Source organism: Bos indicus x Bos taurus, chromosome 9 (assembly GCF_003369695.1).
Source record: "Bos indicus x Bos taurus breed Angus x Brahman F1 hybrid chromosome 9, Bos_hybrid_MaternalHap_v2.0, whole genome shotgun sequence".
NCBI classification, from domain to species: Eukaryota; Metazoa; Chordata; class Mammalia; order Artiodactyla; family Bovidae; genus Bos; species Bos indicus x Bos taurus.
In genome coordinates this window covers 44,594,181-44,882,538 of record NC_040084.1, presented here as the reverse complement: position 1 = coordinate 44,882,538, position 288,358 = coordinate 44,594,181, and the positions used below count along the sequence as shown (strand labels likewise).

The following is a 288,358-nucleotide window of genomic DNA, read 5'->3' as shown; positions in this document are numbered from 1 at the left end:
TTCAGGCACAATTGGATCATCCCTCACCTCATCTGAGGAACCATAGTCTGGGGTCCTAGGACCCCCCTGAGTCTGGTTCCTGGCCCATTGTTTTTGGGCCTGGGGTGGACCCCGAGATTTGGTGGGTAGTGTCTGAGGACAATCCATTTTCCAGTGGCCCCACTGTTTGCATGTGGGGCAGGGTTTGGTGGGTGGCTGGGGGTCTGGGCAGGACTTAGCCCAGTGTCCTGTTTGGTTATATCTGAAGCAGGGGCCTGGAGGGTTAGGTCCTATACGGGTGGGCCGAGGTTGATAGACCAAAGGGGTTGAATTTTTTTCTTGGATAGCTGCAGCAAATACAGCATATTTGGCTTTTCTTTTTCTTTTTTCACTTCTTCCTCCCTAATGTTGAAAACTTTAAAGGCTATTTCTAGGAGATAGACTGAAGTGACTTAGCAGCAGCCGCAGCTAGGAGATCTCGCTGAGGGGTCTCGGGGCCCTTCTCTAACTGGCGTAGTTTTTGGTGAATATTGGGGGCTGACTGGCTTATGAACTGGACGTGTAGGTACAGAAGTCCAGTGGGGGTGGAAATATCTAGATTAGTGTATTTGGGGAGTGCCTCAGTAAGCCGTGAAAGAAAAAGGGCAGGATTTTCATCTTTTTCTTGAGTCACTTCCCTAACCTTATCATAGTTAACATGAATGTGAGAACTTTTTAGCATTCCTTCTAATAAGCAGGTGATTATATGATGCAGGTACCAGATGCCAGCATCGCCTGCTTGATATGTCCACCGTGGCTCAGTTAAAGGGACTGCATCATCAGCCACCAGATTAGTCCTATCTTGGTTATGGAGCTGATCAGCATGAGTCCAGGCTGCCTGCCATATCCGTTCCTTTTCATCAGGGTTTAAAGTGGCATTTCAGTTCAGTTCAGTCGCTCAGTCGTGTCTGACTCTTTGTGACCCCATGAACCGCAGCATGCCAGACCTCCCTGTCCATCACCAACTCCCACATTTAGGATATAATAAGGATCATTCCAGGTTAAATGATATGCTTGTGTAAGGCGGAGGAATTCTTTTCTATACCTAGTAGGATTTTCTGAAAAGGATCCCACTTTTTCTTCAGTTTGGCTCATATCAGAAATTGAGAAAGGTGCATGGACCCGTGTAGGGCCCTCTGGTCCCGCTACCTCTCTGAGAGGAAGCACGTGTTTGCTTTGGGTCTTGGCTGATGGAGGGGGTTGGAAATCTCTTTTGGGGTTTTGGAGTCATCGCCTCTTGTTTTAGAGGAGGAAGGGCTAGAAGATGGGGTCTCATCTCTGGAAGTTTCTTCTCTGGGGCAGTAGGGAGGAGGCTCATCTGCCGGGTCAAAATAGGGGCCTGATGGTTTAGGGGGCCTTTTAGGGGCTTTAATTTTGGATTCTTTTGTAATGGAGGGAGAGAGAGAGCAGAGAAGGATTTGATAGGTAGAACAGTCCTTGCAGAGAGAAGGATGGCTTCTAAGATCCCAGAAGGCTTGAATATAGGGGACCTCTGACCATTTGCCATTCCGTTTGAAGAAGTTAGATCTGATAAAATATTGAAATAGAAAGTCCTGAACTCAGGCCAGCGGTTTTGGTTATCCAGTTTGTATTAATGCCAAATTTGAGTGTAAAGTGACTCGAGTTTATGAACCTTGAGATCGGTCAAGAGTAGAGGTTTGAGGTTTCGTTTTACACAGGCCAAGGGAGAGTCCTGCGGGATGGATTGGCTCGACCCCGTAGCAAATGGCTAGTGACTGTCCGGTTGAGAGAAACGATCATCACCTAATCTTTTGACCGAGCAAAGAGAGAGAGACCCTGAAGGAGGGAGGGGCGTCCCCCAAGAACCTCCCCAGAGGGCCTTTTGGCCAGAGGGTTCCCTGGGAACATGGAAAGAATGATAGTCTGTGGCACCCTAGAGTACCGTCTGAGCTACCTGGGCTAATGGGTCAGGCGCGAATTCATGGTGCATGGGGGGAGGTCGAATGGCAAAAGCCCTCTGTCCTAGAGCTGGTTGGTCTCGTGGAAAAGAAAGTGTAGAGAAAAGAGGGAGAGAGAGAATGAGAGAGAGAGAGAGACCAATATTCCTTGCGGTATGTGGAAAACCAATAAAACCCTTACACAGGACTTATACTGCTCACAAAGGCACAGGAGGTCTTGAAAGCCGGGAGGGAAAGTGAGCTTGGCGGGCTTCCACTCTCCGAAGAGCTGGCCTTGGAGAACGAGAAGGAACCTCAACCTCCTAGGTTTCAGCACCAAAAAATGTAAGTTAGAGAAGGCGGGCTTTGGAAAAAGAATGAGCCTGGCACTTTACAGGAACAGATCACCTTTAATGAGGTAACAGTGGAAACAGTGTCAGACTTTATTTTTTTGGGGCTCCAAAATCACTGCAGATGGTGACCGCAGCCATGAAAATAAAAGACGCTTACTCCTTGGAAGGAAAGTTATGACCAACCTAGATAGCATATTCAAAAGCAGAGACATTACTTTGCCAACAAAGGTTCGTCTAGTCTAGGCTATGGTTTTTCCTGTGGTCATGTATGGATGTGAGAGTTGGACTGTGAAGAAAGCTAAGTACCGAAGAATTGATGCTTTTGAACTGTGGTGTTGGAGAAGACTCCTGAGAGTCCCTTGGACTGCAAGGAGATCCAACCAGTCCATTCTAAAGGAGATCAGTCCTGGGTGTTCTTTGGAAGGAATGATGCTAAAGCTGAAACTCCAGTACTTTGGCCACCTCATGCGAAGAGTTGACTCATTGGAAAAGACTCTGATGCTGGGAAGGATTGGGGGCAAGAGGAGAAGGGGACGACAGAGGATGAGATGGCTGGATGGCATCACCGACTCAATGGATGTGAGTCTGAGTGAACTCCGGGAGTTGGTGATGGACAGGGAGGCCTGGCGTGCTTCGACTAATGGGGTCGCAAAAAGTCGGACACGACTGAGTGACTGAACTGAACTGAACTGAATGAGGTAAGAAGGGGCAGTAATCAGATTAGTGAGCTGCTACACTAACCCAAGAAAAGAGTAAGTATATATAGGCATATATGTGGAAATCTACTGTCTTAAGGGGCTTGCTCTTCTCCAAGGTTGTTTGGATTAGTTATCTCTTAAATGTCTGGGGCAAGGAATTCTGGAGATTGGCCAGAGGCTGGGACTGGCTGGGAGCTGGTCTTAATCAACCTTAATGTCCATTTTTTCTTTGGGTGAGAGTTGTTTGTTTTACATAGAATGGTGGGGAGGACCTGGAGGGAAGTTTTAACTCCAGGCTACTTTGAGCCGTTTAACTTTCCTTCACCCCACACCTAGTTTCCCCTTTTGTTATTATCTTATATTGAGGCTTTCCTGATAGCTCAGTTGGTAAAGAATCTGCCTGCAATGCAGAAGACCCTGGTTCGATTGCTGGGTTGGGAAGATCCCCTGGAGAAGGGATAGGCTACTCACTCCGGTATCCTTGGGCTTCCCTTGTGGCTCAGTTGGTAAAGAATCCACCTGCAATGCAGGAGACCTGGGTTCGATCACTGGTTTGGGAAGATCCCCTGGAGAAGGGAAAGGCTACCCACTCCAGTATTCTGGCCTAGAGAATTCCACGGACTGTATAGTCCGTAGGGTCGCATATTAGTATGGTCCATTTGTCACAGTTAATGAACCAAAACTGTTAGATTGTTTTAACTAAAGTCCATATAGTTTATTCAGATTCCCTTAGCTTTTTAAAAAAATAATATTAGTTTCAGGTGTACAACATAATGGTTAGATATTTGATATACTGAAAAACAATCACCACAATAAGTTTAGTTAACATCCATCACCACACATAGTTACACATTTTTTTCTTGTGGCGAGAACATTCAAGATCTACTTTTTTGGAACTCAAATATATAATACAATATTATTAACTATTGTCACCATATTGTACATTGCATCCCCGTGACTTACTATTTCATAACCAGATATCGGTACCTTTTGACCACCTCCACCCATTTCACCCACTCCCTACTTCCTGCCTCTTGCAACCATCAGTCTGCTCTCTAGTTTGTTTTTTTCCAGATTCCACATCTAAGGGAGATCATTTGGTATTTATCTTTCTCTGGCTATTTCACTTAGCATAATGCCCTCAAGGTCCATCCATATTGTCACAAATGGTAGGGTTTCCTTCTTTATTAATGGCTGAATCATGTTTTGGTGTGTGTGTGTGTTATATTTTCTTTATCCATTCATCCGTCAATGGACTCTTCAGATCAGATCAGATCAGATCAGTCGCTCAGTCGTGTCCGACTCTTTGCGACCCCATGAATCGCAGCACGCCAGGCCTCCCTGTCCATCACCAACTTCCGGAGTTCACTCAGACTCACATCCATCGAGTCAGTGATGCCATCCAGCCATCTCATCCTCTGTCGTCCCCTTCTCCTCCTGCCCCCAGTCCCTCCCAGCATCAGAGTCTTTTCCAATGAGTCAACTCTTCGCATGAGGTGGCCCAAGTACTGGAGTTTCAGCTTCAGCATCATTCCTTCCAAAGAAATCCCAGGACTGATCTCCTTCAGAATGGACTGGTTGGATCTCCTTGCAGTCCAAGGGACTCTCAAGAGTCTTCTCCAACACCACAGTTCAAAAGCATCAATTCTTCGGTGCTCAGCCTTCTTCACAGTCCAACTCTCACACCCATACATGACCACAGGAAAAACCATAGCCTTGACTAGACGAACCTTTGTTGGCAAAGTAATGTCTCTGCTTTTGAACATGCTATCTAGGTTGGTCATAACTTTCCTTCCAAGGAGTAAGCGTCTTTTAATTTCATGGCTGCAGTCACCATCTGCAGTGATTTTGGAGCCCCCAAAAATAAAGTCTGACACTGTTTCCACTCTTTCCCCATCTATTTCCCATGAAGTGGTGGGACTGGATGTCATGATCTTCGTTTTCTGAATGTTGAGCTTTAAGCCAACTTTCTCACTCTCCACTTTCACTTTAATCAAGAGGCTTTTGAGTTCCTCTTCACTTTCTGCCATAAGGGTGGTGTCATCTGCATATCTGAGGTTATTGAGATTTCTCCCAGCAATCTTGATTCCAGCTTGTGTTTCTTCCAGTCCAGCATTTCTCATGATGTACTCTGCATGTAAGTTAAATAAACAGGGTGACAATATACAGCCTTGACGTACTCCTTTTCCTATTTGGAACCAGGCTGTTGTTCCATGTCCAGTTCTAACTGTTGCTTCCTGACCTGCATACAGATTTCTCAAGAGGCAGATCAGGTGTTCTGGTATTCCCATCTCTTTCAGAATTTTCCACAGTTTATTGTGATCCACACAGTCAAAGGCTTTGGCATAGTCAATAAAGCAGAAATAGATGTTTTTCTGGAACTCTCTTGCTTTTTCTATGATCCAGCGGATGTTGGCAATTTGATCTCTGGTTCCTGTGCCTTTTCTAAAACCAGCTTGAACATCAGGAAGTTCACAGTTCACATACTGCTGAAGCCTGGCTTGGAGAATTTTGAGCATTACTTTACTAGCGTGTGAGATGAGTGCAATTCTTAGGCTATTATAAATACTGCTTGGCTATTGTAAACACTGCTGCAGTGAATATGGGGGCACATATATCTTTTCCAACTAGTGTTTTCATTTTCTTCAAAAAATATGCAGAAGTGGAATTTCTGGATCATATGGTAGTTCTGTCTGAAACTTTAAGCTTGATTTAGTCCTGCTGGCTTATTTTTGCTTTTGTTATCTTTGCTTTTGGTTTTAAATCCAAAAAAATCATTGCCAAGACTGATGTCAGGTAGCTTACTGTCTATGTTTTCTAGTTCAGGTCTTAATTTTTATATAGGGTGTAAGATAGTGGTCCAATTTCATTCTTTTACACATGCCTGTCTGGTTTTCCACTGTTTATGCCACTGAATACACCACTGTGTATTCTTATCTCCTTTGACATAAATTAATTGACCATGTACATGTGAGTTTATTTCTGGGATTTTCATTCGTTCTGCCTGTCTATGTATCTGTTTTTTTTATGCCAATACTATAATGTTTCTATTACTACAGCATTAAAATGTAGTTTCAAATCAGGGAGTATGATGCTTTCAGTTTTGTTCTTCTTCCTCAAGATTGCTTTGACTATTCAGTGCCTTTTGCGGTTCCATACAAATTTTAGGGTTGTTTAGAATTATTATATTTCTGTGGAAAACACCATTTAAATTTTGACAGGAATTGCATTGAATCTGTAGGTTGCTTTGGGTCGTATGGACATTGAAACAACTTAATTCTTCCAATTATGCTTTTTGTGTTATACAGGAAACAAATCAGCAAACTATTAATTCATGTAGATTGTCTCCCATCAAGAAAAGTAAAGCAGTGTCAGGGATACAGGGACAGGCCATTCTAGATGGAGTGCTCAGGAAAGGTATGTCTGAGGAAGTGAGGTGAGACTCTGTGAAGATCTGGGAGAGAAAATACCAGACAGAGAAAAGAGTAGGACAGAAGTTTATTTGTGAATGTAGCATATGTGATTCTTAGCAACTGTGGTCCAGTCTGGTAGATTATGGCTTCTCCAGATAATTGAATATAACATATAATCAGACTGTAGCTGTGCACACATGGATATGTGCACATGCATGCAGGCACATTCTTCTCTCAAGAAGCCAGCCAGTTACATAAATTAGCTAAGTGGTTCTCAAACTCTCATATATGTGAGAGTCACCTACTGTTGTTGTTCAGTCACTAAATCGTGTCCGACTCTTTGCAACCCTATGGACTGCAGCACACCAGTGTCCTCTGTCCTCCACTATCTCCTGGTGTTTGCTCAGATTCATGTCCATTGAATCGATGACACTATCTAACCATCGCATCCTCTGCCACTCCCTTCTCCTTTTGCTTACAATCTTCCCCAGCATCAGGTCTTTTCCAATAAATTGGCTCTCAGCATCAAGTGGCCAAAGTATTGGAACTTCAGCTTCAGCATCAGTCCTTCCAATGAATATTCAGGTTGATTTCCTTTAGAATTGACTGGTTTGATTTCCTTGAAATCCAAGGGACTCTCAAGAGTCATCAGCACCACAATTCAAAAGCATCAATTCTTTGACTCAGCCTTCTTTATGGTCAAACTCTCAGATCCAAACATGACTACTGGAAGAACCATAGCTTTGACTATATGGAACTTTGTTGGCAAAGTGATGTCTCTGCTTTTTAATATGCTGTCTAGGTTTGTCATAGCTATCTTTCCAAGTAGAAAGTGTCTTCATTTCATGGCTGCAGTCACAATCTGCAAGGATTTTAGAACCCAAGAAAATAAAATCTGTCACTGCCTCCACTTTTCCCCTTCTATCTGACATGAAGTGATGGGACTGGATGCCATGATCTTAGTTTTTTGAAAGCTGAGTTTCAAGCCAGCTTTTTTACTCTCCTCTTTCACTCTCATCAAGAGACTCTTTAGTTCTACCATTAAAGTGGTATCATCTACATATTTGGGGTTATTGATATTTCTCTGGGCAATCTTGATTCCAGCTTATGATTCATCCAACCTGGCATTTTGCATGATATACTCTGCCTATAAGTTAAATAAGCAGGGTGACAATATACAGCCTTGACTTACTCCTTCCCCAATTTTGAACCAGTCAGTCATTTCATGTCTGGTTCTATTGCTTCTTGACCCATATACAGGTTTCTCAGGAGACAGATAAGGTAGTCTGGTATTTCCATCTCTTTAAGAATTTTCCAAAGTTTGTTGTGATCCACACAGTCAAAGGCTTTGGCATAGTCAATGAAGCAGAAATAGATGTTTTTTTGGAACTCCCTTGCTTTCTCCACGATCAAACAAATGTTAGCAATTTGATGTATGTTTCCTCTGCCTTGTTGAAACCCAGCTTGTACATCTGGAAGTTCTAGATTCACATATTGCTGAAGCCTAGCTTGGAGAATTTTTAATATAATCTTGCTAGTATTTGCGATGAGTGCAATTGTGCAGTAGTTTGAACATTTTTGGCATTGAACAGTTTTGGGGATTGGAATGAAAACTGACCTTTTCCAGTCCTGTGGCCACTGCTGAGTTTGCCAAATTTACCGACACACTGAGTACAGCACTTTAACAGCAGCATTTTTAGGATTTTAAATAGCTCAGCTACAACTCCATCACCTCTACCAGGTTTGTTCGTAGTAATGCTTCCTAAGGCCTGCTTGACTTCACACTCTAGGATGTTTGGCTTTAGATGAGTGACCATGCCATCGTGGTTATCTGGGTCATTAAGACCTTTTTTATGTAGTTCTTCTGTGTATTCTTGCCACCTCTTCTTAATCTCCTTGGCTTCTATTAGGTCCTTACTGTTCCTGTCCTTTATCGTGCTCATCCTTGCATGAAATGTTCCCTTGATATGTTCAGTTTTCATGAAGAGACCTCTAGTCTTTCCCATTCTGTTATTTTCCTCTATTTCTTTGCATTGTTCATTTAAGAAGGCCTTCTCATCTCTCTCCTTCCTATTCTCTGGAACTCTGCATTCAGTTAGGTTTATCAGTCGCTTTCTTCCTTGCCTTTTGTTTTTCTTCTTTCCTCAGTTATTTGTAAAGCCTCCTCAGACAACCACTTTGCTTCTTGGGTTTCTTTTTCTTTGAGATGGTTTTGGTCATTGCCTCTTGTACAATGTTATGAACTTCTGCCCATAGTTCTTCAGGCACTCTGACGACCACATCTAATCCCTTCAATCTATTTGTTCTCTGCACTGTATAATCATAAAGCATTTGATTTAGGTCCTACCTGAATGGCCTAGTAGTTTTCCCTACTGCTTAAATTTAAGCGTAATTTTGCAATAAGGAGCTCTTGATCTGAGTCACAGTCAGCTCCAGGTCTTGTTTTCACTGACAGTATACAGCTTCTCCATCTTTGGCTTCAAAGAATATAATCAGTTGGATTTCAGTATTGACCATCTGGTGATGTCCATTTGTAGAGTCATCTCTAGTGTTGTTGGAAAAGTGTGTTTGCTTTGACCAGCATGTTCTTTTGACAAAACTCTATTAGCCTTTGTCTTGCTTCATTTTGTATTCTGAGGCCAAACTTGCCTGTTATTCTGGGCATCTCTTGACTTCCTGCTTTTGAATTGCAACCCCCTATGATGAAAAGGACAAGAATACTAGAATGAGTTGCCATTTCCTCTCCAGTTGGAACTCTTCACTCTGACCCAGGTGGCCCTGCATGGCATGGCTCATAGCTTCATTGAGTTATGCAAGCCCCTCTGTCACAACAAGGCTATGATCCATGAAGGGGGATAGTCACATGGGCATCCAGGTAAAATTGAAAAGTGACCATTTCAGGATTACTGCCAGGCTGTCAGTGATTCAGTTAGCTCTTGTTTTTCATAGCAGCTCTCATAGTGATCAGTTTTCAACTTTCTCTGAGCTTAGTTTAAACTTTTTTCACTAAAGTATAGTTTGCTGCTGTGGATCCAGGGACCAGAGGGTCACCCTGAAAAGAATAAAGGGTCACTTCAAGCTGGAAATAGCAGATAAGGTCATTTGGAACAGTTCTTCTGCTGAAGATGACTACAAAATCTAGACGAACAATTTTGAAAAGTGTTAAAGCATCATAGAGTTAAACGATTGCAGGGGTTTACTAGGCTAGATTTCTGGAGAGGAAAGTGGAACCCCTTCTACTCTTAATCTCCTAACCCCTCCCCCAGGTCCCAGGCCCCAGGCCAGGACTTCAAAGGGCTACACCATGGAAGTGCAGCTACAGGTGGCAGTTCAGACTATTAGCACCCGCAAGGTCTGGCAGAAGAAGTACTTTCTAGAGGAACAAAACATCTTTGTAGGTCCAAGTAGTTCTATAACTATTTTAAAAAATACAGTGCCCTGCAAAACGAAAACAAAATAACCAAAATCATGGTCAATCCAACCATCTCAAAATTTTTGTACTGATGATATGAGGATGCATCTAATCAGAATTCAGCAGTTAACTGTTAATAGAGTAGAAAATACTAGTTTACTACATAGTATTGTACAGAGAAGGCAATGGCACCCCACTCCAGTACTCTTGCCTGGAAAATCCCATGGACGGAGAGGCCTGGTAGGCTGCAGTCCATGGGGTTGCTAAGAGTTGGACACAATTGAGCGACTTCACTTTCACTTTTCACTTTCATGCATTGGAGAGGGAAATGGCAAGCCACTCCAGTGTTCTTGCCTGGAGAATCCCAGGGACGGGGGAGCCTGGTGGGCTGCCGTCTATGGGGTCGCACTGAGTCGGACATGACTGAAGTGACTTAGCAGTAGCACATTGTATTATAAGTCAAAACAACAAATACATTGTGTCCAACGGATAGTAATTTGGCCATGAAAATGAACTGCTTTTTCATGCAAAAACATGGATGACTTACAGAAAGATCGGTGGTGGTTTAGTCGCTAAGTCATATCCAGTTGTTGTGACCCCACAGACTGTAGCCCACCAGGCTCCTCTGTCCATGAGATTCTTCAGGCAAGAATACTGGAGTGGGTTATCATTTCCTTCTCCAGGGGATATTTCCGACCCAGGAATCAAATCAATCAAATCAAATCTGCCTGCATTGCAGGCAGATTCTTTTCCAAGTGAGCTGTAAGGGAAGCCCACAGAAAGATTAAGCTCAGCCAAAGAAGACAGCCTGGTACTGTACCTATATATGGTGCCATTTATATGAAATTCTAGAAAGTGGAAAAATGACCTACAGTGGCAAACATCAGATTACTGGTTTCCTGGAGCCAGGGCAGAGGGGGATTAAATGTAAAAGGGCATGAGGAATATTTTGGGGTGATGGAAATATTTTATATCTTGATTATGGTGGTGGTCACATGAGTGTGTTTGTGTTTGTCAGATTCATCAAATTTTACATTTAAAATGGATGCATTTCATTTTTTGTAAATTATACCTTAACAAAGTTGATTTGAAAAAGATATTATGTCCATTTCCCCTAAAACTTCTATTCTATATACTTTGCTCATCCAAACAATTCCAAGACTCATTTAGTATAATGATGATTATTGTATTATTTGTTTTAAAAGGTGATCTCATTTACTGTGTGTGTTCTGCCAGTAATGATAATAATATTATCAACCATATTTTATTAAATTGATATTCATGTTATTTAGTAAATGTCTTCTTTAGGACCTGCCTGATATGGACATCTACATTAAAACATGCTCCTGAAAGCATCCCAACAAAATTTTCTCATTGGTTTATTCTTATTTGTTAAGAAACAATAGATGTGATAAATTTCATAATTTTAATGCACTATGAAATATACAAATGTACATATAAATGTGCATTAAAGGAGTAGGGGAGATTAGTGAATGCTGATTTCCATCTTAGTCTCTTTGGTTGGTTATTATTACAAATAATAACTTGTTGAACTTAAGTTCTTTTTCTTACTACAGGTAGAATTATAATTATGTTAACAAAATAGAACTAACACGGGAAAACATAAATATAAACAGCCCAAATGAAAGTATTTATATTATGAATCTTACAGTAAGAAATAAACAATGAAACAAACTTGGCATTTCTAAGAAGTCTTGAAAACCACGATCCATGCTAGCTGATTCTCTTGGTTCTGTTAACAAGCCAGTCACTTTTGCACTCAGATTGAGAAAATCATTATTTCTTTTGTTGGTTGTAATTCTGCTGATGCTGGTACTCTTGTTATCACAATCCTGTAACTCAGTTGACCAAGATGGATTGTAGACTCTGGGTCTTCACTGATAACCTTTACTGACCTTGTAAGAGTCGCAGATCCTCATTATGACAAAAGTTCAAAGTGCTTCATGAAACAAAATGTTGTGTCACAAACACGTGATTCTGAGAATACTAGACTGAAGAGCTTGCTATGCCACAAGAAACCATGCTATTTAAACCAACAAGTTTCCTTGAAGAACCCAGTGTCAAATATGCACATGGATGTTTATCCCCCAGCAGGGCACATCTAGCTCCCAACCCCTGCATCCCTTGTACACCGAGGAAATTAAGGCATGCCTTGAATTCTGATAATACCTGAGTCAACATAAAAAGCACTAAATCTTATACATATCTGTGTTGACATAGATTGAGATCCTTTCCAGCTCTCACAGCAAAATTGAATTCCTGCATAGAAGAATTATATGCAATATATAATCTCTTAAATCTTTTTACCAATGATTTCTTAGCATTAAATCCAGAGAATTATGTTTCAGGAATGTGAATATATTCGTGAAGAAAATAATGTTATGAAACCCAGAGAAGCAGCTTTTTATTGGTATTCATAAAACCAAATCCTTATTTTCTGGAAGAGCAAAGCTATGATGACATTCCCTGCAGTAGCTTCATCAATTAGTTCATAAATTTCCTTAAGTGTCCACCCACGGTATCACAAAGCCTCTTTTATATGCTCTGCTGGAGCATTGGGAGAGGAAACACTGGAGGAGTTATTTTGCCCCCAAGTTATGTACCTTTGAGTTATTATTAAACGGGAATCAAAGAAGACACAATGTGTGCATCATATACATGTGTCTACATTATCTATCTGTCTGTCTTCATTGTCATCAGCATCATCTGTCTACTGTAGCTAAATACAGAGATTAACTAAGGGCAAAGGAGAATTAAGTGGATTATAAAGTGTAATTACATACTTTTAAAAAACCTCTGCTAGTACTGCCATAGTCTGCTTCTTTTTAAATAAGGGGCTTAATTTGACTTGTGTTAGACATTGACTTGGAGAAGGAAATGGCAACCCACTCCAGTGTTCTTGCCTGGAGAATCCCAGGGACGGGGGAGCCTGGTGGGCTGCCATCTATGGGGTTGCACAGAGTCGGACACAACTGAAGTGACTTAGCAGACATTGACTAGGGACAGGTAACTCCTCCTGCAACAAGAGTATAGAAAGAACTTGCTCTGTGTGAGTCTCAAAGGACTCCCTTTGATCTTCAGTATTTTCCCCACGATCTTTTAATTTTAGGGAGAACCATAGTCTGCAGTTGACACTGGTAGAAGGATTTAGGATATCTTTTTAGTGTACTCGTTTGTTTTTACCAAGTCCCCCTACCAGTCAGGATCTGAGGATCAAGCTGATATCCTAAGGAGGAGCCTCTGACACTTGGTACTCACCTTCTGTCTTCATAGGGCCATCTTACAGGAGTTGTAACCTTTCTCTGCCTCCTGTCCTCCATCAGGCACATCCCAGGCCATCTGTACATGTTTCCATAAACTTGAACCTTGAAAAAACAGGACTGAGGTCTCAGTCTTTTCTCTATAGAAGACTTCTTGTCTCCCCATGAAAACAAACACTTCATTTTTAAAAACTTCACACCCATAGGAAAGAATATAAAAAAGAACACATATATGTGTATAACTGAGTATATAATTGCATAACTTTGCTGTACAACAGAAATTAACACAACATTGTAAATCAGCCACACTTCAATTAAGAAAAAATTGAAAAAAAATTTAAGCTCCATATAATAATAGCAGTGGAGAGGTATATTACATGAAGATACCTGCCTACTCTCCAGACCCTCACCAAACCAGAGACATGTTAAATCTGTCCATGTAGAGCCCGTCCACCTCCCTCAAACAGGGAGCATAACATAGGGAAGTTGAAGATCAGAATTTAAAGCTGCCTCCAACGTGTCTTACCTGAAAAGATTAAGATACACACTGAAGTGTATATATATTCTTATTTAACATTAAAATGGTCTTTAAAAATTTATTCTCTCAAATATTTAAGTAAAATTGACTGCTTAGGAAAGATTCTTGTTTAATCTGTGGTTTCGCCTAAATCCTCACCCATTGTCAATGTGGGTATAAATACTTACGTTTGAAAAGTGTGGAAATGATGATTAACTTGCCAGAAGTAAAAAGCACATGCTTTAGAAACTCATGGGAGGGAAAAGTCATTTCTGTTTGGAGAATATTCAAGGAAAACTTGATGGAGTTATTTTCTAAAGTGGCATCAGTGGCACAGACTTGAGCCGGCCACGTGCACAAATGTTTGATTCATGCAGTGCTTCTCCCTTCCTAGTCCTTCTACATATGTGCAAGATGGCATTTTGAATTACCAAAGAAAGTCAAGGGAGGATATGATGAAGAGGGTGGTACAAGTCGTATTTGTAGAATCGGAGACTGTTTTGGCTGAATTATGTCAGGTTTATGATGTCAGTGTGAAGAGGTGACTCTCAGATGTCAGGGGCACTGATGATAGAAACTCTCCTATCACATGAGTTTCTGTGAAAAGAAAGACCCTTTTTCTCAACCAGAAATCAGAATGCAGACTTTCTCTCTGCTTGCTTTCATAATGGGGATATATTAATAATATCTACTTATCTCCCTTGTGATATTTTCAGCCATTGCTAGGCATAAAGTAATGGACACGTTATTTTATGAGAGGTTGTGAAATTGTGATATTCTAGTTCTATAATTTCATCATGTATTTTATTTTTTAAATCTTTAAATAGAGGATAATTGCATTAAAATGTTGTGTTGGTTTCTGCAACAACATGAATCCACCATAAGTATGCATATGTCCCCTCCCTCTTGTACCTCCCTCCATCCCCTACCCCATACCACCCCTCTAGATTGTCACAGAGCATCTGGCTGAGCTCCCTGTGTTATACAGCAACTCGCCACTAGCTATTTTACATATGGTATAGTATATGTTTCCATGCTACGCTCTTACTTTGTCCCACTCTTTGCTTCCCCCGCTGTGTCCACAGTCTGTTCTCTGTGTCTGCGTCTCTGTTCATGCCCTGCAATAGGTACATCAGTGCCAGCTTTCTAGATTCCATATATATCTGTTCAGTTCAGTCGCTCAGTCGCGTCCGACTCTGCGACCCCATGAATCACAGCACGCCAGGCCTCCCTGTCCATCACCATCTCCCGGACCTTGCTCACACTCATGTCCATTGAGTCAGTGATGCCCTCCAACCATCTCATCCTCTGTCGTCCCCTTCTACTTCTGCCTTCAATCTTTCCCAGCATCGGGGTCTTTTCCAATGAGTCAGTTCTTCGCATCAGGTGGCTAGTTATTGGAGCTTCAGCATCAGTCCTTCCAATCAATATTCAGGAGTGATTTCCTTTAGGATGGACTGGTGGTTGGATCTCCATGCTGTCCAAGGGACTCTCAAGAGTCTTCTCCAACACCACATTTCAAAAGCATCAATTCTTCGGTGCTCAGTTTTCTTTATGGTCCAGCTCTCACATCCATACCTGACTACTGAAAAAGGCATAGTTTTGACTATACAGACCTTTGTTGGTAAAGTAATGTCTCTGTTTTTTAATATGCTGTCTAGGTTTGTCATAGCTTTTCTTCCAAGGAGCAAGGGCCTTTTAATTTCACAGCTGCAGTCACCATCTGCAGAGATTTTGGAGCCCAGGAAAATAAAGCGTCTCACTATTCCCATTGTTTCCCCATCCATTTGCCATGAAGTAATGGGACCGGATGCTATGATCTTTGTTTTTTGAATGTCAAGTTTTAAGCCAGTCTTTTCACTCTCCTCTTTCACTTTCATCAAGAGGCTCTCTAGTTCCCCTTCGCTTTCTGCCATAAGGGTGGTGTCATCTGCATATCTGAGGTTATTGATATTTCTTCCGGCACTTAATTCCAGCTTGTGCTTCATCCAGTTCAGCATTTTTCATGATGTACTCTGCATATAAGTTAAATAAGCAGGATGAAAACATACAGCCATGATGTATTTCTTTGCTGATTTGATACCAGTCCGATGTTCCATGTCTGGTTCTAACTGTTGCTTCTTGACCTGCATACAGATTTATCAGGAGACAGGTAAAGTGGTTTGGTATTCCCATATCTTTAAATTTTCCACAATTTGTTGTGATCCACACAGTCAAAGGCTTTAGCCTAGACAATGAAGCAGAAGTAGATGCTTTTCTGGAATTATCTTGCTTTCTCTGTGATCCAACAGATGTTGGCAATTTGGTCTCTGGTTCCTCTGCCTTTTCTAAATCCAGCTTGAACATCTGGAATTTCTTGGTTCACATACTATTGAAGTCTAGCTTGGAGAATTTTGAGCATTACTTTGCTAGCATGTGAGATGAATACAATTGTGTGGTAGTTTGAACATTCTTTGACATTGCCCTTCTTTGGGATTAGAATGAAAACTGACCTTTTCCAGTCCTGTGGCCACTGCTGAGTTTTCCAAAATTGCTGGCATATTGAATATAGCACTTTCACAGCATCATCTTTTAGGATTTGAAATAGGTCAGCTGGAATTCTATCACCTCCACTAGCTTTGTTCATAGTAATGCTTCCTAAGGCTCACTTGACTTCACACTCCAAAATGTCTGGCTCTGTGTGAGTGATCATACCATCATGGTTATCTGGGTCATTAAGATCGTTTTTGTACAGTTCTTCTGTGTATTCTTGCCACCTCTTCTTAATATCTTCTGCTTCCGTAAGGTCCATACCATTTCTGTCCTTTATTGTGCCCATCTTTGCATGAAATGTTCCCTTGGTATCTCTAATTTTCTTGAAGAGATCTCTAGTCTGTTCCATTCTATTGTTTTCCTCTATTTCTTTGCATTGATCACTGAGGAAGGCTTTATTATCTCTCCTTGCTATTCTTTGGAACTCTGCATTCAGATGGATATAGCTTTCCTTTTCTCCTTTGCCTTTCACTTGTCTTCTTTTCATAGCTATTTGTAAAGCCTCCTCAGACAACCATTTTGCCTTTTTGCATTTCTTTTATGCATTAATATATATTTGTTTTTTTCATTCTTACTTACTTCACTTTGTGTAACAGCTCTAGGTTCATCCACCTCACTAGAACTGACTCAAATCCATTCCTTTTTATGGCTGAGTAATATTCTATTGTGTATATGTACCACAACTTCTTTATTTATTCATCTATGGATGGACATCTTGGTTGCTTCCATACCCTGGTTATTTTAAATAGTGCTGCAGTGAACATTGGGGTACATGGGTCTTTTTGAATTATTGTTTTCTCAGGACATATACCCAATAGTAGGGTTGCTGGATCATATTGTAGCTTTATTCCTAGTTGGTTTTTTTTTTAAAGAACGTCCATACTGTTTTCCATAGTTGCTGTATCATTTTAAACTCCTGCCAACAGTGCAAGAGGATTCCCTTTTCTCTACACCCTATCCAATATTTATTGTTTGTAGATTTTTTATTTTTATTATTATTTTTTTTTGATGATGGCCATTCTGGCCAGTGTGAGGTGATAACCTCATTGCAGTCTTGATTTGCATTTCTCTGATACTGAGTGATGTTGAGCATTTTTCCATATGCTTATTTGTCACCTGTATGTCTTCTTAGGAGAAATGTCTGTTTAGGTCTTCTGCCCATTTTTTGTTTGGGTTGTTTGTTTTTCTGATGTTGAGCTGCACGAGCTGTTTGTATATTTTGGAGATGAATCCTTTGTTAGTTGCTTCATGTGCAATTCTTTTCTCCTATTCTGAGATCTTCATAATTTCTTAACTTTCATAATGGTTTTTTTTTTTGCTTCTTCATCCATCTGGTTACCCTATGAATTAATGATGCTCCCTAAAAGCCACATCTTGAGGCAGAGTCTGCATGCTAAAGTTTTACTGGGAGATACAATTCAAGGCATCATGGATGAAAGAGAAAGGGAAGTGAGGTGGGGAGGAGGAAAAGCAAATGCAAAGTGGAGTGTTTTAAAGCTGATATAACCTTACAACAATACACAACTGGTTGTTTGGTCACATAGGATGTCTGCCACATAGGATGTAAGCAGTGTGAAATACTATATCTTGGAAAAGTCTCGAAGGAAGGAAAGAAGCGAAACTATCTGCTAATGATTGCCCATATCCATTGGTCAGAGTTCAGCGTTCACTTCAAGAGGTGTTAATTCCTCTCACCTTCCAGGTTGACCCATCAGCCTGCCCAAGGCTGATGGGCATTCAGGGAAGCCAGATCATATGCAGTAATGTTTAACACTGTATCTGGGTCCAGAAGTAGAGGGAAGAGCCAGCATCTTTATGCCCATCCCCTCGAGTTAGACCTGGACCAGAACTGCTGCTGCCCCCAGAGTAGCAGGTGTGACAATCACCATGCTCAGAGCCCAGCCCTTACCTCAGGGGAGGCTGAGACAGTCAGCAGTATTATGAGAGCAGACGACAGTGATAGCGGTCAAGTCTCGGGGGCAGGTGGGCTGTGGAAACACAGGGAAGTGCATGAACTCAGGTTTATATGCTCTGAGGTCTTCTTCATATAAAAACGGCAGGATAAATGCTTGAATTTTTTCTTTTCAATTATTTTTCAGAATAGGGTCTTAGCTCTATGGATCCTCCAAGGATGATCAATGAGGGTTTTAAATTTTGGTTTGTTTTTTTAGAGGGATGGGCATATTCTAACAAATCCATGGTTTAAAAAAAAAAAAAAACTGAACTGATCTATCTCAATCCATTGAAATTTGTATTTCACATAAATGCATATTTTAGAAATGTCCAGATTGTCCCTTCTTTGGCCAGTGGAAGCCATCTCAAGTTCCTTCCTGACTTCTGCTGACGTGCTTCTGGAAGTCTTTGAGAGTTTCTTTGCTTTCTGGTGTGACAAGGTATCTTGTACATTTCCTCCCTCAGACCTGGAATCAGCTGCGTCTGCAGGCAGCCCTGGTTCTTTTTTGTGGGAATAACATTCAGAGCCACACTCTGTACACTAAGGTAAAGTAGCAGAATATTGAAGGTAAATCTAAGTGTTACAAAATTTTTATTAAGTAAAAACCTTCAAAAAATAGGAAAATTAGATTCTCAACAGGTAAACCAAATTTTTAACAAATGCATGTAATGGAAATGTATATATATTTCAAATCTAGAGGAAAATTCAAAATTTTACTTCAGTGATTTAGCATACTCCTATTTAAAGACTCCTTAGGAAACCATTCATTCTGTTGATCAACAAAACATTATTTGGGTACTTTGTGTTTCAAAATTTCAGGCCCTCTGAGCGCTCATAGGTTTCTAAAAAGTGTACCTGGTCCTGAAAATGAGAGCTTGAAACTAGCTAGGAATCTGTGTACCCACATTTTACAAAGGAAGCTCTCTTAAACGGTGAAGTATAAATGGGCCCAGGGAGAACTAGGCAGTGAGTGGGTGGAGCAGAGAATTTATTTATTTACCAAACAGCTATTTATCTTTCAGTTGCCGAGCTCTGCCATGGAGAATTACGCAAAAGGTTTATTTAAATACAAAGTTTGTCCCTCTAGGTATTTCCAGATAATTTGAAAGTAAGAGAAGAAAATAGTTAAAACACTGTGTCTTACCTAGTTACCGGGTTGCTAACTCCCATAGACAGAAGAAGGAGAGACCTACAGCCAAGGTGGTGTTGGGGGTAGGCTACTAGCAACAAGAAGCATTAAACTTGGGCTTGAAGAAGAACTTCCCCAGGTTGTAGAAAAAAGAACATTCGAACTGTAGAAAAAAGCATGGACAAAGCCACAGAGATGAGTAAGGGCCTGGTCACAATGGAATGGCAAGATGCTCTTCCTGTGTGTGTGTTTTCAAAACAGACAAGCCCGTGGAGCAGTCTTACAATGACAGTAGAGGAAACTGAGTCTGTAGATACCTATAAGTAGTCAAATTGAGAATGAGGTTATACTCCATGCCAAACACTTGAACTGTTTAAATAGTTAAAACAAGACTGAGTTTGTGTGAGACATATCATTTAAGAATACAGTTTTGTTATTTCCTTCATAGATAAGATGTTGACCTTAAAACAACTTTCAAGCTTAGCTGGACAGTGCAAAGACCACAGTGTTCTGAGCAGGCCAGTGGGTGTTGGGAGGAGAGGGCCTCAGATTGGGGGTGTGAGAAATGCACGTAGGAGGTAGGTGCTCACACAGCCAGGAGAGTCCCAGAACTCTCTTACTGTAGCTTTAATGTCATGACTGCAATCCCTCTCTTGGCTGCCAGTCTGGACCTCGGAGTGAATTTTCATTAAGAACTCTCTTTCTTAGCTCTTAACTTTGCAGATGATCTCCGAGAGGCTGAATCCTCTAGGACACTGATCTCTAGTTAGTAGTGGGGACTATCTTTGGGTGCTGAAGTCTCACCTGGTAGATCTCTAAACTGATAAACCCTGACGGGGTTGGTAAGTTGATCATAGGCACTTCTTCAGGATTTGAAATAGTGTTTGACAAATGAGATCCCGTGGACAGTGTCACACACACTTATTAGGATAAATCTAAGCTTAAGTGATAAAGACACTCCAGAATACCATGACTTTAATAATAGTAATAATAATAAAAGTTTCTTTCTCTTCCTCACATAGTAGTTTCAAAGTGAGTGTGGCATGTCAGTGGGATTGCTGTGCTCAAGTGAGGACCCAGGTTCCTTCCAAGTTGTGGCTTTTCCATCTCTTGGCCAGTATGCCTCAATAATAATAATAATAATAATAATAATAATAATGTGCATATGAATTCCCTGGGAATCTTGTTAAAAGCAGATTCCATTTTAGTAGGTCTGAGGTGGGACCTGAGATTGTGTGTCTCTAACAGTTCCTGGATGGTACAATACTGCTGTTCCCTGATCATACTGGAGTAACAAGACCCTAGGGCATTATCATTGTCTGCATGGTCAACACGGAGTCACTGCTACAGCCAGGGAGAGGCAGGGGGCGGAGGCTCCCTTGATGCCTTGGAAGTGGCACACAGCACTTCTCATGTTCCCTAGGTGAAATCTTATTTACATGGCCACATCTAATGGTACAGATGTCTTAGAAATGGAACCTTGCTGGGCAGCTGTGTCCACAGTCACAGTCCTTACTTTTGCAGAGCAGGGTGGGGGCGGGGGGCAGATGTTGGCAGACAGCTTGCTGTGCCTGACACATTCCTCTACCTGGAGTCCCCTCATGTGCCCCTCAGAGTCTTCTGATGGTCGCCCAGTAATGTGAGGTATACCCAGCGAAGTGTCCGTGAAGTTTTCCAGACAGCACTTCATAGCATTCTTTCCTCAGGCACATTCTTGAAATACTCGACTCCTGCAATTTCCTGGGTACAGAGGTGGCCTATTTAGGAGAGAATGCGTGAGTAGACTTTCTCTTTCTGCCTTCATGACTTTGGAGGCGAACAAGATGACCAGATTATGCTTCTTTAAGATCTGCTTGTTTAATGTTTCCTAGTTTTATGAGAGTAAATTAATGCTTCAAATCCAGTTTCCCATTATCCCAGTGAAGAGAGTCTTGCTGGGCACTGCAGATTTTCCCCTCCAATGAGTGAGATAAGATAATAAACGAGTCTAGGCCACTGGCAAGATGCATAGGCAGCCTCAGAGTGAATCATAATCACAGTACATTTGTAATAAAGTCCCAGTTTAGATGCAAGCAGGCAGCAACGTTAGATGGTCAAATAGCTCAAGGATATTGAATGAAAAACTTACTGTTCATGAGCAATAATATTTGCCCTTCTGTTTTTATTTATGTGATTGAAAAGTGTCTGGCTTATTCACTGAAAGAAATTTTCATTTCCTGATACTCCTCTCAATATTCAAGCAAGTAAAATGGAATTAACTAAAAATGGAATGATATAATCTGTTTTAGCTGAAATGCTAGAAGGGCAAAGAATGATTGAGCAAGCACTCCATGACTGCTTTAATGTGACCTTTAATAAGCGAATGTGAGGAAGAGATACTAAGCTGCTCTCTGAAAAAAAAAATTAAATATGTATACTCTCCCCTCAAAATACAGGCCTAGGGAACAATGAGCCTTTAGTTGAATTTTCTCCTCTGCATGACATTTCTCTGTTGTCTTTCACTGAAATGAAAAATTTCAAAGTGAGAAAAAAAAACCCTGAAATATTATTCTCAAAATCAAATAAGGCTACCGTGTCCTTCCATTAGCCCCAACAGTTGCTTCCAATTATTGTGACCAGATTTCCTCATTTGTGCATTTTACAGAGACAATATTTGAATTTCAGGAGGAAAGCTGAGAACTGAATCATGTTATATAAATGCTCAAGACTGTAGCAGCATTCTAGAAGAGATGGAAAAATTCTCTCTGGATTTGAGTCAGAGATACAGATTTAAATCCCACTCATTTAGTTTTCAAATAATCATGGTAATGAGTGATGACAAAGATGATGATGATGCCAATACCAGCATCTGTGGAGTGCTGACTGCAAACATGGCACTGTTCCAATGCTGGCCATGCACTAACTCATTTAACCCTTATGAAAATTCTTTGAGGCAGGTCATATTATAATCCTCACTTTACAGTTGAGAACAAATGAGGCACGGAAATGCTAAGTAACTCCTAAGGTCACACAGCTATGGTCACAGACACCATTCACCCAAGATCAGCTTCTTCTCTCTGGGCACATATCCAGTGGACATTTCCCAGCCTCTTTTGCAGGAAAAGTGGCCACTGGACTGAGTACCAGCTGATGGAACATGAGAGATGTGTGCCATTTCTAGACTAAAGCTCTTCAGAAGCAGGAGTGCCCCCTCCATGCTCTTTGACCATTTAATTTGCCTTCTGAGTGAAGACTATGCTGAGGCTCAGGGGGATGGCAGAGCCACAGGTCGAAGGGGCACCAATGACTCCCACCAATCAGGAACATCCTTGGAGTATCACAGAGATGGAAAATAAAGTTGAACTCTGTCTAAACTGTTACACCTTTGAGGGTCTGCTTGTTACCACAATAGAGCCAGCCCTGGTTAACAACCCAGGAAGTGGTGGAATCAGTATTTGAATCCAGGCAGTCTAGCTGCATCATCCACCAAGGTTAAATCACTTCACCTCTTCATTTGAAAAATGGGAATGATTATTATTACCTGTCTCTCCAGGCTTCTAGGCTGGTGTCCTGAGGTCTCCTGAAGAAGACTGAATTCTCTGTAGCTCCTGAGAAAATCTGGGACAGGCAAGGTGTTCTGCTTGGTTTTGGTTAATAGTCTACCTGGGATCAAGCTTTGCCATAGCTAGAGCTAGGATACTCTTTTCTGCAGACCTTAGTCATCAACTTGCCACCTATAGGCTCCATGAGGCTCTTTCTGCTGTTCACCTTCTCCAGATGCAATGTCTTCCGGCCCAGGGCTGACTCAGTGCATCTCTTCTCTGTCGTGTGTGCCGTGGCCTTCCCTCTAGGGGGTTTGCCTTTCAACAGTGCCTGTTCTCCTAATTCCAGTCCCCCTCACTGAAACTTGATTCTCTTTCCTGCCTGTCTACTGCTGGATCCTAGTGTGATATAAACCAACTTGCCTGACTTTTCACCCTGATAGTATATGTTCTACCTTACCTGGCAGGGTTATTGTCAGGTTGAATTTAAGGTATCAAATTGTGTTTCACATGTATGGTATAAAATTTGGTATTGTTATTAATGTGTTAAAATTTTTAAATATCAAGTGAAAGAGGCAAATTTACTTCAACTAGATATTAGTTGAAGAACTGGGCTAAATATTTTTAAGCAATAGTTAAAATTGTTTTAATTAAGGTATAGTTGATTTACAATATTACATTAATTTCAGGTATACAGAATAGTGATTCGGTATTTTTACAGATTATACTTCACTAAGTTACTACAAGCTATGGTTCCCTGTGTTATATACAATATACCCTTGTTGCTTCTCTGTTTTACACATAGTAGTTTGTGTCTCTTAATCTCAGGCCCCTAACTTGCCCCCACCCCTTCTCTCTCCCCTTTGGTAACCACTGGTTTCTTTACTGTATCTGTAAATTTGTTTGTTTTGCATATACATTTATTTGCATTATTCTTCAGTTTCCACATATAAGTAATATCATACAATATTTTCTTTTTAAAAAATTTATTTATTTATTTGACTGTGCTGGATTTTATTTGTGGCATGCAGGATCTTTAGTGGTTACAAGTGGGATCTAGTTTGCTGACCAGGGATCAAACCTAGGCTGCCTGCATTGGGAGCACAGTCTTAGCCACTGGACCACCAGGGAAGTCCCCAGTATCTGCTTTTATTTGACTTGTTTCACTAAGTGTAATATTCTCTAGGTCAGTCATCCATGTTGGTTCAAATGGCAGTATTTCATTCTTTTTTATGACTGATTAATATTCCATTGTATATGTAGATGATATTTTCTTTATCCATTTGTCTGTTGATGGACATTTGGGTTGCTTCTTGTAAATAGTGCTGCAGTGAACATTGGGGTGCATATATCTTTTTGAATTCATGTTTTTGTTCTTTTCCAAATAGATATCCAGTAGTGGGATTGTTGGACTGTATGGTAGTTCTATTTTTAGTTTATGAGGAACCTCCATACTATTTTCCATAGTGGCTGCACCAGTTTACATTCCCACCAACAATGTTCAAGGGTTCTTTCTCTTTTTTCAACAACATTTGTTATTTGTAGACTTTTTGACAATAGCCATTCTAGCTGGTGTGAGGTAATATGTCATTGTGGTTTTGATTTGCATTTCTCTAATAATTGACCATCTTGAACATCTTTTCATATGCCTGTTAGCTATCTGTGTGTCTTCTTTGGAAGAATGTCTATTCAGGTCTTTTTCCCTTTTTTTTGATTGGCTGAAAAAAGTCAGTTGTTTGCTATTGAGTAGTATAAGCTGTTATATATTTTGGACATTAACCCCTTGTTGGTCATGTCATTTGCAAATATTTTCTCCTAGTCAGTAGGTTGTATTCTCATTTTGTTGATGGGTTACTTTGCTGTGCAAAAGAGTTTATGTTTAATTAGGTCCTATTTGTTTATTTTTCCTTTTATTTATTTTTCCTTTGGAGACAGATTCAAAAAAATAATGCTATAATTTATATCAAAGAGTGTTCAATCTATGTTTTCTTCCAGGATTTTTATAGTTTCAGCTCTTACATTTAAGTCTTTAAACCATTTGATTTATTTTTATATATGGTGTGAGGGATTGTTCTAATCTCATTGTTTTATGTATAGCTGTCCAGTTTTTCTAGCACCATTTGTTGAAGAAACTGTCTTTTCTCCATTGTATATTCTTGCCTCCCTTGTTATTGGTTAATTAACCATAAGTGCATGGGTTTATATCTGGGCTCTCTATTCTCTTCCATTGATGTATGTGTCTACTTTTGTGCCAGTACCTTGCTGTTTTGTTTACTGTAGCTTTGTAGTACAGTCTGAAGTCTGAGAGGATGATACCTTCAGCCTCTGCATCCCAAAGTCCCTGTGGCCCCAGATCCAGTGCCATGCTATGGTGTGGGATGAGGCGGGCTGGGTGTTTGCTCAACTTGGGCTGGGTACACAGTTAGGTGGTTGTAGGAAACCTGGCAACTATTAGGGTAGACCTCTCTCTGTCTTACACTGAGGGCAAGTCAGCACCTGTGCGCTCCTCACAAGCCGAGTGCAGCCTTCTCCAGACTTTCTGTCTGTCACAGTGATCCTCTAAGCAGCTAAGGGGGCTTGTGTCCACTGCACAGGACTCCAGGACCAGGATGCTCAGTGTGTGGCTCAATGCGCTCACTCCTCAGGGTGGGTGTCTGCCAGTGCAATCTCCCTTTTCCTCTGAGTCCTCTCCCAGGGGCACAGGTCCCAACCTGATCATTTTTCTTAGCTTCCTAACTGATAATGTGTGTACAGCTTTGGTTGTACAGGAGTCCTTCTTCCAATCTCGTTAGTATTCAGTGAGAACTCTTCCACATGCAGATGTGTTTTTGATATGTTTATGGGGAAAGTAGAGCTTCTGTGACCTCTTATTCTACCATCTTGATCTCCACCTCTAGTTTTTAAAATTTGAATTTGCAGATAAGGTTAATCAAAATACACATATTAATCAAAATATGTTTTGTAAGAGAGTTTTAGAAAGAGTTGGACTGAAAAATGAAGGCAGTGTTGGAGCATGAAAGTAATTACCAAAGATCACAATTGAGAAGTGTTAATAGCTGCAAATAACACATTCATTAGTTTTCTTAATGGCAAAGACTGCTGGTTCCTTTGCAGTTTCTTTTATGCAGAATTATGGCACTGAAGCAAACTGTCAATCAGATGCTGAGATGTAGGCTTTTCAGTGCTGACCTATAACTCTTTTGTATTTGCTCCTCTTTGGCAGATGCTGTCCCTGGGCATCACAAGCTCTGCCCATGAGGATGAAAGTATTTTTATAATATTCAGTTTAGTTGTTGAGAAGGTTCTCTTCCAGATCCACTCACCCTGGTCAGTTGCAAGGAATCAGGTTTCAGCTTACAGGCAAAGCAAATTCAGAACAAATGAAATAGAAACACCAAGGATGGAGAGGGCACTTTTATTTGCTTGAGTCAGTGCCCAGTACTTTATGTATACTACATATAGAGAGAGATATCCCTGGTGGCTCAGATGGTAAAGCATCAGCCTGCAATGCAGGAGACCCAGGTTCGACCCCTGGGTCAGGAAGATCCCCTGGAGAAGGAAATGGCAATCCACTCCAGTACTCTTGCCTGGAAAATTCCATGGACGGAGGAGCCTGGTGGGCTACAGTCCATGGGGTCGCAAGGAGTCAGACATGACTGAGCAACTTCACTACATACACACACACACACACACACACACATATATATATATATACATACACATATATATATATACACACACATATATATATATATCCACAGACACACATATATCCACACTATATTTATATGTATTTATATATATAACAATTTGCCTGGTTCACAGTCCATATTTGGTATATCTCAGAATCCTCCCAGGTGTGTGCATGCATCTCTTAGCCAGGATGGATTCTACCGCAGAGGCCTGTGGGTAGCCTGACATTAGTTAACATCATCCCCTTTGACCTCCAAGGAGGCTTTTCTGTGAATGTATGGTTGGAGAAGTCTCCTGACTTTGAGAAGAAATAAAATGTGGTCTGGGCAGGGCCCAGCTTCCTCTCTTAATTGTCATGACTTGGATTTTCAGTCCACAGGGAATGAATCTGCAATCACTTTACCTCAGGGGTGAGTGGGCATCTACCTCCTGCCTCAGTAATGTCTCCTTAATTGCTCTTGGTATGTGACAGTTTCTTAGTTCCTTGCTTTTCATGACCTTGATAATTTTAAAGAGTAATGGTCATATATTATTTGTAGATTATCCCTCAATTTTTGGTTTGTCTGATGTTGTTTTATAACTAAACTGATTTAAGGTGTTTGGGGTCAAATACCACAGAGGCAAGGTGCCATTCTCCTCACATCATATCAAGGAGTGTATATGATAAATTTATCACTGGTGCTACTAACCTTGATCTTCTGACCAAAGCAGTGTTTGCTAGGTTGCTCCACTGTAAAGTAACTCTCCCTATCTGGCCATAGTCTATCCTTTGCTAAATCAAGGAGGAAAGAATATTAAGCTGTACCTACTCCAAAATGGAATATCTATGTAAGTTATTTGAAATTGTTTGTAAGGGGGACTTGCCTTTGCTCCAACATTTGTTCCTTCAACCATTTCTATCAGCATGGACTCGTGGATATTTATGTAGTAGCTTGGGTTGTAATCCAGTGCTGTGTTATTTCACGGCTCAAATTGCTCCAGGTTTGTCCATTGGGCACTCTTTCACGTTTACTCTTGAATCCTTTTGACATTGCCTGTCTCTGTTCCTTTTATTTATATTTTGAGCAATGCCATCTTTTCTGAAACTGAAAGATTATCCCACTTTATTTTGTGTTCTCACTGCCCTACAGCCATCCATGTATTCAAGAAGCTCTGGTTCCTTTTACTGGAGAATCATACCTTGTGTTTCATGCTTTAGCAGTGTTCTCTGTACAGAAAACTGTGGCACAGAGTGGATTGACCTTGGACCTAGACTGACAGTTGAAGTATAGTACTATCAAGTGGTCCTACAAGGGACTCGGGGCATGAATCCAGAAGATTGGATACTGTAGGTGAGGTGACTGTAGGTGAAGTTCTTGGCCTTTCAGATTTGATGCAGAGAAGTACAAATCCTTTTTCAAGCTTCTCAACAGGAATTGGGATGCCTAAGTCAATATATCTACATGGCACTGTCGTTGTGATCATTAGTCTTCTAGAATTAATATTAATGCCTCTGTTACCAACAGTTGTTTCAGTTAGAGATCGCTTTTGTCAATCATAAATTGTTGGAAGTTGTTGTCTCTGGATGTTATAAACAGAAAATAGACTGAAGATGTCCTGTGTAGATTGTATATTAGAGAAAGGTTGAGTAATAGTGAATTGTCTCTTAGTAGTAGAGAAATGATACTGAAGAAGAATTGCTCCCTGGTATTAATAAGTAAAAGTCTTTGGTTAGAATGTTCCTTAAAAAAATTAAATGTACTACCTTTGTAGCAAGATAACTTATTGATATACTATTTTTATGCCTTATTCCTACTGTTGTAGAAGATGTGAAGAATAAAAGATTAATTCCCACCTACTCTCTCCTGATACAGTGATATTATAAGAAAAATATATTTTGTGTTTGTCCTCAGTCTCTGGCTACTAAAACTTTTGAAATTTCCTGAGCGATAGGGGTGAGAAGAGCAGCTCTTGTTATTTGTAATAGTTCCCTTTCAACCACACCAGGGTTTATGCTAATGAGGTGACTCCTGGAAGGTGACAGCTGGTCAACAGAGGAAGTGACCAGGCTGTTGGGGAGTTAGAACTTTCAGCCCCATCCCCTGGCCTCTTTGGAGGGTAGAGGAGCTGGAGGTTAACTTAATCACCAATGGCCGAGTATTTAATCACTATGCCTATGTAATGTCAACTGCAAATTGGCACCTGCCATCTATATCTACAAGGATTAAATCATGCACTGCTGCAGCTGATTTTGAGTAAAATTTTTTTCCTTTTATTACTCCTTTTTTTCTCTCTACTTCCTTAACACACCCCCCCCAACACCCCCCCGCCACACACACACACCCCCATACCCATTCTCATTTATCAGACATTAGATCTTTGCTCTTGTGCTCTGGCAGTCATAGGCCCTGGGAGGAATTAGCAGTCTTTAGGGACTGAGGACCAAACGCCAAGGAGCAAAGATTTCTACTAGTTGTCTGAAAGGGAGAGAGAGGGTGTTCCCCTCAAGAAAGAAAAGGATTGGGATGGACTCTCTGGAGACGATATTATTCTTGAGTTGTCTGAACTTTGGCACAGGGAGTGGGAGGTGGGAGATGTGTCCATATCTCAGCTTGTGGACATCAGGACATACTGCTCAGATGGACACCATCAAAGTGCCTGCCACAGGGAAAGAAGCAGTAGTGAAATAGCAGCAGCCACAGAATGAGAGCTTCTTACAGGGTTCTTCCATAATTCTAGGGAGAGCAGGGAACCTCAAAAATGACAAGTACATATGTCAGCCTTGGAGAATGATGGATGTGGACCCGAATTGCTTTGATAAGAAAAGTAAGGAAACATTATGGCATCTGAACTGGAAGAATGACTACCATGATTCACAGCTCATGGTTCAGCTCATTGTTGTACTCAGGATTGTGATTCACTGCAGCAAAAGGATGTCCAGCACAATCAGCAAAGGGAAAAAGTGCACCAGCTGCAAGCTTCCAAGGGTCCTCTCCAGTGGATCCATGTAGTATGTGCTTAATTCTCCCAACAGTGAGTTGAGACAATATGAGTAAAATGTTGCAAATCAGGGATACTCACTAGAGACTCCCTCTGTGTTTTTAATGGGGGCACTCTCTGCCTGGCAGATACCCAAATCTAGACTCCCAGAAGGAAAGTATGTGTTCATCATAGACCACATTGTCTGTACAAATTGTTAGACACAGCAGAGATACTCACTCTTATTAACTGATAAAGTTAATGATGGGAACCCTTCTGAAATCTAACTTCCCAGACAGCAGCCAAAGGCCAGCTTTGTAAGCAGGTCTTTCAGAAGAGAGCATCAGATCTGCTACATGAACTTTACTTCACAGCATGATTTTAGATTCTGATGGGGTAGGACAAGTTGATAGAAGAACCTTTGTGGGAGTTCCCTGGCAGTCCAATGTTAGGACTCCACCCTTCCACTGTCAAGGGCCCAGGTTCAGTCCCTGGCAGGGGAACCAAGATCTCACAAGCCATGTGATATGCCCCTCCCCACAAAAGAACCTTTGTACTAGTGTTTCCTCCAGAATGTATGAATATCACTGATGGTTTTGAATGATCGTTTGTCTCTGTTGTATCCATGGGATTTTAAATGTATGGAGGTTACTGAGTGGAGAACTTTTACAGTTCCTGAGAGAAGTGGGTGGCAGGGCATGCCCTGTAAGGTACCATGGTGAGGAGGCAAGAAGAGTGAAAAGAAAGCATGCCCCAGAGCTTTTTTGTGTTTCCTACAGGAAAGACATGGCAGAGTGTGCAAAACAGTTTAGGATTAGTTAGTCAGGATAATGTCAGCAGACTCTGGGTTCTGGGCTGGTCTCTGGTTTCCTGGTACCTGGCCCTGGCTTAACTTAGGGGAGGAGAAATACTGACTTGGTGTATGAGTTATATAAAGGAGGTAATTGAGAACATGAACTTAGGAATCTTTGGTTTGTAGATGAAAGACATGTTTGTGGCTGAGTTATTCATTGTCTCTAGGAATTAGCCAGCCCTAGGAAGGGTGTTAGGGTTAGGGTTAAGCTGTGAAAAGAAGAGAAGTGAAAAGCAAAGGAGAAAAGGAAAGATATAAACATCTGAATGCAGAGTTCCAAAGAATAGCAAGAAGAGATAAGAAAGCCTTCTTCAGTGATCAACGCAAAGAAATAGAGGAAAACAACAGAATGGGAAAGAGTAGGGATCTCTTCAAGAAAATTAGAGATACCAAAGGAACATTTCATGCAAAGATGGGCTCGATAAAGGACAGAAATGGTATGGACCTAACAGAAGCAGAAGATATTAAGAAGAGATGGCAAGAATACACAGAAGAACTGTACAAAAAGATCTTCACAACCCAGATAATCACGATGGTGTGATCACTGATTTAGAGCCAGACATCCTGGAATGTGAAGTCAAGTGGGCCTTAGAAAGCATCACTACAAACAAAGCTAGGGGAGGTGATGGAATTCCAGTTGAGCTATTCCAAATCCTGAAAGATGATGCTGTGAAAGTGCTGCACTCAATATGCCAGCAAATTTGGAAAACTCAGCAGTGGCCACAGGACTGGAAAAGCTCAGTTTTCATTCCAATCCCAAAGAAAGGCAATGCCAAAGAATGCTCAAACTACTGCAAAATTGCATTCATCTCACACACTAGTAAAGTAATGCTCAAAATTCTCCAAGCCAGGCTTCAGCAATATGTGAACTATGAGCTTCCTGATGTTCAAGCTGGTTTTAGAAAAGGCAGAGGAACCAGAGATCAAATTGCCAACATCTGCTAGATCATAGAAAAAGCAAGAGAGTTCCAGAAAAGCATCTATTTCTGCTTTATTGACTATGCCAAAGCCTTTGACTGTGTGGATTACAATAAACTGTGGAAAATTCTGAGAGATGGGAATACCAGACCACCTGACCTGCCTCTTGAGAAACCCATATGCAGGTCAGGAAACAACAGTTAGAACTGGACATGGAACAACAGACTGGTTCCAAATAGGAAAAGGAGTTCATCAAGGCTGTATATTGTCACCCTGTTTAACTTATATGCAGAGTACATCATGAGAAACGCTGGACTGGAAGAAACACAAGCTGGAATCAAGATTGCCGGGAGAAATATCAATAACCTCAGATATGCAGATGACACCACCCTTATGGCAGAAAGTGAAGAGGAACTCAAAAGCCTCATGATGAAAGTGAAAGAGGAGAGTGGAAAAGTTGGCTTAAAGCTCAACATTCAAAAAAAAAAAAAAAAAAAAACCTCAACATTCAGAAAACAAAGATCATGGCATCTGGTCCCATCACTTCATGGGAAATAGATGGGGAAACAGTGGAAACAGTGTCAGACTTTATTTTTCTGGGCTCCAAAATCATTGCAGATGGTGAGTGTAGCCATGAAATTAAAAGACGCTTACTCCTTGGAAGGAAAGTTATGACCAACCTAGATAGCATATTCAAAAGCAGAGACATTACTTTGCCAAATAAGGTCCATCTAGTCAAGGCTATGGTTTTTCCTGTGGTCATGTATGGATGTGAGAGTTGGACTGTGAAGAAGGCTGAGCGCCGAAGAATTGATGCTTTTGAACTGTGGTGCTGGAGAAGACTCTTGAGAGTCTCTTGGATTGCAAGGAGATGCAACCAGTCCATTCTGAAGGAGATCAGCCCTGGGATTTCTTTGGAAGGAATGATGCTAAAGCTGAAACTCCAGTACTTTGGCCACCTGATGCGAAGAGTTGACTCATTGGAAAAGACCCTGATGCTGGGAGGGATTGGGGGCAGGAGGAGAAGGGGACGACAGAGGATGAGATGGCTGGATGGCATCACTGACTCGATGGACGTGCGTCTGAGTGAACTCCGGGAGTTGGTGATAGACAAGGTGGCCTGGTGTGCTGTGACTCATGGGGTCGCAAAGAGTCGGACATGACTGAGCGACTGATCTGATCTGATCTGATCTGAGGAAGTGTGTTGTCTCCCCAGCTAACAAGGGCCTCGAGATGTCAAAACATCTTAAAATTTAAAAAACATGATCACTACACCCTTATTCCAAGCTCTTACTTGCATAACAACCGTGTGATCACTTACAGTTAGCCCGATCTATCCCTGTGGATCAAGTTTCCACAAATAGGCGTATCTACTTACAAAGACCAAAGCATTGTTGGTACAGTTAGTGACAACTGGGACTTGTCATTGACTCTAAGGAAAATGATTTATGAACTTTTATAAAAAAACATTTTATGAAATGTTTTAGGGACACTTGAGAAGATGGTTGGAAAGAGAGAAACAGGCATTCTAACTGGGTAGAAAGATCTATTTTATGAAAATGGAAAAGCCATATGTGAATACTGCTTAACTATTCAATTTGCATGAACTAGAGTATAGACTGAGATAAATTCAGTTGAGTTACGGCAATGGGGAGGGAAGTTTGGTTGTTCTTAAATGTGTGAATTGAGAAGCAAGTGGAGGTTACCTTTTGAGTCAGAAAATGAAGTACTAACAATTGTATATCAGAAAGAGGAATCTGAGAGTGAAGTATTGAGAATGATTAAAGAAACATAGGGGTAGCGTGTAGGTAGGAAGGTCAGTAATGAGGCTTATAGGGAAACAAGCCAGGAACAAATAAGGGCTGGATGTTGGAATAAAGAAAAGGAACTTATCTTCCAGTCATGTTAATGTAAAGGATGGGTAGCAGAAAGGTGGAAACAACCCAAGTGTTCATCAACAGATGAATGAGTGAACAAAATGTGGTATATACATGCAATGGAATTTTATTGTTCAGTCGCTAACTCACGTCCAGCTCTTTGTGACCCCATGGACTGTGGCATGCCAGGCCTCCCTGTCCCTTGCCATCTCCTGGAGTTTGCCCAATGGGATATTTCAGCCATAAAAAGGAATGAAGTTCTAATATATATTATAACATGAATAAACCTGAGGACATTATGCTAAAAAATTAACCAGGCAGACAAAGGACTCTAATGGTATATAACACCACTTACATGAGGTGACTATGATAGGCAAGTCCATAGAGACAGAGAGCAGAATAATGGTTACCATGGGGCTAGAGGGACGGAGGGAAGGGGGAGTTATTTTTAGTAGATACAGAGGTTCTGTTTGGGATGATTTAAAGTTCTGGAGAGAGATAGTGGTGATGATTACACACCATGTAAATGTACTCAGTGACACTGAGTTGTACACTAAAAAATAGCTAAAATGGTAAATTTTAGGTTATGTGTATTTTACCACAATAAAGAAAGAAAAGAAAAGGAAAAATAAACTCACAATTGAATTAGTGGCAGTTGAAGAATGACTCTGAGATGATCAACACAGGGAACAAGATGGATAGTGGTAACTCTCAGAGACATGGGAATCTGATGGTCGGTAGAGCTGATATTGGAGAAGGCAATGGCACCCCACTCCAGTACTCTTGCCTGGAAAATCCCATGGGTGGAGGCGGCTGGTAGGCTGCAGTCCATGGGGTCGCGAATAGTCAGACATGACTGAGCGACTTCACTTTCACTTTTCACTTTCATGCATTGGAGAAGGAAATGGCAACGCACTCCAGTGTTCTTGCCTGGAGAATCCCAGGGACAGGGGAGACTGGTGGGCTGCCGTCTATGGGGTCGCACAGAGTCGGACACGACTGAAGCGACTTAGCAGTAGCAGCAGCAGCAAAGCTGATATCAGGGCTTCCCAGGTGAGGTAGCTCAGTAGTAAACAATCCATCTGTCAATTCAAGAGACACAGGTTTGATCCCTGGCACAGGAAGATCCCCTGGAGGAGGAAATGACAACCCACTCCAGTATTCTTGCCTGGTAAATGCCATGGACAAAAGAGCCTGGTGAGCTATAGTGCATAGGGTCACAAAGAGTCGGTATGACTGAGCAAGAACACAAGAGCTGATACCAAGCTCATAGACGCTATGTCCACATGGACCTGTGAGCTTTCCCCTGTGGCTGGATGCTGACTGCACCATTATCCCTAGTTAAGTACTGTGTGAATGCTTTTCATCTGTTATAGTGGATGAGCTGTCCTTGCTCCTGTATAAAGACTACATCTTCATTTGTACATGATCCCACTCTCTTTTACCTACTTAAGGACATCAGTCTCTTTCCTTATTGTCAATTTTCCCCTCTCTACTGGGTTATTCCTGTTGATATACAAATATCTCCCATTCAAAACAGAACAAAAACAAAATAATACACAACAATCTGCTTGACTCCATCTCCCAGGACAGTCACTACTCCATTTCCTTACCATTATGCCAACATTCTTTGAAGTATTTCTCTTTACTTCATATTCTCCATTGCCATCCTCTCTTGAGCCCACTCCATTTAGACTTTTGTCTCTGCCACTCTTTAGAGGCACTTACCAAAGTCTTCCATGTAACTCTGGTAACTTCCATGTTACCAAATCCAATGGCCAGTTCTCAGTTCACACATTTTTTCACTCATCTGGAGCATTTGGTACAATTGTCACTGTCTCTTTGAAATATTTTATTCAGTTGGCTTTCGCTATTCCCTTCTCTTTTGTTTGTCTTCCTACATCCTGGGGCTCCTGCTCAATTTTGTTTGAAGTGCCCTTAGGACTCAGTCTTCAAAACTCTTCTGCTTCTTTTTACACCCCCAAAATGATTTTATTTAATTATATTCCATCACTACAGTGATATACCTCAACTCAGAATGACAACTCAGTGTATCCAACTTTCTAGTAGATATTACATTTGATTGCCTAAGGATCATTTCAAATTTAACATTGTTTGATACTGTACTCTTTATTATTCTCTTAAAACTGCTTCCCGCCCCCCATTCCTTTTACATCTTAGGAGATAGTCTTGCCAAAATTTCAAAATCTTAGAATCATCCTTGATGCTTAAAAAAAAATTTATATATATATATATATGTATATAACATATATACAGGATATATATGTGTGTGTGTCTGTATATAATATATATATCCATGACAAGAGTCAGACACAACTTAGCCACTGAACAACAACAATATATATCCAATCAATCAGCAAATGCCTCTTGGTTCCATTTCTGGTGCTACCATCTTTCTCTGTTTTACTGTCAGCACTCGTATTATTGCAACAGATTCTGTATCAGTTATGATTGAATCTGACTATGAACAAATTGTTTACTAAAGTACTCTTTTCTTGGACTAAGATTGTTCAGATAATAAAGGAGTATTTAATGCCACAAATAAATAATGGAATCTGGATGTAAGATCACTTTCCCAGAATAATCACAGTAAGGATTTTTTAAGCTTCTCAGTAGGAAAGTTTTCTTTTTAAATTTTTTATTGAAGTATAGTTGACTTACAGTGTTTTGTTAAACAACAAGGATTTTTTATTGCTTCTCTTCCCTAACACTATTTTTTCCCCTCACCTTTATGAATAAGGGAAAGAAATGCTAGCCCTACTCCTCATTTCTCCTGAAAGATTTCCTAATTCTTAACCTTGTTTCACCAGGACAGGCCTGTGACCTCCCATTTTTCTTTCCATGTCTACAGTGCTACAAAGGGTGCCACTGAAAAAGGTCTTGATTTGACCCTGCTATTTCCTACCTTTAATAAACCTCAGGGAAACTTGAAACTGCAGGGAGCAGCAGGCAGCCATAACCTGACCCTTGCCTGGCCCCTCTCAGAGCTGAATACTGTAACACTCATTAAATATTCAGCAATCTATTGCCAGTTTAAAACAAACAGAGGTGATCTTTTCAAACCATGTAGTGGGTCTGCAGTACAGCTGAAGAATGACTTTTCTGCTTCATTAAACATTTAGGCGACTCCTTGGCTTCGTACAGTTGCCTGTAATTCTGACAGCAGATAGAGCAGATCAGTGTAGACTCCCCTCTTAATGGAGGAAAACTCCCATCATATTCTTATTGATGATTTTTGGCAAAGATGACAGGAAGAAGGATGGAAACATCAGGAAGATAAATAAATCTTCTAGTTCCCAGAAAGTTGGCACATGTTCTCAAGAAGTGTGAGAGCTATTGAATATATAGGTTGTTTGACAGTTGCTTTAATACCATTTCTTTCACCTTTGAAAAGCTCTTTTGCTCTGTAATCTTGATGAAAGCATGAGGGATTTCTAAGAGCTTTGCTAAAATCATTCATACACTTGCACTACTACTCATAATGATGACCTAAAAGATAATGAAAATTTAAGCTCTTCTGATACCTTCAACTTTCTGCTTTGCATTTGGAGCTCTTTGGCCATCCTAAATTTTACCATTTATTATTTTGTCATGTAACTGTCTTTAGAGCCCATCTTTGGGTTTAGTTGTCAACTGCTGCTTTTGTAGCATATATTCAAGATCCCCAAATAAGTGCTGAGTGCACTGAGATTTCAGAGAGCCTGTATTCCCACTGAACTAGTTAAATAATAATGAAAAGAGTAACTGTTGTGTGTTTGTGAAGTGCTTTAAAATTGTGCTCACAATTCTTCTTTCTAATTGACAAGACAACTTTGCATTTTTTCTTCTACCCCTAAGATCAATAAAAATTTAAAAGATATTAAGTATGAATGAATTCATGTTAAATATAAAGTCTCAAAGTATTTTGTTTTCTTTTCACTGTCTCTCCTTTCCATCAACTTTGTCTCACACTGTAGCCGCCTTCTCTTGTTCCCATAGAATCAACTTCAAAAAGACTTTGTATGTTGATCACTTGCCGCTCCATTTTTTCACTCACACTCTACCTTGGAACAGGGGTTTCCTTATTGGTTTAATGTATATTGTCATAGGATGCATTTCATGGGATAGCTCAGCTTTGGCCTGATTCTTCTGCTTTCTGTTGATCCTTAAGTATCATTTAGTAATGACATTTTCAAGCTGAATCTGATTTCAAAGATTTTCTAATCCAACTTCCTTATTTTAGAGATGTGAATCCGAGGTCTAGACAGGCAACATGTACTGCCTGAGGATTGTTTCAAGTCCTTCTCAGTTTTCTCAATCTGTTTGCTATTCCATGGGATAAGAGTTTCCTATTTGTCCTCAGCTCCCTGGCCTTTATGAAGCTCCTCCACTTTGCTCCACTTAACCATGACCTTTTCAAGGGCATGCCTTTCTGGGTTGTACATATCTTTCTTCCCCTCTGTGGTATCTCTCCAGCTCCGTTACTTTGTGTCTGGTGGGGAGGGTAGGTGGAGGGGGTGGAAGTTTTACCCTTGACAACCAGATCTTGTCATCTGCCTTAAACAAACTTATTAAACTGAGAAGAAATTATGTTTAAACAATGCCCCATGCCCTCTGATGGTGAAGAAATATTTTCTGAGTCCTTGTCCTCATTTCACTGAGCTGGCTAGTTTTCTATCCATCAGATCTCCATACTTTGTTCCGATGAGCCATATATAACTAACGCACAGGAAGTTGACACCAAGAAATTGCTTAGTTTGTTTTGTTCTACTTCCTTCAGTTAATGTCCAGAGTAACCATTTATATCTTGCCCTTTCTATGTCACAGATTTTAATTTTCATGTTCTTTCTATTTAGAATTTTCACTGGCCCAGCTCCCATGCATACATTGTCAATGACATCCCTTTTTTCTGCTTTCTTTTGAAGTTTTTCATTTTGCTTTGTTGACTCTTGTTTTACATTTTCTGGGTTATCAGATCTGAATGGCAAGCCAGAACATTGAGGTATTCGTTTGCATGAAGACATAAAACATCCAGAATCAGCATCCCCTTTCCTGGTCAGGGCTGGCTAAGCCTCACCCACCTGGCTCCTTGACTCCCCTTTTCTGGACTTCGGGCTGAACAACAGTTTCCTAAGCATAGTGCTCCTCGCTGTCAGATTAAGGTTCAGGGGAGTAAAGTACACTGGCCACATTCCAGGCCCAGAATTGTACCCTGGTCACCATGATAGGGCTTTGCCAGCTCTCGGCACATGATGTGAATAAGAGACCCTTAGGTGTTTATGTAAGTGGGTCTATTTTAATGTTCAAGGACCCAGAAAAATTTTCCCAGTGATAATAGGGTGGCTTATTTTCTCTTTTGCTTGACTTCTCCCATTTTATTTATTAGCTTTCCCTGAAGGCTCCTTTTCTAGTTCTCAACTTCTTCATCTCCTTCATTAAAGGATGCCACGTTTATCAAATACAATTTCTGGGTTAATATTTAGGAATGTCAGTGGTCTTCAGTGCTTAACATTCTTCCTATTTGCTTTTACAAGTAATCCTTGCCAGCTCTCGTTTCGTTGTGCTCGTCTTTCAGGCACTGCTTTCTGTGGACTCCTCTCTGCCTTCCATCTGCATGAATTCTGGGGATAAAGAGTGTGGTCTCAAGTTTCACGACACAACAGCAACCTTACCCTCCTCCACTTATCTGGTTTCCAAAGCACATGTCCTCTCTCAATCAGCAGCATAGAATACCACAGAGAACGTCAGCAGATGCCTGTGCTGACTGTTGCCTCTTCCTGGCCCCTGTCCACAATCCAGCTCCTAACAAAGCTTGGCGTAGAGAAGTGCCATTTAGTCCAAGAGCCTTGCTAGCACTTGAGCCTCCTCCACTTAATCAGAAGCCAAAGGACTGGAACTATGATGGTTTGGTTTGAGGTGGTTTTGTTAATGGGCATTGGGAGAACTCAGTTTCAGGGAGGCCATGTCTGCATTGGCTGTCAAACAACTTTGAGGGCATTTTCCAGCACATGACTAAGTGTCACCTATGAGGTCATATATGAGGAGTGTCCTTTAGGATCCACTCGTAGCACTTACATGGCGTTTTGTTTCCATTGTTCCACAGCTGTTATACAGTTGCTCACCTCCCCTCTTGGCTCTCTCACTCGACTGTAAATTCCTGACTTACTCATCTCTACATTGCCTGCAGCCTTGTGCCTCCAAGGAGCTGAATAAAGTCCCTGTGTAAGGTGTTTCACAAAATATTTCCTGGAATTGTAACTGAGAATGTGCAGAATCCTCTAGGGGTAGTAATGAATTGTTAGGGGCACATATCAGAGGTTTGAAACTGTTCCGAAGTTCTTACAAGGATGCATCATCATTTGAGACAGTATTGAAAGGAAAGGAGTCTACATGCCTCGATCCAGCCATCGTGGGGTGTACGCATGACAAACAGCAGGGCTTGATGTGGTTAAACGCCACACAGCTTCCTTCACCCTCGATTCAGCCTTTGCTCACCGTGTTTTCCCCAAGTTCCCAGTTTTAGCTTGTCTTCTTAGGGAGGCTTTTCAGACCTATTTAATCAGGAGAAAGGAAACGGGAGGTGGAAAGAAAAACTGTCACAGGGAGAAGTGTGGCTTTCTGAGGAAAGTGTATGTTCTTTCAAAACATTAAAGTGCAGATTTGCATTTTTCTGACCAGAAATGTCTGGTTTGCCTTGAGGAAGGATTAGGAGCACACAGCAGGGATACAAAGAGAAAGATTCAATATCTAGCCTTTGACATCTGGAGTAGGACTTCTGGGTCTGCAGAAAAGCTTTCGTTTTGAAAGACAATCTTTGTGGAGAGAAAATTTCTTCACCTACCAAGAGCCATCTTGTGAACTAGGTCAGAAGAAAAGGCAGGGGTGGAAAGGAGTCAGCATGTGACATAGGGTAGGAGGCCTGAGTTGAAGAGGAGGAAGAGAAAGGGGAGAGGACACAGGCAGTGAGACATCTGTGTCCCGACCACTGCTCTTTGAGCTGATGTCCAGGAGCCTCCGTGAATCAGTGAAGACAAAACTAAGGGCTTAGTGCCCTGTGCACCTCTTGGTCCCTAGGAGCCTGGTGGTATCCCCGGTGAGCACATCCACCGTGGTCCAGCCCTGAAGGAGAAGTTGGCTTGACAGAGGGGCCTGAGGCAGCGCCCAGCTCTCCTTGGTCTGCAGAAGGCTCAGAGAGAACCAGAGGTCCTACATGGCCCAGTGAAGAAATTCAGAGATTCTGCGAGGACAGAGTCTGGGGTCAGGAGGCAGAACTGCAGAGTAAGGGAAAGTGGCCAGCACGCTGGAACCAGGGGATGGGTGACAGGATGCTGTCCTGGTGGGCAGACAGACGGTCCTGCTGAGCCTCAGCTGTCACTGGGTGGAGGATCCAGCCAGGCCATTACTGTGTCACAGAGGTTCGACCTCAGGAAGAGGCTGAAGAGAGACCAGCTAGAGAAATATGATCCTTAGTCAGGGAAGGCATTCTCCCATTGAATCCATGAGTACATTGAGCTAAACAGTATTTTCATTTTGTGCCTGAAGAAGCTGCAGCTCTCGAGTTTAGGGTCATTTATCCTGCTTCATCCAGGACCTGCAAACTCAGGCTAAACTTAGCTCTCAGCTCCCTCAGTTCATCCAGGTATCCAACATTGCTTTTTCTGCTCGTTGAAGCATTTTATTTCTTCTGGTTTCTCCTTTTAGATGTCTTGTTTAATTTTGAAAGACACTCAAAATTCTTCCAAGATCCACACTCCAACAGTAAAATGCAGTGGTTTGGTGCTGTGGTAATGACTGAATCCATTACTTTTTTGTAAAAATGCTATTGTAATCTACATGAAAAATTCCACACAAGATAAAAGTGCCTATTGGAGAAACCCCTGATTAATTCTCCCAGTCGATTTTATGACTCACTCATTTGGAGTTTATTGGATTTACATTTCAGACTGCAAACTCAAAGGGAAATAGTTAAACATAGAATACTGAATTTTCAAGGCTTCATGCATTTTCCATTTTCCCGTGTTTTGCATATGGCCAGAGTTTGATAAAGCTCTATCTTTTTTTCCCTTTAAAGTTTTCCTTCTCCTTCTTTTTTTGGCATTTATTTTTTTTAAAATTGGAGTATAATTGCTTTACAATATTGTGTTAGTTTCCGCTGTACAACAAAGTGATATAGCTATCTGTATACACATATCCCCTAGCTCTTGAGCCACCTTCCCACCCTCCCATTCTGCTCCTCTAGGTCATCACAGAACACGGAGCTGAGTTCCCTGTGAGCCTCCTGTGCTATACAGCACAGGATATCCCACTGGCTATCTTAATTTACACATGGTAGTGTATGTATGTCAGTGCTACTCTCTCAATTTATCCCACCCTCTCCTTCCCCACCCGTGTCCACAAATCCCTTCTCTATGTCTGAACCTCTGTTCCTGCCTTGCAAATAGGTTCATTAGAATCATTTTCCTATATTCCATATATATACCTTAATATATAACGTTTGTTTTTCTTTCTGACTTCACTTTGTATGACAACCTCTAGGTTCATCCACATCACTACAAATGACCCGATTTTGTTCCTTTTTATGGCTAAGTAATATTCCACTGTATATATGTCCTACATCTTCTGTATCCATTCATCTATTGATGGACATCTAGGTTGTTTCCATGTCCTGGGTGTTATAAATAGTGGTGCAGTGAACACTGGGGTACATATGTCTTTTCGAATTATGGTTTTCTCAGGGTATATGCCCTGTAGTGGGATTGCTAGGTCATATGGTAGTTCTATTTTTAAGGAACCTCCATATTGTTCTCCATAGTGGTTATGGAGAACGTGTGTATAAATTCACATTCCTAGCAACAGTGCAAGGGAGAAGACAATGGCAACCCACTCCAGTACTCTTGCCTGGAGAATCCCATGGACGCAGGAGCCTGGTAGGCTGTAGTCCATGGGGTCGCACAGAGTCAGACACGACTGAAGTGACTTAGCAGCAGCAGCAGCAACAGTGCAAGCGGATTCACTTTTCTCCACACCCTCTCCAGCATTTATTACTTGTAGTCTTTTTGATGATGGCCATTCTGACCTGTGTGAGGTGATACTTCATTGTAGTTTTGATTTGAATTTGTATAATAATGAGCAATTTGAGCATCTTTTCATATGTTTGTCGGCCATCTGTATGTCTCCTTTGAGAAATGTCTGTTTAGGTCTTCTGCCCATTTTTTTATTTGGTTGTTTGTTTTTCTGATACTGAGCTTCATGAACTGCTTGTATATTTTGGAGATAAATCCTTTGTCAGTTGCTTCATTTACAAGCAAAAGTGACAAAACGTTATCTTGATACTTATATTTTCCTCATCAATAAACCAAAAGAGAAAACATTACCCAAAGAAACTGCATTTACATCGTTTTTCTTGGAAGTTAAAAAAATATATACTTTTGCACATTCCCTGGAGGTCCAGTGGTTAGGACTCTGTGCTTCCATTGGGGCCCAGGTTCGATTGCTAGTCAGGGAACTAAGATCTTGCATGCCATGCAACATGATCAAAAAAAGGTATTTTTGTCACACACACACACAACTAACAAAGGAAGAGGTGGTGAAGGAATTAGGCTTGGGAAGGAGGCACATTCTCTGAGATTCTGACTTAGAGAAGAAAAACTTAGGGAACCAGGTAGTTACAGCCCCATCACAGGCCAATATAGACTGCCTACTGGCTCCCTGTCTTGTCTCTCTCTGCCAGCATTTCCCCCCTTAAGTTGAACTACAAAACCCTTCCAGAAGCAGAGGGAGGTGCATGCTAATTATAAAAACAGTCTAATTGAATTTAAATGACACTTCTCTTACTTTGTTGGGAGATAAAATATGTGTTCATATTAAATATTTTGTTGTTATTGTTCAGTTGCTAAGTTGTGTCCAACTATTTGCGACCCCATGGACTCCAGCATGCCACGCTTCTTGTCCTTCACTATCTCCCGGAGTTTCTGAAACTCATGTCCATTGAATTGATGATGCCATCCAAAAATTTCTTTTTCTGGCACCCCCTTCTTCTTCTGCCCCAGTCTTTCCCAGCATCAGGGTCATTTCCAATGAGTCAGCTCTTCGCATCAGGTGGCCAAAGTATTGGAGCTTCAGTATCAGTCCTTCCAATGAATATTTAGGGTTGATTTCCTTTAGAACTGACTGGTTTGATCTCCTTGTAGTCCAAGAGACTCTCAAGAGTATTCTCCAACACCACAGTTGGAAAGCATCAATCCTTTGGTGTTCAGCCTTCTTTATGGACCAGGTCTCACATCCATACATGACTACTGGAAAAACCAAAGCTTTGACTGTATGGACCTTTGTCGCCAAAGTGATGTCTCTGCTTTTTAATATGCTATCTAGGTTTGTTACAGCTTTCCTTCCAAATATTACATATTTAACTTGACTTTAAGTCTCATTGATAATGTGTATTTTGCTTAAAAATAAGGCAAAGGACTACTTTTGGGAATGGTGCTGAGGCTTATGTAAGTCTGACAGGGTTTTGAAATGTCTCAATCCCTATAAAAATATAATAAATGACATAAATAATCACTTTCTTGAGTTTTTGAAATTGCTTAATTTTTATTTAAATTTGAAAATATTTGGAATGACTAAAAAGGCAGTATTTACTACTGGAACTGACTGTATTTGTGATTCAAACCTCGGGTGCCTACATGACACATAGTTGGCACCTAAGGTGTCACAGCCTGGCACACTGCTGTGTGCATGTTTAAAATATGGGGACCAGAGCTTGAAGAAGTCTTTACTATAAACTAGCAGTGGTTGGGATCTTTAATATTAAGGACAATAAGACTTCATATCAGGATGTCAGAAAGATTATATCTATACTACTAGAGAGTTAAATTTAATGAATATTAAATTAAAGTTAAATTTTAATTTAGTTAAAGTTAGTTAAAGTTAAAATATTAAAGTTAAATTTAATGAAATAAAATGATCACCTTTATAAGTAAGAAAATTATAACATCCTGTAATATGTACAGATTCAACAGAAGTTAGAATATGCTAGGACTTCTTATTTGGCAGATTTTTTATTTAATTTCAAATATATTTAGGTGCATTTAATGATTAGAGAATAATTAAAATAACATTACAGAAATTTAGAAATCAGAGGAAATCTTTCTCATAGCTCCCCCTAAGAACAAGCACCATGTTGAGTAACAATGATTCTTCAGCTGCCCCTCCATCTGGATCACCTGGGAGGCTTGTTATAGAGTGGATCCCAGGTTCTTCCTCTGAGTTGGAATCTCTGTGGGTAGGAGCCTGTGGGTTTATAGTTTTAACAGGCTCCCTGGTGGATTCTGATTTGCAGCTGGGAGATTAACTTGTTCAGTTACCCGGGGATCATTTTATCTGCAGTTCATGAAGAGGACCCATTCCAGTGTTTGCTACCCACATCATTTCTGCTTTAGAGCAGTGGGAAGCTGCTGGAGCCTCAGAGCGGGAGGTAGCCTGGCCTTATTTGCTTTTTCTTTTTTAAAACTGTATTTGGTTGCACCAGGTCTTAGTTGTGGCATGCAGGAAGTCTTTAGTTGCAGCATGCAGACTCTTAGTTGTGGCATGTGGGATCTAGTTCCCTGGCCAGGGATCAAACCCAGGCCCCCTGCACTGGGAGCTTGGAGTCTTAGACACTGGACCACCAGGGAAGTTCCCTTCTTTTCTTTTCTTTTTTTTTTTTTTAATATTTTTTAAACTTATTTATGGCTGTGCTGGGTCTTGGTTGCTGGACAGGCTTCTTTCTAGATGTGGCAAGTGGGGACTACTCTCTAGCTGTGGTGCACAGGCTTCCCAGTGCAGTGGCTTCTCTTGTTGCAGACCACAGGCTCTAGGGTGCACAGGCTTCAATAGTTGTGGCTCCTGGGCTCTAGAGCACCGGTTCAATAGTTGTGGCCCACGGGCTTAGCTGCTCTGTGGTATGTGGGATCTTCCCAGACCAGGGATCGAACCCATGTCTCCTGCATTGGCTTATGCAGGAAGCCCCCCTATTTGATTTTTAAAGCTCACTCTGGAGTTAGTGAGTAGATAGGATTTGAGAGGATCAAGACATGGAGTCAGGTAGACAAATTACAAAACGTGGTGAAAATGGAGAGAAGTGGACACGGCTGAGAGGCATATGTATTAACAGAAGATGGACTTAGTAGAATCTGGTGATGACTGGATTTAAGAAGGAAATATCAAGACCTCCTCCAGGTTTTGGAAACAGAAAAGGACTATTTGTCAAGATAGGATACACAAGAATCTAATTTGTATGTATCTTATTGTAATTTGTCTCAGATACCTTTCCAAAAGGTGGCATTGAATATGTGTTTTAATTTAGGTAAAATATAACTATCATGAAATTATAAGGTAATCTTCAAGAGGGAAATGTGGTTAACTTTACAGTGGAGAAACCAGGTAGATACCACCTTAACCAAGGAATCCAAATTAATATCACCAAGATAAGACATATCCACACTGTGCACCCCCTGATATGATACACTGAAAAGGTCATAGCATCATATCTGGAGCATTCTTGCCAAAAATGCATAACTTCATTATGTGAGAAAACATCAGACAAACAAAAAATGAGGGACATTCTACAGATAACCAGAGCCAGTCCTCTTCCACAGAGTCAGGGTCATTGAAAGGCAAGGAAAAACTGAGGTGCTCAGACTAAAGGAGACTAAAGGGATGTGAGAACTAAATACAATGTGCTACCAGGAGAAGAAAAAAAGACATGTAGTGGAAAAAACTGACAAAATTTAAATAAAGTGTGTAGGTTCGTTAATTGTATTGTATCAGTGATAGTTTCCAAGCTTTGATAATTCCACTGATTACGGAAGATGTTAACATTGGGAAAATCTGTATAAAGGGCATATGGGTTCTCCCTGTATCATTTTAGCAACTTTTCTGTAAATCTAAATTACAACTATAAAAAATTACCATATTTATTTTTGCAATAATTTTAAAATATTAATAACTTTTTCTCAAAGTTGTGCCACTTCTGGGATAAAAAGCACTGATGCCTGAGACTGTATAGAGGTGGCTAGTATCTGTGTGAATTAATTCTGCTTCCTATGTGTCTAATAATTTTCCTTTACCAGTTTGGACTGGTTCCGGCTATGAAACCTCTATACAGCTAACACTTGAATGACGTAAGGGTCAAGGGCATCAACAATCCATCCAATTGAAAATCTACATATAACTTATAGTTTTCCTGCCAGATACATCATTCCATGGTTTCCAAGGTTCCATGTCCATGGATTCAACTAACCACAGATGGTGTAGTACTGTAGTATTTATGGGGAAAAAATAATCTGGGTATAAGTGGACCCATGTACTTCACACCTGTTTTGTTCAAGAATCAATTGTATTTTTACCACCATAATCATTGCTCTCAGCTGGCCCTCTAGGCATTGTGGGATTGGGGTGGGGGTAAACTCCTCCATGACAGGTGAGGTCAGGTAACAGCATTCCCAGGCTGAGACCGGACATCAAGAGTAAGAGGTAGGCAAAGTCTGCAATATCTGTTCACTAATTTCCCTCCTGGAATCACCTCTTTCAGAATCTACCACTGTATTCTGACCATTCTCTCCTTTGCTAAGTAATGTGGAAACTCACTTCCACTCACACGCAGGCACAGCCTTGCTATTCACTAGGAAATAGTGCAGTCAGCACAGAAGTTCAGGTGTTAACAACTGATGAAGCCCCTTCCATTTACCTTCCCTCCCAAAGACTTTCCCATTGACCAGCTCTCCAAGGAGTTAGAGGGAATTGTATCCTGAGCTGAGACCAGAGCAGTGGCGGAGCTGGGGAGTTGCCGGTGTGCCTAGAGACACCAGGTATGTGCAGCTCCCGGGTATTGAGGTGGAGGGTAACCCCGGCATTCTAGAAAAGGCCATTCCTGGAGCGAGCACCTCAGTGTCCTGGGAGGGGTAACGTGGTGTTACTTGTGTAAACTTCCGTCATTTCCCCTAGAATTTTGGGTTCTGTTTTGATGCTGACCTTGGGTTCAGGTTAACCTCAGTTTGATTCCCTATTCAAAGTGACTGTAAGCTCTTGCCTTTGATACTTACCGAAGCCTTTGGAGTCAGAGAACAGTAATATATTTTCATTGCCAACTGAATGTAAATCACTTTCTAAATCACATATTACCATGAAGGTGGTTTGTTTACAACTCCTAGGGTTTGTTGGCATTTGTAACTCCCATAAATGGCCATCAAGCCAGTTTCTCTTGAACAGTAGAGGAAATGATAGATTTCTTAGATGTTCACCCAGTGTTAACGGAGTCTGCTTGTCTTGTGCCTCCTGATTGAATTCAGCTGCTGCAGAAACGTGTCTGCAGGAGTCCCTGAGCCTTGAGCAGAGAGAAATGGATTCAAGGCATGATTTGCAAAGACATGGTATCAGCAATCTGATCTACAAGACTAGACTCAGTAGAGAGGAGAGGGACAAAGTGGTACCTTGGGAGGGAACTCTGCTCTGTAAGGACCCTGCTCAAAATAGTCCTCATCCTCCTTGCCCAGACCTGATGACAAACTTTAATCTCAATTCCTCCCCATCATCTGCCTCTCCTACATGACCCTTGCGGGTGGCTGTTCCTGATGGTGCTCATTCAGAGGTTCATTTGCTGCTTTGGATTTCTCTATCAGCATTTATTTTGACAATCTAAGTATAATGTACATACCATGAAAACCATCCATTCAAGTGTGCAACACAATGACTTTTTTGTAAATTTACTAGGGTGTGCAACCATAACTGTAATTCAGCTTTAGAAGATTTTCATCACCCCAGTAAGATCCTTCATGCTCAATTATTTTTTAAATTAACTTATTTATTTTAATTAGAGGCTAATTACGTTACAATACTGTGGTGGTTTTTGCCATACATTGACATGAATCAGCCACAGGTGTACTTGTGTCCCCCATCCCAAACCCCCCTCACACCTCCCTCCCCATCCCATCCCTCTGGGTTGTCCCAGTGCACCGACTTTGAGTGCCCTGTTTCACGCATTGAACTTGGACTGGTGAGTTATTTCGCATATGGCAATATACATGTTGCAATGCTATTCTCTCAAATCGTCCCACCCTCACCTCTCCCACATAGTTCAAAAGTCTATTTTTTTTTATCTGTGTCTCTTTTGTTGTCTTGCATATAAGGTCATCATTACCATCTTTCTAAATTCTGTATATATGTGTTAATGTGCTGTATTGGCGTTTTTCTTTCTGACTTACTTCACTCTGTATAATAGGCTCCAGTTTCATATCTACCTCATTAGAACTGATTCAAATGCATTCTTTTAAATAGCTGAGTAATATTGCATTGTGTATATGTACCACAGCTTTCTTATCCATTTGTCTGCTGATGGACATCTAGGTTGCTTCCATGTCCTAGCTATTGTAAACAGTGCTGCGATGAACATTGGGGTACACATGTCTCTTTCAATTCTGGTTTCCTTGGTGTGTACGCCCAGCAGTGGGATTGCTGGGTCATATGCATCCCCAATTATTATATATAAACCCCATATGCACCCCAGACTCTAGGCAACCTCTCATCTATGTTCTTCTGTCTTTATAGTTTTGTGTAGTCTGGACACTTCATATAAATGCAGTCATGCAGGACATGGTCATTTATGTCTGGCTTCTTTCACTTAGTATGATGTTTTTATTTTTCTGATGGCGGGTTCCAATTGCCCCAACCCCCAAACTCCTTAAAGTTGCTAAGACCGCCTGCTATCCATATGGTCCTCCTGCTTCTCTTCATGTCCCCTGCAGTCAGTGTCCCACATGGTTACTGGGTCTGACTCTGTCCTTTCCTTGCTCAGCACTTCATATGGCATCACCTGGGCTGAACCATCTGTCCACTTCAGTCTGTCCTGCCAGGTTCAGATCTTTGTTCAAATGATACTTCCCTTAAAGGAGTCCTTGCCAAACTTCTTGACTAAAATGGCATCCTTTGTCATGGCCTTTTCACTTGCCCTGCTCTATTTCTTCACTTCATTAATTCCTGAAATAAATTTTCTGCTTAGTATCTTTATTTTAATTTAAAAAATTCTATAGGAATATAGTTGATTTACAATATTGTGTAATTTCAGGTATCTAGCATAGTGATTCAGTTATACATATACAATCTATTCTTTTTCAGATTCTTTTACAATATAGGTTATTATAGAGTATTCAGTAGGGTTCCCTGTGCAAGGTCCTTGTTGATTATCAATTTAATATATAGCAGTGTATATAAATACCAACTCCTAATTTATCCACTCAGCACCTTTCTATTTTGGTAACCATAAGTTTGTTTTCTAGGTCTGTGAATCAGTTTATGTTTTGTAAATAAATTCATTTATTTCATTTTTTTAAGATTCCATAGACAAGTGATATCATATGATGTTTGTCTTTCCCTGTTTGACTCCACTTAGTATATGAAAATCTCCATGTTGCTGCAAATGGCATTATTTCATTCCTTTTTATGACTAATATTTCATTGTATATATGCACCACATCTTTTTTAGCCATTCATCTGTCAGTGGATATTTAGGGTGTTTCCACGTCTTGGCTATTGTAAATAGTGCTGCAATGAACATTGGTGTGCCTGTAACTTTTAGAAAATAATTTTATTTATTTATTTTTGGTTGTGCTGGGTCTTCATTGCTGTGTGGGCTCTTCTTTAGTTGCTGGGAGCAGGGGGCAGCTCTTCATTGAAGTGCACAGGCTTCTCATTGCGGTGGCTTCTCTGTTGCAGAGCACAGGCTCTTGGGCACGTGAGCTCAATAGCTGCAGTTCCCGGGCTCTAGAACACAGGTTCAACGTTTGTGGCACACAGGCTTAGTTGTTAGACAGCATGTGGAATCTTCCCAGATCAGGGATCGAAACTGTGTCTCCTGAAATTGGCAGGTGGATTCTTTACCACTAAGCCACCAGGGAAGCCCCATGTGTAACTTTTTGAATTATGATTTTCTCTGGGTATATGCCCAGGAGTGCGATTGCTGGATCATAAAGTAGTTCTACTTTTAGTTTTTAAGGAGCCTCCATATCGTTCTCCATAATGGTTGTACCAGTTTATGTTCTCACCAACAGTGCAGGAGGGTTCCGTTTTCTCCACACTGTCTCTAGTATTTATTGTTTGTAGATATTTTGATGATGGCCATTCTGACCACTGTGAGATGATATCTCACTGTAATTTTGATTTGCATTTCTCTGGTCCCATCACTTCATGGGAAATAGATGGGGAAACAGTGGAAGCAGTGTCAGACTTTATTTTTTTGGGCTCCAAAATCACTGCAGATGGTGATTGCAGCCATGAAATTAAAAGATGCTTACTCCTTCAAAGGAAAGTTATGACCAACCTAGATAGCATATTCAAAAGCAGGGACATTTCTTTGCCAACAAAGGTCCGTCTAGTCAAGGCTATGGTTTTTCCAGTGGTCATGTATGGATCGGAGAAGGCAATGGCACCCCACTCCAGTACTCTTGCCTGGAAAATCCCATGGATGGAGGAGCCCGGTGGGCTGCAGTCCATGGGGTCGCTAAGAGTCAGACATGACTGAGCGACTTCCCTTTCACTTTTCACTTTCATGCATTGGAGAAGGAAATGGCAACCCACTCCACTGTTCTTGCCTGGAGAATCCTAGGGAGCCTGGTGGGCTGCCGTCTATGGGGTTGCACAGAGTCAGACACGACTGAAGCGACTTAGCAGCAGCAGCAGCAGCAGCATGTATGGATGTGAGACTTGGACTGTGAAGAAAGCTGAGCGCTGAAGAACCGATGCTTTTGAACTGTGGTGTTGGAGAAGACTCTTGAGAGTCCCTTGGACTGCAAGGAGATCCAACCAGTCCATTCTGAAGGAGATCAGTCCTGGGTGTTCTTTGGAAGGAATGATGCTAAAGCTGAAACTCCAATACTTTGGCTACCTCATGTGAAGAGTGTGTCATTGGAAAAGACTCTGATGCTGGGAGGGACTGGGGGCAGGAGGAGAAGGGGACAACAGAGGATGAGATGGCTGGATGGCATCACCAACTCAATGGATGTGAGTTTGGGTGAACTCTGGGAATTGGTGATGGACAGGGAGGCCTGGCGTGCTGCAATTCATGGGGTCACAAAGAGTAGGACACGACTGAGCGACTGAACTTAACTGAATAATCAGTGGTGTTGAGCATCTTTTCAGATGCTATTTGGCCATCTATGTGTCTTCTTTGGAGGAATGTCTATTTAGATCTTTCACTCAATTTTTGAATGGGTTATTTGGGCTTTTGATACTGAGCTTTAGGAACTGTTCGTGTATTTTGGAGATTAATGCCTTGTTGGTCACATTGTTTGAAAACATTGTCTCCCATTCTGTAGGTTTAACTTTTTGTTTTATTTATGGTATCCTTTGTTGTGCAAAATCTTTTAAGTTTAATTAGGTCCATTTGTTTATTTTTATTTTCATTACTCTAGGAGGTGGAGTATGTCCTAGAGTATGTCAGAGAGTGTTGTGCCTCTATTTTCCTCTAACAGTTTTATAATATTCAATATTACATTTAGGTCTTCAATCCATTTTGAGTTTATTTTTGTATATGGTGTTGGAGAATGTTCTAATTTCATTCTTTTACATATAGCTGTCCAGTTTTCCCAGCACCACTTATTGAAGAGACGGTCTCTACTCCATTGTATATTCCTGTCTCCTGTGTCATAGATTAGTTGATCATCAGTGCATGGGTTTATCTCTGGACTTTCTGTTCTGTTCCATTGATCTTTATTTCTGTTTTTGAGATAGTCCTATACTGTTCTGATTACTGTAGCTTTGAAATATAGTGAGAAGTCAGCTTCCTTCAGCTTCATTTTTTTTTTTTTTTCCCCTCGAGATTGCTTAGCTATTCAGGGTGTTTTGTGTTTCTATATACATTGTAAAATTTTTTGTTCTATTTCTGTAAACAGTGCCATTGTAATTTGACAGGGATTGCATTGAATCTGTATATTACTTTGCATAGTATAGTCACTTTAACAATATTGATTCTTCCAATCCAAGAACATGGTATATCTCTCCATTTGTTTGCGTTGGCTTTGATTTCCTTCATTAGCATCTTATAGTTTTCTGAGTCCAGCTCTTTTGCTTCTTTAGGTAGGTTTATTCCTAGGTATTTTATTATTTTTGTTGCAGTGATATGACATTGTTTCCTTGATTTCTCTTTCTGATCAAATGTCATTAGTGTATAGAAATGCAAGAGGTTTTCTGTGTATTAATTTTGTATCCTGCACCTTTACCAAATTCATTAATGAGCTCTAGTAGTTTTCTTTCAGTGCCCTATCTTTTTGCCTTTTCATACTGTTCATGGGGTTCTCAAGGTGAGAATACTTATGTGGTTTGCCATTCCCTTCTCCAGTGGACCGCATTTTGTCAGAACTCTCCACCACAACCCATCCGTCTTGGGTGGCCCTACATGGGATGGCTCATAGTTTCATTGAGTTAGGAAAGGCTGTGGTCCATGTGATCAGTTTGCTTAGTTTTCTGTGACTGTGGTTTTCATTCTGTCTTCCCTCTGATGGATAAGGATAAGAGGTTTATCCTTATTAGATATGATAAACAGAGTGCCTGAAGAACTATGGGTGGAGATTCGTGACATTGTACAGGAGGCAGTGATCAAGACCATCCCCCAAAAAAGAAATGCAAAAAGGCCAAATGGTGTCTGAAGAAACCTTACAATTAGCTGAGAATCTAAAGGCAAAGGAGAAAAGGAAAGATATATCCATTTGAATGGAGAGTTCCAAAGAATAGCAAGGAGAGATAAGAGAGCTTTCCTCAGTGATCAGTGCAAAGAAATAGAGGGAAACAATAGAATGGGAAAGACTAGAGATCTCTTCAAGAAAATTAGAGATACCAAGGGAAAATTTCATGCAAAGATGGGCACAATAAAGGACAGAAACAGTATGGACCTAACAGAAGCAGAAGATATTAAGAAGAGGTGGCAAGAATACACAGAAGAACTGTACAAAAAAGATCTTCATAACTCAGATAACCATGATGGTGTGATCACTCACCTAGAGCCAATCATCCTGGAATGCAAAGTCAAGTGGACCTTAGGAAACATCACTATGAACAAAGCTAGTGGAGGTGATGGAATTCCAGTTGAGCTATTTCAAGTCATACAAGATGATGCTGTGAAAGTGCTGCACTCAATATGCCAGCAAATTTGGAAAACTCAGCAGTGGCCACAGGACTGGAAAAGGTCAGTTTTCATTCCAATCCCAAAGAAAGGCAATGCCAAAAAATGCTCAAACTACTGCACAATTGCACTCATCTCACACACTAGCAAAGTAATGCTCAAAATTCTCCAAGCCAGGCTTCAATAGTATATGAACCATGAACTTCCAGATGTTCAAGCTGGTTTTAGAAAAGACAGAGGAACCAGAGATCAAATTGCCAACATCCGTTGGATCATTGAAAAAGCAAGAGAGTTCCAGAAAAACATCTATTTCTGCTTTATTGACTATGCCAAAGCCTTTGACTGTGTAGATCACAACAAACTGTGGAAGATTCTTCAAGAGATGGGAATACCAGACCAGCTGACGTGCCTCTTGAGAAATCTGTATGTAGGTCAAGAAGCAACATTTAGAACATATGGAACAACAGACTGGTTCCAAATCAGGAAAGGAGTATGTCAAGGCTGTATATTGTCACCCTGCTTATTTAACTTATATTCAGAGTACATCATACAAAATGCCTGGCTGGATGAAGCACAAGCTGGAATCAAGATTTCTGGGAGAAATATCAATAACCTCAGATATTCAGATAGCACCACCCTTATGGCAGAAAGCAAAGAAGAACTAAAGAGCTTCTTGATGAAAGTGAAAGAGGTGAGTGAAAAAGTTGGCTTAAAATTCAACATTTAGAAAACAAAGATCATGGCATCCGGTCCCATCACTTCATGGCAAATAGATGGGGAAACAATGGAAATGGCGAGAGACTTTATTTTTTTTGGGCTTCAAAATCACTGCAGATGGTGACTACAGCCATGAAATTAAAAGACTCTTGCTCCTTAAAAGAAAAGCTATGCCCAACCTATACAGCGTATTAAAAAGCAGAGACATTACTTTGCCAACAAAGATCTGTATAATCAAAGTTGCGGTTTTTCTAGTAGTCATCTATGAATGTGAGAGGTGGACCATAAAGAAAACTGAGCACTGAAGAACTGATGCTTTTGAACTGTGGTTTTGAAGTAGACTCTTTCTTGAGAGTCTGTTGGACAGCAAGGAGATCCAACCAGTGTATCCTAAAGGAAATCAGTCCTGAATATTCACTGGAAGGACTGATGCTGAAACTGAAACTCCAATACTTTGGTCACCTGATGCAAAGACTCATTAAAAAAGACCCTGATGCTGGGAAAGATTGAAGGCAGAAGGGGAAGAGGATGACAGAGGATGAGATGGTTGGATGGCATCACTGACTTGATGGATATGAGTTTGAGCAAGCTCCGGGAGTTGGTGATGGACAGGGAAGCCTGGCGTGCTGCAGTCCATGGGGTCCCAGAGTCCTACACAACTGAGGGACTGAGCTGAACTGGGTAGTTTTCTGGTAGCATCTTGAAGATTTTCTGTGTATAGTATCATGTCATCTGAAAGCAGTGACGATTTTACTTCTTTTTTTCCAATTTGGATTCCTTTTATTTCTTTTTTGATTACCATAGCTTCCAAAAATACGTTGAACAAAAGTGGTGAGAGTGAACATCCTTCCAAAACTATGTTTTGGACACCCTTCCAAAGCTATGTTGAATGAAAGTGGTGGGAGTGGACGTCCTTACTTTGTTTCTGATCTCTAGAGAAAATGCTTTCAGCTTTTCATGATTGAGAATGATATTTGCTGTGGGTTTTTCATATATGACCTTTATTATGTTGTGGTATGTTCCCTCTGTGCCCATTTTCTGGAGCTTTCTTTTCTTTTTATCATAAATGGGTTGTTGAACTTTGTCAAAACTTGTATTGCATCTATTGAGATTATCATATGGTTTTACTCAATTTGCTAATTGGTGAATCACAATGATTGATTTACAGATATTGAAAAATCCTTGCATCCCTGGGATGATTCCCATTTGATCATGGTGGATGATCCCTTTAATGTATTATTGGATTTGGTTTACTAGTATTTTGTTGAGAATTTTTGCGTCTATGTTCATCAGTGATATTGGCCTGTATTTTCTTTTTTTGTGGTATCTTTGTCTGCTTTTGGTATCAGGGTGATGGTGGCCTCATAGAATGAGTTTGCAAGAGTTTCTTCCTCTGCCATTTTTTGGGAAGAGTTTCAGAAGGATAGGTGTTAACTCTTCTTTAATGTTTGACATTTGACAGAATTTCCCTGTGAAGCCATCTATTCCTGGACTTTCGTTTATTGGAATTTTTAAAGTCACAGTTTCAATTTCAATACTGCGATTGGTCTCTTTGTGTTTTCTGTTTTTTCCTTGTTCAGTTTCGGAAGGTTGTATGTTTCTGGGAATTTGCCCATTTCTTCTAGGTTGACCATTTTATTGGCATATAGTTTCTTGTAATCGTCTTTTATGATCCTTTGCATTTCTGTGGTGTCAGTTGTAACTTTTCATTTCTGACTTTATTGATTTGAGCTCTCTCACTTTTTTTAATGAGCCTGGTAAAGATTTATCAATTTTATTTAATTACCATTTCAAAGAACCTGCTTTTAGTTTCATTAATCTTTTATGTTGTCTTCTTCGTCTCTCATTTATTTCTGCTCTGATCTTTATGATTTCTTTGCTTCTACTAACTTTAGGTTTTTTGTGTTCTTCCTCTAATTGTTTTAGGTATAAGGTTTAGTTGTTTATTTGAGATTTTTTCTTGTTTCCTGGGGTAAGACTGTTTTGCTATAAACTTCCTTCTAAGAACTGCTTTTGTTGCATACCATATGTTTTGGATCATCATATTTTCATTGTCATTTGTCTTGGCATTTTTTTTTATTTCCTCTTTGATTTCTTTGGTGATTCATTGGTTATTTGGTAACATACTGTTTTAGTCTCCATCTGTTTGTGTTTTTTACAGTTTTTTCCTGTAATTTATTTCTAATAGCATTTTGGTTGGAAAAGGTGCTTGAGATAATTTTAACTTTCTTGAATTTATCAAGGCTTCCTTGTGGCCCAGCATGTGATCTATTCTGGAAAAAATTCTATGTGCACTTGAATGTGTATTCTGCTGCTTTTGAATGACATGGTCTATAAATCTCAATTAAGTCCATCTTGTCTAATGTTATCATTTAAGGCCTGTGTTTCCTTATTGATTTTCTGTCTGGATGACCTGTCCCTTGATGTAAGTGAGGCGCTAAAGGCCTCCACTGTTATTGAGCTCCTGTCGATTTTACCTTTTATGGGTATTAGCATTTACCTTATGGATTGAGGTGTTCCTATGTTGGGTGCATAAATATTTATATTTAATATTGTTAATCTTCTTGGATTGATCCCTTGATCATTATGTAGTGACCTCCCTTATCTCTGGTAACAGTCTTTATTTTAAAGTCTATTTTATCTGATATGAGTATTGCTACTCCAGCTTTCTTTTGATTTCCATTTATGTGGAATATCTTTTTCATCCCCTCAACTTTCAGTCTGTATGTGTCCCTAGGTCTGAACTGAGTCTCTTGTAGATAGCATATGTATATGGGTCTTGTTTTTGTGTCTGGCCAGTCTGTGTCTTTTGGTTGGATCATAAATTAGATTATTTCTTATTTTGCTTTTCAATTGTATGAGTTTTTCATATATTTTGGATTGTTGTTGTTGTTTAGCTGCTAAATCATGTCTGACTCTTTTGTGACCCCGTGGACTGTAGCCTACTAGGTTCCTCTGTCCATGGGATTTCCCAGGTAAGAACACTGGAGTGGGTTGCCTTTCCCTTCTCCAGGGGCTCTTTCTGACCCAGGGATTGAACCTGTATCTCTTACACTGGCAGGTGGATTCTTTACCACTGAGCCACTAGGGAAGCCCCATGTTTTGGATGTTAATGGTTATCAGTATTTTCTCCTATTTGGTAGGTTGCGCTTTTGTTTTGTTGACGGTTTCCCTTGCTGTGTAGAAGCTTTTTAGTTTGATATAGTTCTACTTGATTGTATGCTTTTATTGCCTTTGCTTTTAGCATCAAAGCCAAAAAATCCCCAATATTGATATCAAGAAGCTTACACCTTTGTTTTCTTCTACAAGTTTAATGCTTCCAGGTTGTGTGTCCAGGTTTCAGTACATTTTGAGTTAATTTTGGGGTATAGTTTCATTCTTTCATTTTTTTCCATGTGGCTGTCCAATTTTCCCAACACTATTTATTGAAGAGATTGCACTTTCTCCATTATTTATTCAGCCTCCTTTATTGTAACTTAATTGCCCATATAGGTATGAGTTTATTTGGGGATTTCTATTTTGTTCTGTTGATGTATGTATGTTTTTTTTTTTTTTCTTGCCAATACTATGGTTAATACTGACACTGTTTCCACTGTTTCCCCATCTAATTCCCATGAAGTGATGGGACCAGATGGGACCAGTGATGGGACCATGATCTTAGTTTTCTGAATGTTGAGCTTCAAGCCAACTTTTTCACTCTCCTCTTTCACTTTCAACAAGGGGCTTTTTAGTTTCTCTTCACTTTCTGGCATAAGGGTGGTGTCATCTGCATATCTGACGTTATTGATATTTCTCCCGGCAATCTTGATTCCAGCTTGTGCTTCTTCCAGCCCAGCGTTTCTCATGATGTACTCTGCTTACAAGTTACATAAGCAGAGTGACAATATACAGCCTTGATGTACTCTTTTTCCTATTTGGAACCAGTCTGTTGTTCCATGTCCAGTTCTAACTGTTACTTCCTGACCTGTATACAGGTTTCTCAAGAGGCAGGTCAGGTGGTCCTGTATTCCCATCTCTTTCAGAATTTTCCACAGTTTATTGTGATCCACACAGTCAAAGGCTTTGGCATAGTCAATAAAGCAGAAATAGATATTTTTCTGGAACTCTCTTGCTTTCTCCATGATCCAGCGGATGTTGGCAATTTGATCTCTGGTTCCTCTGCCTTTTCTAAATCCAGCTTGAACATCTGGAAGTTCACAGTTCACATATTGCTGAAGCCTGGCTTGGAGAATTTTGAGCATTACTTTACTAGCGTGTGAGATGAGTGCAATTGTGCGGTAGTTTGAGCATTCTTTGGCATTGCCTTTCTCTGGGATTGAAATGAAAACTAACCTTTTCCAGTCCTGTGGCCACTGCTGAGTTTTCCAAATTTGCTGGTACATTGAACGCAGCACTTTGACAGCATCATCTTTCAGGATTTGAAATGGCTCAACTGGAATTCCATCACCTCCACTAGCTTTGTTCGTAGTGATGCTTTCTAAGGCCCGCTTGACTTCACATTCCAAGATGTCTCGCTCTAGGTCAGTGATCACACCATCGTGATTATCTTGGTTGTGAAGATTGTTTTTGTACAGTTCTTCTGTGTATTCTTGCCATCTCTTCTTAATATCTTCTGCTTCTGTTAGGTCCATACCATTTCTGTCCTTTATCGAGCCCATCTTTGCATGAAATGTTTCCTTGGTATCTAATTTTCTTGACGAGATCTCTAGTCTTTCCCATTCTGTTGTTTTCCTCTATTTCTTTGCATTGATCGCTGAGGAAGGCTTTCTTATCTCTCCTAGCTCTTCTTTGGAACTCTGCATTCAGATACTTGTATCTTTCCTTTTCTCCTTTGTTTTGGTTTCTCTTCTTTTCACAGCTATTTGTAAGGCCTCCCCAGACAGCCATTTTGCTTTTATGCATTTCTTTTCCATGGGGATAGTCTTGATCCCTGTCTCCTGTAAAATGTCATGAACCTCCATCCATAGTTCATCAGGCACTCTATCAGATCTAGTCCTTTAAATCTATTTCTCACTTCCATTGTATAATCATAAGGGATTTTGATTTAGGTCATATCTGAATGGTCTAGTGGTTTCCCCCACTTTCTTCAATTTAAGTCTGAATTTGGTAATAAGGAGTTCATGGTCTCAGCCACAGTCAGCTCCCGGTCTTGTTTTTGCTGACTTTATTTTTTTGGCCTCCAAAATCCTTGTAGATGGTGATTGCAGCCATGAAATTAAAAGACGCTTACTCCTTGGAAGGAAAGTTATGACCAACCTAGATAGCATATTAAAAAGCAGAGACATTACTTTGCAAACAAAGTTCTGTCTAGTCAAGGTTATGGTTTTTCCAGTGGTCATGTATGGATGTGAGAGTTGGACTGTGAAGAAAGCTGAGTGCTGAAGAATGATGCTTTTGAACTGTGGTGTTGGAGAAGACTCTTGAGAGTCCCTTGGACTGCAAGGAGATCCAGCCAGTCCATTCTAAAGGAGATCAGCCCTGGGATTTCTTTGGAAGGAATGATGTTAAAGCTGAAACTCCAAAATTTTGGCCACCTCATGCGAAGAGTTGACTCATTGGAAAAGACTCTGATGCTGGGAGGGATTGGGGACAGGAGGAGAAGGGGACGACAAAGGATGAGATGGCTGGATGGCATCACCGAGTCGATGCACATGAGTTTGAGTGAACTCTGGGAGTTGGTGATGGACAGGGAGGCCTGGTGTGCTGCGATTCATGGGGTTGCAAGGAGTCGGACACAACTGAGCGACTGAACTTATGGCTAATACTATGGGTAATTTTTTTGCCAATACTATACTGTTTGGGTGTTAGCTCTTTAATATTGTTTGAAATCAGGGAACGTGATGCCTCCAGCATTTTTGTTCTTTCCCAGTATTACTTTAGCTATTCAGGGTCTGTTGTGGTTCTATACACATTTTATGATGGATTATTTTCTGTGAAAATGGCATTTGAATTTTGAGAGGAATTGCAATGAATTTTGGGGTATTGGGTTCTTTGGATAGTATTGATATTTTAACATTCTTCTAATCAGTGAGTACAGAATATTTTTCCATTTTTTGTGTTATCTTCAATTTCTTTCATCAGTGTCTTACAGTTTTAAGTTTACAGTCTTTTAATACTTGGTTAAACTTATTCCTAGTTTTGTTTATGTTTTGTTTATGGTTTCCTTTGTTGGGCAAAAGCTTTTAAGTTTAATCAGGACCCTTTGTTTATTTTTGTTTTTGTTTTCATTAGGAGGTGGGTCTAAAAAGATCTTGTGATTTATGACAGAGTGTTTTTCCTATGTTTTCCTCTAAGTATTTCATAGTACCAAGTCTTATGCTTAGGTCTTTAATCCATTTTGAGTTTGTTTATGGATGTAGTATTAGTTGTTGTTCAGTCATGTTTGAGACCCCATGGACTGTAGCACACCAGGCTTCCCTGTCCTTCACTATCTCCCAGAGTTTGTGCAAACTCATGTCCATTGAGTCGATGATGCCATCCAATCATCTCATCTTCTGTCATGGACTTCTCCTCCTGCCCTCAATCTTTCCCAGAATCAAGGTCATTTTCTAGTGAGTTGGCTTTTTACATCAGATGGCCAAATTGTTGGAATTTCAACTTCAGCATCAGTCCTTCCAATGAATATTCAGGGTTTATTTCCTTTAAGATTGACTGATTTGATCTTCCTGCTGTTGAAGGGACTCTCAAGAGTCATCTCCAGCACCATAGTTCAAAAGCATCAATTCTTCAGTGCTCAGCCATTTTTATGGCCCAACACTCACATCCATACATCACTACTGGAAAACTATAGCTTTGACTATACAAACCTTGGTCAGCAAAGTGATGTCTCTGCTTTTTAATATGCTGTCTAGGTTAGTCATAGCTTTTCTTACAATGAGTAAGCATATTTTAAGTTCATGGCTGCAGTCACCATTCACAGTGATTTTGGAGCCCAAGAAAATAAAGTTTGTCACTGTTCCTATTGTTACCCCATCTATTTGCCATGAAGTGATGGCATCAGATGCCATGATCTTAGTATTTTGAATGTTGAGTTTTAAGTCAGCTTTTTCACTCTCCTATCTTACTTTCATCAAGAGGCTCTTTAGTTCCTCTTTCATTTATGCCATTAGAATTTGAAATAGCTCAACTGGAATTCCATCACATCCACTAGCTTTGTTCATAGTGGGCTTCCTAAGGCCTATTTGACTTTACATTCCAGGATGTCTGGCTCTAGGTGGGTGATCACATCATCGTGGTTATCTGGGTTATGAAGATCATTTTTGTATAGGTCTTCTGTGTATTCTTGCCACCTCTTCTTAATATCTTCTGCTTCTGTTAGGTCCATACTGTTTCTGTCCTTTATTGTGCCCATCTTTGCATGAAATTTTCCCTTGGTATCTCTAATTTTCTTGGAGAGATCTCTAGTCTTACCCATTCTGTTGTTTTCCTCTATTTCTTTGCATAGATCGCCGAGGAAGGCTTTCTTATCTCTCCTTTGGAACTCTGCATTCAGATGGGTATAAGTTTCCTTTTCTCCTTTGCCTTTAGCTTCTTTTCTCAGCTATTTGTAAGACTTCCTCAGATAACCATTTTGCCTTTTTTCCTTTCTTTTTCTTGGGAATGGTCTTGATCACTGCCTCCTGTACAATATCATGAACCTCCATCCATAGTTCTTCAGGCACTCTGTCTATGCGATCTAATCCCTTGAATCTATTTGTCACTTTCACTGTATAATTGTAAGGATTTGATTTAGGTCATACTTGAATGGTCTATTCATTTTCCCTACTTTCTTCAGTTTAAGTCTAAATTTGGCAATAAGTAGTTCATGGTCAGAGCCACAGTCACTCCCAGTCTTGTTTTTGCTGACTTCTCCATCAGAAGACTTATAGATGGAGAATGACTTATAGAACTTATAGATGCAGAATGATTTAGAGAATCTTTGCCTGCAAAGAATAGAATCAGTCTGATTTCAGTATTGATCATGTGATGATATCCATATGTAGAGTCTTCTCTTGTTTTGCTTGAAGAGGTTGTTTGCTATGACCAGTGTGTTCTCTTGGCTAAACTCTGTTAGCTTTTGCCCTGCTTCATTTTGTACTCCAAGGCCAAACTTGCCTGTTGCTCCAAGTATCTCTTGACTTCCTACTTTTGCATTCCAGTCCCCTATGATGAAAAGGACATCTTTTTTTTTGGTGTTAGTTGTAGCAGGTTGTAGGTCATCATAGAACTGTTCAACTTCATCTTCTTCAGCACTAGTGGTCAGGGCATAGACTTGGATTACTGTGAGATTGAATGGTTTGCCTTGAAAAGGAACTGAGATCATCCTGTTGTTTTTGAGATTGCACCCATGTACTGCATTTCAAACTCTTGTTGACTATGACTGCTACTACTGTTAAGTCACTTCAGTCGTATCCGACTCTGTGCGACCCCATAGCCGGCAGCCCACCAGGCGCCCCCATCCCTGGGATTCTCCAGGCAAGAACACTGGAGTGGCTTGCCATTTCCTTCTCCAATGCATGAAAATGAAAAGTGAAAGTGAAGTCGCTCAGTTGTATCCGACTATTTGCGACCCCATGGACTGCAGCCTACCAGGCTCCTCCATCCATGGGATTTTCCAGGCAAGAGTACTGGAATGGGGTGCCATTGACTTCTCCTGTTGACTATGAGGGCTACTTCATTTCTTCTAAGAGATTCTTGCCCACAGTAGTAGATACAATGGTCATCTGAATTAAATCACCCATTCCTGTCCATTTTAGTTCACTGATTCCTAAAGTGTCTATGTTTACTCTTGCCATCTCCTGTTTGACCACTTCCAATTTACCTTGATTCATGGACCTAACATTCCAGGTTCCTATGCAATGTTCTTTACAGCATTGAACTTCACTTTCACCACCAGACACATCCACAATTGGGGGTCATTTCCACTTTGATTTAGCCTCTTCATTCCTTCTGGAGCTGTTTTTCTGCTCTTCTCCAGTAGCATATTGGGCACCTACCAACCTTGGGGGGTGGTTCATCTTTCTGTGTCATATCTTTTTGCTTTTTCATACTGTTCATGGGGTTCTCAAAGTGATAATGTTGAAGGGGTTTGCCATTCCCTTCTCCAGTGGGCCACGTTTTGTCAGAACTTTCCCCTATGACCCATCCATCTTGGGTGGCCCTACATGGCATGGCTCTTAGTTTCATTGAGTTACACAAAGCTGTGATCCATGTGATCATTTTGGTTAGTTTTTTGTATTGTGGTTTTCATTCTGTCTGCCCTCTGATAGATGAGGATAAGAGGCCTGTGCAAGCTTCCTGATGGGTTGGACTGGCTGTGGGGAAAACTGGGTTTTGCTTCGATGGGCAGGACCATGCTCAGTAAGTTTTTAATCCAATCTTCTCCTGATGGGTGGGGCTGTGCTTCCTCCCTGTAGTTCGGCCTGAAGCCAAACTACGTAGGGATAATGTCCTCCTCCAAAACGACTGATTCCAGCGTGCCACACCTCCCAGGACTGCTGCTGCTAGTGTCCCTGACCCCATGGCAGGCTACTGTTAATCCACGCTGCTGCCAGAGACTCCTAAACACTCACAGGCAATTCTGGTTCAGTCTCTCGTGGGGTCACTGCTCCTTTCTTCTGGGTCCTGGGGTGTACAAGGTCTTGTTTGTGCCCTCCAAGAATCTGTTTCCCCAGTCCGATGGAAGTTCTGTAATCAAATCGTGCTCACTTTCAGTCAGGTTCCCTGGGGATTCTCAGTCCCTTTGTTGGATCCCCAGGTTGGAAAGTCTGTTGTGGGCCTAGAACTTTCACAGAACTTCTTCGGTATAATTTTTCTCCAGTTTGTGGATCACCCATATGGTGTTAGAGAATATTCTAATTTTATTGTTTTACAAATAGCTGTCCAGTTTTCCCAGCACCACTTATTGAAGAGCTTTTCCCCATTGTATATTCTTGCCTCCTTTGTCAGAGATTAGTTGATCATAGGTGCATGGGTTTATCTCTGGGCTTCCTATCCTGTTCCATTGATCTGTATTTCTATTTTTGAGTCAGTACTATATTGTTTTAGCTTTACTGTAGCTTTGTAATATAGTGTGAAGTCAGGGAGCCTGATTTCCTTCAGCTACATTTTTCTTTCTCAAGATTGCTTGGCTATTCAGGGTATTTTGTGTTTCCATATAAATTATAAAATTTTTTATTTTATTTCTGTGAAAAATGCCGTTGGTAATTTGATAGGGACTGCATTGAATCTGTATATTACTTTGGGTAGTATATAATTTATATCATGTTAATTCTCGAATCCAAGAATCAATCAAAGAATATCTTTCCATCTGTTTTTGTTGTGTTTGAGTTCTTTCATCAGCATTTTACAATTTTCTGAGTCCAGACCTTTTTGCCTCCTTAGGCTGGTTTATTCCTAGGTATCTTATTCTTTTTGTTGCATTAAGTGAGATTGTTTCCTAAATTTCTCTTTCTGATCTTTCATCATTTGTATATAAGAATGTAAGTGGTTTTTTGCACATTAATTTTGTATCATGCAACTTTACTGAAGTCATTGATGAGCTCTAGTAGTTTTCTTGTGGCATCTTGAAGATTTAGTATGTATAGTATTATGTCATCTGCAAGCAGTGACAGTTTTATTCCTTTTTTCCAATTTGGATTCCTTTTATTTATTTTTTTTATTTTTTATTATTTATTTTATTTTATATTATTTTATTATTTATTTTTTATTATTTATTCCTTTTATTTTTCTTCTTTGATTGTCCAAAATACGTTGAACAAAAGTGGTGAGTATAGACATCCTTGTCTTGTTCTTGATCTTTAGAGGAAATGTATTCAGCTTTTTTCTGTTGAGAATGATGTTTATTGTGGGTTTGTCATATACGGCCTTTATGTTGAAGTTTGTTCCTTCAACAAGGGGGCTTCCCTTGTGGCTCAGCTGGTAAAGAATCTGCCTGCAATGCGGGAGACCTGGGTTCGATCTCTGGGTTGGGAAGATCCCCTGGAGAAGGGAACAGCTACCCACTCCAGTATTCTGGCCTAGAGAATTCCATAGACTGTATAGTCCATGGGGCCACAAAGAGTCGGACGTGAATGAGCGACTTCCACTTTCACTTGTTCCTTCTATGCTCACTTTCTGGTAGATTTCTTTTTATCATAAATGGGTGTTTAATTTTGTCAGAAGCTCTTTCAGCATCTATTGAGATGATCATATGGTTTTATTCTTCAGTTGCTAATGTGGTGAATCATTCTGATTGATTTATAGATCCTGAAAAATCCTTGCATCCCTGGGATGAGTCCCACTTGATCATGGTGTATGATCCCTTTAATGTGTTATCGGAGTTGGTTTGCTAGTATTTTGTTGAGGATGTTTGTGTCTATGTTCATCAGTGACATTAGTCTGTCTTTGTGTGTGTGTGTGTTTGTGGTATCTTTGTCTGCTTTCGGTATCAGGGTGATGCTGGCCTCGGAGAATCAGTTTGGGCGTGTTCCTTCCTCTGCCGTTTTTTGGGAGAGTTTCAGAAGGATAGTGTTAACTCTTTTCTAAGTGTTTGACAGAATTCACCTGTGAAATCGTTTGACCTTGGGCTTTTGTTTGTTGGAGGTTTTTAAGATACTGGTTCAGTTTCAGTACTTGTGATTGGTCTGTTCATATAGTCTATTTCTTCCTGGTTCAGTCTTGGAAGGTTGTACTTTTCTAATAATATGTCCATTTCTTCTAGGTTTTCCATTTTATTAAGGTACAGTTGCTTATATTAATAGTATACTCTCTTATGCGCCTTTGTATTTCTGTGGCGTTAGCTGTAACTTGTCCTTTTCATTTTTCTGACTTTATTAATTTGGGCCCTCTGCCTTTCTGTCTTGATAAGCCTGGCTAAAAGTTTATCAATTTTGTTTATCTTTCCAAAGAACCAGCTTTTAGTTTCTTCAATCTTTTCTATTGTTTTCTTCATCTCTATTTCACTTTTTTTCCTGCTCTGATCTTTCCTTCTACTTTGGGTTTTTTGTGGTGTTCTTTCTCTAGTTGCTATAGGTATAAGGTTCAGTTGTTCATTTGAAGAGTTTTGTTTCCTGAGGTATGATTGTATTGCTGTAAACTTCCCTCTGAGAATTGCTGTTGCTACATTCCATAGGTTTTAGATCACTGTGTTTTATTGTTATTTGTCTCTAGGTATTTTTTGATTTCTTCTTTTGCTTCAGTGATCCATTTATATTGTTTTAGTCTCCACATGTTTGTGTTTTCTACAGTTTTTTTCCTGTAATTTATTTGGTCCAAAAAAGATACTTGATATGATTTCAACTTTGTTAAAGTTGCTGAGACTTGATTTGTGGCCCAATATGTGTTCGATCCTTAAGAATGTTCCATGTGCACTTCAGAAAAATGTGTATTCTACTGCTTTTGGAGGAAACATTCTATAAATATCAATTAAACTCATCTTGTCTAATGTGTCATTTAATGCCCATGTTGCCTTGATTTTTCTGTCTGATCTCTCCACTGGTGTAAATGGGTTGTTAAAGTCCCCACTATTATTGTGTTGCTATCGATTTCTCCTTTTATGAATGTTAGCATTTCCTTTATATATTGAAGTGTTTCTATGTTAGGTGCTTATATATTTGGTGAGCATCTCTGTGACTGTTACTTTGAACTCTTAGCTAGGTAAATTTTCACTTATGTCTGTTTCATTAAAGCTTTTTCTGAGGTTTTATCATTTTCTTTTGTTTGAAATATATTGCTTTGTTTATTCATTTTCCTTTACTTGCTGCGTTGTTCTGTGCCTTAGCTGAAACAATCTCCTCTCCCAGTCTTGGAGTGGCCTAATGTAACAGGTTAACCTTATTTTGCACCCTGCTCTAGCTCTTAGTTGTCTTAAATCTTTGTGATTGTCTAAGCAGCCTACTCTATTCTTAGTGGCTTTTGGTAGTTGATGGTGTGCAGTGACCTGTCATGGAGAAGGCAATGGCACCCCACTCCGGTACTCTTGCCTGGAAAATCCCATGGACGGAGGAGCCTGGAAGGCTGCAGTCCATAGGGTCGCTGAGGGTCAGACATGACTGAGCAACTTCACTTTCACTTTTCACTTTCATGCACTGTGAAGGAAGTGGCTTCACACTTCAGTGCACTTCATGCATTGGAGAAGGAAATGGCAACCCACTCCAGTGTTCTTGCCTGGAGAATCCCAGGGACGGGGGAGCTTGGTAGGAGTCACAGAGAGTCAGACACGACTGAAGTGACTTAGCAGTGACCTGTTGGTGTCCCAAAAAGGGAAGATCTCAGGCAGCACCTAGACTCAGGCTGATGCTAAGCTAGGCCCTCAGGCAGCAGATTTTCAATTGTGTGAGCACACCTCTTTCAGGGGCAGATGGGCCTTCCTGTCTGCTCTCTCTACCATGAGCTCTGAGGTGTCAGCTAGTTAAGACGTTTCTTTGTTTGCTGCTGTCTCATTAACACAAGAACACAAATCCCATAAACACAGGCCCTGCTGGCCATGAGACTCAGGCTGTCAAGTGATGTAGCACAGCCACAAAAGCTGGGGCACCACATGTATACACAAGCTTCTTTCCTGGAGATGCAGGTGACGTGGGGCAAGACAAAGGGAATGTGGAGATGATACCCACTGGTCTCCCTCATCTCTGGAGGGGATTATAATCAGGCTTTGTGTGTACTCAGTCACTCCTATGACTTAGCTCCTCTGTCCATGGGATTCTGTAGGCAAGAATACTGGAATGGGTTATCATGGCCTCCTCCAGGGAATCTTTCCGACCCAGGGATTGAACCCATGTCTCCTGTGGCTCCTGCACTGTAGGTTGATTCTTTACCACTGAGCCACCAGGAAGCCCCATAATTAGCCCTTAGATGTGTTTAATTAGATGTCTGCACCTCAAGCCGCAGCTACGAAGCTAAGCTAATAGGCCTCTTGCACAGAATGTCTGGGGGTGTGTTTCAGGCTGCTGTCTCTCTGCTGTGTCCTGGGGTGGGTAGCCAGTTAGGAGCTGTTTCTCCATTTGTGACAGTCCTACAGGACCCACTAGCCACTAGAGCCACGTGTTTAAGGGGTGTCCCCTGGTGGCAGCCAGAAAAACCAGGACACTAGATGTATGCACAAGGTCCTTTTCTGGAAGATGTCAACAGTCTGGAGTGAGGTGGAGGGACAGTATGAAGATGGCCCCACCAGCCTCTGTGGTCTCTCCAAAGAGAGTATTTCAGTAGGCTTCTAGATGTGTGTTAAATTAGAAAACTGCCCCCTAGGCCAAATCTTTAAGATGTGCAGATAGGTGTCATTCATAAAAAGACTAGGAGTGTTTCAGCAGAGGTCTCTCTGTGGAGTCTGGAGGGGAGTAGCCAGAAAAGTCTGCATGAGCCTTTTAAGAACTACTTTTTTGGGTGGTTAAATTGAGTGAAGGTGGTCAAAGGTACAAACTTCCAGTTAGAAGCAAGTTCTGGGGATGTAATATACAGTATAGTATCTGTAGTTAATACTGTATTATATGTTTGCTAAATAGATCTCTTTAAAAAATTAACTAATTGAAGTATAATTGATTTACAATGTTGTATTAGTTTTAGGTGTCCTGAATTCAGTTATACATATATACATGCATACATATTCCTTCTCAGATTCTTTTCCTTTATAGCTTATTCTACAATACTAAGTGTAATTCTCTGTGCTGTATACAGTAGGTCCTTGTTGGCTATCGTATACATAGTATTATGAATATGTTAATCCCAACCTCATAATTTATCCCTCTTCTCCTCTTCCCCTTTCCCCTTTGGTAACTGTAAATTTGTTTTCTGTTTGTGAATCTCTTTCTGATTTGTAAATTAGTTCATTTATACTTTTCAAAAAACATTCCACATACAAGTGATATCATATTTGTCTTTCTCTGTATGACTTAATTTACTTAGTCTGATAATCTCTAGTTCGATCCATGTTGCTGCAAATGCCATTACTTTAGTCTTCTTTATGGCCGAGTAATATTCCCGCTGTCCTTCTTTGTGACCCCATGGACTGTAGCCCACCAGGCTCCTCTGCCCATGGGATTTTCTAGGCAAGAATACTGGAGTGGATTTCCAGTTCCTTCTCCAGGGCATCTTCCTGACCATGGGATCAAACCGGGGTCTCCTGCACTGCAGGCAGATTCTTTACCTTCTGGGCCACCAGAGATATATGCCACATTTTTTTTTTTTTTGATGTATAGTTGGTTTACAATGTTGTGCCAATCTCTGCTGTACAGCAAAGTGACTCAGTTATACACATATATACATTCTTTTTTAATCTTTTCCATGATGGTTATCACATATTGAATATAGATCCCTGTGCTATACATTAAGACTTTGTTGTTTATCCATTCTAAATGTAATAGTTTGCATCTACCAATGCCAAACTCCAGTCCATTCCTTTTCCTCCCTCCTCCCCCTTGGCCACCAGAAGTCTGTTCTTTGTGTGTATGAGTCTGTTCATGTTTTGTAGATAGGCTCATTTGTGTCATATTTTAAATTCCACATATAAGTGATATCATGGAATTTGTCTTTCTGTTTCTTACTTCACTTAACATGATAATCTGTCATTTCATCCATGTTGCTGCAAATGGCAGTATTTTGTTCTTTTTTATGGCAGAGTAGAGTTCCATTGTCTATACATACCATCACATCTTTATCCATTTATCTGTTGCTGGACATTAGGTTATTTTCACATTTTGGCTATGGTGAATGAAGATCTCCTGGAGTAGAAATGGCAACCCACTCCAGTATTCTTGCCTGGAAAATTCCATGGACAGAGGAACCTGGTGGGCTACAATCCATGGGGTTGCAAAGAATCAGACACGACTGAGCAACTGAGCACACACTCTAACGTAAGAGAAAACAACAACAAGCCTACAAAACTGTTTCTTCACGAGTTATTTGCAGGTGTAGCTACCCTGGTTTTTAGGGCTTCTCAGCTGGCTCAATGGTGAAAAATCTGCCTGCCATTACAGGAGATGCAGATTTGATCCTTGGTCAGGAAGGTTCCCTGGAGAAGAGAATGAATGGCAACCCACTCCAGTATTCTTGCCTGGGAAATGCCACAGAAAGAGGAGCCTGGCAGGTTACAGTCTATGGAGTCACAGAGAGTCAGGCACTACTGAGCAACTGAGCACGTTTCTGTGAACACAGGGGTACATGTATATTTTTGAATTACAGTTTTGACCGGGTATACCCCCACGAGTGAGATTGCTGAATGATATGGTAATTCTAATTTTAGTTTTCTGAGGATAACCTTCATCCTATTTTCCATAGTTGCTGTACCAATGTACATTTCTACCAACAGTGTAGGAGGGTTCCCTCTACTCCACATCCTCTCCAGCTTTTAATATTTGTAGATTTTCTAATGAAGGCCATTCTGACCTGTGTAAGGTGGTACCTCATTGTAGGTTTTGATTTGCGTTTCTGTAATAATTAGTGATGTTTAGCATCTTTTCACGTGTTTGGCCATCTGTATGTCTTTTTTGGAGAAAGGCCTGTTAAGGTCTTCTGCGCATTTTTCAGTTGGGTTGTTTTGTTGTTGTTGAGTTGTATGGGCTGTTTGTATATTTTGGAGATTAAGCCCTTGTCTGTTGCATCATTTGCAACTATTTTCTCCCATTCCGTAGATTTTCATTTTTTTAAAAATAGTTTCCTGTGCTGTGCAAAAGCTTAGATGTTTGATTAGGTCCCATTTGTATGTTTTAGTTATTATTTCTATCGTCTTGGGAGAGTGACCTAAGAAACATTGGTACAATTTATGTCAGAGAATGTTTTGCCTATATAGTCTTCTAGGAGCCTTATGGTGTTATGTCTTATATTTAAGTCTTTAAAAGCCATTTTCATTTTATTTTTTGTGCATGGTCTGAGGGCGTGTTCTAACTTGATTGATTTACTTGCAGCCATCCAACTTTCCCAGTACCACTTGCTGAAGAGACTTTTTCCCATTTTATATTCTTGCTCCTTTGTCAAAGATTAATTGACCATAGGTGTGTGAGTTTATTTTTGGACTCTCTATTCTGTTCCATTGATCCATATGTCTATTTTATACCAGTACTACCCTATTCTGATTACTGTGGCTTTGCTGGATTGTCTGAAGTCTAAAGGCTTATGCCTGCCCTCCTGCTTTGTCTCTTTTCTCAGGATTGCTCCGGCATTTCTGGTTCTTTTATGGTTCCATATAAATTTTTGGATTATTTGATCTAGTTCTGTGAAAAATGTCATGGTCAATTTGATAGGGATTGAATTAAATCTGTAGATTACTTTGGGTAGTATTGCCATTTTAGCAACATTATTTCAGTCCAAGAGCATGGGATATCTTTTCTTTGAATCATCTTTTATTTCCTTTATTAATATTTTATAGTTCTTAACTATAAAATAAAACTTGGTCAGGTTTATTCATATATATATATTTTTTGATGCAATGTTAAGAGTATTGTTTCTTTTTTACATTCCTTTTCTGATATTTTATTGTTAGTGTGAATGCAATCAGTTTCTGAGAGTTAATCTCATATTTGCTAAATTCATTTATTAGATCTTTTTGTGTGGAGTCCTTGGGGACTCTCTATCCATTCATCTGTCAATGAACATTTAGGTTGCTTCCGTATTTTGGCTATTGTAAATAGTGCTTCTGTGAATATTGGGGTGCATGTTTCTTTTCAAATTAGAGTTTTTGTCTTTTCTGGATATGTACCCAGGATTGGGACTGTAGGATCAAATGGTAACTATTTTTAGCTTTTTAAGGAACCTCCATATTGTTTTCCAGAGTACCAATGTAAACTGTATCGATTTACATTCCCACCAACAGTGTGGGAGGGTACCCTTTCTCTATATCCTCTCTAGCTTTTATTTTGTAGACTTTTCGATGATGGCCATCCTGACTGGTGTGAGACATTTTAAAAAGACATTTAATAAAATTCTGTTAGGGCTTTTTATCTTTCAAATTAAAAATAATGCGTAGAGGGCAAAAACCAAGAGAAAATTTTAAAATGTTTTCTTGTTTGCTATATCTTGGTGGGTCTCATGGATGCAAGTCCCATTGGCTTTCAAAGCTAAATATTTTGGAGGCTTATCTCTTAGATGCAAGTCTTAAAAGCTGGAGTGCCTGATAAATGGTCCAAACCATTTTCTCGTCATGGAGAAGCTTGGAGTGGTGGGTTTCCTCCTGACTGTGGGTGGCCATGTCAGGGGTGGGGTGTATAGAAAGACTGTCTCTGCCTCTCCTACCTGGTTTGATGTGCGTTTCTTCTCGTTCATCTGATGTGTTGGGGTTGCTCATCTAGTTATTGGATTTCTTTCAAAACACATTGTTCTGTATGTAACTGTCGATTACATGTGTCTGTGGGAGGAGGTAAGTTCAGGACCTTCTAGTCACCGTCTTGAATGGGACCCCTCATGCTTTTCTATTTTCTTACTAGGCTAGTGGGTAAGAGTGCTGTCTCCATTGTCCTGCTGCCAGGGTTCACTGCTCTGCCGCTTACTTCCTGTCTGGGGAAGCTGGACCTTTGCTAAGTGGGGGTAATGGTAGTATGTGGTTTTATGTTTGAGGACAAACATCTCTGCACACCTGGAATGCTTTGAGCACAGGGGATTAAATGAGGCAGTTTATCATCTGTCTCCTCCCACTGAAGTGTCAGCTTCGTCAGGGCAGGACTTTTTTTCTTTGCACTCCCAGCCTCTAGAATTTGAATGGATGCAAACACAGCTCAGTATTCTTACTCATTGGTCTCAGTCCTCATTCCTATTGGCCTGGCTGCCGACCTTGCAGTCCGACCTGTGGCCTTCTGACAGCTTCCCGGCCTCAAGGTAACTCATCTCTGAGGCTCTGTAAGCTTTCTGGGCATCAGCTCTGTGGTCTTCCCGGGGAAATCCCCAAGGCTGGTAAAATTATCTGATAAACATGGAGTGATTGGTGACACTTTCTTAGTTGAAATGTAAGTTTTCATACTAGCAGCTCCACCATTTTTGTGTAACTGCCTAAGCTTTAGTGGGAGCATTAAGAAACATGACTAATTGCAAAGTTTTACAATATTCTAAGTGCATACATAATAAACATCATAAATGTGACTTTATCTTACTAAGGTAGCAAATGCCCTTGGAGTGTTTTCAAGGCCCTGGGACGAGGCAGACTGCCTGGACAATGTATGTGACTTTTTCCTCAAAACACCATAGAACAACATAAGACAGAGCAGAGGGACAGAATATAGGATATAGAGGTGATGTCTAATAGGGAAGACACCCTGAGACCCAGAGAGGAGCCCAGCCTCTAAGTCATCCAGCATTTTAGGTTTTAAAAAGCTACCTTCAGTTTGTGGGCTCAGCTGCCCAGCTAAACTCTAGAAATGAAAATCAGCTTGGGAAAGAGAACTCCCAAATGGAGTCCAGTTATATGCTAGGCACTTGTATTAGCTTGTTTATTCCTCATAATCACCAGTTACTAAAGGACAGTTGGGATTTGAACCTGGGCCTGATTTCTTCTGAAGCTAAGACTCTACACATTATACTTCCCGTTTCTGCTGTTAAGAAGAAAACCTCAGTGGGAAAGTGGATTCTGGGCAAACTTGAAAATGCTCTGAACTTGAATGGGTACATCTTGGCTGCCTGCACCTCAAATGACCCGGCTGGTCTAGGATAAAGGCTGCTTTAGCTAATCTATACTTTTTTTTTTTTTTTTCTGTCACATTGGTCGCAGTTACACGGTAACATGGCAGTCAGCTAGTGTTAGCATCCCTGCAGGTAGCTGCTGCTGCTCTCAGGCCCTGCATGCATTGCTGGCTACTGGCACCCTTCTTCTCTGGCGATGGGTGGGGCGGTGGGGGTGGCTTATAATCATATTGTCAGTGACAGCTGCATTATATGCAGTGCTTATTTAAACAAATAATAATAGAAAACATGACTCCAGAAAAGCCGAAACATGTAGCCACATTTCAACTGTACTTGTATGTAATGACAGGCATAGACCAGTTTGAGAGGTAGAGATCTCAGGAGAAGCACACATATGTATACTTTGGAAGATAGCACTTACCTGAGAAAGAACAAGCTATCAATGAAGTAATCTTTTAAGGTTATTTTATACAAATAGTAATTAACTTTTGTGATATTAGATGAAGCAAGACAAAGAAGCTGTTTTTTTTTTTTTTTTTTTCATAAATTAGATTACTGCTTCCCAAAATGATACCCAAAGGAATGGTATTTCATGAAATATTCCCCAAAATGCCTTATGTGGACAAGTTTGAAGAATGGTCTATCTTTCTCTTGAAGATTTAAGGTTGGGGAGACACCAAAACTTTTAAAAAAGTATTACTGGTTTTATTTCCAGGAAGTAGTCTATGGGGTAAGAAGTGCTTGGCAGTTGCTGAGATTTCTGATTATAACATATGTTTGGACCATTCACTCATGTGGTCTCTTTGTTTATGAACCTCTATACTATGATTCCCAGGAATACTCTGTAACCAAACTGACAGACAAATAGGTGAATAATCCTAGGTCCAATGATTTTTAGGGGGCATCCAAACCAGATGAGCCTGGATCAGCTGTCTGAGGGGGTAACACGTAAGCCAGCGAGCTGCCTCTAACAGCCTCCTCAGCACAAACGAGGGAGCTGGGTGGACGCACTCAGCCTCAGCACAGGGCTGACAGTCTGACTTCACTGCTTATTCCCAAAGAGAAGTGACATGATGCATGCAGAAGGACGGCAGTTCTGGGGTCGCCACTCAATACAAAGGAACCAGAGAAAAACCTCCCATTCTTAAATAACATTTATTATTGTTGGAAAGAAGTCTCTTTTTATGAGAACAATTCTCACATTTATTTAAAGGTACACTGGTTATGGTTATAGAAGCAAATTTCATTGAGGTGCTCTATATGAAGTATGCCCGACTACGACTGAGTTCAGCAATCTAATGTTCACAATGTGTTCGCTGCCATTAGCTATGTATCCAAACATGCCTTTTTCCCCCCCCTTTTAAAACATGTGCCTGCACAGGGTGGAGAAAGAAATGCCAAGGGCCTGCTAAAAAGGAGAAGCCTAGAAAAGATAAAATTCCTGCAGCAGTTCTGGTCAACTGCAGCCCATGGGTGCAGAATAGTGTTTATGTGGGGAGGCGCTGCGCCCAGTGGTTTCTCGGTTTAATGGTGTGAGAGCCCTTGAGGTTTTCTGCGGCGGAGGAGGAAGAAAGAGATGCCATTTACTGAATCCAGTCGATGTTCAGGCAGCGTGCTATGAATGCAAACATGTCTGAGACTTCTTCTATCACTTTGGCTGTGGGCTTCCCGGCCCCGTGGCCCGCCTTGGTGTCCACATGGATAAGCAGGGGGTTGTTCTGCTTCCGGCTGCGGCCCACGAGGTGCTGAAGGGTGGCGATGAACTTGAGGGAGTGAAGCGGGACCACGCGGTCATCATGGTCTGCGGTGAGGAGAAGCATGGACGGGTACTGGATGTCGTCTGCCTCTGGCAGCTTCACGTTGTGCAGTGGAGAATATCTGAAAGGCAAAGGCATTCCGTGAGGCCAGGTATCAAAATGAGAGCTGTGCGTGTCCACTAGGTTAGTCACGGGACTGGTGGGCACAGATACCTGTGTCATTCATCAGCAGTGAGGACTGTGACCAGCTGGTCCCTGGGTGACCGGGTGACCACTGCAGACATTGGTGGGCTGTGACTGGCCAGGGCTATTGGAGGCTGGGGAGCCCTGTTATTTATCTGGTCCCCACTTTGGAAGACTGTGTAAGAAAGAAACTCACAGGGCTGCTGGAACAACCCAAACTATATGCGAACTGATTGTCTTGAGGTGAATATTTTCATATTCTTCAGGCTGAATTTTTCGCTGCAACAAAGTGGACTGGTTGTCCCTTTATTATTACATGAGAAAACATTTTAAATTGAAGTATAGTTGATACTGACTTCCCTGGTGGCTCAGACGGTAAAGCGTCTGCCTACAATGTGGGAGACCTGGGTTCAATCCCTGGGTTGGGAAGATCTTCTGGAGAAGGAAATGGCAACCCACTCCAGTATTCTTGCCTGGAAAATCACATGGATGGAGGAGCCTGGTAGGCTACAGTCCATGGGGTTGCAAAGAGTCAGACACGACTGGGCGAATTCACTCACTCATAGTTGATTTACAATATTAGTTTCAGGTAATTCAATATATTCTTAGAGATTATACTTCAATTAAAGTTATAAAATAATGGCTTTATTGCCTGTGCTGTACAGCACATCCTTGCAGCTTATTCATTTTATACACAGTAGTTTGTATCTCTTAGTTCCTGACTCCCATCTTGCTGATTGTTCTTTTAAATCACTAACTATGGATATAATAGGTGCAAGCCTTTCTTTTGTTGAAGAACTTGAAGTCCACAGTGTCCGGCAGCTTTCTGCCTGTTTGGTATCTATAAAATCTTTATTCTGATCTCAGCTTGATAGACTTAGGAAGAACACAGGTCCCCCGCCCCGGGCCTAGTTTCTGTCTGAAAACAGAGAACCTGAGCTGGGCCGCTGACCTGCTGGCTCACAGTCCAGCAGAAACTGACCTTGGCCAATGGTGAGAAAGTTAGTGTTGGAGGAACCTTCTGAAGCACAAGATAAATTTGCAGTTAACAAAAGGTTTTTAAAAACTAAGTACAGTCAGATTAAATGCTTGATGCTAATTAAGTAAAGTGAAAGAAATCTCTTGAGTATTTCTTCTTTACTTTTTAGTGAATAAGGCTGTCTTATTTTGCAGTGTTCAGTATTAATGGATAAACTATTTTAGTAGAGTTTTATTTTGTAGAGTGAAAAGGCAAAAATAGTAAAATTTCTGCTCAGTTAACCAGGTCAAGACTAAAATCTTCTGGGGTTTAGTCTCCTAACAGGTAAGATGGGGGTGACAATGGATCTGTTTTCTGATCTCACTTCAGAGGATTTTTGGATCAACCCTGGTCCTCCAGATAAGGATTAGTTCTGTGGGAAAACAAGCTTGAAAGTCTTTTTACGAATAATACCTCTCTCTACCTCAAGATTCACATACCACATCTATGTATTAAAGATTCTGAGAAGTTCTGTAGGAAAAAAAAAAGTCTGTTAGGCTTTATTTATCCCAGCTATTGACAAACTTCGAAATCTAGATCTTTTTTCGGGGGGATCCCCTCCAGTATAGTGGATTCAGTTCTCTGCTCACCTGGATGCAGATGAGAGGACATGCAGCCCTGTGAGTACTAGGCTGGAAAAATTAAGGTCTGAAATAGGAGTATCACTGATGTCTTGACAGAAAAAATATTAAGAACTCTCTTTTATTGCTTTCAAATTAATTTTAGAAGTATTGGGATCCAGTGACTATTTTGTTGCCTTCAACATACAATTAATTCAGTCTTTTCAACTGAGTACAAATGGGACCTCACTCCCGAAGTGCCTATTTTCTCTAAGTTAATTTGAACTATGACTCCTTCAGATATTCAGCTTTCACCAGGATGTGTCAGTGGGGTTACTTGTATATTTTTAAAGTTAAACTTTTCCCCCTCCTACAGAACAGAATTTAGTAGTTTGAAAGTATTCAATTAAAAAAAATCCAAGTCATTTTAGCCAAATATCTAAGTGGAGAACTAGCCATACAAAGCACATCAAATGAAGGAAAAAAAACCTGACTTGAGAAATGAAGTTATTGTATCAAAATCTATAGTTGACTGAGAAGACTGGGACAGGGGACACAGGCTCCTGATGCTATTCCAAGGGCAGTCCCTTAATACCGCTGGTAAAACTCCCCAGATCCCTGCTGCGGGAAGTAAACAGAATCAAGAGCCAAAGAAGAATGCAGCTTACAGTCTTGAGAATCTAGATGTTTGCCATTTTCTCACTGTTATCGCCGAAGTGGTTGAGGGATATAAATATTTCAATAATGCAGTAGTTTCAAATATGGGCTTCCCAGGTGGCTCAGTGGGAAAGAATCCACTTACCAAGGCAGGAGATGTGGGTTCCAACACTGGGTCAGGGAAATTCCCTGGAGAAGGAAATGGCACCCCACTCTAGTATTTTTGCCTGGAAAATCCCATGGATGGAGGAGCCTGGTGGGCTGCAGTCCATGGGGTCGCTAAGAGTCAGACATGACTGAGCGACTTAACTTTCACTTTTCACTTTCATGCACTGGAGAAGGAAATGGCAACCCACTCCAGTGTTCTTGCCTGGAGAGTCCCGGGGACAGGGCAGCCTGGTGGGCTGCCGTCTATGGGGTCGCACAGAGTCAGACACGACTGACGCAACTTAGCAGCAGCAGTAGTAATTGCATATAGTCCTATTTCCTTATTTTTTAATTGAGAAAAAGAAGCCTATATATATACATATATATATAATGTTATAATGATACCTTTTTAAAAATTAGTTTTTAATTGCTGGCTCAACAAAAACCACACAGATTTCTCATCTCATAATAAGTCAGAAGTCTGAGTTGGTTTGCCTGGGTTCTCTGGCTGTCTCAAGGTTGAAGTTAAGTTGTTGGCTAGCTGGGCACTTATTAAGAAGTTCTAGGGAAAAATCTACTTCTGGACTCATTTCAGTTGTTGGCAGAATTCAGCTCCACAAGGCTGTAGGACTGAGGTCCTCATTTCTTTGCCAGCTGTTGGTTGGGGGTGATATCAGCTTGTAAAGGCCCCCTTCCTCCATTTTCAAAGCCAGCAATGGTGGGTCTGGGTCTCCTCGTGCTTCCAGTTTCTCTCATCTTTTCTGCTGCATCCCTGACTCTTCTCGCCAGAGACAGTGTCCTGCCTTTAAGGGTTTGTCATTAGATTAGACCCTCTTGATAATCCAGGACAATTTTTCCATTCTGGTCAGCTGATTAGTAATCTTCATTTAATCTGCAAAGTCCCTGCAGAGCGGTCCATAGATCAGTCAACCACTGAAGAACCAGGGGGGACAGGAATCCTGGGGGACTGTCTTTAGAATTCTGCCATCACATCCTTGTTATTTTTGTTCAAGACCAGATCAGAACTAGGAAGACAGATAAGTATCCCCACCACGTAGCCTACTTTTGCAGTGAATTCCTTGTAAACATGAGATACTGAAGGGGACAGTCAAACATTCCCTTTTGACTATGTTCAGTATTCTGACATCAAATCGTTAGCAACACAAATACATCAATATGAATCAAAACCTTACTTGATAAGCCATTCAAAATGTTGTTTGTTGTCTGAGCACCCATAATCAGTCGTCCAGGCGTGGCCAATGGTATACTTATGGAACTTCAGCATGTCCATTACTCCAACTTGGGCAATAACACAACCAAAGAGGTCAGGACGCTGATTGGCACAGGTAGCTAAAAATCAAGATAGAAAAAGCAGGTCGCCCATCGTTAAACATCTGTCATAAACAAAACCGAAAGAGAACAAAACAACACTTAAATGTTTTCTGAATCCTGATGGTCTTTTTTCCCAATAGCACAGGAAGAAACTATCAGAAATCACTTGCCCAAGAGTCTACAAGCTTTCCCCAGCTTCTAGTATATATCCGAGGGGTGGAATATTTTCATCAGTAGTGGACACGTAACTCTTCATGAAAACCTCTTGGACGTTCTGTAAAATCTGTGCTGCTCCCATCCCTAGCTGCTTTCACAGGTGATGCAGGATATTAACAAACTTATGTGGGATCTCAAAACTAGCCTGTGATATTGTGACAGAGTAAGAAATACCTATTTAATCTTCGTCCCTGGTTCCTAGAACAGATCTAAAACCCTTGCGAGTTTCCTGAGTGACAAGGTGAGAGCAGTATTTTTCATAATTCATAACTAATGCCTCTCAACCATATCTGAGTTCATGCTAATGAGGCAGCTCTTTCTGGGTTCCTAGACAGCTTCAGGATGGGGGCTGGTTGACCAAGGAACCAACCATGTGATAGGAGGATTGGATCTTTGGGTTCCACCCCTGACGTCTGGGGAGAGCAGCGGGGCTGGAGATAGTGATTCATGGCTACTGATTTAATCAATCTAGCCTGTATAACAGAACCTTCATAAAAACCAATGGAGTTTGAGAGCTCCTGGGTTGGTGAACACATGGAGGTGCTGGGACCGTGGTGCACTAGCAGGGCATGGAGGCTTGGCACGCACCTGCCCCAGCTATACAGCTCCTCTGACTTGTTCCCAAGTTTTATCCTTTATAACAAACTGGTAAATATAAGAGTGGTCCTGAAAGTGAAAGTCACTTAGTCATGTCCATCTCTTTGTGACGCCATGGACTATACAGTCCATGGAGTTCTCCAGGCTAGAATACTGGAGTGGGTAGCCTTTCCCTTCTCCAAGGGATCTTCCTAACCCAGGGATTGAACCCAGGTCTCCTGCATTGAGGGCAGATTCTTTACCAGCTAAGCCACAAGGGAAGCCCAAGAATACTGGAGTGGGTAGCCTATCCCTTCTCCAGTGGATCTTCCTGACCCAGGAATTGAACTGGGATCTCCTGCATTGCAGGCAGATTCTTTACCACCTGAGCTATCAGGGAAGCCCTAAGAATGTTCCTGAGTTCTATCAAATTATTTAACTCGAGGAGGGGGACCTGGGAAACCCCAATTTATAGCAATCAATCAGTAATATGAGAAGTCCAGGACTTGTGATTGGTGTCTGCAGTGGGGACTGTCCTATGGGTCTGTGCTAACTCTGGGTAGTGTCAGAATGGAACTGAATTGTGCGACACCCAGTTGGTGTCTGGAGAGCTGGGAGTATTGGTTGGTGTGGGACCCACCCCCCAACCCCTTCCTGCATTTGGCATCAGAAGTGTTGTAAACAGCAACAGTTGATACAGGTATAGCTCGAAGCAGAACAGAGCCTAAGACCCCGTTCCGAGCTCTGTCAGATACTGACATATTTTCTTGTCCTGTTTTAAAAATGCTCTTCTTTGTATACTTAAAAAAAATTATTTTTTTGGTAATTCAATAAATGTTTATTGAACATCTGCCATGTGCCTTGTACTAGGCATGGGGCCTGGGGATATGTCCGTGAATAATTTAGTGGGAAAGATAAAAGAAGTGAATGGGCAATTACAGTGTGGCATTCACTTCGTTGAGAAAGTGCGGGCACTACAGAAGAAGGGTGTAGGCCAGCATAATGAAGTTGGGGAGGCTCTGGGAGGAAGCAACGTCGAAGCCGGCATGACTAGGAGTTAGTCAAGAGATGTGAACTTTTCCTGCCTCTGGCAAGAATGAGTTCCCACTGCAGTTTAGATGTCAGTGCTTATTCAGATACCAAGTTCTGAGTCCTAGATCTTCTCCTCCCCACTCAGAGATGGGAGGGGCAGGAAGATGTTCTTTTAAAGAAGCACTTTAGCATCTTGATGGACAAACTCTATCTCTGAAGGTCCCATAAAGGACCTGGTTTATTAAAAGGCATAAACCAATTCCTGAAAATACAACTCCAAAAATGGACTTATTGGATGAACCAGTAAATTACAACACAATTCTCCCACTAGTAAAATCAACAACTTTCAACATCCCATTAAATAGTTTAGATCACCCTAAGTTGTTCTTTCTTTTATATTAATACTTGTTTAATTCATATGAAAACTTAGTTGGCTCAAATTCAAAATATACTAAGAATCAGATCACTTATTACTTCCATCATCACACCCAGGTCCGTGCCAGCATCTTCTCTCACTGAGACAGAAGCCACCTAGCTGGTCTCCTGCTTTTCTGTCCTTGCCTCTTCTGCCTACCCTGACATAGCAATGGATCAATCCATGATCCTGACTTTAAAACATGTCAAGTTATATGCCACTTCTCTGCTCAAAACTCACCAAAGGCTTCTCATTTCAGAGTAAACTGTGTTCTCTCTGACAGCGGTGAGGTCCTGCCTGGTGTAGGTTCCCACCATCCCTGACCTCTCCCATCACTCGCCCTTGCTCGCTGTGCCTAGCCGCAGACACGGGTCTCCGGGCCGCATGCTGGCCTTAGGCATGTCATGTCGCCTGCCTCAACCAACTAGAATGAAAGCTCCATGAAGGTGTTGTCTGTTTCATTTGCCGACATATTTCCAGTATCTGAAAAAATGCCCAGCACTTGCTCAGTACATATTTGTTGAATAGATAAATTTGTGGTTATTTGGTATTTAAGAATATTATCCACATCCTTTCTCAATTTATTTTTTCTTTAAATTATAGTATAACTGACATAAAGTGTATTAGTCTCAGGTGTAAAACAGCGATTTGGTATTTTTATGCATCACAAAATGATCACCATAAGCCTAGTTACCATCTCATCACACAAAGGTTTTAAATACTGACTATATTCCCTGTCTGTATAGTATATCTCTGAGATATTTTATCACAGAGTTTGTACCTCTCAATTGCCCTCATTTATTTCACTCATCTTTCCATCCCACTCCACTCTGGCAGCCAATAATTTTTCTGTATCTATTATTAGTCTGTTTGCTCAACTGTGTTTTTACATTTCTCATGTAAGTGAAATCACACGGTAACTGTCTTTCTCTGACTTATTTTACTTAGCGTGATACCCTCTAGGTCCACTCACGTTGTTGCAAATAGCATGATTTCATTCTTTTCTATGGCTGAGTAATATTCCACTGTGTGTATATTATACATATAAATCTTCTTTGTCCATTAATTTATCAGTGGACACTTAGGTTGCTTTCATATCTTAGCCATTGTGAATAATACTACAATGAACATCAGGGTACATATCTTTTTGAATTAGTGGTTTTGACTTCTTTGAAAAAAACTGCCCAGAAGTGGAACTGCTGAATCATACAGCTGCTCTATTTTTACTTTTTAAGGAGCCTTCATCCTGTTCCGTATAGTGGAGAACAGTTACATTCCCACCAGTGTGTGAGGGTTCCCTTTCGCTGCATCCTTGTCAACGCTGATTATTTGTTGTCCTTTGGATACTAGTCCTACTGGTAGATGTGAGGCGGTGTCTCATTGTGGTTTTGATTTGCATTTCCTTGATGATTAATAACACTGAGCATATCTTCATGTGTCTATTGGCCGTAAGTGTATCTTCTCTGGAAAAATGTCTACTTAGGCCCTCCGCTCATTGTTAACTGTTTTTGGTGTTGAGTTCTATGGGTTCTTAGGCTATTGGGGACATTAAGCTCTTAGCAGACATATTGTCTGTAAATACCTTCTCAGGTTCAGTAGGCTGCCTTTTCATTTTGTTGGTAGTTTTCTTCACTGTGCAAAAGCTTATTAGGTTGCTACAGTCCCATTTGTTTGTTCTGCTTTTGTTTCCCTTGCCTGAGGAGACATATCCAAAACAATTTCATGAAGACCAATTCAGTGTACTGCTTATGGTTTCTTCAACGGGTTTTATGGCTTCAGTTTTTATAAATATTTTGAGTTTATTTTCATATACGATGCAAGAAAGTAGTCCAGTTTGACTCTTTTGCATGAAACTGTCTAGTTTTCCCAACACCATTTATAGACAAGGCTATCTTTTTCCCACTGTATATTCTTCCTTCCTTTGTTGTAGATTGACTATATATGTGGGTTTATTTTGGGGTTCTCTGTTTTGTTCCATTGACCTTTATGTCTGTTTCTATGCCAGTACCATACTGTTTTGGTAACTAGAGTTTTGCAGTACAGTTTGAAATCAATGAACATGATACCTCTAGCTTTGTTCTTCTTTTTCAATATTGTTTTGGCTATTTGGGGTCTTTTGTGTTTCTTATTTTAGTTCTGCAAAATTGCCATCGATATTTTGATAGGATTTGCACTGATTCTGTACATTGCAGGGCAGCAGGGTGATTTTAACAATATTAACTCTTTCAAATCTATGAGCATAGTACATCTTTTAATTGGTTTGTGTCACCTTCAGTTTCATCATGTCTTAACAATTTTCAGTGTACAGGTCTTTCACCTCTTTGTTTAGATTTATTACTAGGTATTTTATTCTTTTTGATGCAATTTTAAATGGGACTGTTTTCTTAATTTCTCCTGACAATTTATTAAGGTATAGAAATGCAACAGATTTCTATATATTGATTTTATATTGTGCAACGTACTTAGTTCTATGATGGTGTCTTTAGGATTCCCTGCATACAGTACCATATCACCTGCCAACAGTGGCAGTTTGACTCCTTTCCTAATTTGGATTACTTTTGTTTATTTTTCCTGTCTGTTGTGGATAGGACTTCCCATATAATGTTAACAGGAGTGGTGAGTGACTCTCTTGTCTCAATAAGACCCTTTTCTTGTTCCTCACCTTAGAGGAAATGCTTTTGGCTTTTCACTGTTGAGTATGATATTAGCACTTGTCATACATGGCCTTTATTATGTTGAGATGTGTTCCTCTATACCCATTTTGTTAAGAGTTCTTAATCACGAATGGATGTAGAATTTTGTCAAAAGATATTGAACCATCCTTACATCCCTGAGATAAATCCTACTTGATCATAGTGTGTATATCTGTGTTTATCAATGATATTGGCCTGCAATTTTCTTTTTTTGTGTGTGGTATCTTTGGTTTTAATATCAGGGTGATGCTGACCTTGTAAAATGAGTTCAGAAGTGCTCCTTCCTCTTCAGTTTTCTGGAACAGTTTGAGAAGACAGGTGTTAACTTTTCTCTAAATGTTTCATAGAATTCACCCGTGAAGACATCTGGTCCTGGACTCTTTGTTTGCTGGGAGTTTTCTTTTTAATTTAATTTACTGATTCAACTTCATTACTGGTAATTGGTCTGTTGATATTTTTTTCCTGATTCAGTCTTGGGAGATTGTAAGTTTCTAGGAACTTATCCATTTCTTCTAGGTTGTCCACTTTATTGTGACTAATTATTCATAGTATCTTAGTATCCTTTGCATTTTTATGGTGTTGGATGTGATTTCTCTTTCATCTCTGATTTTCTTTGGGCCCTCTCTGTTTTTCTTGATGAGTCTGGTAAAAGTCTAATAAAATTTTTTCATCGTCTCAAAGAAACAGCTCTTAGTTTTATCGATCTTTTGTACTGTTTTTGTCTCTTTTACTGCTCTAATTTTTATTATTGTAGTCACTTTAGGTGTTAGGTTAGATTCCATTTTCATTTGTCTCTAAGTACTTCTTAATTTTCTCTTTATCAGTGACCCACTGGTTGCTCAGTACCATATTGTTTAGTCTCTGTTTGTCTTTTGCAGTTTTTCCTTGTAGTTGATGTCTAATCTCACACTGTTGTGGTTGGAAAAGATGCTTGATGTAATTTCAACCTTCTTAAATTTATTCAGATGTATTTAGTGGCATAGCACATGATCTATCCTGGAGAATGATCCATGTGCACTTGAAAAGAATGTGTATTCTGATGCTTTTGGATAGAATGTTCTTAATCCATTTATTCTATCTAAACTAATGTATCTTTAAAGTCAGTATTTCCTTAATGATTTTCTGTCTGGAATGTCTATCCATCGAAGTAAATGGAATACTAAAGCCTCCTGTTATTGTTTTACTCTTCGGTTTCTCCCTTTATGTCATCAATATTTGCCTTATACATTTAGATACTTCTATGTTGGGTGCATAAGTATGTTTTTTAACATTTTATTTTATACTATAGTTAATTTACAATGTTGTGTGTATTTTAGGTGTACAGCAAAGTGATTCACATATACATATACACATATCCATTCTTTTTCAGATTCTTTTCCACATAGGTTATTATAGAACATATGTTCCCTGTGCTATACAGTAGGTCCTTGCTGATTACTTATATATAGTAGTGTGTCTTTGTTAATCCCACACTCCTAACTTATCCCTGCCTCCCCTTTTTCCTCTAATAACTGTAAGTTTGTTTTTGAAGTTCTCATTTTTTTTAGAACTGTTTTTTTCTGTTCAGCTTGTATGATTTTCATTATTCTGTTTTCCATGTCTCTGATCCATTCCTCTGTATCATCTAATCTATTGTTGATTCCTGCTGCTGCTGCTGCTAAGTCGCTTCAGTCGTGTCCGACTCTGTGCGACCCCACAGATGGCAACCTACCAGGCTCCCCCGTCCCTGGGATTCTCCAGGCAAGAGTACTGGAGTGGGGTGCCATTGCCTTCTCTGCTGTTGATTCCTGCTAGTATACATATATACATTTTTAATTTCAGTTATTGTAGTCTTCACCTCTTTTTGGCTCTTCTTTTTATTTTCTAACTGTTAGACTTCTCACCATGTTCATCCATTCTTCTCCTGAGTTTGTGGAGCATCTTTATGATCATTACCTTGAGCTCTTTATTGGATAAGACTGCTTATCTCCACTTTGCTTAGTTCTTCTTCTAGGGGTTTTATCTTGCCTCCTTAGTTTAGAACATAGTTCTGTCTTTTCATTTCACCTAATTCTCTGTTTGTCTCTGTGTATGAGGTGGGTTGGTTATGTGTACTGAGCTTGGCCAAGTACCCCCATGTAGCTGATGTTCCACAAGAGCAGCAGACTCCCATGTGGTGACCCGTCACATGGTGTAGGGTGCCTCTTCTGTAGGCTGTGTGGCCTTCTGTGGTGGCAGGGCCAACTACTTTCGGTATGCTGGCAGGCAAGGCCTGGTATGTGCATGAGCAGAGCTGGTGCCAGTCTGCTGGTGGGTAGAGTGCTGATGGTAGCCAGGGGGGGAACTCCAAAATGGTGCTTCTCAGCACCAGTGTCCTTGTGGTCAAATAAGTTCCCCCAAATGGCTACCCCCAGCATCTGTGTCCCCACTAGGAGTCCCAGTTGCCTCCTGGCCCTCTGGGAGGCTCTCCCAGATTAGCAAGGAAATTTGACCAGGCTCCTTTCAAATCACTGCCCATATGCCGGGGTTCAGAGCATGTGAGATTTTGTGTGCACTCTAAGAGTGGAGTCTCTATCTCCCACAGCCCTCTGGCTCTCCTGAAAGGAAGATCATAGCCAGATGTTCTGGGGGCTTGTCTTCCTGGTGAGGGGTCTCTAGACTGGGGAACCTTCTGTGGGTCTTGAACCTCTCTCTCTTTGGGAAGGATTATCCTGCAGTTGTGATTATCCTCCCATTTGTGGGCTGCCTGCCTGAGGTTGTAGGTCTTGACTGTACTACGCATCTGCCCCTCCTTACCCATCTCATTGTGGTTCCTTCTTTGTATCCTCAGTTGTAGAAAATGTTAGTCTGTTAGTCTTCAGGTTGTTCTCGTAGTTGTTCTGTAAATAGTTGTTAATTTTGGTGTGCCCATGGCTCAAAGGCTCGCCATCTTGGCCACATCTCTACCCTTTTCAAATTTAAACAAATTATTTTGGACATATACATTTTACCTCCATGGGAAAATGTTTTTTTCCAAGTCTATATTATATTGGGGTAGAAAAGTAAGGGCAGGAATTCAGGTTTTAACACGAATCAGTATATTTCAAAGACAAGGAAACAGTGAATGTCAAAATCCCCTGAGAACAGAATTGAAAGCTGAAAACTGTCACATGTGCTTTTTAGGTTGAGTCTCTTTAAGCTGATCTACATTTGTAAAATGACCCCTCATCTCCTAGTGACACTGGAGGTAGGACCCAGCAAGCAGAGGTCAGGCCCACTATAAATGTCCACTGCAGAGTTAAGTACTGCTGAGAGACAAAAGCAAAGTGAAATTTCATTAACTACCAAAAAATTGGAAAATCTACTTAGAGGCAGTGCCACATAGAGGTTAAAAGAGCAGAATCTAAAACCATGGTGCTAATCATCAACCCCAGCATCACCACCACACTAGCAAGCTACTCTGCCTCTCAGAGCCCATCTCCCAGGCTGCATGCACATCAAGGGCTCAGCACTGGGCCTGGCACACAAGGTGCTCAGCAAGGGTAAACTATGTGGCTATTTCATTATTTTTAAGCTGTGGATCTGTCTTTGCATGGACCTCATTTTCCTTTATGACTTCTTTCTCTGCACCCACAGCGTTTAGCATCCCATGGCATTAGGTATTCAACTGGCATTTATACCTAATGATCACAGGTGGGTAGCATAGTCAGAGGGGTGGTATTTGATTCAGTCCTGTGCTGCCTTAACTCTCGAGACTTGTGGGCTTGGTCTGTGGGAAGGGAGTCCCGCCCAGGGGAGGGTGAGAACTGTGGTCCAGAAGAGCTCAGAACAGGGAGGAGGAATGGCTTTTCAGCTCTGATGAGCTGAGTCAGTAGTTGCATCTTCATACTGTCATTTATTAGATACCCAAATACAAGCAGGTTTTGCTTTTCCTGTACCACTGCTACCATCCATGAGCCCAAAGTAAGCAAAGCCCAAACTCCTGAAAACTCCAAGAGTTAACTAGTAAAGTACAATGAATACACCCAGTTCTCACCTACTAAGAGGCCTCCATTTGAACCTCCATTAATAGTCAGCCTCTTGGGAGACGTGTAACCTTCCTTGATAAGATATTCAGCAGCACACTGAAAGTCATCAAAGCAGTTTTGTTTGTTGGCCAAGATACCACCTATAATGTGCCAAAGTGAAAGATAAGTTAATTAACAAAATACTAAAAAAAAAAAAAAAAAAAAAAAAAATCAGCAAAAGGAATTCAAGGATGAGGAATTCAAATGATGATAAGGCATAGTTTCAACTACTGATCAACTTAAACACAATGAGCTCACACTACATTTAGAAAAATGCCTCAATTTATGCACTATGGAAATCCATCATCAGTACCACAACTGCTAATCCATACGGTGCCTTTGTATTTTTCTAAAATCTCTTAGAACTTAAAAGGCAAATGCCCCAAAGGGAACAGATGGGAACAGATGATCTGTTATGATGTCAGACAACCATGAGAATAAAAACGAGAAAGCATGTCATCAACACGAACTTGTGTTCTGGGAGGAGCTGGACTCACTGACACACGACTTGGAGCAGAACTGAGTCCTCCATGGGCTCCACAGAGTATGTGACGATGGAGGTGAGCTCACTGCCTCTTCCCTGGGAAGATGAAAGTGCTCTGCACAGACAGGCTCATGTCTTACCTCTCCTCTCTGCAGGACTTTGAGATGGGTAAGTGATTTTGAGAACTAAAGCTCTCCAATTTTGCGCTCGGCTATTTATTCAAGTACTTAAGTAGGAATTTGGAGAAGGGAATGGCAACCCACTCCAGTATTCTTGCCTGGAGAACCCCATGTAGAGAAGAGCCTGGAGGGCTATACTCCATAGGGTCGCAGAGTCCGACACGACTGAGTGACTCACAAACACAAGTAGGAATTCGGTGATTAGGTGGGGGAATGTTGCTGCACAAAGTAGCTTATTAGTTTTAGTCTTTGTCGGCCCTGCAGCATGCAGGGTCGGGGTTCCCCTGCCAAGGACTGAACTCATGCCCTGCTTCAGCAGAACCGCAGAGTCTTAACCATTGGACCACCAGGGAAATCCCTAGTTTCTCTAGTTTTTTTTTTCTCTCTAGTCTTGAATGAAGAGGATCTCAAACATCTCCCCAGAGAATCTCAGCTTTCTCGTAGCCAAATGAACCCATTAAGAGAGGAACATCTGTAAGGTCTTAGAATATCTAAAAATAAAGGCCAAAACTCAAAGTCATGCTCTCAAAGGAATGGATACCTGAAATAACTGCCTATGAAATGAACATAAAGCAGACATAGATCTGATTAGATATTTGAGATTAAATATAACCATTTTTGCAGAAATTCAATTAAGGATGAAGCAGTGCTACTGAAGAAATTTTTTCATATCAAAACAAATGTTATTAAGATTTTAATAAGAAATTATCAGTGAATTAGAATGGCTAGGATAACTTAGTTTCCAGGAATAATATACTTTTGGATATATGACTATATTTTTTAAAGGGCATTAAATTTTAAAACTCAATTAACAGAATGGAATCTAGATTTATCAATGTTCAATATGATAGCGTCTAACTGAAAAGGTCCATTTGGGGTCCTTTCACTGCCTAAATTGGGAGAAAGTCTATGATCAATCTAAACACAGGTAAGCAACTTTCAGCTTCAGTCAAGCTGCAAACTTCCCTCCCCACAAGGCTTTTGGAAAATAACTTGGTTATATTTAATACAGAGATAAGAAAGTTGATGAAGACCAGGGGAGGCACTCTTCCCTAACAGAGCTCCATGGACCACCTAAGGAACAGAAGAATTTTACGGTGAAGAACTTGGGTCCTTTGAGAAGGCAACAGTGTCAGGAGTCCATGCAGGTAGGTGTTTAAGTGTGTACATGAAAAGTTTTAAACCAGAAAATCAGGTGAATCAAGGGCTCCAGACTTAGCATATTGGTTTGGGATATAAATCAAACATGGTACGTTGAGATTTTATTTTTATTCTCCTTTTCTTAGTCATCACAGTTTCACAGTATGATTTTAGTGTAATTAAACTCTAATATCAGGTCCAAGTTAAACTTATACAATAAATTCTATGCTGTTTCAAATACAATGACAATCAATAAAGCCTTCAGGGATGACACCTGGCAGCAGTTGGCCCACCTGCTGGGGGCCCATGTGTTCACTGGGTACATTCACTCTTGCTAAGATGCTCAAATAGTTTGCTGTCTAACATTGATCCTTGGGGGTGTGCGCTGAAGACCTAGTGGTCAGTTCTGGGCCTTTCCTGCCTCCTGACACCTAATAGTTACTTAGGAAGAATTCTCTTTACAGATCTACCCTCATCTTTGTTGATCTGATTTGATGCAGCACACCAGAGCCTCTGGCCTCAGGAGGCAGAGAAGAACAGTGGGTTTATGGATCTGAAGGGTGGTCTTGGATGTTCTTCCTGTGGAAGAAGGGTCCCCTTGCCTGGTGCTGCCCCATCAAGCCCAGGCACTGGGGTCCGCCCTCAGGCCTGCAGACTGTCTTCTACATGATGGCTGATGTCGAGAGGGGAGTGAAGGTGCCTCCCCCAAACACAGGCATCAGGTAAGGGAAGAGCATCTTCTGCAAGTTATTGATTTGTCTATACATTTCAGATACACACAAGCCTGGGAGACAGGGCATGCTCCATATAGAGAGAAAAGGAAAAGAGAGGGCTTTAAAAATAAAGACTGCCATAATGTTTTTAATTTCCTCAAGCAACTAGAATACATGCTTCAGGAGGCCAGAGACTGAGTCATTAAAACCAGAAAAGAATTAACAACTGCGCTGAGTTGAGTTTAATAAAAACTGCACATGATAGAGTCCCAGCAGTGATGCTAGGGGGGATGCTATCTGTTAGCAGTGTTGGGAACTTGGAGAAAACAAGCAAAAGATGCCCAAACGGACTAGGAAAGCTCTATTTTAGAGAGATCTTTTCTCTTAAGAGAAAATAACCTGGTTTTGCAGTCTGTTTTAAGAGAGCATGGCTTTCACTGTTTAGCATTATCTGGCTAACAGAGGACACAATAAATACCAAAAGTTATCCCCCAGACTCACTTCTGACAGTGATAGATAAAAATGTACCCCATATATTGCTAAAAAAATTGATTATGGTATGAAGGGGATGCTTCTGAAAAACATGTACTTCATTAAAATAGACTGCAAAGGAAAATGTGAAAAGCCTGAGCTGTTAATTTAAACAGACACTGAAACTACAGTTTCAATTTAGAAAGGGGGGGTACTGCCAGCAGTGTGTCTGGAAGCATCCTTATTTTTCATCTGTCTTGTCTCTTCTGCTCCTAACCCCTCAGCTCAGACTGCGCCATATTTGTGTTTCTGCAGAGAACACGCCTCACCTTTATGCCACGTCTCTCCGTATTCGCCACCTCCTCTGATGTTGGCCACTGCAAGGACACCACCCATGTGTCTCACGAAGATGAGCCTGGACACACTGCGAGACGGTAAAAGGGTTAACTGCCACGAAGTGCCCGGCGAGGATCGCACTGGCTGCCTCCACCACACACGCAACCCTGAAGACACTCCACACGTGGTATCATCTGAACGGGAGCCCAGTGCGTACATATTTCACTTAAGTCATGTAAAACTTCTGACTGATTAACTGCAAAGCTCAGACATTTTCATGAACATTCAGTATACCTCGCTTTGAACAACTGTCTTGGCAAACAAAACGCTGCCAAGCCACCTGACACAGCCCTCATGTGAGCACCCAGTACTCGCTCCTGCTACACCATTTTTTCCAGTATCTTTCTCCAAATTAAGTTGGAAAAAAGAAAGCTCTTTCTGAAGTATGAATTTTACACGGGTTTCTCAGAGATTTACATGTTAAACTAGGCATGTGAGAGAGAGAAGAGATCAAGGACACAGACCAGAAAATAAGAATGGAGTGCCCAGGGCTGGAGGATGTTTTCTAGAAACAAACAGAAGAAACTATAGCACAAAGCTTCTTTACAAAATTTAGATTTTATGTTTTTCTCCTTCTCTTTCCACTGACCCTAACTGTATTAGTACTGAGGTTATTTCTCTGCTTGCTGTAACTGAAATTAGTTTTTCTTTGAAACTATTTCTGAAATTTATCATTCTTTCTTTCAGTAACTGGGGAAATGACAGGCTTCAGCAGCCAGAGGCTCTGGATGGTCTGGGTGCTAACTTTCTGGATGCTGAAGATCACAGGAAGGAGAGCTGAGGTAGGTGATCAGACCAGACACTCACGTGGTCTTTCCTTCAACATTTTTCCTACACCTTGGATGGTCTCTGCTGAAACTACCAGCATATCCACTGGCTCAGAAAAGAAAACGTGTAAGTACACTTCCTCACTCATCTCAACTCCCAACACAGAACAGGCCTAATAAATACACACAATGAACAAAGACCAAGGGAAGGGGGTTCAGGTGCAGACACAGTCTAGACCAGCCTCTGGCTTCTCCTACTGTTTGCAGAAGATCAGATACACAGAGGTGCCACGCTTACCTGTAGTTGGGAGTGATAGATATGTTGAAGCCACCGTAGCCGTATAGGAAAGCAGGGTGAGAACCATCCAATTTTATGCCCTTTTTATGCACAATGAACATTGGAATCTTTGTACCATCCTTGCTAGGGTAGAAAATCTAGAACAAAAAGAAAGCAGAGTAGTTAGATTTCACATTCCTGAGTAAGCACTTGAATACTTTTACATGGGAAAAGTAGGTAGTAAATTCTTTAAGACGCAGAGTGGCACAGTGAAAATCCAGTACCACTAAAGGGCTAGGTGATGACAAATCTATTTCAGTTTTTATGGAGACAGTGTGGAGCAGTGAACTCAGGCAGACTTGACTTTGAATTCTTATTCACTATCAAAAGCTAGGTGACCCCAGGCAAGTTGTCTGTTCTCAGCCTTATTTCTTTATCCCTAAAATGTGGCTGTCATGCCCACCTCTTAGGGTCTCCACGAGGCCCAACTAAGAGAAGAGGCATTCAGTTCTCTGCTCGTGAGCATCCCCCTAGCGCTGGAAAGTCAGATTTGGCTCTTCTGCCAAACAGTCCAATTGAGGAAGACAATTTCTCTAGGAGAGACAGTTTATATTCAACCTCCTCTTTAAATGTTAAGACACTCAACTCTTCTTCATTTTTCTATGTTCAACTACTAAATAAATGTTAGCAACAACAAAATGCGTGTGAGCTTTATAGAGTAGATGAGGAACAACACAGAAATCCTATTGTTTTGATTAAACAATGACACTTTCTCCAGTATTGATAATGAAGGCTCATCAAACCTTGAATCTGGACATACTCAGGCAAGTTCAGTTAACGTTTCTAGATTCATTACATTTTGGGTAAAAGGAATAAGAGAAAAAGGTTAGCAAGAGAACGTGAAATGCTATTCAAACAGTAAGACACAAAGACACATATGTCTGCAGTCACTGTAGCTTGGAGCCATAGTCTATCCAAAGCTTTTTAAGGTAGCGGTTCTACTGTAGAAAGGTGCCAAAGAGTGAGGGGTGGGCAGGGGAGAGGGGGAAGTCGAGGCAGATTTGGAGAAAGGCACTACAGGCTCACAATTAATGCTTGCAAGTCTGGTTGTTTGTTTAGAACCTGCCAAGAAATAGTATAACAAGCATTTGCTTCTGACTTTGGAGAGAAATACTGAGAGAATACGTAAATTTGGTCATTAAGGAATCATGGAGAAAACACTGCAGAGTTCAAAATCATTCAACAGGACAGAGTCTTATGTAAAGTTACTGAGTGCCAGTCAGCAGCCCCTAATAGAAAGTACCTGTGTGGGCAGGACAAGTAAATGCAGCGGCAGAGGAACAAGGGATGGACTGGGGTAACGCTCTAACACACAGGGCCCTCGATCAGGAGTAAACTAAGCACAGAGGCAGCCGCATCGGGGAGCGAACGGTCTCACGTGATTCTACTTTAACGAATACAGCTGCCTCCCAACTTCCCACCTACCCTCCAACCCCAGCCCCGCACCTATTCCCTCTTTGGTCCAACTGAGCTCTCTTCAGGCCGCGGCCCCTCCGCACCAGTCAGCTGGACTGGTGCACCTCTGTCCCCACTAAGCTCTCAGACCCTCCTCTTTGCTACCACCTGCAGGAGGATTTCCAGTGCCTGAACTGGTCTGTTTCCATCTGTTTCCAGGACAAAGGAACACAATCCAAAGCACAAAGGCTCCCTTATGCCTGTAGCTGCAAAGAATATACCCAAGCTTTAAGCTGCTATGGTTCACATGTTAAAATAACAACATTGTAAACACTGTCCCAAAGTGAAAGAGCACTGCGAGGATGGTTACAACAATATCATCTTCAAGACAACTCCTTAAAGAAGGTTAGTTCAGACTGGAACATACACACTTAATATATATGTATACAGGTTTTTTCAAATTTCTCTATATAGACACAGAGCAGTATTTTATGCCATTTCCATCTATGGAATGGCAAGTGATTCCTCCTGAAGCCACTTCATTCAAAACTTTTCTTTCAGAGGCTTTGTGGGTATTTTCTTTGTAGATCTGCTCAGTAATGAGGAGAAGCTCCTCATTTCCTTGTTCTTTCCAAACCCGGCCCAATCAAAAAGCGCCACCTCAGAATCTACACTCGTGGTTCCTGAACTTTATCGGTTAGACCTAAGCATCTGGTGGCTCAGATGGTAGAGTGTCTGCCTACAATGTGGGAGACCCAGGTTTGATCCCTGAGTCGGGAAGATCCCCTGGAGAAGGAAATGGCAACCCACTCCAGTATTCTTGCTTGGAAAATCCCATGGATGGAGGATCCTGGTAGGCTACAGTTCATGGGGTCACAAAGAGTTGGACACGAGTGAGCGACTTCAATCACTCAAGCATCTGGCATAAACATGTTAAAAATGCTGTTTCCTAGGCATCATTCCCAGGAATTCAGACCCCACGGTGTGGGGTGGATGCCCAAATCTGCAGATTTAGCACATCTGCTGGCTCTCCTGATGCAGGTGGATCTAGGCTCAAAAAACTAGTCACGCTGTTGACTTGTATCATCCCCTCTAGCCTCCTCAGTTACATCAACCACAACGAGGTATTTTCCCACAGTCCTTGACAATTCAATCTGAGACTCTACTTCTCTTGGCCCAGTTCCCCTGTGATTTTCTTTAGTGACTAGTGATTTTCTTTCAGTGACTGGGTGCGCCTGTCCTGCCTGGATGCCTTATAGGCTTGATCTCTGCTGCCACCACACCCTATCCACTTGTTCTTTCAAATACCTGCTGCATGTCCATTATGTGCCCAGCACTGTGCTGAGACATACAGATGAATACGACCTGGTTAATTCCTTCTGTCATGGACTTAACATCTCCAGAGTCAAGTCGACAGGTACTGCAAACACCCATCCCTTGGCCCTGAGAACCTGGAGCGCTTCTGAAAGGAACTCATTTCCCCCGTGACTGCAACTTGTTCTTGTTCTACCTTCTCTTCCTTACTCCTGAGGTATCTGCCTTTTTTCTTTCCTTTTAAAAAAAACTTTCATTACGAAACTCAAACAGGGGCTCTATATCAACCTAGAGGGGTGGGAAGGGGAGGGAGATGGGAAGGAGGTTCAAAAGGGAGGGGCTATATATATATATACCCATACCTGTGGCTGATTCATGTTGAGGTTTGACAGAAAACAACCATATTCTGTAAAGCAATTATCCTTCAATTAAAAAAAAACAAAAAAACTTTCATTACAACATTTAGTCCCTTATATCTCTCTGGCTCTGTCAGCCTGCCTTGGGTTTTCTTGCCCAGCTTGTCACCCTTAAAGTATCACTAATGCCTGAAATTCTCTAATTCTAACCTAACCAACTGGGTTCCTTTTCCTCCTCTGGGCTGCTGGGCACTCAGGAAGTGCCAATTCACTTAATTACAGATTAATAATAGTTGAACTCATGGGCTCTGACCTTATGCCTTTTTTTCTTTCCACATAAATGAATTACTTGTGTTTTTTTCTTGACTTGTCCTTGCTATATCGTTCCCAAATGTCTTTCTTACACTTTTTTCTAATCAATTCCAGAGTAGCTGTTTCCAGTGTTTTCCATTTTCCTCCATTCCAAACACCACCCATTTGCATCTGCTGCTCTTTGGATCTGGCTTTGCCTGTCTTCATGGGAGTCATCTGCTGGAATTCTTGAAAAACCTTCTGCCACCTTCATGCACCCTCTGAACCCCAGAAGAGTTCACTACTACTGCACTTTTCTGATCACCACAAATTTTTCTTTTTGTATTGTCTCCTTTTCCTTGGCATACAAACAAATTCAAATTTCTTCTGTCCTATAAAACAACAACAAAGCCCCAAGTCTTTTGCACCACCCTGTCTGCCCCCCAAGCTAAATTTCTATCTCCTGCTTCTTTCTGGATCAAATATATCCATGGTAACCTACACCCACAGCTCATACCTGCCTGCCTCCTTCAGGACTGTCCCCACCACTGCCCTTTCAAAGGGCATCAGTGAATGTTTCTGCCTTTGCCTCTCCATCCGTACCTCCACCCTAGTGGTGTAGATCCTTCTGAACGTTTTCACATGCTTATAGAGACGTATCTATTTACACATATTCACATACACAGGTTATTATTAAATGGTGGTACATAATAAAATCAGGTGAATGTTGGGATAAAACTTATTCTGATTCTTCCTAGTCAGCTATATATTATGGAATTATTTCCAGGTTAAGATCAGATCAGATCAGTCGCTCACTCGTGTCCCACTCTTTGCGACCCCATGAATCGCAGCACGCCAGGCCTCCCTGTCCATCACCAACGCCCCGAGTTCACTGAGACTCATGTCCATCGAGTCAGTGATGCCATCCAGCCATCTCATCCTCTGTCGTCCCCTTCTCCTCTTGCCCCCAATCCCTCCCAGCATCAGAGTCTTTTCCAATGAGTCAACTCTTCACATGAGGTGGCCAAAGTACTGGAGTTTCAGCTTTAGCATCATTCCTTCCAAAGAAATCCCAGGGCTGATCTCCTTGCAGTCCAAGGGACTCTCAAGAGTCTTCTCCAACACCACAGTTCAAAAGCATCCATACATGACCACAGGAAAAACCATAGCCTTGACTAGACGAACCTTTGTTGGCAAAGTAATGTCTCTGCTTTAAGATACTACTACTACTACTAAGTCGCTTCAGTCGTGTCTGACTCTTCGCGACCCCATGGAATGCAGCCTACCAGGCTCCTCCGTCCATGGGATTCTCCAGGCAAGAGTACTGGACTGGGCTGCCATTTCCTTATAAGATAGACTTAAAACTTCACTAAAAAAAAACTTCATTGTATTCAACCATTTAACAAGCTTATTTAACCATTTTGCTCACTAAAAGCTATTCAGACTATTTTTTTTTCTGTTGTTAGCAATGATGGAATAAATCCCTTTTACATAAAAGGGATTATATACTCATATTATGACTTCTGTAGGATATATTCTTAGACATGAGATTGCTAGATCAAAGTGTACATGCATTAAAAAATTTAACAGAGAAATTAGAGTCAAGGTGGCAGAATACGAAGATGTGGAGTTCGCCTCTCCCAAAAGTACATCAAGAATACATCTACAAATGAGACAGTTCTCACAGAGCACCTGCTGAACACTAGCAGAGGACCTCAGATAGCTAAAAGGACAAGAAAAATTCCTGCACAACCAGGTAGGATGAAAGAAAGAAAAAAAGGGAGTGAGACAGACCCTGCACCCCTGGATGGGGAACTGGAGGAGAGGAGAGGTTCCCACACTCAGAGAAGCCTCCTCACCAGCGGGGAGACCAGCTGGGACACACAGGGAGCTTTGGAGGAGAGAGCAGCAACTGGTCAGTGGCAGGGAGAACAGAGTAAGACCCCCACGGGTGGTCTGTGCCATACAGATGGCTGAAAAAGCACATGAAAAGATGCTCAACATCATGAATTACTAGAGAAATGCAAATGAAAACTACAATAAGGTATTGCCTCACAGCAGTCAGAATGGCCATGTCAACAAAATCTATAAACAATGAATGCTAGAGAGGGTATAGAGAAAGGGAACCTCCTGCACTGATGGTGGGAATGTAAATTGGTACAGTCACCATGGAGAACAGTATGGAGGTTTCCTAAGAAACTAAAAACAGAACTACCATATGATCCAGCAATCCCACTCCTGGGCATCTGTCTGGAGAAAACGAGAATTCAAAAAGAAGGTGCACTCCAATGTTCACTGCACCGCTATTTCCAATAGCGAAACATGAAAATAACCAAAATGTCCATCGAAAGAGGAATGAATAAAGAAGACATGGTACATAAACACAATGGAATACTACTCAGCCATAAAACAGAATGAAAAGCCATTTGCAGCAACATGGATGACCCTAGAGACTGTCATACTGAATGAAGCTGCAGCAGCAGCAGCAGTAGCAGCAGCAGAGACTGTCATACTGAGTGAAGTAAGTCAGAGAAAGACAAATATTGTATGATGCTGCTTATATGTGGAATCTAAAAAAAAAAAAAGAGACAAATAGACTCATTTACAGATTAGAAGTAGTTATAGATGTGGAAAACAATCTTCTGATTACCAGAGGGAAAAAGGGCGAAGGGATAACTTGGGAGACTGGGACTGACATATACATACACTATATATAAAATAGATAACTAATAAGGACCTACTCTGCTTCTACTTAATACTATGTAATGACTTATATGACCCAAAGAGTGGCTGCATGTATATGTATAACTGATTCATTGTGCCATACAGCAGGAAGAAACACAACATTGTAAATCAACTATATTCCAATTTTTAAAAACTCAATAGATTCTGGCAACTAATTCTCTAAAGCTGGTGTGTCAGCTTAAGCTCCTAATGACAGTGTCAATTTCTTATTAGTAGTTGATGTTAAGATGGATTTTAATTTTTGTTGGCCTAGTAGGCAAACATTATCCTATCATTGTTTTAAGATTCAGTTTTTAAGTTAGCAAACATTTTCGTCTGTTTATTGGTCATTTTATATCTCTTCCTCAGAGAACAAAGTATGCCTACCCTTTTAGTGTGCTTTCTTTTCTGATCAATTAACAGACACTCTTCTTACATTAAGGGTATTTACCTTTTTTCCTGCCATATATTTTGTTTGTATTTCCTCTCACTCTATAGCTGGTTTTTAAAGTTTCTTTGTGGTATCTTGAATATAGACAGATAGCACATGTATAGATAGGACTCCATCATCCCAACTATATTTTCATTGTGAATTTTTTACATTTATAGTTATAATCCAAATGAAGTTTGTTTTTACATATAGTCTGGTATCTAACTACTTTTCCCCAAATAGTCAACTATTATACACCATTTAATAAAGAGTAGTTCTTTTTCCCATTGTTTAGAAATGCCATGTTCAAATTGGGATCTTCCCAGGCCTTATCCGTTTTGACTCCTATCTGGCAACTACTTCTTTGGCTTCCTGTGTGGAGTATCTAATTCTTTTTCAACCTTTCTAACTGATCCATTACTAGCTCTTCTTCCTGCTGCCAAATGCTGCTGTTTTGCACTTTTCTATATGTGGTGTTCTTTTCTCTCTGCAAACCCCCCACGTGCCATCTCAGAGAGCTCCAGTAAACTGCTGTGCTAGGGACCTCCACCTCCCCATCTGCAGGTCCCTGTGATCAGAAAGGCCCTCAGGGTGCGCCCCGCTGAGGGCTGAGACCTCACGTGGCCTCGGCCTGTCTACGTCTCCGAGGCCACGTGCTCTAGGTGTAGCTTGTTCAGGTGCCTCTTCAGGGCTCTCTCATTTCAGCTGGGAGCAGCCGTCTCTTCATTCACTGTCTCCTCAGCCACCCGACTGCCAGCTCTCAGAATCACAATCTTGTACCAAGAACCCCACACCCAGGCAGGCACTCAGTCCTTTCTCTTCTCAGGTCCCTCCTCGCCATGGTGACCCTGCTCAGAACCTCTGCCACACTAGCCTCAAACCCACCTGGTATTCCTGGCTCCTCTCACTAGCTACAGTGAAGCTATGGTAGGAGCAGTACAAACCTCGAACTACTATTAGTAACATACAACGACCATACTGCACTTTATATATTTATGTGCTACAAAAGCCATTAGTGCTTGATGAGGAGGCAACTGCTGAAGCTTGAACCCATAGGCTATTTTCGGTAGTTTATTGCTGCAACAACACCCAGGTTCAAGCTAAAAAGCAAAGAGACTTACTTTTTCCCCTCATAACTGTAACCAAATGAGAGCAAGCTGACAACCCACATCCATTCTTTTTGTCCACTGTGGGCACAGCCCTTTGATGGAATGCCAAAGCCATAAAGGAACCCTTAACGGATAGGACAACAAAGTGCTCACAGAGGATCCAGCAGACATCCACTTGAGTAACAGAAAAGGTCTGTCTGTCATCCAGGGCCCACAGCTCATCACGTGATGGGTCTTCCCCGTTCCCGTCAGCAGCAGAGCAAATGGTTCATGCGACAGATCCAGTTCAACCAGGAGCCTGTGACACCAACGTTAGCACCAGGTCTTTCCCCTGGCACACCTGTCCACCTTTACAGACACTAGCACCACTGAAGAATCTAAGAATGTCTTTGGAAGCACCCATGAGACCACTAAGAGGGACTAGGCATTTTGATACACACCTTCATCAGGGACCCCACAGATGAAAAAGAAACATCATGACAGCAGTTTAAAGCCACAGTTAGTTCTAGACATTAGTAAGCCGACCAAAGATTGATCAGACACTGACTTTAGAAAGCTTCCTTCCTAAATTCTGAGTTCCTCTCCTTTAAAATTTATATACTTCATTTTGGAGACTCTCACAGCAACATAATGGTGTTAGTCTACATTTGAAACCAAGAACATGTGCACAACCGAGCAATAAGGAATCACATTCTCTGGGAAGTCCAAGCTATTTCTTGATAGAGGACAGAGATGGGTATTTTCAAGTAGTCACAACACTGTGCTGCCTGGGAAAGAAAGTTGGTGTCAGCTTTTTCTCAGCCCTGGGTGATCAAGGTGATCACCCCAAATTCTGGGGATTCAAACTGTTTCAGATACAAGGAGAGACTGTCATTCTGGGACCTCATCTAGTGGGACACCCTATCTTATTTTACAAAGGACAAACCCAAGATCCATAAAGTACCAGCCAAGGTAACACTGCCAGTTTATATAAAATTACCACCAAGTCCCTGGTCCAGAGTTTCTTCTACTCTGTTACAAAGTAATTCACTTCAAGCTATTACTTCATTGTAAGTAATTACCCCCAATTTTGCAACTATTAGAAACTTTGTCATAGATTCTTCCCACCCCCAGGACAATGATTACTAGACTCTAGGGAATCCAATGGAGAAGGCAATGGCACCCCACTCCAGTACTCTTGCCTGGAAAATCCCATGGATGGAGGAGCCTGGTAGGCTGCAGTCCATGGGTCACTAGGAGTCGGACACAACTGAGCGACTTCACTTTCACTTTTCACTTTCATGCATTGGAGAAGGAAATGGCAACCCACTCCAGTGTTCTTGCCTGAAGAATCCCAGGGACAGGGGAGCCTGGTGGGCTGCCATCTCTGGGGTAGCATAGAGTCGGACATGACTAAAGCGACTTAGCAGCAGCAGCAGGGAATCCAAGGGACAAATATTCTGGCAAAGGTATTGTGCTTTCTATTGCTTTTTTGTTTTTGTTACCCTCTTGAAAAGGAGACTTACTGAAGCATGTCAAAAGCCTTATTCCAGTTATAGGGGTTATTGTTTATTATGTCTGTTTTAAGCAGAATAAGTCTGCTTGGAAAGATGATCCTTCTCAAAACAATCATCAGTGTACAACCTTGAGGACAGATTATTTACACAATAATATAAATCTCACTATGTCTACTAAAAAACTCAGTTTCAATAGTAAAAGGCAAATTCACTTCAGAAAGGAAACAATGCTTGAGAGAACCATAAGAAAACCCTACTGCTAAGTAATCAATTTAAAGCAGCTTCTAATTTTGCATATTAAAAACCATTATTCTAGGGAATGATTGTTTAACAGAGAGCTCACAGATCTTGAGCTGAATCTTTTAAATTAAAAAACTCTTGAGGAAAAGAGAGGAAATGTCAGAAATGACCCATCTCTACTGTCAGAGTGACTGGGCAGAGGCATTGCCAGATAGAAGGTGGTTTTACCCTGGACCACAGGTGCCTTCACACATGGATCTGGTTTCATATAATAGATAAATAGAAACATCTTCCTTTAAAGGAAAAGGAGGAGCAAGTGAACATTACAAATGAAGGGAACATTACTGTTCTTCAAGAGAATGAAAAGATCAGCTCTCTGTGCTGAAATGATTACTTTTCTGGAGATAATACAGTTAGTAGTAAGATCAGTTTTACTAACATATTCAAACATGTGCAGCCATTTAAGTTCCCCACACAATCTTCACCCCCACAGTGAACCTGGTGCAGATTCGGTGCTCTGTGAGCCAAACACCAGGACGCTCATTATCACTGGTAATGGAATGTGCTCATCCACAGAAGATGAAGGAAAACTGTAAAGGGCAAGCCCTCCACAGAGAAGAACGTCTGGTGATAGCAACTCCTATCTAATTTTAGAGCCTGACAGGTTGAAAGGAGAATGTTCATAAAAGGGTGCTGAGCTTCCCTTTTCATCAGACTTGACAGAGGCCACTTGTGTGCCTGTGCTAAGTGTGGCAAATACATGTGATGAGCAGCAGAGCTGCTCAGAAATTCCACGCTCAACACGAACAGGAAGCAAGACACACTCAAAGAACTGGGCAGAAGGCAACCTCTCTGCCTGGACTAGCTTGTAAAGCAAGTATACAAAGGACTTTGGAAGGTGCTGCACATTTCTGTGCTGGGCTCGGGTTAAAAATACTAACCTGACATTCGAAGCATGTAATCCTATCTCTTCTCCAGACTTTTAACTTTGGAGGAGTGGGGAGGAGTCTGAATCACCTTCGGGCAGGAAATATTAGGGGAAGTGTTTATTCCACATTTCTTTACTCTGCTTTCCAAAGGATGGGTGGACATTTTTATGACACTGGAGATTTTAAAACCTTCCATAGAGCACCTCAGTGATCGCAAAATCGTTCTATTTAAAGATCTATTATAATTTTGGGGACATTTCTTGCTAAGTGCTACACACATGATTTCTGCAGAAACATACCAGCTCTCAAAGGCTTGGCCACCTATTCCTTGGAGCAAGAGACCTATTCCCAGTCTCAAACTACAGCAAGAAGTGAAATAGAAAGTGGAAGGTTCTAAACCTGAGGACAGACAGACAGCAGTGGAGTCACGAGTGGAACATGACACTTTGATGAGTGCTTACAGTTTAGAGGTAAGTGCATGTGTGCTCAGGCGTGTCCGACTCTTCGTGACCCCATGGACTGCAGCCTGCTAGGTTCCTCTGCCCATGGGATTTCCTAGGCACGAATACTGGGGTGGGTTGCCATTTCCTACTCCAGGGGATCAAACCTGCATCTCCAGCACTGGCAGGTGGATTCTTTACACTGAGCCACCTGGGGAGCCCCAGTTTAGAGGTAGTCAGGTATTTTAAGGTGAAAAGACAGGAGCTATGACTTGTTTGCAGAACATAAAACCTACCTTCAGTTCCATTGCCCTGATCTCCTTGTGGTCAGGGCAAACACACAAACATTTTCATAAAATGTCTGACGGTGAAGGACCTTCTAACTGAATGGTTCAGAGAAAGCAGCTTCTGTTTTTCTAACCGGCATTGTTCCCACAGTCCTCTCACAGAATGCATACAGTGCCCTATAATGAGGCTCACCACAATGGTCTTTAGGCTGCATGCAGGAGGCATGTGTGTTTCATTCTTCATGAAAGCAGCATGATCAGTCATCCTCGGGGGCTTACAAGCACTGCAGTGGGTATGTTCAATAAGCATTTGTTGAATGACTAAATGAGCTAGAACTGCATATTAAACACTCTGATTCTGCCAGCCTGCCTCGGTTTCAGAGGTTCAAAGTCATCTTGGGTGCCTCTCACACATCATCTCACCTATCCCCGCCTATCCACGTGGCGGCCTTGTCTCTCAACAGGACTCCTGTTTCCAGTCTTTGGATACCTGTTCCCATATTAATCTCCTCAAGATCAAAACTAATGCTCCTCTTAATCCAGGTCACTCCCCTACTGAAAACATGCAATGACTCTCCACTGTCTACAAAATGGAGCCCACGTTTGAGACCAGCAACTGAAACTGTCTACTTTCTCCTTTCAACCTTTGTGAATCATTTCCAGCTATCTTCTCCAAAGAAACTGCCATTTCTCCAGGCCCCTGCCCTCAATGTCACATCCATGGACTAAGTGAAAGTGAAAGTGAAGTCGCTCAGTTGTGTCCAACTCTTTGCGACCCCAAGCATGAACTGTAGCCCACCAGGCTCCTCTGTCCTTGGGATTCTCCAGCCAAGAATACTGGAGTGCATTGCCATTTCCTTCTCCAGGAGATCTTCCCAACCCAGAGATCAAACCCAGGTCTCCCACATTGTAGGCAGACGCTTTACCACCTGAGCCACCAGGGAAGCTCATATGGACTAAAGTATGACTTAAAAAAAAACATCATTGGCTCTTAGGAATTCACTTGTTTTACCCCCATCCACACTCCTACCCAATGCAGGCATCCCCAAAGCTACATCTCATGAAGGTTCAACCTTTGTTGGGTATGTCCAATAATGAGAAAAGACAACAGCACATATGGCAGATCATTTCATTTAGAAACTTCTCTACCTGAGAAAGTCAAAATAGCTGAAAATGCAGGGGATAGATGTTCAAGTTTCTGGAGATAGAACCCAGTAATAGTAAACTCCTATACAAGCTAACTATAAACTAAACTTTCCATACATTTAAGAACAAATATTAAAATGCTTGCCAGTTTCTATACTTTTCACAATACTTTTCTTTAGTCTTTACTTTGGTCAAAATATACATTATATATTTTACTTGATTTGTTTAAAACACATATATATATAATGTTTTCCCCATGTACCAAGCACTACTCTAAGGACTTTATAAATATTTCCTGATTTTAATTCAGACATTAAGTCTGTATCATGAATACTGATATTTTTTAGGGAAGTCACAGAGAAGTAACTAGTCTAAGTCATATATTTCATAAGTGATGGAATCGGGATTTGAACCGGGGCTGTCTGACTACAGACTCCATGCTCCTAGCTACTCTAAACAAGGAATTAGCAAATCCTCTGACCCTTCCGCAACAGCTCCTCCTGAATCCTCAAAGGGCACAACGACTGTGCCCTCATGCATCTCCCTTCTGAGGCTGTGCACCAGTTTACATCTATACCTAACATCTGTGCCCAGAGTACAGTAGGCTCTTTGAAACAAAGGCTGGATAAATGCACAAGTGAATGCTCACACTGGACTCTATGCTTCAATAAAATACAAGAAAAAGTATTTTAAGTGCCAGTTCATTAAAAGATATTAGCAAACTGAGATCAACAATATACTGAACAGACCATATATCACAATCCAGTGGAATTTATTCTAGGGATGCAAGGATGATTCACTACTCACAAATCAGTCCGTGTGATTAACAAAATGAAGGATAAAAATCTTATAAAGAAAAAGCATTTGAAAAAAATCAGTATTATAATAAAAACTCTCAACAAAGCAGGTATAGAGGGAACAAACCTCAACATAATAAAGGCTATATATACAACAAGCCTGCAGCTAACATCATACTCAATAGGAAAAAGCTGAAAGCTCTAAGGTCAGGATCAAGACAAGGATACCCATTCTTGGCACTATTATTCACCATAATATTGGAAGTCCTAGCCAGAGCAATTAGGCAAGAAAAAGAAGTATCCATATTGGAAAGGAAGAAGTAAAACTGTCACTGTTTGCAGATGACACTATATCATATATACAAACCCCCTAAAGACGCCACCAAAACACTATTAGAACTAATTCAGAAGTAAAGTGGCATGATATAAAACCAGTACACAAAAATCTGTTATGTTTCTTTACACTAATAATGAACTGTGAGAAACAGAAATTAAGAACACACAAATGGAAAGACATTCTATGTCTATGAATTGAAAGAATATTGTTAAAATATCTGTATTTCCCAAAGCAGTATACAGATTCAATGCAATCCTATTAAAAAAAAAAAAAAAACAACCCAATGGTATTTTTTTCACAGAAATGGAAAAAAAAAAATCCAAAATTTGTATGGAGCTACAAAAGACCTAAACAGCTAAAGCAATCTTGAGAAAGAACAAAGCTGGAGGCAATCATATGTCCAGATCTCAAACTATATTATATAGCTATAGTAATCAAAACAGTATGGAACTGGCCTAAAAATACACATAGATCAGTGTAACAGAACAGAGAACCCAGAAATAAATTCATGCTCATATAGTCAACTAATTTATAACAAAGGAGCCAAGAATATACAATAAAGGACAGTCTCTTCAATAAATGGTTTGGGAACACTGGACAGCCACATGCAGAAGAAAATGAAAATGGACTACTATCTTACACTCTAAACCAGAATTAATTCAAAATAAACACTTGACCATCATACCTGAAGCCATAAAGCTTCCAGAAGAAAACATAGATGTAAGTTTCTTGACATGACTCTTGATGACGATTTTTTTTAATATGACACCAAAAGCAAAAGGAACAAAAGTGAAAATAAGTAAGTGGGACTACATCAAGCCCAAAAGCTTCTGCACAGCAAAGGGAACCTTCAACAAAGGGAAAAGCAACCTACTGAATGAGGGAAAATAACTGTAAATCATGTACATGATAAGGGGCTACTCTCCAAAATATGTAAAAAACTCATACAACTCAATAGCAAAACCCAAATAATCCAATTAAAAAATGGGAAGAAGATCTGGATAGACATTTTTTTTGTTTCAAAGAAGACATACAGATGGCCAACAGGTACGTGAAAAGATGCTTAACACCATTAACTGTCAGGGAAATGAAAATCAAAACAATGGGATATCACTTTACTTGTTAGAATGGCTATTATCAAAAACACAAGAAATAACAAGTGTTGGCAAGGATGTGGAGAAAGGGAACTCTTGTGTACTGTTGGTAGAAATATAAACTGGTGCAACCATTATGGAAAATGATATGGAAGTTCCTCAAAAAATTGAAAATAGAACTACCATATCATGTAGCAATTCCACTTCTGAGTATTTATCTGAAGAAAGTGAAAATACTAAAAAGATATATGTACCCCTATGCCAAGATATGGAAACAGCCTAAGTGTCCATCAACAGATAAATGAACAAAGAAATTGTGAGATACACACACACACACATACACACACAGGGGGAATATGATTCAACTATAAAAAGGAACGAATCTTGCCACAACATGTATGGACCTTGAGGACAGTATGCTAAGTGAAATAACTCATACAGAGAAAGACAAATACCATATGATCTGTTATCAAAGAGATCTAAGAAAATAAAAATTAAGCTCACAGCTTCAGAGAACAGACTGGTGGTTGCCAGAGGTGGGGGGTGGGAGAAATGGGTGAACTATTTTGTTTTGCTTTTAAATAAATTGAATACAAATTAAAAAAACAAACAAATAGCAATCTGGCATTAAAATGCTTATAAGCTGAGAAGTAATAAAACAGAAATTAACTCTGGCTGAGGTACTTTAGAGACTGTATAAGCATAGATAAGGGACCCCAAACTTCCAACTGATTACTGATGAAAAATATTTAACATCTGACATTTTCCTATTTGTAGCTGTTAATCTATTAATTTAGTAATGCCATGGTGGGTGAGCTTTATGGCTCTTGAACTGTTTGGTTCTGGTAATTGACTCATGAGATCACACCTGCATCATAAGCACTCAACAAGAATGCTTGAAATCCATTTCAAATCCTCATTAACTCACACCTACAGCAGACCACTTATTTATTTTATTGCACTAGAAAAATAAAATTAATAACCAATGTTGAAAAGGCAAACTCCCGCCAGACTGTTCAGTAATAGAGCAGAAAAGAACTGCATAGCTTAACAATTTGTGGCTGGCAGTTATGCATCCTTAAAAGTGTGAACTATTAATATTAAAGAGAGACAGATGTTAAAGAGGAGAAAAGGGAGTGTTGTTTTTGCAGTCAAGCAGTTTGCAGAGGCAGGGGTGGATGTGGGGTGGGGGATGGAATAACCTGCACAAAGCCAAGGGTGGTCCTCAATCAAGGACAGCGTTGGCAGAAGCCCCAGAACCAGGAAGCTGGCACAACAGCCCAATTATCATTTTTCGTTTGTACATCCCGGGAGAAACTGAGATACAGCACAACACTGTGAAGAACAAATGCACACAAAATAACTCTGTTGCAGAAAAATGAATGACCGGAATACTGAAAAGGTGAATTTGGAAGTAAAATCCACGAGCACAAAGACATTTATGCAAGTTTCTGTTGGATACATCCAATACTGCTATTACACTCTGATCTACTTCTTCCTCGAGTCTCTCAGACAATACAAATGTAGATCACCAAAACAGGCCCCTCAGGTGAGTAAGAGGCAAAAAACAAACAAACAAACCATCATGGATGATTTCGTGTTGCCTAAAAAACAATCATTAGGAAGCTCAGAGCACAGTGCATTTCACTCCCCCACTGGGACGTGTGGGGTCAGCAGTAGACTCGCGCTGGCCTGGGCGGGCTGTAAAGAGACGGTCAATTAGAAGGAACAGATCAGAGGTTTAGAGGAGCATGACAAACAGCTACTCTCACCAGGGGCCAGAAACGAGGAAGGAAGAAAAACGAAGGCAAATCACAAAGTTCAGAAATCCTACTGTGAAGAGACAAGCACCAATTCTTCTTTGCTTTCGGTTCTAAACGTGGCCGTATGAACTGTTTTGTATCTGTGCAGCACAACAGCAAAAATCTGTATCAGTGAAACTGTCTATAATTTTTTTTTTTTTCTTGATGGCTATGAAATGCTTCTCACTACCTTATATACCCCAGCACTACCATGGAAGAATGATCTTGTCTATTCATTTTAAAATGTGGAAATGATATACCTTTGATTACACACACAAACACACATACACCTTTTCATTATCACCCATTATCAAGGCCATGAAAATCGAAGTCTAACAAAAAGGAAAGCTTAAGATGGATAACTGAATCATATTCATGGAAGATCTAGAAAAGAACATCATGTTGTACTGATGGCAGATGCCAGGTAGGATGCTGGATGGGGAACATTTGATGGTTACGAAGCATCAGGGCTGTGTGTGCAGAAAAGTTGGTTATGAAGCCTGCCTGCTGAGTGTAAAAATTTAGTGAGCTCTATGTAATGTCTCTACTGCCTAGTAATTAACACACAAAGCCCAAAACTCTTCAGAGACCCCTCACTCCTCTGGAAGCCGCGGCGCTTACAGGCTCCACTCACAGCCTCTCCGGGCCACTGCTACCTGACTGCGGCTGCCTGCTCTCACCACCAGATGCTCACGGGCCATCCCGACACTGCCCAACCCATGGCCACTCTGCTTTCCTACAAGACCACATCGTTTTCTTGGGAACTTTTCCACCGTGATGCAAGCTTTCCTGGCTCCTCTTCCCTACCTCCCCCACCTCCTGTCCGATAAACCTTAAAGCGCCCTTGAAACTTTGCTCCTCTTGTCCCTTCTAGGCACACTGCTGGGGTGCTCAAGCTGAGTCCATGGGTTCATCCACCACCCCACGCTGGCCCTTGTGCCTCTGCCTGACTCCTGACGCTAATTCTCTGAGCAGCTGGCAGATGCCCCATGTACATCTGGCACAGGCCCTGTGAAAGGCTCCCCAGGATAAAAACCTCACCCATGTGGGTGCACACCAGACCCTGAAGGGTTTGGGCCCATCTCTTTTTCCAGGCTCATCTCGTGTGTCTGGGCTCCAGCTGTGGTGCTGAAGACACCTGTGCTGTGGATGAGCTCTCCTCCCTCCAGCACCCTTCTCCTCTGCCCACAGTTCCTTTCCAGGAAGCCTTCTTCCCAGGAACAGTTTCAATGCTCCCCCTCTGGGCTGCCACTGCACCTGCAATCAACTGAAATCAGACTGCTAAAACTCTTTGAATACATCCCCATTTCTCTAGTAAACTGTCTTTCCTTATATTCCCAGCACTGTCGGATACATGATAGTTGCTTAATAAATGTTTGGGGAACAATTATTTTTATTTACTGAAGCAAACTATTCACTTAATCACTCCTAGATATTCACTACAATTCTTCACTAGAAAATTCTGTTTTATTTAAGTCAGCATTAGTAAAATTGTCTTAAGCATCCTTCGGCTTTTCTCTGAGGCACAGGGTCTTCTGGGACCTCGAATAGACTAACACAGGATGGAAAGACCTTATAGAAACCACATACACGAGTCAATAAAAATGCTGAGAAGTGAAAAAGGAAAGGTAAACTGAATGCATGAAATAAGAGGCTGCTTCAGAAAACAAGCTAAAAGAGCCAAAACCACTTAAAGAAAATTTAGCTTCCAAAATCTGGAAAGGTAATTAAAAAGAAATCCAAAGTAATCACAAACCCTCATAAAACAACAAGGAATGGGTCAAGTGAATTTACACGTTGGTGGAATTGCTTTCTTTATTGCCCAACTTGTCTAAAAGATTCACAGACATTTGTAAGCAGGCAACAACAACACAATAAATGTGTGCTAGGAAAATATAAAGAAAAATTTACTTTGATGCTCTAAGAGGGAGAGGCAGTGATATTTCCTGCTTTGTCGCAGATTATGACCTGAAATATTCTTAAAGATTAGCTCAGGCAGAAAATTTCACAGCAGTACAAATGGTAGTAAATATTCATTTTCTGACATTATTTATTGGTTCTGAATGGAGAGAACCAATTATCATAGGAGAGGAGAGCAGGACGGTCCAACACAGAAACTTTACACAAAGGAAACGTTCCAATTGTGTAGGTTTCTGGCCGTGATAACTAGATAACTGAACACTGCTTCATCTATCGTGGCCTCTCTCATTCATTTGTCAAGTATTTATATGTATCTACTCTGGGCTCTGTGGACACAGCAGTGGGGAAAACCACTTTCTTAAGAGAAATGAACACAGGAACAGATGAAAAGATCACGTCAGCTGGGGGGCAGTGCAGTGGAGAAGGAACAGGCCAGACCTGGGACCAGGAGAAGGAGAGCCGCTGTCTTACATGGGATGGAGGTGGATGGGGTCTCTCATCAGTTCTGTGAGGCTGAATGAGGGACTGGGGAGGGGAGGAGCGTTGGGGGCCGGGATGGGAATGCATACACACACAAGCCAAGCGAGGGGCTGGTCTGACAGCATCTGAGCGGACGAAGAGGAGAGAGCAGAGGCCGTGCCGTGGGGGTCTGTGGGCATTATAATCATAAGGGACATATTTAATAAGAAACTATGTTAACCTGTGTAACAATAGCAAAGAGTCACCTTTCTTGACCACTGATTGCAGCACTGGCTGCCCTGCCTGCTCACACTGACCCCAGCCAGGAATTCTGCTCAAAGTGGTACCAGTAATAGCATCAGTCATTCAGCCAAGCTGATACCACCCCGAACACTCAATCCTGTTGGGTAACATGTTCACCTCAAGGGAAGACTCTGGCTAGATTACACTTGCATTCTCCCACTGATGAAAGGTGCCATGTTAGGGGCAATCCAGCAGAGTTTCGTCTCCCACAGATGCCCCCTGCCACTGGCCAGCCCAGTGGCCGCTGTGGAGAGAACAGCCACGGAGGGGCTCCAGCTCTCGGGGTGGGTGGGCAGGGAGAAGGAAGAGGCCTGAGGTTAGGACAAAAAGGCAGGGGGCAAAGAAGGGCTGGAGTGAATGGAATGAAAAATTAAGGAGAAAGAGGACAGGCCAGTGCCTGGTGACGCTGCAAGGCAACTGAGGGGGTCACGAGTTGCCACCAGCCCCTGTCTGCTTCCCTGCCTGGGCCCAGTGTCATCCTGCCCTCCTCTCAGAGACCCTGGCATCCGAGAACTGTGGGCCCAATCCAAGTTCCTGGATATAAATGAGTCCACAGAGGAGCAATGGAGACCCAGGAGCTACAGGCAGAATTGTGAGAGGCCCAATGGGAAGCAGAGACTAGTGAGATAAGGCTGCACAGCTCGGACTGCAGTTACCAGCAGCTCAGGCCATGGAGAAGCTTGGATTGGAAGTTCTATATGTTCTTTATTAAGTAAAGTAGGAAAATAAACATTACTTTAAAAACAGTGTGGAACTTCTCTGGGCAGTTCAATGGTTAGCACTTCACCTTCCAATGCAAGGGGGGTGGGTTTGATCCCTGGTCAGGGAGCCAAAAAGCCAAAATAGAAAACAGAAGCAATATTGTAACAAATTCAATAAAGACTTTAAAAATGGTCCACATTTTAAAAATCTTAAAATAATAAAACAGTGTGCTCAGGATACAATCTCTCCTACAATTTTGAGTCCAGCAGAGAAAACAGTAAAGGTCCTTAGAGGAAAAAAAGGTGACCAATCACTAGGTTTTCCAGAGTTGTTTGGATTTCTGAAGAAAATATTTGGGAAAAAGGAAAACTTAAAAATAACAGAATGGATTTCTAGTTGATAGCACGTTAGGTGTGTAGTCAAAGGATGAGGCTGGATGCATGGAGGCCTGCTCTGCCCTCGCTGGGGAGGAAAGTGTGGTGTCCTCTGCAGGATGAGTCCCCTGCTCTATTCTTTCTCCTCACAGCACACAGAAGGTAGCCTTGGCTGTCTGCCACTCTGAGGTTGGTCTGTCCTCAGGACATGGTGCTGGCCAACAGTCTGTGGCTGGAGTGGGAGGTAACGCTAGTAGACAAAAGCAATCTGGCCATTACAGCATGGCCCAGCATGTGTGTGATACACGTCCCCTCTGTGCCACAGGGACAGCCATGCTTTGGGTGGGGAGGCTCTCCAGGCAGGGTCTGCAGGGAGCCCAGGCTGTCAGTTGACAGCAGGAGATTTCCTGAGATTCTGGAGGGCCCTGTTCCCTGCAATGGTCTAGCCTATCCCTGTTGATAGAGAAAGGAGCAATTAGGAAGGAATACATTCGTCATTGGTAGAAAATCCTAACACACGGTATGTGAGTCTTTCCACTCCTAAACTGAATATATAAAAAATGCACATTTTTCAAAATTTTAAAACTACTTTTTTGAGTTGAAACTCAAAAATTGTTTAGAAAAAAAGAAAAAGGTGAGAAGATGTGGAATTTGGGGCCTAAGGGGGTCTCACAGAAGGAAAGTGGGGAGCTGGTACTGGGAGTCGCCATTCTAAAGCCCCCAGGCACTCTCACACATGCGCTCTCATCCTTGCCTCCTGGTGGAACAGAGGAAACCTCTCTCCTTCTGGGAAGGCCAGTCCCCCACCAGGGCTTGGGATCACCTCACCTCCTCAAGAACTCGGCTCCTTTGGTGGTTCCCTTCCTACTGGAGCCAACCCATCGACACACCAGAATAGTCTGGTTTCTCCCACCTTAATAACATGTCACTGACCACCACCTCAAGCCACTGGACTTCTCAAGACCATATACACATGGTTCTGCATTTCCTCTCCTCTCATACCTTCTCCCTGGTCCTTAATTCACTGCCATGAAAACTATACAAGGCTCTGTTGAGTCCTGTCCCCAGGGCCACAGAGGTGGAGTCCAGAATCAGGGACATCTCTGAGGCTGACTGAGCCCCTTTGTAACCGTTGCCTCAATAATCACTCTGATAATCACTAACAAGCTTCTTGACTCCCAATTAGACAAAGACGCCCACTTCAGTAAGCACTCTACAGCACCCCAAGCAATCACCTAACACCAACCTTCCAGCAGGAATTTCCTTTGTCTTGAGGCTATAAAAATTGGCTATTAACCCACAAAAACTGTTGACTCTCCCTGGCCTGTCAGGAGTTGTCGGTCTGCTGCACTTGCAGTGCCCACTTTATCTCTGCTCTTTGTTCTTAATAAACTCACTCCTTTCTGCAATACTCTGTGTCTGGAAATTATTTTCCAACCTGTGCTTGGACTGCCTCAACAGGCTCTGTTTGCAAATGTCTTAAAAAATTAAAAGCTAATTTTTTTGATTGATTTGCTTTTTAAGCACAGCAGTACAAGTTATTCTACAGAAAGAAAATGACAAATTTGAAAAAGTAGACTAGAGAAGGAGAAAGAGAGTGGAAAGATATGAACCACGGCTATTAAAAGTCAGAGATGTTCAGTTAGCCTATCAGGGATTATTTTTCCCAAAAAAACTTTTTAAACATTTAAACTTTTAAAGCATTATATTTTAGACATTTAAAATGTAAGGATTGTTGCAATTAAGAAAGTAATGCAATACAAAGTAACATGACAACAGAACTAATCCCCCAATCCCTCAATAACACCCACCCCCTAAGAAATCAATACTAAGTCTTCTTCAATTTACAATGGGGCTATATCCTGATAAACCCATCATAAACTGAAAACATTGTAAACTGAAATGCATTTAATATACCTAGCCTACCAAACATCATACATTAGCCCAACCTACCTTAAACATGCTTAACTTATACATTAGCCTACAGTTGGGCAAAATCATCTACCACAAAGTCTATTTTACAATAGGGCTGAATACCTCATATAATATATTGAGTACTATACTGAAAGTAGAAATCAGAATGGCTGTATGGGTACAGCATGGTTGTAAGTGCATTGGTTGTTTAGCCCATGATCACCCAACTGCCTGGAGCTGAGGCTCTCTGCCTCTGCCCAGCATCACATGGGAATATCCTACTGCACATCACTAGCCCAGGAAAAGCTCAAAATTAAAAATACAGTTTCTACCGAATGTGTATCACTTTCACAGCATCATCTAGTCAAACCATCGCAAGTCGGGGACCACCTGCATATGAACACCATATATGTCCTGTCTCCTCTTTCTCAATACACCCTCACCAGCCACTATTCTGAACCCACTGCTCACTGCAAGTGCTCCTGTCAGGATTATTAGTGAACCCAGCTCGTCAAATCCAAGAACTCCTCTTTCTTCCTTATTGACCAACTAAGCACACCATGTTGCCCGCCACCCCCACCTTTCCATCTTCTCTCCTTGGCTTCCTGGTCTACCTGGTCCACAGTCTGCTAGCTTTCCTGCACCTCTGGCTGCTTCTTCTCCAGCTCTTCGCTGGCTCTTCCTCCTCTAATTAATCCCTAGATGTGGGGCTCCTCAGGGCTCAGCTGTGAGCCTTCTCCACTCTTGACATGTTCTTTCATGTGATCCAGTTCCTGCCCTGGATTTAACCAGCATACTAATGCTGAAGGTGCCCATATTTATCACTCCGAGCCTTTGACCATAAGACCCAAGTATCTAACACCATACCTGACATCATCACCCGTATGAAAAGGTAACGACAGGCCCCAAACAGTTTTCCTTTCAAACACGTCCTCCCCAACCCACTGCCAACAACTTGATACATGATTCCAGCTGCACAGATTTGAAATTTCAGAGTCATCCTCGATGTGTCCCTTACTCTCTCCCCTACACATGCAATCCCTGTGTCTTGTTCAGTCTACTTCCCAGGTGTATTCCAAACACATTTTCCCCATGTCCAAAGTCTACACTTTAGTCCAGGCCACCTTGTCTCCTACCTGGTCTATTGTTGTGTGTGTGTGTTAGTTGCTCAGTCATGTCCAACTCTTTGCAATCCCAGGGACTGTAGCCCACCAGACTCTTCTGTTTGTGAAATTCTCCAGGCAAGAATACTGGAGTAGGGTGCCATCTCTTCTCCAGGGGAATCATCCTGACTCAAGTTCAACCCTGGGTCTCCTGCATTGCAGGCAGATTCTTTACTGTCTGAGCCATTTACAACTGTCTATCAGCTCTCTCTATGTCCACAACTGCTCTTTGAATCTATTCTCCATAAAACATAACATGGTTTTCTTAAATCAGAACATATCACTTTCCAGTTAAAAAAAAAACCCTATAGAGACTCCCACCACACTTGGGATCCCAAACAAACTTCTAACATGGCCACAAAGCCCTGCCCTCCCTCACACCCATCACCCATTCTCCTCCACTCACCCCAGCCCAGCCTTCTCTTAGGTCCTCTTTGAAGGCAACTGATTTTTACTCAGACCCTTTGCTTTAACATGCTGGGCTCTTCTCTCATTTTCATGTGATTAGTTCCCTCTTAGCTTTTACGTTCCCACTTAAATAAAACTCAAGGGAACTATTGTTGATGATTCAATTCACACTGGGAACGTCTGTCATTCCCAGCAACTCACTGTTTATTTCATTCACAGCCCTTGTTCCAACTTGCAATATTCACATTTATTTTCTGTTTACTTTCTTTTGCCCTTTTTCCAGATACGAGTGAAGACCACATCTCTGCAGCTCGCTGCCACATCCTCAGTGTTTAGCCCAATGTGAGGCACACAGTAAATCCTTAATATGTACAGCAACTGCATAAATGCACATGGTTCTTCCCTACCCTACCTCTACCAATCAATGCAGACCAAGAATTTCTGATGCAAGGTGAGGAGGAGACCTGCTGAGTCGTATATGAACTTGTAAAGGTGTAAAAGTCTAGACGAGTGAGTGGAAGCAGTTCTGGCAAAACCCCTTAACACTCCCTGTCCTTCCTTATTCTGAAGAGTCTGAGTCACGGATCAAAGTCGGTGCTTCCAACACAGCCAGATCTGCAGATTCTCAAACATACCAGCCACCGTTTAGAGTATTTATACTTTTCTCTAATCTTTTCCAAATATTTAAATTAACTATATTCACATTAAATTCTAGAGCTGAACTAGACATGCTGTGCCAAACAGAGAAGCTGAGGGTCTAGATGTAAGCAGCATGTACATAATGGTTTTTACTTAACCCCACAGGGTTTTCTGTTTGAGATTTCATTTCAGAATTACCCACTACCTTAACCGGGATCAAAGAGTATATTCTCTGCTTAAAAACATGTCTGTATTCATCTTAACATCTATATTTACATACATATGTACACAAATGAAGGCAGCTGGAGGCAAGGAGGAACAAGGCATTAACCATTACTTAGCAGATTCAACTAGCAGATGATTTTTAAATGCATAAGAACATGGGCTGCATTTATCAATACAGCCTGAGTATCTACTCTTTCTTTTGAGACATGAGCCAAGGTCAATGATTAGATTTTTCTAGGCTCTTAATAAAGCCACAATGTTTTACATCAATTTCTACATGAAGACCTAGAACTACTGACCTGAGGGCAATCAACTGCTGAGTTGTGGCATCCTGATCAGACAGGTGGACGCAGCTGCTCAGAGGCTCAAGAGCACTGCAGAATCGGAGACCTGGCTTAAGCACCAGTTATGCCACCGGGTGACTTGGAACAACGCATCTAACTTCCCTATACCACAGGCTGCTCATCCAGAAAACTGAGATCATGATGGCATCTATCTCCAAGGATGGTTCTTCTCTAAAGAAGTGAGATGATGCACAGAGAACCCTGGCATGGAGATGGGCACGTTGTGTGCGCACACCCATGCTGTGTGTTCAAGCACCAGCTGAATATCCATCCCCTCTCCCTGCGTTTTGCTTTTGACTGAGTCCCCAAAAGCAAGGAAGCTGCTATGGAGGAGTTGGGACTTGGGTGAATACTGAAAATGTGTAGAGTTTCTGAGAACAGAGTTTAAAAAGGAAAGTAAGTGGCACCAGAATGGAGCACAGAGGAGGAGAGCCAGACAGAAGCAAGTTTGAGAATGGTGGTCAGGGTTGTTTGGGAAGTGAGCCTGAGTGGTGCGGGGACTCGGGGTGGGGAGGTTGTGCCTCTGTGAGCCGGATGAAGGCGGGCACCAAGAGTTGGGAGAGGAGCTCACGCTTGACACTGACCAGGAACCTGCGTATGCATCCTTGCCTAATAGCTCACGATGCCTTCCACTTCACAATACTTTATCATCGCGTTTATCACGATGACAACACTTCCAATCCACTTCTTACATCGAGTCAGCACTCTTTTTGCCTCTGCTTTCACACAGAGTATTTTTATCATTTAATAGGCCCCATAAAGGTCTACAAAGTGCTCACTAGATCGTCACATGATGTAGAAACATACTTTTAGATGTAAGAAAGCTTAGGGATTTAGAGGGCTTTTAGGATAATTTGTTTATTTTAAAGGTGAAAAACAAACTCCAACCAAGTATAGAGAGAGCAAAAACAACTTATTCTCGTAACAAAATGCACAGGATTAGCACAGCTTTGGAGTTCTGTTTTCTAGTCTTGGCTGTCAATTACTGATAGTGTGACCGTTGCTGAAACACTTAGCAGACTGAGCTTCAGTTTCCTCATCTTTATTATTATTATTATTTGGCATACCGTGTAGCATGTGGGATTTTAGTTTCTGACCAGGGATCGAACATGCGCCCCCTTAACAGTGGAAGCACAGAGTCTTAACTACTGGACCCCCAGAGAAGCCCCCTTAGCTTCCTCATCTTTAAAATGAGAGGGTTCATATAGATGAACCCTAATGTATGTGCAATTTGTCCAGAGCCCAAAAGCAGTAGTGGAAAAACAGAGCACCTAGGAAAAAGCAAGAGAAGCTGTGAGATTTGGGACCTAATACCTCCCCAAGGCTGATTCGTGCCGTGCTTCCGTTTCAAAGAACAGGCCTCTGAGGATGGCCTGTGTCCATGTCCTTTGCAAGAGTGGTGCGGGTACAAAGATGACTCTAGCACAGAACAAAACACCCGGAGAGCCAGCTGTACACTTACTTAGCCTTATCATTTCAGAGACAGTCTCGCAGTTCATCTTCATTTAATGCTCAGATAGTCTCACCCAACCTTTCTATCACTTCTGCTAAAGTTAGGACAAGTTTTCAGGAATGGCAAATACTCACGTTCTAGAGGCAATATTAAATGCCTTTCTTTATAGGAGAGAAAAGCCTCTTGAGAAGGTGCTTCTGTGTCTGAAGTGTGTGATTTCTACTGTTCACAATGATAGTATTTGAAAATTCAACTTTTGTGGGGTCTTAGTTTTTTCAATGGGATCCTGAAATTTATATACCTGGCCACCAGGTGGTGTGTGGACTCCTTGGTCTCAGGGTCCAAACCAAGTTTCTGCTGAAGGCCTGTTTTGCCTTCTGTGGCACATTGCTAGGTGTCCTCGAATATCCATTCCTCCCACTTCCTTGATAATAAGGCCCAAATTTTTACCTGGCACACCTTTTCTGGGAATAAAACTACATCTTTAAACCTCCTTGTGCTAGGAGTATGTTTTCACCAATAAAATGAAAGCGGACATTCTGGCAAACATGCTTATAAGATACTCTCCTCCTGATCATCCTTCTTCTTCCCTATTGCTGCCTTCATGCTGGCTGGAAAGTGGATGCAACATGGCTGGAACCCCTGCAGCCTTCTAGGACCATGAGGAGATGGCGGGGAAGAAGCCATGATACAGCAGCAAGACAAAAAGAGCTTGGACTCCGTACACCTTAGACACCAAGTCATTCCTGGACTCATTTCCCCTGCACTTCCTTTATGTGAGAGGGAAAAATAAACATCTCTCTCCTTTAAGCCATGGTTATTTTTTACTTTTTCTCCTTTTGTTCACAGCTGAATACAGTTTGAGTAACACACCTTGAGATTCATTCAGATTCATTTCTAAAAACAGAACTAATTATTAAACTAGCCTAAGATAAGCACCATTAGCACACATACTATTCAGAGATGAGAACTAAACTACTGATACAGTTCTAATAAGAATGAAGTGACTTTCTACCTTGTTTTTAAAGGATAATGAAATATAACAACATTCTTTTCCCAAGATAGTTTTCTAGCAAGGGGTTAGAGCTAACTGTTAGCTGTGAGTAACTTGAAATCAGTAGCAGCAAAGCTCAGCAACTTGCAGCTTTTACGGATCTCAAAAGTCATGACTCCTGGAACAATTTAAACAAAATTTAATCTATTTAAATGGCTTTATTAACTACAATAGCAAACTCAGATCTATAGATAATGAACAAATCTCCACTGAGTACAGTTGTCAGCTATGGTGATGAGTTTATGGACACCGTAATCTCTGACAATTATGGCTTCAATTGCAGTGATATTATTAAAGAATAATAAACTTAGTCCATCATCTAGAAATGAATCTAAGACACAAAAATTAAAATCACCTTGTGATTTTCCAACACCTGTTTAACTCATTAACATCTCATCAAAATAAGGTGAAAAAATTTCCATGTCAAGTCACCGCAGCATCCCCAGGAGAGCCAAGGCCTCCCTTCCCAGGCTGTCAATCACCAGGCAGGGGTTTAGCTGCTTTCCCAGTTCTTATCTCATCGCAGGCCTATTTCCTCCAAGCAAAGTTCAGAGAAACTGAGGAAGGTGGGCAGAGGTCTGGGTTGCCTCGAGCTGTTTTACACCTTGCCAAAGGAGGCCCTGCAGGAGGCTCAAGGGATCTCTCCAGGCCTGTCTGGTCACTCAATTCTCAAGGCCACCTTGTGATTTTTACTCTAAGTGGACTACATATTCTCAGGCTGCTGCAAAACAATGTTCTTCAAAACATGGAAGAACACTTCTTTACAAGTGGTCTGGAGACTGCAGCAACCACACACTGGGGCCCTATAACCTATTTCTCTGTTTTAAGATAGCAAGAGAACAAAAGCTCTTATCATCTTTTACAGTTAAACTATTTTAACACAGCTGCTATCTAAAGATGAAACAGATACAAACATATGCCCTCTGCATATGAATATTATGATCTTAATCTAGAATGGCTGTGAGACAAAGAGAATTCTAAAGAAACACAGGAATCTGTTTATGCAAGAATATGTCTCTGTGAAGTGTAATATAAAAAAATAACATGAAAGCTTTAGGCACAAAATTGCCAAGAACAACTGACTCAATTTAAAGCGATTTCCTAATCATATGCAAGCACCATATTCTCTCAAAAGGTTCTTTTAGAAAATATTCCCCCATTCACTCTTAACATGTTCTGAAGATTTCCGACCTATCCTTAACTGTGAGAACACACCAATATAGAAAAACGTTACCATTAGTTCAGCAGTCAGCAGCCCAAGGATGTGGATGAGTCAAAAACTGCACGTGCTGTGCACTCAGCACAGAAGTCAATGAGCTAAATTAAAACACTAATTAATGTTCTGAGGATTCATGTTTGTTGAATGGCAAGGCCTGTAGGCCAGTTGTTCAGTGGCTCAGTCATGTCCAACTCTTTGCAACCCCATGAACTGCTTCCAGGCCAGGCTTCCCTATCCTTCACTATCTCTTGGAACTTGCTCAAACTCACATCTGTTGAGTCAGTGATGCCACCCAACCATCTCACCCTGTCGTCCCCTTCTCCTCCTGCCTTCAATCTTTCCCAGCAAACTCCAGGAGTTGGTGATGGACAGAGAAGTCTGGTGTGATGCAGTCCATGGGATTGCAAAGAGTCAGACACGACTGAGTGACTGAACTGTAGACCAGTAACTTACTTTGCCAACAAAGGTCCGTCTAGTCAAGGCTATGGTTTTTCCAGTGGTCATGTATGGATGTGAGAGTTGGACTGTGAAGAAAGCTGAGTGCTGAAGAATTGTTGCTTTTGAACTGTGGTGTTGGAGAAGACTCTTGAGAGTCCCTTGGACTGCAAGGAGATCCAACCAGTCCATTCTGAAGGAGATCAGTCCTGAGTATTCTTTGGAAGGAATGATGCTAAAGCTGAAACTCCAATACTTTGGCCACCTCATGCGAAGAGTTGACTCATTGGAAAAGACTCTGATGCTGGGAGGGATTGGGGGCAAGAGAAGGGGACGACAGAGGATGAGATGGCTGGATGGCATCACCGACTCAATGGACATGAGTTTGAGTGAATTCTGGGAGTTGGTGATGGATAGGGAGGCCTGGGGTGCTGCAGTTCATGGGGTCTCAAAGAGTCAGACACAACTGAGCGACTGAACTGAACTATAAATTACTATCAAGGTTACAAAAATCTAGACTAAAGAAAAATAACTCCACTCCTTCTACCCCAAGGCATCTTGGTAAACCCAAAGAATCATCTAATTTTAATTTTCTAATCATCTAATTTTTCATCTAATTTTAAAAATCAGCTTCTGGTCAGTTATAAAGCAAATCACCTTTGGGATGTTCTTGATGTTTCACATGCAGTATTGTAGGTAAACCTCAGAAGCATAAAATTCCTCAGTTTAAGAGGACAGGACTCAAGGTAATACAATCTGTGTTAAATACTTGTAATCCTTACTATTTCTGTACTCTGTTGATTTAGGTTTGCTATTGCCCCATAAAATGTAATCTTCCTTCTAATTTATTTTTATAACATGTGGAAACTGTTGTCAACGGAGTTGATTCAGAGAATACTGAGTTCACTGTTCTTTTTCAGGTCTACAAATTTTGACTTTCACTTTAGAAGGAGAAAAGACACTCTTTCAGCTGTCAAAAATTTTTGGCTGAACAAAAACGAGACACTGAGAAACCAAAAAGTGCATTTTTGCTACACTGCATCCTTTGTCATGCCATGTTCAGCCACAGTGCAAACACTATTTTATCCACAAAAAAGAGCTGTTAGAGGCAGCCCTACTGCACAGGATGCTGAGGGCAGGACTCCTTTCTTCTTGAACTTACTGTGAAATTATGAAATTAAACTGCTACGAAAAGGTAGAGGCTCTCTGAATGAAGAACTGTGGTGAAATTGTTCAGGAGGCCCAGTAGGGGCCTGGGGCTTACAAAAGCAGCCATCTCTCAAAGCCCAACCCAGGTTCCACCTCTCCCAGGAAGAATCCCTGGGCATCCCGGCCAGGATATCACAGTACCGACAGAAACTTTCACCTTTCCCCTGATCGCTCTGATAACATCTTGGGGCATCTGACCTTTCAGAGCTCTGTGTCTCAGCTTTCCAGCCTGACTGCAAACTTTCCAGGGACAGTGCCTCTGTCTGGAACTTCTCTGGATTCAACAGTACCACCTGGCATTGCACATCACATAAGTATTTATTGACAGACTAAATGTTCCTATTTCTTCCCTTCAGTTTAAAATGAAGCATACTACTAATCATAAATATAGACAAGATTCTTTTCATATCCAAACCTTTGTTATTAATGTAATTTCTAATGCTCAGTATTTCCTTTTTAAAGACATGTGAACAGATGTTCTAACCAATATTAGATAGTGGTCATGTCATTCATAATAAAAAGAGGAAAAAAGATCTAGTCAGCAGCTATGATAAACCTATCTAAAACTTAATTTTTATGTGTACCACAGACTGGAAGAGAAAGTTTTTCCAGGATCTGATTTTCACAATTGTATTTTCTATACAGATGAAATTTCTCCCACAGCTGTGGTCAGGCCTGGGTAAAGACTATATAGTAGCTATGTTCTGTGTATGTCAGCAAAACAGGACACTCCCACCCTACATCCCCCCACCACCATTCAAGATCTCTGGTCCTGAATGAAAGCACATCACACAAAGAACAGCCCTGTGGCTGGTTTAGCCATGTGTTTCTCTGACGCTCCTTTTTCTCTCTCCTTCACTTAGTACATCTTACAAGCTACACCACCAGTGAACATGCACGTCTGTGACCACCATTAACCGCACTGACTAACCATGCAGGGGAATCTGGGCAGCATTTGCTTCAAAATGATAATGTACATAAAATATAAGAAGGAGTAACAATGAGCCCAGGGAATTTTCTTTTAAAATCACATACAGAATAAATACAAACACCAGGGTCATGCAAAATCAAAAGCAGCACTACCCGGAAGTAATTGAAAACAAAAAATCAATCTTTTCCCTACACCCCCAAATGCTGTGGTTTCTATTATACACTATGAGGATTTTTCCCACTCATGCACAAACCCTTCTCTAGAGCCTGCTTTTACAGGCTGGTCATTGTTGGCAACTCTGCTGAGAGCCTGATCACAATGTAAGCACAGATGTCACACTCACATTTCCTGTCAAAGCTCTGCTGTGTATACCTGGGCTAAGCCACTGCAAAATGAACTTTCAGTCTATGGTACTGTGAGATATCATAGTAATTCCAAAGCCACCTTTACCCAAAAAAAGAAATCTATTTAAATAACTCAGTGCAATATATATGATGTGTATAATCAACAAATTAAAGTCTCCTGATGGCATTATACTAGAGAGATTATACCTTCATAAAAATTATAAAAGCAATGTGTTCTCTCTAATTACTCAGTTACTATCCCCTTAAATACATCCCATGAATCTTTTCATCTTTTTTCCCCCTACTGCACTTGTACAAATAAAAGCTTCTAAGTATTTCAGTAGCTTAACGTTAGGGGAATTTTGTGATGTGGAAAGCCGCACACAGAGGACTTTGGTGCCTTTTCCAATGGCACCCGACCAGCATCTCCCGAGCGTACTTCCTCCCCAGTTTAATCTGGAAATCTCCGGTTGCTGTGCCCAGGGCTGAGGGATTTCTACTCCACACAAGCATGTGCTTGGCTGTAAAGTTTTATCTTTTCCTTTACATCTGAAAATAACACATATTAGGTTGTAACTAGTTTCTTTGTGTACCATCTGTAAAGAATAGAAAAAAACAGCTACTTGAGAGGAAAAACAACTCCAACCATCCTCCCCGAGAAGCAAGAGCCACTTTCCTATAAGAAGCTGCCTTCGAGGCAGCTGTCATGATCACAGGTCCCTCCTGCCTGCCACAAACTCCACAATTACTCACTTTGGCATGAGTTGTGGGGAGCAGAAAAGAGAAATTAAAAAAAAAAATACAGACCTGAGGGGCTTCACAGCAGAGATGAAGAGAAGATGAGGGCTGAGGCGAGGGATGTCTCATGGGCAACAGTGCCCAATCCTAGAGCAGCCACGAGGGGACAGTCACTTCTCGCTGCCCGGGAATCCTTTGCATTACTGATGGGAGAGGCGCTGTCTTGCACCACACACACACACACACACACACACACACAGACCCCCCCCCTCCACTGCCCTGAGGATGTCCAGGCAAGGACTAGAAGCAGTTCCTGAGAAGGCCAAATGTTACAGCTGACAGGCACGCAATTTCCACACACAGAGAAAATGAAAAACAGCAAGGCATGACAGCCTAAAAGTGATGTTAAAAGTCTAATGCAGGACTAGGGTGAATTAATGAACCATACAAGCACTAGACTGGGGCTATCGGCCCCTAAAAGATATCTCTCCAGGCAACGGCTCACCTTGAAAATGAAAGAAGCCAAACAAACTATGGAAACCTAAAAGTCTGCCATATTACTTCTAACACTTTTTGAAAAAAAAAAAAAAACCTGATTACATTCTACATGAAAGCGCTAAGTCTCTCAGTCATGTCTGACTTTTTGTAACCCTATGGACTAGAGCTCACCAGGTTCCTCTGTCCATGGGATTCTCTAGGCAAGAATACTGGAGTGGGTTGCCATGCCCTTCTCCAGGGGATCTTCCCTACCCAGGGATGAAATCCAGGTCTCCTGCATTACAGGCAGATTCTTTACTGACTGAGCCCTATATGCCAGACCCTTAATATGGGCAGACCTTGGAGACACGGTAGATTCAGTTCCAGACTCCCACAGTAAAGCAAGTATCAAAATAAAGCGAGTCAGATGAATTTTCTGTTTTCCCTGTGCATAGAAAAGTTACATTTGCACATACTGTCATCTATTCAGTGTCATGTACGGTTGAGAAAGCTGGACTGTAAAGAAGGCAGAATGCCAAAGAACTGATGCCTTCAAACTGTCATGCTGGAGAAGACTTCTGAAAGTTCCTTGGACAGCAAGGAAATCAAACCAGTCAATTTTAATGGCGATCGACCCTGAATATTCACTGGAAGGACTGATGCTGAAGCTGAAGCTCCAGTATTTTGGTCATCTGATGCACACAGACGACTTACTGGAAAAGTTCCTGATGCTGGGAAAGATCGAGGGCAGAAGGAGAAGAGGGGGTCAGAGGATGAGATGGCTGGATGGCATCACTGATGCAATGAACATGAACTTAGGCAATCTCTAGGAGATAGTGAGGGACAGGGAGGCCTGGCATGCTGTAGTTCAGGGGGTCACAGAGAGCTGGACATGACTGCACAACTAAACAACAACAATATTCAGTGTGCAACAACATTAAGTCTAAAACAACACTGTACATACCTTAAAGAATATTTAATTGCTAGAAAATGCTAACCATCATTTGAGCCTTCTGTGAGTCACAATCTTTCTTGCAATAACAACATGAAGAGCACAGATCATAACAAATATAGCAATAATGAAATAGTTTGAAATTCTACAAGAATTACCAAAATGTGACACAGACACATGAAATAGTCAAATGCTGTCGGAAAAATGGCACCAATAGATATGCTCGATGCAGAACTGCCACAAACCTTCAATTTGTAAAAAAAAAAAAAAAAAAAGAAACACGGTATCTGCAAAGCACAATGAAGCAAAGAACAATAAAACGAGGTATGCCTTTATATATCATCTCACATATCCTGCAGGAATTTTATCATATCATATAATCCTGCAGGAATCCTGCAAAATGGGTACTATCTGTTTTACAGCTGAAAAAACTGGCAAAAAAGTTAAATGACTCATCCTATGTCAACCAAGATGTATCAATCAATACATGCAGACTTCAGGCTTCGAGCTGACAGAGCTTGAAGACAAAGGCCCTAGACCTCTATTGAGAATGCTCTCTGACTTTATAAGTACTATTTATATAGATCAAGGATCAGCAAACTTTGTCCTGGAGGGCCAAGTACTAAGCACGTTAGCCTTTGTGGGCCACAGTCTCTGCTGCACTGTTAAAGCATTAAGGCAGCCACAGACACTATGTGAACAAACATGGCTATTCTCCAAAAACCCAGAGGCCAGTATGTTGACTCCTGATATAGAAGAGGGGCTGGCAATCCGCAGCCCTGGGCCAGATTCAGCTGGCCAAACAGTTTTATCTTTGATCTAGATCTAGTCCGTCATCTAGACTTCTCTTAGATGGGTGAAGGGCAATTCACCCTGTTAAAATGATGCTCTAGTTTCACAGAAACGTTCTCAGGGTATCCAGTGCTCTTTTTTTTTTTTTCTAATTTTCCTTTGGAAACAACACTCTGAATCCTAACCTGGGTCTCTGTAGTCCAGGCCCCCTGGTAGGAGAGTCCTGATGAAACACCTGGTACCTGACAGGTGACTGGTCATTGCAAAGGAACAGAGTCATTTTGCATCATTTGTCAATGAGTGATTTGGTTTCTGGGAGACTCAGTACCTGTGGGCCACTGAGAAAACAAAAAAAATGGAGATTCTTAACCTGAAAGGATGGTGACCAGAGACTGAGCTTGCCACGCATGACAATTAAACAATTAATTCATCCATTCTAATATTTTATTGAGCGCTCACCCTGTGCCAGGCAGACATACGGATGAACTTCAGACTGCAAAGACTGCCTTCTAGCACTTGAGTGAATACTTCATGTAGAGAAAATTTGTTATTACTTATCACACCACGAGACCTGAGCCAGAAAACAATCCACTTTGAAGCAAGCAGACAAACTGTGTTTCTTTGATCCCCCAGACAAGGGACTCTGGCGGAAGAGTGGCAGAATCTGTAAACTCCAAGAGGGCAGGGACCTCGCCGGGCTCAATGCCCAGAAGCAGCAGGTGTTTCCAAGTATTTGTGGCCGGTGTTGCTGTGGGTTACCTCTATAGCTGCTGACAAACTGGGGTGTGCGCAGCCTGGCCTGAAAGTCAGATTTTTAAACTCACGTTGTCAAGATAAAAAACCCCCTACCTGGACTGTCTGGTAATCGGAAGCGTCAATTCCTTTCACAGTCACCTCTCGGAAGACTCTGGGCTCCAGTTCCTCTTTGGTCAGATCACAGTGATAAATGATACCTAGAAGGAAATGGAAGTCTTAGTTCAGTCCATAAACTCACTAGATACAAGAGGGGCAAGGATCACAAAGCACAGTCACTGCAGAAAGAGACTGCAGAACAGCCTGGCATGTGGACTATGTAATGCTGCATAAGTGTTCACACTTCATCATCGCCATCACATGTGGTCTTCTTTTTTACAACAGTCACCTCTGTATCATTTTAGAAGATTCTAATGCATTCCAGGACTAAGAGCACAGGTAAAACCTAACTGCAGAAACCTAACAGGTCTTTCCCGACACCAGGTCACTTAGGAGTACAGGTCAAAGAAGATGGGACACTTCATGTAGGGTTATTTCACCTGAGCAGGGATGAAGACGGAAAACTCAAATGATGTGCCCAAAGTCAACAGCCAATCGAGGTCTCTTGATGGGAACTCTGGGACTATTGCTTCCTCACACCCACCCCTCTGTGGACACACAGGTGCAATCAGGGACCAAAGACAGCCTTTCAGGGGAGTCTTTCAGAGTTGCCTTTAAAGTTCTGACTATCCAAGTGCACATTACACATTGATGAATACACAATAAACTTTTAGCTATTTTAACCACTAATTAAAATTCCATTTCCTTAATTTAATGCTGCTGCTGCTGCTGCTAAGTCGCTTCAGTCGTGTCCGACTCTGTGCGACCCCATAGAGGGCAGCCCACCAGGCTCCCCTGTCCCTGGGATTTTCCAGGCAAGGATACTGGAGTGGGTTGCCTTTTCTTCCTCCAATGCATGAGAGTGAAAAGTGAAAGTGAAGTCACTCAGTTGTTCCCGACCCCATGGACTGCAGCCTACCAGGCTCCTCCATCCATGGGATTTTCCAGGCAAGAGTACTGGAGTGGGGTGCCATTGCCTTCTCTGAATTTAATGCTACTACATTCTAATATTTAATATCTAAATCAAAGGGACTTCCCTGGTGGTCCAGTAGATAAAAATTTGCCTTGCAATGCCAGGGACATAGGTTTGATCCCTGGTCCAGGAGGATCCCACATGGCGTGGAGCAACTAAGCCTGTGCACCACAACTACTGAGCTCCCACACTACAGCTACTGAAGCCTGCACGCCCCAGAGCCTGTGCTCTGCAGTAAGAAGCCTGCGTACTGCAACTAGAGAGCAGCCCCCATTCTCCATAATGAGAGGAAGCCCAGGGGCAGCAACGAAGACCCATCACAGTCCCCAAAATAAAATAAGTAAAACTGAACAACAAAAAAGAACTAAACCAAAGAAACAATAAGTAAGATAAATCATTACTGTTTGAAAACAACAACACTGCTATCGTTTATGAAACAGAATTAGTCATCCAGAGTGGCTGCTGTGGAAACAGCCCTCCCACATAATACTTTAAACATACGCTGTCAGTATATGAAAAATCAATTTAGAGATCCTGATACTTGCTGCAAAACCAGAAACTAAGCAGTTACTCCCACAGGGTACATTCAAACGGATTGATCATGCGATAAAATGGCAGCGTGCTTTCTTTGTAACTCCTCTGTGTATGAACTTCACTCACAGCTGCGAAACAGCACTCTGCTCCCCACTGGCAAAGAGCAATATGTTTAGATACTTTAACAAAAAGACTGTTAATCCCCATGAATGTTATCACAATTCCCATGCTTACAAATTATTTTAAGGTTTATAATATAATCATACAATGTATGATTAACACTGACAGTGGGGAGATGCCTCACAGGACTGAAGTACTGGCTTTCTTAGTCGAAGCTGTATTTGGATATTTGTTGGAATATATCCTTATACATAAAATATTTTCAGACTACATATCCGGGCATACATTCTAAATTACCAGACACACTGAGTACTGTACTTGCCCAGATAAATGTAGTCTTGAGGGCAAAGGCTATCTTCACATATATGTTAATTTTTGAAAAGCTTCATTAGTACCTGCCCCACTTCCTCAAAACACCAAAAGCATCTCCTCAAAAAAAAAAAAAAAAAAAAATCCAAACCACCCGACAATGACAACGGGACTGCAGAACAAGCATGAACCATTTAAGCCCTGGACTCACCCCAGCATCACTGTTACCTGAGCTATAGTGAATCACAAAGGATGGGGAGCCAGGATTCCCAGCTCTAACCACCAACCAGTTCCTGGGGCAGTGCCCTGAGATAAGTCACCAAAGTACTAGAATGAAATTTCTCAAGTGAAAGACAGTGAGTAGGAAACACACTCTAAATGCCTGTTTATCTAGAAATATCAAGACATCAAAGCCTCTAGTAGAAGGATGAAATTATACAACATGGGCTGGCTCCTGTTGGGAGAAAGGGTGCCAAGTGCCTGATCTCTGTTCTTCTGTTTGGGGCAGAAGTGGCACTTTGGAGGAGGCTGGGTTACACCTAAAGGTACCAGTGCTTACTTTACTTGATGGACATTTTCTATTTTCAGATCCATCTGGGTCAGTCCAGGTGAGCCCACTGCAGAATCACGTTGTAACGTGAATCCCTATAGCCTAATGATGTTTTGTGTCCTGTCTCAATTGGTTTGCTAAGTATAACAATCCAGTATCAGATTGGAGAAAACATCCTAGAGTCATGAACCAGAGAGGATTGGTTAGGTGATCTCTAGGGAATAATTTCAAAGTTTAAGGGCAAAAGAGAACCAAATTCGGAAGTTCTTTAAGACCGGAGGAGATGTCTTGGACTTGAGGAGATGGGTCTCCTGATGAAAACAGTGCTTTAACAAGGCTATTCTAGCAAAAGGAAAGAGGGAGGGGTAATCAGTTCAGATATTCCTGCTATAATTGGAAATAAATGTAAGGAGATGAAAGAGATGGGAGTTAAAAGGAAGGGACAATTCTAGGAGAAACTGCAAAAGGATCAACAGAGGAATCTGGAAATCTATATATGCAAAGAAAAGGCAAAAGAACTTGGCAAAGATGACCCATGTAGACACTGTTTCATCCAATTACAGGTCGGGTTTTAAGGATATTAAAATTAAAAAAACACAAACAAAAACAAGTCTCTTCAAATGTTTTTGCCCTCTTTGATCATTTATCCAAAGGAGTTGAAAATGTGTCCACACAAGAACCTGTACACAGATATTCAGAGCAGTTTTATCCATGACTGCCAAAAGTTGGAGGCAACCAAGATGCCCTTCAGAAGGTGAATGCGTAAGTAAATGGTGGAACATCCAAACAATGGAGTATTACAAAAAATAAATAACCAAATAGTAATAGCAAAAAATAAATAAGCCATTAAGCCATGCAACAACCTTAAATGCATATTACTAAGCTAAGGAGCCAATCTGAAAAGTCTATATAATCTATTAATATGATTCCAATTATAGGTCATTCTGGAAAAGACAAAGCTATGGAGACAGTAAAAAGATCAGTGGTTGCCAGGGGCTAGGGGGAGAAGGGATGAAAAGGGCAGAGTGCACAGACTTTTTAGGGTACTGAAATTACTCTGCATGACACCATAAAAGCACATACTGATGGATATAGGTCATCATTCATTTCTCCACACTCAGAATGTACAACGCCAAGAGTGAGTCCTAAGGTAAGTTATGGACTTTGAGCAATTGTGATGTGTCAATGCAGGTCCATCAACGGTAGCAACTGTATCACTGGAGTAGGGGATGTTGATAACAGGGGAGGCAGTGCATGTGTAGGGACAGGGAGTACACAGGAAATCTCTGTCCCCTTCCTTCAACATTGCTACGGACCTAAATCTGCTCTTACAACATTTTTATGCTTTTCCCAAAGAGTCTGGGAAAGCTTCTTTTATTTCTTCTCCCTGTTTCTCAGAACCATGCAACTGGGATGGCTGTACTGGATTGCTACAACACACAGAAGTCTGAAGTGAGCCTTAGACAACCCTCTCAGGTCCCATGAATACAGCATCACTCGGCTCAACCACTAAATGGTTTGAGCCACAGGGAATAAGTGCATTGTGCTCCAAACTGCCTTGGTTGCCTGTTTCCCTCCAAGTGCAGTCACAACTCTCCTAGAATTGCCCCTTCCTTTTAACTCCCATCTCTTTCACCTCCTTACATTTATTTCCAATTATAGCAGGAATATCTGAACTGACTGCCCCTCCCTCTTTCCTTTTGCTAGAATAGCCTTGTTAAAGCACTGTTTTCATTAGGAGACCCATCTTCTCAAGTCCAAGACATCTCCTCGGGTCTTAAGGAACTTCCGAATTCGGTTTTCTTTTGCCCTTAAACTCTGAAATTATTCCCTAGAGATCACCTATCCAATCCTCTCTGATTAATGACTCTAGGATGTTTTCTCCAATCTGATACCCGATTCTTATACTTAGCAAACCAATTGAGACAAGGACACAAAACATTATTAGGCTGTAAGAATTCACCTTATAACGTGGGCCTGTTTTCTTCCAAATGGCTTTGCTCAAGACATGTCTTCACCATGTATTCCCATGGGAAGCAGAGTCAGCAGGTGTACACCTGCCAGATGTACAGGTGTCCACAGCAGTCGGCGCAGCAGGTGCTTTCGGCCCTGGAGCTTGATTTATAATTTAGTGTCTGTCGTTTACTGCAGCAGTGGACAGTCAACCTTCGGAGACCAGTGCAAGACAGCCTTTGAAAAGCAGACATGCATGTACACGGATGTGTACATATGTACACACTGACCATTTCCTGCTTTCAGGGAATCTAGTTTAATTATTTATTTTTACATTTGGTTCAGAAGGTCTGAGCCTAGAAGCCCTGTTCTCTGATTTTAGGTATCAGATTACATTAAGGAAAGAAAAGACAAGGCTGGAGGCAAAACAAATTAGGAAAAGACGGAGGAGAAGAAGAAAGCATTGCAGAGACAGATAAAGCTAGCTCAGGAGCTGCCTGCTGGTACAGAATCAGGAACACACTTCTCGTTCCAGACTTCACAGCCAGAGTCACAGACAATATTTCAGTGCTTGGCACAGGGCCCATCGTTCTGTGCTAGGACAATGAGCCCTTTCATCTTCGGGTAATGATGAACTTGTCCCTGAAATAAATGGCCACACGGGTCACTGAAGGTGGTTTACAGGCCTCTGGAGACTCTGGCTTTTATGAAGAGCAGGTGAGTCAGCCTTGCTCTGTTCTCCTTGTTGCTCATTATCCATTAAAACTGTTTAAAGGCTATGAGGTTTTCCAAAGTTCAATTTCTGGAACCAGTGTAAGTTGAGGAAAGCAGTGCAGACCCCGCAGCACTGGGCTGAGAGGAGGAAAGCAATTTTCCTTGGTTCCTGTCCACTGGCTGCCACTGTGCTCCAGGCTCTGGGGAGGAGCGGTGAGGAGCAGCACACCCTGACGCGAGGCTCCTGACCTGTCAGTGCAGGGCTCCTGGCCCTGGTTTCCCATCTTTGTGAGATCCTCTGAAAGGTGCGTGGGTGAGTAAAGATTCCTAGGTGTCCCAGATGGACCATCAGACCTATGTACAGAACATTATTCTTTTGATTTAATAACCCCGACAGCAACCTGCCGTGACGGTTAAGATTCCTTAAAGACTGCCTGTTCTGTGACTCTGAGGTACACACAAAGAAGTGGATCAGCCATCACTGTCATCTGCCAAACCCTGGGAGGAGGACAAAGTCATTTCTACTCTTGCTCGGCTCTCCCCTACATCTGCTTTATTTGCCAAGAATCAAACGACCGCAACAAAACTGGCTAGGACAAAAAGGATGATGAAGGAGCTTGAAAAACAAATAAGGAACGTGCAGACATTTCTTCAGCCAGATTGCTTTCAGGATAAGGTCTGCCCAGTCAACTGCAAATTGCCAACTGGCCAGGCTCCTGGGACAAATCAGGGTGTTAGAGCTTTGGCTATAACAGAAATGCTGAATGCAGCCAAGTGCAGAAACAGGAAAAAACCCAAATAAGCAAAGTGAGTGTGAAAAAGCCTAAAAAAAAAAAAAAAGTATGAAAAGAGTTATGTTTACTTTGGGGAAAATTAACTGATGCCACAAAATTGCAAATGTTTTCTTCCTTTTCTACTAGAACCAAGTAACAAGTTTTTTCCCCCCCCCTCCATATGATGTAAGATTATACTTTTAGAATTTTAATTTAATCCAGCTTAACAAAAGCGGAATGTAGTCTCAGTTTTAAAACAGCTTTTAAATGTCAGATGTGACTACAGATTTTTTTTTTAACACTTTTAGTTATCTGTGCTGTGTGTGTTTTGATATATATAGACTAAAGGCTGAATCTACCGTTTTACTCGTTCATACCGATTTTTCAAATCAACCTAAAACAACAGTTGGTCCTGTCCCCAGAAGAGAGACTCAGGATATACGATTAATGAGAGTGCAGTTTTAGGTGTTCATGTTTCCCTTTGTTCTGAGTGTCCGTTTTACCTGTTTATATTAAGTAATTCTGGCTGTAACACAGCCCATGTGATTTTCAATATAACACGGCGTCATATTTCAGTTTATCAAAAGAAACCCAAACGGGAGTGTGATTTTTAAACTGGACCATGTTGGTGAAAAGACTCTCACCTGGAGATAAAAAGGAAGTAAACTGATAGAAGATCTCGGTGTCCTTCTTCTGACCGCTGTAGCCCACGACGCTGCCGACCTCCAGCGGGAAGGTCTTGAGGAGAGCACCAGTGGCCAGGTCGTGAAGCTGCAGGGTGTTCTTTACGTCGTGCAGGTAGCACAGCACCAAGAAGTTGGACCTGACGCAAGCCACCCACTCTGAAAAGATAAGGACACATAAAACCTAATGTGGCTTTGAAAATTAGCCAAAAACACACTCATTTAGCCGAACGACAGTTCTGGGGCTCTACACTGTGCTCTGCAGCACTGAGACTGGCCGAGTGATTTTATCATTGGCTTTAATCATTCGCTGCATTTTCGGCACATCCCTCTAATAAATCACTGCCAATGTCAGGTCCAGAGGTGCTGACACATTCTCCACCTGGGACCAGGAACCTTTGATGATCTCAATAACGTGTGTAATACAAATGACCCTGCTGCCCTATTTTGTGTCCAGTATCATGTTACAGGAGGTGCAGATGGAAAACAACAAAACCTGAGTCATGCTCCTCATCTGCCAAGATTGTTTATTCAATAAGAATGTACCAAACCCTTGCTTGACATGTGCTTGGCACCCTGCAAGGGCTGGACAGACCAGCAAGGAGATGAGGTCACTTCTGCCCTTGAGACACAATCACGTAAAAATATAAGTAGTAATGTGTAAACAAAGGTGAGTGAGTGACTGAGATTCAAAACAAGTGGGAGCCCTTGAGCAAGTGCTGAGTTACATCTGGGGGACAGTGAAGGTGGGGGTGCCTGGGTGGTGTTGGGGACAAGGCAGCTCTCTGTCGGGCGTGAAGGTGGGAAAACACAACTCAAGGAACGAAGGTGAGACTGGGGATAAGAAGAGAGAAAAGGAATATGAATGAACCAGGAAGGGCGAATGAACCAGGAGTGAAGCAGGAAGGGAGGAAGACTGGGAAGGAAAATGAGTGAGAAGCCCATTTTCAAGAAGAAAACCATTGTCCCTTTTGGGGGTGAGTGGGGTTGGTGGTGGGAGGTCTGATGGGGGTCTGGTGAGCTGGGTGGGGGAACTTTAGTTCTGACTCGGTCATTACTGCGGAGCTACTGTTGGACAAAAGGGTGACAGCAGTGATGGATGCATGTATCCCATGGCTGACCAGAGAACCACGGAGTACGTGGAGGGTGGAGAAGAGCCCGGAACCCCAAGAAGCCAAGCAGAGCCCCACATGGAGCTGGGGCTAAAGTCTGGAGAAGGGTAGCCAAGAAACGAAGGGCATCTCCAGGAAGAGTCACCAGGCCTCGGTGAGGAGGCGGAATCTGAGAGTGAGGCAGAGACGGGAGTTCCGCCCCTCCCTTCCGGTGCCCAGGCTGCAGCTTCAGTGTTGTGTTGTCAGTGATGGAGCTGGGAGAGCGGAGGTAAGCGAGCAGAGGAGCAGAGGAGGAAGTGGAGGGGGCAGGCCTGAGCACAAGCCACCGTGCTCTGGACAAGATCGGCCAGCGACAAGAACAGGCCATCCAGAGAGACAGGCTGTGGTAAATGCAAGCCAGCACAGGGCTGTTGGGAGCAGCTCAGGAATGTGGAAAAGATGAGCCTTTCCTGGTTTTCATGGTATGGAGCAGGGCAAGGGGCTTTTAATGCTGCTTATGTTTATAACCCAGGAAACTAGCAGCTCACACATATGACATTATCAATGCTCAACAAGACACGGGCCAGAGGGAGCTCTGAGGGCCACCAGGGACCCCAGTCTCATCAGGTTCTTTAGGTTCCTACTGCAAACTTATCAAGTCAGGATATAAAAAACAACTATTACACCTAAAAGTCATTTGCTCATCTGCCAGTATGATTTTTTTACAGTACTTCAATCAAGCAATGCATTTCATGTGGCTTTAATGTTTCAAAGAAAGGGGGGGGGAGGAAGTAAATTATTTCTGTCAAAAAAATAATCAATCTGTGTTAACTACGAGTACATCAGGATTCTAAAACAGACAAAGGGAATAAAAAAAGGACAAGGTGATTTGTAGACTGTCGTTAAATAAAAGCTCTGACTTAACAGCTGTACTTTATGATTCATCTCTAGTTTTTATTCTCAGTAGGGCATTCTGTGCTAATGATATATTGCAAATTTACCTGTGCTTCTCTTTGAATTGACGAGTTCTAGTGAATATTGAAGGTTCCCCCTTTCCAGTGTAAAGAACTTATAACCTTTCAGAGGGAAGGTTATAAAAATACATCACCGCTCCCACAAATCTCCGAGCATTGATTTGCATTTCATTAGATCTGCAGGTGAGACAGGATTGTCACCTTAAGGTATAGTTAAAACTGCTTTGGTGGGTGGGTGGGTGGGCTTTAAAAAGCAGAAAATTCACATGTCTTGGGAAATATTTGCATTTCTGATGGTTCCATACAAGAGAATCACTGCTCCAACCTGACCTTCACCTGAAAAGCGCCCAGAGCACTCTTCACAAAGACTTGTGCCACCGTCTCCTTTGGACCCACCAAGGCCCGAGGGGCCCTCTGGTGGCAATTAAGAAGTGCGCACCAAGAGCTGGATCTTACCACCTCTGGAGGGGATATTCTGTCTCAGTTTGCACAGAAGCCAAAGTCGCTGCAAACCGGTTTCCTCACATGAAGATGTTAACGGAGAGGGCAGGAAACCTGTTCTAAGATTCTCGGGTCCTTCATCCAACATATGAGGTTCAGAGACTGAACAGAAGGTTTTGAGGAGACAGATGAACAGGCTTCCTTGGAAAGAACCCCTGTCCTGTTGTTAAGTACCCTCCCCACCAGGAGAACTCAGCTGAGAGAGATAGAGCACTGATGCCTAATCCAAGCTGAAAAGCAGCTATGGACAGAGAAGAGCCTGGGATGAGCTGCGGTCCTGGGCTGCAGATAGGGGCTGAGTAGATAAGGGCACGGACAGGGCTGTCTTGGGTCCCGTCTGATAGGACTGCCCAAGGTGTCGGCCTCCATACAGAAGCGGGTGGATGGGTGAGGCAGGTGTCCAGGGGCACAGGGGAGCGCGTGAGTGAAGCACTTCCTGAGACTCAGCTGTAATTGTGTGCCCACCTCCTGCTCTACAAGCCAGGCCAGGTGGAACTATATACAGGCACAGAGCATGCTGCCTTGAACCAGGGAGGAAGGGTCCTTACTTTTCCAGGATGAGCACCTGGATCTGACTCCAGTATATGTGCTTCGAGTCACTGAAAAACCCATGTCAGGACGGCTTCGTCTGACACAGGGCCACTCTGCTGTTTTCACAAAGAATTATTTTCCTGATTATACACCTTATACCTTCACTTGGAATGGCCCTAGATTTTATTCCTATTCAACCCATCAAAAGTTCACCTCCACAAGCAAACTCTTCCTTAGCTTGAGGTATTCGACTCCCCTTTTGTGTCAAAAACTGTAGCAAAATTAGTGAGTTTCATTTTAAGTCAAATCCAGCTTTCAGGCAATAAGTAACTTATAAAGCAGTATATGGTCTTTGGAAAATCACTGAGAAAATGAATAAACGGGAATTTAAAGGGGTTGTGAAACATGATGGACTCAGAAGTGATGCTCTTAAGACGTTATTGTAGCACAGTGCACACAGCAGCAAGAGCAATGGATCTCAATTAAATCTGACAATAATCTCTCTTCTCTTCTATAAATCCAGCCTAAGACCTAAAATAGATATAAAATGAACAGCCAACGTTATTCCAAAGCTAAAAACTACGGATTCTGAATCCAAGTAGTTTAAAAAAATTTAAACATTAGCACTTATTATCAGATAATAGCTACACAAAGACAGCCGATACTTAATAATAAAGCTCCGCCTTTGAAGGTCTGGATTCATACTTCCACAATTTTTATGAAGATCCCATACAATACTGTGCTAATTATAAAACACTTGGCTGCTCCATTAAGACTTTTCAGGATCATAAGTTGAAGGTTTTTTACCTTGTAACCGGTTACCAGAGAATGAGAGATACACCGATGTCATGACATTCTTACCAGAAACAAAAGCGCAACCTTCAAGCAGCACGTACTCTTACCTAAGACATCTTTCTCGTGCTCAGGAACCAGCACCTTCCACCTGGACTCCTCGGGGTCCGTGAAGTCAATGTTGATCAGGCGGTAGTTAGGAGAATGGCGATTTGTCTTGAACGTGAAAACCGTGCCCTCGTTGGTCACGTAGTCATACTCTCCTTCGAAGTTGTCGATCAGCTTCACCCACTTCAGGATTCCTGGTGAGAGACCAAGCACCTCCGTCACCTCTCTGGGGTTTGAAGTGGTGTGGTTTGTGTGTAGGGAGGGGACAGATCTTTTCTGTCTACAAAACACAAGGCAGAAACAATGTTTGGAAGATCTAAGGCACGAGACAGAGCGAGGATGACTGTGGGTGAATTTTAAGGTTTCCAAAAACCTCAAAGGAAGCTTTTCCGGAAAAGCCTGGCAATGAAGATGAGTGGCGGATTCTCTGTCCAAGGAATCTGTCTGAATCCCTGTAATCCAGAACATCCTCTTCTAAGTGGGTCTCAAATCTAAGCACGTCTTTCTACCCCCACTGCCATCACTCCACCCCAAGTTTTCCTTCCCTCTGGTTACGAGCTCACAACTGAGGAATACTGCATCCCCCCAAGGGACTCCTGGAAGTGTCTGCAGACCCTGCGGTGGTTACAACTTGGAAAGTGACAGGACGGCCGCTACTCTCTGCCTCTATCTAGTGGGTAGAGGCCAGAGATGTTGTTTCAAGATACAGAATAGCGGCCTGGACAAAGAGTCAGCCATCCCTGAATGTCAAGCGTGCATAGCTGGGAAATCCTGGTCTGCAGCATCAGCTTTCTGCCTGGTATTCCCACCACAATGTCTTAATATCTTACACTGGTCCCAGTTGGTACCCTTCTTAGAAATCTCCCCATGGCTCTCTGAATAAAATCCAAATTCCTTCTTATGGTCTCCATGGTCCTGCATGTTAGACGCCTTGCCACTGAGCCAACCTCAGATGCTTCAACTTGTGCCTCACCTGGTCCTCCGGCAACACTGGCCTTTGGCAGGCTCCTTACGACATGCTTCACCTCAGAGCCTATTGAACACTGCCTTGCCTGCCAGACCCACTCACAAATCATTTCTTCACAGCACTTCTCTCAAGATATACACAGCTGACCCTTGAGCAACACTGGCTCGAACTGCATGGGTTCATTTAAAGGAGGGTTTTTTCCAAAGGTAAATACTGCAGTACTTAACACAGGATCTGTGGTTGACTGAATTCATGGATGCAGAGGGATCATGTATCCAGGGGGCTGACTATAACTTCCACGTGGCTCAAGGGTCAACTGTACCTAATATGCTTGTTTATAATTTGTCTTTTTTTTTTTTTATTCACTGTTAGATATTCAGCACCCAAATAGAATGGCACCTTCAAAGGTACAAAATAAAACTGGTGTTGAACGCAAGGGGGACACTTTCCAATCCTTCTGTTGTAAGAACTAGTCTGCTGAAAGGTCATCACTGCAAAGAAATCTTAAATGCATCCACCATCATCATCATTTAAATGGCTTACTAAATGCCACTTTAATATAAAAAAAATCCACTGGGAAGACATCTGGTTCATAACATATCAGACATAAATATTCAGAGGACAGCTCAAAGATTTTATAAATGAGAAAGCTCTATGACTTCTAAACTGCTCAAAGGCAAGCCAGACCTTAACTATTCTCCAATGAATCTCCTACCTTTAATTTCACAGTGAAACTGCTACATTAATTTGGATAGTTCATTTACATTCCTGGCGATTTTACATTCATTATCTAATTCATCTCCATAACACAACATCTTTATATAATTTGTTGTTGAATTAAATTAATCAGGGAAAATATAATCCCATGGTAGTGTTTCAGTTACACATAACAGGATTAAAACCCCAGCTCCAACCAGTATTTAGCCGCATGACCTTGAACAAACTCTTTATCCTTTGCTGAGCCTCACATTCTCAACTATTGAGAAACAGTAAGCAAATGAGAAAGTTATTATAAAGTAACTAGTAATACTCACCCCACAACAAATATTATTTTAAAATAAACTATGGGAATTAAAAATAATAAGATAGGCTTAAAAAAAAAGTTAGCTTTCCCACATATCAGTAATACCTGCTGGAAAACAGTGGGGGCAGCGGGGGACCTCATTTACATTAGAAGCAAAATTAATGAAATACTTAGGAATGTACTTAACAAGAAACGTGGACTCTATGAGAAAAACTCTAAAATTTTTCTGAAGAATCTTAAAAAACAATAAAACAAAACCTAGTGACTGGAAACATATACCATATTCCTTGATGGGAAGACTTACTATTTCAAAGATGCAAATAATTCCAGAAGAAATCTATAAACTTAACACAATTCCAAATGCTTCTTAGGGGATTTGACAATACTGTTTAAAGTTCATCTGGAAGAATAAGCACTTAAGTACAATGGATATATTTTTAATGACAAAACAAGAAAGAACTTCTTGTACTATGATGGCCTGAGCAAGCCCTCTACTGCTTGAAGGTAATTATTATCCTTTTATGGTAATCAGTTTCTTATTTGTCTTTGTTCACTTTTTGCCTTAACACGCAGCCATGAACACTATAGTCTAATTTTGCCTCATTTTTACATTTCTAATATAATGAAACCATACAACATGGATTTTTTGAGTCTGATTTCTTTCTATTTTTGGTGTCTGATCTGACAGTGTCTTTGAAAGATTATTTATCCTCTGGTTATCATTATTGACTTCTGGTTAAATCCTACTGTATACAAAGAACACACTCTATGATTTCAATCTTTTTAAAATTGTTGACAAAAATTTGTGGCCTAATTTTTCTTAAGTGACTTTAGAATGTTTATATGACTGAAAAGAATGTATATTTTTCAGATTTTTGCTGTGATATGCTAAGTTGCTGTTGCTGTTTACAAAATGAAGCAGGGCAAAAGCTAACAGAGTCTTGTCAAGAGAATGCACTTGGTCAGACCAAACCCACTTTTCCAACAACCCAAGAGATGGCTCTACATAGGGGCATCACCAGGTGGTCAATACCAAAATCAGACTGATTATGCTCTTTGCAGCCAAAGATGGAGAAGTTCTACACAGTCAGTAAAAACAAGACCAGGAGCTGACTATGGCTCAGATCATGAGCTCCTTATTGCAAAATTTACACTTAAATTGAAGAAAGCAGAGGAAACCACTGGGTCATTCAAGAACAACCTAAATCAAATCCCTTATGACTATACAGTGGAAGTGACTGATATTCAATGGATTAGATCTGGTAGAGAGAGTACCTGAAGAACTATGGATGGAAGTTTGTAACACTGAACAGGAGGTGGTGACCAAAACCATCCCAAAGAAAAAGAAATGCAAGACTGAAAAGTGGTTGCCTGAGGAAGCTTCACAAATAGCTCAGGGAAGAAGAGAAGTGAAAGGCAAGGGGAAAAGGGAAAGATATGCCCAAAGGAATGCAGAGTTCTAGAAAACAGCAAGAAGGAAAAAGAAGGCCTTCTTTAATAAACAATGCAAATAAATAGAGGAAAACAACACAATGGGAAAGATCAGAGATCTCTTCAGGAACCTGGAGATATCAAGGAAACATTTCATGCAAGGATGGGCATGATAAAGGACAGAAATGGTAAGGATCTAACAGAAGCAGAAGATATTAAGAAGAGGTGGCAAGAACACACAGAACTGTACAAAAAAGGTCTTAATGACCTGGATAACCACGATAGTGTGTCACTCATATAGAGCCGGACATCCTGCAATGTGAAGTCAAGTGGGCCTTAGGAAGCACTACTAGGAACAAAGCTAGCAGAGGTTAGTGGAATTCCAGCTGAGCTATTTAAAATCCTAAAAGATGATGCTGTTTAAGTGCTCCACTGAATACGTTAGTAAATTTGGAAAACTCAGCAGTAGCCACAGGACTGGAAAAGATCAGTTTTGTTTCCAATCCCAAAGAAAGGCAATGCCAAAGATTGTTCAAACTACTGTATGATTATGCTCATTTCACATGTTAGCAAGGTTACACTCAAAATCTTTCAAGCTAGGCTTCAGCAGTACATGAACTGAGAACTTCCAGATGTACAAAAGCTGGATTTAGAAAAGGCAGAGAAGAGATCAAATTGCCATCATTCACTGGATTACGGGAAAAGCAAGGGAATTCTATTTCTGCTTCATTGACTATGCTAAAGCCTTCGTGGATTTAAAGACTGTGCTCAAGACTGTGTGGATCACAATAAACTGTGGGAAATACTTAAAGAGATGGGAGTACCAGACCACCTTACCTATCTATTAAGTAATTTATAAATCTTTTGTTTGAATCTAAATATTTATTGGCTTAAGGGGCCATTTTTTCTATCAGTTAAAAGGTCTGTTAAAATGCTTCTGATTGCAGATTTGTCTGTCATTAGTTGTATTTCTGTTAATTTTTATTTTCTGTATTTTGAAAGTACACTGTTAGATACATACACAATTAGAATTATTATATCTAAATAAAACTGTATTGAACTTTCTATGATTATGAAGTTTTATCTCAAGTAATGTATGTTACTTTAAAGTCTACTCCAATATTAAGACAGCTACATCATTTTCATTTTAACAAATTTGGCCAGTTGTCTTCTGAAAAATGGATGGTCCCAATATGTTCTTCTCCATGTCTCCTAACCACTCAAATGCTTTCCATCTCTTTGTGGGTTGTATTCTATGTAATTTCTTTTTATATTCACTTTCACAAATTCTCTCTTCAGCTATGTCTCATCTCTTCTTTAACCTAATAACCTAACTTTTAACATTAATTATACTTCTAATTTTAGAAGTTCTATTTAGTCCTCTTCCAAATGTTTGGTCATTATTTATAATATTTTGTTTCTTGCTTATGTTTCCAAGCTTCTCATTTATTTTTTTAAAAGCAGCATCACTGTTTTTAAAAGTGCATTTACACAATTATTTTATATTCAGTTCAGTTCAGTTCAGTTGCTCAGTCATGTCCAACTCTTTGCGACCCCATGGACTGCAGCATGCCAGGCCTCCCTGTCAATCACCAATTCCTGGAGTTTACCCAGACTCATGTCCATTGAGTCGGTGATGCCATCCAACCATTTTATCCTCTGTTGTCGCCTTCTCCTCCTGCCTTCAATCTTTCCTAGCATCAGGGTCTTTTCCAATGAGTCAGTTCTTCATATCAGGTGGCCAAAATATTGCAGTTTCAGTTTCAACACCATTCAGTTCAACACCATTAGGAATCTGATAATTCCACTCTGGTGTGAATCTGCTGGCTCTACTTCTCATGGTGGTGAACTTCTTTCATCTAATCTGTGATTTCTGATTATGAACTGATTTCCCTTGATATGCTATCTTTGAGAATTCTTGGAGGCCTGGGTTGAAATGACATTATTTCAGATAAGATTTGTATCTGGCTTCTGTTTGCTTCTTGGGAGGCAACCAACCTGGGAGCACTTTAAATTCTAGGCATGGAGATTTTTGGACCCCATAGAGAGAATCAAGTCAATGTGAACACATGTGAATGTCAGTCCTTCTGTTTTAGGAGAATCCAAATCCTGCCTCCAAGATAGAGACAGGCAGGTTTCCTTACTACATACCCTGCCTCTCCCCAACTTCCCTCTCTACCATTGGCAGGTCTATTTCTCAGTAATCCATACACCACCACCAAAGGGAAGCTCAGACTCAAACCCCAGCAGAAACATTCTGAGACAAACCAGCTCACATCCCAGGATTCCTGCTTTCATTTTGTCTTTGGTCTCTATGATTTCTCTTCTTTTGTGCCAATTAGCAATATATTTAGTAGATGATTTATTAACTTTTTACAACATTTTTGTTGTTTCAATTAGACTATTCAAGTAGATTATTATATCACCTGCTACATTCCCACAAACTAAAGTCCTTACAATTAATTGTCATAAATAATTAAGTTCCAAATCTGAGTCAAATATTTTTCTTTTTCCAGTGACAAACTGCTGACCCCCGAAGCAGGTGATCCATTCAAAGACAAATGCATCTCAGTTTACGTAAAACAACACTAAAACGAAAAGAAACCCAAAGACTATTATTCCTTATAAGACAAAGTTAAAAAATTAGTTGGCAATGCAAAATTTACAGCGTCAGAAGGTTATATTTGTTTATTATAAGAATGATGAAACAATTTTCTGGACTGTGACATTTGTAAACACAAAGTCTTAGTTCAGGGAAATGTCAGATTCCTTAAATGTTCCTCTGACAATAAAACATTTCCTGATGTGAAACCTTTACTTCTCAAAGTAACCATCTTCCGGTTTCTGACTGAAAAGGCCTTACAGCCATTGCAGTGGTATTTACTATGACCCTACTTTCCCCCGCCTGTAAAAAAGTCACTGAAATGTCCACTAAAGACAACACATAGCATAAATTTCCTTTAGTACGTCTGCATAGTCAGGTGAACCTGAAGATGCCATGCACTTGTTTTAAATAATCAAGCTCCAAACACGCTTAAACAATTTAAAAAAGTTTGTGGTCATTATCTGCCACCAATTTCTGAAACACTGACATTAGTCATAAATGCACACAAGTCAGACTTAGGAATGTGGCTGGATTTATACAAATCCAACTATAATATGAAAAGCTGTTCAAAGTACAGGCTAACAGGGCAGCATGTTTAAAACAAGGGCTCATAAAATCTTTGGCTCTCTGGGAACCGATGCTCCTCAGGCTTTGGCCACAAGATAATTCAAGAGAAATGGTATTCCAGTTGAACAATGGGACTCATTCCATTTTGTTATTCACAAGTTAAAACACTACTGATTTAATTTTTTTAAAAAATGGAGTTACTTAAAAAAAAAAAAAAGAGAGATGTGGCTAAACTCTCAAACCATCTCACTTTTGCCCACCTCTTCTGAGGTATTTTTGTGTGTAAGTGGTTCTTCCTTTTGAAGTCAACAGAATTCGATTCCCAAACTTCTCTACACTGAAGTTGAAATTACTTTTTATAAATCTGTTTCTTGGTGGGGGAAAGATGAGTTTACTGAGTGAAGGTGAGCTTAAAATATCTAAAACTTTCTCTAGAGCAATTCATTACTTGTATTGCTTTCTTTGAAAATCAATGTTATTAAGTATATTCCACAGAAAATGTTTTATAAGCTCTCTCATAACAGGAGCTAAAAAGTGCACTTACACTGACAGAACACGGTGGCCTTGGCCTCTGACAACGGTTAACAAATGCACAGCAGACACGGGTCACGCTCCAGGACTGAGGGGAGCAGAAGGCCGCTGTTCTCTCTGGCCTGATGCCTTCATTCTGTCACACCTGCCACACGGTGATGGCTAAAACATGGGCATGGAATCCAACTGACCTGGGTGTGAATCTTTCAACGGCATCAGAAAAGCTAACTGGCCTCACCCTTCTCAGTTTCCTCCAGGTAACAACACAGGCTCCTTAGAGGTTGGTGAAAAGACAATGGGATATCTAGAACTTGGCACAGAGGAAATGCTAAGAAAATATTCACTACCACCCCAATGCTGGTTATCACCCCAGCATTTCTCAAGTGACAAAAATAAGCAGAATGTGGCTTCAGAACAGCACTATTTATTTGCTAAAAGTGAACTTATAAAAATCTAATTTCCATCTCTCAGGGCACAAGACCATTTTCCTAGGAAAACACCTTTATAATCACTAATTTAAAAATTGGTAAAATTATTAATTTTGTCACTGTTGCTGTTAACTCACTTCAGTTGTGTCCGACTCTGTGCGACCCCATAGACGGCAGCCCACCAGGCTCCGCCGTCCCTGGGATTCTCCAGGCAAGAACACTGGAGTGGGTTGCCATTTCCTTCTCCAATGCATGAAAGTGAAAAGTAAAAGTGAAGTCACTCAGTTGTGTCCGACCCTCAGCGACCCCATGGACTGCAGCCTTCCAGGCTCTTCCATCCATGGGATTTTGTTGCTAGTACTTCATATTTTACTTCAAAATTAATGGTTTTTTTTCTTACTTTTATATTGTCTTTTGATGTTCCAATTCTTTTGGGTTGCTGGCATTCCCACTCAGAAACACAAACTTATTTTCTGATAACTCCCTGTCTCTCACAGAAGCCCTCCTCCTTAGTCTGACTTTTTAATGCTCTGATGACTTTGCTCAACTTGAGACGACTCATCTGTTTCAAGTTCCTTGAATGTTTATTCCCCCCCACCGCACCTTTCCTCTCCACTTCCAAAAGACGGCCAGCCCCACCAGGCATGAACATGGGAGTCAAAATTGTCCCAGATACCCAGACACAACAGGTCACCTGCCCTGCATTGCAGAGACAGCTGAGTGAATAATTTAAGTGTCTGACAAACACTAAGCTTCCTTTTGTAGTACTATGTTAGCATGTAGTGTAGATTGATTTCTAATGCAGGTGAAAGCTAGTTTTCTTTCCTGACATGAAAGCATTAAAAGGAAGGCATGGTATGTGCTAAAAATTTTATCTAAAATGATCAAACTTTCTGCAAAAAAAGGTAAAAAGCTGAGAGACAGGTTAGTAAAAGTCTGGATGAAGCTTAAGATAAGCTTCTATTTCCTTACAAAAATCAGCATGTCAGCATCACTCATCTTTTCCTCCAATGCTGTTGCTCAGTTGCTCAGTCATGTCCGACTCTGCAAGCCTATGGACTGCAGCACCCTAAGCTTCCCCGTTCTTTGTTATCTCCCTGAGTTTGCTGAAAGTTGGTGATGCCATCTCATCCTCTGTTGCCCTCTTTTCCTCCTGCCCTCAATCTTCCCAGCATCAGGGTCTTTTCTAATAAGTTGGCTCTTTGTATCAGGTGGCCAAAGTATTGGAGCTTCAGCATCAGTCCTTCCAATGAGTATTCAGGGTTGATTTCCTTTAAGATTGACTGGTTTGATCTCCCTGTTGTCCAAGGAACTCTCAAGAGTCTTCTCCAGCACCACAATTTGAAAGCATCAATTTTTCAGTGCTCAGCCTTCTTTATGGTCCAATTCTCGCATATTAGGGTCTCATACATGACTACTGGAAAAACCATAGCTATGACTGTACAAACTTTTGTTGGCAAATGATGTCTCTGCTTTTTAATATGCTGTCTAGGTTTGTCATAGCTTTTCTTCAAAGGAGCGAGCATCTTTTAATTTCGTCCCCAAATGCTGTGTCATAAGCAAAGACCACTTCAGGTCCATTTTAAAGATGATGAAGCACAATGATGTTAAGTTACCAACAACAAAGATTTTAGACATTCAGAGTTCTTTGCATCTAACAATTACTTCTTATGGATCCTATTTAAAAACTTCTTATTGTATGTTTATTCAGAATAGGGCCAAATGGTGTTTTGCTGCTGATTATCCTATTAAATAGGGGAAAAAAGTAACTGACCTGCTACAGAAAAATGAAAGAACCCAAAAGAAAGGGGAACAAACAAAAGACAGACAGCAGACAGGAGAGGGGATTTAGAGTTTCCAAACCTCAGACAGGTCCTAACTTGGGCCTGGACATGTGTGCGTGGTGACAGCACCGGTGATAACCCTGACGCTGTGCACTGGCCGTCTCGTGGCCTCCGTCCAACTGGCGGGGAGCGCACATCCGGCAGGGACAGGCTGTCATCACTGCCGTCACCCGGCACAGCGCCCGGCACAAAGTGCAGCACAGATACATGTCTGCTTCGTGACTAAATATAACATTCACATTATCCTGTTTCAGACTGAGCCTTATATACATTTCTCGATAAGGTAAAGACAAGAGAAGTAACCAAATTTAAAAGAAGTTAGCAGTTTCTTTCACTTTCCCAATGAGAACATTTAGAAATACAATACACAAAGTTACACATGTATAAAAGCATGTTGAAAATCATCTTTTGTATCTTTAGGGTATAAATTTTCATGAAAATATCTTAAAAGTTCACATACTGGCAAGAAAAAGGAAAACTCTGAGGTCTGACATTTAATTGTAATGCAGAAAATATGTGAACATTTACTCTAAATTTAGTCAATATGAAACAACTTTATGTATCCATAATATTTATAGCAAATTTAGGAAACAAAGTATATACATGCATAAATAAGTGTGTGTATATATATATATATTTCAAAAGAAACAGTAGTCTTGATTTAGAAAGGTACAGAAATAGAAGAAAATCCAGACACAAATCATACTCCTGCAAGGTTCCAGATGATTAATTTCAGCTACTCCACAGGCATGAATCACACTAAGAACTGCAGGGGTCAAGACTCGGCTGCCTTTCCCACTGCAGAACTAATAAAATGTCATGCTGCCTGGTGTCCTAAGTGATACCTTCGCACCTCTATACTTTCAATTATAAACAAGAGAAGCAGAAACCTTCCGCTCACATAATATACAGGACAGGAGAGAAACGGTCTATACTTTCTTTCATCGTTCTCAGGATTTAATAGAAAACAAAAAAATTAATTCAAAAAAGTTAAACAGCCCAGAAGGGTAAAGATTACTCACAAGTAAATGAACAAGGTGGCTTCTCAAGCAGGGCCATCTGAGCACAGGATCTCTAAAGGGGCAAGTGAAGTTATCGGAGACAAGCTGGTACCCATCTACTATGAGTCTGTGTTAAAGAAAAGTTATCCGACACTTGTTAAGATGGTAATGAAGACTACTCAAGACTACTGCAATAAGGGAGAGAGATCACACAGAACTCAAATACAGAAAAGATAGCTGGAGGTTTATAGCCAAAGTGCAGAATGAGAGGGTTGGTAGATCAAAAATTACTAAGAGAAGACATCAGGGTAGGGGGATTTTTGGTGAAAGCAGGTTAAGCACATGAGGGATAGCTGGGGGAAGGGGAATTGGATCCATACCAAGGGTACAGGACTGTCTTTAAACTGACCTAGCAGGATTCTCACTACAACTGGGGCTCTGTGGACCCAGAAAGTTGAGCGGGGGGACAAGGAACTAAGACTGAAGCCTAACCGAGAAGAGGCTCAGAGGAGCCTGACTCAAGTCTGGTCAAGGAGAGAATCTCTATTGTTGTCAGGCACTGTTCTAGGTGCTAGGGACCCTATGGCAATGAGACAGACAAGGTCCTTAACCTTGTGCAGCTCAAAAGGAATCACACACACAAGGTTTTTGTATGAAGAGAAAAAAGAAACCAGAACAGGGGAAGGGGCAGAAGGGCCAGAAGCAGGAAAGGTATCACAAAAGCAACAGGAAGCATGTTAACTTCTAGGGCAGAAGTGCCTCTTTCCCCAGAGAAAGCAGACAGTGACTCGGGACACGTCTCCAGCAGCCAGAGCAGAAGACGGTGCAATATTCCTTGGAGGGGGCCTGCTTAGCTATTTTGAACACTTGGAAAATTATAGAGGCTTCTAAGGCCCAGACAAGAGGCCAAGTGCAGTTTCCATCCAGTGATGAGCGAAGTGTTCAGAAAAGTAAGGACAGGAGCAGCTACAGCATGAACTGCAGTTCCTGTGAGCAGCCACGGCCCACAGTTTGCAAGAAATGTGGTCATGTTACTACTAAGTAAAAATACTGCAAACGTAAGAGAGGCAAGGGTAAAAGAAAAGATCCTGCTCACAGAGTAGCTCAGAGCAAGGTCAGCTAGTCCTTGAACGGAAAATCAAACTGGCATAAATGTAAATCACTCAGAGAGCATACTTTTAACTCTCAAGAGTTTAAGATTTTTTCCATTCTATATTTATGTAGTATGTGTTATCCTCTTCTGTGGTATTAAGCAGCCACTGGCCATTTTTTGGTGCTTCTCATTTCAAAATGCACACAGGCGGAAGGTTTTCTTGGAAAACAAAAATGACAGAAATGTTACAAAAGAGCTTCCTCAGTGAAATCATTTAGTTCTCCAGACAGGATATTTAGTGATGCCCTAATAAATAAAGAATTAATGTATAGGGCAATGCTGGTAAATCTCCCTGCCGTTAAGGTAAACATGATTAAAATGGTAACAGAATGGCCTGAGGTTATCACAAGGGGTATCAATTTATGCAGTATAATGTTGATGATTTCATAACACTGGATTTAGTTTTCAGTCACCAGCTATTCAGTTTAACTCACCTACTATTTCAGTTAACTAGCACATTTAGCATTTAACTTAAATATTATTATTTCCTTTAGTTTAAACAGGTCAACAAAAATGCGGGAGCAGTAAGGGAACGGCATGAAAAAGATTCTGGGTGGCAGTCACGGTCCCCAACTGGGTATATGCTCTCTGGAATTTTCAGTTATCAACCTGAAAAATTAAACGTGCCCCCACGAGAGGCACACCTCTTCAAGTTTTCTTCCATATAAGGACTCTGCTGATTATGAATCGAGTTTTACATAAAATAATACCAAGATCTGTGTTTAGAGCAGCTTTGAGACTAAAGATACATTATTTTTAGGGCATCTTTAATATATTTAATCTACTTCCTAAAACCATGGTGTGATGACTCCAAATATTCCCCTTTCAGTCAAAAAACAAACGGATAAAGAAAGAAGGCATACGTGAGAATCCACTCTATGCCAGGAACCCTGCTAAGCCCTTTTCTGTGCATTTTCATTACTCTTCACCATTGCTAAGTAGGTATCACTTACCTATTGCTAAGCAGGTATTACGAAGTAGGTACCACTGCCTCATTTGTATTTGTGCAAATATGAAGACAGAAGGGATGACTTTTCCAGGGTCACCAATTATTTAGTGGTACAGTTGAGATTTTAAAGGCTTACTGTCTCAATATACCCAACTGTAATGAAGAGGAACTATTTTAAAAATTTTAATAATCACAATATCAATCTTCTATGTCTCTCCTGTTATAAACCAAATACACTCAGTGTCTTCAACATTTAAACTCACCCACGGTACTTGTTTTTTCTAACCAGTCATAATCATGTAATAGTGCGTGTGTGCTCAGTCGCCCAGATGTGTCTGACTGCTTGCAATCCCATGGACTGTAGCCTGCCAGGCTCCTCTATCCGTGGGATTTTCCCAGGCAAGAATACCGCATTGGGTAGACTCCTACTCCGGGGGATCTTCCAGATCCAGGAATCGAACCTGTGCCTTGTGCAATGGCAGGTGGATTCTTTACCACTGAGCCACGTAGGAAGCCCCAATCATATAATTAACTCATAATGAATCAGCAGTCAATTAAAAAAAAAACACATACACACACTACCACCACCCCCGCCCCCAGCCACACACACACACACACACACACACACACACAAAGATCTTTTAATCCTGACCTACACAATTAATTGACTTTTGAACGCAAGAGTGGGAACTGATTTCATTTTCTTAGTACTGGTCAATCACTGCAACTGTTGAGAGCTTTCAGAATCCTAGGACTGCCATTCAAAAGAACTCCTCTGAGGCTTATGATATTCATAGGTTTAATGCTAGTCAAGAGAAAAAAAAAAAAAAAGATAGGCCCAGAACTATACCCAGAATTTAGCAGCTATCACTGGAGAACACTCTACAAATTGCTCCCAATTTGTCTGTGTGCAACTCAACAGCTTAAAATCCATCTATCTTATTCATGTACATTGTGTTTTCTTGTTTACAGGATATTCTATACTTTTGAATCAATGAATTCCACACACTGGTCAGTTTAGTATTCTCATTTTTAAAAACAGTATGAGGTTATTGTAAGACTTGTTTGCTCTGTTCTTTTCCATGTGGTTTTCCATGAGCTCACTGGGAAGGTCTTTTTGATACATCCACTTGTCTAAACTGATGTACTGAATTAACCGATCAAACACTAATCTAGGTGTTACTGTGAAGGTATTTTATAGATATGATTAAAGACCATAATCAGTTGACTTTAAGTAAAGGAGATTATCCTAGACAGTCTGGGTAGGCCTGAGCCTTCCAGCAGAGTTGAGGCTTCCCTGAACAAGAAGAAATTCCACTTGTGGACAGCAGCTTCAACCTATGCCTGACCGTTTCAGCCTGTCCCTCCTGATGGCCTGCCCTACTGGTTTCAGACTTTCCTAGCTGGCCAGGCCTCTAATCTTGTAAGCCAATCCCTTGCAATAAATCTCTTAATATATATCTCCTACTGGTTCTGCTTCTCTTGTTAAACCTTGACAGACACATTCACTAACCATTGATATTTCACAAATATAAAACACCTAGCAATAACTTTAGTAAGATATATGTAGTTTCCTATATAACTCAGAGGTACAGTCCCAAATAAATGTGAAGATTTACACGTAGTCCTAGTCAAACATATAGCTGGGTTTTGTTCAGATCAAGGCAAAATAATCTTAAAGTTCCTCTAGAAGAATTTTTTTTTAAAAAGAGAGAGAACAATTTGGAAAACAATAATTGCTAAATTTACTGAGTGATTATTCTGTGCTGGGTTTTTCACCTAAGCTACACAAAAATCACCTAGAAAACAAAGACAATGGTCTCATAAGTCAAGGAAAGATTACGTCAGGAAGGGAAGCCAGGACCTGGCATATTCTCTAAGTATCTTCCAACTTGAACATAGCCTTCAGGATTTTTTTAAATGCCTCCCTCTTTCATTCCTCATGTTCATTCATGGCTGCAAGGACTAGAATCTTATTTATGAGGGCCCAGGGCACCTCTCGGACACGACTGAAGTGACATAGCAGCAACAGCAGCAGCAGCAGTGCACCTCTACGCCGCCTTCCTCCTGGAATCCCAATCTCTGCGTATCATATCCTCCTTGTTAATTTCTCATAAATGCTAAAAACATGGGGCAGAGAGAGGTAGTGGGGGAAAAAAGGTAAGGACCCTAAGCGGTCAGGAAGAAAACAGAGGCACTGGCATTTGCTAAGTCTCACTCAAAGTAGTACTGTTTATTATGAAAGTGGACACAGAAATAGTTCAGAGTGTTAAAGTGTCGATGAAATTTTTTCTCTGCATTTGGAGTCAATTAAGCAATGTGTGTATCTTTTAATAACAGGCCTACTAATAATTTAAAGATATAATGGAGTAATAAATAGAAAATGAAAGCAGTGCTCTCTGGAGGAAGACACTGTAACTGAAATTTTTGATAAACTGGAGAAAGGCAAAGTCCCTTCCACCATCCTAGGCCCAAGCAGGAAAGTGGGCAGGACTACAGCACAGTAATATCTGTCATCTTGTATAAGATTCGACTTTCCATGCTCAGCTCTGTGCAGAGCTAGACTTGCAACTCAGGTGAGTGATTCTTGAGTGGTGTTGTGCATCTTTCAGAGAATGTGAAAACCAAGGTGGATGTAGTATTCATGAGATCAAAATGGATATATCTTTTTGTTTTGCAGATCTTGTTCAAAGAAGTTTAAAAATGATGCAGTACCCAATTAATAATATAAAATGGTATATATTTTCTGATCATAACATAGATAAAATACTAATAATGAGGGAATCTAATCAACAATTAGACATGAAACAATATTGTATATTTTAAAAATTTGTGTCAACTATCTCTGAAATATGGTGCTTCCTATGTGGCACTAGTGATAAAGAGTCCATCTGCCAATACAGGAGACGCAAGAGAAGTGGATTCAATCTCTAGGTTAGGAAGATCCCCTCGAGTAGGAAATGGCAACCCATTCCAGTATTTTTGCCTGAAGATTCCCACTGACAGAAGGCCTTGGTGGGCTATAGACCATAAGGTCACAAAGAGTCGTAAACAACTGAGAGACTGAACATACACATCTCTAAAATGTATTTATTTCATATTAACCAGAATATGGGGTAATTGTGCCATTATCTGGGTGCTAAGGGCTTCCCCACTGCCTCAGTGGTAAAAAATCTGCCTGTAACACAGGAAGACACAGATTCGATTTTGGGGTGGGGAAGATCCCCTGGAGGAGGGTATAGCAACCCACTCCAGTATTCTTCCCTGGAGAATATCATGGACAGAGGAGCCTGGCAGGCTATAGTCCATGGGGTCCCAAAGAGTCGGACAGGACTGACACATCTAAGCATGAGCTCGAGCACCAGGTGCTAATATCCCTGATAGTTTTGGGGTCTGGGAATTCCCAGCACAGTAAATAATGCTGTTGAAAAGCTTTAATGCTTGATGATGGTGCTGATATGATATAAATGTTGGAGGAAAACAACATTTAAAATAAGCCATCTTGGCTAACAAACACATGAAAAGATGCTCAACATCACTCATTATCAGAGAAATGCAAATCAAAACCACTATGAGGTACCATTTCACACCAGTCAGAATGGCTGCTATCCAAAAGTCTACAAGCAATAAATGCTGGAGAGGGTGTGGAGAAAAGGGAACCCTCTTCCACTGTTGGTGGGAATGCAAACTAGTACAGCCACTATGGAAAACAGTGTAGAGATTCCTTAAAAAACTGGAAATACAACTGCCTTATGACCCAGCAATCCCACTGCAGGCCATACACACCGAGGAAACCAGAATTGAAAGAGACACGTGTACCCCAATGTTCACTGCAGCACTGTTTATAATAGCCAGGACATGGAAGCAACCTAGATGTCCATCAGCAGATGAATGGATAAGAAAGCTGTGGTACATATACACAATGGAGTATTACTCAACCATTAAGAAGAATACATCTGAATCAGTTCTAATGAAGTGGATGAAACTGGAGCCTATTATACAGAGTGAAGTAAGCCAGAAAGAAAAACACCAATACAGTATACTAACGCATATATATGGAATTTAGAAAGATGGTAATAATAACCCTGTATGCAAGAGAGCAAAAGAGACACTGATGTATAGAACAGTCTTTTGGACTCTGTGGGAGAGGGAGAAGGTGGGATGATTTGGGAGAATGGCATTGAAACATGTATAATATCATATATGAAACGAATCGCCAGTCCAGGTTCGATGCATGATACAGGATGCTTGGGGCTGGTGCACTGGGATGACCCAGAGGGATGGTATGGGGAAGAAGGTGGGAGGTGGGTTCGGGATGGGGAACATGTGTACACCCGTGGTGGATTCATATTGATGTATGGCAAAACCAATACAATATTGTAAAGTAATTAGCCTCCAATTAAAATAAATAAATTTATATTAAAAAATAAATAAAATATAATGGGGAGCAATTTTATAAAATAAAAAAATAAATTAAATAAGCCATCTCCAGAATTCGTGACTGGCTGGTCCTATCTTGATACCTACAGTTTTAGGCAGCAAGTTAAGCTAATACTGCACATGTGTCCAGCACTGAGAAGCTGTCTTATGATCACATATTAGCCTGATAAATTGTCACTGGTGTTCGATCTCTTTCCCGTGACAGTCTGCACCATCACGTCTAGGCAGTAATAATACTTTACAGATCAAAGGGGCAGCTTCTCCTGAACAATCTTCATCTGCAATACAGACAGGATACTTTCACATGGAGAAACATACAAAAAATATGGTTAGCCTTGATCTACAGAAAAAATGCTAAAGCCAACAAGAGCTTCATTCAAATTTTTTTTCATTTTAAGAAATAACATCAAAAGAAAAGATCATAAGACCTGAGATGACGTGATTAAATGGAAGAAGGTTTCCTGGGAAATCAATTAGAAGACCAACATAATTGCTTTTTAATGGGGCTCTCTGGAATAATCATCTGTGTTTGAAAGACAGCTTACCAGTGATGCCATTGGGCTCCTGATGGAGGTCACAGTACCAGAGTCGGTTTACAGGGTCACATCCCTCCCTTATCGACAATAAGACGTAGCGACCATCATCAGATAACTACAAAGGAAACAACAACAGCACAGGGAACTTAGTAGAATATATTTTTTGTGAGGACACTGTTACACATTAAGTTAAAAAAAAAATTCACTGGTGTATCTTTACAGCAAACCTATGACTGGATAAGAAAGAAAAAAAGATAACATCAATTTTAACTTATCTTGCAATTAATCACTTTAACAAAACATAGTGAAATATTTAAGTTGAAAATATCAGTATATATAACTGAATGTCATGATTCAAAATGACTTTTACTTAGCACCTATTCTTTATAGTCAATAATACTGTAATAATTTTGTATGGTGACAGATGGTTATGGGACTTGCCATGGTGATCATTTATTGTAATATATTTGATTGTTGGATCACTATGTCGTACACCTAAAACTAATGTAATATTCTATGCCAACTGTGCTTTTTTAAAAGTTTAAAAAAATAAAGTCTATCCTTTAACTGAAAAATACATGCAATCTGTCATTCTCAATATTAATATCCTAAATTTGAATTTTTGTCATGGGTTATACGTTTTAAAAGCTGTACTAAATACGTAAGAATTAGCAAAATGGGTGTGAATACACAAAAGTTCATTTGTGGTTCATAATGTTCACGTTAACAAGTTTCTATTGAACAAATGAACAACTTTTTACACGGATCTTTAGTCCCCTCTACACAAGGCAGAAGAAATAAAAGGCTGTGCTTCAGCAGCTATCTTTTAGAATACTAAACAGAAGAATCTTCGTAGCAAAAAGAATCTTGATAAATACTAATGCAACAAATAACACTGTTTTGAGTTGTCAAAATTGATATAAGTAGTATCAGACTATATATATCCTTTTGCAACTAATTTTTTCATTCAATATTTAAAAAATTAATCTATGTTGATACATGTATATTTGCTTCACCGGTTATAACTGAGGTAAAATATTCCACTCTAGGAAAACACTATAATTGATTGATCTTCCTACCACATGCGCATTTGGATTATTTGCATTTTCTTCATTTGTGGTTTTCGTCCTTCTTACAAGCAACACTTGTGCCTTCATTACATGTTTCCTGGGGTACATAACTGCAAGTAAAACTGCTCAGCGATACAATATGCACATACTCTACTTCACCAGATGTTGCCAAATTATCTTCCTAAGTGGTTTTACTGACTTACACTCACATTTCAGTTATTTTCCACATCCTATTCTGAAGGTGAATTATATGTGCCATCTTCGCTAGGCCATGGTACCTAGATATTTGATCAAACATTATTCTAGATGTTTCTGTGAAAGTGCTTTTCTGAATGAGATTGACATTTAAACTGGTGAACTCTGAGTACAGCTGATTACCCTCCATAATATGATGTGCCTCAACCAATCAGTCAAAGGCCTTAGCAGAAAAGCCCGACCTCCCCCAGCCAGCAGGAATTCTGCCAACAGGTGGCCTCTAGATTCTGAACTGAAACTTTCCTGGGTTTCCAGCCTGCCAGCCTACCCTGTAGATTTTGGAAGTGTCAAGCCTCCATAATCATGTTAGCCAATTCCTTAAAAAAATTTCTCTGTCTCTGCATATATATTGTGTGCTCACTTGTGTCCAACTCTTTGCAAGCCTATGGGCTTCAGCCCGCCAGGCTCCTCTGTCCATGGGTTTTTCCCAGCAAGAATACTGCAGAGAGTTGCCATGCTCTTCTCCAGGGGATCTTCCTGACCCAGGGACTGAACCCGTATCTCCTGAGTTGCAGGCAGATTCTTTACCACTAAGCCACTGGTGAAGCCCCTATATATATATATAATATACAAACCAACAGGATATTTGTATATCTTATATATATATAAAATATATTATAATATATATAATTATATTGTATGTTAATATATGTTATATGTTATATATATGTAATTATATATATTATATATATAAGATATATCAAATATCTTGGTTCTGTTTCTCTGGAGAACTCTAACTAATGCACTTACCAACAACAGCTATCCTTTCATTTATTCATAAAATAAATATTTGCTAAGCAACTATTATGCACAAGACATTTTCCTAAGTGCTAAAGATAAATTGGGGCTTCCCAGGTGGCGAACTGGTAAAGAAGCTGCTTGCCAATGCAGAAGACATAGGAGATGCGGGTTCGATCTCTGGGTTGGGAAGAGCCCCTGGAGAAGAGTGTAACTACCCACTCCAGAACTCTTTCTTGGGAAATCCCAAGGACAGGAGCAGCCTAGAGGGCTATAGTTCATGGGGTCGCAAAAGAGTTGGACATGCTTAGCCACTAAACAACAACAACAATGCAATGTATTATAAAATGGTAAATGTCATACAGAACATATAACAGGCCTGGGTAAGGGAGGCAGGTGTGTGGGGAGGGACTGTGGTTTTAAATATGGCAGTCAAGGTAGACTTCATAAGAAGATGTCTTTCCACTGTCTTCTGACTGTCACTGTTTCAGATGAAGTCACTCCTTATATTTTTCTCCCTATGTATAATATGTTTTCGTATCTGGCTGCTTTTAAGATTTCCTTACTGTCTTTGGTTTTCTGCAAATTGGTAATAATTTACTTTAACTGGAGTCACTACTTCATATTTGTGGAGCTTCTTGAATATTTGGATTTGTCTATTTTATCAAATTCATAACATTTTTGGCTGCTTTTTCCTCATATAATTTTTGTATCCCCTCACCCCTACCCTAAGACTTCAAATACATCATGTTAGGTCACTTAGTGTAGTTCTACAGTTGAATGAGACTGCGTTTGTTTTTGTTTCAATTTTTTTTTCCCCTCTCCATGGCTTAGCTTCAACATGCTGTCTTCAAATTCACTGATATTTTCTTTTATAGTATCTAATCTATTATTAAGCCCATGTAGAGAATTTTTTGATTCAGATTATTTTCACTTTTAGAAAAATACTTGGTTATTTTCATATTTTCTGTTTCTTTGTTATTTACATTAACATTTGCTAAAATCCTTTTAAATTTATTTTCATAATTGCTTTTGAAAAGTCCGTATCTGTTAATTCTACTACTGTCATTTCTAGATCTGTTTTATTAACTAACTTCTCTCCTGGTAAGTCACATTTTCTTGCTTCTTTACACATCTAGTAATTTTTTAAAGTTGGATTTTGAACATTCTGAATGCCATCTGGATTTTTTTGGGGGGGGGGAGTCCTTCTTTAAAAAGTTTTGAGGCTGTTCATTTTAATAGATCAGCTTAATCCATTCAAGGCTTATTTTCAAGCTTTGTTGGGGCAGGTCTCCAGTCATACTGCAAAAGCATGAATGGCCATTCTGGGGTTTTTGCTGAATACCCTGGTTGTTCATGAGTCCTTTCCACTTTAACTGGTTAGAATGTGAAAATCTCCCACTTGTTAAATCTCTAGTAGTTAGTTGTCAGCTTACAAGTTCCTGGTGGTTGTTCACAGCTTGAATCGTGGAGCCTCCGTCTATGCATGTATGGCTTAATAGTCAGTCTAAGATTCAAGGGGACACCAAGAAGATCCCCAGGACTCTTAATGGGTGGTTCCCCCGCTTTGGTTTTGTGCCTGCAAGTTCCAGTGGCCTCACTCTTCCTGAATGCGGATCTTTGGACCCCTAGTCCAGTGAGGCTGCAGTATCCTGGGGGTTCTTCTTCCTTGTGCCAGAATCAGAAGATTCCTCCAGGCAGAAACCTGGGGCTATTGTAGGAGAACATCTCTCTCACAGATTACAGTCCTATGATACCTGTAGATCAACAGCTCCAAAAGATGTTTTTTCCATTTTGTATAATTTTCTACCTGTTTATGGTAGCAGGGCTAGCCCAATACCAGTTACACTTATGGCCAGAAGCAAACTTGTCATTATGTTTTTATTTAACTCATTTTTAATTCTTTATTGGATACATTTTTAGGGTATATTATCGTATGTTTAAAATACACAGATATAAAAATTAAGAATGCGTAATTGAGAACTAATTAAAAAGAAAATATTTATGATTCATAAAAAAACCTAATAATGACATAGTTTTTATCTTATTACACAGTAGGATAATTTAGGGTTTTACTTATTAGGAGTATCAAGCTTTTAGACTTGGAGGAATTAGATTCCTGCTCTCTGGAAATGTCCATCCACTTTCTATCAGCAGGTTTGTAAACCAAGTGTATGTCAATTAGGTCTCTTCTGCATTTATAAATTAATCAAAATAGCTATGTGTGTCTAAAACATCCAGCATTTTTAAGCACACTGTATGTTAAACATCTTTTTCTCAGGAAAAAAAAAAAACTATTTTAAAGCACAGAGGTAATCAGTACTTGTAAAACAGAAGTGGGATTCCAAGTAAGTATAGTTTGATCAAAGATTCTAGAAAACTGTTTAATGTGGCTGTTCTTTCTTTGTGACATTCTGTCTAAGTTCTGAAGTAGTCTCCTTTCCAAGAAACTGAATCACATTTTCTTGTATGAGTTTTGGTCACAAGCTACACAAGAGGCCAAATGATTCAGGTACACTCTCTCCATCTCTGTCTAGGCTTCTTATAGTATTTTCAACGATCGTCAAATGGTTTTGGAAAAACTACGTATACGTTTATGATTTCCATGAATTCTTTTCTCCATCCTCCATCCAAATTACTTGTCATTACGTTTTAAGTGGGTTTCTTGAAAATGAATATCTGAGTTGACTGAGTTGAAAACTCAATCTAAGAACCTGTATTTTGTCTTTCTAATTGTTATTGCTTCTACATCTTACTTTTAACATTCTAGTTAACTTGCTTTTCCCTTATTTCCTTTTTATACTGTACTAATATAAACTTTTAATTAAGATAAACTTCTTCATAAACTTCCTCTTCATTGACTGCTCTGTGAGTTAAATACTCTTGTTTCTAGTCTTTTATACATTTTCCTTAAGTTTTTCATATACATAGCCAATAAACCAGTGTCCAGAAATTCAGTTTCACCTTATTTTTAAACTGTCCTATATTATTAAGAATATCATTAGCAACATCACAATTGTCACTTTATTAAACGTAACAGAAAGCAGTCTCATTAATAATACTTCATACTTTTGTTCTTTTGTCCTTTAAACAAAGACAGACTCTTATAGCTTAGTGCTTAGAGTCATGCTACATCAATCATAAATGATGGCTAATTCAGCGGCAGTGATTCAGCCAACAGAATGACAGGGCAGTAAAACTCACTGCAAGAACCACACCAAACCTTCGATGACAGCTGTCTCAAGCACATCTAATGAGTTTTTCTCGGTATTTCTGGCTGCACTAAATGGCTGCAGCAGTTTATATTTAATCTAAGGCAGGAAGTTCCAAGGGAATTGCTGTTGGGATGCCAATTAAGTCAGTCTCTCTTCCTTACAACTCAGATATTTCATAGCCACTAAACAAATATGCTCAACTGCAAACAACTCTGAATTTTCAAATGCTCATGCATTTGTAAGTCACTGTTGCCCCCAAAATATGTACATTAGGAAATACCTTCTTACACCAAAATGTAATCAGTAACAATGCATATTCAACCACCGCCTCACATTCAGACTATTTCAAGACAGTTTAAAAAACTGAATTTTGGGAATCACTAGAAGGGGAAGACAAAAATACTGTTGATTGTGGAGGAGACCTCGAATCTCGAGAGCAGAAAGCGAATTTGCTGAAATCCAGATAAAAGGAAAACAGAAAAGCAGACGAGCCAAGGGTCCCATCAGGCCTTCATGAACAGTATAAACTCCAGTTCACAGAACACTGTTTTCCTTTAAACAATATGACATCAGAAGAAAAACCGTGGTCTCTGGAATCACTTAATCTCATTCAAAACCACTGACTTTTTCCAACAGGGGTGCAACAATGCTAGCCTGACCGATTATGAAATACGTAATTCTTAAGTCACAGCTTCCTTTCACTTTATGTCCATATAATGTTAAGCAAATTTTCCTTAAGTCAAAATGATTTTGTTTCATGAAAATCTGCCTCTTATATAAATAAATTTTAACAAAAACAAAATTCTAAGAAATGTAAATAAAATATTTACATTTGTTGATACTAAGTCCACTGATTATATTTCAAACAACACTAACAGGATGAAAGCTAAAACTCTTTACCATTCTTACTACTGACAATTCTTTTTTAAAAAAGTGTATTTCCCTTTAGACACAAGTTACCTTGACAACCTAACTGTATGAGGTCATATGCTGAATTTGGTTAAATATCTTTCAGATCCGATCAGATCAGTCGCTTAGTCATGTCCGACTCTTTGCGACCCCATGAATCCCAGCACACCAGGCCTCTTTAGAAAATGCTAATTAAGAAAGACAGGAATAATATCTTTGATATTATTAATATCTAATAATATTTGTTGATAAAAGTATCTGGAAAAAGAAAAATTCAAATGTATAAAGAATGTGGTATTCACAGAAAGTGTGTTGGTCATTCAATTATGTCCAACCCTTTGTGATCCCATGAACTGCAGCCCACCAGGCTCCTCCGTCCATGGAATTCTCCAGGCAAGAATAACTGGAGTGTGTTGCCATTTCCTTCTCCAGGGGATCCTCCCGACCTAGGGTTGAGCCTAGGTCTCCCACACTGCAGGCACATTCTTTACCATCTAAGCCACTAGGGAAGGTACAAAATATTTGGCAATCTGCTGGTACTTAGCTATTCATTATCCATAACCAGATGACCTTGAAAGATAAAAAAACAAAGCCAAAAGCCATCCTCCCTTGCTCTGGGGTAGATGAGGTTGAAGATAAAACTGTCATAAATGGTAGCTGGTTTTAACAGGAGAATCCGCTGCCAGGTAACTTTCCATCTCCTTTACCGAAGACACAATTTAACATGTGCCACCAACCACAGGCATCTACTATTTAGGGGAGTCAGAGCTGAGGCTGTTTATTCAAGCAACATTTACTGACAGTCTCCTGCAGCTGAGCCAGGCTCTAGAACACACAGATCAGAGCAGGACAGGGCTTTGAAATCGAGGGCTCAGGTGGGAAAGTCAGACACACACATTCACGCACAGATATAAAGTAATACTCTAAACATTAATACTGAGAAATCTCACAGGGAGGGGCGCTGGAAAGAAGAGTGAGATCGGAAAAGGTCTGGGGGAAGGAATGGTCTCTAACTAGTTCTTTAAAGAAAAGCAGAATTCCTCTAAAAATGGTTGCTTGACTTTTCCCATTCTCACAACTGCTATGATGACACAGTACCGGTTCCAGAGAGCTATACCTAACATACTCATTCTTAAGTACACACCTCACAGACAGCAGCATTTGTAGGGACGCGGCAGTCTGCTGAAGCACTCGTTCCCCTAGCTGCAGGGCGCTGGAGCAGACAGCACTCAGCTGAGAACCTCAGGGCCTTGTCCTCCCAAGGACATATTCTTTTGGGCTCATCCCACATGCAGAGGTACAAAAGCCCCAATCCCTCACTCCTAGTTAGGCAAATGCTGAAGTGCTAATAACCTAGCTCATAGGAGCTCCCTGTAGGGTTGGCCGAAACCCCTGTCATGACTTACTCAACTTCTCCCCTTCTACCTTCACTCCCCACCATCAGTCAGTTCAGTCACTCAGTCGTGTCCAACTCTTGGCAACCTCACGGACTGCGGCAGGCCAGGCTTCTCTGTCCCCAGCATAGGCAGATGTTTTAAAAGCACTCCCACTAAACCTGACCTGTGACACCATGCAAGGCATTATCTCACCTGGTTTCTCATCCTGACATATTTTATACTATTCAAAGGAAACCTTCTAAAGTGAGGCTTCTGGTTTTGAAGAGGGACACCCAGTCAATAATAGCTGCCATGTGCATTTCCAGTTATCAAAAGGAAGGGCATAAAATATGGGGTTATCAGACTTTATACTTTCGTTAAAGAAGCCACATTAATTCACTGAGAAAATTTAACTGTGTGTACTGTGGTATGGAGCCTCACTGAGACAGTATATTTACCAAGGAAACCTTTGACAGACATCACACAAACATCACACAAACTATTCAATGGTGTATGTATTTTATACTTTATTCTGTTAGATTCACATGTGCTGTTCCAACACACACATGACTCAGCACATTTGGGAATACAATCCCTACAGTCAGCTGCCAGCAAACATGAAATTTAGAGATAAGCAGGAACCAGGACAAACCTCAGGGAATCTAGCCCCAAATAATAGGTTTTTACGGAATTTCTTGAGTGAACACCTCACGGAGGTGTCACCGCGATCCATTCAGACCAGAGTCTGGGTCAGGCTGCTCTGTGTTCACAAGCAGTCAGCATTTCTACCACTCGCTCATTTGAGGCTTTTTTAAAAAAATAGGAAATCAACCAAAATAAGTGTTAAATTAAACTAATACACTGACAATAGCAATTTCTCTAGAGAACAGGATCTTTGTATTTTAAACAATAAACTTATTACTAGCATAAAAATCCTGAAGTAGATGAATCTGGTTATTTTTAGTCTCAATATAGTAAAAAAAAAACAGCTGGGCTTTCCAGATGACCTGAATAAGCCAGCTTTTCTTCATGCACCTCTTATTAAGAGAAAATTGACAGACGATCACTTCTTAATGTTTTAAACTCTCAACCTTAATGTTTTAAATTTCCTCCAAAACTGTCTTCCAAAACATCAAGACACATAACTAATATTTACATATATACAGAATATGTGGACTTTCATCAAACTTATTATCCTTTTCAAAAAAAAAGCTCTTAACTGTTTTATGCTAGAGCTTCTGGACTCCATGGTTACATAGTCTTGTGTTAATAACCAAATCTTCACGGACATGACATTTCTTTAATATGTATCATTTTTTCTACTTAGAAACCAACAAGAAGAGGGTGGAGGAAGTTTTTTCATAACTTGAAAGTACATGCACTTTTTCAAAGTGAGAAAAGTCTTTTATATATTACCACAAAGAATTAATTGCATGTATAAGAAAAGTACACTGAAAAGCAGCGAGACTTAAAATTGCCTGGGAAGTTAACAAAAGGAGTGACAATGGATTTTAATAGCATTTGAGAGCTAACCATGTTCCTCTCAGAGCAAAAAACTATCAATTTTATTTCATAGACTCTTTTGGATTCTTTTCATAGTAGTTGTGAATCATAGCAACTTATCTTTAATATTATGTATGTTTCCAAAACATAATCTAGGAAAACTTTCAAATGTCAAACTAATCACCTAAAGGGACAGCTTTTCATTTATGGGACTCATTATGGATTTGTTATAAAAACAGGAGACAGTATCAGCAGCAGACACACCGGGTGGTCATTTATAAGCAGTGTGATAAGCACTGACATAAACATTTCTAATGGGTAGTCCTGAAATCAGCTTTCCCAATACTGGGTGCTACCACAGCAAGGAGGGAGAAAAGAAAGAAACCCCAGCACTCTAGAATATGTTGTTGCGTATGCCAGAAACAGATATATAAGAACATTCTAAGAGAAGAAAACACATTCAAAGTAAAATGGGCAACGGAGGTCTCAACATGTTATAGTCACTCTTTCTCATCTACCTGATTGTTTCTCTGGCACATGAGCCTGGTTATATAAGAATTGACTGTTCTCTTTTCTCCCCTACTGAGTTGTAGGGTGGTTGGTTGGGGGCAGCTGAGAAGCTGAGAAAAGTGATGATCAACAAATCCAATTTTCTAAGGCAAAAACAATTCTCCCCCATCAGAAGCTGTTTCATGAATTCAGAGCAGTGCCCCCTGCAGCCTTTCTCACATCCAGGTCTTTAGTTTGGCTTCCTGGCTTTCTGCCTTCCCCACCACGCTCTGCCCTGCGTGTCCAGCAGCATGACGGAGCTTATTGCTTCGTGCAATGCCAGTGAAAGAGAGGACGAGAGTGGTGAGCCTTGGACACACACGGTCCGATCAGGAGTACCCCCAGGACTGAAACAAGGACCGCTTCTCCTGAGATGAACAGACGGAATCCGTCTTCAGGAGCCAGGGAAAGTACACCCCCTGGGATAGCACAAGGGGTGAAGGGTCACCCACCAGCACATATGCTGGCAGCCTCAGGTTCAAGCACCAAAGTTAAGGTCAAGAGGACAAAGGTGTCCTTAAAATGGCACACAAACTGAACATGATGGGAAGTCCGTCATGGATCACCCCCCGCCCGAAGCCTCTCTGTCAACTTAAAAATGTTTATTTAGTGTAGTTTACTACAGACAAACATCCTCCATCAGGGCCAGAGCCTGCCCATCTCTGCTCCTATGTACCACCTGACCCTGGCACAGTGGTGGACCTAGGGTAAGGGCTTCTAGGTATTTGGGGAGTAAATACGTGAACTGTGTTGACCAGGAAGAGAGCTGCCGAACAGTTAATGCTCAGGGCCAAAACTATCCAAAAGAAAGGGGCAGGTGAGGCAGAGTTTCCTGAGGAACACTGGACTCGACTGCGCTTGCCCTATAGGGCTATGCTGGGCACACCAGTGTCTACAGGATCTTTATGTGCATGAACCTCAGCAGCAGAAGAGGGAGTACAGAAATGTACATCCTGAATGCCCACAAAGAGTTAAGCATTAGGTAACGATTTTACACGTTGACATATGTGTAACATATACAAACATGTACACAAACACAGTTGACCCTTGAGTAAGATGACTCTACTTACACACGGATTTTTTTCAACAGTAAATACTACAGTGCGACAAAGACCAGGATTGGTTGAATCTGTGGATGTAAATAGTGGACATGGAGGAACAACATATACAAAGTTCTTAAGTTATTAGGATACTAACTTAATAATCTGATTAAGTTATTAGGACCCTTAACCCCCACACTGTTCAAGAGTCAGCTGTATGTGCATATCTTAATTACTAGGGATCACAGTGAACATATGAAGATGGTTTATGCAGACATGTGATAAACATTAAGATCAGTATTTGTTGTTTAGTGGCTCAGTCATGTTCGACTCTTTGTGATCCCATGAACTGTAGCCCACCAGGCCCCTCTGTCCATAGAATTCTCCAGGCAAGAATATTGGAGTGGGTAGACATTTCCTTCTCCAGAAGATCTTCCCAACCCAGGGATTAAACTTGTATCTCCTGCTTGGTAGGATTTTTTACCACTGAGCCACCAGAGAAGCCCAAGGGATTACCTTTGTTAAAAAACAAACCTCCCCCGTTCCTAACTTCCCCCAAGAATTAGGTACAACAGAATTAGGTCCTCAGTGTAGGATTCAGCTGTATATCACAAAGAGGCTGGGCATTTTCTCTTTAGTCCCTGCTAAAGGGATGTGATGTGTTTTCAGAATCTATACTCCAGAGCACCCTCTGCTGGGAGAAGTGTCTCAAAATGCTTGCTTTGTGTGCATGTGTGTTTTTAACGCTCTACAAATCACTTTAAAATAGATTTGGGGTGGCGTGGGGCGGTGGAGTGGAGGGTGTCCAAAAGAATCTTCTAAAACATGGTTTTTCTTACCCTCCCACAACCCTGCCCTCCAACAGAAACCTCACAGTCTACCTTACATAATAACTGACATCACTGTCCCTCCAAGCCAGATGCCAGGTATGTTTCATGTTACACCCAGGAGGCATAAGGCAGCTGCAGTTCTGTGATCCCAGCAGCTGGAGGTGTGCAGGGACCAAGGGCAGAAGGCCTGGGCTGGCAGGTGAGGAGGGCAGTGCTGAACACTGCCTGCACATCCAGGATGGAGGGACCGGTGGACATGGGTTCTCCTGGAACAAGAGGCACCAGGAGGGCAGCTGGTAGGTAGCTCCAGGCACCTGGAAAGGTCCCTGCTGAAAAAGGATGGAAAGCAGGGGCGGCAGAGAGGCAGGAACCTCAAGGGAATTTTGCTGAGAGGAGAAGGTTTGGGGGAAGGGAAGATGATGGCCAAGGTCAGCCAGAATTTAAGGTTCACACGAGGGAATGCGTGGTTCCAAAGTCCAGAGGTTCCCAGAATTGAGGGGATCTCACTGCAAAAGGAGGCCACAAAGAGCTGGTGCCAGGCACCAGTCATGACTGAGAGCCACGAGGAGACAGGGACAAACAGCTCCAGAGGAGTAAAAGTTCCCTTCCCCTTCTCTAACTCCTCCCCCGTTGGCCACTGGAGAATCTAAAGCACCATGAAAACATACTTGGAGAGCTGATGTGACCTGCCCAAGGCCACACAGACAGGACTAAAATTAAAATCTCCTGATTTGTGCTCCAGTCCACCCCTGTCACTAGAGTGACGGATCCTCCAATGAGAGATGCTGTTAGGTGTATTCACAAAATACTAGATTCAAAATGACAATCCCCAGTGGCTCAGATGGTAAAGAATCTGCCTGTAATGCAGGAGACTGAGGTTCAATCCCTGGTTCCAGAAGATCCCCTGGAGAAGGGAATGGCAACTCACTCCAGTATTCTTGGCTGAAGAATTCCTTGGACAGAGGAGTCTGGCGGGCTATAGTCCATGGTGTCATCAAGAGTTGGACATGACTGAGTAACTAACACAAAAGGCAACTATTGAAAAATAAAAGTAACAACCACAGCACGTGCATTTGGAGTGTGGATATGATTGGGACTACTGCTTTCCTCTAAGGTGCAGGTCACTAAACAAACACTGTTAGAAGACTTCCTGGTGGCCCTGTGGTTAAGACTCCATGCCTCCACTGCAAGGGTACAGGTTCAATCCTTGGTCAGGATACTAAAAGATCCCATATGTCACAAAGTGCAGCAAAAAAAAAAAATTTTTAAAAAAAGGAGTTGGGGGTGGGGTTGTTAGGAAACCATCTGCTTCATGTGCAGTGAACACCCTGAGCAAGCTCTGCACCAGGCATGGTACTTCTGGTCCAGCCAGCCTATAGCACACCTGTTTCTTGGACTGTCTTGGGATTTATCACACGTCATTGACAGGTACAAGAAACTCCCACATTGAGACTTTTTGCACAACCTAGATTTTTCTGACCTGGAACTGAATCATCAATTCAGGGTAGACCCAGGCTTCTGTAGGCTCAGAACTATAGCATCCGTGTTTAAGGGACGAAGGTATTCTTTCATGTAGCCAGAAGTTCCTCTCAGCAGGACCTGCCCAACTCACTCCGGCCACTGAAAGGGTGACATCTAACAAAATCCCTCAAGCAGCTGGAATACAGCTTAATGAAATCTACACGCAGTTTGTGTCTACTAAGCCTACCGGTTTGCTTACGACTTCCTCTGCACAATTCGCTCATCAGGGCGCTCATCCAGTATAAAGTTCCTCAGGACTCACTGGACACATCTCATGAATTTCTGTTTTTCTATTTAACAACTTCATTTATTGCTTCTGTGCAATACAGATGCAGCTCTCCAATTACTGCTGCTGCTGCTAAGTCGCTTCAGTCGTGTCCGACTCTGTGCGATCCCAGAGATGGCAGCCCACCAGGCTCCTGTGTCCCTGGGATTCTCCAGGCAAGAACACTGGAGTGGCTTGCCATTCCTTCTCCAATGCATGAAAGTGAAAAGTGAAAGTGAAGTCGCTCAGTCATGTCCGCCTCTTAGCGACCCCGTGGACTGCAGCCCACCAGGCTCCTCCGTCCATGGGATTTTCCAGGCAAGAGTGCTGGAGTGGGGTGTCATTGCCTTCTCCGTTTACTACCATTCTTTAAATGGTCATTCCTGCTGTTTTCACATGACCTCTTACCTTTTGTCAAGGGAGGCAGAGGGCATGCTGATTAAGAAGATACAGGCTGTGGGTCTAACATACCCAGCAGGCAATTCCAATCATAGATTTGCAAGCTAATCATACTCGCAGGTATTTTATTTTGTCTATGCAATGAAATGATCACTGTTCTCTAAAGGTTATGGTAAAGATTATACTAGATGAACTACACAGAGTGAATACCTACTGAGTGAATGATAGAAGGATCACTCAAACTATTTAAATTTGCTTTTCCTTTCAGTTGCCTAGCCACAGAATTGAATATAAATATATATGTTAAATGCAAATACGATATGTTTCAACTGTTATTTTTAAAAACTGGCTACTAATAGCAGCATTATTCACAATCGTGCTGTGGAAACACCTCAAGTGTACTTACAGATGACTGGATAAGCAAAGTGTAGTACATGTACACAATCGAATATTATTCACTTTTTAAAATGATGGAAACTCTGACACATGCTATAACATCTAAATAAACCCTGAAGCTCTTATGCCAAGTCTGTGCTCGGTTGCTTCAGTCGTTTCCGACTCTTTGCGACCTCATGGACGACAGCCCGCCAGGCTCCTCTGTCCATGGGGATTCTACAGGCAATAATACTGGAGTGGGTTGCCATGCCCTCCTCCAGGAGATCTTCCCAACCCAGGGATCAAACCCAGGTCTCCATCACAAATGGATAAATTCTATATAATGACATTTACACAAGGTACCTCGAGCAGTCAAATATATAAAGAGACAGAAAGTAGAATGGTGGTTACCAGGGCCTGGGCAGAAGAGGGGATGAAGAGTTATCATTTAATGCATACAGAGCTTCAGTTTCACAAGATGAAGAAGTTCTAGAGACAGACAGGGGTAACGGTTGTGCAATAATGTGAACACACTTAGTGTAATTGTACTCTATAAATGATTAAGCTGATAAATTTAGTTGATGATTAAACTGATAAATTTTATGTTAACTATACTTTACCATGATTTTTAAAAACAAAAACAAACAAAAAAAACTAGCTGCTTCAATTAAATGCTAGTAAAGAGATGTGAGCAAGGAGTTACATGTGTATTCTGCAGTGAAGATTGTTTTCTTTCAGACTAATTTGTTAAGATCAGTATTCTGGAACTTACTTTTAGTTGCATTTCATTGTATCAATAAAATAATTTTACCTTTATTAAAATACATCTGCTATAATGTTTCTCCATCAACATCTCTCCCCACAAAAGGTGAAAAGAAACACATGAACTAACATGACATTTTCTGGGGTAGTATATTTACCTTCCTAATTGTTTCACTCAAATGAAGATACAAATTTATATCATTTTATAAACAAACACCTACTATCTGCAGAATGCAGAAGCCTTAGGTGTGAGGAGAAGCTGGACCAAGATGAAAACTTAGTATAATAATCTACAAAGAGTCAGAAAAACCACAGAAACAAATATGTGAGAAAAATGACAACAGTAACTATACAAGAAAAGCTTGTAGGATGGGAAGTTAGGTGGGGAAGACAAAGCATGAAAGAAGGGCATAACTTCAGGTGATAATATATAAGTCCTATAAATTCACTGTAAACACACTGTGTTAAAGTCTGGCAAACTTTTTCTAGTAAGGGCAAGAAAGTATTTTCAGCTTTTTGGGCCATGTGGCCTTCTGTGGCAACAAGTCAACTCTGCTATTATAGCCTGAAAGCAGCCACAGAGAGTAAGTAAACAAACGGGTGTGGCTGTGTTCCAAGAAAACTTTATTTACAAAAGCTGGCAGCAGGCCAGATTTCAGTTGTGGGCAACAGTTTGCCAACTATGGTTCTAGAGAAACAAAATAAATAAAAGGACAATGTGGAATAAAGTGGATTAATGAATGAGGACTGAAATACCGTGGATTCCTATTCCATCCCCCAGTGAATCAGACCCATGTTCAGAAGTTCACATCTAAAATGCCCTTTCATACCAAAGTTCTAACTATATCCCAGAGAAGACATAAGAGGCTCAATGGACTAAAAAGTTTCTAGTGAATCGCTCACTCCCAGTAAGAATGGGGTGATAGCTCTCCTATATGAAAACATTGAGAATGCTTTTATATCTTAAAAAAATATATATTTCATATATATATATATATATATATATATATATATATAAATGAGCTGACAAAAGCCTAATTCTTATTCTAAGCATTTTTAAGTTTTTTTAACAGCTGATTCTCAAGATGCAGAATAAAATCTGAGAGAGTAACTACAAAGATGTATCACTTCACCAGAGGCTCTTTCTTTTCAAGACCAGGAAGGTATGAACCATCTGTGAGATGCGTAAACATCCAAAAGACACACTTTTGAATGTAAAAACAAGTAAACAAGAAGCATGAAGAGCACCGCTGTATAAAAAAGAAAAGCAAACACTCTTCGCCCTCACTCTCACTTGTGTAAAAAGAGACTTCTGGACGAAAACTCTCTTCATCTCTGAGATTAGGATCAAGTTTTGAAATATTCATGTTCTACTTTGCATTACTTTGTACTTTTACATTTTTACCATAAGCATGTATTACTTTTAGTACTGAGATTTTTATGTTGAGATTACCTTTAAAAGATTTATCACCTTCGCTATTAAGAGTACACTTGAGGTCTAATATTTTTAACAAAAGAATATTCAACTTCTTTCCCACTATCCATAAGGATCACCATGTAAAGAGAATATTTATATACACAATCCATGACAGATGCTATTTGTGGATAAAATTTCATGGTAGTACAATACCTCAGCTCCACCCATCCACTTAGGCTCATCAGGAAACTCAGCACACAAAATATCTTCTGACTGATCAGTCCCCAACACATGGTAGCAGAGCTTTTGGTGGAGATTGGTGGATGTTTCTGTGCCTGAAGGGGTTAAAAATGTACACTGAAACGCAGCTGACAATTTTAAGAAAATCTATTCTTCCCACAGTAGACAATGCTAGAAGCATCTAAAAAGCTAAGTATCTGGTTATAGGATTATCCAATACAAAGTCAATATACCATAGTTAATCACTTTTCTATATACTAGCAATGAAAAAGTGGAATTTGAAATTAAAAACACAATACCATTTACATTAGCAGTTCCCCAAATGGAATGCTTAGGTATAAATCTAAGAAAATATGTATAAGATATATAGGACAAAAATTACACAACTGATGAAAGAAATCAAAGAATAAATCAACAGAAAGATATACTCAATATCTTATGGAAGACACTCAATATTGTCAAGATGTCAATTCTTTTCAACTTGATCTACAGATTCAGTGCAATCCCAGTCAGAATCTCAGCAAGTTATTTCGTGGACATGGACAAACTGATCCTAAAGTTTACGTGGAGAGGCAAAAGACCTGGAAGAGCCAACACAATATTCAAAGAAGAGAACAAAGTTGGAGCACCTTCACTACCCAACTTCAAGATTTATTACATGGAATCCAGACAGGGTGGTATTAGCAAAAGAACAAACAGATCAAGAGAACAGAGTAGAGAGCCCCACATAAAAAAAGTCAATGGATCTTTGATAAAGAAAAAAGGCAATACAGTGAAGAAAAGACAGTCCCTTCAACAAATGGTGCTGTAACAACTGGGCATCCCCGTGCAAAAAATGAATCAAGACAGAGGCCTTACACACTTTGCAAAAATTAACCCAAAATGGATTGCAGGCTTTATAATGCAAATGCAATCAAGAAACTCCTATAAGAGAGACCTCCCTGGTGGCCTAGTGGTTAAGACTTCATGCTTCCACTGCAGTGGGCATGGGGTTTGATCCCTGGTTGGTGGACTGAGATCCCACATGCTGTGTGGTCCAAAAAATTAAAAAAACTCCCCCAAAACTTCTAAAAGATAACGCAGAAGAAAACCTAGATGACCTTGGGTCTGGTGATGACTTTTTAGATACAACACCAAAGGCATGAAAGAAATACTGATAAGTCAGACTTCATTAAAATTAAAACCTTCTGCTCCATGAAAGACACTGTTAAGAGAATGAAAAGACAAGCCACAGATTGGGAGAAAATATTTGCAAAAGACACATCTGATAAAGGACTGTTATCCAAAATATACGAAGAATTTTAAAAACTCAACAATAGGAAAACAAAGACCAAAATAAGAAAACAGATTTTAAAAAGGGCCAAAGACCTTAACAGACCTTAGCCTCCCAAAGAAGATACAGGAAAATAAGCATATGAAAAGATGCTCTGCAGCATGCGTCAAGGAATTGCAAATTAAAACAAGGAGATGCTACTACATACCTATTAGAATGGCCAAAACCCAGAAAACATCACACCACCAAATGCTGGCCAAGATGTGGAATAACAGGAATTCTCATTCATTGCTGGTGGAAATGTAATTGTACAGCCACTTCAGGACATAGTCTGGCGGTTTCTTACAAAACTAAACATAAAAGATGCAGAAACTATGTTCACTGGTATTTATCCAAATGAGCTGCAAACTTAAATCAACACAAAAATCTGTACACAGGGGTTAACAGCAACTTTATTCATAAATGCCAAAACTTGGAAGCAACCAAGATGTACTTCAGAGGTGAATGGATAAACAAACTACAGTACATCTAGACAATGGAATGTTATTCAGTGCTAAAAAGAACTGAGCTACCAAGCCACAAAAACATATGGCGAAACTTAAATACACATTAGTAAGTGAAAGAAGTCAACCTGAAAGGCTACATACTATATGATTCCAAGTATATGACACTCTGGAAAAGGCAAAGTTATAGGGACAGTAAAAATATCAGTGGTTGCCAGGGACTGGCAGAGGAAGGAAGGATGCACAGGTGGAACACAGAGGATTATGAAGGCAGTGAAAATGCTACAATGCTGGATGCATATCATTATACATTTGCCCAAACCGAGAGTGAACTCTGATGTCAACTATGGATTTGGGGTGATTATGATGTGTCCATGTAGGCTCATCTATTGTAGCCTCTGGTGGGGATGTTGATAATGGGGGAGGCTATGCATGGATAAGGAACAGAGGGTATATGGGAAATCTTGGTACCTTCTACTCAATTCTGGTGTAATCTAAATCTGCTCTAAAAGATGAAGCCTACTCATAGCTACAGAGAACAAACGGGTGGTTGCCAGAGGGGAGAGGGGTGGGAGGATGGGCAATATAGGTAAACAGGATTAGAGGTGCAAACTTCCCATTCCCAAATAAATGTCACAAGAATACAATGTACAGCACAGGGAATTTAGTCAACAATTTGTAATAACTTTGTATGGTGACAGATGGTAATGACTTATGATGATGATTATTTTTATAATGCATAAAAATACTGAATAACAACAACAACAAAAGATTAAGTCTATTTAAAAAAAAACAGAGGGTTAAGTATCAGTTGATTATCACCCTAGAAATAATCACACATATTTGCTGATTTTGGATGTTTGATAAAATGTTGAAGGTTGATAAAATGTTGAAGGAAAAAAGAAAAAGGATACCATCACATGAAAAAAAAAAAAAGTTTTACAGTACTTGGTGATTCTCCATGGGCTTTCTAGGAACACTAGTAAGAAACACAGGACCAGAATTGCTTAGCCTCACTCAATAAGTCCTCTACCACACAAGCTGAGAGGCTGTTGAGGTCTTCCAGACAAGAGGACAGCAAAATTACAGCTGGGAGATGTTGGTTTTCTTAAATCAACCACGGTTACTAATTATAACTATTTCTGCCAATGGAAGTTGAGGTTAAATAATAATTTTCATGCTTTTCCAGAAGTTAACTTAGTAACACTGTCCTCTAACAAGAAACAGCTAGTGATAAACTTTTTTGGTCTCCTGGGACTTGGAAACAACCCTTTTCTAACTCAGTAGCACTCTTAACACAGGCAGCTAATTCAGTACACAGAGCACAGAGAGCTTTCTTTAGCCAGCATCCTTGAATAAAAAGCCTACTCTTAATTCCTCCTGTAGTTCATTGGTTGAACCAAGAAAAAGGTACTACAGTAATCTAATCAAAGGCAGCAAAAGCTAACTGTAGCTGAAAAAAATGAAAAGCATAATAGACTCACTCCCAACTCATCTTGGGGGAAAAGAGAAAAGAACATGTATCCCCAACGATATAGCAATTCATGGCAAGGGGACAGCACGTGCAGGAGAAAGCACTGGACTAGCCTTGCTTCCTGCTAGCCCACACACTGCAAAAAGTAACTGAGACCCTGCACCCCAGCTCCAAATCTTCAGCAAACAGATGGTAAAACCCACCTGTAAAGACCAACCAAGACAACATGAAAATGCTTTACACCACATGGAAATAAGGAGTAGCATAAAGAAGATGATGCTGACAGCTTGTACCAGTAAGGTACAAGCTATAGTGTCCTTCCTACCTAGGAAGGTGAGAGGTGAAGGGAAAAAAGGGGACCAGTTGCACATAACAGGATCTCTGTGCAACTCAAAAGGAGAACACATGCCCCGGAAGTTAACAAGGACAAAAGTGTCAAGACAAATGTGACCAACAGATGACCTGCAACTTCTGAGAGGAAGAGATGTGATTACTGTAAAACTTTATCATCACTCATTAAACCTCATTAAATAAGTCGGTTTTATTTTTTAAAAAAATCCATTTTCTCCATGACCCTCTTGGGAGAGAGACTACATCTGTGAAGAATAGACACTGCAATAAAAATGGCTCCAATTTTTCACAATTCCCTGTATTTGTCTCCCTACCCTTGAATGGCCCTGTGGCTTGCTTTGGCCAAAAGAAAGCAGTGAAGTGATGTTCCAGGAGCAAGCCCAGGCATCAAGGAGGTCGTGCCTTTCGGCTCTCTCTTGAAGAGCTGTTGTGCACACAAGCCCGGGCTGGCCTGCTAGAGGATGAGACCACATGGAGCATCATGGAGGCCCCAGACATGTTCAACTGACTGGCAGCTAATCACAGGTACATGACAGAATTCAGCTACACCCAGAACTGCCTGGCCAATTTGCAGACTCACGAGCAAAAATAAATGGTCATTATTGTGAACCACAAAGTTTTGGCAGATCTGTTACACAACAATGGTAACAGATACAACATCCTTCAAGGAAACATGGTTCTAGACCAAGCAACCTCTATGCAGGGTCTAGCTTCTTCTCTAAGTTATGTGGAGACACACTTCATTTCATGAAAAAGGTGCTTCATCTCAAGTCGCAACCTACCATCACTTTTCCCATCCTGCTGCGGGTATGCGTTGTAGAACATCCCCTTCCCGTCATGGGTCCAGGCCATACAACTGAACTTGACTCTTTCAAGCACATCTGGAAGCTCTTTGGCACCATCGACTTTCATGAACTTGATGGTCACCCAGTCGGAGCCGCTGGCACTCAGACCATAGGCAAAATATTCACCATCCTCACTGAATGCATAGCCTAAGGGACACATGAGAAATTGTCAGTGAACATGGGAACTCAACTCCCAGCCTTGCCCACTGTCCGCCATGCTGACAAGGGTTTTCCCATCACATATGGAGGCAGAAAGCGGCAACAGGAGGAGCAGGAAACTGGTAATGAGAATCCTGGGGCTCACCCAGGACTTGCAGGAATTTGTCTTATGACCTTGGACAAATTCTCTAACCTTTCCAAATATGACCACTAGGATGCTTCCATTTAAAATTTTCTATAATTCAATAAGTAGCTCATTTAAAAGCAGAGCTCATCTGGGATTTCAGCATATTTTATTTATATTCAGAGGGAGGGGAAAGGGAGGAAGGAAACTGCTTCTAGAGTAATGACTGAATGTAACAGAACTAAACTAGAACCATTATCTAATTTTTGGAATGGATTCCAAACTACTTGAAATCACTCCTTCCGACCTCATTTTCTGAGAATTGCTAGCACGCAAGGATTAACATTCACACCATCTGACAACCAAAAGCCCAGGTAAATGAAGCCCGAGGGTTTGCAGTGAAGACTCACGCAGTGCATATTTCAAAAGTGACAGTGAAAAATAAGGCAAGCAACACCGCAGATGAACGAGCGCACCACGCCCCACTCTCTGGGGCTGTCACAGACTGAACGTCCTAACCACTGTGGGATGCTTCCTGACCAATATTTATGTTTCCATTGGCTTTTATGATCATAAAGAATGTGTAATATTTGGCACCAGGCACCAGAGATATCCTCTTATGATGTCTGCTAACCTTCACTGGAGGCTGAAAATCATCCTAAGAAACCAAACTACTTTCAGAGGTTTCCTACTATTTTGAAAGGAACTTCTATGAGTGAAAAATAAAGTTAAAATTTCATAAAACCTATTTATTAATCATTTATAATTCCTATAAAGCATCCAGGCTCATATGTATATAAATACAGAAAAGGGTCAAGAAAGTAATGGAGTAAATATTCATTTCTTTTTGTCTGCATAAGTTATATATAATTTAAAAAATTTCAGGGAAAATGCAAATAAAATATTTTGACTTTAAAATGTATATTTTAAAAAAATCATACACTATAAAAAGAATCTGAATGTCTGTTGTTGTGTTAGTTGCTCAGTTCAGTTCAGTTGCTCAGTCGTGTCCAACTCTTTGCGACCCCATGAATTGCAGCATGCCAGGCCTCCCTGTCCATCACCAACTCCCGGAGTTCACTCAAACACACATCCTTCAAGTCAGTGATGCCATCCAGCCATCTCATCCTCTGTCGTTCCCTTCTCCTCCTGCCCCCAATCCCTCCCAGCATCAGAGTCTTTTCCAATAAGTCAACTCTTCGCATGAGGTGGCCAAAGTACTGGAGTTTCAGCTCAGTCGTGTCCAACTCTTTGCAACCCCATGGACTGTACTTGCCAGGCCCCTCTGTCCATGGAATTCTCCAGGCAAGAATACTGGAGTGGGTTGCCATTTCCTTCTCCAATAATATGGTCTTCAGAAAACTCAAAGACTGAGACCAAGTTCCATGTCTAATTTACCATGTTATCCATCGGGGCCTGTATGTGACAAACATTACAGAAAAAAGTTTTTGGAATGTATTATTGAAGTGAGAAACAAGAGCCTGTTATAATGAAGTCCTTCTGGGTGAGTTGCAAGATAGACTTTGGTTAAAATGAAGTGAGTTTCTATTTAGAGTATATTACTGCACAGTATCAGTGTATTAAATTCTTTCACAACTCTAAGATCAAATTTAACAAAGAATACTCACAATAAACTTGCTGGCGTCTTATTTCCAATACTGATTATGATTACTCTCAGTACTAATTAGACTAAGGATCATCATTTACATATACAGCCTAGTCGGGGAGAGGAAGAGGAAGCACTAAATGACTAACTGACTTTATAAAGGGGTCTTTGCACACATCTGCTGAAACAGGGCTCTTTAATTTCCATCTAATCGATTACAGGACTTCAGAGTTCCAACTGCTCAATTTTGTAGGGCTGAATCTACACTTGTGCTTTTTCAAAAATAGAATATGCTGAGCCAACTCAACTAAACATCTAGAATACTAGTCAGTGATGATTCTCAGAGTGTGCAATTTGTAAATCATAGATAGATACAGTGTATAGACAATATTCTTACCCTAAAGTTGGGTGTTTATGGCACAAAACTGGAGTAATCTTATTGACTCTGGAGTTTATTTTGGGGGAAGTTACTTAGGAGACATACAGCAGCTGAATACATATTTTTGCATATAGCAAAACTTATTCATCCTCAGGGGACAAAGGATCAAGTTGTCTAATTTCTACAAGATTGTGTTTTATACTTTTAATCCTAACATCATAACAATCAACTAAATTTTAAAACTCATCAGTTTTTCTTATCAAGGAAGTAGACTTCATATTCTTTCCTGTTTTACATGTACAGTTAAAACATTCTTTGTACAACTTAAATTTCTTTAGGAAGAGAATTAATTTTTTTTCCAAATACAGGTAGGTCGCAGAGATGCTACAGAAAGTGGTGGTGATACTTCAAGATCCCAGAAGCCCTAGAAGCTAATTTAGGTACAGTGTGAATTATTCTCTAGTTCTGCTTCATGCTGTCAGAAGGTGTGACCACTCGTGTGTTCTAAATATACTGTGCCGAAATCAGCTTTCCCGACATTGCATGTGCTTCTGTTTCACAATATGGTTCACACTCTGTCTGGTCTCTCAAGGGTGGGACGACTGCACCCACATCAGAGCTGTCAGCGCGGGCCCCAGGACTCCCGCAGGCCTGGCTACGGAGCCCTCACCTCGGAGTGCCACTGTGCCATCATCGGAGAGTGTGTTGGGGTCGAGGAACACTCTGGCTTCACCCTCTAAAGAATCCTGTACATATAATACTCGTTGGTTCTGCAAACCTGTATTGTAAAAATAGAAATACCTGGGGGACAGAGACGGTCTTTATTTAGTTGTGGAGTAAAACCAAACACATAAAAACAAAAGGAAAAACAACATACAAAGCTACAATTGCACATAGGCTGTGCCAGGGGACTACAGTGGAAGGTCCCACCAGCTCCCTGTACCTAGAATTTGTTACTTGAATTGCTTTAGGTATTAAAACAATTCACTGTGATTCTGCACATCAGCTAAATAAAGGCTGCTTTATATGCTAAAATGAAAACCGATATTCAGTAAAGCAGTAACTTTTTCTTTTCAATGGAGAAGACAGCAGATTTGCTAAAATGTACCAGTTCCCTTCCTTAGTCATGCTCCTAGGGCAAGGGGCGGGCAAACTTTTTCTGTAATGAGCAAGACTGCAAATTATTTAGGCTTTGGGCACCATACAGACTCAATCCTGCAGTTGTGGTATAAAGCAGCCATGAATAACACACAAGCAAATGACCATGGCTGTGTGCCATTTAAACTTCATTTGCAAAGTAGGAGGTGGGCGAGGCTTGGCATGCAGAGCATACTTTGCTGATTTCTGTGTCGGGGGAGTCTAATAATTTCTAAAGTGAATCTGTGGTAGTGGTTCCAAAAAGACTTAAAAGGCGAACAAGAGGCTATGTTTTAAGTGAGTGTCAGAAGGAGAGGAACAAGAGAGGTGAATTAATGGGTGCTCCCTCTTGGCCTACTGCCATTCTTGGATGGAAGAAAGGCATCTAATAAAGTCTTTTCATGTAGCATAAGCCAAAGAGGATTAATTTTAGAGGCAAATAAATCCCCACTGCTGTCTATGAATCATGCTATCTCACCAATTACTAGCCACAAGATAACAACTACTTCCTACAGTCTAGTTTCATCCTAGGACACATCTCTGCCAAATTTCTTAGTCCTTCTTTTAAGAATGTGGACAACAGACCAAAAAAAAAATACTATTTTCATAGTCAAGCATAGAAATGAATTGATTTTATAATGTTTATAAACTGGTAAGTTGTTTGGAATTTGTACTGTAAAATTTAAGGAAAGCAAAAAGAAAATGAAATGAAAGCAAGTTCACATACCTTTTCCCTTTCTTGAAGTGGCAGCTATACTTGGGATAGTCATACAATTCAGTCATTCTCTCTTTGTATAAACCTCTAATAGGACACTGCTCAAGAAACGGCACGGTAATCTTGTTCTGGGCCTCCACGAAAGCCTGGAGAGAAAATTTAAATGAACAAAGCATGTCAGATATAAGATTTTCCACATGCAGTGTTATCCATTAATATTACCAGCAAGGTTCAGCAATTTCACTCCTGGGACTATATCCTGAGGAGACAAAAACATTGTGTTGAGGAGGCATCTGCACCCTCAAGTTGACAGCAGCATTATTTACAACAGTCACAACATGGAAATGGCCAAAGTGTCCCCTGACAGACGAATGAATAAAGAAAATGTGGACGACATACAGACAAGTGTAATCCAGTCATAAGAAAAGTGGGATATCCTGCCATTTGTGATAACACGGATGGAACTTGAGGACATTAAGTCTAACGGAGAAAGACAAATACTGCATGATCTCACTCATATGTGGACTAATGTAAAACAAAACCAAAATCCACAAACTCATAGAAAAATCAGATTTGTGGTTACTAGAGGCAGGAAGGAGATAAGGCAAGTGGGAACTGAATGAAGGTGGTCAAAATGCACAAACTTCCAGTTATAAGATAACTACTAGGTATGTCATGTACAACATGATGACTATAACTGACATTGCTTTAAAAGATATAAATGTTGTTAGAATAAAATCCTGAATTCTCATCCCAAGGAAAAAAAACTTTTTTCTTCTTTCTTTTCCTATCTGAATGAGTTGATGGATGTCAACTAAGATACAAGCAGATCAAATCATTATGCTGTACACCTTAAACTTACACAGTGCTGTACATCAACTGTATCTCAATAAAAGCAGGAAAAAAGATTTTGGAAAAAATGTATCAGCAAAAGCATACTTTCCCTCAATAAATAACAGTAATACTCACACGGCACTCTGTACCAACCAAGTATTAACTCATTTAGAACTCATATTCAATGGAGAAGGTTCTTTTTCAGCCCAACTTTCTGGATGGGGAGACTGAGTCTTCAGTTCAGTTCAGTCGTGTCCGACTCTTTGCGACCCCATGAACCGCAGCAGGCCAGGCCTCCCTGTCCATCACCAACTCCCGGAGTCCACCCAAAGCCATGTCCATTGAGTCGGTGATGCCACCCAACCACCTCATCCTCTGTCGTCCCCTTCTCCTCCTGCCCTCAATCTTTCCCAGTGTCAGGTCTTTTCAAATGAGTCAGCTCTTCACATCAGGTGCCCAAGTCTTAGAGTAGTTCAAAAGGTGACGAACATTGCGCAGCTGGAAAGTGGCAGAGCCAGTTCTTGAATCTGTTCTCAATGAACACACTATTCCACTGCTCAGATCACATGCTGTCAAGAAAGGGCACTCACCCCAGGCCAAGGCTCCTGGCTTCTCAGCAGCCAGTGATCCCCAAATATCAGATATAAAGAAACCAAGCTAGAGATACAAGCTAGAGATACCCAGGTACTATCTAACCAAGCCAGAGATACCCAGGCACCAGCTTATCAATTTTGTTTTTGACAATTTTTCCAAGACCTACTACTCTTGTCAACTTGAGAACTTTGCTAAATGTTGAAACTATAGAGTATTAAAAAAAAAAAAATTGGAAAGTGGGTGGCACTGAGTAAGTTTATTGACAATAATGGTTTGGAAGAAAAGCAAGAGGTAGCCTCAGGAGGTCAGGAGATGCTGGCAGAGGAAGTGACAGTTTCTACAACAGATCAGTTGTATCCAAGCTTAGCCTGTTTATAACTAAGCAGTCAGAAAGTTTATAATACTATAAAATCCGGGCTTCATAATAATTCACATCTGGCTATTAGAAATGAAGCATGAATAAATGTATCAGCCCAACTGAAGGTTGAATCAAATGTCTATGCAAAGGCAAACCGTTTTGATAGGAGAAAACTTCAGGAAATGAACACCTTACTATATTCGGAATGGCACACAAAAGACGCATTATTGCTAGAGTCCATGCAGACTTAAAGGCCCACCCAGCTCAAAATGGTCTTTAAATGGGCTCTCCTACACAAAGCAATGACCCCATGCTGGAGAACCACGATTCTGTGCTGCGAGAAAGCTGCTCTAAAACTCAAGGTTTATAATGTGCTTGAAAACAAGCGGGAAAGAGTATGAGGTATGACTACAGTGATTAACAAGAGTTTTGCAAGAGGATCAATTCAGGAGAAATAAAACGGTTACACGTCACATTTCTCATTTCATTCAAACAGAAAATAAAACTGAGTCCCACAGAAATACAACTCCAACCACCTATCATGAGGGATTGGCAAACCTCACCATGGCCTGCTTTCCTATGGTACTCGAGCCTAGAATAGGTTTTATATTTTTAACAGCTGGGTGCAGGCAAGGGTGGAAAACCTAACAGTGACCTGGGTGACTCACATCATCTAAAATATTTCCTACGTGGCCCTTTACAGGAAGTTTGCTGACCCCACTCTATCTCATTAGGAAGTGTCCACAAAGATACTTTTTGCTTTTTAGTTACAAAATCGATGGACAGCTGCAAAGCCAGGAGGGGCAGCACTCCGGGGTGGGGTGGGAGTGGGGGTGTGGTGTGGTGCGGTGGTGTGTGTGTGTGTGTGTGTGTTGGTACTCTGCGGGGGGTGTAGTGTGTGTGTAGCATTCTGAGGGTGGGGGGGAGTTGAGGGGTGGGTGGGTGTGTTAGTCACTCAGTCATGTCTGACTCTTTGCAACCCCATGGACTGTAGCCCACCAGGCTCCCCTGTCCATGGGATTTTCCAAGCAAGAATACTGGAGTGGGTTGCCATTTCCTTCTCCAGGGATCTTACAGACCCAGGGATCAAACCCAGGTCTCCTGCATCGCAGACGGATTCTTTATCGTCTGAGCCACCAGGGAGGCAAAAGCATTACCTGATTTCATGGGTGAAGTAAACTGGACCTTTTGACATGACCTTCCCTCCTGTCCCTGGCCTCAGTCCACTGAGCTCCTCTCCCAGTCTTTGTCTCTGCTGGGTCACCTGTCGGCAATGTCTGTCCCCACCATCTCTGTGGGAGGTGGGAGCCTGAGCATCTCAAGCCCCATTTACTGCTGGCTCCATGTCACCCTGGGTGTGCAGTCTTACAGACACGAAAGTGGAGGCAGGTGGTAATAAGGTCACCTGGCCAAGGTCACTCAGTGAGTTAGCAACAGCACTGAAGCCAGAGTTATGTTCTTTCAGTCACTGTAACAGTGCCCGAGGCTGACTCCTGGCCCTCGTTTACCTTTTTAAAGGGCTCCTCTTGCTCTGGGTGGAGAACAGACAATGGGGGAGCTAAAGTGGAAACAGGGAAGCTGGTTAGGAGGCTCAGGCAGTAGTCTGGTGAGAGACAAGTCCATGTAGAATGGCCTGTCTCAAAAAGGAGCAGGGCTGGGACAGAGGGGAGGAATGGGAGTGGGGAGAGAGAAGATGGGTAAGCCCACGCTCACATCTTGGTCAGATGGTTGGTTACTAGAAGGGTCTCAGCAGAACGTTCAAGCTTCTGAGGGCTCCCACCCTGAGACCCAGCAGACTGAGAGTCCTAGAAGGGCCCTTTCTACTGGGGGTCCTCTGGGGAAGAAGCCCTGCAGCCTTCATTCCCCTAGTCCTTCTGATTTGTGTTTGGATGAGGCTGCACCTAGGCCTGACCCTGGCTCTAGGAGGACCACAGTGGATCCAGGAGTCATAGATCCTTAGTCAATTTTCCCTGCAAAGGTAAACTGTGCTCACCCGTGGATTCTATGCTGCTTGGCATCTCTCGGTACAATCACAACTGCTGCCACAGAATCCATCTCACACCAAAGCAGGCACACTGGCTTTTCTCATATGAAATGTTCGGAAAACCATCAGAACAGTCATAACAACGCTACCAAATAACCAGGCTCATTATATCCAATATGTCACCCACAAATGTTAGTCAATTACTTTAACTAGAGCAATATTTAAAGACGACACCCTTCCAATATCCAGATGCAAACAATGTTCAAGTTCTTAACAGTCTAAGTTCTATCATAATGTGCATCTTTATAATATGAGCAGGTCCTCTTCATGAAGGTGCAGGTAAAACTTCTGTTAAGGGGTTTGTGAAATTTAGGGTCCCAAAGAATACCAATAATGACTTCTTGGTCATTTATGGATTTAACAGTCTGACTTCTTGGTCTGAAAATTAGAACACATTTGGGGGAAAGGAAGAAGAGGTATAAGGATAATGAAAAGAAAAACTTGAGCAATTGTATGATGATAAAGAAGCAGGGTGAGGAGAATTAAATTACTCTTGTCCGGCAGGAGTCTCAGTATCCAAACTCATACTCCAGGGTATTATTAAAATCACTGAAACTCAAAAGCCCATGAAATGACACCAGCAGCTGAGCTTTTTAAAGAGGATCACGAGTTTAGATTTTATAGCTATGGATGAGTCTGAACACATTTTTCTAAGAATAGTTGCTCAAAGCTAAGAAATCCAATTCACATTTCATTTTGCCTTAACTATTAGAAACCTTGAAAGGGAAGTTTCAGTTATGCAAGACAACTAAATCCTGCTGTACAACACTGTGTTAACAATACTATATTATACACATTAAATGCCATTAAGAGATCAGAATTCGTGTTAAATGTTCTTACCATAATTTAATAAAAAGAAAACACAGCTACCTGGCAAAGTGTTGCTCAGTTTGGGAGCTGGAGATGCCTTTACCTTGACTGTTTCCAGAATTTTTTTCAAGTTGTCCTCACATCAATCCACTAACTATCTCAAGTCCTTTCACAAGCACTAGTCTTACGTATATGAATAAAGAGGATGCATAAGTTACTTATTAAATAGATAAAGTATATAACGAACATAGGGCTTCTGTGGTGGCTCAGTGGTAAAGAATACACCTGCCAAAGCAGGAGACGTGGAAGATCCCCTGGAGAAGGAAATGGCAATCACTCCAGTATTCTTGCCTGGAAAATCCCATGGACAGTGGAACCTGGTAGGCTACAGTCCATGGGAAGGTCACAAAAGAGTCAGACGCGACTGAGCGACTGAAAAACAACACAGAACATCACGATGGGCAATACAGGATTAAAAAGATGAATCACATGCATAAAGATAAAAGCTCTAGGAGAACAAATAGAGGGAAAGCCACTCCCAGGATAGGGTGGAGTGGGCCTCAGAGAATGGGGCAGGCAGGCAGTCCAATGACAGAGGGACTTCCAGCTGGGAGACTGTGGCACGGGTACCATTCGAGTGAAACCAGGGAGAGTGCTACCTACATCCCACAAACCTGGAGGAATTTTAGCTGCAAATTATACATACACGAGGAGGTATATATGTAGGTGTGTGTGTGTACATGTATGTGTATACATACATATGTGTACATATACATATGCACACAAACATGTGCGGATAACACTAACACTCATATATATATATGAGTGTGCTGGTTAAAGCAACTATGATCAAGGCAAGTGGTTGGTGTCACAGCACGGACTGGCAGTGTTTTCTGTACAGTCCTGTGTAAGGAGCTGAGAGCATCCTGGAGGTCAGAAGGGGAAGCACCCGGACCCCTCTCTTTGCTGGAAGTGTAGCAGAATTCAGAAATGACTCCCCAGGTGCAAGGACACACCCCTAAAAAAGACGACAAGAGGTGGCAAAGTTCATCTGGGAGGCTGCAGGACCCAGGGCCAAGAGGGCTGGGTGATCACATGAAAAACTAGAGGCAGGTCGTGCCAAATACAGTGAGAGGCAGCTGCTCCAGGAAACAGGTCTAGAAATTGAGACTATAGAAGAATGGAGGCACGTACTTTACAGGACACACTTAGGAACTGACACCCCACAAATGAAAGAAAAAAGTGCCCCATATTTTGCAGTGTTCTCTGAACATTTACAAACATTACCAGTACATCAGATCAGACCAAAAAGGAAACATTAAATTCCAAGAAAAGCTTGTTTGGGTCATGTTTGTAACTACAATGCCGTTATACTGACCCAGGGAGGTGCCTTTCTCTTCCTGGTCCCACAAACCCCTACAAACCCCAAGGGCGAGAAATGTCAAATCCAATTGGTGAGATCCCCAAATCCATAAGGCTTATCTTTTAACATTAAAAGCCCAGTGTGACTACAGAGGAAGTAAAGGGCATCAAGAGATGGATTCACTTTTCCTTCTTGTTTGGTGAGTTCATCAGATACTTTTTAGCTAGTAGATTCTTTCACTCTCTGAGCTATTGAAATTTTTTGCTTTCATAATTTGAAAATGTTACACAGGACCAAAATGTTTCAAGGTAGTTTTAAACACACCAAAAATGTCTGAAATATGAAAATACTGGAATCTAAAACATAACAAATTAACTGAATAAGCAACTGAATAGGTTTTTAAAATTTTTTTTGAAAATAAACTGCCCCAAATTTAATTCTGCCAAAAAATAAAGAATAAAAATTAAAAGTGGGTCCCTCTCTGCTCTCAGGGTAGGAAGGGCCCCATTGAGCTTCCTGCTGCATGTGGGTGACAGACCAGGTGGAGCCTTCCAAAAGCCCTTCCAGGTCTCTTTCCACCTTCTCTGCCTGTCCCCAGGAGGGCAAATCAACTTGTTCCCCCACTGGGCGAGTTATGCCAATCAAAGGGGAAGGAAGCAGAAAGTCTCGCTATGACCTTAGACTCAAGCCTTGGTCTCAAATCTCGCCATTACCAGGGAGCTCATTTGAAGCTGGAACACTAACCTGACCTGGCTCTGTTCTTCAGTGTACATACTACTACTGACCAGGAGCCTGGCAAGGACAGAGGCGATCTGCACATCAAGTCCAAATCTAACTAAAAACCCACCCAGGAGGAAGTTAAACACATGCATATCCTTTCTTGAATAACTCTTGTATCACTGAGGAAATCCAAACGATAACAAGACTATTTCAAAAATAAGAAAACCAAAACTATCAGGAATTAAAGTTCTTGTTGTTGTTTAGTTGCTCAGTCGTGTCTGACTCTGCTACACCATGGACTGCAGCACGCCAGGCCTCCCTGTCCTTCACTATCTCCCTGAGTTTGCTCAAGTTCAAGTCCACTGAGTCCGTGATGCCATCCAACCATCTCATCCTCTGTCGTCCTCCTCTCCTTTTGCCATTAAAGTTCTTAGAATGTGACAAAAACACCTGAAGCTGACATCTGTTTCTTTTCAGTATCTTAGGATGCCCCACTGATAGACTGGAGTTGGGGTTGGGGGTGAGGTGTGACCTCTGCTAGCCATCAGAACTCCCCTCCCTGAGATCCAGGGATTCATCCAGGGCTGGGCAGGACACCCATTCAGAAGGAGGCTCAGGGCTGGTCCAGGGGTTTGTTTAATGACTCACACACATCAAGGCAGCTGACCTGATTGAGTCCACAGCACAGATTCAGGAGTGTACCTGGAACAGGCTCGGGGGACAGTTGGGGACTGGGTGTGCCATGTGCTGAAGGGCAGTGCCCACACTGTGATGGATGAAGTACACGTGGCCCAGGGAAGATGCTCTACACCCAGATACAAGGCTGCTGCTGCTGCTAAGTCGCTTCAGTCGAGTCCGACTCTGTGCGACCCCAGAGACGGCAATCCATCAGGCTCCGCCGTCCCTGGGATTCTCCAGGCAAGAACACTGGAGTGGGTTGCCATTTCCTTCTCCAATGCAGAAAAGTGAAAAGTGAAAGTGAAGTTGCTCAGTCGTGTCCGACTTTTAGCGACCCCATGGACTGCAGCCTAGCAGGCTCCTCCATCCATGGGATTTTCCAGGCAAGAGTACTGGAGTGGGGTGCCATTGCCTTCTCCGAGATACAAGACTAGGTCTGGAAAATGAGTCACACCCTCAGGAAGTCTGGGGTTCACCCTCTCTTGATCAGATTTTACCATTTCTGGGTGCCAGCAGCTTACACTAAATGTCATAAAATGTCAGTGATATCCCTGTCTATATTCTAATTATGTTAACTCCTTTCTACATTCTTCACATAAGTTAATCCTATTCACTTTCATAGGCCGACTCTTCCATCAATTCTCCTTGACATGTAACAGTCAATAAAGTAGTTATGAACCCAGGACAAGCAACCAGAATCCTTTTTTAGGAACCGAGGTGAACAATAGAAGGAGAGGCTATCTCATGAGATCTGGGATTGTCAGGGCTGTGTAAAACCTGAAGGGGCAAGGACCATCTTTGTCTATCACGTGGGAGAGGCTACTGGAAAACAAAACAACCAGAGAAAAGTAGATCACCTAAGAGACAGAGGCAGACAGGTTTACAGAAATATCACAAGCAGTCCTAGATCAAGCTGTGCCTTACGGCATGTACTGATCTTCAATTACGTGAACTTCTCAGCTCTTTTTAAACATATATATATAAAGGTGCTGTTCATCACGAGTCCTGACTGATACAGCTCTTTCAAGAGCCCCTCAGCTCAAGCACCCCAGGCTGGAAGAGGATGAATCCACCAGAAGCTTGATGCAGAAGCCTGGAAAAAGTGATCATCAGTAAAGGAGAAAGAGTGAAATATTAATTAAACATTCTAATCAAAAATCTTTAAGGTAACAAAAAAATAAAATAAAAATAAATCAATGAGTTAGAAAATTAAAGGATACAACTTAAAAGTTCTAGAACCATTCCTTTCTAAAAACAAACAATCCCCCCACCATCATATTCAACCAAAGTTCTGGCTAAACTAATTATAAAGAGGAAAGAAGTTACAGATACTGGAAATTTGAAATGATAAAGAAAGACACACAAACATGGAGAATAAAGTCATTGTAAGAAATATTTCACATAACCCCATGCTAGTAAGTTTTAAAATCTCAATGACATGGACAATTTTCTAGGAAATACAAACCACTAAAATGGACCCAAATGAAAGGAGATATGAACAGAGCACAAGAATTGACTGCAATAAAAGAATTTGTCCTAGATAGCTCTAAAGCTTTAAATGATCAAGCAGATAATCCCTGTGCTATTTAAGCCAGTTAATAATAAATGCAATAACAACCATTTATTAAGCACTTGTGCCTACCACTCTGCTACATGCTTCACAAACATTATGACTCAGTTTTTACCACTACCATATATAGTAGTTTAGTCAAGGCTATGGTTTTTCCTGTGGTGTGAAGAAGGCTGAGCGCTGAAGAATTGATGCTTTTGAACTGTAGTATTGGAGAAGACTCTTCAGAGTTCCTTGAACTGCAAGGAGATCCAACCAGTCCATTCTGAAGGAGATCAACCCTGGGATTTCTTGGAAGGAATGATGCTAAAGCTGAAACTCCAGTACTTGGGCCACCTCACGCGAAGAGTTGACTCATTGGAAAAGACTCTGATGCTGGGAGGGATTGGGGGCAAGAGGAGAAGGGGACGACAGAGGATGAGATGGCTGGATGGCATCACTGACTCGTTGGACGTGAGTCTCAGTGAACTCCGGGAGTGGGTGATGGACAGGGAGGCCTGGCGTGCTATGATTCATGGGGTCGCAAAGAGTCGGACACGACTGAGCGACTGATCTGATCTGATCTGATCTGATCTAGTAGTTTTCTCCAAATTATAAATTAGAGAACTGAAGTTTAGAGAGGTTGATAAGCATGATCAATGTCATACCTCTGGTAAAATTGTGGAGTTAAAATTCAAACCTGCCTACCTCTAAAGCTATTCATTAAACAACTATACATTGTTGCTTTCCCGTGAATAAACAGGTTCCAAGATCTTGAAAGAGTTCTCATCTGCTGCTGGGAAGAACAGGGTAGAAAAGAAGTTCTGGAAGAAGGGAGACATTAGGATGCTACTGAATGTCTAGCTCGGTGGCAATGCATGCCTGAACTAGGCAGTGCCAGCAGGGATAAAAACAAGAAGGGTATGAGATTTTACAGAGGCAACTGGAGGTTCAGAGTATCGTGTGCATGATTATATACACAGCTGGTCCAAATGGTCAGAGTGCCATCCAGTGCTATACAGGAGAGTTCTTGAAGTCTTTATTATGACATACGCCTTGATTTCCCCCAGTGAGAAAAATCAGAATCACAAATAAAGTCCCTCCAGTTTACAAAGATACTCTGAGCAAGTGAGGCATCTATGAGAATTTTAGCTCCTTGAAAGTGCCCTCTATAAAGCAAAACTATTATTATTCTCTAATCATCTCTAAAAGCACAAGTATTACTGTTCTCTAATCATGTCTAAGCATTCTCTAAGGCAGTTTTTCCAAGCTTTCTGGATCTTAAGAATTACCAGATGAGGTGCTTGGGAAACAGATTTCTACTCCTATCCGATACTCTAAAAGTAGATCGTGGGCATGTCTATTTTTAACAAGTACCCAGGTGATTTTGGGGCTTTTCAGGTGGCTCAGTGGGTAAAGAATCCACCTGCAAAGCAGGAGGGTTCAACCCTTGGGTTGGGAAGATCCCCTGAAGGAGGGCATGGCAACCCACTCCACTGTTCTTGCCTGGAGAATCCCATGGACTGAGGGGCCTGGTGAGCTGCAGTCCACATGGTCACAAAGAGTTGGACACGACTGAAGCGACCAAGCACACATGCACTCATGCACAGGTGATTTTTATGACTGAGTGCTTTCCCCCTGGACATGGCAGACATCTAAGAGAAAAGAAGACGGCTCAGAGAAGTCAGTTATCTTCGTTCCTTAGTTGTTGGTTCTTTAATAACTGTTTTCCCAAAGATATCATGTCTGATGTCAACATTTGTCACAGAGGAAATGTAGATTATTGGAACCAAAGCTGAGTAGTGCTTATGGGGAAAATATTAATGTTAAATGTACTCAAGCAGCTTAAGAATTTCATCAATGGTTTGGGGGCTGCTTTCCCTGGTGGTGAACAAATTGGGCAAGACTCCCAGCCTCTACTCAAGGTGTGGCTCAGCCTCCTTTTGGCACTCACCTCCAGCAGCTCAAAGGTTAAGGGGCTCACCATCTCCAATCTCTGGTCTGCCTAGGATGGCATGTGATTCCAAGCTGGCATGGCCCACGTTTCTCTTGCTCATGACAGCTCATCCTCCTCACCCCCATGTAATCTAATGTTCCGATTAGTGGACACACAAGTAAACACAGGACAGGGGAGGAAAGGGAGGGTATGAGCACCCTCCCTTGGAGGAGGAATGGGAACGAAACCAGTGGACCTGTGGCATTTGGGCTGCCAGGATCCATTTTCCTCCCCAGGGTTCTCCCTGCTTAGTGAGAGAACTCCACATAGCTGTCTTGTCACTCCGGAAGCAAAAGAAGGTCCCCAAGGTTTCTATCAAATCTTTTTTCATTGCCACAGTACAGCCAAGGGATGAGCACAAACATGTCTGGAGGCTGGCCAAATAAAACTCCCTCTCCTGGGATGCAGTCACTGAACAAGGGGCAGAGGGCTCAAGGACTGTAATCACGGATGCCATTAGCAGTGCTGCCCGAAACGTGGAAATTCCCACCATGGAGCTCTAGAACTACCTGGTTCCTGCCTGCTCCAAGCCTAGCTTTCCAGTCCACCCAGAAGCTGGCCTCATTGTCCTTGCTATGAATTCCTTACTTGCCAAACGTGGCCAGAATTCATTTCGGCTGCTTGCCTCAAAAACCCCATTGCAGAAAGCAAGAAAAAGACAAAAGGACTGCTTAGAAAAGAGGATGGCCCAGTAACAGCAAACTCTATCATACTTTTGACAATTACCCCAAGCACAGATCAAAAGGACATGGTTCCCTAAATACACATTTCAACTGTGGATTTACAAGAAGTATTTTTATGAACCATACTAAGGCTAAACATTTCTGTAGGAGGTGATGAAACATTTTAAGACCTTAGAAGTCTTGGAGATTGAGATAATAACTGGTAATATATTTACCTAAAGCACTTCCTGTTTCTAGTAGAGAAGGAACGACATAGTAGAAATTCTCAAACCAGGTCCTTACATGAAACATTAATAATGGAGGGCAGGGCATTTCACGGTAGGTTCATAAACACCAATTAAAAGAGGTGTTTTCCTAACAGCTTCAAGGTAATCTTGGCCTAGTTTAATCATTGAGCTTTAGAACAATAAAACCACACTTACAAGTCATAATTCCAACCACTGGCAGAGGTGGAGATTCAATGCTCAAAATATAGGTATCTTTTTCTAAGACACTAAAATTCCAAAAGGAAAATGCTGCCTACTTTTGTAGATGAAAATAAAAAGACACAGATGTCTCTAATGTTCAACATTCTGAGTAAGCAAATAAGAAGACTGGAGTCTGAAGGTCTACATTTCAATACATTGAAGCAGCAGCACCTAAGCCGTACCACCTTTGTACAGAGCTCTGCTGAGCATGGAAAATGAACTGTTACATGCATTTTCTCAGCTGGGTGTTGCTAAAAGCTTGGACCTAGATGAACTGAGTGTGACTATATTCATTTTATAGATGAAGAAAAGAAATCCCAGGTAAGACACCTGGCTGTACTCACAGGTCAAAAAATGGAAGACTAAAGGCTATGACTTCCAGTCCCATCTGGCAAACACTCTGTTCCTCCGCCCAGTGTCCCAACAGAAGTGACACCAGCAATGTCTGGAAACTCACAGTACAAAAAGGATGTTCACAGTTTGTCCTAAAGCCTACAAAAGAACACTGCAAACCAAAAGAAGTCTTCTATGCTATGAATTATATCCAGTATTCCTCCGCTTGCAGTCAGCTTCATCTGCTGTCTGCTGGCTTAGAGACACTGAACTAGCCCTTCACGTGAGTGTACATCCTGGGAGCAAGCTTCTGCTATCTAGGCTCTGCTGCCTGACAGCCTGAGGGGGAGATGCAAGTGGACAATAGGATCTCAGCTCGCCCAGCCCCTCATCAGTTCTTGCCCATGCTGGCTACGTCCCACGCTAGGGAGACCACACCACACAGGGAAATCTAGGCCAGGCTGATATCAGTACAGAGCGGGCAGCTCTTCATGCTACATCCTTTTAGGGTCAATCTTAAAAAACAACAACAAAAGTGAGCAGAAAACCACGTATCAGAATAGTCAGAATAGTTAGGATTCCAGGGAAAGGAGCTGACTGCCCTAAATGTTGTTCTCCACTGAACCTCTGTGACATTAAAATACCTACAGAGAAATCCTAGGCTATTTAACACCCTAGACTGATCAGAAGTCTTTTGAGATTTAAATCTTTCCTGCAGAGGAAGGGAGGAGTATACACAGGGGAGGAGAAAGGGGATGTTTCCAGCTTCCTTACCTGTAAGAGTGAGGGACTGTTCTCACTACCTTCATAGCCGCTTCTCAAAAGATATAACGGGCAATACCTAACTATTCCTCCAAATAGGGAGTGGGGAGCAAATAATGTCTTAGAAAAGAAGATCTCTATTTCTTTGAACTTCTATGAAACAGATGATAATTTTTTAGAAGGAATATACATACATTTTTGGGGCGGGGAGCAGTTCCTATTAAGAGATCTTCTCTCACAATCCACAAGGCAAATAGAGCTATTGGTATGGTCATTTAGCCCAAAGCAGTTCTCAGGGAGGGGAAAAAACAAATTGGTCTTTTGATATCTGCAGCTGGTATTCTACATTTGCTTACCTCCTGGACCAAAGCCCCAGGACAGGGCTTCTGTGGAAGCTAGACTTGACAATTAGTTACAATAACAGATGTAAATTCTTCCTCTTTGTAAGTATCTCCCCTTCACTAAGTAACAAGTTCTGGAATTCAATCAAGAGGTCAAAGCTGCAACAAGATGGAGTGAAATGGGGAGACTCTTCAAAAGGTGAGAAGAATGCTGCCTCTATCTGGACTTCAGGGCTGCAAAACCAAGCCCAGAGATGCAGAGGATTTCTTACTATCAGAAAAGGGAGCAGATGGTGCCCTGTGGACTGACTGCACCATGATGGGCGGGGAAGCCAGGAGAAATACGTATTTGGTATCCTCCCAGGGACCCGCGAGCAGGATGGCTGCTGCAGTGACAAGAGCAGTGTAAGCAAACTTCAAGGGCTTGAGGGGCAGCGCAAGGCGGAGGGGGCAGAGCAGCCCCCCTGCCAGTGTACACCAAAGCTTCTACAATTCCCCAGGAAGAGTGGTCCATCTGCACAAAGAACACAGGATGACGGTGAAGTCACTGGGTTTGGCAACGGAGCCACTGCTGATCACAAAGATGGATGACAGATGGGACAAAGGAAGAAGGGGTGTGAGCCACCTGAAAGGGCGCACAGACTCGGACAGGAAGAGAGGAGATGGCCGTGATAAGAGCTGAAATGAGACGTGAATAGGGCTCACCCGAAGGGGCCGAGACACCAAGACGAAGAAACATGCTACAGAGAGCTAAGGCGGAGTGTGGGGTTTGGGGTTCACTTGTCTGTCTGTCCCGGGAAATTTAGGAAGTTAGATTAGGAAGTGAATCACATGCACGTTACAGTCAGTGGGTGGGGGGGGCGGGCGTCTTACTCTTAGTAGTCTGGAGGCTCAAGTCCCCTCAGAGTCAAAGCATCAGGCTGCACACACACATCAAGGCTGCCGCACACACTTCCTTCCATGACCTGCGGACGACAAGCTGGGAGAGCCTGCTGACTGGGAAGTATGGGCTCACCACTGCCGGGACCTGCCTCACTGTCTTCAAATCCTTTTCAATGAGTAAAACCTCTCCCTCTACGTCTCCCTTCCAAGGCTTCCCTGGTGTCCCACTTACTCCGGTGAGACTTCACTACGGTTTAGACGTCTACCTCCAGAGTACGCCGCAGTTAGCAGATGTCTAAAGAGCTTTTAACCCAGAGTCTTCCCTTTATCTTCTGTTAAGTTTGTATTTCCATACAGATTCTTCTGGAACAGAGAGCAAAGAGCAACAAAGCACTGTCTCTGAGACCTACAAAGGCACTTTATAAAGTTGTCACCCCCAAGAGCGCTGCACACGTGCACCCTTCTCCCACTTCCTGCTCTACCAGGAGCACTTTTCACTTAGCAAAGCAAACTCTACAGCCCAACACTGTAACAGATGCATGGACTACAGCGTCAAGCACATCTACCAAGTTCAGCTTAAATGCTAAACTATTGTCGGAAATGGAGATTTTCAATTTTCCACTATTAAAAATAACACTCGAAACTGGCCCTTTTCTATCTGAAGTGACACTATTACTCTCCCAGTAGGCCTGAAAACTCTTTTTCCTTAAGTATTTACTTTTTGTTGCTGCTATCGGGTGGGTTGATTTCTCGTTATTGATGTTACGTATGAGTGGTATTGATTTTATATTTATTCCATACGTACATGCTTTATTGAATTCATTCTGTTTTCAGTTGTTTCCCTTAGGTTTTTTAGATGCATAATCACTGAATCGATAATTAATGATAATTTTATTTTATCCTCTACAAATTTTAGTTCATGTTTTATTGCACTGGTCAAAGTTCTGCAAACATATGAAAACAGCAGTGACAGTTATTCCAGTCTAGTGTTCAGGATGCTTTGAATACTCATTATTAAAGTTATTGCTATGTTTAGTTTTGGATTTTTAAAAAATTCTTAAAACATTACCTAGATTAGATTAGTTATATAGGTTTACTTAATCTACGGATATAATAATATTAAACTAAATTTCTGTGACAAATTCTGCTTTTTTATTTTTAACCTGCTATCATTGTTTATAGTCTTCACATCGATGTTCACAAGAAAGGTTGGTCTGTATCTTCACTGTCCAATACTGGCAGCCATTAGCCACATGTGGTAACTGAGCACCCAATATGTGGCTGCTCTGAATTGATATGTGCTGTAAGTGTAAAATCGGAGAACACGATGGCACCCCACTCCAGTACTCTTGCCTGGAAATGCCCATGGATGGAGGAGCCTGGTAGGCTGCAGTCCATGGGGTCGCTAAGAGTCGGACACGACTGAGTGTCTTCACTTTGACTTTTCACTTTCATGCACTGGAGAAGGAAATGGCAACCCACCCCAGTGTTCTTGCCTGGAGAATCCCAGGGATGGGGAAACCTGGTGGGCTGCTTCCTATGGGGTCGCACAGAATTGGACACGACTGAAGCGACTTAGCAGCAGCAGCAATAAGTGTAAAATACACATTGGATTTTGAAAATTTAGTCTAAAAGAATGCAGATACCTTAATAATATTTTACATTGATTACATGTTGAGATGTTAGTACTTTGAATATAATAAAGTACATTAATTAATTTCCTGTTTCTTTTTACTTTTTTAATGTGGCTACTAGAAAAATTTGAATTATATATGTGGTTTACATTACATATCTACCAGGCAGTGCTGGTCTACTGTTTCCTCTTTGCAAAGTAGTTCTCCTGAGTTTTTAAATTAAGGCTGAACAGATCTCAAAGAAACAACTAAGCTGCACAGGATATTCTACAAACTGGTACATTTGCTATAAAATAGGGTTATGTGGGCTTTGACAGCTTGAAAGGATTCATCCAGATTCAAGTCCCCCCCACCACCATCTTTGAGAATTTTCAAGTTACAAGTCTGCTGATATTTCTTTAATAAAGGATAAAGCCTCAAATGCTAGGAACTGTCAGAATTGGATAAGCTCTATTAAACATGAGATTAAATCAAAAACTTACTGATAGCATTTCAGATCTTGAGCTATCAATGTTCCTCACTTCCGGGCTGGTTTTTATTGAAAATTTAACAAGTGGCTTTTCTTTGTTTTAAAGGCTACATGAAGATTTTCCTCTTTACACTGAGGTATGGCTAATACACCCACTTCTGTGTACATGTCTCTAACACTGAGTAGAAAATGTTCCTGCTGCTCTTCTGCTTATTAGAAAAACACACCCTATCTTTTCAGTCTGAGACAAAAATTTCACTTATCAGATCTCAGATGACAACCAGCTCCTGTCAATAACGAGGTTGCTTCGAGAGGAGGATGCAGGGGAGGCACTGGCTGCACAGGCCTGACACCTGAGGAGCACTGCCTGGACAGGTTAGCGTGAGAGCAGGCATGGAGGGGTCACCCAGCGTGCTTGTAGGAGGACCCATAAAGTCCCACAGCGAGCAAACACATGACTCTACTCCTACAGCGTGCATTCCCAAAGCTACTACACCCAGAGTCTTTGATTTTTTTTTATCATTTCTTTAATGTGAAGTTGATAACCACCTGGACCACCTGATACCACTAATAAGCTGAGTGACCTTGGACACGTTATTTAATCATTCAAACTCAATTTCTTCATCTGTGAAATGGGGAAAAGAAAAAGATCTATTTCAGGATTTACGAACTGAATGAGACAGGGTATGCAAAGCTACCACTGAAGTGCCCAGCACACAGTAAACATCTGTTATGAAATACATACCATGAAAATAACAGTGTATATACCAATGTCATTAGCACCTATCCAATGCTGACTAGATGATCACTAATTAGCAAAGTTTCACCTACTAGTTAAGTGGCTTGTCAACCACAGGGCCAGACATCATCAAATAAGGAAGGCATGGCAAAATGTGCACGCATTAACACATAAACAAAAACTGGGTCACTAACATAGCTGCATCACTCAATCCCCATCAAAGGCTGCAGAAGTCCAGGTTGTACCCAATTCCTTAGACAAAGGAATCAGCATAGGGACAGTCCTTGGGGGCAGTTTTCCAGAGACGCACAGGAAGTTCATCTCCTTCCCTCCTGCTCTCCATCCACTTCAGGCTATGTGGCTGCCTGTGACCCTCTGTTTCCAGGCTCAATCCGTCTCAGGCCAGTCCAAAGTTGGAGGACCAAGGCTGTCTGTGGCAGGGTTGAGGAGAGGTCGCAGCCCTGCCTCTGCTCCCTGCTCCTCCTAGCCTCACATGCAGAGCTGGAGCCTCTGCCCGCTTCTCCAGTTACCCATTTGTTTCTCATTTGCTACCCACCAACCTCTAAAACTCACTGCTTCACCAAGGAAAAATAAAAATCCAAACATCAGTCATTCTCACCCATGAGATCTCTGTCTTTCTTGAAGGGAATGGGGAAAGGGTGAGAATAAGAGAGTACAGATACAAGTAAAAACCACGAGAAAACCTCAAAATGCTGGTGTGCTTACTTCAAGGACAAAGGACAGGGAAGAAGTTTTAAGAGTTTCTGCAGTGGGCAGAGGAGAAGAGAAACGCTTGCCATGATGAACAGCAGAAAGAGAAGCAGGCAAGCTGGTGCCTTGGGAATGAAGGAAGAAAAACAAGTTGACATGGGATTTACTCCAGCAGGAGCAACCTCTTTCTGCTTCTGTTGTCTCCTCTTCCATGTAACATCGTGCCTGGCTAAGCCCTTCACTCCACTCCATCCCTGGTGAAGCTTTTCCCTAAGGACATGAAGGCAGTGGAGTCTGCAACCCACTGACCAGGGAGCATGAAAGAGCTGCAGGAGGAGTACGGGACCGGGAGTGGGGGGTGGGTGTGGGCAAGGAAAGCACCCCAATCCCACGAGCCAGGTCCACATCAGGAAGGAGTGCCTTCTTGGAAATCTGAATTGTCTTGGAAATCTGAGTTCAGTTCTCCAGAGAACACTGATATATACAGTGGCAAGGGACCACAAGATACAAGAACAGCTAAGACATAGGCTTTTAGAAGCTGGCCTAGAAAACCACTCAGCAGGCATTAACTTTTTTCTTTTTTTTTTTTTTTAATGGGAAATGTACTCTGGGATTCTAAAGAAGCTCAAATAAACTTCTGGAGTGCTGAGGATATTAGAAATTGTATAGATATTTTTATATACTAAGTTGATATGGCTATAAATAAAAAAGTCAAAGAACCTGGAGTGGATTGGAGAAACACTATTCCCTCATCCAAGCAAATTTAACCACATTCAGCATATGTAAATAATGAATCTCAAATGACAAGTCCTGGGCACTCCAAGAAGGAAAATAGTATCCATCGGACATCACACTTAGGGGTAAGCTTCATTAACAAAACGAGACTTCACCTCAAAATACTACACGTTTCTCCAAAAGAATAGGAAAATTTCATATTTTTAGACAGAGTAGAAAATTCTCCCCTTCATCCCCTTATAAAATATAAAAAGATACTGAAAATTCAGTTTACTTATAATTTAGTTGTTGTATGGTTGTTGCATTAAAAGTAATCTAAGACCAGCATTCAGTTTTCAAGACTTGGTACTACTTCTTCAATATCATTTTCTTTCCTTTTTGGAAAAAATGTATTAGGCAATTTTTTTCTTCACATAATTATTCTCTAGGTTTTTATTTTTCTTTGGTAGAAATTTGTTTTTCTTTTTTCAAATACTTCCATTTCAAATAGTTGGTTCATCAGTGACCCTACAGTCCATAAACACTATTCAAAACAGCTATGTGATCTTCTATGGGACTAGAAACACTTTCACCTTTTCTCATGAATCATTTCACAGAGAGTGGTAGTATAAAACGTCTATTCATCATCCCAGTGCAGACAACACAGGATAATACCAGGAGGGAAAAGCCATGGTTACTGATGTTTACGGTTTGGTCTGAGCTATGAAGACCACCTTCTCTTCCATCATAAGCCCTCATTTACCTTCGTCTGCTCGCTGTCTGGGTCTTCAAGCCAAGCATAAGGGTCACAGATTTTATGCCCATGATAATCCTGTACCTGCAAAAGACAAAGTGTGGTATTAGATAACTAGTGTCTAACCCCAACGACATCACTACTTTTTGAATGTGACGGAGCTAGGAAAGGGGCAGTCTGAAACAGCCCAGTTGGCTCACTGGCCACGTGTCTGCCCAAATTACCACATGAACCGAAGTTGGCAGGTTCTCAAAGGTGTCAAACCACCCTTAATGAAAAGAACATTTTAGCTGGAGCGGGAAGAGAGATGCAAGGTCAGAATAGGAACAGCTCTGTCTGTACAACACAAAACAAAGGCCTGCCACTGCGTTAAAGAAACTTGAAAACATGTTGTTGGTGGCCAAGCGCTGAATGACACAATGCAGTGGGGACACCGGAAGGGCCCGCTTGGGAGGGAGCCATCACACACGGGTGCACTGCCCTGTTCTTGCTAAGCTTACAGATGCTTAGGAGATCTCCCAACGGGGTACAATATGATCAGTTTTGCCTTTAAGTCTAAACTACCAAAAAGCAAGTTAACTAATGTGCAATGATGCTCACTGACGTCAGAGAAATCTGACTTTCATGCAATGAAAGAACATTTCTACAACTGAAGCTTCTATTCTGTTCAATGTATTGTTACGAAATGCTTTCTTTCACTGTGTAAGAAAGGAGGCACAAAGGTATCATGCATTCAGACTACCCTGATACTTGATGAGATAAAACTGCTGAGTGCCAGGAGAGCCTGGCTGAGGGGATGCCTTTGGAAGCCCCCTCGTGGGAACTTTTGGAAAACCAAATTTCTGGGTGGGCCTGGTCTCAGAGACTGACTGAGTTTGGAAGACCAACTGGAAGTCACCACTCCCCATGTGATTATGTCTAAAGAAACTACTGACAGATAAATACCCCAATAACACAGTACTGTGATTAATCTAATCAAATGAAACCACATGGACAACATCTTTCGAATCAAGTCTCTCTCAACAACTGAACAACATTCCATTTGAGGCTTCCTGTGTGCAGTTGTCTGGAAGACAACCAGTGTCTCAGATATTTCATACCTGTCTCCTTGGTTTTGTTCTGTAATACCAGAAGGTAAGGGCTATTCCCTAAGGAAGGCAAACACTCTCCTGGAAAAGGAAACCCTGCTGTTTCTACTGTTTATCAAAATTCTACTGTGGCTGTTGGTCAACTGAGACTCTCTCCCAAGCCTCAGACCCCTGGCTTTCTGCAAGGGGTCAGCATCTGTCCTCATCTGGTGCTGGGGAGAGAGTACCTGGAGACATGCACACCTAGAAGAATAGGCAACTGAGATGGAACATAAGAACTGCTCAGCATATAATGACCAACAAGTGCAAGGCACATAAAACCAGATGAAAGCCTTCCTGATGAGTCTTCCTAAAATTATCAATTTTCAATCCTTACCAAAAACCTCTCTAAATTTTAGCTGATTATCACCACTGAAGAAAAGGTTTTCTGCCCTATTTTCTCATCTGCAAGTCTCTTATATTTTACACACCTTGAAATGGTTGCAAAACATGCTTACAGTAACAACCACCTTTTCTCTGACAATAGGAATCCAAAAAATGTAAAGTTGTGCAAGATCTTCCAACCCAGTATTTTTAGGAGCAATGTCACGCACAAGATGGCAACATGCCCAGGGCCACACAGAGTTCAGAATCAGAGCTGAGACTCAAAACAATCTGCAAACAGCTTTCCCCCAAACACTCCTCGGAAGGGACAGACCAGACACTTTAAAAATGTTCCTCAATTCAGTTCAGTTCAGTCACTCAGTCACGTCAGACTCTTTGTGACCCTGTGGACTGCAGTATGCGAGGCTTCCGGAGTTTACTCAAACTCATGTCCATTGAGTTGCTGATGCCATCCAACCATCTCATCCTCTGTTGTCCCCTTCTCCTCCTGCCCTCAATCTTTCCCAGCAGCATCAGGGTCTTTTCAGATGAGCCAGTTCTTCCCATCAGGTGGCCAAACTATTGGAGTTTCAGCATCAGACCTTCCAATGAATATTCAGGACTGATTTCCTTCAGGTTGGAATGGCTGGATCTCTTTGCAGTCCAAGGGACTCTCAAGAAGACTCATCAATTCTTCGGCGCTCAGCTTTCTTTATAGTCCAACTCTCACATCCATACATGACTACTGGAAAAACCATAGCTTTGACTAGACGAACTGTTGTTGGCAGTGTAATATCTCTGCTTTTTAGTATGCTGTCTAGGTTGGTCATAACTTTCCTTCCAAGGAACAACGTCTTTTAATTTCATGGCTGCAGTCACCATCTGCAGTGATTTTGGAGCCCCCAAAAATAGTCTGTCACTGTCTTTACTGTTTTCCCAGCTATTTGCCATGAAGCGATGGAACCAGATGCCATGATCTTAGTTTTCTGAATGCTGAGTTTTAAGCCAACTTTTTCACTCTCCTCTTTCACTTTCATCAAGAGGCTCTTTAGTTCTTCTTCACGTTCTGCCATAAGGGTGGTGTTATCTACATATCTGAGGTTATTGATATTTCTCCTGGCAATCTTGATTCCAGCTTGTGCTTCATCCAGCCTAGCGTTTCTCACGATGTATTCTGCATCATGAAGGAAGGCAATGGCAACCCACTCCAGTGTTCTTGCCTGGAGAATCCCAGGGACGGCGGAGCCTGGTGGGCTGCCATCTATGGGGTCGCACAGAGTCGGACACAACTGAAGCGACTTAGCAGCAGCAACAGCAGCACCTTTCCTTTCCCTATTGGGAACCAGTCTGTTGTTCCATGTCCAGTTCTAACTGTTGCTTCCTGACCTGCATACAGGTTTCTCAAGAGGCAGGTCAGGTGGTCTGGTATTCCCATCTCTTGAAGAATTTTCCCGAGTTTGTTGTGGTCCACACAGTCAAAGGCTTTGGCATAGTCAATAAAGCAGAAGTAGATATTTTTCTGGAACTCTCTTGGTTTTTTGATGATCCAGTAGATGTTGGCAATTTGATCTCTGGTTTCTCTTCCTTTTCTAAATCCAGCTTGAACATCTGGAAGTTCATGGTTCATGTACTGTTGAAGCCTGGCTTGAAGAATTTTGAGCATTACTTTACTAGCATGTGAGATGAGTACAATTGTGCGGTAGTTTGAGCATTCTTTGGCATTGCCTTTCTTTGGGATTGGAATGAAAACTGACCTTTTCCAGTCCTGTGGCCACTGCTGAGTTTTCCAAATATGCTGATGCTACTAAAACTCAGACATATCCAGAAACTTAACTTTTCACAGAGGGGGAAAGATTAACATCAAATCTTAGTTTTATGGCTAAGTGAAAGTGCTGCCACATGCTAGACCCAAAGCAATGAACGTCTGCTGAATATCCATACTGTTGTGCCTGATGTTTTAAAGCACCTTTGTAAGAGAGCTGATTATATTCCCATTTTACAGCTGCAGAATGCAATTCACAGAGATTGGAAGGGTGAAGACTGTAGATCTGCTGTGAGCTAAACACTGTGCCATAGTCACATTTATCTGATCTGGTCCTCACTGTAAGGCTACTACCAACTCATTTTTCCAGATGAGGAAACTGAAGCTGGACATAGTTAAAGCAGCTGACAAGGGTCAGATGGTTAACAAGCAGGAGGTAGAATAGTGATCCCACCTTGAGCAGACTCCAAAGCCTGAGGACTTGACCTTTTGCTAATGAAGCAGACCAGTTGTGAATTGGCAGGTGCACAGATGGACCTTTACTCAGAACCCAGTGTACCCTACTGGACTGCCTACTGATGATGTTCACCTCTGAGCAAACAGCCTCAACTCCCCAGTACCTGCCTTATAATCTAAAGCAGACTGAAGTCAGTTACTGAGTAGACATTTCTAACCAGGACAAGAAACAGATTCTCTCCAGGACAATCCCAGGAGCCATGCGCCCTCCCCTCATCCACCTGGCCCCTACGTTTTTCTTTCATAAGACATTTTCCTACAAATAGGGTGATCTCATAGACCACATCCCCTGAACTCAAGCTATATAGTACCTGATTCTCCCATCTGATTTAAGTTCGTAAACCATTCCATATTTTCCAAAGAGGCTTTAAAAAGAGAGTTCTGATAAGACGCTATCACTATTAATATTTCACTTGTTTGGTCAATAGTTTGCCTGCTGCCTCTGGGACTAAGTGCATATTTGTACACACAGCAGGCAGAGCCCACCAAACCTGGCCCCATTTTATCTTCCCTTTCCAGCTGCCGTCCAAGCTTACACCCCAGATGTTCTGGTCACAATGGCCTTCCTGCCATCCAAAACAAACGCAATTCCATGACTGTCCAGCCCTACATAACTATGACTTTAAGTCACATGACTAGGAATGTCCTTTCAACCTTAACCAACTGACCAACTTCCAGCCTCAATTCTCATACTGTCTCCACCTCCTGAAGCAAATTAATGCCATTCTCCTCTGTGTTTTCTACTCACCCTGCACACCCTGCCGCTGCAGGCCTGAGTTCCCTGAGGGCAACACTCTTGGGGGATGGGCCACAGTATCACACTGGAACAGCATGGTTTCCAAAAATCTGATAGCTAATGCAGAAATCCATCCAATGGGATTGCAAGCTCCAACCCCACAGTTCAGCAGGAGACTGCTCAGTGCATGGCTGGAAGACGCTCAAGGGAGAGAGACAGAGAGATACAGCAATGGGTAGCACCTGCTGGAGAGAAATAAACCTATCCTAGATCAAGGCTACAATTTGAGTAAATGCATAAGTCAAGCCTGCGTTAGTAATCAGGACTCTGTCACAGGAAAAAGACACTGCCCACAGGCTGTCAGGGCTGGGATGAGTAACCTGTGTGATCTACAGAGCAGGGTCCAAGCTGGACCAAGCGCTACATTTCCTCGGCCTTGAAGCTGATCATGACTCCTCTGATGCAAAAGAACTGGAGATTATTAAAATCCATAGTATACTCTTTTAAGTTAATTGTTCATAATCTTTCTGACATCTTCATAAAATCCTCACTTAACCCTTTCAAGAACTGTTAAACACAGATTAGGTGAACTGCAGCGTTTTGGTAACCCCAAAAGTGAAAAGTTAAGGAAGAAACACCCCTCCCCCATTTAAATAAAACAAATCTAAAACAGTACTTATCAAATGCTATAATTTTATCTCTCCTGAAAACTCAAAGATCCTCAAAAATCAAACCAAGATATTTATGCCTTCCCATTGCTCATGTCTGGCACACTGCATGGCCAGGGCATCACCTGAATGAACAAACGATTGATACTCTTACTACAGAAGCAAGTAAGTGCTGTTGTTAGCCAAGCCAGCCCTAATAGTTCATTCAGGGAAGAGAAGGCCTGTAACAGGCAAGGGATCGGCCAAAGGGCATCCAGGGAGGGAGGGACAACGCCACAACTAGCGCTCAGGTCTTCTTACTTGGTCTGTCCCCTTTCCATTCCTGCTGGATCACGTTACTCCTGTTGCACAAAGGAAACAACTCTTGAACCAAGGGCTTCTTGGGTGAGTAAATTTAATAAGCAAGCAGCTGAACAGACGGAGAAAACATGGTTACCAGATGGCCACAGGTCAAAGAAACCATGAATGCCTTAGTACCACTTGGAAGTCTTAATTTAAAACAACCCTTACATCCTTTGCTCTAAAGCCCCAGAACCCTTTACCCCAAAAATGAGAAGTGCTCTAAAGTACAGACTTCAGGCACAAATCGAGTCAAAGCAAGCAGAAAAAAACTAGAAGTGTATTATACAAAAATCTTTTTATTCCAACTCTATTTTAAGTCATCCGAGGAATTTGGCTATTCCTACCAGAATTATGCCCACAACATTTGGATTTACTCCAGTTCTTAAGATGCCAAACTAATTTTTACACTCAAAAAAAAAAAAAAAAAGGTGTCTGCCCAGAATTCCACCCACGGGATCTCCACAGTGACTCTGAGGTTATCTACAAACTGAGGGAAATGGTGGCTAAGCCCTGCACTAGGCAAAACACTAGTCAAAACTTGATTCTGCAAAAGGCCACCCTGTCCTCTTCTGAGGCCTCCTCTGGCCCCCGCCGACTCTGCTCTGGTTTGGGAACACGCGGATCAGCACTGTCACACCACGGGGCCCTGCCCCACCTTCCACGGACTCTATCTCCGCCCTGAATCCCCAGCGCCCGCCGCCAGCACCCGGCAGAGGGAAGCGCTCCACACACGTTTTAAAAATCGAATGAATGAACTTCAACTCTAAGTATTTTCAATTTGTGAGTTGAAAAAGTTTGCTTTTGTCTTATAATTGGACATCATCTACACACATCCACACTTTCTCCTACCACCATATTTAAGCAAGAGCCTCTTCCAAGCAAAAATGCAGTGACACGTTCTGTCTTCCCACTCTCTTAAGACGCCCATGCCCACCTGAGTGTTCGCCCTTGACCCCGATATCTTGGGAAGTGGTCTAGCGGCGGCTGACCACCGGCTCCGCCGCCAGCGGGCGGAGGGTGACGGCCACCAGGGCCCCCGCGCCTCGGGAGGGGCCGGGCGCCCCCAGCCGGGTCTCGCAAACAAAGGCCGTGGGGGAGGGGAGAGGAGGGGGTGAGGGACCGCAGGGGGTGAAGGGCCGCGGGCGGCGGGTCGTGGGCCAGGCGCAGCTGGGTACTCACAGCGGTTTCGTCGCGGTACACGTCGGGGTACTGGAAGGACAGCATGGCCGGGGACGCGCAGGGGCGGCGTGGGTTCTGGGGCGGGCGTGAGCGGGCCGCGGGGTGAGGCGGGTGCCGGGAAGGCGACGGCGGCGACGGGCTGCTCTCTACCGGGACTCTCGGCCGGGACTCAGGACCGGACCCGCTGCGCGGCGGCGAGGACGTGCGGGAAGCAGGAAGCAGCTGTCGGCGAGGCCCGGAGCCCCTCCCCGGCGGGCGGGCCCAGCGGCGGCGGCGGCAGCAAGAGGGAGCGGGCGGCGCCGTGCGTGCGCCAGGCCGGGCGCACAGCTCCCTCTGCAGGAGCACCGGCCGCGCCCGCGCCGCCGCCCGGGCCCACGCCTGGACCACCGAGCCGAGGGCCCCCGCCACGCCAGCTGGGCCAGGGCGCCCGGCACGCGCCGGAAAGGGGCCCGCGCGGGCCGGGGACACGCCCAACACGCGGGCCCTGGCCCGCGCGCCGGGGACACGTGCGATCACGCCTGCGGGGCCACCACGCCTCCTGGCCCCTCCCGCCCTCCCCGAAGGCCCCCTGCTGGCCGCTTCGCCATTGCAGCGCTCGCCGTACCTCCCTCAAGCCGAACGAATCGCGGGGTTTGCTTATTCGGTTCTCTCATCGAATTGAAAATTCCTGTTCTAGGACTGGGTAGGGGCGGCGAAGAGAGACCTGGCCTCCCCAGCCTTGAGAGCGGAGGTTCTTGAGGTGACCTAATTTCCACCGCCTGTGACCCTGGACTTGGAAGGGCAGTAATAATGGATCGTGAGGACTAAGAAGGAAACACTACCCGTATCCTCAACACCCCTGGTGGGCGCTGTGTGATTGAGCAGCTGGATTATTTAGGTGCTATGAGGTGTGAGTAGGACAACTGATGAGTCCTTGGGCTCCCCAGGTGTCTCAGTGGTAAAGAACCCGCCTATCAATGCAGAAGAGGCAGGTTCAATCCCTGGGTTGGAAAGATCCCTTGGGCAAGGAAATGGCAACCCACTCCAGTATTCTTGCCTGGAAAATCCCATGGACAGAGGAACCTGGCAGGCTACAGCCCATGGGGGTCGTAAAGAATCCAATGCGACTGAGCAGCACACGTCTCAAATTTACCAGTTGAGAAGGGACCAAGGTGGGAGGATTGAAAATCATCTAGGGTTTTTTTGTTCATCCTTCTGGTTCTTTTATCGGCATGTCTTTTCTGCCAATGTGTTTGTTTATTAAGCATCTTTTATTTTGGGGGTGGGGGCAGGGCAGGAGGTATTAGATGCTTGACCTCAAACCAATGATAGTTTAACAGTTATATTTATTCATCCTTAGGCTAGTGATATGTGTTCTGGCCTTGCTTTCTGAACTATCAGGAAGAAGCTTTACAGCTCTAGTTATCAGAGGCTGATGGCTTCACTGGAGGTCCCCATCCCTCAGAGGCCTTGTGCTGTGGGAATAAGTAGCCTGCCAGGCTCCTCTGTCCAGAATCTGTTAAGACTGATGCCTCTGGCGTTTGCCCAGATAACCCATCCTTTAATTTGACTCTGGTTTCCAGGTAACTAACTTACTGACTGATGGAAGTGCAGTCAGTGATTTCCAACTACTTTCCCCCAAAGATTTATGTTATGTTTTCCAGTGTGACTTTTAATGAAAGTCTTATATTCCTGTGTGTATCTAATCTCCACAAAGCTTCATAAAGTGTACAATATTAATAGCACCTAGAATAAGAGTGAGGTTCTCTTCTTGGCCCTGCCACTAACTGTTTCACTGGCTTTGAATGAGACCTTACATCACCACTATTTTTAAGTTACAACAGGAGAGAACTGGATCATGTGGTTTCAAAGAATTCTGAGATTCTTTAATTCTAATCAGGAACTCAAGTGAAGTTGTAGGAGCCTCAAAACTAACCCTAGAATTAAGAATGAAATTGCCATTCACTGGAGAGTGCTGTCCATACCTTGTGGACAGATGGAGGTGAGAGTAGGAGGCGAGACAGTAATTGTTGGTCTATTGAAAGGGCTTTCTCTGTAGCTTTCTTCTGTTTTCAAACCATCCGCCGGCACAGATTTGGCTGAGAGTCCATTGCTGGGCCTGAGGTTCTTACTACATTCATAGATCTGATCTTTTTTAGGAACTGTAGCTGTTCCCTCCCAATACCCTTCTCTCGATATAGCTGTGTGTTTAATAGGTTATGTGAGGTGTCTGGAATTACAGCTGTGAAGTCTGCTCCCTCCTCCCCTTCTCAGCCTAATGCCTAACCGAATTAAATACCAGAATGGGAGGACAGGGCTGAATTAAATCCAGATTAAAAATTGGGGCAGAGAGAGTGGATCAAGAATGAATTTTTGATTCATTTTTCCACTTCAGCTTATGGAACTTATTTATACCATTTCTAATGAGGTTCCCAAGTTAGGTGAGTTTCCAAGTCAGGAGAGAGAAATATTTTTTCCTCTTCTGTTATTAGGAGAAAAAACAGGTGTGGCCCCTACATGTAAAATGAACTTGTTTCATTTAAGTAAGAAAATATGAAATGATCTATTCATCTGTTTTAAATTTAGAACTTAATATCTTTTAGCAAATACATAATATGCATTACAAAAAAATGTGACTGTTCCAGATTCTTGACTGTAAAATTAGAGATAGATTAGGGAAGAACAGAGAGGAAAAGAAAATGAGATAGACAAAGCAGGATGGAGAGACAGCATCCCGCATTTGATGTGATCAAGAAAGGTAAAAAAAAAAAAAAAAAAGGCACAAAAAGATAATATGGAGACACAATAAACACATGGCAACACCTGTGGAAAACTAGCACTGGACACAATCTTGCACAGAAGAAACCTCATTACATGGCATTTAGAACATTAATGTTCAAAATCTTAAGTTTTCTTGGAACTTTCACAAATCTCGAGTAGTAATGATGGACCCGCTAGTGTTTTTATCATTAATTGACAATAAGCAGTGTATCTGACCTACCCACAAGAGGTTGTCCGCCCTGTTCAGCATCTTTGAGCCTCTCTGGGCTTACTGAGTGGCAACCAGACTATTTTTCCATTTACTACTTCTTCTTTCAGGTACTCCTTACAGGTGTGACCTTAAATTAGTTAATTCTGAAGAATTAAATCTACATTCAAGTTCACTGCGCTAGTCTTACTTGACATTTATAGTTTAACAATTTCATTGTAGGCTGTAGCATAGTGTTATGGCCTCTAATAAAGAATTAATGCTGAGTTACTTCACTCTGTATAACAGGCACTAGGTTCATCCACTTCACTAGAATTGTTTCAAATTCATTCTCTTTTATGGCTGAATAATATTTCATTGTATATATATACCATATCTTCTTTATCCATTCATCTGCCGACGGACACCTAGGTTGCTTCCATGTCCTGGCTATTGTAATCAGTGCTGTGATGAACATTGGGGTACATATGTCTTTTTCTATTATGGTTTTTTCAGGGTATATGCCCATAAGTGGGGTTATTAGGTCATATGATAGATACTTGTGTTGTTGTATGGCAGAAACCAACACAACATTGTAAAAATTAAAATATATATATATATTTTTTTTTTTTTTTTAAAGAATTAGTGCTGGAAAACATAGTCTTCAGCTCATAACTCTGCACCTTTGGAGATTCAGGGTCCTATAACCTAAAGAGTTTGGTACCCAGCTGGTTCAGGTGTTGCCTCATCCCCTAAAACAGTCTAAGGTCTTGAAGCCCTGTCTTCCTGATAGCTCACATTCCATTGAAAGGTAGCTAACAGAATTTCTGACTCTGTGCTAGCCTTACCATTTTCCTCCTTTCTTGTGGGGAGGAGGGGGAAAGGAAACACTTCATTGTTTTTATAGAAGTACTACATGGAAACTTCCAGCTTGAACCATAAGGCAGACTAAATAGTTTCTGCTAAACAAAAAATTGTGAATGCATTGCCAGGCTCCTAGGGAAACTTTGCTCACTCCCTCCAAACAGACTGGATGTTAAAAAAAAAAAATACAAGTGAAATCAGGAGAGTGAGAAGCAATAGAGTCACCAGGATAAAGACCTCCAAGGGGCATCATGTACATTGCATTCTGTGTATATGTTACCCTCTGGATTTGTGCAACTTAGTTTCCATGTACACACTCCAGGAAGACTGCCCTCAAAACCGATAACTATATCTGAGTTGTCTGTTACAACGGGTCATCTTTGAAGGAAAGCATCCTAATGTAGGGGCTTCCAAGGTGGCTCAGTGGTAAAGAGTCTACCTGCCAATGCCGGAGACTCAGGTTTGATCCATGGGTTGGAAAGATCCCCTGGAAGAGGAAACAGCAAATGGCAACCTACTCCAGTGTTCTTGCCTGAGAAATCCTGCGGACAGAGGAGCCTGGCAGGCTACAGTCCATGGGGTCTCAAATGAGTCAGACATGACTTGGTGCCAAGTTAGTTGGCAACTAACAACAACATCCTAATGTAGGCCCAGAGGTTTTCTACTGATTAATCTAACCACAGCTTAATGCACAATCACAGATCATGCAAGGAAACAATATTGGGTTTAATCTGTTAGCATTCTGGAACATTTTCACACTCCTCTGAAATCCTCTGCATTGCGAGAGGCTGTGAGTCTAAAAACTATATTTCCAAAATGTCCTTGTCAACTGGTTCTGGCTAGGTTCTAAAGAGGTAGAAGGGGAGGGACTACTTTTCTCTTTTTATCTAGATGCTGGCAACAGCAGGCACCTGCAGGTCACAGCCACAGCACAGTTGGATCTGAGGAAGGGAACCTTCACCTAAAGGGTCGGCAGCAAATTTGTTTATTTCAAACACACTGTGGACTCCAGGCTCTGTGTCATCTGTAGGAGTGCAGGCTGTGGGCTTCCTATGGAGGAGTGGAAGGGTGGGTGCTGGTATGGCTGGTATAGGTAGCATCATGGGGTCTGCCACCACTTCACCCTTTGTTCCGCCAACCTTAGGAGAAAGAGTGGCTCAGGACAGTGATTAATCTCTAGGTAACACCACCTTTCCTTTTCAATCTTCCAGGCCCAACCTACTTGTATAACAAATTGCTTGTATTAAACTCCCCATTTGAAGTATCTAGCATGATTTATTTTTTCTACCTAGACATTTTTTAAATGAAGTGTAAGAATAATTAACAAGTGATGTTTAGACTCTGAGGGTTTTAGGTGTTGGAAAGATCAAATACATAATATAGAATGCCAAGATATGAAGTGCTTCCAGAAAAAAAAATGCCATCCCTGGAATAGTAAGTTGTAAGCAAATATTAAAATGACCAACTGGATTTGGAAAAAATAAAATATAACTTACAGAAATTAAAAATGATTTGGTGAAATTAAAAAGACATATACTAAATATCGAATTAGAGAGTTAATGAACTGAAAGGTAGTTCTGAAGAAATGACACTGAATGCAACACAGAGAGACAAAGAGGTAGAAAATATGAAAGAAAAGGACAAATATTAAATATAGAGAAAGAAGAAAAGCCATTTGATCTTTATGTGTTAAGAGAACAAAATTCCATACTCATTCATGAAAAAAGATCAAGGAAAAGTAGGCATAGAAGAGAATGGCCATAAGCAGATTTCAGTAACTATAAAAAATAAAAAGAAACCCAAAACCCCAACCCCCCAAGCTGCTGCTGCTGCTGCTGCTGCTAAGTCACTTCAGTCGTGTCCGACTCTTTGCGAGCCCATGGACTACAGCCTACCAGGCTTCTCGGTCCCTGGGATTTTCCAGGCAAGAGTGCTGGAGTGGGGTGCCATTGCCTTCTCTAACCCCCTAAGCTACAATCATTTAAAATATGGAAGCGTTAGAATCATTCCCTGTATAATCTCAAAACAAGGGTAAACATGTTACAATCACCACTTCTATCCTGCATTGCACTAGGGAATTAGAGAAGAGAAAACACAACTGTCCTTTTTACACGATATAATTGTTTACTTCCTTTTTACATGATATAATTGCTTCTTAGACAACAAAAATTCTGCCAAGAAATTATTTAAAATAATAAGAGAGTTGCTCACTGTGGCTGGATATATGACCCATGTGCCAGAGTCAACTGTGTTTCTAGATACGTGAACAAACAAATGGAAAAATTAGTTTTAAAAAGACTCACGCTAGGGCATTTCCCTGGTGGTCCAGTGGTTGGGAATCTGCCTTGCAATGCAGGGGATACGGGTTTGATCCCTGGTGAAGGAATTGACATCCACATGCTGCACAGCTACTGGTCCCTTGCACTGCAATTAAGACACAACACAGCCAAATAAATAATTTTCTTTTTCTTTTTTTTTTAAAAAAGCAAGACTCACACTAGCAACAGAAAGTATAAAGTAGCTGGGAATAAATCTGAAAAGAGATGTGTAAGTTTGGACCATAGAAAATTAGAATACTTTCTTTAGGAAAGACAGGAGAGAAAACCTAAATAAATGGAGAAATATCTCATGTTCATGGCTTGCTACATTTAATACTGAAAAGATGTCAACTTTCTTCATGTTGATTTGTAGATACAATGCAACTGTAGTTAAAATCTCAATACTTATTTATATCTTGGTGGAACCTGACAAGCTGGTTTTATAGTGTAAAGAGAAGAGTGAAAAAGGTAAGAAATGTCAAAACACTTCTGAGGAAGTAAGGAGAGCTTTTCCTATGAAAACTAATATAAAGCTATAGTAAGTGAGATGGTCAATACCAAAATCAGATTGATTATATTCTTTGCAACTGAAGATGGAGAAACTCTATACAGTCACCAAAAACAGGACCAGGATCTGACTGTGGCTCAGATCATGACTTTCTCATTGGCAAATTCAGACTTAAATTGAAGAAAGTAGTGAAAACCACTAGGCCATTCAGGTATGACCTAAATCAAATCCCTTACAATTATACAGTGGAGGTGAGAAATAGATTTAAGGGATTAGATCAGATAGACAGAGTGCTTGAAGATCTGTGGACAGAGGTTTGTAACACTGTACAGAAGGCAGTGATCAAAACCATCCCCAAGAAAAAGAAAGGCAAAAAGGCAAAATGGTTGTCTGAGGAGGGCTTCAAATAGCTAAGAAAAGAAGAGAAGACAGATATATCCATCTTTGGAATGCAGAGTTCTAAAGAATAGCAAGGAGAGATAAGAAAGCCTTCCTAAGTGAACAATGCAAAGAAATAGAGGAAAGCAATAGAATTGGGAAAAATTAGAGATCTCTTCAAGAAAATTAGAGATTCCAAGGGAACATTTCATGCAAAGATGTGCAAAATAAAGGACAGAAATGGTATGGACTTAATAGAAGCAGAAGATATTAAGAAGAGGTTGCAAGAATACACAGAAGAACTATACAATAAAGGTCTTAATGACCTGGATAACCATGATGGTGTGGTCACTCACCTAGAGCCAGACATCCTGGAGTGTGAAGTTAAGTGGGTCTTAGGAAGCATCACTATGAACAAAGCTGGTGGAGGTGATGGCATTTCAGCTGAGTTATTTCAAGTCTTTAAAGAGGATGCTGTTCAAGTGCTGCACTCAGTATGCCAGCAAATTTGGAAAACTCAGCAGTGGCCACAGGACTGGAAAAGGTCAGTTTTCATTCCAATCCCAAAGAAGGGCAGTGCCAAAGAATGTTCAAACTACTGCACAATTGCTTTCATCTTATAGGCTAGCAAAGAAATGATCAAAATTCTCCAAGCTAGGCTTCAACAGTACATGAACCAATAACTTCTAAATGTTCAATCTGGATTTGGAAAATACAGAGGACAAAGAGATCAAATTGCCAACATCCATGGATCGTCAAAAAAGCACGAGAATTCCAGAAAACCATTTACTTCTGCTTCGTTGACTATGCTAAAGTCTTTGTGTGAATAACAACAAACTGGAAAATTCTTAGAGATGGCAATACCAGACCATCTTACCTGACTCCTAAGAAATCTGTATGCAGGCCAAGAAGCAACAGTTAGAACTGGACATGGAACAACAGACTGGTTCCAAATTGGGAAAGGAGTACATCAAGGATGTACATTGTCACCCTGCTTATTTAACTTATATGCAGAGTACATCATGTGAAATGCTGGGCTGGATGAAACACAAGCTGGAATCAAGATTGCTGGGAGAAATATCAATAACCTAAGATATGCAGATGACACCACCCTTATGGCAAAAAGTGAAGAGGAACTAAAGAGACTCTCGAAAGTGAAAGAGGAAAGTGAAAAGGCTGGGTTAAAACTCAACATTCAAAAAACTAAGACCGTGGCATCTGGTCCCAATCACTTCATGGCAAATGGATGGGGAGAAAATGCAAACAGTGACAGATTTTATTTTTCTTGGGCTCCAAAATCACTGCAGATGGTGACTGCAGACATGAAATTAAAAGACACTTGCTCTTTGGAAGAAAAGCTATGACAAACCTAGACAGCATGTTGAAAAGCAGAGACATCACTTTGCCAGCAAAGGTCCACGTACTCAAAGCTATGATTTTTCCAGTAGTCATATATGGATGTAAGAGTTGGACCATAAAGAAGGCTGAGCACTGAAGAATTGATGCTTTTGAACTGTAGTCTTAAGAATCCCTTGGACTGAAAGGAGATCAAACCAGTCCATCCTAAGGAAATCAATCCTGAATATTCATTGCCAACACTGATGCTGAAGCTGAAGCTCCAATACTTTGACCACCTGATGCAAAGAGCCGATTCATTAGAAAACACCCTGATGCTGGGAAAGACTGAAGGCAGGTGGAAAAGAGGGCAGCAGAGGATGGGATGGTTGGATGGCATCACCACTCAATGACCATGAGTTTGAGCAAGCTCTGGGAGATGATGAAGGACAGGAAAGCCTGGCATGCTGCAGTCTATGGGCTCGCAAAGAGTTGAACATGACTGAGTAATTGAACAGCAACAAAGTGAGATGGTATGGTATATGAACAGGGATAGAAAAATGGAATAGAGTAGAATAGCCAGAAATAATTGCACAAATACTGGGAACTGTGATATGTTCACTTCAGTTCAGTAGCTTAGTCGTGTCCAGCTCTTTGTGACCCCATGAATCACAGCACGCCAGGCCTCCCTGTCCATCACCAACTCCTGGAGTCTGCCCAAACTCATGTCCATCAAGTCAGTGATGCCATCCAGCCATCTCATCCTCTGTCGTCCCTTTCTCCTCCTGCCCCCAATGCCTCCCAGCATCAGGGTCTTTTCCAATGGGTCAACTGTTCGCATGAGGTGGCCAAAGTATTGGAGTTTCAGCTTTAGCATCAGTCCTTCCAATGAACACTCAGGAACACTTTCCCATTCTGTTGTTTTCCTCTATTTCTTTGCATTGATTGCTGTGGAAGGCTTTCTTATCTCTCTTAGCTATTCTTTGGAACTCTGCATTCAGATACTTATATCTTTCCTTTTCTCCTTTTCTTTTCACTTCTCTTTTTTCCATAGCTATTTGTAAGGCCTCCTCAGTCAGCCATTTTGCTTTTTTGTATTTCTTTTCCATGTGGATGGTCTTGATCCCTGTCTCCTTTACAATGTCATGAACCTCCGTCCATAGTTCATCAGGCACTCTGTCTATCAGATCTAGTCCCTTAAATCTATTTCTCACTCCCACTGTATAATCAGAAGGATTCGTTTTAGGTCATAACTGAATGGTCTAGTGGTTTTCCCTACTCTCTTCAATTTAAGTCTGAATTTGGCAAAAAGGAGATCAGGATCTGAGCCACAATCAGCTCCCGGTCTTGTTTTTCCTGACTGTATAGAGCTTCTCCATCTTTGGCTGCAAAGAATATAATCAATCTGATTTCGGTGTTGACCATCTGGTGATGTCCATGTGTAGAGTCTTCTCTTATGTTGTTGGAAGACAGTGTTTGCTATGACCAGTACATTCTCTTGGCAAAACTCTATTAGCCTTTGCCCTGCTTCATTCTGTACTCCAAGGCCAAATTTGCCTGTTACTCCCAGTGTTTCTTGACTTCCTACTTTTGCATTCCAGTCCCCTATAATGAAAAGGACATCTTTTTTGGGTGTTAGTTGACAAATACAGGGAACTGTGATATGTTAGAAATAGAGGAAAACAACAGAATGGTAAAGACTAGAGATCTCTTCAAGAAAATTAGAGATACCAAGGGAACATTTCATGCAAAGATGGGCTCGATAAAGGACAGAAATGGTATGGACCTAACAGAAGCAGTAGATATTAAGAAGAGGTCGCAAGAATACACAGAAGAACTGTACAAAAAAGATCTTCACGACCCAGATAATCACAATGGTGTGATCACTCACCTAGAGCCAGACATCCTGGAATGTGAAGTCAAGTGGGCCTTAGAAAGCATCACTACGAACAAAGCTAGTGGAGGTGATGGAATTCCAGTTGAGCTATTTCAAATCCTGAAAGATGATGCTGTGAAAGTGCTGCACTCAATATGCCAGCAAATTTGGAAAACTCAGCAGTGGCCACAGGACTGGAAAAGGTCAATTTTCATTCCAATCCCAAAGAAAGGCAATGCCAAAGAATGCTCAAACTACCGCACAATTGCACTCATCTCACACGCCAGTAAAGTAATGCTCAAAATTCTCCAAGCCAGGCTTCAGCAGTACGTGAACCGTGAACTTCCAGATGTTCAAGCTGGATTTAGAAAAGGCACAGGAACCAGAGATCAAATTGCCAACATCTGCTGGATCATGGAAAAAGCAAGAGAGTTCCAGAAAAACATCTATTTCTGCTTTATTGACTATGCCAAAGCCTTTGACTGTGTGGATCACAATAAATTGTGGAAAATTATGAAAGAGATGGGAATACCAGACCACCTGACCTGCCTCTTCAGAAACCTGTATGTAGGTCAGGAAGCAACAGTTAGAACTGGACATGGAACAACAGACTGGTTCCAAATAGGAAAAGGAGTACGTCGAGGCTGTATATTGTCACCCTGCTTATTTAAGTTATATGCAGAATACATCATGAGAAACGCTGGGCTGGAAGAAGCACAAGCTGGAATCAAGATTGCCGGGAGAAATATCAATAACCTCAGATATGCAGATGACACCACCGTTATGGCAGAACTTCCCTTATGGGAAGAGGAACTCAAAAGCCTCTTGATGAGAGTGAAAGAGGAGAGTGAAAAAGTTGGCTTAAAGCTCAACATTCAGAAAACGAAGATCATGGCATCTGGTTCTATCACTTCATGGGAAATAGGTGGGGAAAGAGTGGAAACAGTGTCAGACTTTATTTTTTTGGGCTCCAAAATCACCGCAGATGGTGACTTCAGCCATGAAATTAAAAGACGCTTACTCCTTGGAAGGAAAGTTATGACCAACCTAGATAGCATATTCAAAAGCAGAGACATTACTTTGCCAACAGAGGTCCATCTAGTCAAGGCTATGGTTTTTCCAATGGTCATGTATGGATGTGAGAGTTGGACTGTGAAGAAAGCTGAGTACCGAAGAATTGATGCTTTTGAACTGTGGTGTTGGAGAAGATTCTTGAGAGTCCCTTGGACTGCAAGGAGATCAGCCCTGGGATTTCTTTGGAAGGACTGATGCTAAAGCTGAAACTCCAATACTTTGGCCACCTTATGCGAAGAGTTGACTCATTGGAAAATACTGTGATGCTGGGAGGGATTGGGGGGGCAGGAGGAGAAGGGGATGACAGAGGATGAGATGGCTGGATGGCATTACTGACTCGATGGACGTGAGTCTGAGTGAACTCCGGGAGTTGGTGATGGACAGGGAGGCCTGGCGTGCTGCGATTCAGGGGGTTGCAAAGATTCGGACACGACTGCGCGACTGAACTGAACTGACCCTGGTGCTATTGTTAGTGTACATTAGCCGAGAATGGAGGAACTACATCGACCCCTGAATGACATGGTTGTGCCCTGCACAGGTTCACTTATATTTGAATGTTTTTCAGTAAACATATTGGAAAAAATGTGGGATATTTGTGACATTTTGGAAAAACTTCCAGATGAACCATATAGCCTAAAAATATTAAAAAAAAATTAAAAAGTATGTCATGAATTCATAAAATATTGCAGGTAGTATTCTATCTTTACATAGGCATAAGGTAATATTTAAAATAATATTAATAATGTGTTAGTTTTCTTACCGTTTTTTAACTTTGCTTTCAAAGAATTACATTACCGTTTAGTATGCCTCTTGTTGTGTCATAGCTGGAGAAACTTCCTGTCAGTCTATTATCACAAGTAAGTGGTTTTTTAAAAGATGAAACCATGTTTCCAACACTCTATTATTAATATGACTGCAATACCATAAGCCATAAAACTTTTATAAATATTCATTCATTAATGTATAGGCTAGGCTACCTTCAAGCAATCTTACTGCTTATACTAGGCTGCCACATTGCAGCTTTTTTATTAGTGGTGCATAAATTATTATACCTGTAAATAAGTATGAATTTCTTTATCACATTATCTTTTCATTTGTAATGTCTAGTATTAGTAGTACTTATACTATTTACAGTATTTTGTATTCTATAAGACAATATTGATGTAGGTACTGACGAACAGGTAATTCATCTTGCAAACAGATGATGCAAATTTATTGGTATAAATACACTACAGTACTGTAAATGTATTTCCTCTTCCTTATGATTTTCTTAATAACATTTTCTTTGCTCTAACTTCATTGTAAGAATACAGTATATCATACATATAACACAAAATATGTGTTAATCAACTATCTATTAATTGTAAGGTTTCATCAGCTAGCTGCTGCTGCTGCTGCTGCTAAGTCGCTTCAGTCGTGTCCGATTCTGTGCGACCCCATAGACGGCAGCTCATCAGGCTCCCCCATTCCTGGGATTCTCAAGGCAAGAACACTGGAGTGGGTTGCCATTTCCTTCTCCAATGCATGAAAGTGAAGAGTGAAAGTGAAGTCACTCAGTCATGTCCGACCTCTTAGTGACCCCATGGACTTCAGCCCACCAGGCTCCTCCATCCATGGGATTTTCCAGGCAAGAGTACTGGAGTGGGGTGCCATTGCCTTCTCCTTCATCAGCAGTGGGATGTTAGTAAAGATTTGGGGGGTCAAAAGTTATATGTGGATTTTTTATTCTTGGGGATCAATGTCCATAGCCTTTATGTTGTTCAAGGGTCAACTGTATGTAATAAAGAGAGTCAGAATAAATGTTTATCTGTGAGGAAAAAATAAAATTGCCTTCCTACCCCATATCATACCAAAATAAACTCCAAAAATAAACCAAACAATAAAAGCACCCCAAAATAAACTCCAAAAGGATTAAAACTTAGATTTCAAAAGTAAAATGTTAAGACTTATAAACAAATACACAAATTAATTTCTTTCTTAACTGGGGCCAGAAAACGTTTTCTTAAAGATGGCACACTAAAAGGTCATCATAAAGGACACAGTCATTAATTTGACTGTGTTAAAATAAAAAGCTTCTTGACATCAAAGGACTCTCTGAAGAGAGTGAAAAACCAAGACACAAACAGAGAAAAGATATTTGCTATACATAAAAATAACTTCCTCTTGGACTGAAAAATGAACAAACAACCCAACAGAAGAAAGGATAAAAGACAAAAGTCAGAAGATTAGGGACTGAATGGAAACACACTCAGTCAATAAACACCCGAGCTGAACAATAACATTAATAATCAGAGAAATAGAAATCCACAATGAAGTCTCATTTTACACCCGAAGGCAATGGCAAGCCACTCCAGTACTCTTGCCTGGAAAATCCCATGGGTGGAGGAGCCTGGTAAGCTGCAGTCCACGGGGTCGTTACGAGTCAGACATGACTGAGTGACTTCACTTTCACTTTTCACTTTCATGCGTTGGAGAAGGAAATGGCAACCCACTCCAGTGTTCTTGCCTGGAGAATCCCAGGGACGGGGGAGCCTGGTGGGCTGCCGTATCTGGGGTCACACAGAGTCGGACACGACTGAAGTGACTTAGCAGCAATTATCAAAATATAAGAATTGTGACAGTACTAAATATAGAAGTCTATGTCAATTCTTAAGCAATGCTGGTGGAATGCCCACATAATAAAAACCTCATATTACCATAAAGTATAAAGCAAACAGTAATAGCATTATGAACAGGAACAAATTCACAATCAAGACAGGAATTTTAAAAAATTTCTTAGTAATTAGTAAGCAGAGTAAGTAAAGCACAAAAGAATTGAACACAATGATTAACACACCTGACATACTGCTTTTCTCCAGAATGTAAATTTTATACTCAGTGGAAATTAATCAGTAATGATGAATTTTCAGTCCTTTGAGAGCCTATTAGCCCTGGGGGATTACTTGCCCAACTAGCCAATCAGCATCAGTTCTGGGATGCCTCAAGTCAAGCAGCCAGTTGTGTGGGGACCCATCCCACACACCAGTGGACCAGTACCAGCACTGGGCTCCCTCTGCCCCAGCCAAGCAATGTCCAAGGACCCACCCCTGCCTGCCAGGATGCTGGTAGCCTTTGCATGAAGCAGAACCTGGCAGCCAAGTGGCCAATCCCACCTTCCAGCATACCCACAGCAGACAGCCCCATCACAACAGAAGAGCCCATGTAGCCCACGTAGGGGAAAGCCCTATAGCATGGAGCTCTGGTGGGGTAGAAAGGAGTGTGCTGATGGTCCTTGCAGGACATCTATATAAGGCCACTACCCCAAGATTGGGAAACATAACCAACCTACGTAATACACAGAAATAAAAACAGAGTTAGGCAAAATGAGGAGACAGAGGAATATATTCTAAATTAAGAAGCAAGATAAAACCAGATGAAGAACTAAGTGAAGTGGAGATGAGCAATTTACACAATAAAGAGTTCAAGGTAATGATCATAAAGCTGCTCAATGAACTTGGGATAAGAAAGGATAAATACAGTGAGAAGTTTAACAGAGTTAGAAAATACAAAGAAGAGCTGAAGAATACAATAACTGAAATTAAAAATATACTAGAAGGAATCAACAGGAAATTATATGATACAGAGGAACAGATAGATTTTTGTATATATTTGTTGTTGTTGTTTAGTTGCTCAGCTCTATCTGACTCTTTGTGATCCCATTGACTGTAGCCCACCAGGTTCCTCTGTCCATGGGATTTCCGAGGCAAGAAAATGAGAGTGGGTTGCTGTTTCCTTCTCCAGGGGATCTTTCTGACCCAAAGATGGAACCTGTGTCTACTGCAATGGCAGATGAACTTTTTTATTACTGAGTTACCTGGGAAGCCCTTTTATATAATAAATGGTGCTAGAACATGAAGCATAGTAAATGCTGCTAAAACAGCATTTAAGGAATGAAGTTCAAAACTTGACTTTATAAATGAAGTCAAGAGGGCCTTAGGAAGCATTACTACAAACAAAGCTAGTGAAGGTGATGGAATTCTAGTTGAGCTATTTCAAATCCTAAAAGATGATGCTGTTCAAGTGCTGCACTCAATATGCCAGCAAATTTGGAAAATTCAGCAGTGGCCACAGGACTGGAAAAGGTCAGTTTTCATTCCAATCCCAAAGAAGGGCAGTGCCAAAGAATGTTCAAACTACTGCACAATTGCACTCACTTCACATGCTAGCAAGGTAATGCTCAAAATCCTTCAAATTAGGCTTCAACAGTATGTGAACTGAGAACTTCCAGACGTTCAAGCTCAATTTAGAAAAGCCATAGGAACCAGGGATCAAATTGCCAACATCTGTTGGATGATAGAAAAAACAAGAGAATACCAGAAAAAACATTTACTTCTGCTTCAGTGACTACACTAAACCCTTTGACTGTGTGGATCACAACAAACTGTGGAAAATTTTTAAAGAAATAGGAATACGAGACCACCTAACCTGCCTCCTGAGAAACCTGTATGCGGGTCAAGAAGCAATAGTTAGAACCAGACATGGAATAACAGACTGGTTCCAAATTGAGAAAGGAGTATGACAAGAGTGAATATTGTCATCCTGCTTATTTAATTTGTATGCAGAGTACATCATATGAAATGCTGGGCTGGTTGTATCACATACTGGAAGCAAGATTGCTGGGAGAAATATCAACAACCTCAGATATGCAGATGACACCACTCTAATGACATAAAGAGAAGAGGAACTAAAGAGCCTCTTGATGAAGGTGAAGAGGAGGGTGAAAAAACTGGTTTAAAACTCAACATTCAAAAAACTAAGACCATGGCATCCAGTCCCAATCACTTCATGGCAAACGGATGGGGAGAAAATGGAAACAGTGACAGACTTTATTTTCTTGGGCTTCAAAATCACTGTGGACAGTGACTGCAGCCATGAAATTCAAAGACACTTACTCCTTGAAAGAAAAGCTATGACAAAGCTAGATAGCATATTAAAAAGCAGAGACATCACTTTGCCAACAGTGGTCTATATAGTTAAAGCTATGGTTTTTGCAGTAGTCATATGCAGATGTGAGAGTTGAACCATAAAGAAGGCAGAGCACCAAAGAATTGATGCTTTTGAATTGTGGTGCTGGAGAAGACTCTTGGGAGTCCCTTGGACTGCAAGGAGATCTAACCAGTCCATCCTAAAGGAAACCAACCCTAAATATTCACTGGAAGGACTAATGCTGAAGCTGAAGCTCCAATAATTTGGTCACCTGATGCAAAGAACTGACTCATTGGAAAAGACCCTGATGCTGGGAAAGATTGAGGACAGGAAGAGAAGAGGTGACAGAGGATGAAATGATTGGGTGGCACCATTGACTCAATGGACATGAGTTTGAGCAAACTCTGGGAGATAGAGAAGGACAGGGAAGCCTGGCATGCTGCAGTCCATGGGGTCACAATGAGTCAGACACAACTGAGTGACTGAATAACAACAACAAAAATTATGTCAATATAGAAATGTTTAATGTGGACGTATAGCTCATATTGAACATAGAAATAAATTGCAGGTAGATTAAAGGAAGTAGGTCACTCAGTTGTATCTGACTCTGTGATGCTGTGGACTGTAGCCCGCTAGGCTCCTCTGTTCATGGAATTCTCTAGGCAAGGTATTGGAGCAGGTAGCCATTCCCTTTTCCAGGGGATCTTTCCAACCCAGGGATCGAACCCAGGTGTCCTACAATGCAGGCGGCTTCTTTACCATCTGAGCAACCAGAGAAGCACAAGAATGATGGAGTGGGTAGCCTATCCCTTTTCCGGAGATCTTCCCAACCCTGAAATCTGAACCGGAGGTCTCCTGTATGTAGGCAGATTCTTTACTAGCTGAGCTACCAGGTAAGCCAGGTAGATTAAAAAGCTACCACAAAGAAAGAGCAGTAAACTTTTAAGACAGAACAGGGGAAAAAAATCCTCTTGGGAGTTTTAGAATGGAGATGGATTTCTTAAACAGAAACCATAAAGGAAAAGAATGATAATTCTAGCTACATTAAGAACCTCATTCATCAAAATACATCATAAACAGAGTGAAAGGAAAAGTCTACATTAAAGACAATCATATCTATATCACATGCAACTATCAACATCTAGCATGCTGAATATATTTTTAAAATTCTGACAAATCAACAAGAGCTCATTTATCAGCTCAGTGGAAAATGGGCAAAAGATTTAAATAGGCCCTTCATAAAGGAAGAAAGCCAAATCACCTATTAACACATGGAATGGTGCTTTACTAGTAATCACATAAATGCAAATAACTATGAAAAGCCCAATAGATTAGAAAAATTAATTCTGAAATTATCAACTATGAGAGAGAATGAAGAGCAAAGGAAATGCCGCTCAGGTACTACTGATACCATAGAGGGGTTGGGGGTGGTGGCGGGGCAGAGCACAGATTTATAAAAACATTTTGGAAAACAGTCCTGCTTTTCCTGGTAAAGGTGAACACACAAATGCACTACCACTGGCGATTCCATTAAATTTCCAATAATGTTCTCCATTCTTTAGAGAAATGTATACATATATACCAGGATACATGTATAAGAATGTTTATAGTGGTATTTGAGCATAATATGTCCATTACCAATAGATTGAATAAACTTTGGTGTACACATACAGTGGCTTATATAATATTATTTTAAAATAAATTTAACACCACAACTAGAGAGTAGCCCCCACTTGCTACAACTGGAGAAAAGCCCACCTTCAGGAACAAAGACTCAGCGTAGCCAAAAGTAAAATAAAATTAAATTTTAAAAAATTAATATTTGACTTTCACAAAAGGAAAAAAGTTGAAGTAAAACTGATGGGATTGTGGGAACACAGGTAGACATTTCTTTAAAATGAGAGGTATTAGTTCTCAAAGAGCCCTTTGAAATTAAGGGGGTAATATAAAAAAAATGAAAGGACCTGCACATTTCCTTTCCTATCACTTTTGTAGTGGCAATATTTGAATAAATAACCCATTGCACTTTGAAAAATCAAGATGCCATAGCCTTTTATAGAGTGTGTGTGTGGCGGGGGTAAGGGTGGGGGGCTTCCTTGGTGAGTCAGTGGTAAAGAATCTGCCTGTCGTCAATGCAGGAGACGTAAGAGACCTGGGTTCAATCCCTGGGTTGGGAAGATCCCCTGGAGGAGGAAATGGCAATCCACTCTGGTATTCTTTCCTGGAGAATCCAGCGGACAGAGGAGTCTGGTCGGCTACAGTCCATGAGGTCACAAAGAGTCGGACATGACTAAAGAGACATTACACACACGCACATGTGTGTTCTTAATTGCAAGAGTAAATCTCAGACAATATTTATTGATTTTTTTATTCTCCATCCATTCAACTGAAAGTCACGATGGAAACTGATGGTTTTAAACTCATAGTTAACTGATCTTGAATTTCCTGGCATAACCCTGGCATCAAAGACACAAATGGCCCAAGGCCACTCTTTGAGGTTGTTTTGTCAACTTTCTTGTCAGCAGAGGGAATCTCTTCACCAGATAGCCTGCTAAGCTGCTGCCAGCTCAGTTTCCTTTGTTGAGCTTTGGGGACCAGAGACTGACCTGACTGTCACGTAAGCACAGAGAAGGAGTGGAGCCCTCCTCTGGGCCAGTAGGTACCCCTCAGGTGGGATTGAGTGGTGCTCAAACTGCAAAGCCACTCTATGGGATCAAGATCCAACAGTAGGTTTTGAATTTGAAGCCTGCCAAGTCTGAGCGATCTAAAGGCAGACATCAAAGTGAGGGCTGTGCACAGCAACAGACACCCAGAGTCTGGGGCCAGGGAAATCAGAGCTTGTCTGAGTCTGAACTGTTAGAAGAGGATAAAGAGGGGCAGGAGGGCCTTGAAGAAGTTCCTGCATGATGGATCACTGCTCATGGCACCTGGAGAATTCACAACCAGCTGTGTGGTTTATTTAAGGGCCAGCAAGAAAGTAGGGCAGGGATGTCTCCACAAGATGTAAAAGTTCAAGGGTGAAGCACTAGTAAGCACGCTGATTGCAGATTTTTATAAACAGTATTCAGTAAGCAGTCAGTAGGAAAGCTATGGAGCAGTGGCTCAGAGCCTCAGGATATCTTTCTGCATTTCTTTTTAAGAGCTAGTAGCAGTCCAGGGAAGCTTCTGAGTTTATGCTGGAGGTCCTGTGGCCCCTCTCAAAGCTTTCTATCCACGGAGTCCAATGACAGCAAGTCTGGATGCTCCCAGGACCTCTTTTCACATCTTAGACTGCGTACCGAGCTCAAAAATAAGCTTTCATAGTACATAGAGCTCACTTGTCTTCCCTTTCCAATCTACCTATGGGGGCTCAAACCACATGAATCTCTGGTAACGCATGAACTTCTTTTGGGTAGAAGCCTAATGATATGGAATCCAGTGGGTAAAGAAGGAAGCAATATCTCTTCCCAGCTTGGGGCAAGGGAGGATATTCTCCCATCCAGGTGGCTGGCAGTAAGCGATGGCTAAGGGTTTTCTCAGGTCCAAGACCAATCTCCTGCCATGCCTATGTCTAGAAGGAATGTGCAGGAGAGAGCAGAGTGTCAGATTCTCACTTGGGCCAGAAGGACCTGGGGTGCCAGTTGCAGATTCTTGGAAGGATGTCTGGGCACCATTTGCTGTCCTTTTCTCCTGTCTCTGGCATTAGAAACGAGCTAACTGTCCATATTCTTTAAGTAGAGACCAATTCTAATTGTCACACTCTACAGTCTACTCATCAGTAGTCTGGACTCAATCCTGATGGTTTCTTTACCTCATCAAGGTAGCCCCGATTTCACCGGCAATCCCCTACTCCTTATTCACAAACAGGCTCTGATTCATACTATCTACGAAACTCTCCTAAGCCTCAGCCACCGGTGTTTCAAAGTTCACTACTCTGCCCTCTGCTGGCCTGACTCAGAATTGGTAGCTCTGCTTTTCAAGCTCTTAAGAGTAAGCATTATCTGGGGACGTTTCCAATTCATAGAGAACTTGGAAATGCTTATACTATGGTACAGTCTCTAAAAATGTTGCATGAGGCTCTTGGGATATTTCCCTTCTTAAATCTGCTCACTTGCTCGTGGGTTAAAACCCTCTGGGGACATTTTCTTCTAAGGCCAACTTCTGAGACTATATTTTAAGCTATCGATCCCCGCTTGATTCTCAAGTACATTGTCCAATAGTTTTACCCGGATCCTCAAGTGAAGTTAGATGTCCCTTCCCTGACGTACTAAACCCTGGAAGTTTGCAGTGATACCAATTGCTTCAGGTCTATCCTGATTAAGACGATTTCCATGAAAATGCATGTGCATACCACCCACAACTGCCAAGAGCACTCATCATTCATCCTGTGTATCTAGCCCAGGACTGCCCACCTGCAATCTGCTCTAGAAAGAATGTACAACTATTTAAAAAAATATATTATTTAGTATAAGACTGGGCTTCCTAGGTAGCTCAGCTGGTAAAGAATCTGCCTGCAATGCAGGAGACCCCAGTTTGATCCCTAGGTTGGGAAGATTCCTTGGAGAAGGGCTAGGCTACCCATTCTAGTATTCTTGGGCTTCCCTTGTGGCTCAGACAGTAAAGAATCCATCTGCAATGCGGGAGCTGCTGCTGCTGCTGCTAAGTCACATCAGTCGTGTCTGACTCTGTGCGACCCCATAGACGGCAGCCCACCAGGCTCCCCAGTCCCTGGGATTCTCCAGGCAAGAACGCTGGAGTGAGTGCAATGCGGGAGACCCAGGTTCAATCCCTGGGTTGGGAAGATCCCCTGGAGGAGGGCATGGCAACCCACTCCAGTATTCTTGCCTAGAGAATTCCCATGGACAGAGGAGCCTGGCAGGCTACAGTCCATGGGATCACAAGGAGTTCGCCATGACCGAGCAACTAAGCACAGCACAACATTATAAGACTATCTCATGTCACAATATGTGCAAACACATGGTGTGTTTCTGAAAGTTTACCTGGAAACTCAAGATTTGCCGTAATAATAAAAAACCTTAACAGGATTTTTTTGTTTGTTTCCTATCCTTAGCTCTTCAGAATCCATTCTCTTGAAATATTTGAGTGTGTGTGTGTGTGTGTGCGTGTGTGTGTGTGTTTGTGTGTGTATATACCCATTCCATCACTGAAATCAGCTTCTAACAGATTTTCACAAGTCTAAGAATTCCTGATCAGATTTTTATTTGTCAGTCTATAGGATTTGACAAGCCACTAAAATCTTCCATGTTTCAAATTAACACCTTAGCCACAATTCTAAACTTGTTGCTATATTTAATTAAAGTATTTCTTTTGTGTTTGTGTCAGTTATTAGGGACATCCATTCCTCACACATATTTGTTTCCATTTTTGCATCGATCTTGCTGGAATTTTTCCAGTTATCACTTAGGAAAAATTTTACTTCTTACGCATACAGAAGTACAACTAGGAAAATGGATAAAAGTCACTTTTAGGATAAAATGCAAATATTGGGTCAGGCATCAAATTTCTGCTGACATTTCTCCCTCAAATAATAAAACATAAACCTTTCTCAAATAAGATAATCAGTTAGATATGTGCAGGCAACTGAATTAAGCAATGGAATTATAAAAATTATCAAATATGTTGTCTTATTCTCAAACATTATTTCAGATTGTACATTAGGATTTTGATGGCCACTTCACAAGTTTTTCATTTGATAAATAGTTGTTGACTGCATGCCACATTCTGGGCACCATGCAAGAATCTGGAGATTCAGAAATGAATATTATACAGTTCATGTGCTCCTGGATCCTAGATTCTGGAGGGAAATGAGTGCAGTAGGACCTATAGGATCAGGTGCTATGAGTGTGAAGAGGTCACTTAAGTCAGTCCTGGAGGGGTAGAGAAGAGTTCTCCAGGGTAGCAATGGCCAAGTTGCAACTGGAAGATTGGGTAGGACTTAACCAGGTACAGATCAGGAGGGAGGAAGTGAAGTGGGAGGGGAAGGGGAGTGTCTCAGGGAGCATCCTCTGGAAATGCCGAGAGCTGAGGGGCCAAGATGCGTGTGAGGAAGCACAAATGTTCGGTACATTTGGAGTGCGTATGACTATGAGGGTAGCAAGGACAGATGAAGCTGGAGAAGGAAACTGGTCAAGCCAGACAGGTCACCTATATTCACTGTAATAGGGAACTAGGAGAGTCATGCACTAGACTGATAGTAAATGATAGTTTGTGAGTCAGGCAATGTCAGGGATGTGATAAAGAATGATAAGAGCCAGGGTAAGTTTTGCTGCAGTACAAAGAAACCCTAAATAGTCAGTGGCTTAGAGAACGAGAAGTTTCTCTCTCTCTCACTTTATAGAATGGAGAGGTTTCAGATTAGCAGTTACAGGTAGGAAAGAGACAGTGGGCTCTCTTCCTGGCAGAGATCCAGGCTGATGGCAGCGATCTGTTACTGACACATGGTTTCCAACGTCACCACCACAGCCAGTGAGAAGGGGACATGGGAAGAGTGAACAGGTGGCTTTTATGGTACTTCCTCTTACCTGCCATTAATCAGAGCCCAGTCACATGGCTACACCAAAGGCAAGGAACTGGGAAACCGTGGAGCTCAGTGACATGCAGGTAAGAAGAGGATTTGAGGATCTGGGGGGACAAGCTGGTGGACTGTGAATCAGAACCAAAATTGCTCACACTTTCCCTCAAAGCCCTTTGTCTGCTTGCCTCTGATTATCTCACAGTCCTTGTCTTCTTTCATTCCCTAATTCCCTCCTGCGGTTGTATATAGGTCCCCTTGGACTATTTATGTCATTGCTCACCACCAGTCTTTCCTCAACTATATCCCATCCTTTGATCAATCGCCTCTGACTCTCAGCATGGTTGGCCATTTGCTTGCCCAACTCCATCTGTTTTAAGGAAAGAGTCTGGCCCTGCTGGTCAGTGGGGGTAACCAGAAATGCTGGTTGGTGAATCAGTAGGTGGTGCTCTGGGTTAGCAAGACACCAATTCCAAGGCCACACACGCAATGAGGGCAAGGATGCAATCACGCTCAGAAGAGCACAACAGCAGTGGCTCATTTGACCTTCTTCCTCAAGACTCAGCTTTCAAAAGGAGCAACCACACCCAGACTGACCGGTGAATTCATACAAACAGGGATGTCAACATGCTCTGAACTGACAGCCAATAAAAACATTTCTTTTGTGTGGAGGCTTTCTTCCTCTTGTGCTCAGGGAGGGCAGAGAAGTTCGACCTGTCTGGTTTGGAGAACGCGGTGCACTGCTCTCCCTGTGGTTCCTTAGGGAGGCAGAGAAAGAGGTGTGTGTGTTGATTTAATGGGAGTAGGAGTTGCTGCTTTCATAACCACTGATTAGTCCTATTTGCTATTAGGAAACCCTCGGGCTCTCCATCAAAAGTCTCATTGTTGGGTTCTTTCTTTCACTTGTGTCATCCTGGTAAAGTATCCTTTCACTCAGCGATAGATGTCTTCTGGGTCATTTTCATAACACTGCGAAGGTGTGGGTCAAAGTGGCAAAACAGAGATTTGGAGATACCTGTCCCCACCGAGAGTTTAAAGTTGACATCAGCAGAGAAAACCAGGGATGGAAATTTTGTTCATGAAGAATTTTTTATCTGTTTATGTCCTTGGATCTGTCTCCATTTTTGTCCAAATTCAGATATTGAAAAATCTGTGTTTTTATTCATAGAGACCTCCACTGGCATGATAAATAAGCAAGGTACTACCTAGAAGACCCTAATGCTGGGAAAGATTGAAGGCAAAAGGAGGAGGGGGTGACAGAGGATGAGGTGGTTGGATAGTATCACTGACTCAATGGTCATGAACTTGGGCAAACTCTGGGAGATAGTGAGGGACAGGGAGGCCTGGCTTGCTGCAGTCCATGGGGTCACAAAGAGTCAGACGTGACTTAGCGACTGCCCAACAACAACCACCAAGCAAAGGGATGTCTGCATGTTGGGCTTTTAATTTTTCTTTTCATTTAATATAGAAGCCTCATAGAAATGCAGGCAAAGAATTGATTCTCCTTAAAGCCAGTTTCTGGAGAACAAAATGGCAACCTACTCCAGTATTCTTACCTGAAAAATACCATGGACAGAGGAGTCTGGTGGGCTATAGTCCATAATGTCACAGAGTTGGACACAACCGAGTGACTAAACAATAACAAAAAAGCCAGTTTTTTAGGTATGATATTGTATCAGAGATTAGTATGGGATATTGTCTAAAAACATCACATAGTTATTATTGATCATCTGATTCTTAAGTTTTTTTGATTCTTATCTTTATTTCAAATTAAGCTAGCCATATGCACATAATAATTCTTTCATTAGTAATGCTCATCTCTTACTCTTTCAGACTTTTTTAAAAAAACCTTTCCCTAAACCATCTCTTCCAAGAAGCTCTCCTTCAATCACTTCCACTTGACTGGTATTGTTTCTCTGTATTTTACATCTGTATCCCAGATGTGGCTAGGATGGTGGATCAGTAAGGATGCCCAGGTAATGTTGAGGTGTGTGTGTGCTCAGCTGTGTACTACTTTTTGTGACACCATGGATTGCAGCCCACCAGGCTCTGCTGTCTGTGGAATTCTCCAGGCAAGAATACTGGAGTATTGCCATTTCCTCCTTCAGGGAATCTTCCTGACCCAGGGATTGAACCCGTATCTCTTATGCCTCCTACACTGGCAGGTAGACTCTTTACCACTGTGCACCTGTTAAGGTAATAATCCCTAAATCTCAGTGGTTTAAATCATCAGATGTTTTCTTGCTCTCACGCCATGTCCAGTATAGACCAGTAGGGGGCTCTGTTCATGTGTAGATACTCATGGACGCCATCCACATTGACAGAGGCTCCATCCTAACGTGTTCCCTAGTCATTATGTTGCTGCTGCTGCTGCTTCTAAGTCACATCAGTCATGTCCGACTCTGTGCGACCCCATAGACGGCAGCCCACCAGGCTCCCCCGTCCCTGGGACTCTCCAGGCAAGAACACTGGAGTGGGTTGCCATTTCCTTCTCCAATGCATGAAAGTGAAAAGTGAAAGTGAAGTCGCTCTGTCGTTTCCGACTCCTCTCGACCCCGTGGTCTGCAGCCCACCAGGCTCCTCTGTCCATGGGATTTTCCAGGCAAGAGTACTGGAGTGGGGTGCCATTGCCTTCTCCAGTCATCATGTTAGGGTGATAAAAATGTAGTGAAACAAACACTGGCTTTTAAAACTTCTGAGTAAGTCTTACAACTTTAAGGCACTTTCTCAAATATCTCAGGCAGGTAGAAAGGGTATGTTAAAAACGTTTTCATTTTACATATGAGGAAACCAAGGCTTAGAGAGATTAAATTAAGATCTAACAACTTTTCTTTAGATTATCATGATTGCTAGGTTTTCTTTTTTTAATTAATTATCCACAATTTTTCAACATTATATTTGTAATGTGTGAATGAACAAATACCGGTGCTATGGCACCAACCTGGTGTTCAGAGTGAAGTGAAGTGAAGTGAAGTGAACGTTGCTTAGTTGTATCTGCCTCTTTGCAACCATTGAATTCTCCAGCCCAGAATACTGGAGCAGGTAGCTGTTCCCCCCTCCAGAGGATCTTCCCAACCCAGGGATTGAACCTAGGTCTCCCACATTCCAAGCGGATTCTTTACCAGCTGAGCCACAAGGGAAGCCCAAGACTACTGGAGTGGGTAGCCTATCCCTTCTCTGGCAGATCTTCTAGACCCAGGAATTGAACCAGGGTCTCCTGCACTGCGGGAGGATTCTTTACCAACCTAGCTATCAGCGAAGCCCTGAGGATATGAGGGTGCTCAAAGTACAAGAAGCCAAACAACATCTCTCTAGCCATGCTACTGGCAGTAATCAAGAGAACTCCAAGTCCTGCAGAGCTCCTCTCTCAACTAATTCTAGGAGTTGCTAATCAATCTGGTCAGGCAGGGACATCATGCAGTCCTCTGCCTTTGCTCTGACTCTCTGTGTGCCTCCTGCAAGCACATGATGCCCAAGTTGAAGGATATGGACCTCTCCCTCCCTCACCCCCAAGAAGGGATGGTGCCTGTGAAATGGGCTAAAGCCTCAGAGGAGCTGTCTCCTTTTGCTGAGGAAGCCAGGGCCCACAGTGTGAAGCACTCTCAGGTTTTACCGACTCTTTTATTTTAAGCTCTTTCTCTTTCAGACTCACATAAAGCCTTTAGCCACTTCATGTCACACCCAGGGTCTCAGGTCCTCTTTGGTCAGACTTGTGAACCTCAGCTCTCATCTCTCAGAAAGAAGAACTCTTTCCCAGAAGGCCCTTCAGTCACTCCTGTGGACACCTTCCCACCCCACTCAGACACGTTTGTTTTGGCTTGAACATCAGACCAAGTAGACCTACTTGCTGCAATATTTAGAGAGGCATAGACTTGGTCTTCCATATGGCAAAAATACAACTAGTTAATGTAATGGATTGAAACATCAGTATCTCTGGATTCGCACAGAGCACCATGCATTTCAGGTGTTCTGCTATCTCTACAAGTGAGAAGAACTGATACAGGAAAATCAACACTCTACTCCCAGGCCCAGACCTGCAGTCTGCTCTTAGGTTTGCCCCTTTTGAGTAACCTTGGGAAAGTCACTTAGCCCTTCTGAATCCTTTTACTGTTCACTTGTGTTTTCAGTCACTCAGTCATGTCTGATTCTTTGTGACTCTGTGGACTGTAACCCACCAGGCTCCTCTGCTCATGGGATTTCTCAAGCAAGAATACTGGAGTGGGTTACCATTTCCTCCTTCCGGCCAGGGATTGAACCCTCCTCTTTTGCATCTCCTGCACTGCAGGCAGATTCTTTATCTGCTAAGCCATCAGGGAAGCCTTTATCATTCATAAAATAAAAGAAATAATAGGGATGGATTTCCAATGAGCTATTCAACTATCCAAGTTTGTGATTTGTGGTGACAAGATTTATTATTCACAATTATTGTCAACAGGTGGCAGCAAAAATCCAATCTTTAGTAAGTGAAGAGAAAGCGAACTGCCTTTGACTTAGAATTTCAGAGAACATTTGGTTGGTTTTGATCATTTTAAACCTGATGAGAAAACTAAAGCTTCACATTAAAAGACTCTGGGATAGAAAGAAAATATGTATGTAACAGGAACTGAAAAGTAAGGCTTTAAAAATGAGTATGTCTTATAAACAATTGAATTTAGCATTTTCTTCCAGTCATTTTGAATCTGGCTGTGGCTAAAGGTCTTAGGATACTAAACTGCCATGTAAAGTAATATTCAGATGGGTCTTTCATATCTTTATTTTAAACTTAGATACAGAAGCATGGAGTAACATCTTTAGGAGGTTTTTTTTGCATGTTATACAAGTTTGGCATTTTTGTATTAAATGTTTTGGAAGAAAGTTAATATACATGACAATATGCAATGTCATTACATTTTACATTTTATCGTAGCTCAGATCTCATTAAAATGTATCCCAAAGAACTATTAAAAATGTAAAGCCTTATTTATTTATTAAAATTTTGCTGATCTTAACCATTCAAAGTGATTGGATCAGGGTAAGCACCAGGGTAAGAATAAAAAGTAAATGTGATGTTTGGAGAGCATGGGGCTTTGTGTCATAATGTCACCATTAAATTTCTTCAGCTATAAATTTATACATCAGAGAAGGATGGATTTCAACAAAAGTTAGAATTTTTTCAGAATTTTATATGAATCAAAAATTCCTAATCCCAACAAGGATTGTACCCTATATATTTTTTTCAGTCTTCCTCTATTGGTTGCCCTGTAATCTTGATGATCAACTTGATGATGGTTAATTAAAACTAATATATTCTTTTAATATAGAGAATTTTATAAAGATTCAAATACTGCTAATATATAATGTAATTAAATCTCCAAATCAAGGTATACCTGATAAACTAAGTCACTTGAAGTTACATGGTCACATAAAATTCTCTTTTGTCCATCCTAAGCCTAAGAAGAGGTGTCAAGTGGGCAGCTGAATGAACAAGTCTATAATTCAGAAAGTGCTGAAGACTATAGCTTGTATATCTTCTCTTTAATTTTCAAAGAGTAACATACTATCTAAACATTCATATTATTAAAATTATAAATTCCTTTAAGAGACTGTCTACCTCCTAGCCTCTATTTTCAAGAGTTTTTTTCCATAGCATTTTACCCAGTTCCATATGTCATTGTTTTATTAACATTAAATGAAATGGAATCAAATGGCATAAATACAGAAATTTGTAGGATTACGAATACATGATTCACATAAAATTCTGAAAAATACTCAAACTTCTATTGAAACTCATCCTTCTCTGATGAGTCATAAGTTTCTGTCTTACAGCTGGAGAGACTTAATGAAGAAATGATGGGCACAAAGCCCCATACGCTTCAAACACTAGTGCTTACTTTGATCCATGTGATATGATATTCTCCCTTCTTCGAGAGAGGATATAACGTGGTGTCTGTTGCTGCATTGCCCAATGAGGTACCCTCTAGGTACATGTGGATACTTTATGTAAATTAAGTACAATTAAAATTGAGTTCCTCAGTCACACCAGCCACATTATAAGTGCCCAGTATCCATATCTGGCTAGTGGTTACCAGATTGGACAATATAGAACAACTAGAGTATGTTTCCATCAGTACAGAAAGCTCTGCTGGACAGCACCGATCTAGAATGGGAAACTGTGATCCTCTACCTGCGTAGGTGCCATCTTTCCTGTATACAATGCTCAACATTTACAATTGGCAGAATATGAAGTATATCTTGAAAGGAAATGACATACTTGCTTGGAAATTCCTCTCCTCAAAAGTTGATGTTAATTATTGCTTGACTGGAGTGTGTCACAAGAAATAAAATATCATGACATTTTTGAAAGTAAATGTCCCTGAATGAAATCCTCTTCTAAGGAAGTTTACATTATCTAAGATAGGAGATTTTTTTCCTTCTATCTAGAAGGTCTTCTCTTTTGGATCTGGTAAACTCTATCTATCTAGCGGTTACTGAACAGTTGTGCCACCAAATAGAAAAGTTAGGCAGTAGTTGAATATATTGCTCTTTGACCCACTTCATCTGGGACTGTCTTGGCTGTCTGCATTTCAGAAGTGCAAGCCCAGGACATTTAATTACAGCAGATGCTGTGATAATCTAGTTCTTGATCTATGAGTGAATCTTATCAATGTGACTGCTTATTCTACTTTAGAATAATTGTGTTATAGGGAACAGACTTGTGGTTGCCAAGGGGGAGGGGGTGGGAGGGGAATGAACTGGGACTAGCAGATGCAAGCTATTATACACAGGATGCATAAACAACAAGGACCTATTGTATAGCACAGGGAACTATATTCAATATCCTGTGATAAACTATAATGGAAAAGAACACAAAAAAGAATGCATATATATATATATAAATAAATATTCATATATATATATATGAATCACTTTGCCGTACAGAAGAAAGTACCACAACATTATAAATCAACTATACTTCAATAAAAGAAATTTAAAAAAAAAGAAGAGTTGTGCTAAGATGGCCAACTCAAACAGCTACTTATCCTCCTTTGAGACCTGGGGTTGTGGAAACTGTTAAATTGAAGTGTTCTCTCCCCTAGAAGTATCTACCATGTTATTTTGGGTTGGCATGATATTTTAGAATACTTCAGAACAGTATTGTCCCCCTTCTCCAGGTGAAAATAACTCAGAGAGAGGCTCTCAGTAAGGATGAATACATTTTTACTGGAAGGCAGAATAGTTCTACTATTTCAGATATAGTTCATGGTGAGCATATTCAGAGAGAATCTTTGAATCCAGTACTTGACACTGTATGTATTTTTAAATGACAACTCACAATGGCTGGCTGTATAATTCGTTTCCAGCATTATATTAAATAATAAAAATAGATCCCATCAATTCTAAATTATTACAATTTAGTATCTAGGATACTGGATGGGGAATCAAGAAATCTGACTTATCTCTAGCGTGGATTCACTGGACTCTCAGGCTGAGGTGCTATTAAATCAAGTAACCTAGCCTATGCACCAGGATACCCAAGCTCCTTCGTTTGGGAAAGCAGGAGGGGTTTAAAAGCTTGCTGGACATTCAAAATAAAGAAGGAATATTAAAGCATACTTCCTGCCTGTATTTTTTCAAATAATAATAAACGTATAAAAACAATCACCATCTAACAGAGTGTTAACTACATATTGAAAAAGAGCTTTAGCCATCGTAAGAGTTAAAGAAAATATAAAAACCTTGACTTCTCATTTGAAATATCAACTCTGATTGGCTTGATGTCAGTCCTAAGCAGGGGAATCATGTGTGACTGTGCTCATTGTACAGTGGACAATCTATACAATCATAACAAGTGGCCTCGATGAATGCATTTTAGTTACATATGAGAGATCCTCAGCCACTCCAAGAGATGATAGGAGAATACAGAAGAGCATTTTTTTTTTTTTCCTGACTCTAGTGTCTCACATCCCTATGGGGTCACTGAGGTGGGGCATACGTGGCTGAAAGGTATGGTAAGTTCTTTCTCTCCCTGGGATGTTTTCGGGTGTAAGTGGAAAACCTGCTCAGACTTTGAGCTAGCAGAAGTCTGAATACACCAGCTCTAACACTCCAGGGCTATAAAGCAGCTTTAAAGCAAAGAATCAAGAAATACCAGTGATTTTTAAAGTACTATATTCAGGTATACCAATATCTAGATCACTTTAAATTTTAAGTTATTGGGAAATATTGGGGGGTTATACCAGATTTCAGCCTGTGAGTCTGAAATTCCTAATCTTTCCATAGGAACTAACTGATCAACGGCAGGAGCTGATTGGGAGCAGATCAGAACACTTGTATTCAGTTGGCATTTTGTTGCAGTAAGTCTTCAAAATTTGGGGGCTTGGAGTTAGGGCACTTGCCTTCTGGGTTTACCTTCTGACTCTTAGATCTGTACTAGCTAATTCATAAAAGAGTATGGGTGAGAATATTTCCAAGATCTTTTCCAACTTTCAGATATAAATCTTTTTTGTTTTATTCAAATACATTGAACGAGTATGTCATCAAAGAACATTTTTAGATTAATGCTAACCCACAAAGACTGCCATATATATATCTCAGACAATCAGAACTTTCGTGTTTGAAGACATCTTTAATTTCTAACATTGGTATATTAAATTGTTTCTTCCTTATCTCTATTTCATTTATTTTCAAAATTAAATATTTTATTTTAGAATAGTTTTAAATTTATAGAAAAGTTGTGAAGATACTACAGAGAGAGCCCATGTACTTTCCCCTATTGTTACCATCTTATATTTGTCATAACTAATGAGCCAGTTTTACTATATTGCCGTTCACTAAAGCTCATATCATATTCAGATTTCCTTAGCTTTTACCTAATGACTTTCTCTTTTCTAGGAAAGATCCAATCCAGGATACTAAATACATTACATTTAGTTGTCATGTCTCCTTTGGCAACTCTTGGTTGTAAGTTTCTTAGACTTTCCTTGCTTCTAATAATCTTGACAAATTTGTGAAGTACTAGTGAAATATTTTGTAGAATGTTCCTAAACTGAGACTTGTCTGATGTTTTCTCCTGATTAGTCTGGAATTAAGGAGGCCTGCCCTGGTGGCCCAGTTGTTAAGAATCCTTGCTTCCACTGCAAGGAGGCAGGGGTTCGATTACTGGTCAGAGAAGTAAGATCCTGCATGCTGTGCAGTTACAGCAAAAAAAAAGAAAAAAGAAAAAGATTGGAATTTGGGGTTATAGGGAGAAGGACCACAGACTTATAGTTGCTATTGACCTTGATCACCTTGGTGAGGTAATGTTTGCAGGATGTCTCGATTATAAAGTTAGTCTTTTTCGCCATCCATTCCAAACTCTTTAGAAGAAAATCACTTTGCTCAGCCCACAAGTAACAGGATTTAACTCAGTTTCAAGTCATCATAAACTGAATTTTAGAGAAAAATCTCCTCAATGTTTAGCCAGAGTTCTGAGATGATGTTTCATAGCCAACGGTTTGGTAAGTTTTTACGAACCCTGAACAGAACTATTGGGGGGTGGTGCAGAGAGAAGGGCTAGGACTTGTCCTTTAATATTTTTTTCTCCCTTCTCCTAAAGGAAGTTGTACTCACTCTCAAGAATTGCAAAACAACACGGTTCCTGCCTCCTTCCCCAACAAGGTCTAGTGAAAAAAAAATATCACTTTAAAGGTGGAGGAAAAAATACTTCTTTTTCATTGCTTTACCAAAGGATTGGGGAGATCTGGGTGAGCAACATTCTTCCAAGGTCTAGCTGTACGAATCTTAACACTGACAATGAAGAGTGTCTGTGCTTCAGTGGCTTTGATACTTCCTTTTGTCCCCACCCCTTCAGGAATAACAAATTCTTGAAGTGTGAATGTCCATGCCCAAACCAAACATTTTCAGCCTACCATTTTTTATGTTACAGAAGTAATATATGTTTTTCTTAATAAAAAATTAAAACAATTCAGAGATATATAAAATATAAAAGTAGAGGTCCTGGAATTTGCATATGGTAGAATTTATTCTATTAATAAATTTGAATTCTTTTTGGCTTTTAATCAAATATGTTGGTACTTTTTTATTATATAAAGCCTACAATCAAACAGTATATAGACAAACGAGGAAAAAGCTTTGTTTAAAATTTGGCTTGGCCTGTTCTTTTGTTACTTATTTAAGCAAGAATTAGTTGTTGTTGTTCAGTCGCTAAGCCATGTCCGACTTTTTGCAACCCTATGGACTTACGACCCCAAGCGTGCCAGGCTTCCCTGTCCTTCACTATCTTCTGGAGTTTGCTCTAATTCATGCCCATTGAGTCGGTGATGCTATCTAACCATCTCATCCTCTGCCACTTCCTTCTCCTTTTGCTTTCAATCTTTCCCAGGAACAGGGTCTTTTCCAATGAGTCAGCTTCTCACATCAGGTGGCCAAAGTGTTGGAGCTTCAGCAACAGACCTTCCAATGAATATTCAGGACTGATTTCCTTTAGGATTGCCTGGTTTGATCTCCTTGCAGTCCAAGGGACTCTCAGGTGTCTTCTCCAGCAGCACAATTCAAAAGCATCAATTCTTCAGTGCTCAACCTTCCTTATGGTCCAACTCTCACACCTGTACATGACTACTGGAAAAACCATAGCTTTGACTATGTGGGCTTTTTTCATCAAAGTGACGTCTCTGCTTTTTAATACACTATCTAGTTTTGTCATAGCTTTTCTTCCAGGGAGCAAGCATTTTTGTAGGCTGCAGTCACTGTTCACAGTGACTTTGGGGACCAAGAAATTGAAATCTGTCATTACTTCTACTTTTTCCCCTTCTATTTGCCATGCAGTGATGGGACTGGATGCCATGATCTTAGATTTTTTAATGCTGAGTTCCAAGTCAGCTTTTTTATTCTCCTCTTTCACTTTCATCAAGAAGCTCTTCAGATCCTCTTCACTTTCTGCCATTAGAGTGGTATCATCTGCATATCTGAGGTTGTTGATATTTTTCCTAGCAATCTTGATTCCAGCTTGTTATTCAGCCAGTCTGGCATTTAGCACGATGTACTCGGCATAGAAGTTAAATAAGCAGGGTGACAATATACAGCTTTGATGTACTCCTTTCCCAAGTTTGGACCAGTCCATTTTTCCATGTCCAGTTCTAACTGTTTCTTCTTAATATGCATACAGGTTTTTCAGGAGACAGGTAAGGTGGTCTAGTACTCCCACCTCTTTAAGAATTTTCTACAGTTTGTTGTGATCCAGACAGTTAAAAGGGGGCTTCCCTGGTAGCTCAGATAGCAAAGAATCTGCATGCAACTCAGGAGACCCCAGTTCAATTCCTGGGTCAGGAAGATCCCCTGGAGAAGGCATAGGCTACTCACTTCAGTATTCTTGGGCTTCCCTGGTAACTCAGACAGTAAAGAATCTGCCTGCAATGCAGGAGACCTGGGTTCAATACCTGGGTTGGGAAGATCCCCTGGAGAAAGAAATGGCAAGTTGCTCCAGTATTCTTGCCTGGAAAATTCCATGGTCAGAGGAGCCTGGGGGGCTACAGTCCATGGGATCACAAAGAGCTGGACACAACCGAATGACTAATACACACAGTTAAAGGTTTTAGTGTGGTCAATGAAGCAGAGGTAGATATTTTTCTGGAACTCCTTTGCTTTCTCTATGATCCAATGAATATTAGAAATTTGATCTCTCTTCTGCCTCTTTGAAACACAGCTTGTACATCTAGAAGTTCTTGGTTCACATACTGCTGAAGCCTAGCTTGAAGGATTTTTGAGCATAACCTTGCTGGCATGTGAAACGAGCTCAACTGTACAGTAGTTTGAATATTCTTTGGCATTGCTCTTCTTGCAGACTGGAATAAAAACTGATGTTATCTAGACCTGTGGCCACTGCTGAGTTTTTCAAATTTGCTGGCATACTGAGTGCAGGACTTGGATAGCATCATCTTTTAGGACTTGAAATAGCTCAGCTGGAATTCCATCACCTCCACTAGCTTTGTTCACAGTGATGGTTCCTAAGGCTCACTTGACTTTACACACTAGGATGTCTGGGTCTAGGTGAGTGACCACACCATCATGGTTATCCAGGTCATTAAGACCTTTTTTGTATAGCTTTTCTGTGTATTCTTGCCATCTCTTCTTAATCTCCTCTGCTTCTGTTGAAAGAGATTAAACTGTTTCTGTCCTTTATCATGCCCATCCTTGCATGAAATGTTCCCTTGGCATCTTCACTTTTCTAAAAGAGATCTTTAGTCTTTCCCATTCTATTGTTTTCCTCTATTTCTTTGAAGTGTTCACTTAAGAAAGCCTTCTTATCTCTCCTTGCTATTCTCTGGAACTTTGTATTTAGTTGGGTTTATCTTGTCCTTTACCTTTTGCTTCTCTTCTTTTCTCAGCTATTTTTAAAGCCTCCTCAGACAACCACTTTGCCTTCTTGCATTTCTTTTTCTTGGGGATAGTTTTTGTCACTGCCTCTTGTACAATGTTACCAACCTCCATCCATAGTTCTTCAGGTACTTTGTGTACCAGATCTAATCCCTTGAATCTATTCATCACCTCCTCTGTATAATCATAAGGGATTTGATTTAGGTCATACCTGAGTGGCCCAGTGGTTTTCCCTACTTTCTTCAATTTAAGCCTGAATTTTGTGACACGGAGTTCATGATCTGAGCCATAGTCATCTCCAGGTCTTGTTTTTGCTGACTGTATAGAGCTTCTCCATCTTTGGCTGCAAAGAATATAATCAGTCTGATTTCAGTATTGAGTCCCTGCTGATGTCTGTGTGTAGAGTTATCTCTTGGGTTGCTGGGAAAGGGTATTTGCTATGACCAATGTGTTCTCTTGACAAAACTCTGTTAACCTTTGCCTTGCTTCATTTTATACTTCAAGGCCAAATTTGCTTGTTATTCTGGTATCTCTTGACTTCCTACTTTTGCATTCTAATCCCCTATGAAGAAAAGAACATCTTTTTTTGGGTGTTGTAGTCTTCATAGAACCTGTCAACTTCAGCCTCTTCAGCATCAGTGGTTGGGGCATAGACTTGGATTATTGTGATGTTGAATGGTTTGCCTGGAAACAAACAGAAGTCATTTTTGAGATCGCACCCAAGTAGTACAATTTGGAGTGTTTTGTTGACTATGAGGGCTACTCCGTTTCTTCTAAGGGGATTCTTGCCCACAATAGTAGATATAATGGTCATCTGAATTAAATTCACCCATTTCTGTCCATTTTAGTTCACTGATTCCTAAAACGTCAATGTTCAATCTTGCCATCTCCTGCTTGTTGTTCAGTTGCTAAGTGGTGTCCAACTCTTTGCAACTCTATGGACTGCAGCACACCAGGCTTCCCTATCTTTTACCATCTCCTGAAATTTGCTCAAATTTATGTACATTGAGTCAGTGATGCCATCCAACTATCCTCTGTTGCCCCCTTCTTCTGCCTTCAATTTTTCCCGGCATCAGGGTTTTTTCCAATGAGTCAGTTCTCCACATCAGGTGGCTAAAGTATTGGAGCTTCAGCTTCTGCATCAGACCTTCCAATGAATATTCAGGACTGATCTCCTTTAGGATTGACTGGTTTGGTCTTGTTGCTGTTCAAGGGACTCTCAAGAGCCTTCTCCAACACGACATTTCTAAGCATCTCCTGTCTGACCACATTCAACTTATCTTCATACACAGACCCAATATTTCAGGTTTCTATGCAGCACTGTTTTTACAGCATCAGACTTTACTTTCACCACCAAATACATCCACTGCTGAACATTGTTTCTGTTTTGACCCAGCTATTTCATTCTTTCTGGAGCTATTTGTAATTGTCCTCTGCTCTTCCCCCATAGCATATTGGACACTTTGACCTACAGGGGTTCATCTTCTGGTATCATATCTTTTTGCCTTTCATACTGTATATGGGTTCTCCAGGCAAGAATATTGGAGTGGGTTGCCTTTTCCTACTCCAGTGGACCACATTTTATCAGAACTCTTCACTATGTCCCATTTGTCTTGGGTGGCCCTACGTGGCAAGGCTCATAGCTTCACTGAGTTATGCAACCCCTTCTCCATGACAAGGCTGTGATCCATGAAGGGGAAGCAAGTATTTATTGAACACCAATCACGTACAAGGTGCTAACACGTCTGTGGGGGTATAAATGATGTGAAAAGAAATTATCTATCCTTAAAGTTACTTCCAACCAAGAGAGAGGGGCAGACTTCCAAAATCAACAAAGAAGTCAACAAATGTCTTCATGTAAGCACATTTGTCACACAGAGAACTTTAAGAAACTAAGTTTTGCTTTGTTAATAAAGTCATGCTCTACTTAAAATATATTTATTTAGTTTGTTGAATATGGAACATTATTAAAAGCCCTTGAGCTAATTTTAAAAATGGGTGAGAATTGATTCTGTTCAACTATAAAGACACTTTCACTGTTTTCCTGTAACTATATGGAGTAATTCTGTTTGCTTTTTATTTTTTTAAGACAATGAGAAATTATATTTTCCACTGATCATGCCATGAAGGGAGGATGATGAATCCAACATTTTACTCTTTTCAAGCATATTGTATACACCACACTTAAAACTTTTGATGACAAAAGAATTTCTATGAACTTCAACAGTAACTAATCTCTTAATAGCCCCTTGTCTATAATGATGTAAGAAAATGCATTCCTGGCAATAGTTAAATTCACTAAACACAAATTAATCTTATTTTATCAAAATATTATATTAAAATGTATGGTACTGTAATAAAATGTAATTGTTGATTAAATCAGCTTTGAAGTATTACATCAGGAAATTCTAAAAGCCAAAAAAAAAAAAAAAATCCCATAGAATTAATTTCCATCCATTTACAGACCCTTTTAACATATAAAAAATTTATTTCATAATTGTTGTCTTTTGTATGCATAGGATTTTACATTAGTTTTTACTCTTTGTTTCATACGTATTGTTCCATGCCTGTCCATCACACTTATTATTTTCATGGTTGGCTAATATCCACAGTATTGATATTTTGTTATTTAGCCTCTTTAGTTAGAAATTTAAAGTCTTTCCAGTTTGGGATTGTATATGTAATGCTGTTCTAAGCATATTTCTGTAGTTAGCGATACTTTCCATTAATATGCTTTTCTCCTCTTAAATTGTTTTTTTAAGATTTGTTTCCAAAAATAGGATAATATATTGTCTGGCATTTGATATGCCTTGTCAAGTTGTTCTCCAAAACAAATGCTATCTACTCACAAAGTCTAAAACAATAAATGTACACAATTCCTTTCTGCAGCCCTGCCAATACTATAAAAATAAAATCCCACTGTGCTATGTGCTCAGTTGTGTCCAACTCTTGCAACCCCATGGATTGTAGCCCACCAGGCTCCTCTGTCCATGGAATTCTCCAGGCAAATATACTGGGGTGGGTTGCCATTTCCTTCTCCAGGGGATCTTCCTGACCCAGGGATCAAATCTGGGTCTCCTGTACTGCAGACAGATTCTTTACCACTGAGCCACCACTAATTAATAAAACTCAAATTTATTTCTGACTTTACCAGTAAATCTTGGGGTTCTTTGGAAATCTCTCTTTACTAATGTAAAGAGAGACACAGACATCAATTGATCATGCTCCTAACTCAGGACTGTTCACAGAGAGTAGAGCCCTACTCTAGGCCACCTGAGCATCTCCACTGAGACTGGGCCTGTTTCCCCCTCTCTCTCTCTCTGCCTCTCATTCTTTCTTTCTTCCTAAACTAGATTCTGAACTGCTGACATGGGAATGGGACCAACACAAATGAACTAGAATAGTGAGCACCAAAGTCACACGACCTCAAACAGTCTCTGACTCCTTGAGAGTAGCCTGTAGATTGGGGTTTTTCTGCAGAAAGAGGACAGTGGTGCCATCTTCTAACCCTGGAAACCTTGCTTAGTGACCAGAATGAATGATGCTCTCCTGGGACATCTCCCATTTGATCTCCCTCTCCCTCAAGGGAACATGTACAATCATCAGTGTTGCTCACAGAGAGAATCAAACTAATACAAAAGGAAAAATGAAGTTCCAGAATATATGGTAAACAAAACAAATTTCTTAATAAAGTATCAACAATATAGGCTCAGATTGCCTGGGACACTCCTTTGCTACTAAAATACAAGAACGCTTCCTTTTCAGATGCAGCTTTCTGAAGGGAGTTCTGAAGTGAACACTGCATCCTACAGTCTGAACTTTGACAATTATGCAAAATAAAGGACAAAGAAAGGGTTATCGATAATAATAATTTATCAATGGGAGTGTGTTCTCTACCTTTCATTGTGTCCTGAACCCTTCAAATGGTACCATTGTTTCCTTAGGAGGAGTTAGCCAGAGAACCTTCTGCCCCCCGGGGAATCTTTGTTGCCTTCCTTGAAAAACATTTAAAACAAACAAGCCCCTTTCTCTTCCCTAGACAGTACAAGCAATATTAATGGTTACCTACCTGTGATAAGCACAACAGTCTCATTTTACCTGACTTGAAAGGGTCATCTGTACTGTCAAGCCCAATTAACTTGTCTTACTCTCACACAAAGAAGGAAGGTTACCAAAAGGCCACATCTTGCCCTGTATCTTGGCTGCTCTGGTACAATGGCCTGATCAAAGGCCATCAAAGCATCAGGCCAATAAAGGTAGATCCTGTTTTTGAGGATATTGGCATAGTGCCACACTTGGAAGCCTATGGGTTATTACTGGAAGGCTCAGACACAAAGACAGGATTTTATATGCACAGGGCCCCCCAGAGGTTGAGAGAAGCTACTTCTCAATTTTTTAACAGGATTATAAATAATTGTGGCATATTCTAAATATTTATGATTAATAAATTAATGCTATTCATACAAGAACAGTGCAGTATAACTGGGCTTTTCATAAGATAATTACAGGATTTATAAATAATATTTAATTTGAAGTGTACTAGTAATGGGACAGAAGCTTAAATTTGAATGATAAACATCTTCAGTCAATCAAAGACCTCCCTTAGGGAGGAGGAACCCAAAGTACACATTTGAAGCCCTGGGTGAATGAACAGGCTGAGTTAGTTGCATGTCAAGGACTCCCCTGGCTGCCCTGTAATGGGTCCTGTGTGAGCATAATCCAAACAGGTCACAAGAGTCACATTACTTATCTGGTTCACAGAGCCTATGTCAGTGCAGAACATCTACCGGACACTCAAATATCTGTTGAGATATGTGGTTTTGTTTCAAAGATTTTTTATGCTAAAAGGGAATAAGTGAAAAAGTCACTTAGCTATTCTCTTGCTTCTAGGAAAGCTTGGCTTTAAGCCATCCTAGATGTTTAGCTACAGTGTGGTTCCTGCTTCCTTTAATGGCTTATTTAAATATTTATACATTTGAATATTTGAATAAAATTAAATGGGATTGACATTAGTTGATCTGGAAAAAAGGGGGATTTGGTAGGGTTTCCAGATGTCCCATATGTCTGGGGTTTTCTGGTAATTCTGTTTTTGAAAGAACACACACAATACACATACAACACATACAAGTTATTCACATACATTACATACACGATGTTTCAGTCCAGATTAGACAGCACAGTGTTAGCATAAGTCTTGTCAAAATATGTACCATATTCTCCAGCTTTAAACCTGGTAAACCTGGCAAGGATGAACATTGATAAGGGTCTTTAAGTATCTAAATATTTTCTACATAAAGTTGAAAACCAGATTTTTTACACTTCCACTAAGAATATAAAAATAAGTCATTTTAAAGTAAGCTAGACCAGGAATACATACTGGATAGAAAAACTGTTAAACTTTAATATACTGCTGAGAAAATTTGTGGAGTTGTATCCTCTGATGGAAGGAAGATCTTAAAAACAACACAAGATCATTTTCTTTGATGTAAGTGGTTCTATCCTTACTCTGGTACAAAAGAGAAATGAATGAAGAAAAATCATTCATGATCTCTTGAAACTTTAAAAATATTATAATGTGTAACTTCAAAATTAAATTTAATTTCCCTTAAATATTCCTAATACCTTCTTTTAACTACTCCTTTCTGATGATCCAAGCTCAACTGGATAGACTGAGTCATGTTACGACCTGAACTTTAAAAGTACAACTGAATATATGTCTTTTCTTTTAATCAGATCGGAGTTGGAGTTCTGTTGCCCTGAGGCATCTGGAAATGAAAGTTCAATACCTAGGAAGGAGGGAAGGCCAACAAGAGATGAACCTGGGGTTATTATTACCCACTTTAGCTGAGTAGGCAGATGGCAGATGGATACAGTAGAGCTCTATAGAACTTTGTACAGAAGCTCCTGGTGTGTGATCATTGAAGTGTGAGATGATGGTCCTGCTGAGCAGGGGAAGCCCTCAGTGCATGTAGTAAAGACAAAGAACAGAGGTTGGGTGATAGGAACTGAGCTTAGGACCTAACATCTTGACTCTCTTTGTCTTCCTTCCTTGCCCCTCTCCAACTTAGCAGGCAAGATGCTGTACCGATAAGTACCAATCCCACGGTCCCATGTCGGGTAGGCTTAGCAATTTTAGTAGATATCTTTGGACAAAAAGGAGGCTTATTGGAGTCAATTCTAGTGGTGTTGATGAACCTAGAGCCTGTTATATAGAGTGAAGTAAGTCAGAAAGAGAAAAACAAATATCGTATATTAACGTGTATATATATTTGTATAAAGAATCAAGAAAAATGGTACTGAGGAACATAATTGCAGGGCAGGAAGAGAGATGAAGACAAACAACAGACTCTGGGCACAATGGGGGAAGGAGAGGGTGGGACAAATCGAGAGAGCAGCATTGAAACATATACACACCACATGCAAAACAGATAACTAATGGGAAGCTATTGCATAACACAGGCACCTCAACTGGTACCCTGGGACACTCAGAGGGCAGGGGTGAAGTGAAGGTTGAGGGGAGGTTCAAGAGGAAGGGGACATGTGTACTTATGACTGATTGACATTGTTGTATGGCAGAAGCCAACACAATATTGTAAAACAATTATCCTCTGATTAAAAATAAATTTAAAACAATTTTAAAAAGAGGCATATAACCTAACTACTCAATGGATCTGTTGAACAAATAGTTTTGAAGATGTCTTTTGGCACCACTGTCTACTCTGGTAGGCAGGATTATGGTCCCCCAAAGATGTCCTTGTCCTAATCACCAAATCCTATGAATATGTTATCTTACATGACAAAGGTAAATTGAGGCTGCTAATCTGCTGACCTTAAATTAGAGAGATTATCCAGCTGGGTTCTTATAAACGGAAGAGACAAGCAGTAGAATAGGTAAGAGGGATGTGGTATGAGACCGACTGAACCTACTTTTGCTGGCACTGTGGAGAGAGGCAGAGGACCAAAGCCAACAATGTGGGCAGTCTTTAGATGCTGAAAAGGCAAGGAATTGAGTGTTGCCCTAGAGCTTTCACCAAGGGATGCAGCCCTGCCAACATCTTGATTAAGCCCCAATGAGACCCATGTTGGACTTCCACTCTACAGAAGAGCAAAATAATCAGATTTGCATTGTTTCAAGCCACTAAGCTAGTGGTAATTTGTTACTGCAGCCATAACAAACTAATACACCTATGCTGAAATTCCCAATGACATTCCTCCCATCTTACGAAGCAGTTCTTAGAAGGAAGAAAACCAGAACCACGGTTAGTTAGTGGCTTGTACTCATGTACCACTCATGCATGGCCATGAAGACCTATTTGTGATGCTCTATTCTCCCTTGCAAAATAGAAACACTGATCAACCTCATAGCACGATATGCTCCCCTCTCTCATCTCTCCAGCAAAAGCCCTCCTCACTGTCCCTTAAATCATGATTTCATCTTTCTTTTTGTCCCAAGTTTTCACAAACAATATATTTTGCTGGGGATACTCAGAGTTAAGCTCAAGTCCCTGTAAGTGCATGGCAAATCCGGTCATATTCCTTATGTTTAATTCAGGATTGGGGACAGAGTAAGAAGTGAGTTTTACAGAAACAGCTATTCTAATTTAAACAAAATACAAATCATGCACAACAAATACCCCAAACCTGCATTTTAAGACAGAAAGTAAATGGCAGTTGAGGCCAATTAAGAAGATGATTTATTCTCGTACTAGTTTGTATGCGAGCAGTTTAGGTTCCTTGAACTCACTAATAGTTAACAGTGAGAACTAAAAGTTATCTCTATGGAAGGGATAAGGGGTTTATCCACCAAATTATTACTCAGTTTCCTTTCCATAAAATTAGAGTGACATTAGAACAATCTTATGCTTTAGCACTAGGAACTGTCGGTGAGGCTATGAATGGTTTTGAATTATGTCTTTGGGAAGTAAGAAACTGAGATATGAGTCAGGAATATCCCCGTCCATCCTTTATTCTTACTAAATGCTGCATAGTTTTTGTCTCTTTAGCATTTTTTGGTGCTTTGATAGCTAATGTTTATAGTGTGTTTACACAAATAGTTACATTTAATCCTCTTGTATTAAAGATGAGAAAAATGAAACAAAAAATGATGAAGAAAATTGCCAAGAAGGGTACAGTTAGTACTTGGTGGATCAGATCTCTGGGAATTCATAGCCCTAGTTCTTAATCATGGAACTTTATCATGCCTTGAAGGATGCACTTTACATGAGATAGGCTTAACATGCAATGATTTTGCACAACATACATTCATATAGGCAGGTCCCCTCATACCAGGAGTATTTCTAACTTTCTTCTCCACCTGCCCATACCCTACTTAACAGTCAGAGCCCAAATCTTTCAGTTTCCTCCCTAAGACCTTTCTCCTTACCTCACAAGCAGATCTGCAGGAGATGAGTAACCATCGTTGTATCCTTTGCAACATTCAGCTCAGGGCTTTGCACATAGTAGGCAGCAGCTGGAGAGTGGAAATGCCCCTGGTCTTTGTCTCAGAAGAGCCAGGCTTGAATCTGCTTTTCCCCTTACTAGTAGTGTGGCTGGAGATTCAGCGACCTCATCTGTAAATAAGAAGCTAAAAGAAAAGAAAAAAAGTCATATTTATTTCACAGATTTGTGATCGAGATAAAATGAGCTCTTGCTTATAAAAGTATTTTGTAAATTAAAGGACCATTCCAATATGAGGGCTAATAGTATGGATAATAGTATTATCAAGTAATATTGTCAAATAAATTTTGTGTTACATTTCCTGAATTAGTCCTGAGACTGCAGAACTATGGACCAGTTTTATATGTGAGCACATTATTATGAAGGCATTATACTGCCATTGAGGATGCCTGTGAGATCAGGATTTTCTACCCTGGTAAAGAGAAGTGAGTTTTCAAAACAAACTCCAGTGTTTGTCTATTCAATAGACAATTGTGAGCCGCTCCACAGAGTCTCTGGCCTCAAATTAGAGCAAAAAGGGATTTGGTCCAGACATAAGGAAATGCTTCATGAATATAGAGACTGTGAAACCTACTATTAAGGGAAATTGTGGAGACAAATAACAGCCACAAATAAGTGACTTCATGCTGCCAAATTGACCAAAGAGAAAAAGAAACATGTTTATATTTCAAAATGTGGATGTTCTGAAGCAATTAAATCTCTTCCCTCACTAAATTGACATATTTTTGGTCTTAATAGCACTATAAAATTAAATCCTTTAAAAGAGATTTAAATATAAGAGATGGCATCTCTTCTGTGGAAGAAGGGAAAACAAAATGAAGAAACTATTAAAAATAGAACTATTCAAGAATACATATTGCAGACTACCATAAAAACTTATTTAAAGATAATAAAGTCTCCAAGAAATGGTCTCAATAAAATTAAAACCATCCCACATAGATCCCTTCTCTTTCCCCCCTTGGATGGCCTCCCCCACCTCCTGCAACAATCACACTATCTGAACTCCCATCATTCTTATGCTGAGACTGGGACCACAGCACCCTACATGGCTTAGTAAGTGGTCAGTGTCGAGAATGTAGAGTGGCTTTCAGTATCTATGTGGATGTCACACCAGAACTGGGGAAAACCTAACAGCATTACAGATGGGGTTTCAGTCTAGCTCTACTTTGTATGTTCTTTCAAAAGTATGGGACCATTTCTGTGACGACTGAACATTGACAGCGAATGTAATCTGAGTCCAGTTAAAGGTCACTGACTGTGCTCCACACTCTGCAATAAGCTTATCAGGGCATCTCCTGAAATAGCAGTCACTTCCCTGTCTCCTTCATCTTCTTAGCTCTTTGCCTTCCTCCCCCTTCCCCCGGCAGCACCCACCCTTCCCTTTCGGGCATGTGTCCTTCAGCAAGGTTCTCTTTTTTCCTGGGCTTTTCCTGTTGCCATCACAAAGCCCTTAGTGTCCTGTGTGGGGTATCTTCATCTAACCTGGAGTCAAAGGCCATTCTTGCTTCAAAAAAAGAAAAGAAAATTCCCTAATTGTGTCTTCCTTAAAAAAGAAGAGGATGTAGTTTTAAACTAAATGCTAAATGAATATATACTGAAGAAAATTTCTATATGAAGCAATGTCATTTCATAATTTCCTAAGAGAATCCTGGAGTGAAAAATGTTTCTATCAACTCATAGAATCTGTCATGCCAGCAGCGTTCCTTTGCATTTCTTGGGTCATTGGCTCAAGACTCAGTTTTTCTAAAATATGAAAGCAGATTATTCAACAAATACTTCTAAGGAGTCTGCCAAAATGATGACTAAAACGTGTGCCACTGTGGCTCCAGGTCTCTCGACATTTCAGGCATTTATTATCTCGAGCAGTTACCTGCCAAGCTCCAAGATCAGCAATTATGTGGAAATAAAAATGATTAATATGTTACTGTAGCAAATGTGACTAGCTGATTGCCAAAGACAAGGTCATTTGTGCAGAGAATTGGCCAACATCTCTAAGTAAACCTGACACAGGTATTTGGCATGGCTGGGGCACCTAATCACAGTTATTAACTAGTGTCTTTGCATAGTGTCTACAGTGTGAAAGCACTGCCAGGACCTTGGGGTGAGTGAGACCCAAGCCCTGGGTCAGGAACCGGGAACTACTCTGAGAGCATGGAAGCCGGGTCCTTCACTGTAACGTCCAAGGCTGTTGTCATCCAGGCTCCACCTCCCTCTCTGCCACATCTTCATTGACTTTCCTCCTGATTTGCTGCACTCCCACAACACTGGTCTCGTCTCTGTTCCTGTAACTTTGCAAGTCAGCCTTGCTCACAGCCTTTGTCCCAAATACTCCGACTGCCTGGCACTCCCAGATACAGACCTGCAGGGCTCCCTCCTCACTTCACTCAGGTCTCTGTTCAGATTTCCCCTCCTCAGAAAGCCTCCCTCATTGTCTTATCTGAGAACACTTCTGTCACTCATTATCTCCTTTCCCTGCTTTAATTTTCTTTATACACCTTCTGTTGCTTCCTTCATAGATGTGTTTTTAGTGCTTCCTACTGCATCTGGTACATGATTGGTGCTTAGTAGACATCACTAAAGTAATGAATGAATGGAAGATGGATGTTCCACCTAATGAGGGTACTGGACAGATTCACAGACAATTACAGTACAGTCAGGGCTAGAAGCTGTGTCTTCTGTCCTTTGATAGTTCCTCTCATTCTCACTCTCCTTAACTCTGAAACTTCCCACTCTCCCATTCGCCCAGAATCATGTCCTCCCTGTGATGCTGTGAAACTTCCTTTTGCTATTAGCTTTATCTAAGCAAGGTGCATTTTTTCCTTCCCCTTTGGATGGAAAACTCATCAGTTTTCTTGGCTAGGGTCCATTGAAAGATTACAGGAAGATTTTTTTTTCTAAAGAATTCACATGTAAACTAAGCATCCCATCTTTGTAATCATTCCTCCTAAACAAGTCACATATTTTGGGAATATACAGGCTATATATTTGAACAAACATATACATACACACAGGTTTCCCAGATGGCTCAGTGGTAAAGAATATGCCTGCCAATGCAGGAGATGCAGTTTTGATCCCTGGGTCAGGAAGATCCTCTCGAGAAGGAAATGGCAACCCACTTCAACATTCTTGCCTGGGAAATCCCATTGACAGAGGAGCCTGGCGAGCTACGGTCCATGGGGTCACAAAAGAGTCAGACATGATTTAGCAACTAAACAACAACATACATACATATACACACATATCATAAAAGAGCTTACTTTCCAATTTTTGACTTGGTTTGGGTTTCCTTTGCTTTTGACCTTGCAGTCAGAATACACAAAGAAACTGTGTGTTTATTATTCTCCTCAGGTTTTTCCTAGAGCTAAGTGCTCTAACTTGGGACAGAGATTTTGGTTAGCTTTTTAATTGGTTGTGTCTTGGTAATGGTTTTTGTGGGATAAAAGCTCTACTTGTATCTCAGTCATTACGGACAGTGAGTCAATTCAAGACTTCAAGTGAGGTTTATTATCTTCAGAGATTAAGGCAGAAGTTTCTGAAGAAATTTTTAAAAAAAGATCTGATTAATTAGAGAGCTTCACTGGATTGTGTTCTTCATCATCAGAGAGATGTGCTTCTGGCTGCTATTTCCTGTGTCAAACTTCCCCCTCATCCCTCAGGTTTGCGCTTATGACAATTAGAAGGGCCGGGTCTCGCCACCGCCACCCACACCTCCTACCCACTAGCACCCATTGTAAGGAATGTCAAAGACTGCTCAGAACATATGACCTGGCTGGGAAGAACTAAGGACTCACATTATGGTCTGTCTTGTTTCATTTATTTATGTTTCCTCATCATCTATGCCTGCTGTTCTCTTTGAATCATCCATAGACTCCAGTCATAGGTCAGGCTCACAACTGGACCCAAATGAGTATATGTAAGAAGCATGAAAAACATTCAGTAAATATTGGTTAAACTGAATTAAATGGATTGAAAAATGCCCCCACTGAGGTACAGACTTCTTAGGGATTATTTGGTTGCAAAAGTCAGAAACCTAAATGACCAGCTAAAGTAAAAAAAATAAAAATAAAAAGGGAATTCATTGGGAGGATATGAGGAATTCTTTGAGAGAATGCCTGAAAGCAGAAACTCATCAGGAATGAAGGAGAATGCTCTTTAGGGTGGTTAGTTCTCTCATTTCTGAAAGATTGCTCTATTCTCTCTCTCTGATTTTCCTCTTTTTCCAGGCTGACTTTAAAATTTTTTTGTTTTGTTGAAGTGTAATTGACCTAAGACACCATGTTATAGACTGACTTTTTTGACTCCTCAGCGTACATGACAGAAAACAGCATTCCCAGTCCCACAAGAACTCCATTTTGAAGTGCTCAGTATATTCCAACTGGATCCATTCGGTTCCAACATGTGTAACACCTGGACACTGGCCTCTGAGCTCATTGTTAAGCAGAATTCTTCTCCACTAACCTTGGATGTTGCCTGACATTCTTTTTAATACAGTACTCCAGACAGCCATTACCAGTTGTTTGAAAATGGCCAATTTTGTTCCAATTCCTCTTTCACTGAACATTCCTCCAAATATTTTATGGTGGCTATGAGGTCTACACAGTGAGTGTGTCACTCTAAGGCTGAGTATCTCTAAGTTCTGAGATATATGACATAGATTTGAGCCTCCTTTACTCTCCTGGTAATAGAAGAGCTGCATCAAAAGCTCATTTAACATACAGCAATTCAATGATATCTGTGTTACACCAAACAACAATGACAAAAGCATTGGCAAGAAATCCCTTTATGCTATCCTCCTTATTTACGCTCACCATTCCCACAGGATTCACAGTGAACCCAGGAAGGGGAACCTATAGGGAGCATACACAGAGAAACAAAAGGACATCATTTGTAGCTTTTGAGCTTTCTAGTGGCAAAATAAAAATCTACTTAAGGAATTTCCAAAGATAAAGTTGACTCCATGTGATTTATAGTGTGGTGACTTTAGAACTTACACCCCAACGAGAAGGCAACTGAATTCTGTTCTGGAGGTGGTTCAGTTTGCCCTTCTTTCACTTTAGAACTTGAAGCAGTACACCCCCTGTGTTCTCAGCAGAAGCAGCAGTTTTCATCTTATCAGTTCTAGATGCTATAGTTCTACATACACAGCACCTCAGCAGCACCAAGCTTACTGAAAACCAAAAGCCTGCATCTGTAAACATGCACAATAAAACTCAAAGATGATGCACCCACTCAATGTGAATGAACACAGAATACGGTCAGCTCCACCCAGCGCCGTCCTCATTAACCTTGCATTATCCTACCCCACTAGGTAAAATTCTACTCCAAGGGTGTGATTTGACTGTCATTTACAAGATGACTCAAGCAAAAAGCACGCTGGGGAGGACACAATACCAAGAAGATACTCAGCGGATGTTAGCCTCTTCCAGCCTCAGCAGCGGCTCTATCCTGAACTGTTACTATCCTCACCTCATCACCTCATCACCTCATCAAGCCTGCTGTGATGTTTCTGGTGCAGGGTCTATCACCCAGCCAACTTCGTTGTTTTTTCCAGGTCTGTATGTTTCTGATTTGCCGACTGACTTCTGGACAGCATTTTCCTACCTTTTTCCATGTTCAAACCAAGTGGGAGACAGTTGGCTCTGTGTAACAGAGTGCCATGTGGTTAAAAATTATTCTAAAATGTCATTTAATGATTTTCTAAAAATTACATGTGTTGAAATAACTTTCTAGGCCACAGATGGAGCTACTCCTGCCTCGGGTGCCACATCAGCAAACTGAAAGTGGGATGGCTTTTCTGTCCCTGCAAATCCTCCACTTGGCTATAGACACAGTCTATCTGGGTGGCCAGTCCCCAAAGGCCAAGCCACCTCTGGGCCTTCTCACCCCAAACAAGGGTGACTATGTGGCCCCAGCCAATCAGATATTTTCTATTTTTGTCTTCCTTAATCTTTATTCTTTATCCTTTTAAAGCTTCCTGCCTTCTGCCCTATTTTGTGGTTCTGGTGAAGCAGACTATCTGCTTCAGGAAGTGTTAAGTAAAAGCATGTTTGTACCACCTAAGTTGTCTTCTTTAATCATTTTTTAAACACATGTAGCAAGTTAAAACAATAGAACCCAATCCCCATAGCTGGTCTTCCATTACAGAGTAAAGATTCTCAAGTAGCAGAAGAGAAATAAAGGAACAAGAGTTGTTCATCCACTTTCTCTCATGTTTAAGGCACACTGAATTTAGTAATCTGCCTCCCCAGCCTCCACCTCTGGCTCTGCTTCCAGTCGTTGTTCACGTCTGTACTAAATCTGCAGATACAGTAAAACAGAAAAGTACAAGAAATTCACCAAAGGCTGTTAGGAGATCTTCCAAATGATTAAGGATGACAATACTATACAGAAAATGAAGACTATCAAGAGATTTGAGATACCCTGAAGGAAGAAAAAGTTTACTTGCATTATTTCAGGAAGACTTTTGATACCACCTGATACCAGAGAACACTGCCCAAGTGCAGGATAGACAAGAACGGAGAAAGAAGAAACCGATTTCTCAAAGAGGAGAGAGACCTATAAAGAGAACTGTGAACCACCAGACAAGCATCAGGCTTAAAGTGGTTCGATTTATATGTAGATGATCTAAAGATAGAAAATAGAATTGGCACATGAAGCTCCAATATGCCCCTTCCTCCTTGAAACTTCTAAAAGTGAAGGTCAGTATTTAATAAAACCACAGGGGTTAATCAAGAAACACATACATACACACTTGTAGATGCATAGATAAATAATGTTTTATACATAAATTAAACGTTATATAATTATAATGTTATAGTTAATAACATCATAAACATATATAAAGCATTGTAAAGGATCAAGATTAAAATATACCCTGATTTTTAAAAAATTGAATAGCAAAGAATACAGCTGAAAAAGTAAGGACCTTGCATGATTAAGGATAAGAGATTTGTATCACTTGCTATACACACACACCTACACACACACACACACACACACACACACACACACACACCCCTATATATATACTTAAATTTTTTAGGCCTGATCTCTAAAGCAAGGAGAGCAGTGTGGGATAGAAAACTGCTCTAGGATAGGGCATGGTGTCTGGAACTAGAATATCCCAGGTTTGAGTCCTGGCTTGGCCACTTGATGTTTACTTTGACTAAAGTTTTCTGAGTCCCAGTTTTCTCATATTTAAAACCAACATTATAAGACAGAAGTGACAACATGTAGTCTGTAACAGCTATGTAAGTTATTCATTATTAAGAAACATTTGACCATTGACTTTACAGCTCTCAGCTAAATATTTCCATAATCCTACCAAGATTCACAAATGTCATCTCCTTTCAAGTACTGAGTAGCCAAGAAAATGAACAGAAAGAAAAATTCCATTTCTTGAGTCAAGAATTCCTGACTGTGCGGCTTATGTTTATTCCACTGCTATTTTAATAATTAGGAAAACCGGAATAATGGAAGCACCAATAAAAATAACTCCACTTAGAAAAAGTAAAGCAGCCAGAAAACCAATTCTGACATGTATCTTTATACATCAGAAAAAATTAATTTTGTAATGCTATATTGGTACTATCCCTAGAGGTCGTCTGTCCTAGACAAGTTATATTAATTATCAGTCCAAGTTCAGAGCTGGAAATAGAAATACCTCCAGATATATAAAGAAGAAAGGTTTAATACAGAGAAATAGGCTCTTCAAAAATTGCTAGAAGGGCTGGAGGTGACCACTGAAATGGCTGAGCTCAAGAGCACACTGCTTCTACATCAGCAGACTCTTCAACACCCGTCTCCTGTTGACAGCTTTGCTTGTCAGCAGGAAAAAAAATCACAACTACAGACCCATGTCCACTAACATTTGTAAAGAAAAAGATAGCCGGTAAGAAATTTCAATGTGTTAGTTACTAACAGCAAGTGTTCAGGGGCCACAGGGGCCATGCTTGTGATGGTTGGTTTTTCCTCCCTGAGCCTGATTGTAAGATTGGGTGTTCTGGGTGGTTGGGAAGACAGAGTCATTGTCTTCATTTATGAATTTTTTTAATGAGAGACTATCAAGTGTGATATAATCATTCTGACTATCCAGTGCATAATTTTAAGAATAATGAAAACAATTTTAGAAACAGAGATAAAACAAAAATATTCTTTGGCACTAGGGAGAAAAACAAAGAAAGAATTATTTTACTACCATTTCTCCTATACATTATAAATTTCCAAAACAGCAATTTGGGTGGCCTTTATTTATTTATTTTTTTTTGGGTGGCCTTTAAAGTGAAGTTTGAGGGAACTTCAAGATAATTACCTGGACTTGAGACTGGAAAGTACCCTTAGTCCTGTTATAGATGGTGGCTTAGAGTTCCTGATGCGTGCAGCCTCACATAAGCTGAAATTGAAAGTTGGCTCTGAAATAACTCATTTTACAAAATCCAGAAAATTGAATCTTTTTTTTTCAGAGATTGAATTTTAAATGAGAATGCAAATTTTCTCTGCTTTTTAAAAATTTAGGTGTCTTCTATGATTTTACTATTAAGGCATATGTACCAATATGGTTTCCTCACTGGGACCTTCTGCAAAATTTGGCCCTCTTGTACTTGGTTTTCCTCCTACCGTCCTAGGCAAATCTTAATTATTTGTTTTTCAGTTGACGGACATTATCTGAACTGCCATCCTTATACTAAGACTCAGGTGAAGGCAGGCTTGGGCAGGAGGGAATCAGTGGGTGTGTATACATTCACCATCTCGTCCTGTTCTTACTTTATCCACCCTTGAGACCCGGAAGATCAGGCACACTTGCTCCATCTGGTGCATGGGCACCCAGTGTTCTCAGAGTGGTTTGCTTCTGACAGTTTCAGCTGCTGGATCAACACTTATTTTTTTTTCTAAATGACTCAGATCTTTATGTTCTGTTGCTTTAGGGTAATACCTATGACAAATATTAGAACATGATGGTGCAGGGCTAGAAAGAGTGGACGTGACAACTAGCATTCACTTTCGGGAAGTAGCATCTGAAGGCTATAACTCTTCAAGCCTGATGACTCAGCCACCCAATGCCCAGGTACCTACGTGGCACAGTCCTATAAAAACACCCGATATTCCCCCCCGCCATAATATATTACGTGGTTATAGACATAATAAAAGTTGAATTTGATGGCAAAAGTCTTGGTGTCCAAAGAGACCCAGTGCTGGGCTCATGAGCCACACTTGTGATCAATTCTGTAGATAAGTATGGATGGCACTGTTGTTAATTTCTCAGCTTTATTGAAACATTATACGCCAGGCACTTTAGGTTTATGTGGAATAGCTCTGTGATTTAGGCACTATTATTATTTGCATTTCAGAGAAGGCAATGGCACCCCACTCCAGTACTCTTGCCTGGAAAATCCCATGGACGGAGGAGCCTGGTGGGCTTCAGTCCATGGGGTCGCTAAGGGTCGGACACGACTGAGAGACTTCACTTTCACTTTTCACTTTCATGCATTGGAGAAGGAAATGGCAACCCACTCCAGTGTTCTTGCCTGGAGAATCCCAGGGACGGGGGAGCCTGGTGGGCTGCCGTCTACGGGGTCACACAGAGTCGGACACGACTGAAGTGACTTAGTTTTTTTTTCTTTATTATTATTTGCATTTTATAGCAGAAAGTGATGCATGGAGGGGTTAAGTCATTTGTTCAAGGTCATACAACAGTGGCAACCTCAGAATCTAAATCCTAGCCTTTGGAATGAAATTCCTGGTGTCTCTGTTCATACTACTGTTATTAATCTGGTCATGCAGCCTCAAGATATTAGATCTGGAAGGGATCTCAGAAGTTATAACTACACATTTATTGTAGGGATGAGAAAAATGAAGCCAAGAGAACTTTAAATGACTGTCTTGAGGATCCATATCTGGGTCATGGCAAAACCAAGAAGATAATTAATGTTTTTTTCTATTACATCACACTTTGGCTTTTCTCTGCCATTGTTCTTTATGCTAATGAATCAGTAGGTCTTATCCACTTCCTTCCTAACTTTTATGAGCTCTATTCTTTTCCTCCTATCCCCACTGCCATCACTCAAATCTAGGCACTGGTTGCCCTTTGCCTAGAAGAGTGAGGTTACCTCTGACCAGTCTCAGGACTGCCTGTCTCTCTTCCTTCAACTGGATAGAAATGAGATCAAATGTAATCAGTAATTATACAAGCCACCTTTTCAAAAATGTTGTGTCTAGTCCACTCAATCATTTTCAGTGTTGCCAAAGTTCTCCTTTGCAATCACTTACTGTTATTTTAAAAAAATCTGTAAACATTATTAATGCTCAACTTTCCCTTGTAATTAGATGCAGTTATTAATTTTTTAAAAATTATAGCTGAATTTGGGTTTTCAGCTGATTTTGGGTTCAAAATGATGTGGGTTCAATCCCTGAGTCGGGAAGATTGCTTGGAAAAGGAAATGGCAACCCACTCTGGAATTCTTGCCTGGGAAATCCCATGGACAGAGGAGCCTGGTGGGCTACAGCCCATGGGGTCGCAAAGAGTCAGACACAACTTAGTGACTAAACAGCGACAACAACAACATAGTTGTTTTACAACGTTGTATTCGTTTCTGGGGTAAAGCAAAGTGATTCAGTTATATATATATACACACACACACACATATATTCTTTTCCATATTTTTTTTAAATATAAATTTATTTATTTTAATTGGAGGTTAATTACTTTACAATATTGTATTGGTTTTGCCATACATCAACATGAATCCACCACGGGTGTACACATGTTCCCCATCCCGAACCCCCCTCCCTCCTCCCTCCCCATACCATCCCTCTGGGTCGTCCCAGTGCACCAGCCCCAAGCATCCTGTATCATGCATCAAACTTGGACTGGTGATCCGTTTCATATATGATATTATACATGTTTCAATGCCATTCTCCCAAATCATCCCACCCTCTCTCTCTCCCACAGAGTCCAAAAGACTGTTCTATACATCTGTGTCTCTTTTGCTCTCTTGCATACAGGGTTATCATTACCATCTTTCTAAATTCCATATATATGTGTTTGTATACTGTATTGGTGTTTTTCTTTCTGGCTTACTTCACCTAAAGACTCCACCAGAAAATTACTAGAGCTAATCAATGAATATAGTAAAGTTGCAGGATATAAAATCAACACACAGAAATCCCTTGCATTCCTATACACTAATAATGAGAAAACAGAAAGAGAAATTAAGGAAACAATTCCATTCACCATTGCAACAAAATGAATAAAATACTTGGGAATATATCTGCTTAAAGAAACTAAAGACCTATATATAGAAAACTATAAAACACTGGTGAAAGAAATCAAAGAGAACACTGATGGAGAAATATACCATGTTCATGGATTGGAAGAATCAATATAGTGAAAATGAGTATACTACCCAAAGCAATCTATAGATTCAATGCCATCCCTATCAAGCTACCAATGGTATTTTTCACAGAGCTAGAACAAATAATTTCACAATTTGTATGGAAATACAAAAAACCTCGAATAGCCAAAGCAATCTTGAGAAAGAAGAATGGAACTGGAGGAATCAACCTACCTGACTTCAGGCTCTACTACAAAGCCACAGTCATCAAGACAGTATGGTACTGGCACAAAGACAGAAATATAGATCAATGGAACAAAATAGAAAATCCATGCACCTACGGACACCTTATCTTTGACAAAGGAGGCAAGAATAAACAATGGATTAAAGACAATCTCTTTAACAAGTGTTGATGGGAAAACTGGTCAACCACTTGTAAAAGAATGAAACTAGAACACTTTCTAATACCATACACAAAAATAAACTCATATTCTTATATATAAAATTGAATATATATGTATATTCTTTTCATATTCTTTTCCATTATGGTTTATCACAGGATATTGAATATGGTTCCCTGTGCTATACAGTAGGATCTGTTGGTTATCATCCTATATGTAATAGTTTGCATATCAAGCCATCATCTCTTGATGGATTGGTGCAACAGCTTCCTAACTGGTCTTCTTATTTTCCTATAGTCCTTTCTCAATACAGTATCTGAAGTGACCCTGTTAAAATGTGAGTCAGACCATGTCACTCCATCACTCAAAGCCTCCAATATCTTCGATCTCACTCAAAGTCAGAGTTCTTACAGGGACCTAAAAAAATCTGCACTCCATCCCATACCCCACCTCTCTGACCTCATCTCTCCCCTTTCTGGCTCCACATGAGCCACTGTGAATTTCTCAGAAACTCCAAGCAGGTGACAGGACTTTTATACTAGCTTCTGCTTGAATGCTTTTCTCCTAAATATTCTGATGCCTGCCCTCTAATCTCTTTCTATACTTAAAAACACACTTTCAGTGATGCTTTTCTAGATTTTTTTTTTTCTGAAGTTGCTCAAACATCCCTGGCTTTGTCCTCATTTCCTGCTTTATCTTTCTCTATAGAAATTATACGATTTGTATGTAGAATAGTTGAGATCTCACTTCCTACCTCTACGAAAGGCAAGCTCCATGAGAGCTGGGATTTGTCTCTTTTTTATTCATAGTTGTTCCATTGTCAAGAAGAGTAGCTAGCACTTAGTAAATATTCAGCAGATATTTCTTGAATGAATAAAAATTTTAGAGCTGGTGACACCTGCGGCATGGATGTTTCCCCAATTTTTATACTTTAAAAAAGAAAATATCTACAATTAGAAGAGAAACAGTATTTAACAATGTGTGAGACTTGATTTGGATGAATGTGATTCTAAGCATTTTAATTTCTTTTCTTCTGTAATTATATGTACTGGGTTGTCTGTAATGAACATGTTTTATACCTTAAATTTTTTAAATTGGGCAAAGGTAATAAGAGCTTTAGTCAACGATAAGGAACAAGTTAGCATGGGTGGATGGTTCACATAACACAAGACAAAAACGTCACCTTAGTATAAAATGTTGGATGTCCACTGACAGATGAATGGATAAAGATGTTAGATAAACACACACACACACACACACACACACACACACACACAATGGACTATTAGTCCTTAAAAAGAATGAAATAATGCCATTTGCAGAAACATGGATGGACCTAGAGGTTATCATACTAAGCGAAGCAAGTCAGAAAGGGAAAGATAAATACTTTGTGGTATCACCTATATGTAGAATCTAAAATACAAATGAACATATCTAGGAAACAAAAACAGACTCACAGATATAGAGAACAGACTTGCGGTTGCTGGGGAAGAAGGTGGGGAGGGAAGAATGGGAGTTTGGGATTAACAGAGGCAAACTATTATACATAAGAAGGATAAACAACAAGGTCCTACTGTATAGCACAGGGGACTATATTCAATACCCTGTGATAAACCATAATGGAAAAGAATATGAAAAAGGATACATATATACACATGTATAACTGAGTCACTTTTCTGTACAGCAGAAATTAAATACAACATTATAAATCCATTTTACTTCAACAAAATAAAAAATAATAATAACAACAAAAAGAAGTACCTACCACAAGATGTACCAAGAATTATTCTAAATCTTTACTCATATTCCTTTACTTCATACTCACCGAATTCTATGAGACATCTATTATTACCTCTTTTTCACAGATGAGGAAACTGAGGCACAGAGGTTACCCAGAGTTCACTTGACACTGAAGCCATACTTTTAATCTAATTTCTATTTCTAGCAAATATGTGAGTTTCATGTAGAATAATGTGCTATAAAAATTCTTATAAGTTTAATTCTGCTTCTTAAGAAAGTGTTTATGCATATTGATCATGTGGTATTATTTCTTTAGATAAAATTTGCTTTATGAGCAGCTGACATTACTTCCTTATTAGTTCAAACTTCATGGAGTTTGAACCAAATTAGAAGGGACTCTGGGAGTAACAAAAATACCCCCACCTCACATACATGCATACAAACTGTGCCTCAGGGTTTAGAAAACCCTGAGATCTCCATCAAAACTCTGTTGGAGCTAACAAGTAAATTCAGCAAATCTGCAGGATACAAGCCCAAATTACAGAAATTTGTGGCATTCCTATACACAAATAAAGAATTATCAGAGGACTTCCCTGGTCGCTGGCTCACTGGTAAAGAATTTGCCTGCCGGTGCAGGAGTCACAGGTTTGATCCCTGGTCTGGGAAGATCCCACATGCTGTGGAACAACCAAGTCTGTATGCCGCAATTACAGAGCCTGTGCTCTAAAGCCTGTGAATCACAACTACTGCATTCCCAGCCTAGTCTATGCCCAGCAACAATAGAAGCCACTGCAACGAAAAGCCTGCATACCACAACTAGAGAGTAGCCCTCACGTGCTGCAACCAGAGAAAAGCCTGGGCAGCAGCAAAGACCCAGCACAGACCAAAAATTTTAATAAAATTATTTAAAAAATTTTAAAAAGAACTATCTGAAAGAAAAATTAAAACAATCCTGTTTAAAATTGCATTAAAAAGAACAAAATAATTAGTAATAAATTTAACCAAATAAGTGAAAGACCTGTACATTGAAAACTATGAGACATTAATGAAAGCAATTAAGGAAGACATAAATGGAAAGATATATCACACTCACAGATTGGAAGAATTATTGTTAAAATGTTCACAATGTAGTAACACAAAACAATCTATGGATTCAGTGCAATCACTATCAAAATTCCAATAGCATATTTCATAGAACTAGAACAAATAATTCTAAAGTCTGTATAGAACCACAAAATATCCTGAATAGTCAAAAAAACAATCTGAGATAGGAGGACAAAGGTGGAGATATCATGCTCCTTGATTTCAAACTACAAAGTTATAGTAATCAAAACAGTATGATACTGAGAGAAAGACAAACAGATCAAGTGGAACAGAATCAAAAGTCCAGAAATAAACACACACATATGGACAATTAATTTATGACAAATGTGCAAAGAACATACAATGGAGAAAGGACAATCTTTTCAGTAAATGGTGCTGGGAAAACTGGACAGCCACATTCCAAAGAATGAAAATAGACCATTATATTACACCATACACAAAAAAATTAACTCAAAATGGATTAAGGACTTGAATATAAGACCTGAAACCATAAAGTTTCTAGAAGAAAACATTGGTTATAACCTTATCGACATTGGTCTTTTTGTTGATCTGACTTCAAAGGCAAGGAAAACAAAAGCAAAAATAAACAAATGGGACTAGACTAAATTGAAAAACTTCCGCATAGCGAAGGAAACCATCATACAAAAATAAAAAGAGCAACTTGCTGAATGGGAGAATATACTTGCCAATCATATCAGATTTGATAAGGGCTTCCCATGTGGGCAGTGGTAAAGAATCTGCCTGCCAATACGGAAATATAAGAGATGTGGGTTTGATCCCTGGGTTGGGAAGATCCCCTAGAGGAGGAAATGGCAACCCACTCAGTATTCTTGCCTGGAAAATTCCATGAGAAGAGGAGCCTAGCAAGCTACAGTCCATAGGGTCACAAAGAGTTGGACATGACTGAGAGACTGAGCACATACATATCTGATAACGGGTTAACATAAAAAATATATAAAGAACTCAAACAACTCAACAACAACAACAAAACAACCTGATTAGAAAATGGACAGAGTGTCTGAATAGCCATATTTCCAAAGAAGACTGCAAATGGCCAACAGACACATGAAAAGATGGTCAACATTACTAATTATTAGGAAGATGCAAATCAAAAACACATTGAGTTATCACTTCACAACTGTTAGAATGACTATTATCAAAAGGACAAGAAATAAGTTCTGGTGAGGATGTGGAGAAAAGGAAACCCTCATCCAGTTTGTGGGATTGTAAACTGGTCTATGATGGAAACTATGATGGAAAACGGTATGGTGATTCCTCAAAACATTAATAGAACTAGCTTATAATCCAACTATTCCACTTCTGGGTATTATCTGAAGAAAACAAAAACGCTAATTTGAAAATATATATGCACCCATATGTTCACTGAGGAATTATTTACAATAGCCAAGACATAGAGACAACCTAAGTGTCCACTGATGGGTGAAAGAATAAAAAAGATGTGATCTATACACACAAATCACACAAATGGATCACGACCTTGTGGCAAAGGGGCTTGCCTAACTCAATGAAGCTATGAGCCATGCCATGAAAGGCCACCCAAGATGGACGGGTCGCGGTGCAGAGTTCTGACTAAACGTGGTCCAATGGAGGAGGACATGGCAGACCACTCCAATATTCTTAACACGAAAACCCCATGAACAATATAAAAAAGAAATACTACTCAGCCATAAAAAGAATGAAATGTTGTCATATGAGACAGTATGGATAGACCTGGAAGGAATTATGCTAAATGAAATGTCAGAAGGAAAAAGATAAACATCATATGATTTTACCCATAAGTGTAATTAAGAAAAACAAAAGCAAACTCAGATACAGACCACAGACGGTTTGTTACCAGTGGGAAAAGCACTGGGGGCTGGGTAAAAGAAGTGAAGGGATTCAATTGTATGATGATGGATCATAACTAGACTTTTGGGGGTGATCAGTTTTTGGTGTATACAGAGGTCACATTATAAGATTGTATACTTAAAACTTACAAGTATAAACAAAGATTTCACTGTATCAATAACAATAAATAGTCTGATAGAACCAATAGAAAGAAAAGTTGTGCCCAAGTGCTGTTAGAGGAAATCTGAAAAAAATATTTTGTACTTAGTATATATCTACCCTTTAAAAATTACTATTATCACAGAGATAAAATAAAAGTACAGCTTCTCCTTGTAGTCTTCTAAACAACACTTTTGTTTGTATTTCCCTGAGACAAATGTTTTTATTTAACCCAGGCAAGATATTTTTAGAAAGTAAGGAACTGTGGAGAAATTTAGAACAGAAAATAAAAACCATATAAGTGCTTGGGTATGAATTCAATTTTCCTTGCATGGTCAGATAACTAACTCCCTGGGGACTGTCGTCAAACACAATTTAAGATCACCATTTGATTAAATTTTCATTCAAAAGGATCAAGAACCTAAAATTTTGACAGATAAGGAAGATCATTTCATTTTAAAAGAATGTCTCTGGCAATCTGTTTCATCAAACCTTGGCTCAGATTCTACTTCCCCCTAAGAAACTTCCCTGACACATTGTACCCCTCCCTGGTCACTCCCTTTTGTGGTACTGATTCATATTTGTGCCAAAAACTTTAGTGACATCAATTCACCGCATAATTTATATGTTTCTCTAACTGAACCACAAACTTCTTGAAGTCAAAGACTCTATTTTTTTTTTTGTTTCTAACTTTCTTACCTTGACACTAGGTATAATACTAGGCCACAGTTGGTGCTTGACTAACAAATACGTGTCGAATGAATGACTAATACACAGGGGGCTTGGAAATACTCCTAACCATTGAAGACAGCATTAGGAAAAAGTGGCTGAACACTTTTGCACACGTAATTTCATTGAGTCATCACTATGATTCTGTGACTGAGGTATTATTAATGTTACCACGTAACATTGGAAGAACCAGAAGCTTCGAGAAATTAAGTAATGCCTAAGTTTGCCTGGAGAATCCCAGGGACAGCAGAGCCTGGTGGGCTGCCGTGTATGGGGTCGCACAGAGTCGGACATGACTGAAGCGACTTAGCAGCGGCAGCAGCAAGTTTGTATGGCTGGAATCATCATGATTCAAGTTCAGAGCTGTTTGCTTCTCAGGTCTTTGCTCTTTCCATCACTCTGAACAGATTTTGTTTGTTTGTTTTTTCAAGCACAGGTGATGAAAAACAACTTCATCTAGCTTGGGCTAAAAGAAGGTTTTTATTGGAAGAATCAGGAAAGAATAGGAAGGTCTGCAGAATCCAGAGCTGTTTTGGAAACATTGGCAATGGGAACTAGGGAGAGGAGGCTGCCAACCTAGGCTGTCACTGCTTTCTCTATTCAGGTTCTGTTTTCTCCTTTTAAAGAGAGCTTTTCTCTGTGTTTGTGTTGGGACGGGTGAGGGGAGAGAGAGATGAGAGAGAGAGGCAGAGCTATCAGCAGCAGCCCCACTCTCAAATTCCTTCTCCTTCATGCCTGGGGAGGCCCCCATAGAAGTATCATCTCTTAAATCTCATCTGTCAGCTGACTGAATATGCATCACGACCCATCTCTCTTATGGAAAGGGAAGCAAACTATTCACAAGTCTTTAGGATCCAGCCTGTTAAAGAGGAACAGCACTGGCCTGGGTGATTGGTGGCCAGTATGGTACCCTAAACAAAGACAAAGGTGGAGGTTCATCCAGTCCTGCTTGCCTTCATCCAGCTACTCATGTCTACTGCCAGATTTCTGTATTCACTCAAATCACCATTTTGCTATTATTAATTGACAGGTATCTAGAAGGTCCACATAGAATTATTTAAAAATTATCTACTATGTTATTAACAGACAACCTGGTTCTTAATGCTTTAAGGATGATAATGATATTTTTGTTTGCTATAATTGGCCTTTCTTCTTCTCAAACTGATTAAATCAGTTATTAAGGTAAGGTAAGTCACTTCAGTCGTGTCCGACTCTGTGCGACCCCATGGACTGCAGCCTACCAGGCTCCTCCATCCATGGGATTTTCTAGGCAAGAGTACTGGAGTGGGGTGCCATCGCCCTCTCTGAAATCAGTTATTAGTACTGGAAAAAAATAGTGAACTAATATTATCACCACACCAATGTTGACTAACCATTTTAAGGCAATGTTGTGTGTAGGGTAACTGTAGTGGTTTTCTTTTTTTTTTTCCCTATCAATCTTGTTCAAATAGAAATGTACCAGTTTCTCAACACATAAAACAGAAAGAAAAAAAAAAAGCAAGGATTTTGTTTTTTTCTGAGGGAATTCTGAATGAGGTTTGGCATTCCTCTTTTGCTCTTCTGCAATGCTTCTTTTAGGAGGCCACAGAGAAGTTTCCTTAGGACATAATTTGAACAACCCTGGTGGAGTGGGAGGACTCTGACCTGGGAACCAGAAGACTTATGTTGGAGATTTGGTCCTGCTAGTCCTAAATTGTTCAACCTTGAAAAAGACATTTAACCTCTATCCTTTTCCACTGATAAAATGAGGATAATCATAATTTCCCTTTCCAATTTTCAGGGTAGTTGTTAGTATCAAATGACATAATGGATACAAAACTGCTTTACAAATGGTAAAGATCATTATAAACATGAAAAATGCCTCATTGCACTTTAGAATAATAAATATTTGTTGATGTATACAGATCTTTGGAATCCAGGATAACTAAAAGTGCCCCTTTAAAACCTTTTTGTGGCTCTAGTAGTTTTGAAGTAGAATATGCATAAGAATAGTGAAATAGATTATCTTTTTAGTGTATATAAGCAAGACAATGTCAATTTTACTAACCATCTAAGGGTAGCAAGGGGAAGTCCCATTTGTATGCCTGGAAAATCCCATGGACGGCGGAGCCTGGTAGGCTGCAGTCGACAGGGTCCTAAGAGTTGGACAAGACTGAGCGACTTCACTTTCACTTTTCACTTTCACGTACTGGAGAAGGAAATGGCAACCCACTCCAGTGTTCTTGCCTGGAGAATCCCAGGCACGGGGGAGCCTGGTGGGCTTCCGTCTATGGGGTCGCGCAGAGTTGGACATGACTGAAGCGACTTAGCAGCAGCAGCAGCCTTAGAAATACCTTAAGATATATCAATGAAAGAAATGAAGGAAAAAAGTCCACAGTGTAAATGTAAATTGTATACACAGTAATGATACTTTCCATGAGCTCATGGGAAAAGATTACTTGAATTAATTGGCACCACCATCAATCACAGGCTGTTGATTGCTCTAGGAACAGGGTGTAAATCTCATGAAATGAAACGTGGGGTTACAAAATCTCAATCTGCTTTAACCTGCTGTTGAGAAAGGAAATGAGTAGCTGTCCAAATGTTGTATTTCCACTTGCCAAATGCAACAATTAGACCCACACTTTCAGGAATTAACCTGCGAAGTGAAAAAAAATCTCTTCAACAGTTTCATGTCATAGGTTCAAATGGTGTAACGTTTCTTACATAAAGAATTTAAAGGAGAATAAATCATTAGGGAAAGTAGGGGGAATTTATCGTACTCCAAGGCTGTTTTTAAACAGACCTCAACTGTGCGACAACAAAAAATAGCCTTGTGTTTAAGGATCGTCGATTCCAGGTTTGCAATAGGCATTATAAGAAACCAGCAAATTGTCTGTGTGCTTATTCCGCCTCTCTTTACACTGGGAACTGGGCAGCTTTGTGTTTATATCTCACCTAATGCCTAGCAGTTTGTTCTCAGGAGAGGAATGGAAAAAGACACGTTCCCCAGGTCAGCCATTACAATTAAACTTTTATTTATTTTTCCAGTAAAATTTGTACTTTCTTAATTTCTACCACTGGGATAAAAAAAATTGTAAGTTGACATACCAAGTCTGTTGGCCACCTCAGAAACTTCCTGAAAACACCTTTTACAAGTTATATCATTTCCCTCCAATGTGTCATTTTTTTTCTCCTTTTTCACTCTAGGGGCTGAGAAGAAGGCCACTCCACTTTTCAATAAATATCAACATTTCAGTAGAAAGCTGTTTATTTTCCTCCTGAAGCACAGTAATACTACCAACCAACAAGAGCGCTTTTCAGACTCAGAAAGCAAGACTCAAAAGGGCCAGCCACAACTCTGCAGCGGTGGCAGCCAACAGGTTTCACCTCAGGCTGTCTGTGAGAAAGGATTTTCTGTTTTTACTTTTAGGGCCATTCACTGATATTCACCCCTAACCTTATTTCAGGGCTCAGGAACATCTTAAAGTTGGGCTATCAGAAAATTTAAAAAATATCAAATTGTACAATAAGCACTGGCAACACCAAGTGAAAGCTTTTCACGTCAGAATAGATCAAGATATATTTTCCCACAGCCCTCTTGAGAGACTAGTTTTGAAAGAAATTCAAGTATATAAATTGAAATGATTTTTTTTTCTCATCAGTGTTCTGGCATATGCAGGTTTTAGCTAGAAAACTTTGTACCTAGTGCCAGAAAGTCGCAGGTTTTAGGCAGGAGTTAACTTTTACCTCCAGGGAGCAACTGGCTTCTTATGTTCTTTAGTTAGCTTAACAATTGAGGGTGCTGAATTAATAAAGATTAAGTCTTGCACTGTGGATTATGACAGCAGCCATGCAAAGCCAAACTGGACATATTTATATGCTGGTCATTCTAAAAAGGGAAGTCCTTTCCTAGGGACTAGCAGTTCTTTCCGTAGTAGCTCTTTACTGCTGCTGCTAAGTCGCTTCAGTCGTGTCCGACTCTGTGCAACCCCATAGACGGCAGCCCAACAGGCTCCCCCGTCAGTTCTCATTGTCTTCCTTTATTATTTTTTTTTTATTATTTTTTGGAATAGTCTTCAATCCTTTAATTTCTTGGGCTGTATTTTCCATCAATTCTGGTACTGACAACAGGTTTTCATTAAGATTCTGAAAGATATTCAGAAAACTCACAGACTAATAAAATTAGCAAGCTGCTAAAACTCAGAGCAATTAGAGAAGCAACCTGAACTTCCCAAGGATATATAACTAATTTTTTGCCAAGATATTGGAAAATCCAGATTTTTGGACCGTCCCAGTCTATAATTTCTGTGTGTGAAACTCTAGTATTTATAAACATAAACTTTTCTCCTATATGTTCTCTCTCTACTCTGGACCCCTGTTCAATCAGGGTAAGGACCATAACTTGTTCATCTTTTCATCCTAGCATCTGATATAGTTCCTGAATATCAAATCCCCACTATAGACACATAGTGAGGGCTTGATAACATTGGGTATCACACTATTTATTATTTAAAACTTGTCTAATGGGCTGATGAGTATGTCTCCCAACTTGATTAAAGTTCCTCAAGGGCATACACTATTTCGAAGATAGTATAGTTGCTAGCAGTATTTAGCACACATAGGCTTTTTGAAAAATTGCAAACACAGAATAATCTCATAGAATGACATCAACACAATTTTTTGAAGAAGTACTATGGTAGGCTGAGGCATGGAATTCCAAACATGTCTAAAAGGAACTTTGCTGATAGGATTAAGGGTCTTGACTTGGGTCATGCAGGTAGGTCCACTGTAATCGTAACAGTCCTTACAAGAGGGATCAGAGACAAGAGAAGTCAGAGACAGAAGAGAAGAGGATGTGATAATGGAAACCTGGAGAAGAGTGATGTGCTTTACAGATGGAGGGAGGTGGTGCCCAGAGAAGCTGAAAAAGGCAAGGAAACAGATTTATCCTTCAGAGCCTCTAGAAGATATCAACCCTTCCAACACCTTGACGTTAGCCTAGTAAAATTATTTTCGGCTTCTGGCCTCCACAACTTCGAAAGAGTAAATCTGTGCTACTTTGTTACAGCAGAATCATACGAGACTGATATAAGTACACAGTGGCAATTTCTACAGACTGAAGAAAGGAAAACATATACCACACGCTTGACATACACACTGAAGAGACTAAAAAATTATCCTTTCAGATCACCTCGCCTGAGGCAAAAGATTGTCTTCAGGATAGATGGTGGATGTTTCTCCATAGCATTTTTAATGATCTCTAGGAACAATAACTATATTTTGTTTTTTTTTTCCAGACTGGAAGAAGATAAAATTCTGTTTGCCTTTTATGCATGTGAAGCATATATAACTTATTATTTGGTTTTTACCCAAAGAAGAAAAAAGGTGAGCTGTGTGGCTGATAGGCAGGCAACTTCACCTGCAATCTTTCTGATACAGATTGGAATCTGAAGATACAAAGTAGTAGCAATCAAGCATAGCAATCCAATAAACAGATGGTTTTGGAGACAAAATATCTAGTTTTCTTTAAACCAGTTCACTTCTGCTGTGGTCTAGCCCTGACCTCAACTCTACATTTTAATCCCACAATTTGTGGAGTGTGTATATGTGTGTGTGTTATTCATATGAACTCAGCTTACCCTTGGCTTATGAAACATGTGAATTGGAAAGCTGTTCTCAAAATGAGCTCCCTCTTGGAGGATTTCCCAAAGCTCAGCCTGCTTTAATTACTTAACCAAGAAGTTTTCAATGAGCTGTTTTGAACCTGGCATTCACAATACACTTGCCTTGTACTGAGCGATAACTTTATGACAGGAAGCTTTGTTAGCTGGACCACCCGGGGAACACAGCTTGAATAGAATATGGCTGCCTGTTGACTTAAGAATGTGGGCGCCCCTGAACGTGCCACACCTGTGTTCCCTTAGCTGCCCCCCAGCTCCTGTTCATTTCCCATGTAATTCAAGGTGTTGAACTTAATCCATACAGCTTTGCATCAATAGCCTCATTTATGGGTTCTCCTAAGGCCCTGGCTATGTTATAAACCTCTTCCCATGTAGTCCAAAGGCGCTGGAAGGCTGTGTACATTATGCATTCAAATGGTATCTTGGATATGACAGAACTATGTCTATGCAACAGCTCCAACATAGTTTGAGAATGTAATCTTTAGGATTTCCAAAATAGCCCACTTCAATTTTGACTGATTTTTTTTTTTAAACCATCTTCACAATCAAAAGCAAAGTCAAAGTACTATCTAGGTGAAAAGAATCAAACTGATTTGAACACAATTTCTCTTTCTGATAGATAGTCTTATAATTTCAACACATTTGATTAGTAGTTCAAATAAATCAATAGTCTAAGCTTTACCTCACCACACTGCATTTTGTTCTTCTGGCAACATACAGTCTTTCCGGTTTAGAATACTTCTCTCTCAGTTGTGTGGTAGGGTCCTAAAAGTAGAGCATATTGGTGGAGGTGGTTTTGTTGCTAAATTGTGTCCAATTCTTTGTGACCGCATGGACTGTAGCCTGCCAGGCTCCTCTGTCCATGGGATTAGCCAGATTTAAAATTTATTCCTTTAAAAAACTTTAAATTCCTTTTAATTTTATTCATGTATTTAAATTTTATTCCAATGACTATTGGTTCGGGGTGAATCTATGCTCTAAAATGGATCAGGTAGAGAACATTTTGGAGTTTTGCTAGGAATGCTGGGACAAATATGTTGGCTCCTTTAGATAGATTTAAACCCAGAAGAATATAGTCCTGGAACCTGCTATCAGTAATTTGTGGCCATTTGTGACCTAAAGAATAGAGCCAAAACTGAGACATGGATTTACTGGGAAATGAAAAACTGGTTCCTGGTGACATAGTTTGAGTCCTGAATTGAGTCTTTCTGGATGGTTTAGTGACATAAGGCACTAAATCCCCTAGTTTAGTGCTCTTGATTTGGGTTTTTGTCTCTGGAAACTAAAGGGATAATAATTGTTATGATGATAGCATTATAATGATACTGAAAGTTCAGATATTGTTCAAATCCAAAGGTTTAATGATACCTGTGAGAGTGTGGTACTTGTATTGATTAAGTACCAAGTCCTTGAATTTAAGCACTTTCTAGTACTCTTTCAGAAATCAAGGGTGTGGAACTTTTGCCTATTGTTGTTGTTTAGTCGTTAAGTCATGTCGGGCTGTTTTGCGACCCCATGGACTGTAGCCTGCCAGGCTCCTCTGTCCATGGGATTTCCTAGGCAAGAATACTGAAGTGGGTTGCCATTTCCTTCTCCATTTGCTATTGTTAGCATGTCTAAAAATATAAAAGCCATTTATTTGTTCCTGAAAACCTTTTCTTTATTCATATGTAAACACATAGTTTGCCTCTGTGGGAAAATGATTACAATGTTTATTTAAGCAGCTCCCATTTCTTTATCAGGTATATTGGATATAAAAGTATTGGATGCATTCCTGCTGCAAAATTCAAGCTGAGAAAAAGTAAAAATACATCTGTATCTATCCATGGACACTCCTGTGAGGATTAGGATATAATATTTATACAAATGATGAGTTTTTAGAATAAAGTTATATAAAATTTTAATCTATTTTCTTGCTTATTATTTGTTGCTTAATATTAGATTAGCTTTTAGCAACAGAGATATGACCTGAAAGATTTATTTTCCTTGTAAGAATATGAAATTTTGAACTTTTGAATTTATCCTTAAATGAAAGATTTATTTTGCCTCCCTCTCAATGGTGGTTAACAAGGATCTTTTCAAACAAATCTGCAGTAGGCTTGCAATACTGTTTTTCTTTAAAAAAAAAACAAATATGATTTCTTATGTCTAAATATTTTAGTAGATAGGATGATTTAAAAATCAAATGAATAAGAACAAATGATAGCATAATTCTCTTGTGATAAAAATGCCTTTAGATGTTATCACTATATTATTAACAAATTCTAAAAATTAAAATAATAATGTTAACAAGGAACTTGTTGCACTTAAAATTTTATTTTCTCTTTAAGTCTAGCTCCTATATAGTTTTGTCACCTATCTTTTCTTTGTTCTCCAGCTTTTTTTTGGATACTTCTTTATTCTCTTTTCATTCAATAATTTATTAATTTGGGACATATGAACTTAGCATTTTTTAAAAGGTAAAGGTAAAAGTGGTTGAACTTTTTAGTAATTTCATATAGTTCAACCTAACACAATGTACTTTTTAAAGGAAATTTTATAATTTTTAAACTTCAAATTCTGGGTTCTTCTTCTCATCATAATCTTTATAAATGGATTCTATTTTTATCTGTATCTTGATGAAACTCTCCCTCAGACAAACAAGCTAGCTGTTTGACTGAAATATGTCAGTTGTTAGGGACTGAGCTGTGCCCTCCACCACTGCCATAAACAAGAGAAATGTTCATGTCCTAACTTCTAGTACCTTAGAATATGAATTTGGAAATAGTCTTTACAGAAATCATCAAATTAAAATGGGGTCATTAGCATGGACCCAATTTAGTATGGCTGGTGGCCTTATGAAAAGGGGAAATTTGGACATGAGACAAGCATGGAAGGAAGACAGTGTGATGACACACAGAGAGAAGACGGCCAGGCGACTGCAGTGATGCAGCTACAAGACCAGGAATGTCAAAGATTGCACCTGCCTTAGGGCTGCCAGTGAGAACATGACACGGATGACACCTTGACTTCAGCTTTCAGAATTACAAGAGAATACATTTCTGATGTTTTAGGCCTCCTGGTTTTTGGTACTTTGTAAAAATCTGCTGGCATATGCACTTGACAATGGTTTACTACTACTACTAAGTCACATCAGTCATGTCCGACTCTGTGTGACCCATAGACGGCAGCCCACCAGGCTCCCCCGTCCCTGGGATTCTCCAGGCAAGAACACTGGAGTGGGTTCCCATTTCCTTCTTCAATGCATGAAAGTGAAAAGTGAAAGTGAAGTTGCTCAGTTGTGTTCAACTCTTCACCACCCCATGGACTGCAGCCTACCAGGCTTCTCCATCCATGGGATTTTCCAGGCAAGAGTACTGGAGTCGGGTGCCATTGCCTTCTCCTGACATTGGTTTACCAGTACTCAAATGAAAGATTGATATTATTAACAACTTTTTTCTGACTCTAGAAATTGGAGAAGTAGATGAATAGAAGAGTTCCTCTTGCTCAGTTCCCACAATAATATTTCTTTTCAATATTATTTGAAGGAATATGGAGTAGATTTCTAATGACTACTTATTTTCTTTGGGAACTCTATTCACCTTTATAACATAAAAGTCTGTAAAAAATACGAGACTGGTCTTTGTCAAACCAATTTCAGCCCAATACATATTTAAATGGCTCTCAAAGTATAAGAAAGACTTCAGTAATAAAAAAAATTATTTTAAAGAATTCCTCACATTACAATTGACATAGAGCCTAATTCTATGGTTACAGAAAAATATCAAACTTTATAGATTTTAGTGAAAATTGTAAGAAATTATAACTACTAATAGCTGAAAATTCTATATTAAACAAATAAATGCCCACTACTCAGATTACATTGTCTAATATATGTAATTCAAAAACCTCAAGTAAGAAGCAATTTTAGATGGCTTCAAAATAATAAATAACATGAAATTGAAAATGGAGATTTGGCATATTTTTGGAGGTAAATGTGACTAGATACACATGAAAACCATTCTTTTTTCTATTAATGTAACTTTGCTTAATGATCACAATAATGTGGTTATAAACATGAAATAATTTCTCTTCCTTCTTTTCTCTCACTCTTTCCTTTAAAGGGTTCATTTTTTTTTTAATTGATACCAATGTTAATGTTTGGTATCCTTCCCAAGGATATTATAAAAAAATTACATCATAAACATTTAAATTGAAAAAATATGTAGCCTGTGGGCCAGATAATAATGGCAATATTCCTTTAAAAATAGGTATAAGAGATACAGGACAGGTGGCAAACATTCATGAGCTGGAACTTTGACTTTAGCAAAACATTACTGCTATTTCTACCTGCTGTGAGCTTGACACAGAAACTTACAAAGCCCAAGATAAATGTATTTTTGGAGATGAAACTTGTACTTCTATACTTGTACTTTTGATAACTTGTGTAAACCAATTGTATATTTTCTTTGTATGCTGGAATTGATTTGCTAAAAGACAGCTACTGACAAAAGAGTCCAGCTAAAACTCAACTTCAGGTGATGGGACTTGTTTTCAGAGCCAACTTTTATTTTCTTTCTAGATTTTATACATGTTGCAAGAGAGGACTACAAATTATCTTACTAATTCTAATAAGTATGGATACATATATTTAAGAAGTCTCAGTTCAGTTCAGTTCAGTCGCTCAGTCGTGTCTGACTCTTTGCGACCCCATGAATTGCAGCGTGCCAGGCCTCCCTGTCTGTCACCAACGTCTCAAGGGCCAACTATATTGAAAAGATGAATTAAGACAACTTGTACTATGTGAAAAATCAATTTCTTTCAAAATTGTCATCATTTCAACCCTGGTTTTATTTAAAAAGAAATAATAATACTCCCAAGGTACATATTTCTGCCACAAGAGAAATTAAGAATGAATACTTAGCACATTTAGTCATTGCGGAAATCAATAAGAAAAATCACAGTGGAAAGCTATTTGAAATTGCGAATAAGTTTAAACAGTCATTAGGAAGAAATTAATTAAAACTAAAGAAGACAGTAAAAAGAAAATGTTTACAAGGTCTCCTTATCTTCGTATTGAGCATCTAATTGGTAAATTAAACATTTCAGGCCACTTTTTCAGCATTATCATTCATTATCATTTAGTCCCCAGATCCTACCAGAGCATGCTAAAATAGTATTATGAGATTAAACTAAACACATATCAGAAAGTATAGCCATTTGAAATGCACTCCACAATCAACTAGAAATTCCTGTGGGTTATCAGTGGCAGTGAGAACAGAATTGCCGGCGACCGAGAACTGACCGTGGACATGTATGTGCTCAGACACTTGTGCTTTTATACATGTTGAGGCAGTTCTGGAGATGAGGGAGAAATCTGTAGATTATCTGGCTGCTTTGGCTTTATTTTTCTGGCTGGATATTCAGTTGACACAAGTTACAACAGTGGGGAGATGATATTATTTGATGAAGTCTAGGCTTGCTGGCGTTTGTGCAGCTTGGCCTCCTCTAGCCGGATGGTTCACCTCCAAAATCCCTCTTTGAGCTGACATCGCTATCTTCACCTGCATGTCTTAACCTCTCTTGATCTTAAAATGTGACTATCAACCAAAAGGAAGTATAGACTTTTCTTTTTTCCTTTCTCTCCGCGCCCTCCACTATTTCTTTCCTTGTGTTTTTTGGGTGCATGTGAACTATCATCTCTTTGGATTATCTAGTCTTCACACTGGATCTTGACAATGCATGAGGGTATCCTAAGTCCTTAAAACTCTGGGAATATGAGTGCCTTCCTTTTATTTCCGGGCTGCTTGCCTTCTGGAAAAAGCATGAAAACTTCTTTATTTGCAGCCTTGTTCATCCTTCTTGAAACTGACTCACAGATTTGCTTTAATTTAGGAAGCCATTTAAGGTGTATGGCTGTCTGACTCTTTGACACCCCTACATAATATGAGTGGCCTCATTTTTACTAACTTTCACTTTGATATCCCTAGTTTTGAAAGCTTTCCCCCTTCTCTTCCATTTTAAAATTGGATGTGTTCAACATGCCCTGACTGAATTAGCATTGCCTATCTGTCCAGTGAAGCAGTCCTGGAAAAATTCACATTTAAACAGCACCTCCAAGAGTTCTTAATGACTTGGTGCTGAAAGGCAGCTGGCTCAAGTCCAAGTCTGGGGTTTCACTGCTCTGGCAGGAAGGTCAGTTTAGTCCTAAGGGGAAGGAAAAGAAAATACTATACTCTGTATATCCTGTGAGAGAAAAATTACAAATTCAGATATAATATTGAAAATACTTCCTTCTTAATTTCAAAGTAACTGCTTTTAGTAGCCAGTGAACTCCCAATGGTTAAATTATTAGCTTCAGACATTTTGCTTTAGACAAAAACCTCTAAGTGGCCTACTTTCATTTTCGTCTGGTTGAACAGTTTGTGGTTATAATATTTTAAATAACCTTTTAAAATGATCTTGGTAAGAGGGTAAAGAAGTAAAAAAAAAAAAAAACAAAAACCACCAAACCTCAATTTTTGAAAACTTTTTTCCTGAAGACCTCTGCCTAATTGTTCCAATAAGGACACAAAAACTTAAATCAATTATGCAAGTTTCTTAGAGTCTCAGAAGCAATAAAAGCCAAAAAAAAAAAAAAAAGTGGGCAAGTTTTGCATTATTTTTTAGGTGAGCTGTTCATCTGGGTTTTCATAAATTTTAGAAACACAACTATGCCTGCCCAAGGTGGAAAGAACAGGGGAATGACTTAGCTCAGAAGGAAAACCTTAGTAACCTAGGACCACATGCCACTTGATGAGGGAGGGGATTACTTGTAGATGATATGTGTTTGGAGTTATCCCTGAGACTCCCCTGGTACGATTAACTGTCTGATTGAGAGGTGAAGGCTGGGACAGACACATTAATACAATCACTTTTCTTCACAACTAAGTCATTAGTTAAATAAAATCTATGGGAAAGCTGATGCCATAAAAGAAGTTAGATAGCATTACCCTGGTGTTATTACCCTTGTTATCCTTGACCTCTGGAGACTTAATGATCTTCAAATAAGTCGTTATTTCAGCAAATCCCTTTTCAAACGAAATCAAGGACTGGAGAGTTTATTTAATAACCACCACAAACATTAAGTAAGTGGTATAAAAATTCTGCTTTCTTGACTTAATTTTGATAACAATGTGCTGAGTAAGCCTCCAAGTCCTAAACTGAAACATTCACCTCCCTCCCCCCACTTACTTTCCACCACTTAATCTACTGAAAAAAATGGTTGCTACTGTTTTTAGATTTTCAAGTGTAAACCATGTTGCTTAATGCAAACTGAAATAAGCTGGTTAGCAGAAATCAAGCATCTCAGAAACTGCTCGAGGACGCACGTCACGTTGAGGTTTGAGGAGGTACCCTCTGCCATCACACCAGTTCAAAATACAATAGGAAACTTCTTGTCACTTTCTGTCAGAGTCAGTGCATGAAAAACAAGAAGGCTGCAGCCTGCTCTTGAGATATACTAGAGGATTTCATTCTCTCTGTTTGGCCTCTCTTAAGAACAGACTTTTATGAAGGCTGAGATCACTCTGAAGGGCATCCATTAAAATATGACTGTTTTTGTGGATGTGCAGATAGCTGAATAGTGATGTTCCTTATTCTCCTTTGCCTTATGGACCCCTTTGAGAATCAGTAAAGGCTATAAAATCCAGAGAACACACACACATGGACACACACACACACACAAAGAAGTTGCATATCCTGTTAGGGAGTTCCATGAAATCCCTAAAGCTTGTCCACAAACCTCTGTTGCACAGACTACACTCTGATTGATGAATTCATCTTGCGTTTTTATAATCTTTCAGGGTTGCCTGCGTTTTATTAGTATGTTTTGGTAAGGGAGCCAAAACTCCTTTACATGTCAACACAAAAATAAGATTCCTTGAAATGGAGAGGTAACAAACAAAACTAAAAATCCAACACCACCAAAGATTCAACTCCCATCTTTTCCTTCCCTTTGTGCCTCCGCCCTCTCTTCTCCTCTGCTCCCCGCCCCCCACCCTAGTGTGGACACATTCTTATCTGTTCTGTTCTGAACTAGTGTGACACAACCGTAACTCATTTTATTTGTGAAACCAGGTCTTTTTCCTCCTATGTATGCAACTTTGTGTCACAGAGTATCTTCCCCTTTCTTTTGAAAAGACTTCTTCAAGAAGAATAAGTTCTGAACCCAAGAAATATTTTCCTTTCTCAAGTTAGCTATAGATAAACAGTGCATTGAGTCATTTCAAATGTTAAGAGATCGTACATGTTTTCATCAGTCCCAGTTTGCCCTTTACCCCTTGAAAAAGCTAAGTCTAAGCCAGTTTCACACCTCTCTTTCCTTTTCACACCTTATCCTTATCTCCACACCCCCAAAAGAGCAGCATCTGTAAGACCCTACGGACTCTTACCTGTGGGAAGACCAGTGGTTGTCTTTTTAGTTTCTCTTTAAGTGCAGTTCTCCAGTTTTCCACTAGTTGGGGCTCTGTACAAAGGAAAGGGAAAAAAGGGCCTCCAGAATTATTCATTAATACTAACAAAACATTTTATATGATATCTCTAAACTACTATCCGAGTCTCTGGAAAGATGCTCATTAATTTTATTGCTGTCCAATGTATTGATCATGAAGTTGTGTTGATGTATTGTTGGATCAGTTGTGCTTGCCTTGCTTTCTTTGGTTAGAGAAGGCTAGTTTACTGCTTTCGGTATGATTCGTAGGAATCCAGTTCACCCAGTGCAAAAACTATTACAAAATGTGAAATTATGACATCCATAACATTTGGAACATTGGGTTCATAAGTAGCAAGATCATCTTTGTAAGTTTTTTCTAGGACAGGGAAGTAACCACTCATCTTTTAACCCACATGGCACAAAGTCTGGCACAAATTAGACCCTTAATAAAAGTGGTCTGATTTCTGCCTCTGCCTAAGAACCAGAGTTTGGATAACATCATGTAGCATCAGTTCCTTGGGAAGACCTTGAGGAAACTGTCTTGGTCTGTGCTAACTCTAGGTTTGTTGCTCTCAATCAGTTTTAATTACTTTGTGTCAGGTTGAAAGATTACCTTGGGTAGTCACATACAATCAAGGTCTCCCAGCACTTTGCTTACACTTGCGTTTTGTTTTAGGTTTGTTTATCCTGTCTCTCTCCACCTCCCCGGAGATCCTTTGGCAAATCTGATAAACAATGCTTTTTTTCTTGCTCAAGGCAGAAAGTCCAATCGAATACAATGGGAGGCCAGACTTGGCTGCAATGCAGGCTGCAGGTGTGCTGGCATTGTGGTCATCTAAACCAGATGCTGGGAGTTGAAGCACCTGCTTCCCTTCTCTGTCTACACTCCAGAGACCACCGCTTCTGGGTAACAGAGGCCAGAGAACCAGGCTGAAGAAAAGGATGAAAATACCACAGCATCCTCTTAACAGATCAAATGAGTTGCCCTAGAAATAGCTTCATGAAATTCTCCCTCTAAGTCCTCAAACACATATAGCCTGATTTGTGTTCTTCCCCTCTCTAATCTGACAGCAGCATCCTCTCAACACACACGCTTGACAACAACATTTACTAGAAACAGACACTCAGCGGCAGCTTAATTTTTCTCTGGATTATATTATCTAGACAGACAAGGCTGGCCACGGACAAGAGGGTGATGATTTTTATGGTTCTGATAACATGATGCCAAAAGCCATGTGCAGCCTCAGATTTAATGAATATTTTTATAAGTGCCATCAATTTCTGAACAGTCCAGAAAGAACATTTAGTTTTCTATCTTGAATGTGGATCATCAGATAAGAGATCAGGGAGAAACTGGTCCTTGTGGGGATGTGACTTTGCTCTAACACTGCTTGCCTGAGAAGCTGGCTCTGGTATTTTTATTAAGCTGAGTCTAAGTTATATCATTTCAGTTCTAAATATTAGTAACAAATTGGCTACAGGCATGTGTATTCAAATCCTATGGGTTAAGTTCCTTCCTGCTGTTAATATTTTTATTTCCAATTACAGTGTTACTTATTGTCATGCATGAATGCCCTTTTGGGTCAGAGTTCACACTTTGTGTTTATACAGAGGGATCTATTTTCTTTGTATATCTTTGTACTGTGTTCCTAGGAGTCAATGGAGAAAGCTTTTGCATTGAAGAAGGAAACCCTGTAGCCACACCACTTTGGAGGTTCCCCTGCAAAAACACACAGTGAGGGGGCCAGGGCCCTAGGTGGAGGAGAGGCCGGTACAGGGCCTATGTCCTTCTCAGCTTCACTAGCTCCTCCATCCAAGAGGAATCTGTTCCTTGTCTGTGAGCTCTTACCGACTTCACCGCTTAAGGAAGCCCGTTACACTTGCTCCTTACAGCTCTGTAATAAACGGATGTATATTTGTTGCTGCCTGTCCAGACCAAGTTTACAAGAGAGAGAAAAACTTCTGAAATGACAAGCCAGGTTTGTGGACATGAGAGGAGAAAGAGGAGTGGCAGGATGGGGAAAGGGTGACAAATCAGAACAAACTAGTGCAGTCGATCTGAAAAAAGGGAGGTGTGGTATTTAGTAAGAATTTTTTGAAGTCACCCAAAGGATTGACAACATGTTTCCAAAAAATAAATTAAAAATAAAGAGACTCATTCTCTTCATCTCATGCCCACATTCTTCTCGGTCAAAGCCTCATTAAAAGAGGCACCCAGACAACTAAGGAAAGAGAGAGGGTGGATCTGGAAGCGAGAAAGAGAACCCTGGATCCTAGAGGTACTCTGATCTGCAGATGTGCCTTTCAGTGGAGTTTGGAATTCACTGGGGGGCGGCTAATGGGGTGGAGGGGGCTGCCGAGATGGAGATGAATATGGAAATGGAGATTAGATAAACAGTGTGTCTATTCTTTAATATCACGGGAACTGTTTTCACTTATCTGCGTGACTCTTTCTTTTGTGCCTCTTAATTTGTCCTTGAAGTTCTGTATCTAATCATTAGCTGAGCAACCAATAATTCTCCCTCAGTCCCCCACCCCTTTTTACAACCAACTTTAATCTTTCGACTCAGTGAAAAACATGTTTCCCCTATCATAACTGGTTTAACAAAAATTCTCTTTTAAGTTTAGATTGCTCAGATACAATGGCTTTCCTGCAGCTTCACGCTAGGGAAAGGAATTTACATTAGAAAAGAGAGATTTATGATAGCATTGAATTTCCATTTGAATATGGATAGTTAACAACATGCATATGTTTTTTTTTTATTATTATTATTTTAAGGTTTAAGCTGTGCCATAGGCAAAAAGAAAGCTGGAGACTGCGGGGCTGGCAGGACTCAATGAATAATTTAGTCTGGATTTCATTCACAAACAGCAGCCCAGTCCTAGGGAAAGGACCGGTGCTTTTCCCTGGATCGGAACTGGAGTAAGTGCCAGGATTTCCTGATTTGTTTACATTTCTCAAAAAACTTTTTTTCCCCCGGACTAGGACAGAATTAGACTTCCTTTTCCACTTTTGGCTCCTTCCAAGCTATTCTTGCTCAAGGTATTCTCTCCCCTTTCCCTGCATTCTCCTTTGTTGAAGTCTCAGCTGGGTCTTTTGTCTCACGAAAACATGGAGAGGCAATGAAAGATGTTGGTGGAAGAAGAATGGTCCTCATGACAACAATGGGCCCACAGTAGCCAGCTTTTCCTGGACGCAGCATTGTCTATCCAACTTTTACATCTAAAACCTTCTGGTCTGTCTCTCACTAGGGCTTGAAAAGGATTCTGAGAGGCCAGGATATGATACATCAAGTGATTTTGCCCAACTCCTTAAGCTATAAAAGGAGACACTGAGATCACCTTCATTCTCATCAACCCTGCATATGACGAGATTTGTCATTCTGTGGTGAAGCTTCAGCCAGATCTAGGCATGGCACATCAGTGTTTTCTCTTTGGTAACCAGTATTCTAGGACCTGTGGCTAAGGTCTAGAGGCTTGACCTCTATTCCACCCTGTTATTCTCCCTGCCTTGTTTGGTTTCACTTTTACCATCTTGATCATCTATAATTGTCACAAAAGTTTGTTTTGAAAAGTAACTCTAAAGTAATTTGTTTATAAATGTTTGGCAATCAGGGATTAGTTCCTTTTCCTAATCTGAAGGGTTAAAAGGCAACCAGATCTTTCTGGGGACTCACCAACAAGAATAAATCAGAGAAACACAGAAGTCTTTTAAAGGGATGGGGCAGGTTCCTTAAAAGAGACGTGTAACTTTCCTTGGTTTACTGATATTTCTATTTCTTTTTTCCTTCTCTCTTGTTTCTGAGGCTAAAGGCCTCTTTAAATTTCACTACTTAATTCATCTCTGTTTTGAACATGTTTACCATTCTGACCCTAGGGATAATTGTGAAGAATATCTTGAAGCAACCTCATCCTCCCTGCTAGGACAGCTTGGGTTGTCTTCACTTTGGGTTCCCTTCACTTTGGGTTCCCTGGGACAATCAGGGTCATCTATCCTTTCTGTTTTTCTAGTAATCAAACCCAACTCTTGTATGAGAATCAGATAACTTAATTGTACTTGGGGTATGACTTTAAATACTTCCACCATTCCAGGCTTCCCTTGTAGCTCAGTCAGTAAAGAATCTGCCTACAGTGCAGGACACCGGGGTTCCATTCTTGGGTTGGGAAGATCCCCTGGAGAAGGAAATAGCAACCCACTCCAGTATTCTTGCCTGGAGAATCCCATGGACAGAGAAATCTGAAGGGCTATAGTCCATGGGGTCACAAGAGTTGGACATGACTTAGCATCTAAACCACCACCATTCAGGATTATTTGTATCATAACAGAAGAAATTTACAGTAAAGGAATGAGTCTCTAATGGTGGAACTTATGATACCAATGGTGGAACTTATGATACTTTTGCTTGGAGCAAAACGTCATCCAAGTGCTCCTGAAATTATGTCATACTGAGGCTGGATTATGTCTAACACATGGATCAAGTCAGGCACATGTTGTTTGTATCCCTATGTACGTATGTATGATTACCAGGTGGCTCAGTGGTAAAGAATCCACCTGCCAATGCAGGAGACATGGGTTTGATCCCTCAGTGGGGAAGATCTCCTGTAAGAGGAAATGGCAACCACTCCAGTATTCTCGCCTGGGAAATCCCATGGACAGAGGAGCCTGGTGGACTACAGTCTGTGAGGTTGCAGAGTCAGACACAACTGAGCAACTGGACACACACACACATAAATATATACACACACACGCATATACAAATACACATACATATGTAGAGGTCACATGCAGAGAAATATAGTTGATTATAAAGATCCTGCTACTGAGGGTAGACAGATGAATGACCATGAGACTTTTCTGAACCATATATTAACATAGCTGATTTGTGAATCAAGACCATAAATAGCTATTCCGAAATGTCCTTTATAACAATCATTTACTCACTCTAGTCACTATGAGCGTGCCTACCTTTTGAAAGGCCAAAGTAGACTCTCTTCTCTGACTGGACAAATGGTCACATTCTTAGTATAATCTAAACATACATCAAGGTGCACCCAGTGGGCTAATGTGCAGAGTTTCAATTAACACTAGCACATTAGGGACATCAAAAGAATAATTTTCCCCCCATTGGTTTCAGAGACAGTATTGTAGGCATAAGTGTTACTAAAGAAACCAAGGTTTAACCTTTTGATGATCTGAAGAATCAAGTCCTGCTTTGGATTATCTTCTGTAACAGGCTTTTATGAAATGATCTGCTGACAAGTGTAAGTGAAGCACGTATTCCAGAATTACATGGTATCTTCAACAGAGTTTAGAGAAAGACATAAAATGAGTAATGACATGATGTTCAATGTGAAATTTATCTTCTAAGCAGGGGAACCCCACAAATAAATGCATGTGGTGGGAAGGGAAAAAAAACAGATATAGAATAACATTACTTAGAATACTTAAAAATCATTCAAATCACATGAACAAAAATGTAAATTAGGTTGGAGAATATGATATATTTTGCATTGTGTATGTAGGTACTACAGATAGCAGTGCTTTCTAATATGTTTCGTGTGTGTATGTGTCTGTGTACTCAGTCGTTCAGTTGTGTCTGACTCTTTGTGACTGAATGAATTGCAGCCCACCAATCTCTTTTGTCCATGGAATTTTCCAGGCAAGATTACTAGAGTGGGTTGCCGAATTTCCTACTCCAAAACATCTTCCAACTCAGGGATCGAACTCGTGTCTCCTGTACTGGAAGGCAGATTCTTTACCACTGAGCCATGGAGAAGCTCAAATATGTTTCATATGATGTTCTGAATTCCAGGTCTTTATTTCAAGAGAAGACCAGAGGTAAACAGCTTACTTGAGAGGGTTTTCCCTACATGAATGAATATAGTAAATATTCTGGCAGACTTTCAGATTTCTCTAAGTTGTAGTAAACAAGGCCAATTGGCTCATCTGAAGGGACCCTTAGGAGTCCAGCTGGTGGTGCTTGGAGGCCGAACCAGTGATTCTTTTTGGCTTGCCTCCAGGGTTAACCTGAACCCCAATAGAGAGGAAATATGACTTGGCTCCATGACAGCCGCAGGGTCCCAGATGCTATGGGCGCTAAAGATGGGATGGATTTCCATGTATCAAGTGCATATACTGGTTTTGCCTTACAACTGTCAGAAGCCTGAGCAGTAGAGAGTAGTCCGAGTCCTGATAGACTGCATCACCATTACAGTCTATTTTTAAATGAGTTTTTCTCTCAGTCAAAAGGTGTGCTTACCTTTCTCTGGGAGGTGACAATGTCAAGAGGCTGCAAAGGCATTTTCTAGGCTCTGATTTCTGTCTTCTTACATACCATATTCTTAATTCAATGACTACAAAGCTCTGTATATTGAATAAGATATAACAATAAAATAGTTTGTGATCTTAGAAATATTTTCAAAAAATTATTGCCACATTTACGCAACTTCAAATGTGTACATGGCGGGCAAGTGGGTGAGAGTAGATTCTTATTGTACATAAATGAGTTC

The 288,358-nt window shown here is 40.9% G+C and overlaps 1 protein-coding gene across 1 annotated transcript; it reads right to left on the bottom strand.

Moving 5' to 3' along the window:
* Positions 1-74,581: 74,581 nt before the first annotated feature.
* Positions 74,582-207,092, bottom strand: PREP (prolyl endopeptidase). Its single transcript, XM_027551311.1, has 15 exons — positions 206,839-207,092; positions 200,194-200,268; positions 180,762-180,895; positions 179,568-179,698; positions 176,567-176,776; positions 172,157-172,278; positions 155,729-155,834; positions 138,246-138,437; positions 134,208-134,405; positions 127,635-127,738; positions 92,505-92,641; positions 91,373-91,467; positions 88,026-88,157; positions 78,961-79,117; positions 74,582-75,323 (listed from the first exon to the last, which is right to left on the bottom strand). The coding sequence occupies exons 1-15, from the start codon at positions 206,881-206,883 to the stop codon at positions 75,029-75,031; spliced, it is 2,133 nt and encodes a 710-aa protein (XP_027407112.1). The 5' UTR covers positions 206,884-207,092; the 3' UTR covers positions 74,582-75,028.
* Positions 207,093-288,358: the final 81,266 nt, after the last annotated feature.

What these genes read in the sequence shown, in the direction of transcription:
- PREP (XM_027551311.1), bottom strand. Translation starts at nt 206,883, where the DNA reads ATGCTGTCCTTCCAGTACCCCGACGTGTACCGCGACGAAACCGCT. An exon ending in TGGCACAGTGGCACTCCGAG is followed by an intron (nt 176,777 to 179,567) that starts GTGAGGGCTCCG and finishes TGTGTCCCTTAG; the next exon opens with GCTATGCATTCAGTGAGGAT. An exon ending in AAATGGAGGCCTCTTAGTAG is followed by an intron (nt 79,118 to 88,025) that starts GTGAGAACTGGG and finishes CTTGATTTTTAG; the next exon opens with CTACCTGTGCCAATCAGCGT.